The following is a 288,358-nucleotide window of genomic DNA, read 5'->3' on the forward strand; positions in this document are numbered from 1 at the left end:
TTGCACCAGACTTCATGGTAGCAGCAGCCGAGCAGAGGATGGATACTTTCCACCCATGGAAAAGCCTTCACAAGGAGCAGGACAGGAGTGGTTTGGGTCCTTAGAGTTGGCAAAAGAAGCTGAGCACATACAAGCCTGAGGTTTTATGCCTAGGACGGGATCTTGGTCCTGTTAAGGGCTGTAGGGTGGGAACTTGGCAAACGTGTATACAGCTGGATTAGGTGTCTCAATGAGGTACAGCTGAGTGTCGTCTGATCATGATGATGAAAGGCAGAGGACAGCTGAAGCTGGTGCAGAGAAGGATCAAGTTTGAAAGGTTTTCAGGCATCTCAGCAGACTGTTACACCCGTTTGCCTCTGAGTCCCTACATGAGCACATCACTGCCAGTTTCTGCTTTTCTTTCCATCAGTGCCAGCTTATGCCTGCTGGAATAGTGAAATGAGAAACTAGATGCAATCAGGGACCACAGAGAATGATCCAAAACATTGGAGGCTGCTTCCAGCTTTGCTAAAATTCATTTATCTGCTTTTTTCCAGGTGAGACCTTCTGCAAATTCTGCACCATGTGCAGAGACGCAGCATATGCCCACCGTCCTGGGCAGAGGTGGGGAGCAGATCTTGCTGTAGGAAAAGAACAGGCATCTGCCTGTCTACTGGGGACATTGTCACCACAGATCTGTCCCTTCCCTAATCTTTGTGAGGACAGGGAGGGAGCCCAGAGATCCCAGAGTGTGGTTCCTGCAAACCCTCATTTAACTTGGTGTCTGGTAACTCACCCTCTCCTTTCTAGACCCTTTAAGCCTCTCATTGCTCAAATGTCACACCTTGCTTTTTTTCTCACAAGATTTTGATTTTCCTTCCAGATCTTTCTAAGAACCTTCCTCTGATGTCACAAATACACCTGCGGTATTACCAATACAATAAATCACATAAGCTTGCTGACTCAACGTTTTTGCAGAAGACGTTCAACTTCCACTGATCTCAGTGGGAGCTGAAGTTGTTCAGTGCGTTGCAAGATCCGACCTTAAAAGCAGGCTTAATGGTAGTCCCTTAAGATCAGCTTTCTCATTTGGTTTATATCAAGTGATGATTACCATTTGTTCTCTTTTTCTGTAGATTTGCAAATCTTCACCGAAGGTACTGATTTTCTTGCTGGTGTAATCTACCGCGTTCCATTTATCAACCTATTAAAAAAAGATGGGTACAGTAATTTCTTGTATGGATTATGTGTCTCAGATAATTCCCAGATACTGCTCTTGTATTTTGCAGGTTTCTGTGCTCACCTGCAAGCGCTGCCTTGATTTTTGTCTCCGCTTTGCTCCCGCACATAAAAAGGGAGACTCCATTGCCCAAACACACATTTCTCAGTAACAGTTTACATTAATGTCTCTCTGCTTATCCTGTAATTGCAGTGTATGTATGTACTCTGGCTCTTTGCATTCGTGCTTGTGGAAGTAGATGTATCTCGTGTGTACCTGTTTTATCTACCATAACACCAAGAAAACAGAGACACTTTGAAGTACGCATTTGGAAACTGCACAACACTGTTCATAAATATACTGGTTAATCACTTCATCCATGAGTGAAAAAGGCTGCCTTAGTCTTGAGAAATGTTGGGTGTATGGTGCATTCTATGTTTCTACTTTTCAAGGTCCAGAAGACAGATTTAGCTGTGAATATGGTTCTTATGTATCATTTTTGGCCTTTTGGTTGACAATCAGTGCCAGTGCTTGAGGTACAAAAGAGTCACCAGCAGTAACAGTTTCTGATGACACAATTAAGCTCTCATGACTATACAATAACTGAACCGTGTTGCAGTTTCAATTACCATGATATTCTCTGTCTCCAATCCAAATATGTTGTTTAAATAGTGGTGCATTAAGTTAACAAAATTGAATAAATAGATAATGGCATTAAATAACTGCTAGGGTGAATAAAATGCCTTTTAAATGAAATGAGGAGATCGATGCTCCCTATGTGTTTGGCTACACTGTGCATTGCTGCATGTCTATAGAACAGTTTAGGATGGGAAGGTTCAATCCTGCAATGTGCTACACATTCTGGATACTCTCCAGAAAAGCCCTAAGCGCAGTCTTGATTTCAACAAAATTAATAGACCCCCAAAAAATACAGCTATGTATGCGCTCCTAAGGATGAAGGCCATGGTTCCCACAACATTGCAGGATCCCGCCCTTGGCAAGGAGAAATTCAATACGCAGCAATAAGCACCGCAGGCCACCATCACGGGGAGCGGGAGGGAGGGAGGGACCTGCTCCCAGAAACAGTCTGTGCGCAGGCTCCCGTTGAAGTCAGTGATTCGGGATCAGATCAAAAGGGATTTAAGCTATAGCTGAAAAACAGATGGGGAGTTGGTGAGGTGGAAAGAGAGAGCGAGCAATTAATCCAGACAGCTGGCACGGCAGTGGGGCGGACCTGACCACCAGCGGTGGAAGGGAGTGAGGGGAGAGCCAAGGGACGGCTGGCGTGGGAGGTGCTGGGCAGCACGGATGGGCTTGCACAAGTATGCAGGGTACAGACACGAGAGGCTTCAGAGCATGATTTTTAGAGTAGAGAATGAAATTGCTAAAGCTCATACTAATTCTGCAAACCTTGCCGCGCTGGCGGTGGGAAACTCAGAAATCAGTGATTCCCCCTAACTGACGTGGGGAGCCGCTGCTTGGGCGGGCGGGGAGGGATTCGGCAGCATCCGCAGCAGCCTGGCATTTGTGGGGCTCTGGAAAAGTGCCCGGGGAAGAGCAGGAGTTACGAAAGCGTGAAGTCCAGCATTCAAATGAGTGATCAGCAGAGCATACTTCAAAGCCAAGGAGCTGGACCTGCAGAAAGGCAGCTTGCTTTGCAGAAAACCAGTCATCAGTCAAAGCATCCTCCTGTCACCTGTGTGCTGGGGCTTGCACAGGTGCCACCGGCTCTGCAGCAGGGACATACAAGCAGAATAAGTCCATGCTGGCATGGGGATACAAAACATTGGGAGCAAAATCATAGGCGAGAACATCTCTGCCCACAGGGAGCTGCCCGGTGCACCAGAAAACCTGTGGGCCTTCCTGGCATTCTTGGATAAGCTTTACGTCCTGACACCTGGAGTAGGTTTTATACATTAGAGTTTCAGCCTTCACTTTCACAAAGAAGACAGTCTGCAGCCCTGCTGGTTGGGGAGAAAAGCTTGAAAACTCTAAATAAAGAGTTTCATAATCCCAGTCAAAAAATGGCAATATTTACTTGTATTTGATGACATTATGGGGATTGTGGCGGTCTGGGAGTGCTTGGGACAGGCAATAGAGCAGCAGGCAGGAGGCTGAACCACAACCTCCTACCGCAAGCGTGTGGGCAGCACGGCTGCGCTCCAGGGATGGTGCCTGGTCATCTGTGCACAACACGAGACTGCGAAGCAGCTCCTGTCTCTGGCTGTCCTGGGCAACAGAGCAAGCTCTGATTAACCACGTTTTAGCGGGTGGAATGATGGTTTCCACTATTCAGTAAATATTAAGTTCAGTCAGCGCGGGCTTTACTGGTATTTCTTCTTTTTTTTCTCCCTCTCTTTTTAATCAGGAATGTATATGCTATACAATTAGGCTGTATTCGATATCAAAGGCCTTGGAGAGAGGAGAATGCTTTCTGAAGACTTATGAATCCCTTTTGAAGGGGACCCTGTGATGTGGTTGCCTGCGGTAGCAAAGACTGGATTCAGTGACCTTAGCGGTCCCCTCTGGCCCTATCCATTCCTTCCTCCCTCCATACAGCTTCATTCTGGGGTATTTTATTTTTAAATACAAGTTCTTAAGAAGTTTTTGTGCAACATTTGAAAGCTACTGAGCAATCTATGAAACCACAGATGGTGATCTAATTTGTGAAGTGGACTTCAAAATATGCACTGATCCACTGATCATCTGATCTGCTAAACCAACTCAGCTAATTCCAGTCCTTCAGCGGTAGCAGCAGAGCATTATGACACTGCAAGGGCATAAAAGGTATATTCTTGCCTAATAAAATGACATGCCAAAGCTAGAGAGAGTTGGGAGACAACAGCACCATGACGATGCAGTTAAGCATGACTTCACCTCTCTACTACTTATTGCAGCAACACTATAATGAATTTTAGCTCCAAAAACTTCAGCAAAACCAAACCAAACCACTTTTTTGAGCTTCTGGTTTGCTTTTGATAAACCTCTCTAGAATTTCAGGGTACAAGCACAGCTAATTCCATTCTAACTAAGGTTTTTACTGGCTGAAACTCACCATATAAATCTAAATGTTTGGTTACATGTTATTCTAGAAATCTGCAGTAAAAATAATTTTTTGGAAATAAATTAAACAAAACAAACCCCATGAGTCTAAATTATTAATGGTTCATGCCAGTACAATTGCTGAAAGCAGTACAATTAATCCAATTTTCAGCAGTTGAATCGTGTGAAGTAAAGCATATATTCTAAGCTGTAAAATCTTTTTTAGTAGTGTAAAAATTAAACTTAAGCAAATTTTCTTTTGTGCCACCTTGATGTAGAAATGTTTATTTTAAATTAAAGCAGCTAAACTCAACATTGGAGGGGTTTTGATATGTAACTTAATTCTAATAAATTATAATGGCTGTTACTTTTCATACATAGCATGTGGAACTTGTTAATTAAAAGCTACTTCCTTGTGTTAGGTCTTGATCACGTTCCAGAATCTCATACTTAATGTGCTATTAAAATCCCTCTTTGACAGCCCAGACCTGGAAGGTACCGCATACCATCAACTCCCAGGGAACTTTCTAGGTTGCTTTGCACTTTGGAGGTTTTCCAAGAGTTAAAAGTCAGGCTGGACTGCTGTGATTGCCCCAGCTGGTTGAACATCTACCCCCTGGCTCTGCATACCCCCAGAGGCCTCAAGTCCAGAGCTGTTGCCTCACCAAATTTAAATTTTGAATAGTTAGGAGCAGGCATAGAGCACATGCCTGTTAGCGACACTTAGCTGATGGCTCCCTTGTTTTTCTCAGCGACTACTAAAGGAAGAACTGAACACAGACCTCAGAGCTTTCAAAAGTAAAAGTATTATTTTATCAACTGTAGAGAAAAGCTTTGGGGGAAACAGGCTACAGAGAAATGCAGTTCCCTTACCTTCCTCCACTGGTAGTCTGAGGACATTTATTTCCTTTGTATCTTGCAGTGGTTTATTGACATCCTCTTGGTACCCTCTGCCTGCGTACGTGTAGGTCCCCAACAACTGCTCCTCCTCTACAGAGACAGGGACTCTCCGGTCAGAGTCTCCTGACCTTGGCAATTCAGATTTAAGTCCTGACTGCAAAAACCAATGGAGGAGACTCAACATAAAGTCTAACCAGGTTCCCAAGATGCCTCTACTCCATTGTTGCCTTTCTAGTACCCACTACAACTTCTGCTCTTTTTGCATCCTTTCCTTTCAGCCAGGCCAAGGCTCTTCCAGAGGCGGAGGCAAAGTCAGGCCCAGGTACTAGCGTGACCAGGTCAGGGTATGGCATTCGGAGACCATGCCAGAGTAGTCCTGGCTCTACCGCACTGGATGTCTAGTTGGAGTCCCAGCTCAAAGCTCACCACAGAGTTTACCCTGATGGTTCCTCAGTCAAGAGCAATATCTCCCTAGGGAGACCACAGACAGTGTTTTAAGGCTTCTAGTCTTGATTAAAAGCCTTGAAGTGATGCATTCTACTACATCTCCTTCATGAGCCTTCCCTGTGATTAATTGCCCATGCCATTAAGATGCTCATCACGTGTATGTGTTGTTCGAGCAGTTTTCATCTTTCCAGTTCTCAATTCTGCAGCCTTAGTTATGTTTTTTAGTGTATTTTTCTACATGGCTTCCTTGCCGTTTGAAAAAGGAAAATCAAGTAGTTCTTTATCTCATGCTGCTTCTTCCACTTCTCATTCAAACTTGCAGATTTTCATTCTCAGTCCTCTCTGTTGACCCTCAGCCATTCCCCTTTCACCATCCCAACTAGTTTTCACTGCCAACCCAGTGCTCGGGGTGCTCACATGCAGTGCTCTCATCCTCAGGTCCCATCTTGAACTTACAGGTACTACCAGTGACGCAGTGAGAGCTTGATGTGCAGACATCTGAAATATGACTTTCCAGTCCTGCCTCATACAGCTACTCCAGCCTGCACGGTCTAGATATTCCTTGGGCTGGAGACGTGTGGTTATGACTCTGCAACCTGGGCTTAGTGCCCTTGGAAGCATGGAAAGCTAGATTCAGTTTCTGCTCCAGTGCTACTTGATATAAAACTATGAAATAGTGAAACAGAAATTCAGGTCTTTATCCCAAATCTCTTCCGGCATGGGTAAATAGCTTTCCCTCTAAGCAAAGAAGTGCTGCGTGAAATCTTCTTTAATTAACTCAAAGTTGGAGGTAACCTCACTTCATACCAAGGAATGAATTAAAGACTCCTTGCCCTTGCAATTTGAGGAGAGGGGGGTCGACCAGCATCTCCAACCAGCCGATGTGCCTTCCTCCCTCGTTCCTGCCTTCCCTCACTTCTGAGCAGTTTGGCTTTGTTTAGCCAGGTACACGCAGAGCTGGAAGACCAGCAGCACCCAGCATAGCCAGATATATTTCGTAAAAGCCTGGCTCTGCATGCAGCGGTCTTCGGCAGCCGGCACCATCCCCAGGTCGGTGCCTGCTGGTCTCTTCACAGCTCAGGAGGGAGCCTGCCGAAATGAACTTTTTTTGAGGCAAACCTGCGGGTGAGCGCTGAAGGTCAGGATGCTGGCAGGGAAAATATACAGCCAAGCATAAAGGAGCTTTTCTGCGGAAGTGCTCTTGGATAAATATACTTAGTTCTGAGGAAATGCCGGAGTAGGCAGCAAGGGCATTGAAAGCTGTCCCATTAACTGGGGAAGAAGCAGCAGCCGCGCGTCTACCTCCCGACCTGCCCTGCGCCGGCAGCACCTGGCAGGGCCGCCCGAGCAGAGGGGCACCCAGCTGCATGGTCCCCATCAGCCCAAGGATAAAAACTATTAGGAGAGCTTGAAAATACCAGCAGGATCGTTGGGGATGAGCTAACAAGCGAGGTCCCAGCACGGACTGGTTTTCCTCCAGCCACTTAGCGAGTGTCATCAGATAGCAATGATATTTGCTTACTACTGAGCTGCGCTGGATTCAAACCCTCCTCCCAGTGCCCAGGGGCCTTCCTCCCACCCAAAATATTTTTTTGAAAAAGGAAAGTAGTTACCAAGATGTATTACACGTGGCAGGTTAAGATTAACGCTATCGTTTTTACCAAACAAATAGCCATGCATTGCTAAAGGTCAATAAACTGGCAAAGGAAAATGTACAGCTAGTCATAAAGAAGCTTTTCTGTGAAAGTGTTCTTGGATAAATAAACATCAGTTCTTGTAAACACTGTGTACTCTCCAGATGTAAATATTCAGAAGGTGTGCTCAAAAAGCCTGAGATGGTTCCAGCTCAGCATTTTATTAATAGGAGATGGTGAATTTTTGGTCAGCTATTAAGTACAACTTAATGTGAAAAAATGTTTGTTTGCCTAACGAGACTTACTGCTTACACCAAGCTGCCTCCAAGATTTTGATAAGAGTATTCAGAACAGTAAAAGATACTTTGGATGTTAGCAAACACTTTGTGCGATATAGAGAGATTAGATACAGAGCAGGTCGCAGGACGCAGGCTGGGATGGAGAACAGGGGGTTGGCGCTTTACAGAGTTCAAACAGGGGTAGGACGGGTTTGGTTCTGCGATATTGTTTCATATCATTAGAAAATTATAGGCTAATTTTCTGGGTTTTCCTTTTGAATTTGAGCTTTACTCAAGTCTGGGCATTGTTTGAACCCAGGTTTTATATTTGCTGTGCAAAAGATGGAAAATTTGTTCACAAGACAGTAGCCATGCTGGGCTGGGAGGGCAAGGTGAGATGCTGTTCCAGTACAGACGCACACCTGAGGGGACAGGTTTAAAAACTCCAGGCTGCTCAGAGGAGGTCTGAGGCATCACCAGAGCACACCAAGCCCTGCTATCGAAGCAGCCACCTCTCAAAGGCTGGCACTCTTGCCACGGCCCCATGGGGAGTTTCAAGAAGGGACACTGCCCCGTGGGCAGAAGGGCAGTCCAGCCTTATTAAATCCAGCAGTTGTTTTCTTAACTTGTCCTCAGAGTCTTAATTGCTGTTGCTCTAAGCACACCACCACCCTCTTTCCACGAAAGCTGGACAGAAAGCACCTGCTGGGGTCAGGCAGTTCACCTCCCTCCTGGTTTGGGATTACTCCTACTGTACGCTTTCTAGCTTTTTTTTTTTTTTCCCAGAATAACTCCAAGACCTCTAAGCAACAAGGCTTCTGCCCCTTCTCCTCAAGCCTGGTGCTAGGGGCTGGGAGAGCGCACTGCCCTTCTCTCCCCACGCAGAAGCTGGGATTGCCCATCCTCACTCTCTGCTCAAAAATGAGATCTTGGTTTGCATCTCGATGGAGATTGTGCAAAAAAAAACAACTGTATGTGGTTGGACTCCACACCAGCATAAAATACACATCGTTTATAGTACATATGCAGTCTGGGGCTTAAACACAGGGTGGGTGTAAACAATGCAGAAATGCATTGCAGAGCCTTTTCACGCAAACCACACTGACATCTATGTAGGGCCTTGCATCATGTCTCCTTCTCTGACAGCACCGGGCTCACCCTGGGACCTGGAACCCACTTTTCCCCACTGAGCAACACACAGTGATTCCCAGCAAAGGGGCTGCCAAAGGGCTGAGTCTCAAAGGGGGGTGTTTGGGAGGGAGTGAACCCCTGCAGAGAGTCCAGCTGTGCACAAAGCCCTTTAAGGGCACTGGATTTGGTGTCACAGAATCATAGAATCACAGAATGGTTTAGGTTGGAAGGGACCTTAAAGATCATCAAGTTCCAACCCCCCTGCCATAGGCAGGGACACCTCCCACTAGACCAGGTTGCTCAAAGCCCCATCCAGCCTGGCCTTGAACACCTCCAGGGATGAACCTTCCACAACTTCTCTGTGCAAGCGTATATATATGTCACTTATAGAGACGTATCCTAAGGCAACTGCTGAAATGCCTCTGACCCCGCTGTTCTGGCCCCCATCGTAGCTGCTTTCCAAGCCACACACAAGTCTTTTAGTGACTAGAAATAAAAAGGTTGTTATCCTGCGCTGTAGAAAGCTCTGACAAAAGACCAACACAGTATGTAATCCAGCCCCGAGGACAGCCAAGAACAAGGCTCTGAAGATGAGGGTCCCACTGGTGCCCTCGGTGCCCACTCTCTGGTTTGGCTCCTGCCAACACCGAGCTGTGCCATCAGCAACTCCCAACTGCTGCTCCCAGCAGGTCCAGAGGAGGGCCACGGAGATGGTTGAAGGGCCACAAAGATGATCAGAGGGCTGGAGCACCTCTCCTATGAGGACAGGCTAAAAGAATTTGGGCTGTTCAGCCTGGAGAAGAGAAGGCTCTGGGGAGACCTTATTGCGGCCTTCCAGTACCCAAAGAGGGCCTACAGGAGACCTGGGGAAGGACTTTTTACAAGTGCATGTAGTGATAAGACGAGGGGTAATGGTTTTAAACTGAAAGAGGGTAGACTTAGATTAGATATTAGGAAGAAATTTTTCACTCTGAGGGTGGTGAGACACTGGAACAGATTGCCCAGAGAAGTTGTGGAAGTTCCATCCCTGGAGGTGTTTAAGGCCAGGCTGGATAGGACTTTGAGCAACCTGGTCTAGTGGGAGGTGTCACTGCCCATGGCAGGGGGGTTGGAACTCGATGATCTTCAAGGTCCCTTCCAACCTAAACCATTCTATGGTTCTATGATCCTATGAATTTGCTGCCTGAGGTCCCTTGCTCCCATCCGTGTCCTGCCTGGGCATCCCCATGTGCCCTCACATCGCCTGTCCCCATACCCGTGCCAGGGCAGAGCCAAGCGGCAGCCGTCTCCCCGCAGAGACCCCGGAGCTGTGCTGCTGCACCCCATGAGCACCCACAGCTGTATGGGTGCTGCTGCCACTGCTCATTAGCTGAGGGGTGCTTCACCACTTCTCTTTTTATTTGCAGAAAATTAGGGAAGGAGGAAACCAGCACCATTTTAGTTTCAGTGTGAAGAGTTTTGCAATGTTGTTTTGGAGTCCAGGAGTTTCCCCCAAACACACTCCCACTCCCACACAGAGGAGTCCAGGAGCAGGGGGGAAAGCATGCCTGAGGGAGAGGAGGCTGAGCCAGATGCCCTGCGCAGCAGCCCGAGATCCCCGTCATGGATGCCAGAGGAGACACAGGAACCCACCCCACACAACACGTGCCCAGCAGGGAGGCCAGAGGTTGCTGCGCACAGCTCTGAAGGCCTCGACCATCAGCCCTGTTTGGTGCCACAGCAGAGCTGGGCAGCTCTGGGGTACCCAAAGCTGCTGCAAAGGGCACATACTTGTCAGGAAAGGTCTAAAAACATCTTCCACTCCTACAGTATAGGCTGTGTCTCCTTTGCAGTCATGGTTGACCTTGGAGGATGGAAGTAGGAAGAAAACTTGGTAGACATGAAGGCAGCTTGCTTTTCTTCTTGCCGTGTACCAGAGTGAATTTTTATGTTTTTAAATCGGGTTTTATACCAGCCAGAATGGAAATTATTTCCTTACTGCTTCTTTGCTGTAAGAAAAACTCTCATCCTTTCTTCTTTTTAGTCAGAGACCAAAAATATTCACCAAAATCTAAGAAGAAACTCACTGTACTCTTTGATAGAAACATGTATCTTTTTAGGGTCATGCTACCAAGGGTCCCTCTTCAAGGTAGGATGAATGTATGATACTGTCCTGATTGTTCCCATCTTTGTTCCCAAGATGAGAGGACTTCAGCATCAAGGCTGACTCAGTATAGGAAACTGCTGAAAAATGGAAAACTCTAGCTAGATCTGGACATTTAACAGATTTGCACGAGTCCTCTTTTGCTCACAAGCTCATATTTGAACTGAAATGAATTCTTCCCCTCTCATTTCCAAGACTGAAGCTGAATTTAGGGAAAGCCTGAAGCGAAAGTGTAAAATGGAAGAAGCAGAAGCAGAGAAAGCACAGTCCTCACAAAGAACAGTGAAAGCTGGAAAGAAAAACTGATCATTTCTGAAAGCCAGATAACCTTCACACACTGGTTATACATTTGGTCCCTTTTTAGATAGCGGCCTCCATCCAGCTCACAGTTGTTCACCACCAGCCTGAACATTATTCTCCCCCTCAATCTGGGGGACTTTCTGTTTCTTCCTCCCCAGCACAGTGACATGACCTTTCATAGCCAGGATGAGCTGCCTTCCTCCATCACACTGCAGACAGAAGCCATCGGGGATATGATCCATTAGCCCTGTCTCTCCTCCCCTCCTCCCCCCAGAAAGCTGGCAGAGACTGCTGTCTCCATCCTTTTCTCCAAAGCAGGGCTGCTCTCCAGAAAGGGTTTCCACCTCACTTCGGGCATGCCCTGGAGGTACCTGCCTGAAGCGAACTGAATTGCACCTCAGTTTAAAGCCTGAATAGCCTAAAGCAGACAGTGTGAGCCACCTCCCTCCTATTTTTTCCCTGGATCACATATTGGTAAACTCCAGACGTCCCTTATTATACTACTTTAAATCATAGCACTCAAGATTTTTTAGTTTATTGACTGCTGCCACAAATCCTTTATATACTGTGGCATTAGAGGCAGTTTTTGGCTCATTCCTCACTTCTTTATGTTTAGAGCAGAGAAACAAAGGAAGGGGAGGGTGGAGTAATCTTTACACTGTCTATTTAAAGGCAGTGATGGCTGCGTGCAAACCAAAGCACGCAGCAATGGGAATTACATGGCTGGAGAAAACAGTTGGATGGGTGTCTTCTATGATGATTTTTTTCCTAATGCGTAGCGAAGGAAAAGAGGCGCAGAATTCGCACATCATGCAAACTACAAAAATTGTCGAGAATGTACCAATGAGAATTAAATGCTGGTAGGTGCTCTCAGATGTCATCTGAGAAACTGAAGTGGTGAGTACCAGAAATAGGTTGCCAGCTGTCTCTGGTCATATCCTTTGTACAAGAATGCTAACAGTTCCCCCTCCTATACGCCCAGGGACAAACTCTGCCATCGTGTAAATCCATGCAAGCCTCCAGCTTCTCCAGGACTGCACAGCTGTAAAAGGAATCTCACAGTTTTATTAAAGGCTGAGAAAAAACACTTGGCAGTGCTGCCTGCTGTCAGCTACCACCTTTCTGGGAAGCACAAGCGGTCCAGCCCAGCTTGCAGCATCTCACCCCCTGTAGCAGGCTCAGCACATTCAGCACATCAGGATGGTAGTATTTTAGCTCGCGACAGTATGGGCAAAAATGCCCTGCACAGGGAAAAAATGAGATGGGTGCCAGGATGCTGAGTGTAAGTCAACCGGGTCACTCGCACTTGCGTTATTCCCTGCGCTTGCTCTCTCCCTGGGTGGTGCAGCCTTCTCTGTGCTGCACTGCAGCTCTCTGCTGTGCTTTGCTGCTGCATGGGGAAACCCATCCAGGTCTGGCAGAGTGCAGACCCCGCTGCTGCCTTCTCTGCAGCTCCCGGCACAGCGGACGGAGCTGTCTCGAGGTGTGCATCCTCAGGACCTACACCCACACGTGTGTGAGAAAGTTATTTCCAAAAGCCCCATCATTCTCCATGATGACAGTGCCAGCTCGACTCTCACTGTGACAGGGCACATATTTAATTTTGGAAAAGAATATGCTCTGGTTGAAGGCTGAGCCGATTATCTAATGAACATCATTTCTTATTACAGACTTACAAATGTCTCCATAATAATTGTATCTCTGGTTTGAAAATTGCCTAACTGGAATATCCTCTTGCCGCTAGCTTGGTCCCAGCCCTCCTCTGTGTACAAAAGACACAGAAATAATTTTCAATTTTACTTTATGGTTAACAGTTACTGGGGAAAAAAAAAAAAAAACAAAAACAAACAACCAAAAAAACCTTCCTTTCCTGTAGATTCACTAAGCATTTCTGCTTCACACCCCATTTCTAAAGAATTTGCCATCTCTGAATATCCCCTTTCACTCCTCTGTTCTTTACTACCCAGCCTTTTTGCAACTTGAGGAAGCAGCCAAACTTCAGTGTCCTACATGTTGTTTCCATTGGGAAGAGGATGACGCAAACAAGGATTTATTTTATTTTCTGCTGTAATCCTGTTTATTTAAAGGCTGTCCCGCTGCCCTGAACCCAGCAGGACTCAAACCTCAGGAGATGGTTTCTTTGGCCACTGGCACAGTGATTGTCCCATCCCCCAAGGCACCCCAAAACATGTCTTGCCCCAGTCCCTCGAAAGCTTCCCTGCTCACCCGCAGCCCTGGACCCCTTCCCCACCTGCTCCCCTCCAGTTTCCATTCATTGTCCTATACAGACAGCTGCCACCACACAGGTTTGCCCAACGTTGGCTTCCTGGGCAGCCCCTTCCCACCAGCCCAACAGGGACTTTAAGCCTCTTTGGCAGCTCCCAGTGCTTCAGCAATCTGTAAGGCAAAAGCCACTTCGTTTTCATGTTAAGCTTGAATTGTACCTTGTTACACCCACCAGGAGCACAAGTTATCAATTTAGAAAAATATTATCTGTATTGTATTGTTCACTTCCATTTTCCTGACGGCTCTTGGCTGCTTTTACGGGAGCCCTAATGAAGTTCTCAATACTTCAGTATCTGTGGCAAAGGGGACAGTATTACCACGGCTGGGTACAGCCTGACACGCTGGATGCTGTCTCAGCTCTGCTGGAGTCAATCTGACATTTTTAGACGCAGTGGAGGAAGCTTGTACTGGGCAAGCTGAGCAGAACAAGCAGGAACCTTTTCTTTGGTAAAAACCTCTAACAAATGGGAATTGGAGGAAACATTGCCGAGATGTTCTTTTGAGGGTGGAAATTGCTGCCTCCTAAAATTAAATTACACGAAGCTGGACAAAGAAAGATAGCAAACCACGTGCCAGACGAACTGCCATTCAGCTAATACATTACCTTCTAAATATAAAACCAACCTACTGCTTACACTGACAGTTCAGCACATAAGCAAGAAGGGGATGATGTATAACACCAGACTGAGCTGAGGCTGCAGAAGCACACACTCATTTTAGTTTTCTTTCTGTAATTGTTTATGAAAGAGTGCTGAGGAGATAGGGGAAAGCGTGCCCAAAGAAGAGGAGCAGCAGCACAGAGGTTGCTCAGCTGAGCCCCTTTTACACACAGGGGTTGTCCAAACCCACAGCTGACACCAGTAGCAGAGGGACTTCTACCCAATTCTCTCCCCCGCCCCCAGATGATTTCTTGCCATGTTCCTTTACACTTAGAAAAAAGTGCCTATAAACCGCTGCACTAGCTTCTGACATGCTTGGCCACAAAGACAACACTGGGCTCTCCCCAAAGGTATCCTGAAATCCATTTGTGGAGAAAAGCAGCGTATAAAATGCTCAGATGTTCATATCCTTCATTATCCCACTCAGCTCATTCAGCCCTGCGGATAACCTTCTTCAGTCTGAACCAATGTCAAGTATAGGACACCCTGCAGATTGACAGGTTTCTCATTTTATTCAAATTCCCTAGTCTCATGCAGCCAGAGAGTAAGACAGTAAGAAGAAAGGAGCTGATAATTTCCTTATTCTTAGTTCTGTAACTTTAATTTCTCATCTGGACAGCCCCACCAGAATGCCATTCGTACACTGGGCTTCTCTTTCCTTTTCAAATTATAATACAATCAGTTCATTTGTGTATGAAGTTATTTTTAGATCTAGTTAAAAAAAAATCCATCTGTAACACTTCTTTGTAGTTGAATTTTATTTAAAAACAGCTTTCTGAGAGACTATGATTCATTATACTGAAGCTCACATGTGAAATTCTATTGATTACCTAAAAACTTATGGAATTACATGCACTTTTGTTTGAAATTTATTGGCAAGATTAACATCTTGGGAAGCTTTGAGAGTCTCTGATAAGTATGTTGATGCAAAATGAAATCCTTTTCCTTTAGGGGAGAAAATTGATTCACTTTGGCCAGCAGCTCATGAACTACTAGATTTTACCCAGCATCATCATACTTTCTCCTCCAAGCTTCAGCTCTCAAAACATTTTCAAGGCTGCACTCTGAAACTCCAAGAACTAGGAGCATCATGGTCAATCACCAGCTCCAGTAGCTGCTGGGGCAGCTAAAGTTGGGTTAAACTGAGAACGGGAGCTGAGAGCATTAAGGGAGCTGGGAGTAGTCCTCCTTTAAAGCGTACACTCTTAACAAAGGAAGGCAATACATTAACATAAATTTTACATGGTGCTGAATTTTAGCATTATAAAAATTAATAGTTCACAAAACCTAAATTAGGAAGATTCTTATTTGTCCTTTTTTGTGTCCCTATGCCAGCCAAGCACAAAACCACAGGTTACTGTGAACCTGAATAAGCCGAACATGAAAGCTCTTGCCATGCCTGCACTTCAGTGGCCATGTGCCCAGACAGGTTCTGCCTGCAGCAGGGTCTCAGTGAAGCCACATAGCAGCTTTCTGAATATTCATGTCTCTAAATTCCAGGAAATTTTTTATACTTGACATAATTTATCATAGTGAAAATGTTGAGAAATTATTTTGATTAATCAGATATCTCCTGCATTTCGAGGCTCAGCATCGCATAACCTGTCTGGACTAGAAATATTTTGGGACATCGGGATAGATAACTTTCATGATCAGTTTTGGCAGAGCAGAAATGAAAAATCTGCAGCACTGGCTTTCTAGAACTTTTTCTAGCAAACAAACCTGAAAAAAACGAGTTTGGTTTCACGGGTCTTTTCAGCAGCTGGATCCCCAGCCAGCGTGAGTGCTTTGTATTAATTTCAAACGCCTGCATCATGATTTGAACCTGTTCCTATTCCAAGTGGTTTCCACTAAGTTAATAAACAGAAATATTCAGCCCTGTGCTGGAAATCTATTCACATTCCAGAGGACTTGAGTAGATGGGCATCGGGTTGTCATTCACATACTCTGTCTAGCAAAACAACGTTCCCAGCTTACTTACACAGAGCAAAAGTGTTCTAGGAATTTGCAAGTGTGGTGTTCTTAGAAACAGCGACCTGCAGCCACTTCTCCTGAAATCATAAGTGTTACTGGTGGTTTGGGGACAGATACTGCGGGAGGAGCATTTGCATTGGAAAGGGGAAACAAGTAAGGGGTGAACAGCTTCAGGAAAGTCATAGTGCTACTCTTCCCCTGGGGGATATCTCACAGTGCTGTAAGCGCTGGATGCAGGAAAGCTGTCTTGATTCATACCAGGACGAGGCGGGGGGAACTTTCACCCCAGATGTCCGTCTTTCTGTCAGTCTAGCTGGCAGTTGTAAGTGAACAGAGATAAAACTTGATGATCCCATAAAGGAAAAACCATACCTATGCTAACAATAATCTAAAGGTAGAAAATACTGTCAAATGGATAAATGAAAGACGAGAAATCAAACTCAGTTCAGAGCTGGAAGGAATGAACTGTTTGTAGCACTGAGCGCTTTGTGTAACTCAGACCCCAGATGTGCAGGTATCAGCTCCCTGCATTTCCTTTTCTGCGACTGAAGTGGCATCGAAGTAGGACACATCAGATGCACTGCTGCCAGGTTCAGGTGATTCCCATTGTAACATAACTGTTTGGCCTGTGAGGGGGAAATGCCGCCTCCTGTTTCTTCCAGTTTTAAAATAACGTCACTCAGCAGCAACAAGAGTTATCAGACAGTAACTCACAGATTTGCACAGTAACTCACTCTGGTCTGCCATAATAAGAATGACAAAACAATTCAACATTTTGCCACTCAGTCCTTTAGACCTCCTCGTGGGTTGCAGGAGCTCCCCAAATCACCCTTTGAATTTCTCCATCTTGTTTTGTCCCCTGTGGAATAAAAAGGTATATAAAATGAGAGTAGCGTGCATGGCCTTCCATGAGCTCAGACTCCAGTCTAACCAAAAATGTCTAACTTAAATATTGTCCAAATGATACATATCCAAAATTTATTTTCCACACAAGGCTCTGCTCTTGAACTGTCTAGCTGTGCTGAAACTTTCTCATGGAAGATTTTGGTTTCTCTTGTTCTTACACAAATAGCAAATGAGGACTCTGTTGCCTCCGAGACGGAGCTTGTTCATTTAGAGGGTTTAAAATGTAAAAAAATCCAGTAAGAAATAATCCTAATTGTTGCACAATGTCCTAAGAAGTTTTTTCATACCTATAGTACATGTTTTCAGATATAATGTGTCAAGTTCAAAGAAAACCATGCACCAGTTGAAATAACAGGCTGACCTTTGTGTATATTTATAATGAAAGTATTTAGTATAGTAACTTGTACGGCTTCCCTCTCTTTAGACACAAAAAGAGAAACTCAGACTCTGCTGAAGCCAACAGCAAAATTCTGATTGGAACAAACAGCAACGGGCAGTTACCCGTAATCTATATCATAAAACCATAATTGGCCGTCTCCATTAGGACTAAAGTAAGAGGAATGTTGTAGGTCAGGCCGAAGGTGTATTTGCAGCCTGCATAGTTTCTGCACACATTAATAGTCCTTCATGAGTATTATGTTCACATTTTTCAGAATGCATTTGTGGTATTTTATTTGCTAAAGCCTGGTCGGGTGGTCACTGCTGTCTGAGACATAAAATGATGACAGTCCCTGGCCTAATCAACAAAACTAAACAGTGGCTGAGCTCGCTCAGGTTGCCTGATAAGCTGTACCCAGTCAGGAGCGGAGCTTCCCATTGAGTATGTGTCTCTATCTGTCTTGGTGAGGACATCAGGAATTAAAAAGGAGGAAAATGTCTTTGGGGAGGATGAGAAATGCTGAAAACACACAGTATCCACAGCAGCAGAACTGTACAGTTTGCTTGATTTGCCTCTTTTTCTGTCCCAGCAGGAGAGGAAGCTGAGTTTACAGAACGGCAACTACCTAACAGCGGGGAACTTGCTTAGTTGAATCCTGACTCACGCTGCTGGTCTTTCCTGGGGTCAGGAGCTCCGCTTTTGCTTACTCACTGCAGCAGCAGTCAAAGAAAATCAAACCTGGCGCATTAGATGAGACCCAGTGTTATGCCTGGCAGCTGTCATAGCGTTTGACTTTCAGGGCCGAATCATCAGCCTCGGTAGGTATTTTTTGGCAGCAAAAAGAAAGGCTAGCAAAGGGTGCCCTGAGCAGGAGTTGAGGTGAAGCCCACCTCCAAGCTGAGGGACTCTTCCCAGTGTCACCAAGAGGCCCCAGCTGTATCTCCACCGCAGGACCTGCCGGCTCTGCTTCTGTACTCCTCCGGCACGCCTGGTCCAGGGGGGCTGGGTGTTGAGGACCACTTTGTGTGCTGGCCTGGGGCCTCAGGCTTCCCTGCGTGCCGATGAGACGGTTTCATACTGGCAGGCTCTGAGAACAGCAGCGTTGCCCACCTCGGTGCCGCACACCGGGGCTCACAGATACTGCCTCCCCTCTAGCTGCAACGTGGAGTGAGCGACTTTCTGTAGCGTTAACGCATTAAATGTCACAACAGGGGAAATTATATTGTCATCTGTTCCTCGGTGCTTTGCTTTTCAGCTACCTTTTCAAGCGATTCAGACAGGTCTGTCCAAAAAGCGGTAGTTCAAAAACTCCAGTAAAACCAAGGCATGTGAAACAAAATGGGAAAAATGCCCCTAAAATTCCCCTAGCCCAGTTTCCACAGTAAGTATGGACCCTTTTTCAACAGCTTCTCCTCAAATACGTGTTGTCATGAACACAAATTAAAACCAAGCCTGCTAGCTGCAGATTAATTAACATTCCAAATGAATGTTTTTTGTTTTCAGAGAAAGGATTTTGCTACTGAAGGTCACTTTGCTCCAAAGGAGCTGGGAAAAACGCACTCTGCTGCACCACGCTCTGCAGCAAGTGCAGAGATTTAGTCCTGTCAACCAAGCACTTCCAGCAGATCTCCACCTTTTGATATGCTTAAATAACAGGACATGATGCTCTAATCTAATACTTTAAATCAGGGCCAAGGAAGAGCATGAGGGTCCAATAATTGCATCTCGGACTTGGCTCATTGGAGCCCTTTTATTTTTAATAAAGGAGACGGGGCATGCCTGCAGTGCATAAAAAATGGGGAATGCTGTGCCCAGTTTTGCACCGCACACATACAGTTCAAGAGGGATAGCAAGAAATCAGAGAAGGTCTACACTGGAGAGCTACCAAGACAGTTACAACAAATGACCTGCAAGGGCAGATGAGCATCCTACAACGACTTGAAAGACAGGGATGATGAGACCTGAGCCAAGATGGGAGCGGAAAATAAATCAAGGAGAAGCCAAGGGGCTTCCAAGACTGTGTAAATAAAATAGCTACTTAGTGAGCTGAAGCTTAAGGGTCCGAGTCGCAGAGCTGCTGCTGTTCGGACCCTTCTGCTTCAGCTCACTAAGTAGCTATTCATTTTACTGGTTGCTGTTTAAGTCAATTTTCCAATGACTTAGGGACTTGAGGAGCAAGAGAGCTGTTTTTAATGGATCTTGCAAGAGTTTCAGTGCTGAACGCTCAGCCCCAAAAAGATTAGGAAAAACTTTAAAGCAAAAACTTTGAAAGGGCAATAACTCTTTTCAGTGCTTCTTTATTTCATTATCACAGGTTGGGGTGAATTTTTTAGGTCTATTTTATTTAGCTTCAGAAATTGAATATTCTGCTATGTTTTCCTTAAGCATTTAATGTTTGTTCATGTTTTCATTAAGCTTATAGTCAAATATGGGTTGTGTGGTTGCTATTTTAAACAGCTGCATCCCAAAATTACAATATGCATTCAGGTATTAGCTCATCAACTACTCTTCCAGTCCCCTTGCAATGATTTGGTTTGTGCAGGTTATTTCCAAAACCCCTGTATAACTCGTTAGTCACAAAGTGGGAACTACCTGTGTGTTTTCACTCTTTTTGGAGATCCCCCCATCCACATCTTCCCAGAACCAATGAGTAGTGCAATCCTTCCTCCTCGAAGTCAAATGGAGCAGGCAATTGTATGTGCTTCCCTGTGGTTTTCAGAGCAACTCAGGGCTATGCTCTGCTCAAAATCTCATAGTTTGATATATTTAAGATTGCTATCACAACAAATGTTTCCTATTAGAGATCAGGGGCCCTTCAGCTCTGTTACTACAGCCATAGCCGATTTAGGCAGGGTGACAATCAACTATTTTCAAGTGTATTCACATGGGGCAGTTTGGTGGCTGTGCTGTGACTTTGCTTCCCAAGAACGGCTGCAGGCGAGCAGTTAAAATACTGCCAGTTCAGCCGAGCTGTGTAGAAGACACTGAGCCAATCTCAGTCTTTGAGTTTGATTTATCCTGCTGTTACCTCGGTGGAGTGAGTTTGTATTTCCACCAATTTAAATGTCAGACTCTTGGCCCAGGCTTTCTTTGGATATTGGGGAAAGGGAAGAAGAAGGTTCTTGTGCATCTCAACAGGAGCCGTTCTGTTTGGATGAGCAACATCTTTGCCTGCGTCACAGAGAACACACACCTTTTAGCCAGGGCAGGAACAGCAGCACAAAGCTTCATGGTCAGAGCATGAGCAGAAACATAAGCTTCAATAGATGAAGAATTGCCTACTCTTACAGGAGGTGAACAGAGGGGTAGCGAGTACTGCAAGATCAATGTAAGTTGTAGCTCCTGATGAGGAAACAATACCAGAAAATGCAAGTTTTCAGCTAAGGTCTAATGGTAATTTCTTTGTTTGCTTTGGGCAGGAGGATCAATTTAAGAAAGGTGAATTAATTGTCTGGATCTTCTATAAAACATAACACGTGACAAGCTCTGTGCTTCTGATATTTCCCAGCATCATAACAAACACCTCCAAGAAGGAACAGGTGAAAGCAGAAGCATTTTGCTTCCAGCTCAATAGCCAGTTACCACCTCAAGTGGTAAGACACTGGTATAATTGATGGTCGGTATTCGGAGAGATTATAAAGGGACCCTTTCTGCCCTTTTGGGAGGTAGAAGCAAGTCAAAGTGCCGGCTTTTTCCTGAACCTCACATCTCCTGCCTTGTTCCTAGAAGAGCCACGCTGCAATGGAATTCTGTTAGTCTTTAAAGGCCCTAATTTAGGCATTTGCTTTTACAAAGAAAAGAGGAAAAAATTGTTGATCCGAGGACATGCCTGATAGCTTGAAAAAATAACACTGTGACATAAAGTTTCCCATTTACCTTAATCAAATATTAACTCTAAGAGAAGCCCTCTTTTTAAAACTGGATGTTAATTCTGAAATCTAGAGAGCTTTTGCTGAGCGAGAGCTCGGGGATTGATGCCAGCATAGAAATGGCTTTGGTCCTGCCCCCTAGTGCCACTGCTTGAGTGCATGGAGGCTGGGAGAGCTGGTCCTTGGTTCCTCTGAAGCAGAGGGCCACCATGTCCCTCCTGTACCAGCTTTTACCCCCAGCACACCAGGAGGGGTGAGTCAAGGGCAGGGAGATTGTCCCCTGGGGCACTGTGCACCCTGCCTGCTGCCACCCACACAGACAAGCAGCAGGTGCCGGGGACAGCAGTGCTGGAAGAAGCCTGAGGTTACCAAGATGTCCTACTTCAGACATCTGATTTTTGATTCAGGCCGATCTAGAACTAACGGTATCTCATTTTCATGTTATGTTCACCCTCTGTGATGTTCACAGTGTTTTTTTCATCCTATGTATTTATTTCTACAGCAGGCTATAGCTCCAATAATACATCCTAAGTGGCTGTTGGAAACCAAGCACTGAATGAGCATGACCCTAGCAAGAGGAACACATCTACAAAATCCATTTATTCATGTCTGTGACAGGCAGCGCTATGGAAGAAAGCAAAACTTCAGGGCTATCCTACCTTCTCTCGCTATTTAATCTGATTCCTTAGTTGCATCAGTTATACTGATCGTACAGTTTTTTATTTCCTCCAAGCAAGGGCTTAGCTCCAAACTAATTTATGTGAAAATAAATTGAGAACAAATTGCCCGCACCTTCAGTAGCTGCCTGTGGCCATCTAGGGATTTTTCAAAGAAGGAGCACAGATGTCTCATGACACCAGGCATGGCCCCTGCTCAGCAGACACCTTTGCTGTCACCACAGCCCAGCACACACCTCGGCAGACCAGGCTCTCACTCACATCAACTGGGAGGCTGCTACGGACCTCAGTATATGGAGGAATAGCCCCCTAACCCCAGCAAGGCAGGTCTGCTTACAAACCAAGCCCTCTTCCATGGTCTGAATCTTTTTACTGCCACTTGAATTAGGGAAGTAAGCCTTAAGATGGATCACTCCTTAAAGGTGTGCAATGCATGACCTAAAGTTGCTAAGAAGCACCAGTTACTTCAACTACAACTCATGATAGCCGGCAAGCGAAGAAGAGTGGTTGTCCTTGGGGGAAAAGAGGCAGCACGGAGGCAAAGCAGGGAGAAGAAACGGGAGAATTTGTATTTCGGTGTTATGTATGTGTCTGCCCCTGCTTCAAGCCTGTGCTAATTTTCCCCTGGCAAACCCAGGACCTTGTACCCCTTCTTAGATGAACCCTGTTTTCTTCACTTCTCTCTTTCCTGCCTCTCTCTCCTCTCCAGAGGGACATGGCTTCCCCTGCTTCAGAGAGACTTTCCCCGTGGTGCGGACAAGCGCCTCAGCCTGTCTGAGCAAGCACTTTGCCCCGGTGGAAGTTCAACCCTGCAGCTGGGCAACAGGCAGCTGAGGGGAAGGTTTAATGGGCATCTGCAGCAGGTGGGTAGTAAGCACTTTTACTGTGCATTAGAGGCTCCGCATACCCGTGTAACAGCTGAATATGGTCTCCTAGACCACATTTCTGCGAACAAATCACATTTTCCATCAAGAAAGAAATAGGCGTTCAGCTGTACATTGCCTCATAAGCTGTGGAGCAGTTACCTGACTATTATCACAACTGAAACTATGACTACAAGTAACATGACTTTGAATTCAAAATTTCAGCTCAAGAGTAGCTCAGATGACTTTTAATTGGTTATTTAAGTAATGCAAGAGAGGAACTGGAAATAAACTGGTTCACATGTACTCTCAAGCCTGCTGCTTATCAAGATTTTTATTTTTTTTTTAACATGTCACAGCCACCAAGTTTTATAGTGTAGAGAGTTACTGAGTACTGAGACAAGAACTTTGCCTGTTTTCCATGACAATGCTGCGGGAGACTGGGGATAGTCCTGGGATGGTGTATCCTACCTTAATCTAACCAAGAAGGCTTGTTTGTCTTAAAAGGAAGGAGGCGATGAGATGTTTCTAGCCATCCTTGGGAGAAGATGCAGTGTACCTGTGTGTGTATGTATCAGTATGAAGACAACCCAGGAGGAAAACACCAGTCTGCTCAGAACAGCCTTCTGGCATACACCACCAGTGCAGTTTTCAGCCAGATAACAAGGCCATAAAAATAGAAACATTAATTAAGTGTGCAGAATATGGGCTGAGGTGGGAAAGATAAGAGGTGCAAATTCTACTGAAGCCAAGTATGAATTCCTTCATGTGGTCCTGGAACAAGGAAGGTTGTCTCTCCCTGAAGAAACTCCTTGTGCAGTACAATAAACCAAGAGATAGGATCTTCCTTTCTATACCAAGCAGCAGCCTGGCAGGCACGCCGTTACAGAGGTTGAAACAAGCAGGAGACGCTTGGCTTGGAAAAGAGCAGACTGATCTCAAGGAACAGAAATTGTCAGTGGCCATGGCAGTGTGTAAGAACATGCTCTTAGCAGGAGTTCGTTGTACATGAACTTCATAGACATTGAAAAAAGCTTTTGCTAGGACACCAGATAATATCACTTGGAAAACAACAGGACATTACAGAAGCCCAGAAAGACAGTTAAGAGTGTGGAAATCTCTTGAGAGGGATCTTAGCATGAGCAAGTTCGCATTAGCTCTCCTTCAAACCCACTTGAGATAAGGGACAACAACATGTAGTTTTCTTTTCCTTCACAGTTTCTTCCATTTTTTTTTACTGGATAAAGACTGGCTTGATTAGAAATGAGAGTACATTGGACCCAATCACAACAATTACAAAATACAGGTTTCATTGACAGTATCTGCCTCAACACCCACATACCACAAAATTATATTAGGAAGATTAAGGTGATAGGAAGAAGCAGCTAAAAAAAAAAAAAAAAGTGGTTGGAAGAGGTGGGTTTTTTATTAAAAGAAAAACAGCTGATACAGGAGAGCAGGTGATACAGCAGGCCATTTGGGAGCGATTTCCATGCACATTGAGGAGGCCAAAAGAGCTGCTTTTCTCTGAAGGACAGCGAGGTGGACTGGCACCAGTGAGGAAAATATCCTTACTGGAACTGAGGATGTATATGTGAATTCCATTCTTCAGAGAACAGTTCAGGTCTTACAACAAAAGTGATTGACAACCAGACTTTGAATCTTTAACACACATGTCAAATCATGATTAAATAAGTTGCAAACATGAAGTAATACAAAGCAGCTGGTGAAGAGAATACAAGTTAATAAGGTGATGTCTACGATGGACTTTAGCTATTAACTGATCTTAATGGATAATAAGAACACTCTGTGGAAGGAGAAATGGAAATGGACATGTGACGTCTGAATAAACTGACATCACATATAGAACAACCTTCTAATGATCCTATTAGGAAAATGGGGGAGATAAAGACCCAAACCATCCTGAAGAGGAAGATACAAGCACTGGTCCCATCTGGAGTCAAACCAAACAATATCTCAAGGACGAAAATCCACAGAGGATAATTACCAGCAAGTCTCCTGCTTTCCTGGAATGAAGATAAGATGGGACGCATAGTTTCTTTGTGAAGGTTTGTGAAGATAACTACAGTCCATGAATAAAAAAGACTGATTGTGGCATGAAAAGAAAAAGATACAGGTCCTAGCTGAGAAGTTACTGCCTTCCCTGCCAAAACATGAGAGGTCCAGAAAAAGAAAATCAGCTTAACCAAAGAAGACAGAGGTACATAATTCAGCTGTAACTAAGTCAATGTGTGTAGGAGATTCATAATAAGCATAAAGGTTTCTAAAAAGCAATAGAAATTATATTACATAAGAAATATAAAAGAAAGAGCACAGCTGTGAGGGAATATTTGAAGATGCTGTTTCAATGTTTACATCTACTCTCTCAACAAGGGTAGAAATAACAATAATTTTAACTAAAGCTACCCTTTGCGGGGGGAGGTTGTCAATAAAATTAATGAGTTACAATGTTACAGAAATGCTCTTTTCACCTAGACTTACTGCCTCCAACAGTAAGATATACATAAATCCAGGCCCTCTGGACATGGAAAAAAAAATTCTACAGGGCATTTTTTGCATATCACCATAATTTGATGGTCTGTGATTTCTCAAGAAAACAGAAATGTGAGAAACATGTTGACAGTTGAGTCTAATTCCAGAATTCTTTCGACTATGTTGTAGTTGCTATTTGTGAGTACTGCACATAAAAATAACTTTCCTGGAAAAGGGAAATTTATATTTTTTTGCTATGAGGTGAAACCCCTCTGCATCACTAAGCAATATAAAGCTAAAATTTACTTTATACGCTGCTCTGCATTACAGGGTATTTGTGAGCGTGTGTTCAAAAGGCAGATGCAGGTTTAATAAAGTCAGTATGACTGGAGGATAATTTGAAAAAATCTCTCCTATGATAACAACGACGTACAATGTATTAAGGCACAAATGCTGTTGTAGCCCTCTGGGTGATAGCTACAATAAGACAAGGTCATCCTATGGACTATGCCGGCTACTCCAAGCTGCATCTTTGTAATGCATGTGATCCTCTGTCCTAACCCAGGATCACATGGCAACTTTCCTGCCCCAGTGTTCAGACCAGAATAACTGAAAAATTGTACAAAGACAGCTGGACTTCAGAAATAATGAATGAAAAATAAAAGAGTTTTTTCCAATATCATCAGGTAGAAGAAAATGCACATGAGCTATTAAAGATACATAACCATCGGGGAAAACAGCAACAAGACTGGGTTTTATAAACTCCTTTGCAGGTGGAACTTGATTATTACTCTCATTTTAAATTTCCTGAACATCAAGAAATATTTTCTGCTTTCATACTTCATGCAACTGAGCTGAAAAGACACCTTGGTCAATAGGTGCATTGTTTATAGCCACTAATTGTGTGTCTTATCCTTGATGGATAAGTTTTATAAATCAGGCTAATTAGCATTTAAGATCCTAATTAGCCATGCACTGCTCACTTCACAATGCCAAACCGTTCAGCAACAAACTCTAGGGCAGTCTGTTCCAGCTTGTTGACCAAAGGAGATGAGGTTATACTACTGGTACTTGTTTAGAGGCCAGATGGCAAAACCACCTTGTAGTGTTATGGTAAGGTGAAAGATAACATCAAGGCAGGACAGAACTGACCTGCCAGCAACCCACAGAGAGCTCTAACAGTTTAAGAACAGAGATAAAAGTCTGAAAAACAGAAGTTTTCTGGTTTCTATTCTCAGATAAGTAAATGATACACTGTGTGGGAAAAAACATTGAGGACGATGTTGTTGGTTACTTCTTCCCCCATATTCCCTACCTACAAATACAGCTGCCTACACATCCACAGCTACATGAGCGAGGGCTGAGTTTCCAAGATTTCATCAACATTTAAAAGAATCCAAAACCTCTCATTTCTGCAAAACAAACTGCAGTTTAAGGAACCTGGCCGTATCCCCGTCTCCACGTTTGCTAATGTACCTCACAGGGACCTTGTGAGAATTCACTAGCTGTGACAGGAGTTCACACAAAAAGGTATTCAGCATGGCTCACAGCCCATCCATTTCTACTCCTATAATCATGGGTAACAGAACCAGACCTTATATTCCATTTTTTACTTGATACAAGATTATGCAGAGCAGAGCATAAGCTAAGAAGATGATTGGAGGGACTCTGAAAGACACGCTGCAGATGCATCTTCTCTTACCTCCTGCTGTATTCTGTCTCCAGAGAAACTTAGAGACCGCCTTGGAAGCAGTCTCTTCAACTCCCTCCTATTTGTATGTTTATTAAACACACAGTTATCTTTTTCCAGCGGGACAATAGCAATGCTTGACTTCTTACACCAGAGAGTCCCACCTTCAGCCTCCACATGTTACACCCAGTCATTTATAAAAGATGTCTTTTTTTCCTTCCAGTTGGCAGGCAGTTTAAGTTGTGCTCTGACTGGTGACAATTTAAGACGATTTTCCTCTGATTTTTCTCTTTCCGCTCTCTGCACTGCCCAGCTCTGCGAGGTTTCATCCACCCCACTTAAGTTTGGGAGCACTGCCTGACACATTATCAGAAGCAGCTCAAAACCAGCCCATACAATAAAATTGCTCTGGATCTCTATCACCTTTTTGCCCATGCTGCTTGCCCAGACGGATCTGCTTCAGGTGACATGCTAACGCAATTCTTGCCAAAAAGATATCCCCCCGCTTTTTTCCAATTTAGCAAAAAGGCATAGAAAATATCGATGGTTTTGATCTTCCTGGCATTTTCTCACACCCTTTCTAGGAATAAGAAAGGACATGTTTTTGCAATCCCATTATTACACGTGTGCATGGTTATAAGAAAATGCTCTGAAGGGACATCAAGCAAATAATACCAATTTTCAAAATTCTATAGCAATGTATTTATACAAATTACAGAATTCTGTATGTATTTACACACCATTACAGAATATCAAGTAAATAACACCGATTGCTCTTTTGTTTTTCCCTCAGATTTTTCTTCAAGTGAATTTTAGTGCTCGAGAAAGGTGCCAGATGGACAGCACTAGAAAATAAAGACTTGTGTTTGTCCCCGGCACAGGAGGAGGGGCACTGCAAGCCTCCCCGCTTTGCCATGTCAGCTCTCTCCAGCCCTGTTTTAGCAGGATCACGCAAGGAGCGGGAGGGCATCCGTACCCCTTCACGCCTTGGCAAAGGAGCTAAGCAGCACCCGGGTGACGACGGCTTTGCCCATCCCCCATCCCCCCCACCCCCACCAGAAAACAAACAGAAATAACTCATTTTACACAGGGACTGAACAGAATCTGTTGTTCGCTACCCAAAACAGGCTGAATTTGACCCAGTGAACCTGCAGGGAGTGGCAAACTGCCAGCTCCCGGACCATCCAATATCGCAATAATGCCTATGTTAAATTACATGTTTCTATATTTACATAAAGTCAGTATTTACACACCATTATGGGTTATTTGAGTAAATCGGTTACAGTTTATTTATATGGACTGCCATAAACTCATAACATTTTTCTTGGGTTTAATCCTTTCTTTAGAAAAATACAAAAAAAAAAAAATAAATTAAATAAAACATGTTAACTAGTAGTAATGATTTGCCTATGACTAAAAATCCAAGTCAATTTAACATTAAGATTCAAACCGTGGCCTAGTATTGTGGCCTCAACTCATAGGATTTTTAACCTTTGTGGCTAATTTCCCAGTTTGTGTCAGATTTACTGAAAAAAGCAGAGTTGTAACCTCCCCTTCTTGGGTAGGATTGATCTGTTTAACACTGAGCAATGAACCCGAGCCCTCCCCAGAAGCTCGCCGCCTTCCCCTATGGTCCAGCACGGCTTTGCACCACCCGGACAAATGATTCAGCACCGGGTCGACCCACAGCAGCCAAACTGCCGGCAGGTCTCAGCAGCTCCGAAGGGTTAAAAACAAACTCGTGGGCTGCAGTCGAAGGCTGTAAATTCCCAGGCAATAACAGTCCCTAAACAAGTATGTCTACCTGTATCCTACAAATCAACTAAAGTAATTTATGTATCTTTATCATTCATAAACAATTATAACAAAATGCCACATTTTATTAAAGATTACTGATATCGCCGGTTGAGACGTGGCCCCTCCTACCCGCTCGAGTGCTGAAAGGTCATGTTCGTTCGGGACACCAAGCCAGAGGTTATTCCAGAACAGAATTACGTTTCAAATAATATATATCGCACGGACGAGAGTGCCTTCGAGCAAAAAATACTTAATTACGAATAGGCTACAAACTTATGTGTAGCTCCTCCAGAGCCTATCTGCGCCGAGCCTCCCTGCCTCTGCGCACAGCCAGCGGTGCCAGGACCAGCCGCGCTCCCGGCAGATCCAATGGCAAAGGCTACACTCAGTGGCACCGAATTCAAATCCTAAGGGATAAAGCAACTACAAAATGCGTTTGTCATATGGACCTTAGGTGATTTTTCTCTCTTTTTTTTTTTTTCCTTCAGGGTACTGGGGAAAAAAATGCCTCTTTCTAAGGGTTAGTTCCCCAACAGTAACTGCTAATCAATGTGTTTGTGCGCTTAACATAAAATGCTACAGTTCCTTAAACATTACATACTGTCAGCTCACTTACAGTTCATTAATATCTGAAGGTACTTTAGGAAAAAAAAAAAAAAAAAACAAGTCTAATACTGTCCCCCTCATTGTCATTATTGATAGAGATTTATTAGTTTCATTTTGCAAGTTTTACTTTAGGAAGGGTGTTAATATCATGTATTATGACAGTTCACACTGAAAGCAATTTTCCATAAAAGATGTTACAATGACCCCTATGGAACTCATATATTTTCATAGTAGATAGTCAAGTGCACAAATAAACATGTTTACAAGAGTGATCCTGTTAACCTGGTTCTTGCCCTCTGAAACCATTATGTGCTATTTGTGGAATCGTAAAATTAGTACAATTGTTGATATTACTTATGTTATTTCTGGCATTCTGCTTTAGGAAAAAAAAAAAAAAAAAGCATATTTATCATTTAGCTTTGGTATAATCTGCAATAGGTTTTAACAAGTAGAATATATTCCAACCCCTATATTTTCCACAGCTGTGAAGTTTACAACGATGTAAGAAGTCACTTTATCAGAGAGGAAATATTACAGACACAGAAAAAAAGTTGAAGACCCAGTTTTCTCTTTAATCCTCTGGGGGCGAGCTATGAAACAAGCAGTCAGAAGAGTGAGGACTCAGTGTCATGAGTGGTGTGCATACTTGTACAATAAAACGGGCACAAAAGAGATTGTCGCCTTTAGTACATGAGGGTCACTAGAATTTATTATTATTATTATTATTACCTTTTTATTGTTGTGTTTTTTTTTTTATCCATGCACCTTTATATTTACTTGCATGAATTTACCACAGGTTCATAGTGGCCTTTGCCATTTTAATGCTTACAGAGCCTAAAGCTTCCAAAATGCCTATCTGGCCTGTACATATTTCATTAAAAATAAACTCTATATAATAAATAAATATATAAAATAAATAAAATGTTGCCTTTGGAATTTCTATAAATAAATTTAACTTTTTTATTTTTATTTTTTTACTAAGAGGTCTTTGCTTTAAACTCAGTGGGGTGAGACCCACAGAGCAATTAACTGAAAAGTCTCTTGTTTAAGTAAGACTGCACCCTCCATGCCTTTGTAAATGCAGCGTACACTTGAGCAGGCCACCAGCCAAAAATCCTGATGAATCAAAGTATGGCAGCTATGCTGATATATGACGAAGTACAACTGATCAAAAATTTAAAAGCGTGTCTATTCCCCAGCATGCATCAGGCCTTCCTCCTCCTCCTCCTCCTCCTCCTCCTCGGCTCCTCTCTCGCGCGCTCTCACTCCCATTCATCCTCTCCCTTTCTCTCTCTCTCTCTCTCGCACTCACTCTCTCGCGCTCCCTCTCGTACTAAATCAAGCGAGTGGGCATAGGCTCTCCTCCAGGAGGACAAACCTTTAAGTGCAGAACAAAATCAGCATGTTCCATCCAAGCCTCCATCATACATTATGCATGCGACAAAGTTTGGCAACAGTGGAGCTGATGTGATGACACAGCTAATCAATAAGAACCCACCGCATGAAACCTTTATAGTGGTTACTTTTTAAGGGCTCAAGTGAAGGAATTGTCTTTGTCAACTTTGGCTTAAAATATCCTTATATAGTTCCGGTACTTTCTCAGGGTCCACTGGTCTAGGTAAAAAATGTGTAAATTTTTGATGCCGTTTAGTCCTAGTCCCTTCTCTTGGAGTCCCATCTTTATTTAACGCAACGTAGTATCGTCTTCCAGTGTCCACGTGTTTATATAGATTTGATGAATATGTGTTATACCAGTTTTCTTCAAACTGCTCTCTGAATACACACTCCTGGGTTAATTTTTCCTATGGAGAGAAAAGAAAGAGCAGTAAGAAGATAGGATAGACACAAAAATAATTTTTTAAATATGTTATAATTAATTGATATTATTATATATTATATTTTTTATTTTATATAATAAATCATTTAAAATATTTTTAAAGAATTACTATTTTCACAGCTTGAAATCAGTACCTCCTTTCTCAATTTGCAAAATTAACCATTTCAATATTTCCAGTTTTAGCTGAGTAAAAGTATTGCTGGGTATTTCATTAAGCAGTCACAAGGGTGGATAACTCTATGTGAAGCAAAAATGATTCTCCAAAAGCCTCATTGCCCAAATCAAAACAGCAATGGGGCTTTGAGCGACCTGGAAGCAGAAGGTGTCCCTGCCCAAGATAGCGGGGTTGGAACTAGATGATCTTTCAGGTCCCTTCCAACCCCCAAAATTCTATGATGCTATGATTCTAAAACTGAAAACAGACATTTTAATTTCTGATCATTCCCAAGCAGTTCACAAGACATTGCTGGACTTGTATAACGAACTCGAACAAACAGACATAAATAAAGAAAACTAGCACTGGTTTGCAGGACTGTTATACAATTTAGGGCCTTAAAATCTCTATGTTCTTTCATTGCACGGGGACTCAACGCATTTCAGTAATTTAAAAAGATACAATTTACTACCTTTCATTTGGTTCATTATTTGTATCATGGAACCACAACCTAAGAGAGCTTCAAACAGGAGCACAAGCCCCATGTGCTGAGATGAAGTTAGGCCAGGAAACTCCTCCAGGCTTGCATTACTAGGGTTGTCCTTGTGTCTTGTCCCACTGATGGGACCCACTGAAGAATCATAGAATAGTTAGGGTTGGGAGGGACCTTTAAAAGTCACCTAGTCCAACTCCCCTGCAATGAGCAGTGACATCTTCAACCAGATCAGGTTGCTCAGAGCCCCATCCAACCTGACCTTGAATGTTTCCAGGGATGGGGCATCTACTATCTCTCTGGGCAACCTGTGCCAGTGTTTCACCACCCTCACTGTAGAATCATAGAATTGTCTAGGTTGGAAGAGACCTTTAAGATCACCAAGTCCAGCCATCAACCTAGCACTGCCAAAACCACCACTAAACCATGTCTCTAAGCACGACATCTACATGTCTTTTAAAAACCTCCAGGGATGGCAACTCCACCACTTCCCTGGGCAGCCTGTTCCAATGCTTAACAACCCTTTCTGTGAGGAAACTTTTCCTAATATCCAATCTAAACCTCCCCTGATGTAACTTGAGGCCATTTCCTCTTGTCCTGTGGCCTGTTACTTGGGAGAAGAGACTGACCCCCACCTCTCTACAACCTCCTTTCAGGTAGCTGTAGAGAGCAATAAGGTCTCCCCTCAGCCTCCTTTTCTCCAGCCTAAACAACCCCAGTTCCCTCAGCCACTCCTCATAAGACTTGTGCTCTACACCCCTCACCAGCTTCATTGCCCTTCTCTGGACACACTCCAGCACCTCAATGTCTTTCTTGTAGTGAGGGGCCCAAACCTGAACACAATATTCAAGGTGGGGCCTTATCAGTGTAAAAACTTTCTTCCCTATATCTAGACTAAATCTTCCCTCTTTTAGTTTAAAGACATGAAAGACATCAACCATTCATCAGATCCCCCTGCCACAGACTCCCACTCCTTCCAGCTCACCCACTTACTCAGTCTGTGTGTACTCCTCTACATCCTTTTGATCTAAATAGATGGGGTTTGACTAAAAAGCAGCCACTTGATAACCGGATTCATTTTAGGAAAGACTCACAGAAGTGACCAAGCAAGAAGACTGGAAAAAAGGTGGCGAGCTGTAGCATGGGAGAGCTGCTGGAAAGCTGGGAAAAATAAGCCTGGAAATATTCTTTTCAGCTAGCACAAAAAATTTAATAATGATATTTTTTTTTGTAACAAGAGTTCTCACTTGAATAGCACTCACATCAACCAAACTCAGCTTCAAGGTGAGGATCAGTTTCTAATTATTACAAAATTATTACACAACACAGACTTCTATGAGTGTGTTTTACAGACACTATATCTTAAAACAGTGCTTTTAGATAGATACACAGAGAAGGGAAAAATGGAGACCAAGGTCCAAATGCAGCAAAGCATTTACAGCACCTAAGTTGTAAATGTGTGCCCGAACAAAACTAAGAAGCCACAGCTCAAGCTCCAGTGCCCCCAAGAAGCCACCATCCATGGCTTAATTCAGGAGCTTCCCAAAACCCACCATCACTGAAGCTTGCAGCTTGCCCTGGGGTTGCAGGTGCCTTTGGGGCCACCTCTGCTGCTCAGGACTCAGCTCAGAGCCCTTCCCCAAAGTGACATCCTTCAACCCAGATGTTTCACTGCTGCTTTGCATGGCAAGCACGCTGCTCCCAGGATAGAGCTCTGCAGCCCACCAGGGTTGGGGACCGGGGTCCCAGCCAGGTCCAAGGAGCCCTACACACCTTACAGGAGTCGCTCGGGGACTACCCCACACAGGGAAAGCAACCCCTGCGCAAGTGGGGAGAGCAAGTCAGCACCCCTCTGCACCCCTACAAACTGGCTACCGGCTGCAAAGCCAGGGTCCCAGCACCTAAAAGTTTGGGATTTAGAGGTTTCTTCTAAATTCAACCCATGGAAACTCCAGTAGGCAAGAAAGGCACCACGTAAGCAGTTCCCACCTTCCCCTCTGATGGGCATTGGGAACCTCATCACCACTCAGGAAGGAGAAATACCCGACAGAACCAGGTTTTGGACGTTAAACGCTTCAGTATTCACTATGGCAGCAGCCATGTCCCTGTGTGTATCCGAGTGGCTGCAGCGCGCACAGTGGCAGGAGGAGCCTGTGGTGGAGGAGAAGACGGGAATCCTGTCTCTCGCACCCTCTCCTGCGGTTCGACCGGGAGACTTCCCTCCCTGCGGGTCCAGCTGAGCCGCGCGTGTGGAAACATGAGCACGTGCGCAGGCCAGCTGTATATAACATTTTATTTTAGAGGCGTTTCTGACTATAACATTTTTCATGTGCAAAGCAGCTCAAACACAGCAACATTCCGTACTGGTTATAGGGAAAAGAAGCACAAATCTGTTTATATTAAATCCTTATCTGTGGGCCAGATTCCGCAACCTCCTCTTGATAATTGCCTCTCCGTCCTTTGACAGGTAGAAACTGCAGCAGCAATGAATTTTACTGCACCTCAGCAGCAGCTGAAAGTTACACACATTGCAGAGCCCCTTGTACAGCCTCAGTGTACAAACTATTATAAAAACTATTCAGCTGCTGTGAAGATTGTCTTTAAGTACAGCTTTCATTAATGTTTTATTGTGCGGGAGGTTTGAAATCACTTTGTTTGCTTTAAGGCAGAAGCAGATGCTAAGGGGTATGATACGCTGGGCCTATAGGCCCATGGGGAAAGAGAAACTAATTCAAATTGTTTTCCTGCTCTCAGAAGGCAATAGGATCACATGACGAGCACTGCAGAAGCACTCCCTGCTAAAAATAGCAACATTTTAGGAAGATATTTCAGTCCTGTCTTGAATTCATTAATTATTCACTTCATCTGCATTTTTTTTAGCATCATCATAAATTTCTATCTTTGCAAGAACAGTACTTCCCCCCATGCCCTGAAGGAGAAATTTTAAAATAGCCTCTCTTTATCTGGCAGGTTTGATGGATCGTGGCAGTGCTGTGGTACGCTTAACCAGCAGACCCTGAATAAGGAGGTTTGCACTTTACTGCGCTCTGGATGAGTTCAATGGATTTCAAGCTTAGAAATTCAATCTTTATTTTACAAGCTTATCCTGTTTTTACTTCACATCCTCTTACAACACAGCTACATCTCTTCTGTCCTTCAGCAAAATTCTCAGAAATTCATGTATAGGCAGTAGGCAAATACTTCAACATGAACTCAACAGAGCAACTGGGATGCAGGTTCAGATATGTAGGGACACTAACACTAACAATTACACTTTCAGAGAAGTGAAATAATTTCTTTATAAATTCATCAAACCGTTTCCTTCTAGGATACCTAGAAATTCCAGTTATAGTCAAAGACCACTGGAGTAAATAAGTGTTGGTGACTTTGGATCAGGCCCTGTAAATAATGTGGAGACCCAAATCCCAGCATATCCTTCTTCCCATGCCCTGGGAGAACCTTACAATAGTGTCTCACCTAGTACCATTATAGACAGAAACCAATATCCACTGGAGTAATCACCTATGTAGAATCATAGAATCACAGAATCATTTAGGTTGGAAAAGACCTTTAAGATCACCAAGTCCAGCCTTTAATCTAACACTGCCAAGTCCACCACTAAACCATGTACTACCACAACACTACTTAACACTACCTTACACTCATGTTTTGAGCACACATGCCTTTATTCAAGCCAGAAATGAGCATAATACAGGGGTGAGGCTGGTCCATCCTGCCAACAAACACCTTCTTGCCTCACCAGCTTAGGTTGGGAAAGTCTTGCTGAAAGCCAACTCTCCCAGTATGGGAATGAGACGGTGTTTCCTGATCACAAGTGGCTTACATTTCCCCTTCTGGCTACGACTTTTAGAAAGTCCCTATATGCACAATTGAAAAGCAAGATTTAGCCCTAGAATACAACAATTTTTGCCTACTTTTATTCTAGCCACTGACTTCTCTACCATTTTTCCAGTGCCGATATTTCTCTGCACCATTCTTAGTGTCACTAGACATCTTTGTCAAAGGCTGACACAAGTACCGAACATTCCCAACTGTAACAGCTATGGAACGTAACCTGCGTTCCTGTGAAAAGGGAGGCTACTTGCCTTAATCAAATCATTTAATTCAGGGGCCAAATATGGAGGTGGCCTCAAAATTATACAAATTAGACGTTGCACCATGTACTACATGTTTTCTATGAGGACTGTTTGTGGAGTATTCCACTATAAAGTGATTGATTCTCACTTTACTACATTTCCACGCATTACCTGTTTGGGTTTGCTTTAACCTATTATTTAAGATGGAACGTACAAATAATTGAATTGTGCAAAAATGCACCTATCACAAGGGTGGAAACCCAAAGTAGATTTAATTCAGAAGTCTGCTAATGCCTGGTCAGTGTTAGCAAGCCCAGAAACCCTTTCCCTTCCTATATTCTCCACCACCTAAACAGGGAGAAAAATAATTCTGTTATCCTATTTCCAGGTAGATCGTTTAAAAGTGAGATTGTAAATTAATAAAGTAGTTACAGCCATCACAAGGAGAGATTTTCCAGCTTGTTTAAAAACAGATATCCCTGTGAAGCAGCTGATTGGAAATAAGTGGAAATAGGCAAAATACATGTACCCTTCCCAGAGAATGGTTTCATGACTCTAAAGAACGGTAAGACATTTGTGCTGCTTAGTAGTTGAAAGCACAGTACAGGGTCCTGTATAAAACACATAAATATTCTTTTTCCTTTTGAATAGCCTTACATAGCTAAAACTCCAATTTATTTTGTAACCTGATCATCATTCCTAAAATGACAACAAATACATTTCAGGTTCAGCAAACGATTCTGTTCTGTCCCACCTATATTTTTCCCTTTTGCAAACTGCTACACTGGTTCAATACACTTCACAAGAAAACACCTAACCAAGAAGTCCAAACAACTCTTAACATGAACTATATCTGACGTAGTCAGCACTTCCTACATACCTGCTGCACGTTATCACCATCTTAATCCACCCTGTCTTAATAAAATCATGTTTAAATACACAGTCTCCTAAATAAGTTCATGCGAATCCCTTATTATGGCTATACGATGTTAATAAAAAATGCACATGTAGTGAAGAGAAACAACAAAAGAAAACCCTATTCTCTTCCGAAGTGGTTTTCTTTGCTGTTCTGCCTACAAACACACACTTTTTTACATGCAGTTGGCCCTTCCCATGCGGTAATGCAAACAGCCTCTAGAACATACTATGTTCAGCTAATAATTAACACTCATCCAGAGTTGTCATAAATAAAGGTGTAGTTTAGCACTTGCTGTGGTGTTGTCTGACCTCCCATGCCAAGCCTGTTTGTCTCTGGCTGAGCAGACAACCTCCAGCCACAAACAGAAGCCAAACACCGGTTTCCGAGCAGTGCCACTTTCCTTTCCAAGTTAGACAGCAGTGCCAGGCAAGCTCTGCCCATCGAGTATCTGACTCGGTGAATGTCACAGGGTTTTCTTTGAAGAGTTTCTCCAAGCAGTGGTTTTTTTCAGCATGCTTTGTTTAATAATTTGATAGAACATGGAAAAAAGGAAGGGGGGAAGAAAAAAAGTCTGCCAGAAGGACTAGCTGGCTGGGTTTTTGTGTTTCTGTCAGTGATTCTCCATGAACACTGCAGAAAGACAGCAGGAAACCCTGCAGGGCCAGAAGAGAGACCAAGCAAATAGCCAGGCACCCACGCTGCCACCCACGCTGCCACCCACATGCATTTCATATTCCATGGCACTTTTTATAAGAGGAGGGAAATTAGGCAAGGATATCCTGGCAAAAACACAGTCGGGCAATTGCATTTTCCCTACTTGAGGTCACCTTGTACTTTCACAGAGATGAAGTATTCATCTTAGTTTCTCCTCCTAAACTTCTAATTAATTTGTATAAAGTTTTTATTATACATAAATCCACACACACAAAAAAAAAATGTGGCTGTTCTGTACGGCTGCCATGGAACAGTTATGAGAGCGCTTAAAGATTAATATCTTTCATACAAAATGCTTGTTAAGTTCCCAAGACCTGGCAGAACCTCATCCCCTTGGGAGCATTGTCACCAAGAGGTGCAATAGCTACACAGATACAGGCACCATGGTGCTTCCACTTCCCATGAAGGCACCAGAAAAGCAGAGCTTCCTGAACAAAGCCAGCAGACTCCAGCATCAACAATAAAATCCCCAGAGGCTGTCAGTGCAGCAGAGATTTCATTGCTTCACCCTTTTGCCCCTCTTTTCCCACTCCCATGGCCTCCACACCATCATGGACCTCCTCTGGAGGCACCGGACTGGGATCCAGCCCTACGCTATCCCAGGGTTGTTTACAGAACTTTTCTGACATGAGCCACAGCAGGATGAGATGCCAATTAGGCCTCCATCCATTTTTTGCCGCTGCCAAATCCACAGCTCTTACTTTTACTGATATCCACTCCTTTGAGATTTCAAGTTTGCAGCATCTGTCAAGCTTTAAGCGTGCCCTCCCTGGACATGAAATCATTATAGGAAGAGCGACCCCGCTGTGCCTGAGCTCGCATCTGCCAGCACAGGCTGCCTACCAGCAGCCATGCTTATGTCTATAAAGGTTTGATTTAGATCTGCCCAGCCAAGTGCATTAGATGAAAACCCATTTTCACCTAAACACCCAGGGTCTGCTCAGGCTGCTGTTGGAAGTCATGACAAAGCTCCAGGGACAGGCCTCGGGCCATGTAAGCTGTCACAGTGCCATTTCTCTGGAAGCCGAAGAGCTTCCTTCTCCGCACCACAACGGAGCAGGACCAGGAGGAAGTCAACTCTTAAAAAACAAACAAACAAGAAGCAGGTGTGTTCCCCTCCCTTCCACGCCAGCAGGACCGGGCCCATACTGTGCCGTTTACTAGTCACACTTCTGACCTCTATTTTATTTTTGGTTTCTCTGGCACAATCAAGAACTGCAGTCATCAATGTTATCTAAGCATCTAATTCATAACGCTTGGCTGAACCCTTCCAAGAATCAGAAAGCAAGGTGGTATGCAATCTGATACAGGGGACGGAGCCAATTTTTAAAGAAGACAGGAGAAAAGTTCCCATCAGCTTAAATGGAACTTGGATCAGGCTCGCAATGATAAAAAGGCAACAAATATTTTAAGACACTAAAAGAACCATTTCAGGCACGCTCAGATTTACTGAAAGCTGTAACTTGACCTACCCCGGCTCCCCACTCCACAAATTCTCTTCTATCAAAAGACAACGTGTATGTCAAACCAGTGCTGTTATCCTACAGCTACACACTCACTCTTTAGCCTGAAATACTAGTTAAGCTTTTAACTGAATAGAGATTTTTAAATAAAACATGCTTTCCTTATATACAACCAAGATGAAGCATCGCATCAAAGTGTTTTGTCAGTATTCTTCACTTTGTTTTGTAGTTCTCTAAGCACAGAATGGCGGGTTAAAGAAAAGATAGCCCTCCTTCAGCAGAAACTGCTGCCTTTTGCAGGAGCAGCTAAACTCACACGCTGAAAGACATTGTAAAGTGGGTGATAAAAAGTACTTAGTATTCATGAGACTCTACACTCAGTCCATACCCCCCAAACTGGATTTATCCATCATTAGAGAAGCACCTTATCCCTCAGCTACAAGGCGTCATCATAAAATCAGCAGAATGCTCAGGGTCCTTCATAAAACACTTTGCCATGGGGACCAAATAATTATAATACATATGTAGTGATAAAAATGTACGCTATAAAAGTACTTCATGTTTTATTCTTTCAGCAAGGTGATTTGGTCAAGGACTGATTAACAAAAGCCTGTCTCTGTATTTGGTATTGATTTTAGGTAAAGCTACCTGATAGGTACTAGCTCAGAGACCGGGGACGTTACTGACCACACTGCCATTCTGGATGGGGGTCTTCAAACAAACAAAGCATCACAGGCTATTGCATTTTGGGAAGATCCAGTCCTTCTCGCTGAAATGTCAAACATCTGTTGGAGTCTTGTAAACCAATAAATTTGCCAAAGAGATTTTAAAATCTACAGTGCTTTGCAAAGAGCTGGTGGTACTTTAATGTCTTTACCCAGCAGGACTCGAATGCATATTCAGTTTAAGTTGTTTTAAAATTAGGCCTTTTAATTTCCCACCTTTTTTGGTTCACAAAGGCAGGTCAGCATTTCAAAGAGTTGCTGCTGATGAAAAGATGTCACATTTGCCCCTTTAGACAGCCGTGTTCCTCTGTTGGCAAACATTTCTCATAAGCGGTCTCTCCAGAGATGACTCTTTGGATACTTCCCCCATTCCTTTTCCTAGAGGCAATCCCACCATAAAGTAATGGATCTAGATACGCAATTTTTAACATTTCACTTTCTGAGTAGGACAAAAAAGATTTCCCTAAAATTCCTCAGAAAAACCACATCTTTGGTGCTGCTATGCTCTGACTTAGGTTTTCAGTGACATAGCTGACCCAGCCTTTGGGAAACACTGGAGGAAGCCGGGTGGCTCGGCTCCTCCACAAGCCCCCTACTCCTCACACACACATCAGTAGAGCTTGTCTTTCAATGGGTCAAACTTTAGCCATGCAGCTAATTTCAGCTTTGATGAAAGAAGTTGTCAATCTGCCTGAAAAAAAAATAGATATATAATAACAACTTCAACAGAATTGGTGATTGAAGAGCTCAAAGACCAGGCAGTTGGCCTACCAGGCACCAGCTGCACATGGACCTTCCAAAGAATTCAGATTTTTAAAATACAAAGGAAAAAAAAAATGATTATTTGGGTTAAGTTTTACAACATTTGTCTTTTCTAAAATGACTCAAAGGAGTTTTCTGAAGCCTTCCCCAGTAAGTTTTCTGTTCTGAGTCCAGATTATACGACAGATGCTGTCCTAACGAAGGCATCCGCAGGCCAAAATTCCCTTGCTATTCAAAGGCAATAAACATTTACATGTTAAAAGACTGTCTTTAGATTGCAGGCTCTTATGGGCAGGAACTCTGTCTAGATTTAGGTTTTTTAAATGATAAATACAGTAGAGCTCTTATCTTGATCGGGGTCTGCTGACACAACCATAAAATTAATAGGTGGTTTTACAGGAGCAGGTTCAATCCTGCTTCCATTAAATTCAATGGCATTTCAACCGTAACAGAATCAAGTCAAAATTTCTCCTGAGTCACAGTTACAGTGTCTCCATAATTGTATTGAACTCAAAGTGTAAAGTTTAGCAGATTAAAGATGCACAGCCTGGGCCAGACCTCAAAAGCATGCAGCATCCACACTAGAAGCCAAGTTTTTCCTCAGCAGCAGTTGTGGAACATGGATATAAAATCTGATCTTCAAACCAAAAGTAGCAGCAGAGGTCTGCCTTTATGAAAGGAATGAAAAAGAAACCAAAAGGCTTTATAAAAGGGAAAGAAATGGATTTGCACTGTAACAAGCTTTATTTCTTAAGCTTTTTGAATGCGACACAGATGAACTGCGTTACTGCACATCACCAAATCAGCCTGAGCACATTCAAACTGCAAAGCAAATCTCAACCTAGACAAAATCCCTAATGAAGTCCCCGCAGGGCAGACTTTTTCTACTCTGTCTTTGAAAATGATGAATGGTAAAGTGGGAAAGAGTGCCACGTTCACATCCCACTGGCTCCTGAGTCAGAAACAGAGCACATCAGATCTTTATCTGATGCAGCGAATAATCCCCAAGCATATCTCAGTATGTCACTGCTGATGATGTTCTTTTAGCATGTCACTTCAACATGCTATTCTCAGATCAACTGAAGATGCTGAACTTTTTCACACCTCCGTATGGTTAACACAACTAGCTCCTGAAACGTTCAGGGCTGCAGCGACTGGGGAGCTACACAACCGCAAAGAAGTGAATCTGAAGATGCTAAAGCTGAACATGCCCCGCGCTCGCTCGCTGGGTAGGATTTGGGTTTAGGATGCAGCAATGCCACTGTAACAGCCGCCCACTGCCGACAGCACTGTACTCAACCCCTCTCCTGTCCCATACTGCAGCTGACTCCCCCATTGAGCATTGCCCAAACAGGCCACAAGCCAGCCCAGGGAACTAAAATGGCAGAGAAGCAACTCTAAAAATAAATAAATAAATAAATAAATAAATAAATAAATAAATAAATAAATACTTTCTTCTGTGGCTTTAGATTCCTAAATTAGCCTCCTGACGGGTCAGATGAGTGCTGGTGTCGGAGCAAGGAAGGAAGCAGAAGCACGCAGCGGAGGCAGGGAACCAAGACTGCCCTTTCTGGAAGAGGGCTTCTGCAAGGTGTGAGATCACCTTGGCTGTCTCGTCAAGTAGCACCTCTAATCTCCTGGTTTTGTAAGAATATAAAATTCCATACATCTTTTATTAGGGGAAAGCAAACTATTGAATTGAAGCTCAAGTAAGATCTTGCTTTATCAACGTTTAGCTTTATACACATATATATGCATAATTTATGTAGGAGATACTCTAACTCTTTCCTGTCCCAGGCATGTAGTGAGAATCCAGATCCAGCACAGAATCACAGAGACCAAGGTAAGGAGATCACTGAGGGTTTTCCCTCTTATAAAATTATCCACAGACCTAATATGCATCTGGAATGAAGTCCTCGGAGGAAAATCAAAGACATGAGGAACAGTGTAGTGTCTATCCCACAGGACACTACTCGTAGCTGTTCCTCTTTGGTGACAGGTGTTATAATCTGTGACATTCTGATTTAAAAAACAGACTTAAGTCTTAGTTTAATAAGAACCACAGTAGTTTCAGTTTCACACAGAGCTTTCTCCCACATTACCTCTGTTAAGCATATGGATGCACCTATCAAGTCTTCCCACGGCAGTACCCACATCTCAAAAGACCTTTCTTTGTTCTACAGAGTCCTTCATAGCTTGCTATCATTTTGCTGACTTGTTTGTGGTTTCTGGTGCCTGTGAGGAACTCTAACAGTACCCAGCTTTCAGCAAGGCTGCCCATCCAAATTCAGAGAGAGGCTATCAGCAAAGGTGAAGTAGATGAGGTTATAGACAAATCTTCTCAAGGAACTAACTTTTCAGGGCTTTTCTCAGATCTACGCTATCCACAAAGACTATGTCCACAATTACAAAGCTGTTTCCTTCCGTGCAGTGCAGAGAGAAAGAAGTTTACACTTCATCTCCCACCTCCCTGAAAAAATTCTACAGATCAGCTCAAAATCTCACTTCCTCATGACCTGAAACTTCCTAATTATCCAGCCTAAGCTTTCTTGTGACCCATTCAAACCAATTCCTTCTTGTCCTCTATTTCAAGGACATTTTTTTCTCTCTCTGGCATTAAACGTCAATGTATTTGCAGAGACCAAGAGTGTACCCCCTCAGTTTTCATTCCACAGGCCAGATAAACCAAGGTCTTTAGACTCTATCATTTTAGTCTTTTCATCCCTCTGATCATCCCAGTAAGCCCTTTCTGCACCTCTTCCAGTTTCACTTTATCTTCTGTAATACAAGTGACCATAACTGCACTTTGCATTTGGACTAGATCCCACTGGTGCCATACGCAGTGGTACTGGTAGAGCTCTCCATAAAGCTCACATGTAAACATTTTGGGCACTTAAGTTCATCAAATCCCTTCTGCAAGGCACCCTTCTATGCTGAAAATACTTCCCAACTTCACAACATCTGCAAATTTCAGTAACACACTACTACTACTTTTTTTTTTTTACGACAAGATGTTTAATGTCCCTAATAAAAACAGGGAATAAAACGAGCCCAAGGACCAATCCATAAAAACTCTACTAACAGCTTCACTCCAGTCTTATACTTTTCAACACTCCCCATTGCTGTCTTCTCTTCAGTTCTTTTGCCATTTCTCATACAAATCAACCACTAACACCCATTTTACCTCCTGTAGCAAATTCTCTCTTCTGCTGGGTCATACCTAGCACAGCCCTGCGGATCAGTGCAACCATAATTCCTATTTCTAGGAAAAGAAATTCCTACCAAAAACAAAATAGTAGGCTTGCCTGAAACTATTCATCCAGCTTCAGTACACTCATCTTGCACGTACTTCCAGGCCCTCCTCTATTCCTTCACACAAAAGGGTGTTCCTACACCCCAAGCAGAACCCAGATCAGACTGGGAGCCCTGCTGCTTCCCAGGTTGTGGTCCTGGCCAAACAGAAACCACATGGCCAGAGGTCCACAAACACTTGAGGATGGCAAACACTTGCATTTCCTCTGGAAAAAGCACTCCCTCCCTTCGCCCGGGCTTGCTCCCACCTTTGCATCACGTCTTGCAGTGACCTGGAGGGGAACCACCGTGGCTGAAGACAGCCCTTCTGCTTGACCAGATTGTTTTCCAGTTCCCTGCTTCAATTCACCGGGCAGCAACAGAAACCCGTGTGCCAGCAAAACGGAGGGGATGGATGATTGGAGGGAAAACACCCACTTCTTTTAGCAGTGGTGTCAACTGCCCCCGCTCCCTTTGCTCATCACACGACAGGCTCATCACCCCAGCCCCGTGGTACCACCCCAAGGAGTCTGTCGGAAATACGGGCTAGCCCAGTTAGCATGTTGTGCAGCCACGTTCAGGCTATAGTCCATTTGCACTCCCGCTTGAATACACAGTGTTTATAAAGACTCCTGTTCCCTTTTCATTTACATCGCTTAAATTTTTTTTTGCCTTATATTTTAGTGTATGTTTCAGAGCCCCCATCAGCTTCATTGCAGCTATTTCCATTTTATCCCTGTGCTTCTACACCTGTAAGACACGTGCTCTTCTGCACCCTGCCCTTCTCCCATTCCTTGCAGACCCTCTGCCAAGCACCCACAGCCCGTGAGACTAAAAAACCTTCCAGGCAGTTTCACCCTTGCTGGGTTACCATTTCCACAGGATTTCTGCATCTCTGACAAAGTTTCGAGTTTCCTTCACATTCAGAGCCACAAGCACCTTTATGAAGAGGTTCACTTCAGATCTCAAAGTTTACTCTTTCAAATTAGTTCCAGGCCTCTTTGTTGTAACTCTTGTGCTTAAAGTGAATTTACTTAGGAAGATGCGAGTCGTAGTTACTGCTAAAAGACACCATCGGGTTTTTGATCACGGGAATGCTGGGTTTTCCTGAGTAATGCTGCTCGTGCGGAAAGCCTGGCTGCTCCTCGCAACTCAGCCGCCCCAGGAACTGCCCTCTGCCTCTCCACCATTTGTACCATTGAGCAAAAGGCACTCTATCATTTTACACACAAGCAGAAGGGTGTTAAACCTGCTGCCATAGCCATTATTCCTCCTGGGATTTGACCACTCTCAGCCTAGAAGTCTGTGCCTTCACTCACCATAATTGCATTTAATTCTCTCTCCAAAAATTCTTCTGTGCTGCAATTGTCCTGTTTCCAGGCTCACCTCAGCCACAGGCACCTGCATGTACACTGACATACAGATAATCCAGATTTAAAAAAAAAAAAAAATCAATCTGAAGCCTACAGAATCCCTTTAGATTGGAGGTGTTTAACACTAATAGGAGGAAAGTGTGAAAGATAGTGCAGGGTAATTTATTTATCTACCCTGTTCTCAGATATCTGCAGTGACCATATACTTCACCCAAATGCTGTTCCCAACATGCACCTTCAACCTGTGTTTTTCTTCACGTTGCTTCCGTGCACCTTGACCTACCATTTGAAGGGCTGAACAATTCCCTTCCCTTATTTGCACGGGAACATAAAAGATATTTTTAGAATGCAGCAAAACAAATCCTTACCTACACCAAGCAATTTTCAGTAAACTACAAAAAATTGTCCCTTTTCCCTCAAAAAAACTTCTGTTCGCTGTCTTTATAGCCGCATAGTCCTTCCAGGGCTGTGGGGACCCAAACAAAAGCACAAAGCACTGCAGGTGCAGCCCTGCTGGGACAATAAAGAGGCATATCGTCACCTCCCCACACACTTACTGGGAAAACATGTTTCTTCAAGGACAGTACTCTCTCTCTCTCCTCCACCAACCTCTCCCCAGTAATTTTGGGAGCAAAAGGCAGGTTTAGTGTCCCAAAAACATTGGGACAAACAAGTTTTCAGTTAATTTTTTGAAGGATAGCAATTTATTGCCCTGTTAGAAGCAGTCCTAAATCTAACTTTGCTGCACACACCCTGTCAGCCTGAAACCCAATGGTGAGGAGCCTCCATCCCGGGCTCCAGATCTGGGGTCTTCGGCTCTGTCGGCACATGAAGCCTCTACACCCTCCCCTCTCCTTCCAAGCACTCCTAGCTCTCTCTCTCCCTTCCTCAACAACTCCACTACCTTCCCTCCTGCCTTCCTCCAACCCCCAGCACAGGTCCCCTTGTCACTGCTCCAGATCTTCCAACTCCCAATTTTCCTTCTGAGCATCCAACCTGAGCTGCCTTTTGCCATCTGCCAAGGACACAAGGAACAATGGAGACACCAATGTTTCACAGAATCAGAGAATGGTTTGGGTTGGAAGGGATCTTTAAAGATCATCTAGTCCAACCTTCCTGCAATGAGCAGGAACATCTTCAACTAGATCAGGTTGCACAGAGCCCTGTCCAACCTGACTTTGAATGTCTCCAAGGATGAGGCGTCTGCAAGCTCTCTGGACAACCTGTTCCAGTGTTCCACCACCCTCACCATAAAAAATTTCTTCCTTATATCTAGTCAGAGGAGTTGGGCAGGTCCATGCCCATGGGAGATCTGTGGGGCAGGAATGCCAGCAGTGGAATGTAGCACAGCTTTCTATGGCAGAAGAGCCCGAGACAGTGAGGGCAGCTGAGGTGAGGATGTCCCATGGTCCTGCTGTGCTCGAGGTAGCACTGGATTGCCTGAGAGGACAGCCTGGGATGGGAACAATGTGTACCCCATGATTCAGGTGCTCATCACTGCCTGCCATGTGGGTGCTGACTGTTGATATTCCCAAGGGCAGCAGTGCAGGACAGCATGAGGGTGGGGACAGACCATGAAGGTCATACGACTGATCAGAAAGACCTCCCTCACTCCACCGCACGGCACCGAGGAGCACAGCTAAGACACATTGGCTAACACTCTTGCCAGAAGTGCTGGCAAGAGCCGTTTGGCACTTGGGAAAGAATAAGGTCTTCGTGTCTCATCATAACACCCTTCAGGTCCTATCTGTAGTTTGGATTTTTCCTGCTCTCCATGGACAAGCACAGTAGCTGTTGTGAAACGTGATGAGTCATAGCTGCAGGCTGCGAGGGGAAGGCAAGGTAAAGGGAGAGCAGGGACAGAGCAAGACGGAAGGGAAAGCTGCTGTCACTCTCCAGCCTCCAAGTCATCGCTACGTGGCTTCTCCGCAGTACCACATACATTTATCTTCAGCTTTCCCTCATCCCGTGGGACGAGGAGGAACTTCAGAACAGCCACCATATGTTATACATTGCTGCCTGAGAGCAGCATGAGAGTCACTGGGCCTTTTTAACCAGAATACGCAGTGGAAACTGCCCCCTGTGACAGTGGCAAGTTGGGAAGAGTGTTTGTCAGGCAGCTAATCTAGGAGGAAAGCAGCATGTTGAGAAGGCCAAGAGGAACATGTCTGGATCAAGATACACTGAAACTGTCTTTACTGTTGCCTTTTATGAAAATTGGCAGCGATCATCCTTCCTGGCTGCTCTGCTTCACCATATGTCCCATCTCCAGTGCCACCACAAATATGCTGGGAAAAATCTTCCTGTGCCAAATGTTTCAAACACAAATGTAGAAGGATATAAGTCTTTTAGGTCGCTGATTTGATTCACACCTAATGTATTTTTCATGCAGTAATTTGAATATAAATATGAAACTGTTGTGGACACAAGGCATCTATTCCCGCAACGTCAAGTGCTGCAGTACTGAAGGCTTGCAGAAACACACCTGCTTAGGTCCACAATGCTGATGCAGAGCAGGACCAGGTATTTCTTAGGCTGATATTCAGTTGTGCGTGGGAAACAGTTTTCCCACCTTAGAAAACATGTTTGCAGCCTTGTAAGTGTACCTGCTCCATGACAACGCCAATGCTATTCACAGCCACCAGTGAAGAAACCAAGACAGAGGGACCCACCTCCCAGCACAGGCAGCACAAGGGCAGCTTGCTGGTGCCAGAGAACAGTCCAACACCAGTGACCGCCCTGCTTAATTCAGGTGAAAAACTTGAACCTCAATCTGTCACGTATCAGCCTCAAAACTAATTTCACTTAAACCGATCTCTCTCACCATAAAGATAATTCTGTGCTGGATTGTGACTTGCTTCTGGTTTAAACTGTGACATTTATTCCCAACAGAGAACTTCATTTTCAATTAATTGCGCTTTTTTGACCAAAAGCAAAACACTGTCACTTAAAAATGTCCAGCCAATGCTGCACAAAAATCTGCTCTGAGGTCTGCTTATCTCAGTGTTTCTACCAGAGCTGACAGTTGCTGAAATATAGGCACTAGGATTGCTGGTGTTGACAAGGCTTTAAAGCATCATCACACTGAGTAGCCATTAGAGGTTATATTTCATTGGAAGTAATGTAATTCAATTACCATCACTCTTTAGTATGTGCCATTTCTGGAGGCTGACAATAAGCCATATCATCCATCAGATTTTAACCTGAACTTTGCATTCTGGCCCTATGGATCGCCAGTTCTCCATTATGAATGGCTTCATATTTTTAGCGTCATTTCTTAGGGAAAAGAGGTTATCCAATTATACTGTACATCCATCTGCCTGCCTGTCTGTCCTTCCTTAGCTTTTCAACCACACTCAATCAGGAGGCAAAGGTCTTCAAGAAAATTAAGTTCCTATCAGTTTTGCGACTAATCAGAGGCAGGGTAAAGAAGAGAAATCATTTGGGAGTGGTGAGCTATGTAATCCCTGCAAACCGACAACCCAGTGAGCATGGACAGCTAACACTGTCTCTCTCTCCGTGCAAGAAACACAAAAGGGTGGGGAATTTGTGTTACTGAAGAGACAGAAGGTCAGGGAGACCCATGTCTTGGACTGTGAGACACAAACCGCAAGGAAAGCAGGCTCCTTTAAAACATGGAACAACTATTTTATTAACACAGTGAGCTCAGTAATTTACAAAGAATTTCTTGTGCATACTTCTTCAGCAAAGAATGTTTTGAGTAATTCACTCTGACAGTCAAACATATTGCAAACACCAAATATAAACTGCACAGAAAAGTGATGTAACATTTGCTTTCCCAAGTCTATGCATTTAAGCTCTATCAATAACCACATTTTCTTTTCCTGAATATCTGAAGTGTAGAGTAACTGATTCACTATGTTTATCTGTTTAAACGATTACTTTTACTGATGATTACCAACATTACTGATTCATATTGCTGCTGTTCTTCTGCCTGTTTGCTGCCTAACTGAACCATAAAAGTACTCATGACTTCACCAGTTCTGTGTACCGTACACCAGCTGCACGAGGATTGGGACTCATGACAATTTACTCACTCCTCACTGGCAACTTGTTTACGTCTGTCATTGCACCCATTCCCTTTCTCTCTTCCTTGCCATCCTTCCAACCTTTCCCTCCTCATATTGCCATTTATGCTAACTCCCTTCTTGTGGCCTTTCCCACTCACTGGTTCTCACCATCTCTGCATCTCCCCTTCTCCTCCAGGTCCATGCATTTGCCATCTCAGCCTTGCCCCTCATTCTACCACCTCTTTTTGTGCCTCCCACATACACTGTCATGATCTGTACCTTCGGAACAAAAAGCAGGCTAGGGGACGAAGCCAGAAGACAGTCACCTTCCCCTCTCTACCTTCCTTTTCTCACACAAAACGTTACTAGAAAGGGATCGGTGAACCTGGAGCCCCCATAAAAACACTTCTGCTGAACCCTCCTGGTCTTGCTTCCTCAGACTCCTCCATGGATCATGTATTGAGAAGGTAGACTTCCCTCTTACTCCTCTAGTTTTCACATGCCCACTCACCACCATCTTCTCATGTTTCCTCCAACTCTTACTGTTGTCCCACTCAGTTCCCTCCTCACCCTTTTCCCAGTTACCGTTACTCCCCTCCGACACAGGTATTTTCAGCTACACCCAAAGCCACATTCTAACTCATTTTTGAGTGTCTCTCTCTTTGCAATGATTAGGCCATCTGTTGACTACTTGCATCCCCTCCTCCATGCTTCTAACAAATCCCAGTGAATACACAGCCTCTCTTCACTTTAGACGTACCACTGCTTCTCTAGTCCTTGTCACCTTTGGAGGTTTGGATACTTTACTGCTAGAAGTTGCCTTCTACTATTTGGGGATTCACCTGCTCGATTTCAGTTCCCCCTTGCCCACAATCTATCCAGGGTGTGAACCCCCACATATGCCCGATGTCTGAAGTATTCCCAGGTAAGGATCACATCACACGCACACATGTGCGGACACCCCTCTGCTGCGAGACAGCCCGTGTTGCGGCGGATGGTCACCCATCAGCTGCAGGTATGCTGGCTGGCCAGCCTAACTCCCACGTCTGAAATACCAAGTTTTCCCCCTCCCTCAAACACGTTACTCACTCACCAAGCCTCTTGTCCTCATTCCTATACTTTTTCTAACTGTTATCAAGTTCTATTTCTCATTTTCTCATCCACATAGAATCATAGAATTGTTGAGTTTGGAAGGGACCTTTAAGATCATCAAGTACAACCATTAACCCACCCTGACAAAACCACGTCTAAACCATGTCCGCAAGTACCAAGTCCACCCTTTTTTTAAACACCTCCAGGGATGGCAAATACACCATCTCCCTGAGCAGCCTATATCTCCTCCTCTACTTTCTTTTGTCAATTCCTAGAAAGGTCTCTACCTACGCACAAAAGGCAGCAACTTTGTCTTGTTGTGGGTCTCTACTGAAAGGACAGGCTTTACAAATCTTACAGTACATCCTTTAGTCTTCCTTGACCAGCTCTGGCCATCATCGTTGCTTGTATCTAAATTGTCCATCTGCATTATTACCAGTTCCTGATTTTGTCACCTTTTCCCTCTCCTGTGTTCATTATACCACCCATAGGGTCTTGTTTCTAATTAGACTCCAAGATATTTAAAGCAGAAACAGTGCTTGCACAGCACCTCGTGCAATGGGGGCTTGTAGGAGCCAGCAAGTATTTTTCCCACAGAACGTTAAGGATCGTGACTGCCCAAGGCAAGTGGGAACTTACCGAGCCGTACAATTCCCCTTTCTCATTCATTCCAAGGTAGAGTCCACTGTCGACTCCTCGGATGCTGACCAAGCCCACTGCTATACTGATAAATTCCAGTATACCTATAAAATGCAGGAAAAAACAAACAATGTACATATTGTTTCCATTGAAAGATCTTTTTTTTTTCAGATGTGACTGATCCCTGAGCAACAAGCAGCTATTTTCAAAGGTGTTTTTCCATTTTCAGATGATAAGGAACAAATGAATATATCTTAAAGTACAATACTTCAACAGTGAAACCCCTGCTACAATGATGCGTTGCAGACAGCATTAACAGGCCAAATTAAAAGATCACTCTCAAACCTTCTCATTATTTCTAAACACAAATCTAAAGTTCAGTCATATTCTGCTTTGCACAACAAATACTACATTCAAAGAAAAAAGAAACAAGTTTCCAGATTGACAAAATTAGCAGTATTAAAAAACTTCTGAAATTTGTCTCACAAAATAAATTCTGAAAAATACACGTGAATCAGAATTGTGAGATGAAAACAATGTTACACACGGAACCAAAAGTTCTACTTCCAGGCATCAATGAATCGGGAATATGGGGAAAGATTTACTCACAGTATGATCTTCCAGAGGCTCGAGAAATGAAAATCCTTAATATAGTCCAGAGTCTCACACATTTCTGTCTAGATATTAACCATTCTCTCCAGTGTGTTATTTTTTACTCATCTCAAATTTGGAAATTAAAGTATTCTAAACCTAAGTAATAGTGTATAAATGATTCAATCTTCCGGTGCACACGACAGCAAGCTCACACAGACATTTGCGCACTAGAAATAAGAACATTTTGCAGAGAAGCACTGCTTCTGCAAAGCTCTGAGGCTCAGCATCAACGTGCACGGTACAGCGAGTATCTGTATCAAATATCAGCTCATCTGGTTCTGAGGGGTTGGGGTTTTTTTGGCAGCCTTCCCTGCAAACTGCTTACCTCTTCAATGAGGATGCTACCAGGCAAACCTCGCACAAACCTAGAAGCCTTGTATAAAAAATGGAAATTGCTTCCTATTTGGGAGTGCTCGTGTAAGACTGTAACCATCTCAAAGGAGTTATCCAGCACCAGTCACTTGCACACTGCTGCATTATGTGACTTTCTGAGCCACAAAATAAAGCACAGAGTAGCATTTTCAATATATTTTGTGAATTTTCATGTCTAAGTACATCACGTAACTATTTTTAAAGCTTATTGGAAACTGTATTTGCATGAAATAATAAAATAACGGTATAGTATGTGTTGAGCCTCACGTGGCCAATAAAAAAGCACTTTCATGGATTTTTTGAACAATTAATTTGGCATCTCCCGCAAAATAGTTGTGCACTAATCAATAACAGGCATGAATCACATAAATCTAACACAGCACAAGTTGAAGCCAATAGGGAAAATTTATAGCCAAGCTAATGTAAAGATGAAATGTATTCCCTGTAAGGGACTATTGATCATTACCTTATATATTATTCAGTACTACAAACACCATAGTCTTATTGTTTTGATAACCCCATTTTAAGGCCTGGGCATCTGAAATTATTCTCTACACATGCACAAATAAAAAGTACTGAGAGGAAATATTTAGTAACTATGGATTTTTTTTTTTTAAGCAATAAAAAGTGATAGCATGCTGTTTATCTGGTATATGTAGTGCCTCAAATACAATCGATCCATTGAAACAATTGAAACATTCCTATTATATCTGGACACGCAATACTTCCAGATTTCTTACTAAGGCTTTTGCTGTAAAGCTTTTACCAAGCTATCATATTACCAAGCAATTTTAACTCAGGTTAAATCTTATAAGTGTGTATTATACCATGCTATAGCTAAGTTAGTAAGTCTGGCATCTTTCACATCAGTATAAATGTAGACTTTAATTGCTGTCCTCGTTTCAAATATTTGGGCGCATGCTGCTTAGTGCGTCAAATGAGCAAAACAGCACTGTCACATCCTATTGTAAGTGCAGAAGATGAATCTAAGGCACATGGCATAGAGCATCCACATATCTGAGATCAGAATAGAGACTTCTTCATTTGAAATATTCCAAAGCCTATCCATAACAAGTTTTATGCGGCATGCTGTTAAGTCCTTCAAGAGATTATCTGAGGCCAAGCACACAGTCTTACACAAGTCTTGCCAGTTTAAGGATTGCATGAGTTGGCCCAACGCTCCTGGGAGTATTTTCACTGTATCACTATACAGATAGTACTTAGGACCTGAACCAGATATTAAAATAGATATCTCTCTTCAAAATGAGGCTGGACCAAACAAAAATCAGGACAGCTCCAAAATTTAAAAGCTAGGGCCCTTTTTATAGCTAAAAATGGGAAAGAGAAGAAGAGGAGAGAGGAAATAACTGTCTCAGTACATGGGATGCTGAATATCTTCTTATCAGACATTAAACATTTTGTTTAATGAAACCACTTCAAGGCAAAAACCTGCTCCTCCACAAAGAGGTTAGGAAGAAAGTTTTGCGGAAAGTTATACCTTTATATGCCCGCATCAGCCCTTCACGCACCTTCTTCCACCTGATCTGACTTTGAGCATGCTGAGCAGCCGGAGGGCACCAGGACACTGACCGTGAAGGCCAGTCCTACTCTCTTGCCAGGCTTACAGGAGGGGGGAGGTGGGTCGTTCACACAACGTAAAATCTTAACCTTCATCTAGTTTAGCTCTAGTGAAGAACAGACTTACAGACGCGTTTGCCTTGGGTGTAAGCAATGAACATCTCTGCAACTACACATCTTTTTGTTGCTGGTGTTCCACCCTTGGCACGTTTCTGTCTTTGGCTATATCTAGGCTCTTGTTGCATTGCTGGAGTGAAGCAGTTTAGCTTGCACCTAGCACCCTAACCCACCATCAACGAATACGGTCAACAAGCACCTCTGCCAGCCACTTCTTTGTACGACTGACTTCCCGGGGAAGCAGAGAGAAGGGAAGCGGCGGCGGACCCGCAGGCAGAGCGCAGGTCGCCGGAGCTGCGCTGCCGCGTGTTTAGCAAGCGATCACTCGCCCAGGGGCGAGCAGAGGGGCGAGGAAAGCAGAGCCCTCGGCGGCTCAGAAGCTCGGCGATGGGGCGAGGGCAGGGGCTTCCCCGGCGTCCCCCTGCCTCCCTCCCTCCCGCCGGCCGGGGCTGCGGCGCTCGGCTGAGCAGAGCGCTCCGCCGGGATGCGTCCCGCCTGTCGCAGCTGTCACCGCTCCGCCCGCTCCCCCCCATGATGCCAATTAAGAGAGAGGAGCGCAGACAGCCACAGCCCCCCAGGAGGCAGCAGGGCCCTGCTTCAGTTTCAGGCTCTTACAGCGCCCTTGCTCCCCCCGCACACACCCTTAGCCGCCCCGCATCCCCTCCCCTCTGCAACGCTCTATAGCGGGGGGGACTGCGGGGGCTGCTCGGGGCCCTTCCCTCCCCCTAAAACCTGGCCCCCGATTTCCACAGCCCTCCGCATCCACCCACACCCCCCCGCCCCGGTCTGCCGGCTCTCCCCGGAGACAACGCGGGGGGAGGGGGGGGGGGGGGGGGCAGCCGGCCCGGCTCCCCCCTCCCCCCCCTCCCATCCATCAGCAGAAGGGACGGGCCCCCCCATCCCCGGCTGGAGCCGCCCCCCGCGTCCTGCCGGGCGCTGACCCCGCCTGGGCAGCCCGAGCGGCGGGGCGGGCAGGGCGAGGCGGAGGGGCGGGCGGCTGCGCGGCTCCCGCAGATGATGAACGCAGCGGTTCCGTGTAGCAGCAGGTCCCGGGGAGCGGAGGTCACCTGCTGACAAGCTTTTTTTTTTTTTTTTTCCTTTTCCTGCATGCTCCTATTTTTTTAATGCTGTGCATGCAGTACTTGTGCTGACGCACAGAGGCACGCCTCTCCGCTGTTACAGAGTTCCTGAATTTACAATGACTCCACTGTCTAGCAAATGCCCTAGACTAAAGGAGACTGCATCAAAAAAAAAAAAAAATTCTTTTGTCACCCAGGAGAGATAAGGCTTTGATCACCTGAGATGGCGTTTATGGGGGGACGCACCGAGCCGAGCTCTCTCGGGGAGCTTGGCTTTTAGAGATGGACATCTTGCTGCAAGAATTGCGAAATGCCAGGGCTCCCAGAACCGGGCGAGTATAGACACACAATATGGCTCGGTTTATTGTATGCAATAGGCACACATCCAACATAGCATCACAAAAGAATTACTCTTATCTGATGTCTCTCCAGAGGTGTGTGCGTGTGTGTGTGCGGGGAGGGGGATTCCCACAGGGCAGAGCCCAGAGAGGAGTTTACGCGGAGCCCCCGGGGTTTTCTCTTTGTCCTCTTTATTCCTGCAGGAAAACTTCCTTCTGACTCTTCCCCCCACATCCACACACAGGCAGGTTTCCCTCACACGCTCGGAGGAGAGCAATCAGCCTGCTCTACCCCGGGCAGCTCCCGAGTTGGGATGCAGACCTTCCCAGGATCGTCAGAAGACTTTACAATCACCCAAACCCAAATAGCATCTGCTATTCGGTAACCTCCCGACAAACACAACAGCAATGTCACGGCACCGATACAAAAGCACCGAGATCCCTTCCCCGCCCCCAAATAAGCCGGGAGCCCCGAGGCATCCCATGGCTTTGCCCTGCCCGGTCTGCCCGACCCCGGACCGAGCAGGGGCATCACGGGCGCTCCAGGGGAGAGGAGTTATAGCAAGGGTGCATCCTGGGGAGGGCGATCAAAGCGAGAAGGAAAAAAAAAAATACATCTATTTAAAGACAAGGCGCTGCGAGGGCTGGGAGAGCTGCCCCTCGGAATCGTCAGCTTCCTACAACTGCGGCTGGAAAGCCATTTTTAAAAATAGACGCCGCGAATAATGTGGTCGCCGCCGCCTTGCGAAGAGAACAGCTGGCGGCCCTCCTCCGGGGGCGGCGGGGCCCCGCGGGGTGCCGGCCCCCCGCAGCCCCGGCTGCCGGTGCCCTACACCTGCCGGCGGCCCGCACCGCCCCCCCCGGTGTGCCCGCAGCGGGCAGGGGGGAACCTGCGGCTGTAGTTCAGCAGCCACGCACGGCGGCCACCCGTGACGAGGAAAATGCCCAGACGCACAATTCCCCCATTCCCCGCACTGCGCGGCTGCCCAGAGCACTTTCCGCACTTTTTCTCGCTACCCAGCGTGGATGTTGCGCCCCCGGGAGAGCCGCGACGCTCCCCCCCCTCCACCCCCCCCTTCCGCGGGGACCCCGGGCGGGGGGCGTGGGAGGGAGGCAGAGCCTGGAAGCAGCGTGAGAGTGTGAGGGAGCAGCGGCTGGCGGGGGATGGAGGATAAACCTGCGACCGTGCGAGCCTCAGCCCTCTCCCTTTCCCTCCATCCTCCCCCGCCCCTTGCCTTCTGCGCCCTTTGGAGATCATCTCCTACAACACCGGTATTATCTAAACAGCTTCACAAAGCAATAAAATACAGTTTAGATATGGTTCAACATCTGGCATTAAAATACGAAGAGAGAGAGAGAAAAAAAAAATCACCACAGGACTTTGTTTTTACGAGCGAATTTAAGTGCTGTCAGGTTGGTTCACTCACAAGTTAACTCCTTCCAACAGCTGGGAGCGTGGCGAGCTAACCTGGCATATTTTCCTCACCCCTCCTTAAAAAAAAAAAAAAAAAAAAAAAAAGAAAGGCACAAAGCATCGGGCTCATCCAGGCTGTTTTAGTTACTTTGGTACATTCAATCTGCCGGGCCTTTACCAGTCTCCCTGGCAGCAAAGAAGCCGCAGGCCCACTTGACTCGCGTGTGCGTGTGCGCAACGCAGAGGCTCTTCAGAGCGGCCGGAGCCATGAGCCCTCCGAGCCCTCGCTGCTGAGTCACAAATAGCGTCCCCTGGAAATGAAATCCCGGGAACGCTCGCTCGAATTCGCTTGCCAGCTCGCCACGCCACGCAGAGCTCGGGAAAGGCAGGTTTCGGTGCAGGCGGGTGAGGGGTGAGGACGGACCCCACCTGCGCTCCCTCCCTGCCGCGGCGCCGGGCAGCGGCAGCGCCCCGCGGGTGCGGGACCGGGACCGGGCTCGGGCTCGGGCGGGCGGCGAGCCCCGCCGCCGGGGAACCCTCACCGAGAAGCGAAATAGGCTGGGTTTGCGATTCGGGCAGTTACTAGGGCAGGTAATCGGCAGAGAAAACGAAAGAAAAGCCCTCGTTAATTTGCGTACAGGACGACGGCCACTCCCTTCAGGAAACTCGGTGAATTTTAAATTGTAGTGGTTAATGATTAAAAACCCTTTAAACTCGCGCAATCAAATCATTCAGCAGAAACGTCCCGAGCAAAAATTCCACCACCGCCACCACCGCCTCCCAGTACGTGTCTGCTCTTAAGCAGAACTTGGGGCTACGCAAACATCGCTACCAAACACCCGGCGACTTCGGCGAGGGCTCCTGCTCCGCTGCGGTGGTGCCGCTTGTGTACATCTGCAATCCCGGACACATTCTTTTTTTTTTCTTTTTTTTTTTTTTTCCCGCTCGGCGGATCAGCCATCAGCACAAACCCCCATCCCCGCACCCACCCCCCCGCCGTCCCCCCGCCCGCAGTTCTGCCCCATTATTTCATCACATGACCACTAAAGGGTTAAGGATAATACCTACCAAATCTGCTGTGGTCTTGCCTGGTTCCCTGGATAGTACCATTGGGGAAGATTTCTAAATGAAATCCAGTCCTGCAGTATAGCTGCCTCCGCCTGAGGATCCCCTTTAAATGGTCCAAGTCCGTGACCGCAGGCCCCCTGGGTAGCCCACCTGCCTCAGACTGACCCAGGTGGTCACTTAACAAAACCGGACTATCCACCGGCAAAACGGGCACATTCCCAAAGGGTACTGCATCCTGCACACCGAAATAGTTCCCAACTTCACCTAAGGGAGCCATCAGAAGATTCTGCTTTTAGAGAATAAGAATAAACAATAATGATGGTGCCAAACCCAGGAGATATAAGATTAGGTATATTCCACTCCTCTCCCCTCCCTAGCGCAGTTACAGAGAAAATGTTCTTTCTTCAATCCATTAAATGCATAAATAAAAGTAATATTCTGTTTTGACTGGTACAGGTTCAAGGTCAAACCAGTTAGTCTACGAAACCACCACTTTATACTCACACACTGACATATTTATAAACATATAGATGTGTATATCTATATAAATGCATATATCCCCAGCTCTTAGCAAGCAATACGGTCTTCAGCCCATCCAACTGTAATAAAGAAAAAAATCCGTAGTTTCTCCATTTGGTTTAAGATACGAATGACCATAGCAACTTAAATACCTAGGCGTTATAGGGATTTTTTTTTTTTTAAGATGCACAGGCTACGTCAGGATTTATGGATTCTGACTCCAGAAAGGCATGCGCTGTTTTTACTCTATAACAGACTGCATACATCAGCATGAATCCCGCAAAGGGGGAGGGGGGAAATCTCACGTTGTTGGCTGAGATAAATCCAAAAAAAAAAAAAAAAAAAAGAAAAAGAAAAAGGAAAAAAGAAAAAGGAAAAAAAAAAACTTTTGACGTCCAAATCTATTATCCAGAATTCTCAGGAGGCTCAGCAGATGTCCACTGGTTTAGGATTATTGACGATCCACAAGCAAAGCAGCAACATACAAGTGCTTGTGCCTTTCTTGGCTGGCTCGAAACAGGTGTTGCTTCTGCAGGGCTCCCTGTGAAATGTTGTACTCCAGCACTGAGCTGCAGCTCTTGACTGTGGATCTCCATCCAGCACGCAGAGTGGCGCAGGAAGAGGCATTGGGCTGGGTTTAAGGTAGTCCTGATTGCCGCTGGAAGGATTCTCCGCGGTCCTAGCGCTCAGCCCTACCTGCTGCAATACAGAGCCGCTTCCAGCGCTCGGCGCGGCGCGGAGCGGCTCTTTGCTGCTCTGCGGCAGCGCGCTGCACGCAGGCAAATAAATAAATAAGTGGGCGAAACTTTGAGGGAGGGAGGGAGAAAAAAAAATGGGAAAAAAAAAAAAAAAACGGCGCGATGCTAAATATACCGGGCCCGCCCGCTGCGGGAAGCGGGCTGCTCGGGAGATGCCCGCATAGCCCGAGTGTCGTACCCCCCGCCTCCCGCCTTGACATTGGCGGGGGGAGCGGGGCGGGCAGCGCCCCGACAGCCGAGCCCGGCCCCGGCCCCGGCCCCACCGCAGGGGAGGCGGAGGCGCGGTCGCCCCCGGGCAGCGCAGCCCCGGCCCTGGCCCCCCCCTCAGGTAACCGGCGCTGCCGCTGTCCCGACCGGGCTGGAAAACTCAGCTGCGGAAGGCGAACCGGAGGGGTCGCGGGAAGTTTGGGAGCCCGGGCGGGCGGGGGGAGTTTGTATGGGGGTCGTTATCGCCCACGCCGCATTTTTTCCCTTCTCCACCCCGGCCCGGTAGCTCGCAGCACTCCCGCTCTGCCCCTGCGCTGCCCGGGGGCGGCCGGGACGCAGCCGGGTACCGGCGGGGGGGGGCGGGGGGGGGGAGCGGTGGCGGTTTCGGGGATGCCGCCGCGGGAACGGGCAGCGCCGGGTCCCCGCCGCCGGCCGGGGCGCTCCGGGGGCGAACGGCGGGTCCCCGCGCCCGGGGCTCGTCGCAAGTTTTTAAAAGCGCGGTGGGGGGAAGGGAGAGGCGGGCAGGAGGTGGCATGGGGGGGAGGGGGGGGGACGGGGGTGCCGGTGCTAAGTACGTGTTCTCCTTCCCCTCCCCCCCCCCCCCCCAAAAAAAAAAGTTATTTAAACCCGCCAGGAGAGACCCGGCGAGGGGGGAGAGGATTTCTCTTTCTTCTTATGATGCCGAGGGTTGATGTTATTGTGGTTTTGCAGCACTGCGATACAGCTGCATTAATGAGGAAAGGGATAGAAGGGTCTCCTGCTGTTGCAGAAGGGTCACTTGGGCAGAGCTGGAGGACTGGGGACGATGCGGACGTTTGCATGAGGCAGAGGACGGCTCCAGCAGCCCCTTGAATTAAGTGCAAAGCCTGAAGACAGGCTCTTTGGGGGTGATGGGAAGAAAGAGAGAGAGGCAGGGAGAAAAGGAGAAGAAACATTATATCTTGGGGGCTGGGGGGAGAGATTGCATGGTGTGAATGATGATGTGCATCGCTGAGGTGGTGGGGCCCAGGAAGGTCACTGGTGGAGGCTGGAAACAGAGCTCTGGAGAATAGGAATATTGCAAGGGGGTTAATTAAAAATAATCGACTCTGAATGTCCTCCTGCCCAGTGGGCATGTGGTGGATGGGGTGGCCCTCCTCACCTTCCCCACCACAAAAGCCAGCAGCCAAGCTCTGACTGGTGCAGCCTTTCTACATCCCCCCACTTGCCACCGTAACTTAACATTTGAGAGGAGGGAAAGAGACTTCTGGTTTCCATGTCTAGCGGGGAAACTGCGGCAGGGAATGGCTATGTCCTGAACACCAAGGACCTTTAGGGAACTGACACACTCCACGCCAGTGGCGCAGGAGCCACCTCCCTTTCATTTGACTCCATCAGGCTTTATTACTATTTGAAGGACAGGATGCAGAAGCTTCAGAGCAGGGTCCCGTCGCGCTAGTACTGTACAAACCCACAAAAAGGAACAGTTGCTGCACGTCAGTCCATGCATTTCAGTGTGCAAGAGCAGAGCCCCCCCAACACCAAAGCAGGAAAGTCAGCGCTCTCTGGTAAATAATTCCATAGCATTTACCCTATATATCGGGTTTAAGGACACTGCTCACACACACACGCTGGTTGTATCAGCGCAAACAACTGCAGAATGACTTGGGAAAAACTGCAGAACTCACCATGTCAAAAATCATTATTCTTTATCAACTGGATCACGGCAGTACCCAGAGGCCCCATTGAGGGCTCACAGTCCCATTGTGTCGGATACTGTAGACACATGTAATAAGAGAGATGGTCTATGCCCAAAGAGCTTATGATCTTAACCCATGATGAAAGACAACAGGTGTATTCTACAGACCCATGGGGGAAGGATAAGGGAAAAGCAGCCTTGAGAATAAAAAGCAACAGGCCTGGCCAATGACAAGTGTTTGGTGTCAAAAGGAAGTTTTAAGGAGATTTGAAGGAGAACAATAAAGGAGCTTTATGGTTATTAATGGGAAGGTTTTTCCATGTGTAATGGATAACTTGGAAGAGAACGTAAAATTGCTTGTTAGGAAATTGGACTGCTGAAAAGTGAAGGTTTGTGCCATTGGCAAAGCAGAGGGAACATTGCGGAGTGACTGAAGGGCCTAGGATCTGCCGCGCTCTTAGCCTAGAAACAACTGTGAAAGAGGCTCCCAGCTCCTTCCCAGTGCCTAAAAATCTACATTTCTAGTCCCACTGAAGAGTATTATATGGAATTTTATTTTTTTTTCTCTAGTCCATACCTCAGTATTTTCTATCTTGTACTTCACACCAGCATACCCTATGTAAAATGTCTGAAGGTAATGAAGAAAGTATTCATATCGTTGCTTTTTTTTTTTTTAAGGAACTTAAATGAAAGCCCACAGATTATTGGCTTTAAGGAACTTAAATGAAAGCCCACAGATTATTTGCTATAGGAAGTTTAGTGTTATAAAAGTGTTATCTAAGTTGAGGCTTTGATGTCTGAATTACTCATAAGTATCAAAGCCACACATGAATTATGCAGGACATCCCCAAAATTATACCCATCTGTGAGTAGGTGGTGTTCCAACCCTGCTTCACATAAAATCTATCTGTGATGTGTAATGTCAAACTTACCCCTTACAGAAGTTTGGCTTTGCTGATAGCTGGGGCTGTATTAAAAACCTACACTTTTATCCCCAAGACACTGAGGCAGGAACATCCTTGCCCCGAGCTCCCCTCTACTCAAGATTCACACCCACTTCCCTTATACCCTCCTGGAATTAAAGACTGCATCTGCCACAGTGAGTCATCAAGAGCTTACTCATCAGCTTTATGCAGGATTTTAACTCCTGCGAGCAGAGCTGGTCAGAAGGATTCTGCATTTCTTGAGGAGTTCCTGGCACATGTTCTCCTTACACGTACCACACTAATGTGACACTGCTGGCAAGTTTTAGACATCATGAGTTTGTTTGTTTTTTTTAAAAAAAAAAAAAAAACCTCTTTCACCTGTACTCTGCCAACAAGTTCAGCTTTACATGAAATTTTCACGTTACCAATTTTTGAGTGTCATTTAGAAAAATAAATCAGCCTGCCATGAGAAAATGTTTGGATTTTTTTCATTCTGCCCGATTGCATAATTTCACCAAAAGTACAGGATCCTATTCTGGACCTACAATGTATCTAACTTGTTTATTTCCCAACCCTGCAGAGAGAGAACTGGCAGACTTAGACTATTAAAAAAAAAAAAAAAAAAAAGAGGTGCTACAACTTTTCCGTGAAATACATGGCATTTGCCATTTTTACTAAAATGTCTTGAGTCAGCAAACTTTTAAAAGCTGCTTTTTTAATAAATTGGGAATAATATAGAAAGCAATGCTATTTTCAGTTTTCTTTACAAATGAGAATTTTTAGGGTACTTTGAAGCATGATATAAACCCAGATATGATAAGAGTATTAACTCATCTCACCTCACTTAAGGCTGCTACAGTGGAGGCATCGAGATCTAAGATACTTGTTCTTTAATGCAGAGAAATAGGAGCAATTTTAGGGCACAAATCATCTGACCTATTCTAGGCATCTACTTTAGGATGACATGACTCATGCTCTAAAGATGCTTAATTCTTCCTCATGTATGAAGGGAGCCTATATTAGATGTAGGCTTCTACATGACAGAGGTCTAGATAGGACTGGATGGATCCCACCTGCTGTGCTATACATGTGATTCAGCATTTCCCCAGAATGGCTGGTGAGGGCACTAAACTATTAATATAGCTGCACAAATTAACCCTCCAAAGAAAACTTGTGTCATCTCAGCAATGAAAAGTTACTGAAAGTCATGATTATGAAACATTAGATTGCCTGGAAATAAAATATTTGTGAAAACCTATTAAGCGTGTGATTCGGGTTGACTGGATTAACACAAGCAGTGCCTACAGGTTTAGAAAAAATCATCTACAGGAATATATTTGCTTTCTCACTTCAAAAACTGTAGAAAAAATAGAAGTATTTATGACAAAAAAGATTACCTGTAAGAATCCCAGAAGACAACACAGAAGGGCCTATTTCCCAGTTCACCAAATTTTGAGACCAGAGGAGTGTAAAACATGCAGTTTAGATGGAAAATCCAAGAAAACACGAGCACCAGTGTCACCATCAATCACAGCTGCGGCAGTATATCTGACACGGATTTCTTATGGCATTACAGTATTTTGCCACACACAGGAATTACTGAATCTACATTAAATAAGCACTGGCAGCATGAGATCTTTGTGACTGTCCTAGGGAGGGAGTTATCAGGTTACATGTTTTAAGATGTCTTAATTTAAGTACAAAAGTAATAATGCCATTATCGGTCAGCTACAGTCCAGAGCAGTGACACCGGTGTTGATACAGTCTTTTGGAATGTGTGTCCTTGTTGGTGATACTTGAAGGTAGATAGGGTGATGTAAGTGTGAAAGCTGCCAAATATGTTTAAAATGTCTCTGCACGTATTTGTACATGGCTTATATCTGCTGTTCTTAGTAGTGAACTGATTTTCCATGATGTTGCAAGTCCCTCCAGCTCAAGAGCCAAAGTGCCGTCGACTGGAAGGAGAAAAGGGGAAGAAATTAGAGTTGCCATGTGCATGGGTGACCGCAGAGGCCTCCGCATGGCGAGTGATTTGTGCGGCACGGCTCACAGAACCACTCACTGCAAGAACGGGTCTGCTGCTGCCCACCCTTTGCCCTCTGCACCTTTCCTGCCCGAGCACACGGTGTCTCTTCAAAGAGGTTTCTTTGCCTTCTTCATGCTCCCAAGCTGCCGGTTATGCATTTGGGGCTGCAGGCTCGGCAGGGTTTGCCGGCAGGCTGCAGGGTGCCCCTGAGGTTCTTCCTTTGCCTGGTAGACTTCTTCATGAGACAGTTCACTGCCTGAAAGGTGGGGTGGCATTCCTATGCCAACCAAGGCAACATCCAACCCATCAGCTGGACCCTCCTCACCAGTGCTCGGCCGGGGCTGCAGCCGGCCACCAGCTCCTCGTCACCTCCTTTGGGGCAGGGAGAAGGTGCCTCTCGCTTCCTCACTTACCACTCTGCGCGCGCTTCGGCCGGCACAGCAGCCCGCTGTGCCTCCGTCCCCATGGAGAAGGTGGTCCATGACGGCTCCATGCCCAATTTCTGGAATGGCTGAAGGCCTCATTACCTTTCTCGTTGGAAGTGATTGCCTCTCCACCTACGGCACGGTGGCCACCCAGGACATTTCCCCCCGCACCGCCCGCAGCCTAGGCGAAGGCCGCAGGCCCGCTGGCTCTGGCCGCCTCCAGAAGCCACCTCGGCGGGGGCTCCTCGCCCGGCTGCCGGCAGCTGCCGTCCCGCGGCGGCTCCCCGCGGGCCGCGACGCCGGAACCCGCCCCCTCCCCGGTGGCAGGAGCGGGGGCGGGCGAGGCGGGCGCCGGGGGCTGCGGGGCAGGGGCAGCCGCCCCGCCGCGCTTGTGCGGGGCTCTCTTGCCCTCTAGCGGGCAAAGCCAGCGGGGCGGCCCCGCCGTGCCCCCCGCGGCCTCCACCGCCCCTCCGGGCCAGCGCTGCCCGTGCGAGGCCCGAGCCCGCGGCCCGCCCGGGAGCTGCGGCTGCCGTACCGGGGACGGCCCAGCCACCCTCCCCCTCCGGCGAGCGGGCGGACGGGGGCAGGAGGCCGGGGGCCGAGCCCAGCCCCGTCGTGCTGGTCCCCTGGGTGCTGGGCGGGGGTGGATGGCCTGGCTGAGGAGCACAGCGAGAGGAGCCCACCATGAAGGAAGCCCGTTCAAAGATGCCACCACCACCACTCCGCCAGCAGCGGGGAGAGGGACCCAGCGCCACAGCCCCACCAAGTAGCATGAAGAGCTGTTGAGCAAGTCCATGTTGGGGCAGCCAGAGGCACCGTTGGTCTGTAATGGGTGTGATACCCTCAACTGGTCGTGGTCGCTGACCATGTCCCCATTGCTGGGACCAGAGCTGGCCGAGCAACAGCCGGACCCTGGGGGGAGCACAGGGCTACGTGCCCCCAGTTGTTGGGCAGACACAGGGCACCCAGAGCTGCTGCTGCTGCTGAGGAAGGGAGCAGTGGCTGAGGACGAGGGTGCCCCAGGCACAGCCCTGCCATGCAAGGACCTGGATGGAGGCAGCTCTGCAGTGAGCACACGGCTGAGTGGGGATTGAGTGGAGCTGCAGGCTGTGCTTGGGGATTGGTGTGCGGCTGTGCTCATGTGGGGTGTTCTGGCATATCGCAGGAAGACCAGTTCTTTAAGTTGTCTAGTCTGCATCTACTAAAATTTATTTTTTGCTAATGAATTAGAAAACATTTCAGTATCACCATCTCCATTGTCTTCCTCCTTCCCAGATCCAAATCAGCAAAAACTTTGTCCTTTCCTTCATTATTTTAAATGTACTATCTCCATCTAACAAAAGATGAAATCATCACTAGGCATTAATCATCAAAATCATCATCACTAGGAATTCTTGCTTTACAAACATGTTTTAGAAAATTTGCGTTTCTTTTTAAATGTGTCAGTGACTGACTTTCTTCCTGTAGTCTTCAGTTTGACTTTATCACTTTTCCCCATTTTGTGAATCAAATTTATACTTTTGTTATTTCCCTATTTTAAAAATTAGTTTCAGTATCAGATATTGCATTTTTGATCTGACTGCTGTTGTAACCACTGAACCACAACAGGTTTAAAAGTTATCCTTTTTATGGCTTGTTAGCCATCTAACAGAATTCAGAATTTGTTTTCTTCCTCTCCAAAGCTTTCCTCCCGTCACTCCCATTTATAATTTCCCATTCTTTGGGAAACCCTGATACCTCTGGGGTGACCATCCCCTCTCATTGTGGTTCCTTGAAGCAGGCTAGTGATGAGAAAGTCCTCTGTTTGCCAGTAGTGAATGCAGTTGGGTCACTTGGAATGTAGTCACTTGGAAACCTCCGCTCTCTGCTACAGTTATTATAATCCTGTGTAATATTTTGCATGCCTGTGTCTGTTTCATTCGCTTAAACGCTATCCAATTACTTTGTGGATAACTAACATATTTTGCATGGTTTTGTCTGTTGATTTCCTTAATCATTCTGCTGCTATTTCACCAATAACTCAACAGTATGTAACTGCACTCCAATTCAGTGATGTGAAGGGACAGAAAATAATATAACCATTTTCTTCAAGTAATTATCCTGGGTATGTACTAATCTTTTGCTTTTGACTGGCCAAGACAAAAGCATCTCTGACTAGAATCTCAGCTTGTTTCTCCTGGACTTCCCGCTTTCACAGCAAGATCAGATACCCTTCGCGTTTGTACAGGGAGGAAAGGAGCTGCTCTGGAGAAGACAGTAGTTGTGGTGAGCTGAAGGACTGTAAGATTACTAAGGCTTTCCCCGTGGAGGACTGCTATCTTCTGTTTAAGCTATTTTTGTTTGCCCAATCTGGAGAAGTTTATAAAGGAACTGGGCAAAAGTATGAGAATGAATGCTTTACATTTTGGACAGGGTGGAAGGTCATGGAAAATGCACAGTGTCTTTTGGGTTTGAGAGACAGTGTCTGATCTGTTTGATTGTCCAATTAACATAAGAACATGGTTATAACAGACCTGGGTACAGCTATACCACTACCTTCTCTAGGACAGTGGCAGTGGGAAACACCATTTAGGGACTACATGTGTTCCTGGCCACTTTGTGCAGTCTGTTCTCCTTGTTCTCCCCCAGCAACCACAACCACTGGATTAGGGGTGTCAGAAGGTACTTCTCTGCATACTGCCTTTAGTTTCTGTCAAATTAATCTCCTATTAATTCCATTGAATACCTCCTAAACTTTGTGCTGTAACTGTTGAATAACAGGTGAATAATAGTTGTGCATTCACCTTATCCATTCCCTTCATGATTTTGTAAACCTTACTCTTTGCTCTCAGCCTCCTCCTCTCCAAACTGAAGAGCTGCAGTTTATGTAGCCTCTCATTAGGCACCCAGGGGGTGCAAGGGTCTTACTTTCCCTTGAGGAGACAATAAACATTATAAATGTTACTGAAAACATAGGTAATCAAGCTAAACTAAGATATGATATTGGGAAACCCCACTGAAAGGGTTATTAAACATTGGAACAGGCTGCCCAGGGAGGTGGTGGATTCACCATCCCTGGAAGTGTTTAAAAAAAAAGGTAGATGTGGTACTTGGGGACATGGTTTAGAAGTGGTTTTGTCAGGGTAGGTTAATGGTTGGACTTGAGGATCTTAAAGGTCCCTTCCAACCTCAGCAATTCTATGATTCTATGATAGAAAACGGTCTCAGTGAGAGGGCTCATGCAACATCTTATGTGCAGCTCACGAGGCAGGTAATAAAAAATCATTTCAGCCAGAAGAATAGCAGGGACATGCTTGTATTTGCTTATTGCCAGGTCAGTTCTCCAGGAACCGGTCAAGGAACTGAAGTTTTGTGTACAGGATGTCAAATGTTTTGTGGAACCAATTGATGCTAAATTCCTTAACATCTGCAATGTGACCATCATCACAGATACAGCAAGCAGTGGACCTTTCGTATCATGGACCTTATAGTGTACCAGAGAAGTATCCAAGTGTTGACCATTATATATCTCTGGTGAATATAGATTTTACCATGAAGACTATATCACAAGCTTATCTCAAGTCTTGATTGCTTGGCTAACTGTGCTAATGCTAGTGGCAGTCAAGACGGTGGAGTGCTGATCTGCAGACAACAACAACATTACATGCCATTAAATGACATCTGTTAGACTTTTTACATTTGATGGTATCCACCACCTTAAGGCATTTAGTGCTCCTTCATCAGTGGCCAGACTATAGTCTTAACACTGCCAACTGTTAAAGAACTACTATACTGACTAGCTGAAGGGGGAGAGAAGGGACTGCACTGTACAAATTGCCATCAGTGAAACCTTTTCACATGCTATTGTGAGCCACCAAAAGTATTTTGTATATTATCCCATGTGCTGGTGAAGAATTGGAAATGCCTGTGACCTAGCAACTACTAAAGCGTTTCAGCAGATCTTCACCATGCACAGCTGCAACCTATGTTCAATGTTACACAGGGAGTTAACCAATGGTAACGGTGGTCTATTCTAGGTTTAAAATATGTGAAAAATAGGCTTTCAAGAAAAGGAAAAAGAAAACAACAACTGTGGTTCTGAGCTACTACACAGCCCTTAATGTGACTCTCCCTCCCTCCCACTGGCTCTCACGGCAGTGCTTTTATCAGGCTCACCAACACACCTCTGAGTACCAGGCTGTATCTTTATCCCTACCCGGAATACCTCCCTACGGAGGAACTGAACAGAAAAGAGTCTCTACTTGTCTGCCCCCACCCCTCAAAATTCATACCGAGTTTCCATATCCTACCCTTTGTTTCTCAGAAAAACAGGACAAGGAGATGAAAAGCTCTTTACTGACAAGAGTTTGCTTCTCTTGCCTCCGTAGCTGCTCTTGATAAAAAACAGCTTTCCCACCCTGTTGTTTAGAGATTTCATCAAAGTCTGCGAACCTGAAATCCATGGTGGGGATTCCAGTCCCCTCCCAGCAGCTGTTATTTCAAGAGAGCTTAGAAATTCACCAGAGGGTCTGAAAAACGCATCAGCACTGGGAATCCACAACTAGGATTTCACACCAGAAACAGATGCCGTCTGAATCGCTTTGCTTTTTCCAGGCATTGCAGTGAAATCACTGACAGGCAACGGGGGAAGAAACCGTTCAGGAGGTTCCTGTGCTTCCTCCGCTTTAAACGTTGCTCTAGGTTTGAGGAGGAGAATTACAATTACCATCAGGGATTCTCAGGGACTGGCTTTATAGCACAACCAAGCACCGAGAACTCACTTCTGCAGATACAGACAAATTGGCTCTGACTACCTTGTCCTTACTGCAGTAGCACTGCAGCCAACAGAACTATGCATGCAAATGTTGAGACATCAGGCAGACCTCTAGTATTAGGTATCCTGCTTTTTTAATGGGGGACAGACTTGTGAAGAAACACATGGCAAAACTGAAGGAAAATTATCTTGCCAAGCCTCGTGTTATGCTATTTGTATAAATCTTGATATGAACAAGCAGAAGGAATTTGCTTGAACTTTCTGGAATTCATACCTTGTATTCTTGCAATCGTCTGATCATTCCAACTCTGTATCTGGGAACCTGCTTCTGTGGCCCTGCTGAGGGCTGCTAAGGAGAGCTCCGATACAGAGCTTGTAAGCTTGCTCCCTTCTTTAGAGTACGTGTTTTCTGGTCGTGTCTTCCAGTGGGGTAATGGTGATAACAGAGCAAACCCACATCCTCAAAAAAACTGGAGCAGATTCTCAGCTTGGTAAACTGTCACAGCACCTCTCTGTTGCTGGAGCTCTGACAATTGATATGAACAGAAGATAAGCACATTTGGGTCTTTTATTCCCTCAGGTAAAAAACCCTCTTACAGTTCTTCATTGCAAACCCTCTGAATTTGTGGGCCATTCTTTGCCACAGCTTCCATAATTATGGAAAACTGTGGAAGTCACCACAGAAGGACAGATGAAAGCAGAGCCTGGGTACACCAAGCACAGGGAAATGAGTAAAAGATCCAAGAACTGCTTAAACATTTACAGAGTCACTCCACAAATTTCTGGAAAGATTTTTTGCAGTCCAGCTGCTCAAAATACTTGACTCTCAACTGTAAAAGCGTGAGGACTGAGTCCTTAGTAAATGTTCTTGAATAATCCTCTCTGTAGATCTGGCTGTCACAAAGTTTTTTCCCACACACAGATTTTGGTCCAGTAGTGCCCATATTTTATTTATAATTTGAGTCATATGCTGCTTTCATAATTTTTTGTCTAGTCATTTTAAACATCTTTGTACAGTATTCAGACAACAAGAACAAATCTTGTAGCTATTATTATATTTGCAATTTCCCTTGGGTGTGAGCAAAGTCCATATAACGCAGAGTCCATCAAATATTTCAAATTTATTGCATTCCAAAGCTATTAGAAAGTTGAGGCATTAGAGTTGTCTATTAACAGTGAGAATGAAGCTTATTTCTTAGCATTTCTGAAAGGTAAAAATAAATCTGCAAGACACACAAATGCCACACTTGAAAAATAACAGCATACTGGTAATACACTTGAAGAGAGTCGGTCATTTATAAGGATGTTTTGCAAGTGGAGTCTCTCCTCAGGAACAGAGAATCGAATAACTTCCATTACTGAAATTATTTGAAAGTATGTGTTTCATAAGGCCAAGGGCAAATATTCAAAAAACAGAGCCTAAATTAAGACTGAAAGGCTAAGATTCTCAGAACTGCTCTTTGGTGTCTCTTGCTGCAGCAATTATGTTCAAAAACTCTGAAGATGCCTCATATGAGTGCTCAGTACTTCAGAAAGTACATACAGAAAATTAGGTCCACTAAGATCTCTTCAATATCTTTAACTATTTACTTACTTATGTCCCAACTAAGGATAAGGACTTCAGTGCCTGATTTTAAACTCCTGCTGTTATAAATTCCTTGCCTCATCTTTCTGTAGTGAGATGACACTTTCATTAATCCATGGCATTTTTTTCACATGTGAAAATTTAAAATACTTGCTTTACATCACTTCAGACCTCCTTAGCACTTCTGAAAATTTTGTCAACCAAGTCTGAGGCACTAAATGTCTCCTATTTCATGGGATATACAGAAATCACTAAAGGTTTCCTATTTCAGAGGATATACAGCTATGATCTTTGCTTTAGAGTATTTGGGTAGTCACTGGGGTAGTCCTGCCAGGTTACGGAGAACAGACATGAGCTGCCAAGAAGGCTGATAAGCATGGTACTTTTTTATTCTTGGTACCTTTTTATTCACATGATTCCTCTTAAGCAAACTGAGAAGAAAAGCTGGTGCAGGCACAAGGCAGCAGCAAGCCTGTACGAAATACACACCACGAGACAAAGAACATTAGTTTCATACTAAATTCTGCCTGTAACTGGCGTTCCAGCCTGACCTTACTAGCAACTCCTTTCAAGAGTAATCCTTAGATAAGCTACTTCTGAGTAGAAGGTTGTAAAATGACATTTTTTTTTTCATCTTTTAAACAGCATTTAACACAGAGATCACAGTCTTTACTCCTTTCCCTATTAAACACAGAGCAGTCTGCCTCCTCTCCCCTCACTTTAGATGGGCAGCACAGGCATAGAGCTCAGAGCTATTGCGTGTTCAGGGACTCTTCTGACGGGCAGAATGTGAGTGCTTTTGACCCTCAGGACTTCAGCCACACTTGGCAGGCTGCAAATTCAAATCTTACATCTGTCCATTGGGCAAATATTAGGCAGCAACTTCAAACCTCCTGGAGGGAAGCTTCACACAAGTTCTTCCAGTTGCAAGTGCTCAACGGTATAGAACTCCATGAGCTTAACCAATTTCCAGTCTTACTCCAAGGGAGAATAGAAACAGCTCAACTCAAGGTCAGTTATGCCTATATCATGACAAAACATGAATTAACACTGATCTGGAGAGGAACTGTTCCTAACATTGCACTCCTCCTCGAATATATTCGCAAATGCAGGCACCTCTGCTAGTCCTGATGCTGGTATTTAGAACATATCTAACTGCTGAGAATCAATGTTCATTAAGCTGCATTTACAAAAAAGACTGTTCCAGCTTCACTGAGGACCAGACTGGGTATCTATTGAAAAAGAAGGGAAAAGCTAAAATTCCTATCTAATGAGAGATATATGTTGCAGTCCACAAAACAAACCATCAGTTTAGACTGACAAGGCAAGGATTTCTCTCACGCTGGAGAATGCTGTCTCATGCTCTTCTGAGGACATCTGTTCCCAGTCACTACAGCCTAGTTGGTTCCCATCAGTTCCAGCATTTCAGTAGTACTAACTGCTGTCGCACGGCAATTACTGTTGAGTCTGCAGAAATGCATCCAATCTCTTTTTTGCTGACAGCATAAGCTGTAAGATTGCAATGTCATGTGAGCTGTTTTCACATCTTGTCTTCTGGGTTTTGTTTCTCCCCTCTGACTTCTTATAATTATTGAAAGGTTCTTACCCTTCTCTGCTTCTTTACCTTTTCAGGATGGTGCAGTCAATTCAGTCATCTTTGATTTCATCTCCAGTTCTGCTCCTAGTATGGAGCTATCTCATCAGCCCCACCACAGCCTTGCCTTTCATCTTAGTCATGCTTTGGTGTGGCTGTTTGATGACTGAAGCAAGAAATATTCATGTATGGAGTCCTCAAGCTCTTAATCACTGAGCATTTAAAGCAGAAATTCTAGTATTTTGCCTTTAATAATTATACCCAGTGACCTCGCACTGGGTATTACAACATTTCATCTTGTTCCTACCCTTCTACTAAAAGTTCATTTAGTTCTTCTCATGTAACAATCTGATCCTCTTCCATTTTTCTTATCAAATTTGTCATCCTCAAACTATGAGATTCCTCAAAGGACTATGGGTGTAAAACAGAGACTAAAAGAATATGGCATTCTGGAGCAAGACCCTGTACCTTTGTACCAGCTACGGCTCCTGTGCCGTAGCCTCTTTGTCAATGCTACCTTCACCAAGGGCTCTGCATTGTAGCATACACATCTCCTGAAATGCCTGAAGGAGTTCTCCTCTTTGTCCCCCTTCTGATGTGAACATTCTCAGCTGTGGGGGGTTAGAGCTACAGCAGAGCCAGGTGAATAGTTGACTTATTCTGTCCTGCCAATGATGTGCCACGTCCATACAGAGACAATCCCCTTTGTGCAAAGAGCTCAGTAGGAACACTCAAATCTCAAGCTCTTTCTTCAATTAAGCTTTTCAAAATCAAGCAAAATTTCCTAGGCCTTTTGGATTTTCTTTTTTCTATTTGTGTGACCATTATTCTCAGTGTTTGCTAGGTGGCAACGTACCTTCAGGAAAGAAATATTTTATGGTACCGTGGTTCTCTGGAATACTCTTTTTTATTCTTGTTTAACCCCTTTGCTAGTTTTAGTACAGCCAACTTCTTTAACAGACAATAAATCAAAGACAACCACAACTTCAGATTTTAAAGATACGAAAGTCAGAAGTCCTTGGGAAAAACAAAAACTCTGCTTAAGCTTATACTGTGTACACAAACGCTAGCAGCACCTTTTGGGATTAAAAATCTCCACAATACAAATGCAACTAATATGATCACAGAATAACAGGCTGCATTACCATATACCTGTAAATAAAATATGATCTATGTCACAGACTTGGTTAAAGGGGCTGGGAGACTGAGACTCAGAGGAGACTAATGTCAGCAACAGGAAAAGGAAAAGACTGCTTTTTGTTGGATTTTTTTGTTTGTTTTTGAACAGGCCTTTTATCGAGCTCTTTCTGACATGAAAACTTTGATCCAGAAGCCTTCCAAATGCAAACCTCACCCAGAATTCAGCAGAAATTCTGTGGATGCAGAACGCACGGGATGACACCTGGTATGCAGCATACCGTGGCAAGTGCTCACATATGCACATAAACAACAACATCTACTTCTCTAGCAGTAATTTAGAGACTTGTAGGCAGAATTGCAGTGCTAGGTTATAAAGGCATACTGTAAGTCACAGAAAAATCTAAAAGGAGAACACTCTTTCCCCTCAACTGAAGCTTTGGGTTGAGGTTCTAGCCTTCATTTCAGCTTGCACAACATGCAGAAGATACAGAGAAAGACAAACAGAATTCCTCTTCCTCTCATCATCACAACACTCTTGATCACAGCATTATTAGACATTTTTCAGGCTGCTCATTCAATGCCTGCTGGCAGTTCTGCTCTTTGCTCTTCAAATACATTTTAATGGTATCTCATTTGAAATTCAAGTCTGGTAAATATAATAAATTTGATTGTAACTTAGATTCCCTAGTTATTAAATTAGCTTCTTTTCAGAAAGAGCGCTGAATATAAAGGAGAAAAAGCTGCAAATTATACCTGACAGCTTTAATGCTCTTATAACTGTTTTAATAAAAGATGTTGTGATTCACCATAGATAATATATCTTGCAAAAAAATTTGGGTGAGCTGAGAAAATGATGCTAACAGCTTTGCAAAACTACTTACAATTTAAAATAATTTGGGTGGCGGGGAAAATGTGGCTGCTTCTGAAGACTACAAAGTGTTCCAAATTACATTAAATTTTCTTTTGCAGAGTCTCTGTTTTTGTGTAAAACAATTGCAGTAATTTCTACTTTCAGAACTGCCAAGGTAATATCAAGTATGGAGAAACCAGGCAAGATACCTTTTGTGAGTAAACATCTTACCATTTTTCTGATTTGCTAGAATGAAAGATGTGGTTGACAGTAAACCCCGATTTCGTATTCATAAGCCTAACAAATAATATTATTACCTATATGACAATAGGGTTGTGTATTGTACAGTATCAATATTATAACTCATAGGAGAAGGCAGGGCAGATGACTTTAATGACACATTAAAGGACTCAGAGAAACCAGTCGAAATTTAAAGTACAAATAATGGCATTCTTGTCCTTTGGCCCAGAACTCAATCACCTGAACCAAGCTGCATCACTGCTGTTTTTGGATGTCCTGGAATTACTTACAGCACATCTAGAAGGAGCAACTTTTTATTTATGCCATTTAAATAGAAAGCTTGAGATAAAAAAAAAAAATCAACTGTATCTAGCAACAAAAAAAAAATCTTCATACTTCAAGATTTAATATAAGATACTAAACTAACGGCTAGACTCCATCATCCAGAATTTTCCCATTCCATTTTCACAGGGAAAGAAAGCTTTAAAGATCCATTTTGTATAATTTGCACATCTATGTACAGATTTCATAGAATCACAGAAATTTAGGGATGGAGGAATCTCATGAGATCACTTGCCTTATTGTGCTCTAGGCCTTTAGAAATGGCTTATTTAGTAATTTGTTCCAGAATCCAGGGGTGGAAGTTAATTAGTTAGGCCACCTGGCTACCTTGGGTTCTCTTCTATCTCTTGTTCTAAAAGCTGTTATGTTTCCCTTTTTCAGTCCTCTACTGTCTTGCCTATCCTCCATGAGTTTTCAAAGATACCTGAAATACCTGGAAAAAATTCAGTACTTACTTGGGCTAGTTCCTGAATTACTTCAGAAGGTAGACACAGGAAATGTGAATGGATCTATATTACCCAATTATTTTCTCTTCCTTAAAAAATATTTTGTTAAATATCCAGACACCAGTAACTTTTCTTCGGAGTTTTGAAGACTATCTGATGTTTGAGAAGTGTTGTTAGAAAATTTGGATTGTCTGCATGTTATCCATAATATTTATCACACGTGGACATGCACATTAGCCAGATATGTGGTATGCTGGCTAATGAACAAGTTACAGCTTTGAAAAAACTAAGTTACCAAAGGAAATGCTAACTAATTAAAATGTTTACCATAATCCTTAAGAGGCAATTGCAAATTTTTTTTAATGCTACTATGTAATGATCTGGGGTTTTGCTAGTTTGGGGTCAAAACATGATTCAGATCATGACAGGATGACATAATTTTTGCAGAAAGGAGACAGTAGCTTTATGGAATCTAAATCTACTTCTGCAGGACATTCATTATTTGTTCTGGCTAAGCTCTAAGGCTAGGGGAAAAACAAAGATGATGAATAAGGTGGGCTAAGTTTTAGGCTATCAAGTGAATGTAGAACTACAAAAGAAAAGTTCTGGACTGTAGTCCAGAATAGTTTTGCCGGTGACTTCAAGTAGATTAAAATCTTAGAGATTGTCTCAGAGTCTTAAGGAATATAAGGGACTTTTATCTTGTGTCATTTAGATACCAAGGAACTAGAATAAGGTGCACTAAATAAGTCATAAAGTTAATGGAGAGGTTCCCACCATACTTTAGCCATTGCTTTCTTACACCTGCTTGTTACTTGTTTTTATTGGACCATAGTCGGTCCTGTCTCTTCAGAATGTAAGCTACAACAAATTTGAATCAGTGGAGTTATAGCTAGGAAAATTGAAAAATTACGTGTAAGGTGGATGTAACACAGTAGATGAGTAGGTGAGACAGACACAGACATCCTTGGATTTAAAATCAAACATAGACCCCAAAAGTTCATTATGCAGAAATTTTATTTTTTTTTTAAATTCGCAATAATCAACTGGAAACCATCCAAATAATGCAATATTTGCAGAAAATATGTTACAAATAGCATTTGCCTTCAGGGATTATTTCCAGCTGTATCAGCACCTTGCTTTAAGATCTTAGACAAGTCATTTCAGCCTTCTGCGCTTCATGCTTACCAAAAGAAGGCAATCAACCTCTAGTGACCCTCCACAGATGCTCTAATACCTAGTTTGCAAGAGGTACCCTAACCCTTCAGAGTAGCGGAGTCCCCTGTTGCTCTCCCTACAGGGAGTCCAGTACTTCTGCAACCACCAGCGGTAGTTGAGTTTCTGGTGATCAGCAAGTAAACCTAGTTGCTGAATACATGAAACTTGACTTATAATAAAATAGAGATTATATAAAAAGAAATTAAGGAGAAGAGAACAGACACAGATTACATAAACCTTAAGTCATTTAGATCCTATTTAGTCTGTAACAGCAACTGCTAACCTACAATTTATTCAATACAAAAATGCAATACTTATCCCTCAAACTTGCCTTCCACTTTGTCCATTCAGGTATGGTAAGAGTAGTGGGCTCTTTTGGGTGCCGGGATGTTATCAGGTGTAACAGACAGCTGTCACGGGTAGATTTGGGGTAAGATCACACCATGGATGGTCCCTGGTTTCCAGCAGGTGGTCTATAGGCTCTGCTGGTCCTTCGTCCTCCAATGCTGCCACAGCTTCCTGGAGCTCATGGAGTGGAAGGCTCCAGGCTGACCTCAGGTCCTGTGAGTCAAAATGGCAGTCTCTCTTGCTGCTGTGGAGAACAGTAAACAGCTTGCTTTCATCAGTTGCCCTCTCCCTACTCGTAGAGCCCCACCCAGCTCAGCTTAGGGGCAGCCTAGCATGGTAAGCCTTCAAGGCACTCCTAAGTGCCTTCAACTACCACAGGGAAGTAGGCAGGTAGCCTCTGCAACACTGGACCATCTACCTTTGTGAGCTCTCTCTGGAGCAGATGATAGGAGTGATGTTTGAACTGACAGAGGATATGCATATTTTTCATACAAGGCAAGACACAAAAGAGACATAAATTCCAGTGTTCCCAAATACAGATGTTCATAAGCCTAGTAACTAGTTAGTACTTAGGTAGGGTATCACAACTTCTCACACACAACAGCAATAAGACATTCTTCCCTCAGCTGCACCTTGAAGGAACACATCCATGCTTCCACCTGTCATCAGGGGTGGCATCCCATAATCAAACCGTGTCTGACTACCTCCTTTGTTGTCAACCCCGACAGCGTATGCGCCCAACAAGTTTGATATCCAGATCTGCAAGAGTTCGTTTTCAAGAATCTCTGCAGCAACAGCAAGCAGTAAATACAAGCAGCTTACAATGTAGATATTTACTGCTGAACTAAAATCATCTCAGTTCCCCTTACAGCCAGGAAGAGTGAAATGGGTATTTCTTTGGTAGAGACTCCTCTGAGCCAATTTAAACATCTATCTTAGGATGAGATAAATCACGACGCAGAGATACATACTCCTCCCCATTGACTATAACAAGCGTGTAAGGCAATTAATTCAGGTGCAGACACCTCTATGTAGACATTTATTTTTAGCCAGATAAATCCTAGCCACGTCTTACACACCCTTGCCATTCTGCACAAACCTCTATTACACAAGGTTTAGTCTCACTAGTCCCCTTTCCTCAGAAATTAAGTTACAGCTGACTTGCTGTAGATCCTGACCAATACTGTAGGGGTACATCCTTTGTGCTACATAAAAGAGAGAGAGAGGCTGAGCTCAGGGATGGGAACCAGCACCATACAGGTGTCCTGGCTGTGCTCTGGGCTGCTCCAACTGAATCTCTCCACTACAGACCAGATACAGAGAGGCCATACCTAAGCTGTGTGGACATAAAGAACCATAAATGCCATAAATGGCATGTGAACAGGAGAACCCCTAAGCCCTGTGAGCACAAGCAAGTCTCTGTATCGTGACTTTCTGCTCTTGGTATAGTTTATGCCTGCTTGGACACATGCAATTCAGATACTGCTGCGTACCAACTCCCTCAAGTTCCCTTGAGACCCTTCTCTTTTCTAGAAGAGGGTCCTGTAATGGACTGGAAGTCCTCTCTGGGTGTACTCAGCCAACAGCTTCTGCCTGAATAGTGCCAAGTGGGGACCATTCCCCAAAGAGCAGCTTTGTCCACAGTTTCTTTGGCGATTTTTATTAGTCCTATTATTACTATGCCTTTGTGAGTGGCTCCAACACTCCCTTTTGATGTAGCTACAGACTAAGGAACTCCCCACTAGCAAATATACCAAGATTGCCTACAATATTTACACAAATAGCTATTTTTCAACTTTGTAAGATCCAAATGCAGGCATCAGTGGAAACAGAAACACTCTGCTGATCACAGTGAACTTTGTATTAGGGCTTTCAACTTTTTTATGCAAGGATCACAGGACCTTTTACAGTGAAGGTATGTGTCTACCACACACTTGTGCTATCAGCTTAGATCAGACCCTATACTAATTTCAGTTACTAAACAACTAAACACACATATCTGGAAAATAATCATGTCTGCCCCTGCTTAGACAAAATTAAGTGCAATCAAAGATCATAAATGGTATTCTGAGCAAAAGAAGTAAATGCTACTTAAAATAATGGAATACATTACAGAAAACAGTAATTTAGAGTTTTATAATTCCTTTCTTTTTCAAAGGAATAATTATATACACTTCACCATCTTCAGCAGTATTAAAGATGTTATAATTTAAGGTAGCTTTCATTAATAAATCATGGTAGTACTACAAAGTGTTATTAATAGTAGCTTTAGACAGCGATCTGGGAAAAGAAACAAGAAAGAAGGTATATGGTGCTTCTTCTACTTCAACGTTTACAGAAAACATATATTTCAAAAATATTGTACAGGTTAAAATACTGATAATTCTATATTTGTTTCGGTAGTAATACTGTGAAGCAATGTCTTTGCCATCTTTATTGTATTTTTTGAACTACATAACAATAATTATTTAAAATTATATTATTCACATTGCATTTAAAAATACAGAGTCCGAGTCCCTAATAAATCCTTCTGTTTTTTCAAGTAACACATATAAAATCAACTTTGCTAATCTTGACTTGTTTTATTGTACCCTTATGTAAAATTTCTATCCCTCTCTCTTTTTAAGTATAGAATCTATACATGGAAAGTGTTAGGCAACCTTAACCATAGGTATTGCTGCCAAGTCTTCCTATAAAACTGAGGGTGAAATACTGGTATAATTAAAATTGATGGCAATGCTCACACTGATTTCAGAGAATGAAAGAAAAGAGAAGAACCACTCCCTGAAATACAGTAAGGTAGTAATAAAATTTCAGGAAATCCTACAATTAATATATTATAGGCAATATACACATATAATGTAGATATATGTATGTATGTATGTAAAAATATAGGTAAAAAGTCAAAATTATAGCATTTCACTTAGATATGGGTCTAGCTAAAAAGCTAGTGCTATAGTAACATTACAGAGAATGCTTGGAAGGGAAGAAAAATGAAGTATCACTTATTCAGCTGAAACCATGAGGAAAATATTAACCACTAAAGCACATAATGCAATTCCATTACTTAAAATGTTTTCAGGGGACCATGGGATGTCTATTATTGTTGCAAAAGTGCCGTGGGATCTTATCATTAAAAGATAAAACAGCAGTTGAACCACAGTTCTCATGTAATAGCAAGTCCCTAGTCTTCAAAGATCTGTGTATACAGTTAATTTTATGCAGAAGTAGTCTTGCTTCAGACCACAGAACTTTTAAAAATGCTTAAAATTGGGCATAATATATGTAACTCTTCACAGAATGGAGACCTACAGCCTAACTTGAAGAGCCATAACAAATACACTTTTCAAACTCAAAAAAATGCATGTTCCTTCACAAAAGAGTATCAGTTTTGACCTGCTTTTTTTTTTATTCACATAAAAGCAGTATTTCAACAGTCTGCGTACTGTTTCTTTCATGAATCAAATATTTATCACAAAAAGGTCATTGCCAACTTAGAAACTGTATTTTAAAATCTTTCCAATTACTAGTATCTTCAATTCTCAAATTTATTTTTTTAAAAATAAGAATTTTGCTTTCAAGTTTTTTCTCTGATTTTTCAACTTGACTTAAAAAGTAATTCTTCTGAAGTTTGAGGGAACTTGCTACATATGCCAGCAAGGTGTTTTTGAGCTAACTGCATAGGAACAATGTGGGAAGACAGTGTGTTAGAAAGGTGTGTTAGAAAGGTCAATATAAATTAATGCTATGAGAGGTATTTGGGGACACATATCTTAGATAAATTTTAATTCTTTTCCTTTTAAATGGACTCTATCATGATAAGTTTTCAAGTGACTGTAGTAAGTTGAAAATATTTTACAATAAGCTATATTTATGGCCTAGGTCCTAAATGCAAAGATTGCTGTGAACTATTATTTATGAGCTGAACGGTGTTATCTAGCCCCAAAATGTTGACATTTATTTTCAGTCTTACTAGTGGATGAATGTTGACTGTCTGGTAATTAGTTCCATTTCCATCATCTCCAAAGCCTATAAAATAACTGGACTTTCTGTAAACTAACAGCACATTGTCATCTTAAGCCTTCTTCATCAGAAGAAGGTATTTCAGCTTCCTTGAAACTGATCTCTCATCTGTCTGTTGTTCTTTTTTTTTTTTCTTGTGGAGGAGGGATGGGTAGAAATTATGGAAATATTCAAGGTCAGGTTGGATTGGGCTCTGAGCAACCCAATCTAGTTGAAGATGTCCCTGCTCATTGCAGGGAGGGTTGGACTAGATGACCGTTAAAGATCCCTCCCAACCCAAACTTTCTATGATTCTATGAATAATAGTCCCTCTAGCATACAAAGCAGCTTTGAAAATCCCTGATGGCAACTCCCAACCTTCACCATAAACAACCTTGGTACACGACCTTTGAGACTCTGGATAGAGATCAAGGTCTCAGCCAGCCATCTTTAACGACTGTCCAGTTTTATCCAATCTCCCTGTAGTTTTCAAAGTGCCCTAGGATTATTTCATTTTATCACTTTTAACAGAACTTGTCTTCCTTGTGCTTATATCCTTATCTGCTTCGGAGTGTTTTCCTTGTAATTATAGGCAAACAGATTGCTCTCACATCTGTTGAAGTAGAATACAAGTGATATTCTTCAGAGGACCAATGTAATTTTGAAGGGGCTAAAGAAGACCTGGATTTGTGAGACCTTCTGTTTCAGTCTTCTGGCTGATTTTGGGTAGAATTTAATCTGCAGTCCAATTCTTCACCTACAAAACCAAGCAGTGATATTCCCTGTCTTTAAATTAGCTTGTCTGTTCACCTCCTCAAGGAAAGTATCCAAAACCTTGTTAGTGCGTGTTAAAATCTTACATTTGGTTGGAGCTTACTGTCAAATGTACGTATGGCAAATAAGTCAGACCACCCCCACGCTACATCTTGTGAAACGGAGTCATGTATATAAAAGGTGGCTTGCCAGCCCCTCCCTCAATTCACAACTGGCTGGTCATCGCATCGCCTTCCCCAAACCAGTTTACGCAGCATTTGACGTCTGGAAAGACAGATGAGTATGATGGGTGGCACTCAGACCGGATGACTGAATCCATCCCTCAACTGTTATTCTATCTAAAATAGTAAGAAAGGGTTTAGATTTAATGTAACAGGAGTTAACTTAAGCTGTTACAAGAGTAAATGAATGCTGGCACTAAGCCTAATGCTCTTGAGGGATTGGAGTTCTAGCAGAGAGCGAATCCCTGTTGGAACTTGGCCTAACACTCTTAAAAGAAACTGAGATGTCAGTGGACCTTCAGGCATGTGGAGCTGTAGGTTTACTTGGTATTTTTAATTTTTGCTTTTGACTTTGAAACAAACTTGGAAGAAATGGAATTTCTGCCAAATGTGATTTCTTAAGAATCACAGGAGTCACAAGGGTTTTATTTCATGGTAGTATGTTTCCATCTTTTGATGTGACTTCATATTATGTTCATTATGCCTAACAAAAAATGACTGCATTTAAGTACTGTTATGTAACAATTCAGTGGAACATTGCATCTTACGGGAAAATTACATTCTTAAACATGTAAGAAAATATTTTATTAGGCTTTTCATTTGCTTTTGCAAATTTTCAGCAACACAGACATCTCTAGAACAAAGTCTGAAATCAACATGTAGAAAGCACTTCCTAAAAAAGCAGGCAGGTCAGCGTGCTAAATGTAAGGATTTCGGCTTACAAGAGCCAAGGAAAAGCAAACTGTGCAGGATGGGAAAGGGAGCCTCTGAACTAACATTTCAGTGCCACAAGACATAGAAGTTGATGACTTTTGTCACCATGTAGCTCATTTTTTTCTGATGAAACTCCTGTTATATTTACCAGACTGTCAGCGTCATTTCTACAGACTACAGCGATCTTTGCTTTCTGTCATAAACTACCTGCAGTGATATTGCATGAAGTGAAACAGGACTATGTCTTAACAGCCAAGGGTTTTCTAGCTACTTAGGCACTCATTCTTGCACCAACAAACACACCAGCCTAGTTACTGCAACAGAAGCGTGAGAGCCACATTAGCGCAGCAGTAGCTTTGCACTCCTGGACACTGTACACATGGGGTGAATTTGAATTTACTGCAGGGAGAGAAGGGGTGGCTAAGGACACTTAACTTCCCCATCAGCATTGCGTGCATGCAGTCATATGAGAATACTTCTCCATTCACAATGCAGTCATATCTGTTCCAGTCAGGAATGTCATCTGAGGAAAGACAAATGACCTACTTACTCGTTCTTACTCAAAGAAAAACTGAAAATGCCTGGCAGAGTGCTGAACTAAACCTGCTTACTGGTGTTGTGGTTGTGTGTTCACCATCAAGGGATCTTGCATTTAGAATTCAAATCTCTCAGCCATCCTTTACAATGTTTCTGGGATGCTGCCAGCATTCGTGAAGTGCTTGTTATTGGCTGGCACAGAAAGGGAAGTACTCTTAATGTATTTGTGCAAATATTCTGTGTCAAACTATAAGACTGGGATGGAAAATATTTTGTCTGTCTAGAGGGAAGTAGAAATAGAGGACAAGAATTTGCTGCAAGTTTTACATCTCTACAGCAGAAGTGGGATTTTGCAGTGTGTGTTTGCATATGACGATAGAGGGATTTTGCTGCTATGTTTTACAGTATCTGGGGATTAGAAAGGATTTTCCTGTATGAGCTACTTTCTAGGTCTCTGGGGATAGGAAAAAGATTTTCCAATGTACATTAGTCTGTGGAGATGGAAACCATTCACCCTGCATGTTGCACTCTTGGATGATTTTGCAATGAGCAGCCATTTGTGTTCCCCAGAGAAGGTGTTTTTGAAGGGTTTGTATCCTGCTAAGGACTCAGGTGGCACATTCCTGAAGATGTCCCAAACACTTTGCAGAATGACACTCAGTGTACAACACATGGTAATGGGTGACTGGATAAATTCTGAGCTGCCATTAGTTAGATCACTGAAATTACCATCTATGAAACTGAATTCATGACTCCAAATACAGGTCAGGGAAGGAAAGTGAACAAAAATTACTTTAGTGGCACTGATGGATGATCAGTGGATAGGGGGCAAAAAGGCAGTTCCATGTTTCAGACCCTGTACCACAGCATTTGTAATGCTGACAACACAGTACTGGCTATTGTATCAAAAAGAGGTGAAGGACGCACTTTGCCAAAAATGGACCGAGTACTTTCTGAAGGCCTTTAACCAAAGACCAAAATAATGGGAAATTGCATGCCACAATTCTCTCCCCAGTCTTTTCCCACATTCACATGGAGTCACTAGGTGAACTACTCTGAAAACGGATACTGGCACTGCCAACCTACAAATGACATTCAGCTTCCTCTCCACTTTACTTCATGTGACCATATCATTAATTCCCAGACGGCTCAATGTTTGAACGTGACCAACTAACTACTGTTTGAGTGTGACCAACTAACTTAATCTAACCAAGGCCTAGAGAGCTTTGTTAAAACTATGACAGTGGACAAAAAAAGCACTTTGAAGCATCTGCAGTGAACAGCTGTCTTTGACACCAGTGATTACTGCTGGTCAAGTCAGTCTGTAATGCTTTTCAGCTATCACCTCTGCTATGATGGCTTCTGTAACCAGTATCTTCTGTCATCTATATTTCACAAGAAATTCTACTCTGCCTTTGAAAAGGATGCTCTAAACTTATTCATGCTTTTGTTGTTTCTCGTCTGGAGAATGTGCAGAGCAATGCATCCACGCACAACGTCTCCAACACTGAGAAAACCCCCACCTGCACGGCACACGGCGCCAGGCCGGCCCAGCTAGTGCAAGCTCACCAAACCCACCTCGCTCCATACACTGGGCTTCCCGAGGGGGTTTCCAACCCAGTTCATGACCCACTGCTCTTCGTGTAGTCAGCAGCGGCCTAAAGCTCTGGAATAAGAGTCGCGCCAGCGAAGCTGAGCTCAGCGAGGGGCACCCTCGGGCCGTTACAAGCGTCGCCGCTTTTCACTCCCTACCGCGCAGGCAAGGTGGTCCCTTCCCTGACACAAACACCACGCCTGACCCCTGCCACCACCTTCCCTCTCCACCAGGAACCCGCCGGGCAAGCCCCATCCTCGGCCAGGCCCTCTCCCCTTCCCGGGGGAGGGCCCGGGGCAGCTACAGCCCCCAGGGGCCCGGGCCGGCCGCGCAGGGCCTCTGCCCACCGACCGGTCCCTCCATTGGAGCTGTTTTCAGCTTGAAGCGGGGGCCCTGCCGCCTCCCCTCACCCCTGAGGGAACTGCCCGGCCCGGCGCCGGGAGCCGGGCGCGTTTCCACGAGGGGAAGGCGGCCCCGGTGGCGCCGGTCACTGCTGTGAGACACTGCGTTACCTCTCTGCCAGGACCGTCCCCTCCGGTTTGCGGGTCGCTTCCCTCCCGCTGCGCTCTCGCAGGGGACAGCACGATCCCGACGGGACAGAGCCACCCCCGCCCCGCCGGGCGGGCGAGCTGGCAACCAGCAGCCAACGGCTCCGCCGCCTCGGGCCCAGCTCTGCGCATGCGCTCCGCAGCGCCTCACGGCCGGCGGCGGCGGGGCCGGTTCGATGTCGGCGGCGCTACGGCGGCTTCCGGGAAGATGGCGGCGTGGAGAGCGGCGCTGGCGGCGGGCGCCCGCGGTCCGCTGAGGGGGCGGCTCGCCGGGCTGCGGCCCCCTCGGAACCAGCGGCGCCCGCCCAGCTGGAGGGTCGCCGTCGCCGCCACTGCCGCCCTGGTGGGGGGAGGCTCCCTGGCGGCGTGTTACAGCGGGCGGCGGGGCGTGTTCCCGACGGTCCTGGCTCAGGTAAGGCGGTAGCATCCCCGCGGAGGCAGCCTCGCCTCCCGCCGGCGGGCAGGGCCGGGCGGGCCGCGGGGGAGGGCTGGGGCCGGGCGCGGGGTTGGGGGCGGGTCGGCGGGGTGTCCGTTGGCGGGCGCGGAGGAGCGGCCTGCGGGCGGGCCGGGGTCCGCGGTGGTCAGACCTCGTCTGCCTCAGCGCCGTGAGGCGGGACCCGGCGGCGGGCGGGAGCCCTCGTCGCTCGGGTCGCCCAGCAGGTACGCGCGTCCCCGGCCCCCTTTGGCAGTAGCCGGGATCAGCACCGCCTCGCTTAAACTCGGCTCATCGAGGGGGACTTTGCCGTTTGTCTCAGGGGAAGAGGGCAGGAGGTGCCCGTAGCGCCGAGCGTTTCCCCCCTCCGCCTGACAGCCCTGGCCGCGCAGCCTGAGGAGCAATGTGGTGTGGCGAGCACACGGGCTGCGGTGAGCTCCTCGCTTTGCTGGGAGCTTCCAGAGCTTGTCTTCCTTCCACGATGCCCAGTCTACACGTCAGGTGCTGTTAGACAGTCGTGCACCCTTTTTCCCCCCTTAAAACAAAAAGAATATTTCATGAAAATAGCGTTTTTCAGTCTCGTCTGAAGTGCATCGCACATAACAGGATGATTTTCCTTCAGAATGCGTGCTATGGGTGTTAAAATGTGGTTTGCCTTGGAGCATCAGTGCATGCTCAGAAGGTTATGTTCAAGGACAGATAGTCATTATTTACAAAGTAATCTTCTCAAGTTCCAAAATACAGTTATGCTTCCCAACTTTATTTTTTAATGGAGGTAGTGAACTTTTTCCTGTTCTTCCTTCGGAGAAGAAGTTCCTGTCAATTAGAGCTGGTTAGGTATTTCAAGACTGAAAGACCTAAGTGTCTTTTAGGCCAGAGGGTTTAGATGGGATGGGAGGAGGAGGTCAGTGTGTACTTGCAGTACCATTCATCTACTTCTATCTAGGATTTTGGAAGTACTCAACAGTTTGTATGCTTCGATATCCTGTGTCTTAACAGATATTGAACAGACTAAACTGCAGGCAGGTGAATAGTCACCTGATCTATACTTGAGTCAAGAACAAGGAATGATTTTTATTTTTTTTTAATTGCAGTCTTAATTGCAGAAAAATTCTAAGCTGCTTCTTCTTAGGAAACTCCAATTTGTCTGTATAAGCATGTTTCTAGTTTAACTATTAGTCCTGATTCTTTGGACAGCGCATGTTAAAACTGTGGGTTTCTGTATATAGCTCCCAGTGAGGAAGGTATACATTATTCCACTAGAAATCCTACTGGAAACATATCTCCTCACTGTAAAGAGCCAACAGAATATGATTTGACATTTACTTATGTGATGTTACATTATGTTTAACAAGTCTTGTCATTGAGAGCAGTTTCATATATATATGGGACTCGTGTAAGTAGATTTGTATGTAGATATATATAAAAAGTGTTACATGCTGGGAGTAATCGCTTTTAAAGGGTGTTGAGTGAAGCAAACAAGTTCTAGGTCGTGGACAGTTCTACAAGCACACTTTTTAATCCTCTAGGGGGACTCTGAAAGGCTACAGCTTATTGAATTTATTCATTTTTGGAGACAGTAAATTGATGGACCCTGCAAATTTTTAAGTAGTTTATTCAATTTAAACTTTTCAGTTTTCCAATAATAAGACTGTTCGAGATGCTGTTGCAGTTACAGGCAAAAGTTCTCCTTATGTCCTGTACTCCATGTTGCTGTAGTTAATGTACTGCGCTTTTTAAAACTACTTAACAAGTGGACATGCAGAACATGACACTAAAGCCTGTATACTGGAAGTGGAACTGAGTTGTAAAAGCTAATGAGGAACAGAGTGACAGAGCCAAAGTAACGTGCTGCATTTCTTTTAAGCAGTTTAGATGCTACTTGTGGCTCCTTATTGACAGAAGGAGAAAATACTCAAAAGCCAAACAGTGTTGAAACAAGTATGTCACCTTTAGTTTGTTTTGGAGCAATCCTTTTTCTCTTAAGAGCTTGTGAAATCCTGTACGTTCAGATGCTTCTCACATTCTAACAGTGGATAACTACTTTCTGTTATGATTCTTTTTCATTATAATTGATCTTAAGCAGCCTTGCTTGAGATTGTGCTTGCAAACAATTATGAACTGTTTGTTCATGTTGCAGTATGTTATGTAGTGGAAGTGTTTGCAGCATACGTATATGAAATGATATAGATTAAGGCAACTATTTGAAATTAAGCAGCGTAATTTTCATTATCATTATGGTAATAAAGGAATAGGTAATGGAAATGTTTATATTCTATCTTATCAACCAGGCCTAGCATTTGGTCTTGAGAATGCAATGAGACTACGCTACAGTGCTTCCCTGTTTTCCTTGGTAATATAGTCTTACTGTTGAATCATAAGACTTAATTGCTGCAAAATGGGTGGTAATTACTTAAAATACTTCACAAAGTGAAGCTGATAAAACAGCAATTTATCATCATGGTGTAAAGCCAATGGAATATGATTTTATGTTTAGTTGTGTGGTGGTTTTCAGCAGCATTGTGTTATATTTAACAAATCCTGTCATTAAGACCAATTTCATATATGTATAAGACTCTTGTATAAGGAAATGTCTATGTAAGTATATAAAGTGTTAGATTTTAGCATAATTTGAGCCACTGAGTAAATTCTCATTCTTGTCCTAAGTGAGATGCAACGCCTATTAATAGCTTTGTTGTAGAATCAAACTCTTCATTGTAGATACTTGCTCTTTATTTAAAGTAGTTGAAGTTGATAACTCTATTTAGATTTTCCATTAGTCTTGATAAAGCTAATCTATCAAACTAGTCAGAAGTTTTTCAGCTATACCTTGTTCTAGGCAGCTTCAGAGATCCAATTTACTCTTGAAGCTGGCAAACAGCACATCAAAGCTAAAGTTCTGTAAATCCAGTATTTATTCTTTTTTTTTTTTCTTCTGAAGCTATTCATTATTTTAAAATCAAAGACTGGTACCTTTGGCACCTAGTTTCTTAAGCCTTTGTTTTATTCCAGTCCTCATATGCTGTTGCAGTGGGTTTAATCCTGCTTGTGTTGATTGTTGACACTTCTGACTTCTGCTCAGAGTGAATGAAATTGAGCCTGTCTGCAGGTCTTTGCAGAATCAAAGGTCCTGCAGGGTCAGTTAATCTCTTTTCCTTTTGTGAGCTGTATGGGTAGTGTCTGGTTTATTTTATAGTGGCTTATGTTTGGTTACTGTGTTCTAATGTAATTGCTGTTTATTCTGGCAATAAGTTTTCAGTTTGGGTTTTGTTTTTTTTTTTTAACTTTTTTTGGCCCGTTTTTTATCAGTGTTTTCACTGCCACTTATCTGTTCTGACTTCTTGCATTAAGTGGGTAGCATATTAATAATAAAACTTTCTATATTTAATGTAACATTACCTCAGATGTAATCTCTCATACTAACTGTCTCTTTAGAGCTTCAGTAAGTGATTTATGAAGTTATTTTCATCCTCTTCATTTGTTGGTCTACTGTTTAGAAACATACAACTAATATGTATTGGAACAAGTCCTTAGTGCTGATTGTAAATCTTTACTGTACAAAGATTTTTTATAACAAAATTAATGTAATCTTTTTTTTTTATTTCTTACAGATACCAGGTTTAGTTCTGTCTGCACTTCTATTTAGCAGTGAAGCTACATTGACAATATATAGCCAGATACATTGCCAATATAGGCCAGATATAGCCTGTGCTGGGAAAAACTAGATAAATTTTTTTAAATTAAATGAGCTAGTCAGCTTGTATGAAGTGGGGAAAAAAGGAGGGAGGGGTGTGTAAGAGCTTTTGTTCTACCAGTGTAACTTAGAATAGGGGTTTATGTTGAAGTTCACTAAAAGTGTCAGCCAGGTCAAAAATGGACGTGCAGCACTACACACTGCAGTGATACTATACAGGCTGCTTTTTTTCTTTACTAGTGTAATTCAAATGCCACAATGGTATATGATTTGTAACCTTGATCAGACTTGCAGTATTGTCTATTGCGTCTTTATTATCTCAGAGCTTGCAGTTTGCAATACTAATGTGCCATTACATGGCCTAAAGCTGTTGGAATTGTTTGGTTAAAGTATGGTGTTTATCGTGAGCTAGCCTTGCAGTCTGTTAGGGTACCTTTATCAGAGTCAAGAATCAAGTATGTGGTTGCCAAAGAGTGTGCAAGTGAATTTGGAATGGTGCACATCAACAGGCTGTAGCATTTTGTGAGAGGCAATGACTCCTGCCTCCCCACTCCAACTAAATTTGGAACTGCCGAGGGACTGTAGCGTTGATCTTGTACGTGCACAAACTGCAAATTATAAGAAAACCCCGAGATGCAGCAAGCTGCTAGAGGTAGCATCTCCTGCCCCTGCTGAGTTTTTTGTGGATATGTCTAGTCTCTAGTTTCAGAAAGAAGAATATAGTTTGATTCACCGTTGAAAAGTTGCCATCCCTGCAGAGTGTCATATTTTGTGCTGAGTCTAAGTCACTGTTTTCCAAATGATACCGACTGGCGTTGTTACTAGCACATATATGAAGTTATATTCATGCAAGGCCTTGTCTCTTTGCTGATAAACGTGATTTTGTTTCAGCATTCTTTTTCTAGGGTTGCAGGAGCATTAGTTGGTACTTAAATATTTGATACTGCTTACCTGAGGTAAACTGGAAAACGCAACTTCCTAACAGCCCTTTTTTTTTTTTTGTCGGTTCATGTTAATACTTTCTGTTACATGACTGTAGTCTAATTGGTTCTCTTTATCATACCGTTTCTACTACTGCTTGTGTTGCATCAGCAATGTGCTACAGTTCTTCCAAATAAGAAGATACTTGATTCCTGTCCTGGAGGTCCTAAGCAAATACATACATTATATTTGATCATACTGAAAATCCTAAGATAATGCTCATAACAATGGTCAACAAACCATTTTTATTTTTTCTAGTGTCTGATATTTCTGAAATTTTCATTTTATTTAAAATGTGTTTATTGAAACAGTCCTCTTTTGGACTGTGTTAAATGTGTTATTTCACTTTAAGCTGTATTGAATGTTTCACTGTTTTCCAGTTTTCCAGTGATAACGATTCTTAAGAGATGGAAAGATAGCCACACATGGTAGTGGTAACTTTATGTGTTGCAGTGATATAAAAACTGTTATTCCAAGGAACTGGGAGTAAAATACTTCTAATGATTAAAACTAGAGCTTAGACTAGTTTTCCGGGGCTACATACATAACCACCACAAAAATGTCTTTTGGAACTATTGCCTTACACTGTTTAAAGAAACCAGAGTACTCTAAAGGATTCCCCAAACAGCGGTTTGTTCAGGGAAGACCCCCTTGGTTCTGCCACTATGGAAAAGGCAAAACTATATACTGGAGGACCTCTTTACAAATCCCAGGACTGTGGAGAACTCAGAAAGCGCCACAATTCATAGGATAATCTATGGAGAGTGCTTAAATTAAATACAATTCTTAAGTTTATCAGGGGGTTGGTAGACATCTCTGGACTCCCAGACTTGGAAGCTGATAAAAATGGTTTAAAAAGTTTGGAAGTCCTATCTGTGTTTCTTGGTGACGCTTTGAGATGTGCACTGTGTCTCCAAAGAGATGAATGTTGAGTTAGAGTTGTTTTAGACAAGTTCTGATATATTGTACGTGGGTTTCACTCAGGTAAAATTTCCATCCCAAATCAATGGGTGATTTGCAAAATGTCTACTATCAGCATGTTACCTGTTTAGTGTATTTTTACTTGATTGGTTACTTCTGGCATAAATGTGTGTAAAATATATTCATGGTGTTTTCAGTGGCCCTCATTGTATGCATCCAAAACAAGTTGTGTGCATGTCAAAAGCAGCATTTTGTTTGAATCATTTGAAGTAATTGCATTAGAGCGGTGGAAGGAAGAAGTGAGTAGCTCTGGGATTTTGATGGGTTTTTACACATCCTTTGTATCCAGGACCACTTTGTGACTTAAGTTATGCTTCACTACTTTTTGCCCACAATTTCTCACTCAGTATATTTCTGAATATTTTTTGTACTAGATGATGTTATTTAGGAAGGCAAGCCATGCATAATAACTGCATGATTTCTTGGTGTTGGCAGATAAAAAGTATATATGTGGCATTTGAATTCAGTCACCAAATAGGAAAAAAAAAAATAGTGTATTTCTTTGTAGGAATCATTGTTTAATCTGTAAGTTACATGTCAGTGTTGAAATTGTGAGATACTGGCAAATCTTGTTAGAACGGGAGTTTTTGTGGGGGTTTCTTTGCAATGTGTTTTAAAAGCCCAGTTCATGCTAAGGGAAGAACGTTACTGTTAAGATGAGGTGTCTTGATATAGACCTGGGATAAAATTGTGTAAGGTTTTGTAGTGACGTATGGAATCGCCTGGAGGGAAGAATGAGGTTCTAAAATAAAACCAGAAAGAGTATGTACAGTCTAGTCTGAGAAATATACAGGAAAATTCTTGTGCTTACTCCATCGTAAAAAGAAAAAAATTGCCCGCCTTTGCTGGATAAAAGATCCTGTAATAGTTTTTGTGTCCTAAGTAATATTTCAGTGTTAATCTCTGAGTCTTTATTCTATTAGAAATGAATCGAGAATGCAAATGTAACAGCACATATAATAGATTAGTAGGATGCTTACAAAGTAAAATTAAGCATGTATAAAATAAGTCTGCAACATAATGCTTTAACAGGCTTTTGAAACTTAATGCAAATATTTTTAATCCACATCAAAATTGCTCCTCAGTGGTAGCTTGCAGGCTTTAGAGAAGCCTCGTATTTGAATTCTGCTGGTGCAAACCTGACCACATGGTTGGATCATTAATGTTTAAAATCTATGTAGTAGAAGAGGACCATGTAAAAATCACTGACCCATTGTGGGTTGGCGCGTTTTTAAATAAGGATTATTCTTTTTTATATTTTTTTTTTAAACCTCTTCCCTGCTTTACCTTGTCCCTTGCTTAAAACATTGTCCTTCCGTTTTTTTGCATCTTATTTTGCTGCTGACCATTGTTGTCTCTGCATGACAGAATGTATTACGCTGTATGAAGTGGACTGGGACGCAGAGCACGGAGCCAGGCAGTGGTCCCCTGCTCAGCATTAGATTTCTGTTCTTGTTGTAGCACGGTTGGAAAGGTGTTAGAGGATTTCTTACTGCATCTTCAGGTTGGGTCCTTGAACCATCTGCAGGATGGTGCCTTGGTGCCTTTAAATCTTCTGTCCACTGCAGAATCTGCAAAACTAGGAGCTTCTGGGGGGGGACGGGACAGGCGCAGTTTGATTCAAGGTGCTTTGAACCTGTGATGTTTCTTTACAGAAGTGCCCAGCACTGGAGAGGGTCATTGTCAAGGTGCAAGCAGGGCTCTTGTTGGCATGTGGTACCATCCCTCTGCCAACTTTGTGGTTTACTTTCTGCTGTATCTCTACTGCTACATTTACTGTCTTGATAAATATTACAGAAGAATGTTGTCTTAGGTAATGGCAAGGCAGTCAGCTCTATAGGTAAATGCGTTAAATGCTGCCTGGTTTTGGATAATCAATTTTTTATTGCATCACCGAGATATCGACAGTCCATGGCTACATAAGAGAGTTTAACGCAGTTCATGAGTATGCCTTCTGACTCTGGTATATGTTGTCACAATACCCCCATTAAATTTTTTCTTTACCATGCGTCTAGAAGTAAACTGAAGTACTCCGATGTAATTGGTTTGATTCTGTGCATTTACATGCCTTGATAACATTGTTGTGTCATTTAGAATGACTGAGTTCCAGTTAATAGTCCCAAAATATTATGAAAAAAGTATGTCTTCAAAAAATGCATTTTAAACATTTTAAAACATTCCTTCAGTTTTTAAGCATCAATAAATATGAATCTCCCATGCAAGAAGAGCTCTTTGGAATTGGATTGCCAGTTCAGCCTACCCTAATCTTTTCTCTTTTCCTTAAATGCACTTCAGTCTTTCTGAAACTGTTCCTCTTGTGCAGCCAGCCAGGGTAACCTTAGCTACCTCTTGTTTGATTCTGTATTTCACTGTGTTATGGAAATACTGTATGTATCAGATGTCCACCAAGCAGTCTAAATCAATAACTGAGATATTAAATATATCACAAACATCATTCTCAGCATTAGTGACATACAGACATTGTCATGTTTTGTGCCTAAAATAGAATGTGGTATAGAGAGTATGGAATCTGTAGGACCATGATGTTATGATTAATTATAGACTTAAATATTACTTATGGATGTGCATTTGTTTCTTAACTTTAAATATACAGTATCCTTTTTAGGTTTTTGAATGTGAGCTATTTATATTCTGAAGTTTAAAGCTAAAATTTAACTGTCTTTCATCTGATCTGCCACCTTTTACTTGAATTCACTCTTGCTATATGATTTCAGTGATTAAATAAAATCTAACAAACATTCTTTCTAGGCACTTTGATGCATGTGGACAGATGGGGTGAGTTAAGATGCGTGGTTTTCTTGTGTTTCTAGCTACTGTTTTAATTGCAATGTAATAAAAGGTTAGTGTTTGAGAGTTTTTGGCTGCTTATGTTAGTGGACAAACATAAACAAATAATAAAATGCCTTGCCTGAGAATCAGAAAAACACTTTTGAATAGAAAGAATTTCACAAAGTGATATTCTGATTTTTAACAAAGCCCCCAGAAAAGAAACTGATATTTATTTACTGGCCATACGAGACTTTTCCTCCAGTAAATACTCTAGATGGTTTCAGAATAGATGTAATGTTTCTTTTTTACCTGCTTTCTTAGATGGAAGCTCTGGTGTTTTGTGTTTGTGGTTTTTTTTTGTTGTTGTTGTTTGTTGTTGTTTGTTTTTTTTTTTTTTTTTTTTTTTTAAAAAAACAAACTAGGAACATAGTGTAATTAGCCTTTTTTTTTGTAAGAAATGATCTGTTGTGTACAAGCAATAGCATCTATTCTCCCGTTACTGCTGTTTGTCACTGTTTTTCAAATGTATTTGCTGGATTAGAGTGAGAGCTCTGTATTACACTTCCTTGCAGACCTTTGTGTAAAGACTGTGGCTGGCTGAATGTGGCTATTCCTAACAAGCAGTGCAGCATCTTGAAAACATATGGTAGCCAGAAAAAGAAGAAATAACTCAATCTACTTTAATTTGTTCTGTGGAGAAACTTATATAGACTTCACTGGTGATAGCTGTAACAATGGCATTAGGTCTATTTATTTCGTCTCCTTATTTTCTGCACTGGATACGTTTAGGTCACTAAATTTTGGTACATTGTAATGTTGTCTAATTTTCTTTGTACTATGGTTCTTATAATAAGGTTACTTAACATAACTAGGCTTGATTTTGTTTGAATAATAATCCAGAAAGAAACTAGGTGAAATAATCAAAGATAAATGACAGATAAAATTGTGTGAAATGCTCCTTCAGAATACATGTAGTAGGCTGTATCTCCTTACTGCTACTCCTGAAGGTTTTTATTACACTATGAACTGAAAGATGAGAAGGGAGTCTTGTCAGCTTCAAACACCAAACAGCATTGAAAGTAGTTTCTCAAAGTTTGTGTTCCTTTCAGGGTAGGAGAAATTTCAAGAGTGACTGTCTTGCACTGATGAGGTCTATAAAAAGCAGTTATAGCAGATGTAGCTAATAAATATTATCTTATCAGCACTGATACCTTCCCTGCTCCTTTGCCAAATCAGCAGAGAAACTCCTTCATCTCGCTCCAAAAACTGCAAAGACTAACTCTAGAATAGATGAAAAATTTACATGCAATTAAGAAAATCAGTGTTTCCAGAAGTATTTTTTTTCTTAATCTTTATTCTTTTAAAAGTAGGCATTTTCTTTTATAATGCCTATTATTGGAGATACTGCTATATTACATTAATAATCTATTAGCAAATTATAATGCAATATTAAAATAAATTACATTGAACTGCATATAAAGCTATATACATTTGTAATGTAAATTTATACTTTATGTATATTAGTAAGAGTACCATAGTATGCATATGTGTAAAATATACTTAAAATACAGACGATGTGAATGCAGTAATAAAAAATAAATATAATACTGTGTTAATAATGAAGTTATGTGATTTATTTTGAAAGTTTCTAATCTAAATTGTGGATATGGCCAGAATTTAAAGGTTGGGTTCTGCCTGAAGTTCCATCAAAGGCTCCTTCTGGTGGCCCAGTAAGAGGCAGGGGGCTGCATGCTGCTGAGCCAGGCTGGGCTTTGAACTTGACTGCGTGCGCACACTGACATGAAATCTTGCCAAGGAGAAAAGTGGAAAGTTCTGTGCTGTCAGCTTATTCACCATGGTGAAACAGACTTGGTAATTGTATTATATTCTCTCAAAAAGTTACCAAAATGAACTTTCTTTTTCAGTACAAAAGTCTTAATGGTTACATATTGACCACGTTATTTGATGGTCTGTGACTCCCTTTCTAAAACTTTGAAAATTAGAAGGCATCAGAGCTTAATGCCATAACTGACAGAAGAACTGGTTTGAGGTTGCAATATAGCTTCTGTACCAGTTGTCTACAAGTTTGTTTTTGAAGGAACTGTGGACTTATCTGGTAATTTGGTGTTTTTTTAAGAAAATGCAGAATCAGAATGATACTTGACATGGGGACTAAGATACTGCTTTTTACCTTTACTGTATAACCTTAAACTGTTTAAATGCAAAGTGACAGTGGTCTCGGTAGCCTGGACTTGTCACAAAACGAAATGTTTTCCCTTGATCCTTTACTTGAGGGTAAGGCATTCCGGTATGGTTCTTCCTTAGGAACGCAGTAACACTGATGGATGAAACATCTGGCACCCTTTTGTACTGGAAAAAAATGCTCAATGGTCTTAGGCATAAAGGAATACAGTAGTATCACTGGTGTATTTGAGAACAAGTAAAAAATGACAGGCTTCTGCTGAAGATGAGAAACAGCAGGAACAAACATTGTAATATCCAAAAGACAAAAAAACATACAAAACATGCATCAGTATAAAGCCAGGGTTTTCCAAATGCTTTTATCTAATGTAGAGCACTAATATAAAACCTGTACTTTTCAATGGGGAACAAATGAGGAGAATTGATACTTGATTTAGTTGTTCACATTGGATGAACTTCTGGTTCTTAATGCATAACTAGTCTTCATGAGATCCATCTCTACTTAAGATTAGCTTTTCTGTTTCTTGCAGTGAGTTGTGTCCACAGTAAAACATCCCAGAGAGTTGCTTGTTTGTTTGCTTGAGTTTTTTTTTTTTTTTGAAAAGAGTTTTGGTACTAACATGCGTAGATCAGAGAAAATATTTTTTTAAGTGCTTCAGACAAGTGCAAGATCTGGTTTGTCTTCCTGAAGTTTTTGTGTCACTAATGTCATTTAGAGGAATACTATTTATTTAATGGTGCAGTTACAGCTGCTACTTAGAAAATGTGGACATGTTTTAGTAAGTTTGCAGTTGGGGAAATGTAGTCTTTCATATTCTGATTCTACAGAAATCCTATGGTTAGGCCAGGGATGTTTATAAGCACGTGAAAAACAACTGAGTGATGGAAATAGAGCTACTTAAACAATATGCAGATTCTATTTGTGCTCAGTTGGGTGAGCTCTACAATGTGCAGATGCTTTTTTTATGCCGTGGCTTATTTTGTCTGAAATTATTTTCTTCTAACCCTTCACCAGATTATCTGGTAGCACATGCTGCTATTTATTCTTTACTCAAGTGACAATTTTTTTAAGCTCTGGGAACTCTTTATTTAAATTGGATGTAGCCAGACCTTTCCATATGGACACTTCTCAACAGAATCTTAAAATATTTTGGGATTAATTTATAATAGCTAAACATGTTGTTTTGTGGTGTACAGTTAAAATGTGTATTTTAATTTGCCATTCAAATTAAATCAATTTTGGTATTATATCAGAGCTGGAGTTTGTTTTTATAGCTTGGTGGTTATTGAATGTGTGTATATTACTGCCGCAGTATTTCTCCTTCTAGGAAAAAAATAATTGTTCATTTTTCACACAGGGCTGTAGCTAAGCACTTCTGTAAAGAAATTTGCGTGTGTCTGTCTTGAGCTCTCTCCAGCAACTTTCTTGAAAAAGAGTACTAAAGACCTAAAAGTCATAGTAACAGCATTTAAGCTATGACCTATGGGGAGGACTCAACATGGAAAACAATAATGGCAAAAACTAAAGCAAGTCTTCTGTTTCTGGATTTTTAAAAAAATCCATTAAAACTTTAAATTTTCAGCTTAGCTGAAGAATCATGATGGACAATAAACAGTGTAAAGTGTATAAAGTTACTTTTTCCTAGAACAGAGTGTTTTCTTTTATTCTGAATATGCTTGTTGTGTGGAATGTTCCTACTCAATCTCCCATAAAAACATTGTAGGAAATTGCTGACATACTTTTTTCCCAGCTGCTGTTAAATTTGGAAAACTGACAATGTCATAGTGCCAAATGGTGTTACATGTTATTCTTTAATTTTAAGATTTATGTTGTCAATTCTCTTCAGCCTCAAAAGTGAAAAACATAAAGAAAAAGCTAAAGATTTAGGTGCACCGGAAATGTTGCATGTTTTAATTAAGCAGACTTTGTATAGCAATAAATACTGTATTCTTTATGCGAATACCTCTCTAAAAAATAATGCACTCCCACTGTTAATATGCCATCTGTTTGCTGAATGTTTATCCTGGGTACCTCATTTTATAATTTGTGATGAAGAGGTCCCTTGGCAGTACTTCTTATTGAAATGACAGCAATGCGATCAAGATGCATTGTAAGATATAGTGATTCGCAGACAGATTCCTTGGTGTAAAACTCTTAAAGCGGTGTATATATATGTTCCGCTACAGATAGCTTTTTCTTTGCAGTGAATGCTCATGTTCTGTGGCAGTGGTAGGAGGCACCACTTCCAGTATTGCTGAGTACTCATACTGACAGCAAACAGGGAAGAAGGATTATTCTGAGAGTCATCATGTGGCTGAATCCTTTGTGGGAAGGATTTGTGAGACTGTAGTTGTGGGAGTAATGGGGCATCTTTTTTGCTTCTTCATCCCCTAATTGCTTGTTAGTTAGATCTTTGTGCGTGTCTGGAAGTCTTCCCTGCAGGACTTCTTCCTCACAGCAGGCACTACAGGATGAAGTTGTGCAGAGTGTCCTGAGTCCTCTCTCCTTTGCGTAGCCTGTGGGTTAGGTCACTCTCCCTCCATCACTTCCAGGACCAGCAGGCTCCACATGAGGGACTGCTCTGCACTGGCACTTGCCAGCAGGAAGCAATGCTTGTTTCTACTCCCTCCATTGATGAACCAGAGGGGCTGAGCAGAATTAGAAGGTGGTGGATAATGGCAAGTAGACACAGTGGCTCTGGACCAGGCCGTGTAGGGATTAAATTCTGGATGTGGTGTTAATATGATGGAATCAGACCCTTCCGTATGGTTCAGTAGAGTGTGTGTGTGATTGCATATGACCTCTATAAATTCATGTTATGTACATCTGCTTCTGGCCATCAGAAATATCCAGTTGCTCTGACTAGATGACCGCATTGGATTTAAAAGTTGCTCGCAGTTGTTTGAAGCGTGTTACACTTCATACGTACAGTGTTGATTGTCACCCTGGAGGTCATACCTAAGCTGTTATTTTGCTACTTCAGACCTGGAGATTGTCACGTTTCCCATCACTGCATGCTTGAGGGACACTTCTAGCCCATTTAGTTTCCCTGTAAATGCATTTGGCAAAATGAAGTTGATAGAGGCAATATCCTTTATTAGACCAGCTGCTGTAACTGGGAACATTATGTAAGCTTTTGGTCACCACACCAAGCTGCAGAATGTGTCTTCTCTGTTAGTAAACTTTGAATAGACAGATAATGAGTTACTGATGATGATAAGGTTATGTTGAGGTAGCCGTGAGACAATAGTGATCTGCTTTCATTTGTGGGAAAAAAAGTAAAGTGGTTTTATTGTAGTTGTCTCAAAAAATGTTATTTTATGCAATAAGTATAAAAAATAGCGTAATTAATTTTCCATTGTTCATAAAATAAGTGTCCATGAAATGTCTGCCATTCAAGGAAATTAAATTACTATTATATTTATTTATAAGCAATTTACCTACCACATAACCAACCTGTTAATGGTAAAACAGTGCTTTGACAAGAGACTAAGTTGAACTTCAAGGTAGGGTGATGTAGTGTAAGGTTCAGAAATCATAAATCAAGCCTTGAAATTGAACTGGCTGAAAAGGTAAGGTTTTTATTTAAGGTCACATGGATTCTTTTTATTGATTTTTTTGAACCTCCAGTCTTGAAACTTCTGAATTGTGCAAGATAGAAGTTTTTCAGTGAAAGCTGAATAACTTTCTCAGTATTATGAACAGTAATATGACTTTAACGCTATCGAGTGCTTTGCTAGTATTCATGATGAAACTAAGTGGCAGGATCAATATATATATATACACACTTTGCATACCCTTGACGTGAGAATCAAGAGTAGCAAGGATCTTGATGAGTTTTTTGGTGGCATTTGTTAAATCTGAAGGTGAGAAACTTCCTCGAAGTGCCAAACTGCACTACTTACCACAGTGAAAACAAGCCTTTAACAATAGAAAAAGGGCTGTAAAAACTGATGACTGCTTTCATCCTGTGGAATTTCTAGCTGGTTATCCATTTCATATCCTATCTCCTTTTCTCATAGTACAAGTTTGCTCCATATAGCTGATTTTCTTGATTTGTTAAGTTGAGGGCTAGTGACCTTCAAGTTCCTCCAGATGGAAGGGGGGAAAGGATCACTTTCCACATAGAGGAAACTAGAGAAAGTTATAAGTTTTTTTAAAAGGGAGGGGAGGGAGAATTTTCATTACATGGAAATAATTCATCTAGCAAATATAAACTTGGATTATCTTTCTGTCTACTGTTTTTGTATGGTGTCTTGTACATTGAGATCAATGTTAATGGGAGGGTTCTCATGCACTGCAGCAAAACAGATATAAGTATACGTTAACCTGAGCTGTAAGTTCTGGATTGTGTTTTGCTGGGGGAGTAAAATGTCCCCTCTGTTTTTTTGTGGGTGTGTGGGAGTGTGGTGTTGCAATTCATTTTTCTCCAACTCTCCTCTTTATCAGCATGGGAATAGCTGTGTTCATAATGCCAGGTTTGATACGGAATTTTAGTGGCCTTGTGTTAAAAGTAACAAGGCCGCACTTGAGCATAATGATAACTGTGCTGGGAAATCCTGCGCATCTGTATTTGTGTACAGAAAGCCTCAGACTTCCCTTCCTGTAGTAGTAAGTTTTCTGGAGAACTGGCACCAGTATTTTTTCAGTTAATTTTTTTCCCACTGAACACAAAGCAGGTTGGTGTGGTCTGCCACACAGGAGTATGTCTCTTGACAATATTAGGAAGATTTCTACTGCCTAAGACAAGAATAGCAGAGGTAATTTTTCAGAATAAGGAGAGTCTGAAGGTTGGGATATGAAATATTTAGGCTCAAATCCGTGATCTGGATAGAGCACAACACAAAGCTCAGTGTGCATCTTTCATATCACAGGTAAGTGTCTCATCAACCACCTTATTAGGTGTTCTAGGATGATTTTTTTTTTTTTGGTTGAACGAGAACAACAAAATCTCATACGTACTGAAACTGTGATCATCTTTTCCTGCCAGTCCAGATACTTCAGGACTTAAAACCAGTCTTATATTAAGTATATGTAAGGCCAATTTATAAAAAAGAAAAAGCTTTCTGGAGAGTTGTCATTTTTTTTTAAGTAAAAATATTTAGATTCTTATGGTATGTTATCAGTTTTGAAAAGAAATGTATCATCAGCTTTTCTCTATCCTCTCAGTTTACCAAGAACTTCTTGAAGGGCTTTTTTCTGAGGCTTAGAGTCAAAGTAATTGTTTTTTTGAGCATTTAAAAGGTTCATGCACAGATAACTTGGTGTTCAAAGTACATTTGGTTCAGTGTAACTCATGTAAGCATCTGTGTGAACTGTATCATTAGTTTAATTTTGCCTGGTTTAAAACCAGTATTAGATTAGAGTTGGAAAGATAACGCAATAATTTACCAAGTGCTAAACTGGGTTTAAAATCCTCCTTAATGGTATAGCCTGAAGTATGCATCTCAGTTGTGTTAAAGATACTAAAGTTAAAAATAAACGGGAGGAGGAAAGGCATATCTGTGGTGTCAGCAAGGCATGTGGTAAGCTGATGTATAAAGGGAAGGTAATGGATCTGCTTGGATTCCAGCCAGCGGTGCCGGACGCGGGCATTCTGCCGAGGCACATTCCAGGGCATTAAGTGCAATCCCTTCCCCGAGCGTGCTGAGCCCTCTGTGTAATTCATCTTCCCTGCGGTCCACTGTGCTGGGGGCTGGACATACGGCTTAGCCCCTTTCTTTACCCATGCAACTTCTTGGTAATTGCTTTTTCAGTTCTGGGCAGTGTTTGACTTATGAACGCTTAGGCACGGGTAGCTCCGTTTGAATCTACTGTGCAGGCACTTTCAACTTGCTATTACTTTGAATAGGGTATTGGAATCTTATTTCTGCTCTAAATTTTTGATTGTGAGTAAATCATCTTTAAATGGCTTTTTGATGAATGTTTTTTAATTTATAAGCACTGTTGGTGTTAACATGCAAAGTTAAGTAGTGGTGGAATTTCCTTTTAACCTCTGTCCTGTTGGCAGCTTACTTTGATACTGCTGCTGTTTGCTACCTTATAGCAACACTGGAGGAAAAAACTGCATGATCCATTTTTGTGAACACAAAGAGGAGGAAGAGAAGGAAAAAGGAACTCACTTCCTAAAGGTGTCCATCTTCAACCTTTGAGAAGCATCATTCCCATTTCCCCCCTCAGTCTAATGTTCCACATTTTCCTATTTTCTTGGCCATTTAAAAGCAAGATGAATTAGGCATACAACTCCCTGTTATGCCTCCTAGAGTAAAAACTTTAAAGACATTCAGAAATTTGCAGGCTTGGCCACCTGCTCCTTCCTATGCTCAGAGGGGTGGGTTACCTCAGGTCTCCTGGTGACAAGTGTACACCATTTTGTGAAATTAATTCCTCCAAGGTTGTCTTTGATGAGCAGGATTATTTGGCCACTTGTTTTATGGAATGACGAGAGCAAGCCTGAATGTATAGACTGTAGCTTTGTATGTTTGATTGTGTGCAGCCCACTTACAACAAAGAAATGTTATGAAGGCATTTAACAAAATATAAATGTTTATAATATTATAGCTTTTAATATCAACTTTTCTTGCTCATGGCTATGATTACTTTCCATTGGTCTTGAAAAGCTGTTTTGTAACAAGAAGTTTCAGATAAATATTTGATGTCAAGCTGCGCTGAAATTAATGTAAAAGATATTAATATGCCCAAGGTAACTGTGACCTGCACTTTGTTGAGAAGCTGTGCCTTGAAAATATGAAATGAGCTGCACTTTTTACATGAGTGTTTGTATTCGCTTTTTAAGAGGCTAATGGCCAAAATCTATTTTTAAATAGCTTGTTTTTCTCATGTGTTGATAGCAATTAGTCCTTATTCAAAATGTACTACTACAAGCTAAGCTTGTGAAATTAAACTGACTTACCTTTCCTCTTTTTCCTGCCTCCTTAGAAAATCTTCCTACTTTAAGGGCTATATATTATTGTTTATAGTTGTGCATGCAAAGAACTAGAAACACTGGACAGTGGAAAGTATATAGGAAGGGATGGCATTTTCATTCTCTAGCACTGGGGATGTAGTGCAGTGATGTCTGTCCTCCTTCATTCCTACAGCCTTGCTCAAAAAGAGGCCAAGGTCCAAAAAACTTGTGTTGTGTTTGATGCTGTCATTTAACATTCTGTGTGCTTCTGGTACAAAGCTATTTACGTGTGGGACCTAAATAGCCATTCACAGCTGCTGCCAGCTTATACCCTGGTGATGATTATAGCTGCTCACCCTAGCACTGGGGAAACTTCTTTTGAACATAGTATTTTGATGAACACTGTTTCTTGGTCAGAGCCATTTTCTAACCCTGTTCATGTTTCACACATTTAGGAGAACTGACATTAAGCTCATCTCTGTTAAATATGGGAAGCCATAAGCACTTGAGAAGACAAGGGGTTTTTAAGGACAAATAGATGTAATTCACCAATAGCAGTGTGAAATGGTATAGAATATGCCTTACACTAGACAGTCTGTTGTGCAAACAGAAGAGTCATGCTTTGCTTTTGGCAAGTTCCTCTGGTTCTGATAGTACGCGTTTTTTGTTACTGTAGTTGAACATGTGTGCCAGCTGTTTAACTATACTTTTCTAATAACTTTTACTGAGGTTTCCCAAACATTTAGAGTGTTGGGTATCTAAAGAGAAATTAATACGAAGTTAAACCAAAGGCAGCAGTGTTTATGTGGAGAGAAAAAAAAATGTAACCCTGCGAAATAACCTGTCATCTCTTTCTCAACTCTGTTATCTATTCATTCCATAATCCTATCAAAATAAAGATAAGAAAATAAATATCTGAATCTTATGTTGATGCTCTTGTGTAGTGTAGAGTGGGAAAATGGCCCACTGGAACTTCTGATCTACTGTTCTCTCTTCCCAGGTAAGAATTTTCTAATTTTTTCTTTCAGTTGACTCTTATGTTGCCTTCCTCTTGCCTCTGAAGAGCATCCTTAGCTGCCGCCTTCCCGCTTTGAACTTCCAGGCTCTCTGTGCATTTTGATTCAAAAGAAGCATTTCTTTGAGGAAGAATTAAGAGCAGTATCCTATTCTGAAACTAAAAAATAACTGTTAAAAGTGAGCTACAGACGATGGAATTGGTTTGTTTCTACAGAAAGTAGTATAGCTTAGTCACTTTAAAAACCCCAAATATGTGCTTCAAGTCCATGTAGTAACCAAAGCAATTAACTTTTTTAAAATCCTTGCAACTAATTTGCACACATATTTGTACAGATATTGCTTTCTTGTATGATAGAATGAATAATGAGCACTTGTGTAGCTTAGTAAATAGGTGCAAAATATTGAATATAAATAATGAAAATACACACAAAATATTAATCAGAAAGGGTTATTTTTTAAGAGTTACTTTGTGTTGATGCTGAAAAGAGATACAGATTATCTTCAGTTGCCTTCTGTAATGCGTTAGGGTTTTTTAGCTACTGTATTAAAGATAGCTTGGGCTTCCCTCAGTAGAAGCTTTAATGACTAGCTTGAAGCCATTTTTTTAAAGGAATTAATATTTAGACATAACATTAGCTACGGGGGTAATTAACAGGTTTAGAATAATTAATGAATAAAATTGCAAGGACTGTAATTTGCATTGCCTAATATAAACTTTTAAGGCTTTCTTTAAAGGTTTTTTCTCATTAAAATGTTAAATTGGTTTTATTTCATGAACAGGGTATGGAAAAATATTGCTGTAATTTCTTTGTAGGCTCCATTTGACTTGACATTTCATTGAAATCAAGCCTGGATTAATAATTTACTCTTTTCTCCAAGATACGCTAGAGGTTCAAAAAAACTCATTTGGTATTGCTTATTTTAAAACCTCTGAAACTTCATTTTATTTTGTGATTGGATTTGCTTGGTTTTATAAGAAATAGTTATTTCACCTTTTAGTGCGTATTGGTGGGGAGAAGGGGGAGGAGGGAGAGAGATGGGATTTTGAGTTCTGTTTTGTTCCAAAAATAGCTCCTCACAAGGGTGGAGAAAAAACCCTTTAACTGGGACATCAGATGCTTGGATTATGGTTGGCATGCTCTGTTGATCTTTGAATTGGCTAAGTTGATAACATTCATACCTGAGAAGAACTAGAAGCACAACAGATATTTTAAGCGTGCACATTGTACCTAACTTTCTGTAGTTTGGTATTACTCCAAATTCATAATTGTACTTAGGAAGTTCCTTTCTGGTCTTCCAAATCATTATAAAAAATGGACATTACTAACTGATGGGGGAGTGACATCCCAAAGCTTCTGATCTCTGGTGTTAAATCTTTTGAAGTGGAAAAAATAATAGCTTAGAAAAACTTAATTGAAGATTGCTTCGAGAAAAATGTATTTAATAAGTGGTTGCTTAATTGACATGTGACCTGTAGGGTTAGAGATGCCAGACAGCAAAACTACAGTGAAAGAGCTGGGCTAAACTTTATTTAAATAATGCTTTCAGATGCTATTATACTTACAGATTGTAATCAAAATTGCTATTTTATCTAAAGCCCAAGTAGAGACTGTAAGAATTGGTACTTTATAATTATCAGTAAATTGCTCAGGCTACTGCTCAGCCCAGCTAATTGCTTTCCTTCCTATACTTTTTTTTCTAATCAAAGAGGAAACAAAACTGTGACCCATCTTAGTAATAGCCAACATTGTGTAGCACGAGCTCTCACGCTCACTGGCGTTCCACCAGTGAAGCAAGTTTTGTGCTACCGGTCTAATTGAGGTGCTTTTGGTTAGAAGGCAATTATGCTCCTTGAATGCAGCTGGGTATGGCAGGGCCTCGAGTGTTTATTTGGGATACCTCTTTCCCATCCCTAACAATGCATTGACCATTTGAAGTTGCTTCATTTGTAGAATGCTTTTAATTTCTATGTATAAATGAAGTAAATTACCAGGGTTTGGTTTCTTTTTCAATCTTTTAAGTATTGTCATGTTTCTAAAAAAACAATGGTGAGTTTTTACTGTCATTCACGGTTTTACTTCAGGGATAAACTAAAAATTCTTGCTTTTCTTGAATTACTCTGTCCATATGTGTCTGTACTCGATGCCTGCAACTGAAAAAGGATAAGGCTTGATGATTACTAACATTGTATTAGCATTGTTATGTGATGTGATGGCATGTAGCAGTTGTGAGAGAAGATACTGTTCTCTGACACATTAATCCTGTGTTATGCCAGGCCATCACAGAGTCTTCATTACTCATCATTAATCTTCCATGTCATATTTCTTCAAATCTTTTGCCTGTGATCATTCCTTACTTGGAGTCTGTATTTAAATGTACGGAACGTAGAATTTGTGAGTAATGTGCTGCCCACATTAATGCAGCACTCTTGGTTTCTCCTGATCTGGGTTTTCTTCTTAATAATTTGATTGTTTTTTCAGACCAGACAGTCAAATTTTATTTCCTCGTTTTTCACTTAAAGTCACAAATAATTGCAGCCTTTCCAGGCATCACCTATAATATTATTTATGAAAGTATTGTGATTCTTATCGAGTTTGTGTGTTTAAAAACGCTACATTGTTTTTATGATCACTTGTTCTACTTCACTCTCCTAGCAACAGTTAATGGATTTAATTGGAATCTGTGAAGTATTTCGTAATTTCTCTAAGCCTGTTTCTCTTCCATGCAAAACCACTAGGAGATGGAAAAAATAAAAATAATTTCTGGTTATGATTAAATATGGAAGAATTAATATATATTATATCAGTATCTGTATTGTCATTAATACTATTATTCTCTGGTGTTCCTTGATCGAATAGGTCTTACTGTGTTAGAAGTCAAGAAATTGTTTCCTGTGTAATAGTGCTTTTATGAAAACATCAATTTTCATTGTAATACAAGCCTTTTTCAGTACTTTTAAATAACTATGTAGATTGTTTTCTTAAGCTGTTATTAGCTTAATTAATTTAAATAAAGATTAATATATAGGTGGTTTTATTTTGATTATGAGTAAAATTATAGTGCTTTAAACTGGTATGGCAGAAAGTTGGCCAAAATTGGTGCTGCGTGTCATTCCAAAGGACAGGACGAAGCATTGATGCTGTTGTGTTCTGTGTTCTTGGGAGTGAGCGAGATCCTTCTTATGCAAAACACTGAATATCAAATTGGGCTTTTACTTGTGTTGTGGAATTGGGGGGGGGGAGTTATTGTTTGTGTAGTGTGTAGGCTGGCTTTGGTTGGTTGGTTTGTTTGTTTGTTTGTTTGTTTTTAATCCAAAGGCTTTTACTCCTAGCTCTACTCTTAGGAAGAAGTTCCAGTAATTCATATCTTTTCTCATTGACAAAAAAGACGTGCACTTGATGAGCAACTGTAAAATTTAGATGCAGAGATTTCAAAGGATCTAAGTTGCTTGCTATAAAGGCATATTTAATTTTGCTAGTAACATTTGTAGGTATTTATAATTTTTGCAGCTGTAGTAAAATACATAGATAATTTAAAAATAAAAATGTTTCCTATTGTATATATGTAGAGACTTGTTATTGGTAAAGTACAGATGGTAAATACCATTGATTAGTAAGTTTAAACAAAGCTGTGGAGCAGACCAAAAAGCAAATGGTATGGATAGTAAAATAATAGCAGTCTTGAGGTCTGTAATTCTTTCATGGATTAGATACATGATATTTTGCTGGCATTAAGTTCAAAAACCTGTTCCTTTACTATTTGTAATTTGAATTCAGTCATGCATAGACTTGTTGACAGCTATTTACTAGAAGTCTACCTTTGCAAGAGACTAGTACCCTGCTGCGTAGCAATAAGGATATCAACATACCAGCTGCAAGAACTATTTTTCAGCTGTGTTAATGTGTAAACATTAGAAAATGGGAAAGACTTGCACTTTGAGCAGAGGTATGCAAATACACTTAATTTCTCATATTAATTGCTTGGCTGCTTGATTTTGCTGTTTTCATTAGAATTGTGCTTTATCTTGTATATATTTATTAAATATCAATTTTCAAATTACTTTTTCAAGTTAGAATCATAGAATTGCTGGGGTTGGAAGGGGCCTTTAAGATCATCAAGTTCGACCATTAATTATAGTTAGTTATATTTAAAAGATGGTTCTGCCTAACAAGTCCCAAGCTGTGTTTAGAGCCTGTTGTGTATTAAACTCTCATTAGTAACTTGAAAAGACACATTCTATGGTCTTGTCTGTCTGTGAAGATGTTAGTGTATTTGACACAGTGCAACTCATGGTATATATCAGACACTGCCATTTTGTAAAAGACATTAGCGAAACTCTTGAGTTGGCCTCAAATAAATTAAAATATTTGTTTATAAACTTTTGCAAGTTGTGATGTCATCATTAGGAGAAAGCTGTGCTTTTCTTGCCTCTTGCCACAGGCATACTTTGAGAGTACAGTGATAACTGGGTTCACTTTCTCTGGCGTTCTGCTCTGTGAACTTAAAATTTAACCTTTCCTCTGAGCACATCAGTCCAGTCTGTTTTGCTGTAGTGCTAAACTGCGATGTCCAATCTAATGGTATATTTTTTGGCATGTCCAGTTGAATTGGTTTTGGTAATTAGTAGGAGTTAATGCTCTCATTTTGAGGCTGCAGCTTTTAAAAGTTTACCGGTTATTCTGACCATAGGTTCAGAGCTAGGAACAGTAAACCTTGTTAATCTAACTGTTTCTGTTGTCTTGCTCTATTTGATTTATTTGTTCTGTATCTAGAAGCTACCTGTACCTGTAATAGTCATTGTCTTCTCTATATCTTTTCTGTCTCTGTGTTCCCATTTTAAGATGTGGAAGAAGAATGATGAGAATTGTGTACAGTATTCAAAAATGTGGGTACACTAGTGGCACAGTGATTTTCTTTTTTTTCTTTTTTTTTTTTTTTCATTCTTTCCTCACTCCCTGATTATCCCTAGCCTTAGATTTGTCTTTTTGAATTACTCTTGGGATTTAGCTGATGTATTCAGAGAACCATGTATCCTGATTCCATTTTCCCGGCCTGACTAGTAACAGAACTGGTATCATTCATTGTGTGTAGTTTCTTTTGCATTTACATGGAAATTTATCCTTCAATCATTTATACCTTTTGATCAGATTTATTTTTGATTACACCAAATAATTTTCTCTAATTAGTAAGCCTTTTGACTTTTCTTTTTTTAAACCAACTTTCTTGATCTTAGATATGCTGAACCACATTGAACCTTTAGGAACTTTACTGGTAAAATCTCTCGTATGAAAAACTATTTATTTCTGCTCTTGCTTTGCTTTGTTTTAATGAGTTATTTAATTCTGTGAGGACCTTCCCTTTTGTCCTGTTTTAGCACAATTTGTTTAGGAGATTCCTTACCATTTGTTAGGTAGTTTATCTGAACTTCTTGAAAACTCAAATCTGTTCTGTCACTAAGATCACACTTATGCACTTGCTTATCAACCCTTCAACTAATTCTAGTAGTAGTGACTTCCCTCTACAAAAGTTGTTGATTCTTCCCATATATTTGTCCATATGCTCAGTCTCGATGATTTTGTTACAGTTTAAATCCACGTAGCTTTTCTGGTACTTCTCCTTGAGCTCTTCCTTTGTGTCTCAATCACATATTTACCCTACTGATTCTTTCTTACTGTCTTGGAACAGATTTTAATTAAAAGTTGGAACACTTGGAACAGGTTTTAACTGAAAATTGAGTTGTTAGAAAGTTGGTTTCAAAACTTATTTTTGCTCTGCTTTTTTACAATTTCTCGTTACTTAGCTGAAGTTTATGGGGAGTCCTCCCCCACCCCATTTTCATTATTTAGGAGCAACATCCACTTTTAAAAGGATGCTTTTCTACCTAAAATAGCCTTCTCCAATGTTGTTTTCTGGAGCTTTTTTTGTTATTTTTGCGTGCTTCTTTTTAGTAAGTGATTTATGTTTACTATGAGCTTCTAACCGTTTTGTAGATAATCCCTGTCACATGCAAGCATTTACACTTCAAGGTGCTCCTTTTAACTAACCTCTTCATTTTCATGTAGTTTACTTTTGTGGAATTTAACTATATAAGAATAGATTTTTTTTTTTGTTATTTCAAAGAGGTTTAATATGAGTATATTACAGTTACTATTACTGGCTCTTTGATTCAAGATGTAACTGGCTTTGTGAACTGTTTGCTCCTGAATCAAAAGTTGTTTCTACTTTTTATGACAGCTTGCAGAAGGAATAACTTACGGTGTCAAATACTACACTTCTCACAGTTGTGTTGTATTTACATCTCTAACAGTGAGAGATTTCAATTACTGAGTAGTTGCTTTTCTGCTTTCATAACTTCTGCAGTTTTCATTAGTGTGTACTATAATGTTAACTCTTGGTCACACGGTTTATAGTACCGCTCTTAATTTTTTGCTTGGAGGATGCTGTGCTTACAGCACACCTGTTGGCTTTCCTGTGGATTTGTGGATAAGGGTAGAGCAGTGGGAGCCATTTACATCAAATTTTTGTGAGGCCTTCAGCACTGTCTCTCACAATATTCTTGCCTCCAAGTTCAAATACTACAGTCTGGATGGGTGGGAAAAATAAGTGAAAAAATGGTTGAATGATCAGCCTCAGAAGCTAATGGTTAGTGAGTCATACTTGACCTGAAGGCCAGTGAAAGTGGGGTACTGTAGAGGTCTGTCCTGGGACCTGTCCTGTTTAATATCTTTACCAATGAACCAGAGGAGGTGACAGGGTTCACTTGTCAAATTTGTAGGCAACACCAAATTGAGGGGAACCAGTTGATACACAGAGCTGCCATTTGGAGAGACTTAGATAGGCTGGAGAAATGGCACAACAGGAACCTCAGAAATTTCTAAAAATAAATGCAAAGTTCCACACCTGCAAAGGAAGAATTCCTTGCAGCAATACCATCTGAGGAGCAGCTCTATGGAAAGGGATCTAAGGGTTTTGGTGGACAGCAACCTGAACATTAAGTTAGCAGTGTGCCTTGGCTGCAGAGAGGATGAAGTATCCTGGGCTGTATTAATAGTGGGTTGGGGGAAGGAAAAGGATTGTCCCCTTTAACTATAATATCTAGAACACCACTTCTAGTCTTGAAATCTCCAGTACAAGAAAGGCATCAACAAGCTGGAGTGAGTTCAGTGGAGAGCCACCAGGATGGCTGGGGGCTGGAACACTTGCTCTGTGAAGAACAGCTGAGGGATCTGGTCTTCTTAAACCTAGAGAAGAGGCAGTTTCAAGAGGACCTGTTAGTGTCCTTCCAGTGCCTAGGCAGAGGTCATCAAGAAGATAAAACCAGGTTCTTCACAATGGTGAATGGTGGAGAGGACAAGACACAGTGGGCATAGATTGAAATAAAGAGGATCTAGCTGGATGTTTAAAAAAAATCTAAATGTTACAAGTATGGTGGAGGTACACAGTGGGATTTTATGGCTCTTGCATTAATTAATGTTAAATTTTGGCCCCTTTAACTTTGAACTGGTTGACGTGGTAATTCTAACATTCTTTTAACATTGTATGTCTTAAAATAAAAGGAACAGGTACTGGAAAAAGATAGGAATGTTTGGGGCTGTTGCAATTAGATGGTGTTCCCATTCCACGGTACATGGGTTAGAATGCTCTTCAAGATGTACAATCTAATAGTGTTGTTGGACCGTATGTGGTCCTGTGGGTTTGGGTTTGGTTTTTGAATCTACAGGTAGTCATTATTTCAGTGTTAATGTTCCAGCTATTCAGAAAACAGATTTAGGGAAGAGAGTTATAAATACAGACGTGTAAAAGAAATCTTAACAGAAAATATGTATAGGTAAAAGCAATTCCTTTCAGGCACTTCCAGACTTGTAAAAGTAATAAAAAATATCATTAGATCTCGGTAAGTAACTTGAAGATGTCAGATATGCAGGACCCCTACCTTTATTGGTTGTGGAAAATCACGTAATATTTAATCTTTCATTTAATGTAGAAACTTTATCCTAGACTATTAGTGAAAACTTGCTGTTCTCTGAACTGTTCTTAACTTGTAGAGGCAGTATTATTTCCTCCGTTATCCTCAAACATATTTTTCAATACAAATTTGGTACTATATGGTAGAACCTCCTGAGGAAGCTCTCTTAAGCTCTTATTATAGTTGCACTAAACGGTAGCCTTCTTAAACTTGGAATAAAAAAGTAAGATGGGTTTCACTGTTGCTCTTGGTTGCCTTAACAACAGCCTATCACCTGAAATTTTCTGTAAGACACATTTTGATTATTGATAATTTTAAGAAAGGGACTCATATAACTAAAGTGTATCAAAAGTTTTTTTAATTTGTGCTCTGCTAACTTAACTCCTTCACATTTCTGATTTCTCAGTTGAGAAGTGATCATTTTCTCATAAAAGCATGAGAATAGCCATACAGGCTCAACCAAGGAAGAACAGCAGAATTGGGCAAGTGTATAGGGCACTTTTTCTAGTATTCTGGCTACTTGTGGTTTCGCAGCCTAAGGAGAGACCATCTTTGGCTCAGGATTTATTGGCTTTCAGGGTAGGTTTGATTTTTTTTTCTTTGCAATGATCATGTCCAGATTTCACTTGAACACAAAAATTTTTAGTGTCTACAACATAAAATGGCAGCATTTAACAGCTGGTTATGTTGTGAACCATCTCCTATTGGTTTTGAGCATTTGGTATCCAAAACAGCTACCTCTTTTTAATGTTTCAGGTATAAGTCAAAACAGAAGCTAGAAAAAGACTTAAATGTTTTATCCGAATTCTGTATTTACTTTGCACTGCATTCAATTGCGAATGCATCTCAAATGTATAACTAACAAGTATAAAGTTAAATTAAAAGCTTGTTTGCAACAGGAATGTTACTTTTTGTAATGAATCCTATTTGTAATAACTAATAGGATTGTGAATACAGGAATCTTTTGGAAATCTAGCACCGCTGATTGCAGAAATATGCAACAGCAGATGTTTATGTAGCATTCCTTTTTGTTTGTGAATATACTTGTTCCATACAGGTTGGTTGAACATAATGATGTGCTTAGTCATTTCATCCTATCTCCAGCGATTCTCTTAAAGCAAGAAATAACACAGATTGCCATTGCATGACAAGGTCACTTCTTGACACAACACAGAGAAGATGATGGATTTCTTGAGGTTGGTCTACATTGTGATCCCAAAGTCGTGGACTAATCAAGAGATGAAGAAGTGAAGTTTAAACTGGCTTGCTGGTGGCCCAGAATCAGTAGTGTGTTTATCACCACAGCACAACTGTTTGGTCCTGTTGGGAACCTTCAGCAAAAGATGTACTAGGGGGAAGTTTGAATTGTCTTTAATTGCATTTAACAAATGAAGAAACAGCTGTGTTGGAATTGGGGAGTACTGTATGCTGCGCTGAAAACCTTTTTCTCTTTCTTTATATGGATTAAAGGATCCTTTGTCCATCTTTAAGCTTTAGGCAGCAGTTGCCAATTTTATCTCCAGCCGTGGATGTCATAAGTGCATTAGCCGACATGTTCTCTTTTTGAAAGCAGGTAATAGGTTCCACTTGGGCTCTACACTAAGAGTATAAGTATTATGCTTACTTTCTATTGTAATTTCAACAGAAATGCTCAAATCATTCTTAAATTTGGTAAAGATTTCAAAGCCAGGAAGAATTGCAGTTACCTGCAGTACAGCACAGTTCACGCAGTCCTTCATTAAAGTCAAGTTAATCAAACCTAAATGGCAAGCTTTTTTAGCTAAGTTGTAGCTTCACAAATACACCTGCACTTGTAGTGGAAGCAAAAATGATCATTTCTGTGTTGTCAGGTGAACAAGAGTATATTGTAAATTCTAATCCTATTTTTAAAATGTATGTGGCCCACAATCTGCCTTCCTGCATCTGAGGGGTCCCCAGGAAAAGGGACAGCAGTGAGCACACTACACTGAATGTAACAATTTAGTCTGTCAAGCTATGCTGGGCATTAGGTAATATATTCTTAAGGCTGTCAGAATTTGAGCTTTCTCTGTTGAATATAATGTTCTTATGTTGTTAAGTGTCAGTAATGCTTTCATGTTGTTGAATGAATGATCTTTCTCAATAAATTCCTGTGAGCGATTTTCTCATATTATTAAGAAATGGATGTTCTCTAACGTAAAAGTAATTTTCTGATGCTGACTTCCTCTTTTCTCCAGTTTGTCACCATCTATATTAAAAAAAGTACTCATAAGGATTAGTGCCACCAGTATGCTAGAAAATTACTATACAATGAAAAAAATCCCTGTCTATAAACAGCTTTTTTACTAAAAGAACTTACCTGTCATTGTCTGTAGACCCATCTATAAACTTACCTGACATTAATTCAGTACCCAGCAATCTTAATGCTTTTGCGGAATGCGGGGTTTTTTTGGTTTGTGTGTTTGGTTGTTTTTTTTTGCAGCCCATGCGTTCTCTTTTTTGTTTTGTAAAGCATCTTTTCTGTGTCCTGAAGCATGCTTTTTGCATTGTTCTTCTTTTCCCTTTCAATGGTACTCCTCGGTCTTATTCCAAGGCATAACTTGGGAAGGGAAGGAAATACACTCAAGCTTACCTCTCTAGGACTATGCATGAAACTGTGCAGTTTCTTCCATTTAATTTGCCTGGATTTTTTTTCTTTTCTTTTCTTTTGTCAGTGGTATTTAAAAGCAGGCTGTTGCTCACACCATTTTGTTGAATGTCAAAGCTATGAGGCTGATGCTGCTGTGCTACAGTTTGTTTGTTGGTGAATAAAACCTATAGCTCTTCAAAACCAGATGTGTCTTAGGGTGATTGTTTTTTTTCAACCAGGGGGTCTTTTGATCAGAAGTGGGGAAAGGAGTCACAGTTCACTGTGAAGCGATCAGCTCTGGAGGTCTGTGTGGCTGTGCTGCGGTAGTTCTGGTCAGTTTGAGAATACCTTTGAGAAACCTTTCTGTATTCTGATAATGAAAGTTGTACGCTACCAACTAATCTATTGCTCCTCTAATTCTGTTTAAATAGAGGAGTAAACAAAAGAATTGAATTTTCTAGCTGTATTACATTTTTTAGTTAACATCAGTCCTTGGGTAGGTTGTTTAGCAATTTGTATTATTGGTGACCACTAGTGAACATTTTCTTTGTTCATTCAGATCACTTAGTATCTCCTTTTTTTTGCTCTTTTTTATTTCTGTCTGGTTTTATGCATGACTTCTTCCATACCTCATGGTTAATTTACATTGAGCTTATTTACATTGGATTTCAGCTGTTAGAAACTTTTTTTTTTGCTTGATGTACAGTTAGCCCTAGCTTGCGGGGGGCACTAGAAAATTCATGTGTCTCAAACTCCTTTGTCCTTATTGCAATCTAGTGTAGAGCTTTTTTTTTCTTTTTTTTTGTCAAAATTATCTGAGTTGAAGAACCTGGCTGAACTTACGTTCCTGGTAAGGGTTGTGACCTGTGAAATTTCAGAGATTTACATTTCTAGTCACATTCTTTAACCATGAATGCCACCCAGTACCTACAGATTCAGTTTTTCTGGTATCCCTCTTGTGCCATACAATGGCACAATGATTTTATTTATAATTTAAAACTATTGTGTCTAAACATTTTGTGGAAAAAATTGTGTCTATATATTTCTCTACTAGTTTTCTACCTGTATAGAATCTTACCTTTCACTATTGCTTGCATGACTTTGGATGTCTAATTAATGAATTTCTGCCTTGTATTTCCCTCAGGATCTCTCATAACATTTCTGAAGATGTGTTCTCATATTTTAGCATATTTTGTTCCTCAATGACTTCTGTTTTTTCCACTTGTCTTCTCTTTCTAGTATCATTTGGCCTGATTTATGGCCATCCTTTATAGCTTTTGGTATTGTAATTGCCATTGTTAATTCTGTGCTCCAGCAGTTCCCTCTCAACAATGACAATGGTTTAATCAAATTAGAGTGGATAACATTAATTGACACACTCCCATTGTTAGAAGTCAAAGAAAGAAACTACAGTTTAGTGTCTTCATTTAATATTTTATGGTCCTTAAGTACATTCATTCTGTCATTTTACTGTGGTTGTTTTCTAGACCCTCATCTGTTGTGAACAGATGACTCAACAAAAGTGATGTTTCAAATATATTTTCTTGCACATTTGCTGTTTTTAGTGTATGTATCTTTGGGAAAAAAAATTATCTAAGTCTGTAGTTTGGATGTAAGATTATAGCAGTTTTGTGGCAGTTAAAATATAAAAGTTGCCTGGTCCTACAGTAAAGTGAAGAAGACAGTACAGACAAACTATACAGGGAGATCTCCAGGTTAGTGGTTTCTGTGGGATTGTGTGTTTGCTGGTGCTTGGAGGTATGTTCCTGTTCTAAGCTTGAAATATTCTCAAACACAAATCATCTGGGAGTAAGAAATTGCTGGTTCCTTTGAACAAAAGGGTAAAAAAACTTGTGCAATTTGCTTGTCTACGTATGCCAAAGCAATATACATATATAGTCCATTTAAAATTCAAGTGCTGTTTTGCCAAATATCAGTCATAAAGAAATAGTATCAATATAACCTCTCTCTGCACTTTATTCTACATCTTTTATTTCTGATAGAATTTCACTGCTTTGTTTCAAGGGGTAGTTAGAAGGCAAGTAGATATTTTTAAACATCAGTTTTTTTAAATTTTCCATCCTATGGAAAAATATTCTATTCTATTAAAGAAAACAAACCTACACACAAAAATACTTACCACTATGTACTTTTCATAATCTGCTTGTTTATACCAGCACTGTTGTTTTCCAGTTAACAGAATGCTATCTACTGCTGTTTATCTGTGGCTCTTCATGTATGTACACACACAGAATAAGAGAACTGTGATTTTAGTCACAAGAAAGGGAAATCATTGCATGTTTCTTTACAACTAACATGCGTGTAATTTTGAATAGAGATTGTGTTGCATTTTATTCTCACGAGCAGCTCTGACCTCAGGTTGGGCCCATGCCGTTAGTTCCCGAGGTCCCATCAGTTTGCTCTATATTATGTTAATAATTTTCACATATATAAGCACTCTATTTTGTCAGATTTGAGAAAACACAAGCTTCAAAAAGTCTCTTGTACACTGGGAGAGGGAGTGGGAGAGGGGCATACTCCCAGGTAAGGCAGTTGACAGCTTAAGGCATCTGTGTGTGGTTCCAGCTGTGTGTGTTCAATCTTTGGGCATTGAACATTGACATTATGTACAGTGATTGGCTCACGTGCATGAAGCTTGATGTTTCAGGCTCCTGGTCCTGGGCAGCTAGTGTGCATTAGCCTTCTAGATGTGTAGGAATTTTAGCACTTTAACCATTTCAAGTGATGGTCTTCTCCAGAGTTAACTATCTTAAATTATTTCTGCAAGAGCAGAGCAAAGTATATATTGCCATCTTAAACACCTTGTCTTTTTTACTTGCTTGTTGTAGAGCCTGAGAAAGCCATCTTCATTGCTCTTGCAGATATCATCAGTTCACCTCTTTAGTGTTGTCTATGCTCCATCCCCAATCTGAAACCTGCATCTTCTTCTTGTTCAGTCTTGTTAGACGTGTAGTTTATACGTGTCAAAACAAAGAGGCTTTAATATTTTTCCAGGTAAGAACAACACTGAAATAAATTACTCGGTGATCTTTTTAGATGGGAGAAATAGATTGAGCTCTAGATGTGTTTTACAGAATTGAATCATTCTTGTAGCTCATCTTGGAACCTTATCTGCTGCTTTTCTTTTTTTTTCAAATAAGTTCCAAAATTAAATTCGAGTGTTTGTGGTTTCATGAGCTTATGTGCGAAGGCAACATGATATCCATGCTTTTGATCAGGATTTTTCTTGTTTAATTCCCATTGGCTGGAATTTTTAAATTTATAATGTTCAGCAAAATATCTATAATAAGCCCTGAATCAAAATGTCAGATCCTGGCCAGGAAACATTTCAACATGAGATATGAAGAAACAAACGTATCTGAAACTAAAAATCAAGAAGGTATAGCTTTTGTTCAGAATGAGAACAGTGTATGTGGACATGAGATGAAAATAAAGCATTGTACTGTGTGTGTGGGGTGGAAGTCTCTTAGCTAACTTCTGCAGTGACAGATGACACTGCCAAATTTCTGCTGGAGTGATGAAGCAAGTCTAGCACAAGTTGTGGACAATGGTCAGAGGCAGGTGTTCTGATGACTTTCTGTCCTCGTATATCTTAGAGAAGAAAGCCAAAGACACAAGAAACTCAGGAAGTCATTGGTGGCAATGATGAAGACTTGGGGCTCTTCAGGTGTTGGAAAGCAGTTGGAGGAAGATGACTCTTTGGTGGATGTGTTTCAGCTAAATGCCTGAGGCAAAATGCTTCTGGATTCTGGGACAGAAGGTCCAATATAAACTAAGACCGAGGAATAAGTTGAAAGTTTGAGAGAAATACATAGAAATTTCTTTGCCTGGTCTTTGTACCTCGGAAGAAGTAAGACAAATGAGAATATACCTGTAAAGGAAGAGATGTGCGTAGGACACAAATGGCGGAAAGCAAGCAAAATATAAAAGCAATAGGTAAGTAAGGTTTACTTCATGGGCAGACTTTCTCTTCTGTATTACAGTTGTTGGAAATGTGACCACCTCTAATCATTTTTTCACCATTCATTAGCTGGTGATTGCTCTCCCCACAGCCACACTGTAAGCATTCCCCATCCTGCTTCAGGCAAAATTGACCACATCGGTACATATCAGTGGTGATAAAATGATATAATGAACAGTGGAAAAGAGGAGACGAAAATAGCCTCCTTTAGCTGAAACATCTGTTTGCAGAGTGGATGTCTGTGATCTTAATGAAAGGGTGCTGTATCGGTTTCAAGAGAGACCTGTAATGTCTGTAGGCCGAGGCAGGAGTCAAGAAAATAGAACTAGAGCTACTGGATCAGGTAAAGAAAGAGATGCTAATGGTACAGGGTGAATTTATCTTTTGTGTATGAGGAAAGGGAATGGCAGAAAAAGTAAAACAATTTGGAAAGATCAAGAGGTCTTTAAGAACCTGTAAGCTGGGTAGGGTCTTTTGGGACCTCAAATCTAACCCTTTTCTGTAACAGGTAAGCATATTGTATATAACTCAAGTCACAAATTGCTCAGCCTCCGTTTTAACTCATTATGGCTTGTGGCTTTTGTTTTCCTAGGCATCTAATTGGAAGACTGTTCCAGAATTTCATGTTGTTTGGGACAATCTTATTATTAAGCTACCTTTATTTCTGGTTCAGCATTTTGCCCTCACATTAACATTTTTTAAAACTGTAATAATTCTTCTTAATCATTGATACCTTTCCCTCACTACTTCATTTTTTTATATGAACAATTTTATCTCTTTTAGCTTTCATTTTGCTAGGCCAAGGAAGCCAAACTTCTTCAATGTATTTCTCTCTCAATATGTTCTTCGTTCTGCTGATCATAGTAATACGTCAGCTCATCACTTATAACATTAGAAAGTGTGCTTTAGACCCTCAGATTTTGTTTTGGATTTGAATGGAAATATCTATTTGAGAAAGGGATACTAACAGAAATCACGATAGCATTATTTTCTCCAGTAATTTCTCTGGCAAACAAATGCTAATAATAATGGTAAAACCTGTGCGCTCCTGAGTGTAAGAACTGCCACATTTTTTCACAAAATAGCTGTGTGTCCACAAAGGAATATGCTAACTGCAGACTAGATTTTGGTCAGTGAGGACATTATAGACATTTAATTAACAGTATATAGATGTAAAAATAAGTTTGAATGGAAGATAATAAGTAAATTTTAAAAAATGCACGAGTTTTGGTTTTATTTAATTTCTAATTAAAACACAAAGTTTGAGAAATTAAATAAAGCAGAGATTTAAGAGCATAGGTGCTGAGTTATGGAGGAAGTACAGAAAATAATTGGAATTTTAATGCCAAACAAGAAAGAGAGGCTTCTAGTGAAGGACTCCAAACATAAAGGAAAATATAAGCATCTCAAAAAAACAGAAGACTAGAGCAGGAGCTTGACTACATGGAATGTCAGAGGGGATAGTGAGACATGCTAGACATCAAGAAAATTAAGCTTTATGAAAAGTATTTAAAGATCCTCTTGCCTGAAGACAATGAAAAGGCTGGTATTAGATATTTAAAATGTTGAAATGAAACATTTGGCTAAAACTGAAGTGAAAATTTTTGTCTCAATTTTAGATTAGAAAAAATACAATAGGACATGATAGAAAAGGCAGAAGGCCTCTGTATGTATTAGCACCTTCAAAGTGGAAGAAAAATTCAGATCTCAATATCCTCCCACCAGAATTGTCTATATCCGAATGCCCCTGATACCTGACTGTACGCTCCTAATGCTGGAATTTAAGTGGGAAAAGTGGTGCAGGTGGTTATAATCCTGTTGGATTTACCTCACCAGTTTATGATTTTCAGAAGAAACTTTGGTGGAAAAAAGTTGCTGAGAATATAGGTGCAGGTGAGACACATGACAAAACACAAGAAACTTATTGTATTTAGATGACTTCAGACTAATGCTGTATTTTTACAGTGGTTTTATTGGGGATTCGGAGGCAAATACACTGCTCCTTGGAAAAGTTCTGGCTTCCAAATCCCATTCTTGAGATTTTTCCCAGTTGGTGCCTAGGTGGGAAATATGAGGAGGAAGGATAAAGCCATACTAACTCATCTGGGGGCAGGGCTACCAACATTTGGTACTTGAGTTAACCAGATCACCTCCTAAGTCATCTAATAGCAGCCTTATCTTTGAGAAATCATGCAGCACGGATTAAATACTGGAGGACTGGAAAGAATAAATGTACCAGTTGTCAAAGGAGGGAGAGGAGTCAAGGAGAGAGAGTGCAGTTGTCTTAATATTAACACCACCCCCACCCCCTCCCCCCCCCAAAAAAAAAGTTTACCAAGCTGTTTTTATTTATTTGCAAGGTAATGAAGAGGTGACTAATTGGCAGCACTAGCAAGAATAAATAATGTCAAACTAGTTTAGTTTCTCTCTATGATAAAACAGTTGAACCTGTGAATAGAACCAAAGCAGTAACTGTCATATATTTTTACTTTAAATAAAGGCTTTAATAAGACTGTCTTTTGGGACGTTTATGTAAGTAATGCAGAGAAATGGGGTCTAGGAGAAATTAGTGTACAGTAAGTGCAAAACTGATTGGATTAGTATTGCTATTGGTTAATTTTTGATGAATTGCTCTCACAATGATAAGGTATATTGAGCAGGTTTTCTTTAGAGACCTGCCTGGAGTCTGTTTCTTCTTTCCTTTTTTTACCTTGTGAACTGAATAATAAAATAGAGAGTACTGGAGTCATTCAGCAGATGACACAAAACTGGGAAGGTACTGTGCTGGAGAACAAGATCACATTTCAGAATGATCTTGCAAACCTGGAAAAATAATCTGCAAACCAGTAGTTGAAATTCAGTGGAGATCAGAAGATGTGACACTTTAATGAATAAATCATAGCAGTCCTTCAGAAAAGCAATTGATTTTTTTTTGATTTGATAGCACTTATACTGTATGAAAAGGTTACCCTTTCACTGACATGTACATATAGAAGTGTTGCCAGTAAAATGAGTAAAGTCAGCCTTCTTAATTCAGCATTATTGGAGTCTCTGCTGAAACACTGTATTCCACTTGGGGAGTGACGTTTCAAGGAAGACTTAGACCCCTTGGAAGCTGAACAGAGGCATCATAGGTGATCAGAAGTGTAGGAAGCATCCCTTGGAGGAAGAGTAGACCATTTTAATTTGTTTAGCCTGCAGAAGAGAAGACATAGGAGAGTGTGGTTTTCTAATATGTCAAAGGCTCTTGCAGAAGAAAAAGGAATATTCTCTTGTGTCAGTGGTGACTGGGATAACTGAAAAGGGTCCAATGAAAAAGGACTCAAAGGAGATACTAGATGAACTTTTCTAAATGTCAGATTAATTAAATAATAAAGCAGATTGCATGAGAAGGCTTTGAATTTTTATCATTGCTAGGCTTTCAAGAGCTAGTTAAAGACATGTAGCTATAGTTTTTCCCGCTTTTGAGAGTAAGGTGGAAATGCATTTTTTTTTAAAAAAAATTGATTCCTTAAGCTGTATTTTTTCTGAAAGTTTCTGACTGAATGACTGCCTGGAACAGAACTATTCAAGTTGAGGCAAGATAACATCAGCAGTTACGTTTATGTGGCCCCCTGCTTGAATTTACCTTCTTTGAGAAGGAAAGTGAGGAAACCTTTTCTTCATTATAATGGGGGGAGGAACATGACAAGTTGCTCCAAATGGTAGAAATCTTTCTTTCAGGAAGATTCTTATTCATATTGGCAAAACTGATCAAGTTTTCTCTTGAGTCAAATATGATATCTTTGACTCAAGAGACATTTAATTTTGAAATACCTTTTTAATGGTCTGGTAAGAATTTGAATTCTAGCAGTTGATATCTTCAGATTAGTCTTAGACAATATGTTTTTGTTTGTATAATCATAGCTTTCAGGCAGAAGTCTTTCTCTGATTTGAATTTGAGAGGGATCTCTTCAACATGACTGTCAAGATTATTTTAGCCTTCTAGCACTAACTTTACTTTCTCCATGTCTTCAAGGGTGGTCATCTATGTGCTTTTTGCTGTAATCTGTATATACAGAAGACCTGTATAGCTTAATTAAAAATTCATTGCTGCTTTATGTTTGACAAAAAGCTAAACAATGCATTAGACTAAATTGTCCATTACACTTTTATACAAGGCAGTGTAATTACATGAAAAATAGCCTTAACAGTAAGAATAAAATTTATCATAGGATAGTGCTAATGCATTTATATGCAATGAGAGTAGGTTTAATTATAGTACATTTAAGATTGGTATGCCAAGAGCAATAAACTTTACAACAACATTCAAAAGTTTAATAAGCATGAAACATCATAAGAACAATGTAGACTAAACCTTGCTTCCATCTCAAAAGCTGAAATGCGAAGAAGTTTTTATTTATTGCCCCAGGTAAAAAAGTCTGCAGAAACAGATAAATGATGACAAAGCTTTGATGTTAATAAACCCAAATGGAAGTCAAAAATCAAAGTGTGTAAATGGCTAGGTTATAAAAAGAAAGATGACAGAGTTATACCCTGTAATTAGGTGTAATTTGTGCTTTTGGCACAGCTATTTGTCCTGCATGAATGAGAGGTTGTCTTATGTTTTCTTGTCCCTGTATTATAGAATTGCAGTACGGGCCCATCCCACTTCAAACCTACCTAGGCTTTTTTTTTTTTTTCCAAGAAGCATGCATATTGATCCCCTCTTATGTGAGTGCTATAGTCGATTTGCCCTTCCTAGTACTTGAAAATAATCATAAGCTAAGTGTTTATAAAACACAGCTAGAAACAAAGTAATAATTTTAGAAAAATGCAGCCAAATCACAAAATGTTTCTACCTTGAGTGTAAATCAGACTTGTGTGCCATACAAGTAAATTACATCAAAACTAGAAAATTAATAATCCAATTAAATTATTTAATGAGTTGTTCTGTTTAGCAGCTGCATAATTGGCTGTCTCATCCATATTTTAAACTGTTGTAGAACAAATTGCTATTAATTAAATAATTTAATTTAATTGATTCTTGTCTTTGTTTTCTGGTACCTCTGCATGAGACATCAAATTTTCAGTGCGAAACCTATTTTACAACCATCTCTTTCTGCCGTGCACTGTGAAAATTTAAAAGAAATCTTTACTTCTGCTTTCTGTGTTGCAAAGAAACGGAAAAAGTCTATTGAGTCAGGGGAAACTGCAGATTTTACTAATGGCTATATATCTGTACAGCTATTAGTTTTTAAACTTTCCTGTTTAGGAATAATTACGGTATTTTTAGACATGCTAAATTCTCTGTGTCTTTATGAAATTACCACAGGGTTTGGTACTGATATATTGTTTTAATCTCTCTGATGTGAAGTTCACAGCTTTCATCTGGTGGGATGTGAAATACCCTCACAGAGCACCTTTTGATTAGCTGCATTACATGTTTAAAGTTGTAAATCCATGATACGCAATGCAGGAATTGAGTGTTCCAGCAGTGAAAAGCCCTTTGCTGAAACTTCTATTTCTCTTATAAATGAAAATCATAGAATCATAGGGTTGGAAGGGACCTCTGGAGATCATCTAGTCCAACCCCCCTGCCAGAGCAGGGAAAAAAAAATGCATGAAACAAAATGAAAAATGAGTGACTCCCTTTTATCTTGACCTAAATATATTTTTACTTTGTTTTCCATGTCTCCTTTTTTTATTTGAAATTCAACTCTGACGTGTTCAGAAGTTCTCAAATGATTTCTGTGAATGCTGCAGCGTAGTTGCACGTCACTGTTTGCTGGTGGCTTGAGGTGGCTCTCCACCTCCTGTGGGTATCCTTCTGTCTTCTGGTACAGCCTTGCAAAAGTGTGTGCTTGTACCACGGCGCATAAATCTACCCTTTTCTTCCCAGTTGTCCTTCCAGTTCATGAAGCCTTTTTCATGAATTCTACCTCAAAGGACAAACTCCCTGGTGGGGAAAAGGGCTCTCTGAGGAGTCAGACATTTCCTTTCTGTTTGGGCGAGGGGGGCTGCAGTTTCCCGTCTGGGGGTCTGTGCTCATTCAAGCTTCAGGGATTCCTTCCTCCCACCCCAGTGTCACTCCTGACACTGTTATATGCCTCTTTCTCCTGGTGTCATACCCCGCTCCAGAACTGCGATGGGCTATACTGGGGAAAAGCATTTGGCAAGTCTGTAGCTGCTTCTGGTGTTAAAGGAATAATCTTCTGTTATGTAAGTATTTCATTTCAGAGGTTGCGTTTTGGTAAGCTAAAATTTCTGGAAGCCTGCATGGGATATTATTTAAATAAAATTTAAAAAAAGCAAATCCTCAGTATTATTTCAGCTTCTGCCTATGGTGTCTTTAAAATATCTTCAGAAGACGTAAGTGAAAAGTCATAGTATATGAATAGAATGCTACTGAAGTAACTTCATCTCTTTTGTTGAAATTGGCTGGGATTCAGTAGAATTCCAAACCCCCATGGGATGCGATGAGAGCAGAACTTCCAATAGAAATTCAATAACGGCCCGATGATTTGGTCGTTATAAAAGTAGATGCCTATAGGCAGCTTTTAAACTTGTTTTCCACATCACCACAGGATTTCTGCAGCTTTGAACTTGAAGAAAAATTTAGAAAGCCGTGTTTGCTGTGTATGTTCAACAAGTGCCAAAGATGTACATTTTTCTACCTTGCCTGTAAAATATTTGTGTCTTTCAAATGTGTTCTGATCATTACTTGGTTTATCTTTTCCAATAAATGTGATATTGTTAGTGACACATGGGTGAATATTTCTTATATAACCTCAGAAGTTAGAAAATGCTGATCACCAGGAGAGTTCTGTAAGTATGGTTCATGCTGATCGGTTACTCAAAGGCTTTTTGTTTTCCTCTTTTCCTCCCACTGAGATCCACTTTTTAATTTTATCTGTAGCTTTTAAGCTGTATTTTCTAACTGCAGTGGAAGGAAAAGGTGTGACCTGTACTTATCTCGTAAGTCAAGTGGCAGAGCCATGCCCCAAAAGGCTCAGCTCATTGGCTTTTCTCCTGCTAACATTGTGAGTTAAGCTTTCCCAGATAGACTTGTTTAAATCTGTTTCGTAGACCCAAATATCTGCTCACAGCTGTTGCTGTTCTTGAAGTGCCAGTGCTTTTTGAAAATTATCGTGATTTCTGAACTGCTGGCACTGTTCACTCCTAAGCAGGTGACAACTCGCGTTTAGTTAACAAAATCAATTCTAAGTTTTCTTAGGCCCACAGTCCATAGTCGTAACAGTGTAGCCTAGCTTAGGGTCGGTCTTCCCATCTTTGTTTCTGATCATTATTTGCTTTCCTCTTTTGCTTTTCTTTTCCCCCTAGTTAATTATAAACTTTCATGACCCTCAGCTTTCCAGATGTGTCAGAACTGAGGTTGTTACTCTCTCTGGACTATCCCAGGCCAGGTTCAATTTTCACCTCAACCATCTCCCACACCAGCCAGCAGGGATGGGACATGAGGCAGGCCATAGATGGACCTCCTCTGAGCCTGAGCAAAGCCGGGACCCTGCGGTCGTGCCAGCTGCCAACTTTCTGTCAAGATGGTCGGGTTTGCAGAAGGACAGAAGTACACGGAGTGTGGCTTCTTGGCCAGACAGCACTGCTCCACAGCTCTTCAGGTCAAACCCAACAAGTCTGTATGACTTGGAGGCATGACTAATAATTTATTTGGGAATTCCAAATAGTCTTACTGTAGAGAATTTGATTTGCTTGTCAGTTGCCCGAATTCATTATATTGTGGAAAAAAAATCTGAACATTCTTTTTTCTAAGTTTTCTGTCTGTTTGAGGTGAATGAATTTGTGAGATTTCTGTCTAACTCCAATATATAAACCAGAGCTTTTTTGCTTGTTCTTAAGCAGAGCTGTTTAAAATTAAAGCATAATTGATTTTGAATTAAGAGTTGTTTTCTTTCAATAATGAGGATGTGGAGTAGGAATTTAGAACCATACTTTAGTATAACTTCTTCTGTTTGGAAAAAAGGCTGGTATATACAGCTGAAGTGTTGGTATTTGACAGCTGTGAAATTTTTGTGTGATTTCTTCATAAATCGATAGATACACAGTATGATACTAATGTACTCCATTAAAAGTGATTCTTTCCATTGTTCTCTTACTCTCTTGAGGCGCTGCTACTTGTTGAGAACTGAGAAGATGCCTTAAGATGAAGGGAGAATTTGACTCCCTGTGCGCAGAATTGTAGCTTTGCTTATAGACTTACGTTGATTTTTTTTTTTTTTTTTGTAAAAAAAAAAATAAATAAATAAATGTAAGATTCATCTAGATGTATGGCTACAAAGTGTTTTTTTGATGAAGATTGGAAGAAGTGTATGTAGATTAAAACTAGAATAATGGATAAATTATCCTTTTTCAAATATTTTACTGTAATTACATTAGATTTATAGATAGGAGAATATTTCTTTCTACTTGTTCTCTCTCTGGAGCCTATATCAGTTCTGGAGTTCTTTGTCTCTTTTTGGTGGTCTGGCTTTTTTTGAGTAATTAATTTGATGGATGTCAAAGCCTTGCCTTTGTTTAAAATGTAGTAACATCTTTATTTGAGAATGTGTGGGGATGTTATCATCTGGAAATGACAGAAGACAGATTTGTGTTCTTTAAAACACTTTTCTTCCAAATGTTAATGACTTTTGTTCCAAATGGTACTTTCAGCATGCGATTAGGTCAGTGGCTGTAATAGTCATAGCAAATCCATTCCCTTCAAAAGATGATGATTGCTGTAAATCAGACCTGCTTAGGTCATCATATCAAATAGATGGGGACTGCAGTCCCTGGCCCAGTGCAAGGAATTAAGTTATTCTTTGCCAGGGAAGCCTTAATTGTTTTAAGCCCAAGAATGGAAGGTGTGAACTTGAGAATAGCAGGAGGTGCAGAAGTGTAGTTGACTTACTAATCATGTCTCAGTAGTAACATTTTTATCACTTCAGATAGGTGTGGATTTGATGAGTAAAATTTAATGTCTACTAATTAAATTCAGATTTTTGTTAGAATAATTTAATGTTTTTTTTTCTTTCCGCTTTACCTTCTTTTCTGTAATGCTAGGTGTGCATTTGCATTACAAATCAAGTAGTAGAGAAAGTGCGGTAACAGTTTATTTGAGTAATGATGCATTTGATCCTCTTAAAGTTCTAGGTATGGCATTGTATGGTTGAGTTTAGTTTTTCTTAAGTGTACCAATTTAAAAAAAAAAATGTAAATACTTGTCCTGGGGCAGATAAGCATTTTTGAAACTTTCCAGCAAGTATAATTAAGAACTTTGGGTTATATGAAGGATTCTTCCAAAATGTGTTGCAGTGTTTTAATTTTTTAACAAAATTAGAGATTTGAAATGAAACTGTGCAAAACCAAGATGTGATGTCAGAACATATGTATACTAAAGTGTGTAAGTACTATATAGACCATTCAGCAGAATCAATAAACTTAAATGTAAATATAGACACATGTATGTGTATCTGTTGATGCTTCTGCATCGAAACCTGCTGAGAAAAAAGGCAAGAAACTTCCTATGGCAGTTTTGCATTGTCCCAGTAATACAACTGCCATGTAAGAAGCATCCATCTAACTGAGGTTAGATCAGTGTGGTTGTCTTACCTGCTCTGTCTCTGCCTTTTTTGTTGAGAACGTTAACAAAAGGGCTAGGTTTTCTTTCTTTAAATAAAAATCCTGTTCTGTTTTAGAAACATAAACTTTTGTATGAAAATTGTACCGTGTTTTTTTTCAGTAGGCTATAACTTGGCTTTCTCATGCTTTGATGTCAGTGTTTTCTGTTTCCAGACTGTGACCCTGAATAAAGTAAAAACGTACTGATAATAGTCCTTTCAGAAAACCTTTTATTTGTGTTGGTTATGAGAAAATTTTTTCATCGTTCCAGAAAGAAAGCACCACTATTCATCTCTGCCACTTCACCTATTCCTGTAGTTCTGTAATTTATATTTTCCAGTGTCTTTGGATAGAATCCTGGCAAGTTCTCATGAGACTTTGGGTCTGAGGTTATGATATTTAGGTCCTTTTAAAATCAGCTTTCAGAATTAGCATTTCACTGAGTTACTTGTATCTGCCAGTATTAAGTAGGTCATAAGTAATTCTATTCTGCTTTTTAAAACAATAACAAATTTTGTCCTTTTAAATGGAAGTGAGAACAGCATTATGTAATTGCTGTTGTTTTTAGCTCAAGTTTCTGGAGTGGACCACAAATAAAATCCCAGCTTTTCTGTGGCCATTGAAAGTGTTGAGGAAAACGTAATGACCTTGATGATTTCTGACAAACAAATGAGGGTTACTTATGGCAAGCCAGCATTGTGGAATTAGAAGCTATATTCCAAGCCTGCTTGTAAGTCTTCACAAATCCTATCACAATGGAAGCCATGGAGTAACAAAAATATTGTGAAACAAATGCCTCCTGGGTGGCTAATTATTGGCATTCTTTCCTTTTTACTCAAAGGGAAGCTCTGTATCTTCCCTGTAAAATGCTGTCTGACTCGAGAGCAAGAATGCTTTGGGGTGCAGAGCTGGAATCTCTTCAGTGGTGTATTTGTGAGGGATTTCTTATTTATGCTTTTATTTTAAAAAAATATTTCTTGAAAGGAACCACATTAAATCCTTACTGTCACAAAAGACTGTTAATACCTTGGCTTTCTCTATTAAAATATCATGTAAACAATTATTGCATTATTTGTGCTGGTTCATGGATGTTGTTCCAGTTTGAAATAAATGTTGAATTCAGAAGAACAGTTAATACACAATCTTAATTTAACATGTTTTGTTTAGATGAACTAATGGAGTGAGAGGGCTTTTCAATTTATTATACTTTCTTTTTAAGTGAATGCCAAAGCTTTTCTGATGATTTGAAGTAAGACCTTATGATCATATTACTGTTTATCATGTGCTGTAGAGGTTGCAGTTATTTACTTTCTCTGAGCATTCCTGTATCAGCTTGATTATTAAGAGCTTTAGATGCATACTGTTAATTAGAAAATGATAATAGTGTAATTCCATTCTCATCTTCATGGAAAAGTGGCAGTTCTCAGAGAAGGAAAGAATAAAAGGCCAATATATGCCTTCCTGTGTCTGCCTAGAGGTGGTTCGTGTTATAGAAGCTTTTGGATGAGCATGAAAAATTAAAGCCTCAAAGCTGAGACAAATTTAGAGACATTATAGAAAATAAACTCTCTCTAGGAAATCTAAATTTGAGGGAAGAAAAACAAGTTTCCCCAAATTTTGCTTTTATATTGGCCATGCAAATCACTAAACCCTTTCTCACTTAGTTATTTTTAATTTTATAGGCCATTGCTTGTGTTCCATTAACTTCAGTCCTTTACAGAATCTGGGGAAAGATTGCTGTGAATGTGAACAATAACCATCTCTGGTGATACCTTGGTGGCCTGACTTTCTATTTTTGGCTTTCTCCAGTTGTATTGTGCTTCCTGGGAGATTAGAAATTCATTATTGTGCATCTGTTCTTCCTTCTTTGTGAAAGCTGTCAGTCCAATATTTTGATTAGGGTTATGATTTGGGGGAAGAGAGGATTTATTGTTAGGGAAGAAGAGAATCTATTCTCTTCTGACCATGCTGCAAACAGGTTTTGTTATAGCATTTTCCTGTCATGATTTTCCAATCCCCCCCTGGAGAACTAAAGTAAAAAAGGCAGAGATCCAGCATCTCTGACACTAGAGACGTGAAGTTTGTCCGTGTTTCACATAGCTTTGGTACGTATTCTCACCTTTCAGGGAGCTTTTCATTGTGTTACTTTTCTTAACCCTAATGGTGAAAGGTAGATTATTTTTTTTTCTGTGTGGTAGCAAGTGTTTTTCTTGTTCCATGAATGTGCAGTACTTGTCCTAAATGTGTTTTAAATAAAAAGAGAAAAACCTTCCTGAGTCTTATAAGAGAAGCTTAGTGCCACAAGTCTGATCACATCACTGGTTTGTTCAAAACTGCACCAAGGGAAGAGAATTTAGTTGTAACTTCACAGAGTGAAATAGCTCATCTCATCAGCAGAAAGCTCTCATAGAACAACAAAAACCTGTGGCAAACAGCCATGAAAAAATCTTACAATTTCTTACTTCCATAGTTTTGGCATTAGTGAAAAAAACAGGTTTATAATTTAAGTATTAAGAAGTCATTGACTTGGTTAATCATTGAATTAATGAGTGGTGGGTTTTTTGCATATACATTTAAACAGTGGCATACAGTATTTATTTTAAAATCCACAATTTATTTACCATTTGTTCATTTTTTTAAGACTGTTAGGATTATTTTTCTCTCTTCCCTTAACAGTGTGTATCTATGTATGTGTGTGTATATAGATTAAAATACAAGCATCACTGCTTGTCCAGATTTGTATGTTGTAGCTAAGGCTGGTGCTTAGTAGTCTCAGAGTACTACTACAAAATCAGTCAGGCTTGTAATTTTTTTATATAATAATAAAAATGAAATAGATTCTCTGATCTGTAATAAGGGTAAATCCACTGACTTCCTCTGAGTTTTCTGATTTATACTAGCTTCACCTGGTTTACTAAAGAGAAAAATTGAGCAAAGACTAGGTGGCAAAAAGTGGGAGAAGACAGGTGGGACAAATGAAATTGTCCTATAGTCACTTTGAAGATCAAACATAAAGAAGCAGAAAGTTGAGTTGGGAAATCCTGCTCCCCGACCTAACTTTGGAATGCAGAATATGGGGAAAATGCAAAAATGGCCTAGGAATTTCTCTGGGCTATGTCATTTAGAGAGACCAATCTGTGTGTATACACAGAGCATCATTTTCATACTTAATTTTCAAATGTGGTAAAACAACTCAGCTAAGAAAGCAAGCTAAAAGTCTTTTTTGAAAAAGATTCTCAAATTATGCCTAATCCCTGTTTGGTTAAGTTCTGGCTAAACTAACGGAGCCAAAATATGTCCATAAAGCTGAGCACAGATTTAAGTGTTTTGTCAAACGGAAAGAGTCTTAAACAAGTTTTTCATGTGTTTAAATATTCTGATCTGCTATGATCTACTGAGTGCTCTTACCTGTATTCCTGGATCTCATAAAAACGTGGTCTGTTAGGTTAGAGATGCAGAGTCAAAGATGTTTGGCTTTAATGTCTTATATTCTCTTCACAATCTGTAGCAGTAGGCTGCCTTTATAGTCTTAAAAAGTAGAAATGGAAACCTGGCGAAGTGTGTGGTATTCCTATAAACTGCTGCCCTTAACACTTCTCAACTGAATTATAATCATCAAACATCAGTATTTACAAAGCTACATACCAAATAAGTTATTGAATGAAAATAGAATAATTTAATACCCATTTTCAGCCTATTTGACATTTAAACCCTTCTCTAAAAGACTATTTAGGGAGCTGTAATTACACACAAGCATTAGAGTTGTTGGTGAAGCTTGACGTGGCCAAACAGTCCTGCTGAATTGCCTGGAGAAATGGGGTGAAGGGTTGGCACGGAGTTGGGAGCACATTCACAAGAAACTTTAAAAACTATTATTTGAAGTTCAGGTGAATCATGCTGTTCCTTCAAATGTTAAACTGATAAAATGATACCATGCATTGAATGTTCCCCCTTTCTCTTTATCTGTATGTGTGTGTGTATTTACATATGTAAAATGCAGTACACGTAGTAGTGTGTATGTGTGTATATACACACACATATATGAAAATCCCAAACTGGATATATGCTTTTTTTCTTCCTATAATTAAAATTCAGCCCTCTGAGTCCATTTCATCTCCTCCTTCTCCCCCCTCCCCAAGTATTTTCGTGCTTCAGTCTCACCGTATGAGATGTACCTAGTCCACAAAGGGCAAGTATTGCAACCAAAGATGATTGCTTTGTAAAAGTAACGTAACTGTCAAAAGTATTCATAATTTGTGGAGTATATCAGTTATTTATTTATTTACTTTCAACCTTTGGAAGTAAGAAATGGTGGTTATTCTGAAGAAGCACGTTTTTTTATTTTTAATGGTGGCATTTTATAGACTCAGCGGGAGTAAAAGCTCAGTTAAGAGCAAGACTTTTAGAATATTTTAGTAGAAGTAACTGATTCAAGTGGATACCTATCGTGAAATGTGGTAATTTCACTGCCTCCCAGTCCTGCTCGTAGCTGCTGTTGATCATTAAAATTTATAACAAATTTCGCAGCTGCTGTTGATGAGTTAACTAAGGTAATAGCCTGTGTTGAGCTGTAATTGGACTCTCCCTGTCATCTTCACTTGCAACAATTTGGATTGTTAAACGTTATTAAACTTGTGACACCCTGTGGCAGTGCTGAGCCATTGCATATTATGTATTGCTGCAAAAGATGTATTTTGGACACCCTTGTGGGGTAGAGCCTTCACTTTTCAAAACTCGAGTGCCTTCAAACTGCTTTCGGTCTCCCAAAACAGACACTCCCCTCAGGCAAGAGTAGAAGTCCTGCTTATTTTCAACATTTTACAAATACACTTATTTCTCAGACCAAGCAAACACATTGTGTTTCGCCTGTCTTATTTTGAACCTGCGTCTTTATCATTGGTGTTTCTGAATCAGCCTTCTGTCTGTGTGCGCAGCAGCAGTCCAAGAAATGGCAAGGGCAAGCAAATATTTCTGAAAAGCACAGTCTTCACTGAACGTACTGTCTTTGTTTTGTCATAAGCACTTGAAATTATTTTGTAAAGCAGCTGTTAGCAATAGCTGTTGTATTATCAACTAATCAAATAAGGTAGCTCAGACAAACAGTGTTGTGTGGACTTTTAAATCATTATATTTACAGTGCTCTTCGGGGATTTATGAAAGAGATTGTTACAACCACTTATATCGTGGGCTGGCAGACACTAGAGGATGAGTCCGTGTGGACAACTCCTACCACATCTTGAAATATTCACTGTAATGTTTGCACCTCTCCACTATAAAGTGTTTCCTCACAAAACCGTATTTTACTGAAGCAAGTTGGTTTGTGAAAGCATTGCATCCTCATCTGCTGATAACTATTTACTGGTGATTTAATGATTTTGCTTTATACCACACCCAACAGAAATGGGAATGGGATGTGCTTTTAGTGCCTCCAGGGTTAAACCCTGGTGTTCTGATACAATGAGGTAAAATACTTGACATTTTTTGCCAATGAATATTATCTTGGACAGAGGACAGATAAATTGTGAAATTTTATTTATGTATCTGAATGCACAGGGACATGTATATACACATATATGTGTGCTTTTAGGAGCTGGGAAAGCAGGTGTGCCCCAGCACTTGTATGGGGCAACATAAAAGTTAATGGGCTTCTGAAGTCACAGGTGCTTACAGTTTCCAGGTAGCTCCGGTGGCTTTGCTGATAGATAAGGTTACTCAAGCTTTTTCTTTACAAGCCTGTTTCCAGTTGTTCGCAAGTGTCAAAAGGTAACTGCTCACTCTGAAATTCTCTGTGCCAGGAGTCAGCCTTAGGCTGAATTTTTCTGAAACTGTTCAGTGGAGATGGAATGGAAGGAAGGTGCAGGAGACAGGAATGGGGCAGACTCAGATCAGGAGATGGAAGGATAAAACCAGCTGCTGAGGTGGTAGCTGCAGGGTTGGTAATGGGATTAGCAAAGGGGAAACTGAACAGCTGAGGGATGGGGCAGTAGCTGCAGCAGGAGAGTCTCTGCTGAGTCCGGGTTCTGGGAAGTCTGGTCTTAGTGCGTTTCTTTGCTGTCTAAACAATATGAGGTGTGGGGCTTTATTCCCCTCAGTCAATCAATATAAGATCCTATTGAATCCACCAATTATTCCCTCAGCTCAAACAGTGGAGGCACATGCCGTGGTGAGAAGTGTAGTTACAGAGTAAAGATGGTGCTATATGATAGAACTTGCTGGGGGTGGTGTATTTTAGAGTGCTGAAACACAATTGAAAGACCTTTTAGAGTCTTACCACTACATTATATACGTAAGAAGGAAGGCTAAGTTACAAATGAACAAGTAGTTATGATTAGGGCAGTTTTCTGAGTCCTTGATTTTGTGGCTTTAATGTTCAACAAAGTGGACTGTTTGAAAATAGTGCCACTGGAAAAGATAAAAAACAGTTACAGTATAAAATGCAGTGAGTAGAAATGTGAAGTAGTCCAGATACTACAGATTGAGGGCAAAGCTTGAACTAACAAAAGAAACAAAACAAAATACTGAAGAACAAAGAAAAACAATGCTGAAGAGTTGAGAAGATTACACTAAAAGCATTCAGCACAATTTATGATCGTACCTGTCATTTTCCTGGAGGGAAGTTGGGCAGATCTGACTGTTAAAGGATAAAGTCCTCTCTAAAGTATATCTACGTAGAAAGAAAAAAAAGTAGCAAAGGTAGTTGCGTTACATGAAAGATGGATCTCGAGGATGACTCCTTATTTGAAAATTTGAACAGTGAGATTGATAACAACAGTGCAAAGAATGAAGTACCGAGTAGAATTCATATAAAAAGAGAAGGAACTGGATCTAAGTCATTTCACCTATAAGAAGATGGATAGGCATCCAAGAGTGGTTATCAGAGATTGGAACTGAGCTGTGGATTGAATTAGTCAAGGTTAGTGGCAGAAAGATAACTTATGCATTATCAGTATACCATGATATTTGAAGACACAATAGACAAAGAGTAGCTCAAGCATTTAACTAAAAAACAGCGGAGGGACATGATAATTTGATAGTGACAGAGGACAAGTGTCCACTTTGCCTATATTGGACAGACCTCGCCAAGTGGGCTGCAGGCAATAGCCTGCTCACTGACAGCAACATTACAGATAGTACTGAGCAAAGCGTCACGAACTCTCGCGACTTTTCCAAGCTCCCCAACTTGAACTTTGCTTACAGAACAGCCATTACATATATGTAGCTTTTTATCACTTTGTACCTTGTCCACCTATCCTGCTTTGTCAAAAATGTTAGTACATCATTGATATGAAAATACTTGTGTGGTAAAAACAGTGTTTAGGAACAAAGGCCACTTCACCTTAAGATATAATTAAGAATACCTTTCAGTTGGTCATGTCTTTGCTGCCTTTTGGGATATGATTTATTCCTCCGAAGAGTAATCAGTCTATTAAAACGCACATTTCTCTTTCAAGAATACTTTGTTATGATAATTACATTCTGTTTCTAGTTTTGGCAGCTTAATGCTTTTTAATTGAAGCATCACACTACAAACCTGTATTTTCCATGTGTTAGTACACTGTTTTAGACAAAAGACAATTTTAGGCTATGATCAGATCCTTGCATGAGAGAATCTAAATGCTCAAATAAAATGAGAAGACAGACTCCAGCTGTTAAATGCTGTACCTCTAAATCCTTTCTTCTGTTGTTAGCTGTGTTTCGTCCCTGCTCTTTCGTTTGGTCCTTCTAGTTAAAGACCTGTGACCCACTCCATCAGGTTGCTGATTCTCCTTGTTCCTAAGGCAAAAGTTGTAGGTTAGGCTTGCTACTCTGAAAGAAGACTTTTGGGAGCCTCATTTGTTGTGCTTTCATCCTGATTGTAGACTGATTTAATTGTCTTTAGGATTACTTTTATCTCATAAGCAGAGGACCGTATTCTGTGCCAGGGATATACAGATTCTTCATTACAGTGATGTTTTCATCTTACATGGTTAACACAATTCACAGCAGTTTTTCTGTTGACAAGTATGGAGAGATGAGAGGATTTTACTGTTTTTCTTCCTAAATATCCTAAATATCATTTGCCTATGATAGTAGTTACTTATAGGTGCATTAGCTGATGGTATAGCTGTGTTTTGTCCACTTTTTCACGTGACATCTTGATCACACAAGGCATTCCTCAGATCTGATAAAAATGAAGGATGACTGAAGAGCAGTTGCGCTGAATGTAACATTAAAATGTCAGTTAGACAAATTATCTTAATTTGGTGGTTGGTACCTGCAGGGCAGAGGGACATGTTCACAGGGAGAGTGTTATTGGCCAGCTTTGAACAGAGAAGCAAGCAGTGAGTTACACCTTTGGCTAACAACTCATGGTTGCATGAGTGTGTGGAGGACTGTAAGAGTCAGAAGACTGGTGTTGATATCAACATTGTTCTATTTAGTGTATAGTAAAATTATAAATTTTAGTTTGCAAGCTCATTTTCTGGAAATATTTTGTAAGTCTTATTTGGAGGTCAAGAGTGAAAGGTCAGAAATGGAGGGGTTCTGCTTTGTTTGTTTTTTTTTATTATTTTGATAAATGGTCTGCTGGCAACTGCCTGTTCTGTTTTCATTTGTGCGAGTTTGTTCTGCTGTACATTGATTAGTGGTTTTATTTTATGGTCTTCATGAAATAATTTTTTGCATCTGATACGTACTCATATAGAAAATGCAAAATATGAATCTGTATTGGGAAGCATTTGTAGTGATTATTGTGGAGACAGTGGCAAGGATGGTTAATTCTTGCAAGATCTTGTTCCATTCCACAAACCAGTGGAGATTTACTACCGATAATGAGTTAGGTAAGGCTGAAAAAGTCATAAGAATGGGGTTTGGAAAACATACCTTCCATTATACACCCTTTTCCAAGTCTGTATTTATTGTTCTCTGGTGCTTTTTGCCCTGTATGGTTTCCAGCATGGGGCAGTTTAACAGGTTCGCAGGAAGGATGTGAGGTAGAAATCTTACTGTACTGCAGGAGCTTTCTGACAGTCTTTGTGTCCTGTTTGAAGGCAAGATCTTTTCCTGCTGGGAGTATTTTTGTTGGGCAAAGCTTATCCTTAGGCTGGTTAGGGTGTTGTGGTTTCGGCTGGGATGGAGCTGACTTTCTTACTAGCAGCTGGTATAGTGCTATGTTTTGGATTTGGGGTGGAATACTGTTGATAACACACTAATAGTTTTGGTGGTTGCTAAACAGTCAAGGCCTTTTCTGCTCCTCACACCACCCTGCTGGCGAGTAGTCTGGGAGGGCACAAAAAGTTGGGAGGTGACGCAGCTGGGACAGCTGACCTCAACTGACCAAAGAAATATTCCATACCATGTGACATCATGCTTAGTATATAAAGCTGGGGAAAGAAGAAGGAAGGGGGAACATTCAGAGTTACAGTGTGCTGTCTACCAAGTAGCTGTTACGCATGATGGATTCCTGCTTTCCTGGAGATGGCTGAGCACCTGCCTGCTGATGGGGACCAGTGAGTGAATTTCTTGTTTTGCCTTGCTTGCATGCACAGCTTTTTCTTTACCTATTAAACTGCCTTTATCTCAACCCACGAGTTTTCTCGCTTTCACTCTTCTGATTCTTTCCCCCTTCTGATTCTTTCCCCCATCCTGCTGTGGGGGCACTGAGCAAGCAGCTGCATGGTCCTAGTTACTGGCTGGGGTTAAACCATGAGAGGTATAATCACTGGCTCTACTCGGAGCGTAAGTGATGAAGTTGCTGGTTTTATGTAGGCAAGTGTGTTGGGCTGTGGGCTCTTTGCTTGGGGTAGCAAGGTGTTGTATTTTGCGTGTCTGTTGTGGTGCTGAGGAAGCTGACCTTTGAGCAGAACGGTGTCAGAGGGTGATTTGGTGAAGAGAGGAGGTTGATGTCTTTGCAGTAGAAATCAATGAGGAAGTTTGTGGTTTTGATTCAGATGATGGAGAAAGTAATTTTGTGTGTTCTGGTTCTAGTGTAATTTTTCTAGTGCAGTTACGTAGAAACTCATTCTTGAGGTGGTGCATCAAGAAATGGCATGTTGCAGGTTTCTTCTGGGGTGTGTGGTTTGAAGAAAAAGACAGCTGTTAATCTGTTTGGACTACTGATTACTGTGCCTTCGGGTGTGTGAAAAATGGCTTTTGCAGATGTGATAAGAGAAGAGGATGACTGCTTGGCAGTAAGTCTTAGGTGACTCCTGCCCATGAGTTGCACTCATGTACTACTGTAGTGGAAACCATAAAGTAACTCTGATTTTCTGAGCCTTGCTGGACATAAGCTGTGTAGGGGTTCATTTTATTACAATCTGAAATTACAAAGAAAAAAATTATGAGTAAGCTACAAAGTCTTTCCTATCAGTTGCATACTCTGTTTTTGTTTGAAATATCTTTAGCGTAATTCCTTTCTTGCTGACTCTGAAGATCTACCTTTTGTTTCCTGTCTGCTCAGGGAAGGTTAGGTTAACTCACAAAGCTTCTCTTACTTCTAAACTTGCTTTCCAATTAATCAGTATCGAGCAAGATTACGGGCACTGATTCTGCTATTGTATAGTTTTAGGCATGATGTAACCTCTAGTAAAGATTTAAATACTGATAACTATGAAGCTCAGAACAGGTGAACATTGTTAACTGATATTTTACTTTTTTCAGCTATCAAATTGGATTCGTGCTTATGGCTTCAGATTAAGTACTGATTATTTTTTTAATTACTTTGTAAATAGCTGTTAGAGTTGAGCTTTTCTGAAACCTTTTGTGAGTGTCTAAAGGTTAATAATCACAGAAATTTTTAAAATAGCTAGCTGGCTTATTTCTAGCGTGCTTTCTTTTGCAGATGGCTTTTGAAAGCATTTTGAAAGCAAGTATTTAAAACTCTAGCATGGATTTAGATTGGCTTTGAAATAGTTTTCAAGGTGGCAGAATAGAAGGAGTGTGACATGACTACTTAATCTCTAGCTGGGGCCAAGGGTTCTTTTTACATAATCCCATCATTCTTACAATATGTTAATGCAATGGATGGAGTAACTGACCAACGGTTGCAAAAAAATTTACAATAAACCAATCCCCTGTAATTTGGTACTGTATTATATAGTAAGTTGTTTTTGAAGAGCCTTGTTATTGGTGAATTTAAATGCACTTGTCCTTTTTTATTATTATTTACTTTTTTTTTTTCCCCAGGTGACAGTTAGGCTAACATTGTCTTAAAGGTGAAATATGTATATAGCATTCATGTTCCTTCCACTAATTTTTACAACTTGGTATCATAAACTGAACTATCAACAGGCTGTAAAATCAGAATACGTATTCCTTTAAATAGTGTGGTGCATCTGCTATTCCATCATAAACAAAACAAAAGACTAATTTTCTAATGCAATTGTGACTATAAGCTGAAATGTAAAATATTTATTTTTACAGATTTGCACATTGGCATTCCATTTAGTTGTTTCATTAATGTTTGGTTTGGTACAAAAATCTACACTGCAGTTTTCACCATACCTCAATCTTTTATTTAACTTTTATTAAAGTTTGTTTTGCCAAATCATTGCTGAGAATCTAAGTCAAGATCAGTATGCTGAAATTTTTTTAAAGAAAAGAAATCCACCTGAACCTTAAAAATCAATTCTACAAAGGTGATTGAGTTTTTGCTTATCCTTTAAAGATCAAACTTCCTGTAATAATGCCCATATAATCCCTGTGTAGTTAAATAGCACAGTAGTCATAACATGCTTGAAATGTATGCAAGGCATCAGCCCAGAAGTTTAACTCTTACTAACAGAAGGATCAAAGGACTTCAGTGACACAATTTTATTTTAAAATAAAACACGAGACAGACATAAATGTTAGTCTCAGTAAAAGGCATGCATTTTGGATATTTTATGTTGTAGATTAAAACCAGTTCTCCTTGTCTCAGCCACAGAAAGAAATCTCACACGCCTTCATTGTCCTAAACCAAATGTTGTTTCAGTTTGTTCACCAGTTGATGGGTCTGTGCTGAAGAACGATGCTTCTGAGAAAAGGGAGTTGATCTGTGACATGTGTCATCTTCCCCTCTGTGCAAAAATAAAGTGTGTATGTTTGAAAATGTGCTTTGATGTCTCAAAAAAACCCAACCCTCTTAACGGACGGATCTTATATGTTTTTAACTTGCCGTGTAACTCAGAATGATTAAGTAAACTTCCTTTGAAAGTAACTATGTTGCTGTAGGGTACTGAAAATAATGGAAGCTACAATATCCCATTAGTAATTCGAGTGAATTATAAAGACAGCTCAATGATTTTTTCCTGTACGGAAATTTGTCTTCAGAGAGCCAGTTGTGTGGGCTTACACAGTGGGCTTCTGGTCTCTAGATGGCTCCTGCTAAGATGAACTAAATCACAAATCTACTTAAAGAAACCGATTTTAATCAGTGTCCTTTTTTGGCTCATTAAAAATGAGATGCTACATTTGTAGAAAGTTTGCATCCACTTCTCACAAGCTGTTCTGAAATGTTAAATTGTGAAATAACTTCTGCTGAGGTTAAATGTACTTTTTCCCAATTCTTAGAGATTTTAAATTTCTGTAAGTGTTGCGCATCATTAAATTAGACACTCTTCCTTTTTCAAGCTAATGCTGTGTCAAGTTTACACTTTAATATTAAAATTAAATACTTCCTATCAAACATTCAGAAAGCCAACTTTCAATATTGAAAGCGGGAACTGATTAATCAGTGCAGAGGTTCACTTTACTGTTGATGACAAGTAGAGTATTTTTTTTCCTGGGTTTACAGAAGAATACATCGCCTATGCAGTGTGATTAATTGCCAGGTTTTGTAGTTTAGTAAGCCACAAAAACTTCTTGAATCTTTTTAGCAACAGATGCAATATTTCCATAGTCAAAAAATATATTCCAAAAGGATGTTTTGATAAATTAAAAATAAGTGAATTGTTAAACCAAACATTATTTCAGTCTGATGCCATATTATTAGTCCGTCTAATTATCTTTGGAATATCCATGCAATATGCTTTTCTAGTGCTGATTAAGTAATGCTGTTGTTTAACATGTGCTGTTTTCTTCTTGTCTCACTACTTTTCCGGGGGTTTTACCTCTAAAAATACCTGCTGCTTTCTGTGGGTTTCTACTAATAAATTAAATACTGATTTCCGTTTGAACATACTGAGTACCTTTCTATAAGATTATTGTGTTGGAATTAGATATATGCTGGCTTTCATTTTAAAAAAAATAAAACCAAGTAGTAAGTTTAGATTCAAATCTTTGCATTTCAGCCTGCATTCTTTTCCAATCCAGGAAGTAACTTTTGTGTTTCTGTTAGTTTGAATGTTTGCAACTAAAAAGGGAAATTGAGGCACTTCAACTATATGTGCTCTGCTGAAAAACCCAGCAGTGTGTGTTGAATTCTGAGATTTCAAAATATTACACAGATAACGTGTTCTGTAGTAGGGAAGTTGAGATAAAGCTTTAGAAAACACCACAGAGAAACCCTGCTTGAAGAAGTCAGATGACAGGATAGGTCCCTTCATTTCCTAAGCAGGAAGATGGATAGAGGAAAAAAAATCAGCGTAGTGCAGGGTCCTGGCATTGTAAAGGATTGTGCAGATAATGTGTAACATGAAACTCTTTCATTTGTATTCTCGGAGAAATCCAGGGGTAATCAAAACTGCTAACACAATGAGTTTTGTTAAATTTATTAGAAAAAAAGAGTAAGAGCCCTTAAGACTGCTTTGAAGTTTTGCTCGCACACAGTATAGCGTTGTGATAGCCATCAGGTGTAATTGGGACAAAAGGGACTTTGATCTTCTCATCTTTCCAGAGCAGACCACCTTTTGAGGCAGGATCTCAGCTCTTCTAGCTAACAGATGCTCAGAGAAGGGATTAGCTTCAAATTTATTTCCAGATCGTGCTTTCTTATTTCAGACTTTGTGGATTGTAACTGCATTGCCAGTTTTGTAATTGAAGACTTAACTCTTTGCTAAAATGAAATTTATGGTTTTCTGCTTTGGTTGCACGATTTACTAAAGAAACTGTTCTTAGAGAAACATAATATATGACTGATGATATAGCAGACTCCCTCCAGTATAGAAAAGCTGAAATAGCTGTCTGACACATTGTATGTCCGTTCTCAAAGTATTCTATGCAAAATTCAGCAAAATTGATTTTCACATTCTCAGCACTCATGCTCAGGGTCGTATCTGTCACAAATGGTCTGCTGTTACCTTTCCTGTCATGGAGTGAAATTTCCTTTGTTGCAATGTATGAGAAATGTTTGCTTTCCTTTTTGCTGCATTAAAATATTCAATTAGTGACCTGCCAGTGTCTTATATACTCCACTATATGAAGCGTTCCCAAAGTTCATACCAGTGAAAGCTTGGATACCAGTAGCCTTAGGAGGAGTTTCTGGCTTTGTACTGCTGCATGGGCATCTGCAGGAGGGACTTGTTACTCCTTCCCATCGGCATCCTACCCTTCAAATCCAGGACTATGAACACACATCTGTACTTACCCTGAGTTGTTGATGGGTGGTAGCTGCCAGTGTGAAAAAAGCTTCAGCTACACATTTCAAATGGTCCAGCTACCACTTATGCTGTACGTCTATCAGGTTGGGCCCTTCAGTACTGTATTGAGTTAATTGAGTTAAATCAGCATTTAAACATTCTATCTTGATGCCAACAAATTCTGAATATACAGCTCACCATTTTCTGTTAAGCATCTCACTCCCTAGCACTGCCAAAAGCTGTCTGTGGATTCAGAGAGGCTTATTGTAGCACATCTCTTTCTGAAGATGTCCCCTAATAACCACTTCTGGTAGCTGATCTTTTTTCCCTCCTTGGTATGTTGCCTTTACTCTAGTTGTTTTTTATGTCATATATTGTGAGGGTTATCTGAGATTTATTTTGAAGTACTGATACCATTAGAGTTTGTAAAGTATTGTTTACTCCTCCAGATAGAGTTCTTTGGAATAAAGTATGAAAGCTATAGTGTCATAGCTTGTTCATGTGTTCAAATAGTGAAATCTTTATTACATTTTAAGTAGCAGTTTGTTGCAAAAGATGTGGTATGACACCACCTCTATCTTTCCAGCTGAAGAGTCAAAGCACCTTTTCCATAGATAATGCAAAAACTATATGGCATTCATTTCTATCTCCTAGACTGTGAAGAAAGTCTCCAAATATAAACACAAGCAATGCTCTGCTTATCTTTCATTTTTTTAGAATTTCTGAAAGCATAAATCTGCAGGAATGGTTGGTCTCTTTTAGTCATTTAAATGAAGTGCTGAATGCTGAAATTCTAAGTGTGGGTGATAACTATGTGGTTGCTGATCAAAGGAACTAGACAGAGTGCAAGTCCTACACTGACTCAGATGATTTTTTATTATAAAGTCCCCAGGAGCCCTGGGCTTAATCATACAAGATAATTGTGCTTTGAACACATGTAAACTCACCCCATGTTGTCCATTTTTACTTTTTCTTCAGATCCACCTAGTAGTTCATGAAAAAGATAAGCAAAGGTAGACTTCATGATCTTAGAGGTCCTTTCCAATCCTACATGTTCCTAATTTTTCTGTTTCTCTCCACTGTTAAATTTTTCTTCTTTTACTGCTTTTGCTAGAAATGCTTCGGAACGTAGAGTGGAGGTTCCCCCCCACCCGCCCCAATCTTAAGTAACTGTCCTCCTTCGGTTCTTTGAGGGATTTTTGGTTTTTAAGTAGTTGAAGTTTTTAAAGTTTGAGTTGTGCTTGCGACATATGCTAAACAAAGGAGTTTCTCTCCATTTTTTCACCCATTATAAAACATTAATTGGCTACAAAAAGGAATTTAAACACGATAAGCATGTCAATCTTAGCTTTGTCCCTTGGGACTTTAGAGGAAGGCATGATTTTTGCATGTTTGCACAGTCTGTCAGATTTTAAAATTTGGAAATGCATTGTCATTATCAAAGATGAGCTAAAAAGCAAAATATGCTATTCACAGTAATCATCATGGTGCGTCCTAACACATATTCTCCAATGAAAACACAATTACGTAGTAAATACGCTTAGATAAAGTTTGGTATACTTTTTGTGGCTTGGTAGAGGGCAGTGTCCTGCTAAGTGAGGCATTTCAAAGCCAGCTTTTTGCTTTCAACAGCATCCTATTTAAAGGAGTTGACTCCTTACCAAATGAGCTGTTAGTGCATCTATTTTCATAGTGACATAGACGTGCCAGCAGGGTGTTGTCACTGCATTTGCAGATACCATTGGTGTGCCCCTGGTCAATAGCTGAACCTGAAAAATCCCTTCAATCATATGTGAAGCTTGAAAATCTGTACAGCTGCGTTGTTCATAGTTAGGAAATCACAGTGTGAAACAGCGGGTGCCACCCAGTGTCTGCAGTTCACGTGGTTTCTACTACACTAAGAGGGACAGTGAGCAGTGTGGTACCACCTGTCTGTCAGTGGGTCTCTTCCTTTCACTGCGGGTCCCTGGGGTGATTTTGTGTGCAATGGCAGGCTGTTAGTGTGTCATCCACTGACATCTTCAAGTTTGGAAGGACAATTGTCATCTGCATATTCTGCTGAGATGTGTTTTTACAGTGGTATAAGGGGTCATGTTCACACTTTCAGCTATGCAATCAAAACCGAAACATTTCATCGTCTAGCACATTGCTTGGAGTTGCAGCTGATGGCCATGATAAAGAGTTGTATTTACTCTGAGTTCCAAACGAAGTGTAAAACAATGAAAATGAAGGCAGCTTTTTAGTCAGAGACATAGGGTGTATTTATGATCAAGCATCTGAATTACAAAAGAGCAAATGACCTACTATTTCATTTTAAGCAAAATAATCATAGACATATTTTAGACTTTTAGAAAATACAGCATACATATGACCTTAAAAATAGTAGTAAAAGAAATGCAAAGCTTTCAGGAAAATCATAGAATCATAGAATGGTTTAGGTTGGAAGGGACCTTGAAGATCATCGAGTTCCAACCCCCCTGCCATAGACAGGGACACCTCCCACTAGACCAGGTTGCCCAAGGCTACGTCCAGCCTGGCCTTGAACACCTCCAGGGATGGGGCCTCAACAACCTCTCTGGGCAACCTCTTCCAGTGCCTTACCACCCTCAAAGTGAAAAAAATCTTCCTAGTGTTAATCTAAACCTGCTCTCTTCCAGTTTATAGCCATTCCCCCTCGTCCTATCACTACATGCCCGAGTAAAAAATCCTTCCCCAGCTCTCCTGTAGGCCCCCTTAAGGTACTGGAAAGCCACAATAAGATCTCCCCGGAGGAGCCTTCTCTTCTTCAGGCTGAACAGCCCCAACACTCTCAGCCTCTCCTCATAGGAGAGGTGCTCCAGCCCTCGGATCATCCTTGTGACTCTCCTCTGGATACGCTCCAGCAGGTCCATGTCCTTATGCTGGGGACTCCAGAGCTGGATGCAGTATTCTGTTTTTCTCTGGATAATGAATATAGGATTTAATGCAGGATTTTCTGTTTGTTTGTTTTTTTTTTTTTTTTTTTAACTTTTGGATTAGAAAAAATTTTTTACCAAATTTATCAATAATTGAGTAGTGCTTGCTTCTAGGATTCATCCTCAATTTACACTTCCGTAAAGAACAGGAAAACTAGTTTTTAATGTGGGAACAGGTTGGAATAGGCATTCTCATTTTCTTCCCTGCCACAGAGCTACAACTGCTGTGATGGCTGTGACCTAAGTGGGTATCAGGTGTTGTCTAATATTTTTCCAGAGTTATGGCAAGAAACTGATAGTGCTTTGCATTTTTATTTTCCTCAACAAAGATCTGCCTTTCTCAGGCAATTGGAGTTGTTCATGTGAGCTGTAGCCTACATATTATTATGGCCAACTTCCATGCTCCGTCTCATTTTTTGCTACACCTGGTTAGGAAGGAGTTGAGTCAGGCATAGATTTATCAGAGGGTAAGTCAAATTTTAGGTATCTGAATACTATGAGGAGAGAGACACCCATCTTTCTCTGCTGACGTCAGGAGTCTAAGGTAACAGAGTTCTCACTTTTTAGGCTGGATCGGTGAATTTGTCACGAGCATGTAGACAGTGATCTGTGAACGGGTTTCTGGGGACTTTGAGCTAATGACCTGTCCATCATCCCAGATGTACCTTGCTTAACTATTGTTTGACATCCAAAGAGAAATTTAATCTAATCTCAATCTAACTCATTTCTCCTTGTTTGCTATGGTGGCCAGAAATTACTGGCTCTACCTCCTTTCCTTATACTTCCTTTTCGGAGAAATTGATTTATATCTATCTTTCTCTAGTGAGGCTTCTGCCTCAGTATGGCTTTCAACTACTTTTTGGGAAATCTTGCACTTTTATTTAACACCATAAGTAATTTAAAAAGTGGTATTAATGTAACACTTCAGTGACCCTTTCAGAGGAAATGGTCTTTGCAGTTTGTAAACTGAGAGGGAGTGAAAAGGAAATGTTAACCAGTCAACTTCTCTGTTCATTGGTGTTCTCTATTATAAAGGGTGCCAGAACTACTTCTGCTTGTAGATAACTTATACTTAGTGGTTTCTAATAAAACATTGCAGTGTTGGCTCATGTTTTCCTGTGTTAAAAAAAAAAAAAAAAAAAAAACAAACTAACCGAAACATACTTGAAATTAAAAAAATGCAGGAGAAAACTGCTTCATCAAATATCAGACAATTGACAAGAATTATAGTCAGACAGCTCACATTCTGTAGCCTTAATGGATTTCTGGCAGAAGCCAGAAGTAATAATTAAAGTTAAAAAGTTGAAACCTTAAAGTCAGATTTTTTTTCAGTCTGTTTAAGCACAGTCCGCTATTGCAAATTTCTTTAAATAAAAAGCAGAGCACGTTTAATTTAGAAGTTGAAGATTGCCATTCTGCAGCATTTCTGTAGCGTAGGTATGACTAGCGTGTTGCCAAATACTGGTGCTTCACTGCATGCAGTCTTCAAAGCTAATTCATATACCACACCGTTTTTGTCAGCAAATCAGTACAAGTTTATATCAGGGTTTAGATTTAACTAGTATTTGTTCTTCTAAAATCATTTTCTTGTAATGCCACAGGAATGGCATTGCAGACATATCATTTATGGTTCTTTAAAACTTGTTTTTGATAGTCTCAAATGTAAAACTACAACAGTGATATTGTTTTATGAAAGAGGAATTAATGGCAGAGAATGAGAATTGAACAGAAGAAATCATGGAAACCTGCAAGTTCTGTTAAAGGTTTCTCTAAGCTGATAGCATAGCAAGTAACACGTGCTGTGGCACTGGTAAAATATTCCCTGACTTGATAGCCTGAAGAATAGCAAGTGCTTCAGCTTCGTTCTTTCATGCTGGAAGAAAAGGGTGATCATACAGTGATGCTGGAGTCCTTCAGCTACTAGGCGAGTTCAATAGACTTGCCCATTGAGGCAGAAGGTGGTAGAGCATAATTTAAACTGAGTTGTAACTCCACAAGCTTTGAAGTGGAAATATTTATTGCACTAATGCAATTCAAAGTTGTGCATCAAGCTTCCAGAGTTTCAAAATTCATGAGGAACTGGCAATTTAGGACTTTCTCTAGAGGAGGAACAAATGTATGGAACGACTAGGCTTTACAAGTTCTAGCAATTTATGTGATTTCTCTGCCCTCCCCACATACACACACTGAGCTTGTCAATGTCCTGAGTTCCTGGTGGTGCGAGATGAGCAGAGACTCCTTTAACATTACATTAGTAATATAATTAGGAAGGAAAACTAAAATCTTTAAAATATCACTTACACAGTGTTGGTATTTGAATTCTGATAGTTTTCTTGCAACTAGAATCTGGAAACAGCTGTTGGGTGTATCTTAAATAGGTAGAGTTTGTGAATGTTTGGTGAACATAGTTCCCACCTCCATCCACAAGGGTTCACAAGAAGAAGCCATGAATCTGTCACAGATCCGGACAGAATATAACTGACTATTCAAGACTGAATATTGAACTTCAGGTAAGTGTGATTTGAAGCGGCAGGATTACATTTGGGAAAATAAAAGGCTTGTTTTGTGGCAGATTTTTTTCATGGCAGCTGTATGAAGGTGCTCAGAAGCGTGGAGTGTTCGAAGTAGTCCCAGCAGAGATGGATTATTGGAAAAATGTAAGTGAGGTGGGCAAAGCTGCCTGATAGATTGCAAAACCATATGATAAATTATACTGATCACATGCATATGGCCCCCATATAAGTAATGTATATTTGTGCGCAGAGATTTATCCTCCCTACCACCTTTTTTTTGTAGTAAAATTCAGAGCAGTAAATTAGGAACGATACAATCAGATATAAAAGGATTTAGAGCTGTTTAGGTGACTGGGCCAACAGCTGGCAAACACGGTTCACTGTGGAAAAATGTAAAATAATTAGTCTGGGAGCAAGAAACCAAAGGAAACACAGTGTGTGCTGCAATGGAACAATCATTCAGCATACTGACTAGAAAAAGGATTTGAAGGTTATTGTGGAAAAATCATTGAAACCATGAGGCTTTTGCACAGCTGCAAGAAAGTAAGTTACTAGGTTGTATCAGAGGGATAAAATACAAAATAAGAGGTGATACAGTTACAGGAGTGTTAGGCTCCATCTGGAATACTGTGTATAGTATTGGTCACCATGCCCCACAAGAAAGGTATTGTCTGGGAAAGACTGCAAATGCAGTAACAAAGATAAGTATTTTATATGTAAAGATCAGGGAGGATGAGCTAGTAAAGCGGATACATATATCCTTTTCTCTGTATGAGATTAAAAATTAGGAATAATCTTAAAAATGGGCAAATAGAAATGGACAATTTAGAAGTGCATAGAAAGAGTGATAAGGATCTGGAGTACATTATTTCAGAAAGTCTGTTGGTATACAGAATATACATTAATTCTGTAGAGTTCATAAAGAGAATTAAAGGGAATGATGAACAATGATAAATCTGTGATTGAGTTTTTTAATTTGAAGGCAGGCACATTAAGCTGTTTTCCCTTCCCTCCCCTCTTAAAGGTTAGTGACTTGGATGAACATAGTTTTCAGAATTACTACAGCTTGTAACGGGGAGGGGGGCACACAGTTTGTGTCAATGAATTATCCTTCTGTGTCTGCTAAAACTGTTTTTAAGTACATTGGGGAACACCCTAATTCTTTACACTGTGTATTAGGAATAACATGTTCAATAGCATATCTGTGCTTTTCTGTGTTTCAAAATCCTGCAACCAGAAGTCAAAGCTGACTGTCTAGTGCCTGTAATGCCATTTCAGGATAATAATGCACTTACACAGTATGCCATAGGTTTGGAAATGTGTTTTAGAGCGTTTGCTGTTTTGTCAACCTTGGTTCTTCCATTAAAAAAATTGGGGGAGAGAAAGCTGAGCATATTAAAGAATATGGCATTCAAAGTTTATGTAAGTGGTAAAACTATAGTTAAGATGAGAAAATATGCTAAAGCAATTAAACTATATTGGGTAATAAAACTTTTTTTTTTTTTCCTCAGGATTCAGCACTTGACTGGGTGGGAAGCTTAGCTCTTTTCTTTTTTTTTTTTCTCAATGCCTAGCTAGCTGTTGCAGCAGCAGTAAGATGGCATGTGAGTAATATAAGGGAGAACTCCATAGACTTGAGTTCTGTAGAGAAAATTGCTTCACAGATTTAAGCTTAGCTATGTGCATCTTTTGATGTAAACCAAATGCAGTGGATCACTGGATTGATGTTTGACAAAGCAACTTGTCAAACTTGGTGTAAATTGTTAACTCCTCCTGGGAACCTTTGGCATTTTGATACACTGCTTTGAAAATTTTGCAGTTATTGGGTCCCAGCTGCTTCTTTGTTGTCACATGGCTGCGGCAATGAGGACAGTCCTGCAGTAGTCTGTGTTCAATGTGTTGGGCCATTTCTCTCTCAAGACTTCTCTGGAGGTACACAACAGAGCACAGCACTCAATATTTGGTGTTGTGATTTTACTTTTTAGGTAGATACTCATGAGACTGGAGTAGACTACCTCCAAGGCAGGCACCTAAATTCAATATACATTACATATGCATTACTAAAGGAATGGAAAAGCTGAGAACAGGGCAAGCCTGGGAGTTTTGTAGACATCAAAATGAAAACAGTGTGAATGGCAGTAGTGCTTCTGCTGTTGACTCTGAGTGATAGTTTAGTGGAGGTTGGAAGGTAGCCTCTTGTTAAAGCAAGTTGCTGAGTGTTGGGTAGTATCATACTTCTGTGAAAGACAGCTGACCCTTTCTTCTCGGCTCCCATTGACTTCCAGACCACCAAACAGCCTGCCGTACACATACTGCTGACATGTAGCAGTATGTGTATGCATGTTAAAAGAGATCTTGTGGAGTCACGGAGCTGCTTCATCCCTCAGCTCTATGCAAGTCCTGCCATGTCTCAGCAAAAATGTGGCTGGGTGCTGCTCTGGTTGCTGGGGTATGACAATGCCTCTTCATTTATCTCAGCTGGCGTGGAGTGGCATAGGCACAGACACCAATTTGCTTATGGCAAGGCAGATTTAGGTTGCTCCTGGCAACATGCAGAAACAGAATTTGAAAGACGTCAAAAATTAAGTAGCAGCCTTGCTGTCTGCAGTATAAAGGCCTCTCTTCAGCTTTTCCTCATAGATCATGGTTTCTAGACATACTTTTTACTTTCGGTTTTATTTCCCTTTCCGTTTCCATCATCCAAGTCACTAATGAAAATATTGGTTAGAATAGAGCTTAGAGCATTTAAGTGTTGGTTTCTAGACTGACAGTGTAGTCCTCAAAGGTAACCCAAATATAAGCACCTTTCTGTGCTTAATGCTGACACAGGCACAGAATTCGTATATGTCATGAATGACATTGTCATTGTATCATAAGCAAGGTGTCACTTTTGCAGTAAAAAGTTGATTTTGACTTTCCTGTAGGTTGAGCGTTTTGCTTCCCAGTATTGTTCCTCTGCCATGTCAGAAATCTGCTTTAGTCATCTGACCAGGAATTGTCAGCGGATTAGTTTGTCAGTGTGGAAAACTTGGTGCTGCATATTAAGACAGCAAACAAGTTGTATTTACAGTAGCTTCATATATACAAATATTTGATTTTAGGATTGAGCATGAAGTTAATGTAAGCTAAATTCCTATTAGATTCTTTTCCTCTCATTTTTTAAGATAGCAGCTTTTACAATATGGATTTCAAAATCCGAGTAGAATCACTTTAAAGCAGGTCATTAAAAACTTTGTGACTTGCCAGAAGCAAAGTCAAGCCAGTGGTACCTTTTTTAATTATTTAGTATCTTTAATGGTATATAATGATGGGACAGCAAGTCAAGCACGGTCTGAGAGGGAACAGTCTGCAACATCTCCTGTAGGAGGCTTCACAAAAAGAGCAAACTGACTTTATTCAAATAAAAGCTAGAAACTTAAACAGAGAAAATTAAAGCAACTAGGGGAGACAAAACAAAGATATTTGTGCTCATATCTCTTCCACCTCTCTGTCCTTGCCAATGGGTCCTTGCTTACAGCAAACTTGATGACCAGGAGGCAACAAGCTCTGCCTCTTCCCTGCTTAGTCCTGAGGAAGGTCTATCCAAATGGCCATACCCATGCTGTTTGGCCCTACTCTAACTACACTGGAAAACATCTCTGGCCAACAGGAATTTCCTATGTGAAGACTTGAGCCCTTCTGGGAATGTGTTATTCTGTTCATGCTGTTGCAGTCACAGTGCTGAATTGGAATTGCTCTTGTAGATATAGTTCCCCTGGTGAGTGTGTCCTGACAGCCCAGAGCGTAGTCAAAGCCTTGCAGAAGTTTACTACGAACTGGTACTGTGTCAGAGATTCATGCTACTTTATTCATCTGCATTTACATACCTTTAGATACCCAACAGAGGAACTTGGTCTTTAAGTCACTCTGGAATCAGTGGGAAGAAGCAGTCTTCTGCTGGGGATCTCTGCAGTTTAGATACCAAAAATGTGTTCTTTGTTAACCACCCTCTCAATTAGTGGTTGAATTGGGGAAGAAATCTAAATCAAATATATCTTTTAAAATGTTAATCTTGAATAATTAAATACAAGCAAACCTGTTTTTCAACCACATTGCTTTTGACTCACTTCTGAAAGCAACATTGCTTCAGATTGTTTCCAGGAGCTAGAGAAGAGTGGCAGGTATAATCGTTAGACTCAAGTCTGAAGAGCATCAGATGTTACCTTAAAAACAGTTTGGCAATCATAAAACTGCTCTAGCTGGATCAATGAGATCAATGAAGTGTGAGAAAATAGATCACTTTTGAGTACAACCATGTATAGTTTAATTTGAAACGTGCAGCTGCAGTTTTGCAGAAAACAGAATGTATAGCAAGCACAATGCTTTTATTCAGCTTAAAGTTCAAACATTTTTTTCCAGCTATCAATTTACAGCTTAAGATAATGGATTTTGGCAGTATGCAGAGCTATTAAGTAATGTTTATTAAAATGGATAAGAATGAACTTAAGAGGTGGCCTGTAAAAGAGAATTTTTAAAGGACTAGTTAGTGGAATAAAGAAATAGCATTTTCTCCTAGAAGTAAAATTTTATGTCCCTGGATAGGTCATTAATGAAAAAGATTGTGGTGATATCATCTTATTATTTAGTACAGTTTGTGAAGTGATATGGAAACTGTACTTACAGAGGTTTTTTTCACCTCTACTGTAAGGCTGAAAAACTTACATGTGTTAAACAGCTATCCTGGAGAGAGAAATAATCAACTATATTTAAGTTTGCCATAGTCACAAAACTAGCATATAATGTGACGTGAACTTGACATTCCCAGGGTCTATTATTCATTATGCAATTCTTCACAATAGGCAATAGATATGTGAAACTCCATGCCAAAAGTCATTAAAGTCACTAAAAGTTTGTGTGGACTCAAGGAGGTGTTGGGTAAATGCCAGAAAGTGATATAATCGAGGGTTGTTAAATACATGGAAACCACATCCAGCTCAGGATGTCCCTGAGCTCAAAATAGATTAATACTGAGAGAATATTTTTATTCCTTCCTAAGCTTTTGCTTATGGCAAATGCTTGAATTGATGCAGACGCACTGCGGTTGCATTTTAACTACAATGTCTGACTCATTCAGATGCTCTAACCTTGCTGCCACAGACCATAAGGAAGGAAAAAGGATGAGGTGGACCTTTGTTCTGACCCAGTTCAGTCGTTCCTTCATTGTTTTGAGACCATCTCTGACCAAATTCAGGAAGACATTTAAGTGCTTTGAAATACTTGCAGGATAGGGCTAGGCATATCCATGAGTTTGGCTCTAAGCATGAGCTGAAGTCTTACTGTGGATGTATGCATTTGTTTGTTTTTCTGAATAGAAGTGCTTTGAAATTTGTGTATCTGCCAGCAGGTCACAAAGCTAATAATTTATAACAGAAAAAGCTTTAATGTCATATATATCCTCCAAAGATTTCCCCATTTAAACAATCTAAATATTAGAGAATTTACCAACCAAGTTTTATTTAGGCTGACTTCAGTTTTCACTCTATTTTTCATGAGCAATAAAAATATTAAGTCATGATGACATCCAAGCTGGCTGTGGAGTTTATGCAACCCCTTATGTCTGTTTGCAGTAAGGGGTACATTGGGACCCTGTTCTTCACTGCAGATGTTCCCCAGAGATTCCCTATCTAAGTGCAGGGGATGGGAAGGAGAGTTTGAGCTTGACTGAGCCCATGCCCTAGATGCAGTGGAAACCTAAGAAATATGCATTTCTCTTTCATTGTCATTCAAAATCATAGAATCATAGAATGGTTTAGGTTGGAAGGGACCTTGAAGATCATCGAGTTCCAACCCCCCTGCCATAGACAGGGACACCTCCCACTAGACCAGGTTGCCCAAGGCCACATCCAGCCTGGCCTTGAACACCTCCAGGGATGGGGCCTCAACAACCTCTCTGGGCAACCTGTTCCAGTGCCTTACCACCCTCAAAGTGAAAAACTTCTTCCGAATGTTTAATCTGAACCTGCCCTCTTCCAGTTTATAGCCATTCCCCCTCGTCCTATCGCTACATGCTCTAGTAAAAAGTCCTTCCCCAGCTCTCCTGTAGGCCCCCTTTAGGTACTGGAAAGCCGCAATAAGATCTCCCCGGAGGAGCCTTCTCTTCTCCAGGCTGAACAGCCCCAACGCTCTCAGCCTCTCCTCATAGGAGAGGTGCTCCAGCCCTCAGATCATACTTGTGGCTCTCCTCTGGACATGCTCCAGCAGGTCCGTGTCCTTCTTTTGTTGGATGGATGCAGTACACCAGGTGGGGTCTCACGAGAGTGGAGTAGAGGGGCAGAATCACCTCCTTTGACCTGCTGGCTGTGCTTCTTTTGATGCAGCCCAGGATACAGTTGGCCTTCTGGGCTGCGATTGCACATTGCTGGCTCATATTGAGCTTCTCATCAATCAGCACTCCCAGGTCCTTCTCCTCAGGGCTGCTCTCAATCCATTCCCCGCCGAGCCTGTATTTGTGCTTACATCTGCCCCGACGCATATGTAAGACCTTGCACTTGGCCTTGTTGAACTGCATGAGGTTGGCTTGGGCCCACGTCTGCAGCCTGTCCAGGTCTCTCTGGATGGCATCCCTCCCCTCCAGCATGTCTACCTCTCCAAGCAGTTTGGAATCATCGGCAAACTTGCTGAGGGTGCACTCGACCCCACTGTCCGTGTCACTGACAAAGATGTTGAACAGTACAGGTCCCAGTACCAAAATGAACAAGATGTTTCCTAAGCACAGCAAGAGCAACCCTGTAACTGGTTTCTACCCGTTGCACTCCTGGCTTCAGTGCTAATTCTCCCACCCACTGCAGAACTGTTTCCAAGTTCAGTGGTTGCAGAGTAAAGTCTCTCCATATTCTTGAGAAAAACAGGGCACTTGAGATCTTCTGCCATCAAGAAGCAGGAGTCGTAGATGGGCAGAGAATTGGGCAGTGTGTCATGACATGACCAGATCTATCTTCTTTTTGTCCTTTCTTCTTCCGTTCGGTTGCTTAGCAAATGTGGCAAACCAGCAGATGTAACAGAATCGCCGCCTCTGACACCTGGTCTGGAGAGCCCAACTTTTGGTGGTATTTGCCTAAAGTTTCTTTGCAAACTGAGATTAGATTTATTGAAGACGTTAATGGAGGAACCTTTGGCTTCCTATTTTAAATCTTAAAAAACACATCTGTTGTGCACCGTGAAAGTGAGCACCAGTTCTTGTTTGTTTTTGTTTGTTTGTTTGTTTGTTTGTTTGTTTCCTTTCCAGTAAACAGATAGTTGGGAAAACATGGAAAAGAGTGGAGCAGAGAAATATAGTTACCTGCAGTGAGTTACACTGTAAAACCTTTGGCTAGCTGTTCTCTCTGGCCAAGATTAATTCCGCTCTTAGTAATAAGCTGCTTAGCAAAGGCAAGAGCTGGATTTGAAGAACTGTTTGGTGGTGTTGCTAATATCATGCTGATTGCATTATCACATTTTAGTATTGTAAAAAAGAAATGGCGTTACTATCTCAGATGCTGTAGATAAATGCATATTATACCTAATTTTAAAATTAAGCCAATTCTGCATTTTTATGGTTGGTCCAACTAGCCTGGTCTTTGTTCTTAACCTGTTCTGGGCTTTGTCTCTGTCTGTCATCATGAAATTGTGTGGCAAATGATGAATTAGCACATGAAAGTCATTCTCTCTGAAAAGATATTCTGAAGAATTTCAGCAGTGCCTTGAATTAGAAAATATGTTTAGCATGGTAAATGTTCTGTCTTCATTGGTTGTGAGAGTTATTTTCCAATGTAAGTTTTATAAGACTTAACAAATCAGTGAATGATTCCATTTTTACTTAATGCATGTTGGAATAGGTGTCTGGCTACAGATTCTGAATGAATCTTTTTTGTGGGTGATGGTTAGTACTAGCTAGAAACCAAGTCATCAATTGGTGCTTTCAAATCATTAAATTGTAATGGTGGCTAGTGAATCTTGTCTAACAGAGCAGGCAAAAACTAACTTGCATTATTTTTGTTACTACTGTAAATGTTTGCAAATAGGCAGTCTGTCTTTGAAAAATGTAGCATGCCTGGGCTCTTAGGAAGTCAGAGAAATTATTTTTTTATTACGAGAAAAGAGGTTGGACAAATACAGCATTAATTTGACCCAATCTAAGGTTTACACAATTCTGTTCTTGAATTAAAGGCTGTAGTCAAACTGTTTCACAAAAGAAGTCTGAGATAAAGCTAATCTTAAAAACTTTGAAGAGGAGAAGAGAGAATTGCATCAGTTGGAGTTCTGGACCTCCCAAAGAAATGTAATGTTTGTGCTAATAGCAGAATCTGCTTCCAAGAATATAGCAGCTTTGATAAACGAAGCAACACTGATAACCACCGAGGTCTTGAAAAAGAAAATCAGCAGATGCTTGATGACCTGCTTAAATGGTACTACAACCTCTACAAAAGCTGTTTAAGGTGCAGCCAGAATGACTGAAAACAATTTTATCTCTGGTACAGAGGAATGTATCACGGAGAAATGGATGACCTACCAGGTACAGGTTTTTGCTAGATTCAGGTGCTGCTGAGAAGAAAATTGTAGTGCTGCATTGTGACCTTGCAGTCTCGCTGAAGGTGCAGCAGTGGTAGGCTCTGAAGGGAGGATTGAGAAAACATACTTGAACTTTCTTTATAGAAGGAAAGTTCAAAATTACAGGATGGAATTTGTAAACATTAGTAAAAAATGAAGGCTTGTTATGACACTGCTTTAATCAGGAATACACTGATTTTACACTCTCTAATAGCTCCAATTAAAATAAATATTTGTCAATGTAACCTTATTCACAGCGTTTCATTTCGACTTTCAGGATAACTCTTGTTAAAACTACTGAATGTAAAAGAGATCTTTTTAATTTCTCTGATGTAAATCTAATATCCCGGACAATCATCTCCCTGATGCCTGGTTTAGAGGTCGTGAGACATTTTCTCTTTGCAAAAAGTGTGTGTATACATTTAATGCAAGCTTCTGTTACCTTCTGCTGGTGCCTGTAGCCTTGTCTCATCTGTTCCATTTTCCCTGGTTTTCTTGTTAGAGGCACAACTGGTTTTAAAAGTTCTGATCTACACAGCATCACAGAGCGTTTAGGATCATTCTTACCAATTTTGTGTGATGTGTTTTGTAATCTGTTGAAAACTTAAAATATTATACAAACCTGAGATTAAATAATGCGTACTTAGTTCAAAGCAAATATGTCGATTTGAATAGGCAGAATTCAAGATTTCTGAATTCTTGTTTCAAATATTTTGAGTTTATTGTGCTTAGTTTTAGAAAAGTGTGTTGATGAAAACATTTAATTAGTAAATGGGAATACCAGAATTTAGATAAAACTTTCATGGTGATTTTTGTTTTTCTGAACAAAGTGGCACAGCAGAACTGTCTAAGCATTCAGTCCTTCCATGGGTAATCTCTGTGTCAAATGAAAATGCTTTAGAAGAAAAATTCTGCATAGGTAGAAAGTTTAAAAAAATAAGCAAGACTAGGAAAAATATGTCTGATCGTTGGAAAATATAGTGCATTTTAAGACATTCAGGTTTTACACATAACATTGTCACAAGATCAGTGGCTCCTACAGAAAACAAATCATTTGTTTAGAAGTGAAGTCAGCAGCTTTATGGAGAAATAAATATAATTTTACAACTTAATTACAGTGTAAACATTTCTTGTGGTTGCAATGGCTTTGTTGTTACTGTTGTATTAATCTTATAGGACATATGGATGTTTGTTTCGGGTCCCTCCTGGGACCCGCTAAATCCTCTGAGCATAACTCTGACCCCTCTTCTAAAGAGCTTAACTTGTTAGCCATTTTTCATCTATGTGACTAAACCATTAATAAATTAAAAAAGAAAAAAAAAAAGGAAAGCTTTAAAGTGATTCTGTTTTCTTTCTTTTACATGTTGTTACTCTCTGATTTATTTACCACTGTGGAAGTTTTATCTAATAGTGTTAGTTCGCTGTATTTAAAAGTGAAGAATTTCACACTTCCCAGATGCTGTTGAATGCTTTGGGAGGTTTGGTAGTGGTACCCTTTTTCTATGGCAACCTAATCAGTTCACTCCCCATCACTTATGGCAGCTTTTTAAGTACCAGGCTCTCCGAGAACTGAGAAAACGTCTTGACGTAACATAGGTAATAGTGGCATTTAAAATCTGACAGACTTTTTGTGAAAAGAGTATTGTGATAGATTCTGCTAAGTATTTATTTTGTTTTCAATTTGATTGCTTATGCATGGAGGATATCTGGCCCCGTTCTCTCATTTCTTTTTGCCATTTGCATGTGTCTTTACCTTGGAAAATTTTGTTATAAAAGGGCTGGAGAAAAACTTAGAAAACATTGTTTTCCTCAGGAAAGTTTCAAGCTTCTGGGGGTGATGTGATTAGCTCTGTAATGTTCACATTACCACAGAAGAGAATTCTGAGTCTGAACGCAGGTTTCTTGTCTTTCCAGCAATCTGTCACATCTAGGATTCTTATATATTTGTTCTTAAGAGAATAATATTTTTGAGTATTGCCTACTATTTGAGCTTTTCTTCATTTTAAACAATGAATTTTTATATTTTTTTTTTTTAATTTCAGACTATTTATAGCAAGCTTTTGTGTAGTTGTATGCTCTCTTCTATTTTGTTGCGTTTTGGGTTTGTTTTTTTAATGAAAAAAACCCCAAACTACAAACTGCAAAATTCATAATTCTTTTACCGTTAAATGTTTTAAGTAGCTTTGCTGCGTAAAGCCATCATACCAGTGTGCAACTGGTATGTACACTGGTATGATGTACAGTGAGTGATTTGTGGTACTGTTAAATACATGTGTGGTTTAAAACAAGAGCCTTAAAGCACCACCTTGTAGTTCTTGTGACCAAGGAGATCTCTCTTTCCATGAAGAATAAATTCAGGGCTCCTGTCTCAGTTGAGCACCAGCCAACAAAACCTTCTTCCAAGATTCACTGCATTTTTTGAACTATCTGAGTTTTCTTTATGTCAAAGCCTTCAAAAAAGGGAGACAGTGAAATTTGGATAAATTCATAACAACTACAAGTTTCTTTGAAAGTATTTGCAGGCTGACTAAATAGAAGCACTTATTCACAGAAACTGATGACAGCTAGCATAGATGATGCTTGCATATTTAAGATTGTCATCTTTTTTTTCAATCTCTGATAGTATAATATAAGCATTTTTAAACCTTATATAGGCATCTTGTTTTATTTGGTTTGACTTGCATTTACTTTTCTATACAGAAACGTAGTTCTTAGTCAAGGAAGATGAAATCACAGGATATTTCTGCTTTGGGGGTGCTTGTCCTTGGTAGAGAAGAAGTTGTGAGTCCGTAGGTTCTGCCACTGCATGGTTGGTTTTGATCAGAGCTGCATTAGCCTGGTCAGCAACTGGAACACAGGGTGTATTTCTTGTAATGCAATCCCAGTGTTGTGATGAAAATTCCCTGGCAGGGCAAGTCCAAAGTACCTCGGTTAAAAATTAACAGTATTCGCATTTTAATGTGTAATTGTATTTGGCACACAGCGGGTTTCAGTGGGTGATACAGAAATCTAAGGCTGTTCTACATCTACTTTTATGGAAAGCACCATGCATTCAGCCACTGTTTAAAACATTGTGAATGTGCAAACATGCTAATAATAGTGCTTAAACAAGATTGGTATTCTGAAACGTATTTCGAAAACATGCAAGCGACAGTCTTCTCTGGTGACAGGGAGGCAGTTTCTTTCACAGTGTTTCCCTTGAAGCACATACATTGTCTGTAAAATACCATGCCAGCGTAACGCCTTTTCAGGAATGCTTTTGGCACGTTGTTGCAAATGTAGGGTGTACACAACTATTGGAAATGTGGGTAACCATTGACAGAGTTGTTTTAAAAAGCTTGTAAGACCAATTCTGGTACATTTTTTGTTTTTTTTAACTTTTCTCCTCCTATTATCACTAAGCTCCTTACTATCTTAATTCCCATTCTGTTGCATTTACCACTTCTTTCTCAAGCCCTTACACCGATTGTGGTAACCATCTTCTTTCTAGTCTCTTTTATTCATATATGGACATGGTTATATTTAAATCAGCACAACCATTAAATGCCAACACAATATATTGTTTAATTAGAAAAAAAAATTCTTGCAAATTTAACCACTTTGGGTTTTTATTATGTAACTCTTGACTGTCTTCTTACATACTCCTACATCAATCTAGCTCCCTTATCCTCAGCTTTTCACCTCTTTAATTTTCTTTTGAACCTGTACTGCTTACTTTACCTATCGGAAAGTCATCTCCCCTTTTTTTCATCTTCTCCCGGTCTTGGTTTTGGACATGCATTCTCTTAGGTCCTTGTGCTTAGGTCAGTCTACTACATCTACCATTAAACAGTTTGTTTTCTCCTTTAAATTCTTACTTATAAGCAGTGAGTCCAGAATTCATTTGTCTTCTGGTTCAGAACAAAAACTGGTCTAGCATTCAACTGCCATTAACTTTTTTCCTGTCACAGTTGTTACAGGACCAAGTGCTATGACAGTAAAAAGCTTTCAAAGCAGTAAAGCATCAGGTAAATACATGGCACCGTGCAGTTGGCATGAGTTGGACTGCAAATATTCCCACAGTTTGAAGTTGCACTTCTCGAACTCAAACGCATATGGTTTCATTTTGAAGGGCGTGCAGTTTAACTGAACCACCACATAATAAATGGATTATCTCTTGACGTAGTTCAGAACAGATCAGGTAGAGCTACTATCTGAGTTACACAAACAAAGCGAGAAGCTATTTGAAAAGGGCATATGTACATACACATACAGCACAAGCACATGTAAGAAGTAAACTCCTGTTAACTTGAAAAGTCCTAAAAATCTGCAAGCCCAGGGTAAGGAAAAAGTTCAGATGGCTTAGAGCCTCTCCCAGCTCCTCCTGAGTGTGGCGAGAGACACTCCATATATCATTTGAACCGAGCAGGGGGAGGAAAAATAGAGATATTGTGGAATTTTAGAGGCAAATAGTTAAACTCCGTGTATCGATTACACTTTTGCACATAGCATCTTTCAAAAATATCTACCTCTTCTTACCTTTAAAGGTAAATGTATTCATGGCGTCACGTTTTGACTGCACTTTAATGTGCAGTGATTGACTGAAAAAGATCAGTGAGAAGTAGGTACAACATATTTTTCACTTAAATCCACTGACTATGAAATACAATGGTGGGGTGATGAACTTTCCAAGAAAGCTGTACGAACACGTTTCCTGGGCGTGTTGCCTTTGAGGTGTCTATGTGGTCCCCCTGCTGCTCTGTATGTACTTAGTACTTCTGCATCAGTGTGTTTGAGCGGTGTGTCAGCCTCGGTAGGGGAATGTGTAAGCAGGGCGGTGTGATAACTTGCAAGTTGAGGTGTAAATGTATGGTTTGTTAAATGAACCAGTTCTCTGGCTTGTTAGAGCTTGGGCACCTTATCTGCCTTCGTTAAATTTTGTTAATGGAAATGTGTTAGTTTCCGACTTCTTTTTAAGTTTATGTTTAAAACCGAGCTCTGCTAAGGCTGAAATTTCTAGAATTGAATAGTGAAATTAAAAAACCTTATCAACTGAGGCTGTTTTCTATATTATCCTTATATTTGGTTTAATCCTCCATGTGGTGTAGGTTCTAGTAACAGTGGAAGACCTGCTCTGTGTGCACCAGTTTAGTCTGAACTTGGTGAAATACAAAGAGTGGCAGAGAAAAATTAAAACCAAAAATGTCAGGGGTTTCAATGCAAATAACTGTTCAGCTGCTGCTTCAAATGTAACCGTCACTAATTAGCGCTAGCACAGCAGAATTGTCTGAGCAGTTATTTGGAAGAAAGGAGGGGAGTGGCACCTGTTAGTACATAGAAAGGGCTTCATCTAATTTTGGAGTATTTATATTCAGCAGTGTTAAGAGTAGCCAGACATAAGCTTATTGCATTCTCATTCTCTGCTTGTCCTTCTTTTACCAGTCTGTTCTCTGTCTCAGAAGTAGCTCCTGAGAAAGTATTTTAATCTTTTGTCCATTTCATATTTCAAGGGATTTCAAGGCTGCTAGAGCTTTTTGTAAGGTAGTTCTTTATTCATTTTCACATTGCTAAACAGTCATTCAAATACTTAGAATTTCTTTCCAAACAGAAATCAGGGCTTTTTTCGTCTTCGTTCCTGGCTTATGTTATGTCCAGGCTCGCAGTTTGATCTGCAAGGTCAAAAAATATAATGTTGAAAAAAGTAATACAGATCAATTCACTTCATAAGAACATTTTGCTTCTGATCTTATGTCTTCAACTTGATGTTGATTTTGGTAACTCGTGCATTTGATCAAGGCTCTGCATACTACATGGCTCCCGTTCTTTATAGTGAAAGCACAAACTACTTTTGCACATACTTGTACAAGCTTTCTTAAATATTACAATCTTGAGCTTTCTGTAAGTCACATATTTCTATCAAATGGGTTTCTTGCAAAACCCTTTTTCATCTGCAAGTTATTGCATCGTATGAAACTTTCAAGCATTGAGATCCAAGCATTATCCTCTGTGCATTCAACACACATGCCGGGTATGTTAACATGTGCAGCGGGGTTTGAGGTTAAGTTACATTTTCTGATATTTTGATCATTTCAAATTGGATTGAGTTGAAATTGAGACACAATAATGACATAAGTTAACTGCGAAGTTTTCATCAGTCTTACAGAAATCTGATACAGAGTTGCTAAAGCCATCTGTAGATCTAGTGTGAATTAATGGATCCAAACCTAAGGCTCCCAGAGAGCCTGCTGGCACCAACTGGATTTTAATTACATCCCACACATTGGTTTAGTTATCCTTATAGCAGGTAAAATGAGTGGTGCAAGTTAACTCTTCCAGATCAGGGAAGAAAATAAGAGTATTGATCTTCTTTTCAGAGGAGTAAAAAAAAAGTGCTATAGGTTAGGTTTTTTTCCCAAGGGAAAGTGAAAGAAGGTGTATAGATGATGGAGGAAAGAAAGGCAATGAAAGGATACAATGAGACAAAATAAGTAAATTATATGGAAAGTAGTAGAGTGAAGAAAGAAAAATTATGTTGGGAAAAATTAACTGGAAAATGTAGATGTATTTTATAAGCAGAAAAAAATAAGATGGAAAATATATAAAAGGTGCAGGCACATCAAAACAGCAAATTCTGTGCAAACAGAAAAAGTAAAATGAAAGAAAGTGGAAGACATAATTTTAAATTTAAGGGAGAGATAAGTGTATATGCTTATTTTAAGTAATTTCTGACTCATAATCAGCTGCAAATATTTGAGTTTGTACACAAGTACTTACATTTTGAATGGATGCAGAATTTGCTTAGCAGTGTTACCAAAATCACATCACAGTGATCGGCAGTGTTATGAAAATCACAGGTAAAGGTTGTCACGGTTTTATTTATGTAACCCTTCATTTTTATTTAATGTACTTTTTTTAAAAATGTTCAAAGATACAGCAAATATAAGGGGTTTACTTGCTTTAAGCTTGCTATTTTACTAAAAAAAAAATCAAAGCAAAAGATTGAACACCATGAATTCTTTATTAGCATCCTAAATTAAGAGACTGATAAACAGATTCATTACATCGATCTGAAAATTAATTGTGAGAAGTAATGTTGTTGCCCTTAGGCATTTCTCGGTGCAGGAAGCCAGGAAGGAAACCATAGTCGTCCATAATACTTATAGACGCCAGTGGCTGGCCAGCTGCTGATCCCTTGCCATGTCGACTGCCGAGGAAAACACTTGCATCCTTCTAGAGCCCTTTTTGTGTCATTCAATTCTAATTTACCATCAGCTATCGTAGCTTTACCATGGGCATTCTCAAACTGGCATTGAAGGCTTGACATAAAACCACAAAGGGAACTGAATTCCAAGTTAAAGCTGAAACTTCATTCTTAATTCACTCGGTTGTGCGGGGGTGCTGTGGGGCATGTGGGAACACCCAGCGTTTGAAGCCCTGGCTGTACCCACACACAAAAGAACAAGTTAAGGATGGAATTTCAGCCCGAGCCTTAACATTAATGCAGCATAGCTCTTTGTGGTTTGATTTCTTCTTATATGGCACTGTTAAAGACAAAAATAAGCCCAAGACAATTTCAGAGTCATTTTAAATTATGCTTACAAGAAGCTTGTGCAAGCAATAGTAATAGTTTCTTCTCACCCATTGCCTCTCAGTAAATTGGAAATTTTGTATCCTGCTTGCTTTGAGTTTGCACTGTTGGAAACTGCTGAGGTGTTAGATTACAGATACCTTAATATCTGAAGTCCAGCCTTAAATACATAATTGTTTCCTACAGTATACCTGTCTTTACTTGCAACTCATTTTATGGAATAGAATTAAAGAGGAAAACTCTGCTTTTTGCCCTATACATGCATTTTTATGAGCAATATGAGACACTTTGACAGCGTTTTTAGAAATGTCAGGAATGTCAAATCTTTTTTATCTGAAGGACTCCTTGGATGACTCAGGAAAAAGTATTTGGAAATTAGTCAGGACTTAAATGAAGTGAGAAGGACACTGAATTGTTGAGAGAGAGCTTGCTTCTCTATGCATACTTCAGATTGGTACTTTAAAAGAGGATCAATCTTAAGTTAAGTGATTGAATCAGCCTTTTCTTCAAAACAGTTCTTATTCAATCTTCGATTAGGCATTTGGAATAGTGATTAGAATAGTTATCTGGTCATTTATCCCTTCTCAGAGCAAATTAGAGTTATGCTTCTAATCTTTTTTCAAAAATCCATAGTGCTCTACTTCTTCCCATGTATTTCCATCCTTTACCAACTGTCTTCAGTGGGTCCGGCATCCCTGCTTGCTGGAGACATGGAGAGAGACATATTGGTGAAAAGAACAACGGTGAAGGAGGGGGATGCAGGTTTTATAGGAGCATATATGCTGCTGTTGTATAGACTTCTCTGTATTTTACACTTAGACACATGATGTGGGCATCTTGAAGCAGGTACAGGCTGTGTCCCCTTTTCTGAGACAGTAGATCTGCTTTTGCACAGGATTAGGGACTGTCCTAAACCATAGTTTCAGGACTAACTTGATCACTGGCAATAGTAGTCATAGTAGCAAACAATTTGGTGGAAAAAAGTGATATAGTTAAAGAAAAGAGTTTGGTAATTATGGTCCAGAATACCTTCTGAAATAATTCTTTTGATTTGGAGAATAATTGTAGTAAAATGTTACGCTCGTGTTGTTTATTTAGGTTATAAGAGTGGTTTTGTGTGATGAAGTGGAGAATAACTGAGGCAGCGTGAAGGTCACAGTTGGCAGTGTGGCTAACAAAAGTGTGATGACCAAAATACAAAAAAGATGTCACTCAAAGCTTAATTAAATGCTGGCAGTATGTTTAAGGAAGAAATTAAGAAGAGTAAGCATAACATCTTCAGTATTGATTTTTAAATGGCAATCATCCAGCTACATTCAATTTAATTAAAATTGCTTAAATAATTGTACTGAGTATTTTTGTCAAATTATAAATTATATGGCTGACATCTGAAAAATCGTCAGTTTTTTGATGTCGTTACAACTTGACTGTGAATTCCTAGTCTCTGATGCCAAATGTAGCAGCTTCAAGTCTTTAATTGATATTAAACCAATTTGAACAGTATTATTGTTGGTTTTGGAAAACATTGTGAGAAAGATGGCAATTAAAAGGCCTTACGTCATTGTGATGTGCTATTTGAGTATGTGGCCACTGATGCTACCTGCCTTCACTCTGGACAATAAAAATCTCCACAGTCCTTAAACACTGCCTGGTCCGGCTGAAGCATGTAACACCCCTGCCACCACCTCTTCTCCTCTGAGCTTCTACCCTCTGCTCACATTTGCCAACATTTTCAGTCTCTCAAGCAATAAAATTGTGCAAACGTGTTTGGTGGAAAGGAAGGTCAACATTTTTTGTGGTGTTCAATCGCTTCCTGCGTCTTCGGAACAGTCTGTCCAGACAGCTAAAAAAAGTCCCTGTAATGCACTCCAGAACTGCCATTCTCACCAGTTGTTATAAAGGAAGCCTGGATTAACCACATTTAATGGAGGTGCTGGTGGTGTACCTGGTGGTGTGTGGAGGTGCTGGTGGTGTGTGAAGCTCTAGTGGAGAGCCCAGCTCAGCCTTCTTGATAACTTTCCCGTGGGCACTGGCAGGCTGCTGTTAAGTCCCCCTGAAGCTTTCTCTTCTCTGGGTTAAAAAAGCCCAGTTCCCTCAGCTTCCAGATGTTCTGTAGTAAAAATGATCTTAATAAAAACTTTCAGATTTTTTTTTCTTAGATTTTGTGCAGAATGCAAAGCCACTTGGGGAAATTTCAGCCTTTTTTCTCATAACTGTCAAGGGGGGTAAAACTTATTCAGCATTTTTGAAATATTTTGATAGGCTTTTTATGTTGTCTCTACATGCTTCTATCCCAGACCTTCACTGAGGCCTGCCTTGTGCTTCTCCATAAATTAAAGTGCAAAATAATGGGATATGAGATAACTGCAACTATTTTGCTTTCATGTTGCACAGTCTTTTTTTTTTTTCCTGTAACATTAATGTACTTGGAGTATGCTGTAGAGACTGTCACAGTAACCATGCTAAAATGTGATGGGAAAGCAGAAATAAAGATACCCGTCATCATAAAGATGGCAGGTCAGCTTTGTAGCTGGTGTAAATTTTTACTGCCATTGGAGTGCCATGAATTTTCCATCTGAGGGCCGTACACTGTTCAGAAGTAGTAAGCAGTTGCATGTGAGCACCTGAGCTCTAGCGTAGCTCTAGCTGAGCTCGTGCTGGTGTCCGGGGGGCTCAGAGTGCTTTCAGCAGGTTCTGAGCTTCTCATACTGTGTCAGAACCTCGGGAATTTTGCAAAAGCTTTGAAAACAGAGTAGGAGATGGCACAGCTGATGCATTTCATCCCATAAGGTTTGCTCATCACATTTGTGCTAGTACTTGAAGCTGACTTTCATAAGAAATGACCCATGTTGCTGTTTTGCAAATCAAGGATGCTAGTTTCGTGAAAAGAAATGTAATTCTGATGGGAATATGTTCTTTTCCAAATACAAGGCACTCTTCAGAGTTAATATGTGAACTTGTATTTATCTATTTCAGTTAAAATTGGGGATTGCTGAAATTCAGTGCTTCGGTATCAGTAGCAAGTTTAGCTTTAGACAAAATTCAGACAAATCCTGCAAGACTTAAGAAACTTGAAAATCCATTTGGTTTGAAGATGTTGTAGGATTAGCTCTTCACTTTTTGTTTAAATTTTTTTATTTTGTATTTGTGCAGAAAGATTGCTTTTCATTCTGTAACTTTAGTTAAAGGACAACTGTGAATTTTCCATTATTTTTTTTTTTAATTTGCTGTCGGGCAAAAATTGCTCATGTTATTATGAGAAGCAGATGATTTTTAAGAATGCTGCATGTTAATACCCAGCAACTGAACTATTCATTTGGTATCTGCAACGTTTGTTGAATCTTGTTCACTAGGCAATTAGAGTCACTTGTCCCCCAAAGTTTTAAAAAGAATAAAGCTACAGTTCTCATTACATTAGGTTTACTTTAAAACAACATTTTCCAGAACGTACAGATCTGAATCACAGAACAGCAGCAGTGCAGCTTGTGTTGTAGGCCATACTATGTAAGAAGCTTAAAGCACTGATATTAGTACAAAATGGTTGTATTCAAAACAAAGCAAACCTTGGCTTCAGATACTTAGAAGTAGCCCTAATTCTCCCTGCATATCAGAATATGAATGTTTTAATTCTAAAAAAAAAACCAAAACCCCAAATACTCATGATTGTTATTGGTCCTCTTGCCCCTGCCTTCATTGAAACCTGAGGTTTGAGGGAAGCAAACACACTGCAAGCGGAAACTAAAGTTTACTATACCAAGGTGCTTTATCATTCAGTGAAGTATTTTAACAAGTGCTTAATGCTAATACAAAGGTGCAAGGCATGGGATTAAATGGCAAGTTGCAGCCTTCTATTTAGAACTAAAATTAAGTATAATATAAAATATGATGGTAATAATTGTACCCAAGCGATGGCTATAGGTTTGCCAGTTGTACCCCTTGTCTTGAGATCCCCAAATTGTACGAACGTTTGGTCCCCATATCCAGTTAGGGACCATGGTGGGTAGAGAAAAAGGAAACCTAATGACAGAAAGTTGAACTGCTTCATCCTCTTCTCTGATGTCTCATTGTCCACTGAACTGTTTTTTCATGCTTTCTGCAATGGGCTGGTTATTGCCCGCAGCTTGAGGTCTACCCTCCTGTTCCCAGAGTGCTTCACTTTGAAGGAGTTGATTGCTACTCTCAGACCACACTGGGTCCCATTATTTGGAGCTGTATCAGTATCAGTCCTCCATCTTTTTCCTCTACCTCATAAGCCTGACATTAAGCCTCATGTTTTATATTTTAACTTCAGGGCCCTGTCTGAGAGATAGAAGCTCTCGTCCCAAAACAGCTTGTATGTTCATCGCACCAGCTAGCTCCCATGCTGTCTTTGCTGCTTCATACCCCAGTCCTGGCATGTTGTCAGCTGGGTGGAGGAAATGTAACTGCTAGCGCTTGATTCTGCAGTTGTTCGAACTCCGCAGAGGAGGCTGAATTAGCAGTCCCCATCCTGGAGGAACAGCAAGTTAAAACTAAAGTATCAGAAACCTGATCACAGCTTTTAAGTGGTTCGGAGTCCCATTCCCATCTCACTTGCCCGCTCCCTGGATGTGTGCACACAAACGCACAGGCACCCCATTACCTGCTATGCTATTTGCAAATATCTATGCATGTTCCTGATTTTCATAACAACCTCCTGTGCAACTGGGTGCCTGTTACCTTGTGTGTCCCTATAACCAGTGCTGACTTCAGCAAAACCAAGCGAGGTGCTCCCACTGGTCTCCCCCGTCCTCCATTGGCATCCTGTCTGCCTGTCTGTGTCCCACAGTTCGCCCCATGAACACACTCGGCACAGCAGACCCTGTGTTTTAACATAACTGGTGAGACCCTCGCTGCACCTGCAGCTGGTCTGAGTGTAACCAGGAGCCGCTTACACTGCCCTGTCTCAGCAGTAACCCAGTTTGCAAAGCACAGCATACGCCAGCACTATACTGGACTGCTCAAATACCAAGCAGTCCATAGGAATGATTCAGAAACTGAAAACTGCATAAACAAATAGTGATCGTTTGCTGGAAGATGTGATGCAGCACCTCTGTAGGCCATGCCCTAGCCTGTACCCGCTCGTCTGCATCACTCACCGAGTAATACCACGGGCACTGACCGAGCTGCAGATCCATCCTGCTGTTTACTGACTTGTTTCAAGTATGTCCAAGTTGGGATCTCGGTACTTAGCCTTGGATTTTCATGCCTTTCCTTCACTCTCTCACATTGTTGAACAGTCTTAAAATTGAGTGATGCTGCTGGTGGTAAAATTGTTCCATGATTAATGTTCAAATACACACAAAGTGTTCTGAATTTTAGAGTGTCTCGTTTTCCTGTTGTCACTATCTCTGGAATCCTAAAATGTAAACATCTCTGTTCCAGTGCGTCTGTGTCCTCTCTTGCTGCCAGTAAGTGCTGTTACTGCTCGTCAGCGTGCTGTCAACTTGTATGATTTCAATCATGCGTCTCAATATTTAAGGGGGGGGCTTGGAAGTTTTTTGATTGCTTGACTAGTTGAATCTTTGGGGTTGATGATAAAGTCTCTGACTCTTTTGTCAGTATTTTCATAGCTTTTCCCTGTTTCTAACTCCTCTGAAAGGCAGGCCCATACTTAAACTAGAACATCATATTAGGAGTTGCTCCAGAACTTGATAATTAACTGCAGGAGTGGATCATTTGCATGGATGCAGAGCACATTTCAACCTTTGCTGAGCCAGTCACTAAGCTGGCAAAATATTATTTGCTGTTTGGTCAGTTGATTTTTTTTTTGTTGATTTAGCGAGCTGAATTTGGCTCAGCAAGAGACTGACAAGTAGCAGAGCTGGCAAACAAGGAGGTGCAGGACCATATGGCCAAGACCAGAGGATTGGGAAGCAAGGGCAAGCTTTGGTGACAGCAAGCCATTAATTTGGCTCAGCTGCGTTGTTAAGGCATGCTCTCAGTGAAGCCAAAAAATACTTTGGATGTCACATAAGCATGTCATTCATTAAGACCGTGCCATAAAAGCTTTAATTTCTGGTAGTCTTTTGTTGTGGCTACCCAGAAAATACTGAGGTTAATCAAGATCGAGTATAGGATTCTGTCTAATTACAGAGTTGGTCTACAAATGCAACCATCTTTCTGCATGGATTTTTTTTCTGTTTCAGAAGGAAGATGTCATTAATGCGGAAAGGGACGAAAGACTCTCTCTTCGGAAGCATCGCTTCATGCATTTTGCATCACTGGAATATGAAGGAGAATATTACATGACACCAAGAGATTTCTTGTTCTCAGTAATGTTTGATCAAGTTGAACGTAAGTCATTTTCTCATCATTGTATTTGTGAAGGAAAAGAAACTTGCAAGTCCCCTTAAGGATGTAATCTGCAAATCACTGAGATAAGATCCTTTATCTCACATAAATCAGCAAAAGACAATTTGTAAATGTTATGTATACAGATTCTGAGAGGCACCACCACCCTTTACACTAGTGAAGTGAGGCTGATGATTTAGAAATCTGGTGACTTGATGACATTACGTCTCTGCATGATATGTATGTCTGATCAGTATGTAGTTCCTCAATTACTTACGTGCCACAGAAAATACTAGGACTGTAATATAATAGTGTTCATACCATTCCTGGCCCTGTTATCTGTCTATTCACTTTGCCAGTAAGTACTCTGTGACCTTTTTTCTTAGAAGAGGTAGTGATGGGAGTGACTCGAATGAGTGTAATGAAGCATTGAGCTCAGCTCTAGGTTTCTGGTTTCAAATCTCCTCTGGCTCATATAAAACCTAGCTAAGAACAAGTAAAAATTGTATGAATGTTTTAAACAAAGTACTATTAAAAGCGTGCTTTCTGGGGAGAAGATAGGACCAGGAGACAAATAAAAAGTGCGTAGGTGGTAGTACTTCTTTCCTCCTGGTTTTCTGGCCTCATTAACTCTGCCCTGTTCCTTAAGCTTTTTTTATGTGTCTTTGTATCACCTTCTGTAAGTTCCACGTCACAGTAATTTTTTTAAATGATAGGTTTTTTTCTCCAAAAATTTGACTTCTACAGCTTTCCTAATAATTTTTTGCTTTAGAAAGGTTAGGTTCCCCAAATTTCAGAGAGGATTGTCACTCAGAGGACAAATACTTTGTTAGTACATCAGCTCAGGGAAAGAGGGGGAAAATCCCAACTTTAATTATTGTTTGCTGAAGTCTGCACATGCTGACAAGGGGGGCACGTTGTCTAACAAAAAACATTCGTAGCCTGGGATGTGCTGCCCAGCTAGCAGCAAATGTCGGAGTGAATTGGGGGTATCAAGCAGGAAATACAGAAGGGAATTCAAGGTAATGTGGAAGGGCTTGAGAGACAGGAAGGAAGAAGGAGACCTTATTGCACTGTGATTTGAGCCTTCCCTGCCGAGGCAAACCTTGGGCAGAACTGAGTTTACTGACCTGCAAGTGGTCAAAGAAGAGGACACAAGAATCTGTAATAAAAGAAGTTTTCTTGTGTCTGCCAAAAATCTATAGGTGATAAGGATATATGGCTTCGCTGCTGACACACAACTACTAATATTATACAAAGCTGAATATAAATCCTTAGAAGGACTTTATGACCTTGAGAGTCATGGAGACTCTCAAAATAACATTATTTTTTTAAAATATATGGCTAATGGAAAGAGTTCTTTCCCCTTCAAAACTTAGGTCATTAAGTTAAAAACCTAGGAGGGATTTTCTTTTGAGTTTTCCAGCCTGAAACATTGAAAGACAATGCATACTGATATTTTCAGTTTTGAAGTCGTGGGTTTCAGACAGTTGTCTGTGAAAGCATGGTTAGAGAAATAAGTGTTTTTCAGTCTTAGCAGTTCATACATATTAATTGGTTACTCCAACTGTAATAGTACACATGCAGATTTTTAATGAAGTGGTATGCGGGTAAGATTTATTTGTAATGCAGCCAAGTTAATTTCAGCTACTTTGCTAATATGAGTAAGAAACCAGGGTTAAATAGAAAAGAAAAAATAATGACGAGAAAAAACACATGAAAAAAAAAAAAATCTTTGCACTAATGCATATTTAGCATTTCAAATTGAGGTCAGGCTTACAACAATAGCATCATACGCAATTCATAGAAAAATGTTAATACTCAAATCTAATGCTTCTAAACATTTTTTTAACCATCATTGGTGTAGGTTCTTTGACCAGTAGCATAAACACAATGGTAAGCAATTATCTTCTAGTCATATTGCTTGGCATTTTAGATTTTCTTGTAACTGCAACAGACATAGCATTTGTTAGCAGAGAAATACGGTGTTTTAAGTATTTTCAAGGCAGTGGTTTGTTCATTGTATTTAGAAGAGTTTCATATGAGGAAATTAAACAGACCTATCTCAAGTGTCCGTCCAGGTATACTCAGAGTAGATCAAGATGGTGAACTTCATAGCAAAGTAGCAATTATTTTTGGAAACTTTCTGTTTATATGATAAAACTAATTCCCTTTCTCCCTGAACAGTGGTTTTATAAAACTGGCATACTGCAATTTTAACATGTGATACTGCATACAAATGGTGAGTTTTATGATGCTGAACTTAAAGCTGTAATGATTTGGTTATTCTATCCCTATTTTTGATTAATCACTAATGAAAAAAAAAAACTCTCAGAAAAATTTGAAGCACCCTGGCAGTAACCATTCATCTTCATAAATATTTGCTTGGAGTTTGCCCATTGGTCGCTATATATAATAATATGGAAGACTTAGGGCTGTTTTGAAGTTTTGTTTCTGCTGTCTTTTTTACAGGTAATAGGCAGGAACATGTGACCAGCCTCACGAGCAATTTAGCTGTGTACACCAAAAAATATTGCCGAGGTTGATCACAAGATTCTGTTGCTTTGTTCCTATTCAGAGACAAACACTCCCAAGGGGGAAAAAGGCGAGTGAAAAGAGGGGATGAGAAGCAGTTATGGGTTAGGAATAGGGGTCCTTGTCCAACAGCCTTGGGGTTTTTGCTCACTGGTGATTGTCATTGGAGAATTACTTTGAAATCTCCTGTTAGTTTTTAAGCATAATTAAATTTAGAAGAAAGTAAATGTGGTGTAAACCAAATGAGTTGTTGGTGCTAGATCAAAAGCTCTAACATTAGAAAATACCAAAATATTTTAGCTATGTCCAGATTGTCAAGTGAATTCCTGTACACAGTTGGGTGGAATTTATTACTGAAGCAAAAATCTTAGGTGTGCCCTTTGACAAGGTTGCAAAACACGCAATAAATTAAAATTTATTGTAGAACACTTTCCCAGATAAGAAAACAGATGAACCGTAGTGCAAATATATCAACTGTCATCCAGCCCAAGTGATCTTGAACCCTGCTTGATAGACCTTAGTTCACTAGTTCCGCTCATTTGTTTCCTGGTGCACGGGCTTCTCTGTTACTCATTTTCTTTAAGGTAGGCCAAAAATTGTGAAATCTTGGCATTCCTGTTGATTGAATCGCACCTGCAAAGTTATTTACTGTCAGGGTGATAATGAAGAAAAATATTTACAGTCCTGCCATCTAAGGAGAATGAGCTGATAACAAATGCAGAGTTTCCTGACAGACTTATTTTGTTCTGCATATTGACAAAGCAAAGAGCTCTGTAAAGGAAGAAAGGCACCGTCCAAAAAAAATTTACTTGCTTTTAGATGCAGTGTTTCACACTAGATTACCTTTGTAAATATTTGCCTAATTCTATTACTGTTAGTTATTTTATGGACGGAAGCAGCCACCTCTTTATGAACAGTGACAAAGAGTAAATGAGATGTGGTAGTGTGGCACAGCATTTGTGTCAGTACAAAAGACCCATGACAATGTTTTGTACCAGTTAAGGCAGTGCATATTAAATGCACTGTTGGGATTTTTGGATTCATGGCTATATGCCGTGTAATCTCATGTTAAAATGATGCTACCACAGGGATGTGTGGCAAACTGTTGCAAAACCCGCCAAGTTCTTCTGGGTAATTGGTGGGATGTTCATGTAAACTGTCATATCTGATGCAATGATAGTTTAGTAAAAAAGTGTTTTCTATTACTCTTCTTATAATGATGTAAAAACTTCTCAATGTCTAGTAAAGTCTAATAAGAATAATATGAACTTGCTGTGTTGCATCAGAAATTCTAACGTTTTTAAGATAACAGGTATAAGAAGGATAAAGCTCAGCTGACTTACGCTGAATTTTCATTGCAATGCAGGAGTATTTTTAAAAGACTTCATGTAAAGCTTGTGCTTTAAACAGTTGTGCATATTTAGGCTCATATTCCGGATTATACAGACAATATCGCGTTAGAGCTTCTCCATGGAAATATCATCTCTGGTGTGCTGTTGTTGTAGAACATATAAGAAAATCTGTATTAAATTTTGAAAGGACTACAGATAGAGGAATCTTTCAGAAAATTAAGATTTTGCATTACATTAAATCTGGACTGTGTTTATGTTTATTTTTTTAGAGAAGATTATTCCATTCCAGAAATACTTTCCTCTTTCAAGTGGAAGACAAACGTTCAGGTTAGCTGGTTTGATAACAGTTGATACCCGGTAAATAAAGATCTTGATCCTTCTTTATGTACTCAGTCCAGATTTAATGTATCATAGCATTTAATGTATCATAGCATCTTCATGTCCTGAACCGCTCCTTTATCTGCAGTAAAACAGATTTTCCCGTGTTCTATAGCACCACGGTGCTATAGGCAGTATTTCCGTGGTAGTCTTACATGTCAGTGAGTATTAATGCATTTTAAGTTTGCTGGGAGAAGTTATTTGACTTGGTTAAGTTTTCTGTGAAAACGTAGCTGGCACAAGGTTGTGGTACATTTGCAGGCTTGATAAGATATGTGACTTCATGTTGCCTGCCTCAGCATCAGCATGGTCATGAACGTGAATGAATCTGAGGAAAGGATACAGTGCAAGGCTGCAATGGCTGGAAAATGGAGTTCTCCATTGTCCTTAGCGGATATCAGTGCTGGTATGGTTGGTGGGCTTTGGAGACCCAAGAGGGAGCAGCCCGTAGATGGGCACTTCAGAACGAGCTGAGTCAGTCTTTTTGTTCCTGGATCTTGAGGTTTTGCCACCAATGATCTTCATGGGATTGGTTTATCTAAAAATTAATTTGAAGGGAAATAGTTCTTTATCTAGAAACAGTAGAAATATTTCAGCAATTCCTGTAATCTTGATAATGTGTTTTTATGTCTGGACATAAGCTTTGTTTTGAAACCAAAATAAGGACTAATGCATTTTCGTAGCAGTTGCATCACGAGGTACTACGTAACAGATCAGAGATGGGATTCTTGAGGAGAAATGGGGTCTTCCAGCCCTCAGCAGTCAAATCTGATCTGTCGGCCAGACTGCTTTTTTGGTTTATTAACCACAGCCCTCTGCACTGGCTTATTGTTTGCTCTCATTTTTCAGAAAAACTTGTAAGGTTGAGAGTCTGAAAAACAGATGCAAGAGGTGCGGGGATTAGAGCAGAGGTGTTGGGTGGGAGCTGGCTTCAAGAGCTGTAGCCCCTGCAGCTGCAGCAGCGAGGAGCCGTGCACAGTCCGATGCAGGAGCAGGAGGAAGGATTGAGCAGTGGAGTTTGGAGGGGAGGGAACCATGGAGCAAAATCACTTAAGAAGAAGCAGGTTTTAGCATATCATTGCACAAGGAGAAGGTGTCCTTTTTTTGCCCCCATTCTGTTTCCATGCCTTCAACCATGTTATGAGACAGTGCTGAAGGTACCTGGGATACATTCTTTGTAAGGTCAAATAGGAAAATATACTTTTGATCCCTACAATTATACTGGCACTGTATGAATTACATTAGTATTTTTGTGGTTATGTCTGCGTGAGACAACAGTAAGGTTATAATAAACTCGTGGCTTTGTTGTGATTAATTCTTATTTTTCCCTTTGTGGCATTGCTGACTAGCTGGAGAATGATGCAGATCAGAGTTCTTATCTCGATTGACTGCAGTGCTTACTGATGAGGTAAAAACTTTGGCAAGATGTTATGTTTTGAAAATACATCACTAGCTATTTAGCTTTCTGAAAAACAATTGTTAGTGAGAAGATACATTGCAACTTTTCAATGAATGAAAGCAATTTTTTAAAACTCAACACAAAAATAGTACTAACTGGTCAGGCTTCAACAGATTTGCAAGCAAGAGGCAAGCGGTCTCAACACACATCTTGAAGGATTTAGTTATTTAAAGTGTGAAAGTTATTGGTTATTTAATGGCATTTGAATGGAAAACAGATTCCCTGAAACGAATGAAAATATATTGTGCGCATACAGAATACTTGTAGTACAAGTAATGGAAAGATCTGGTTATTAATAACAGGAGTCTGCTTGTTGTATAAACATCGGCTGCCTTAGAATTTTAGAAGTCTTGAAACAGTTTCTGCTTTAGTCAAGTATTCCAGTTTTGAGACATGCTACTGTGATACTTAAATACTTAACAGAGAAGTCACTTTTCTTTTTCTTATACATGTGGGCAAATTTCAAGAACTTATACAGTTGTTCTTGGTCTCTGAATATTTTTCCTTTTTGTAAAGATTTTTTTATTTTTGTAGAACACCGCACACTATTTCAACTGCGTTTAGAACATACTGTCAGCATACCATAGAAAATATCTCTGGGATTTTTTCTGCCACTTTTTGTCAGATTACTTCAGTATTATTTTTTTAATAAATTCAGTGGAACTTAATCAGTTCTGAAACATCCTGTTTAACTGACAATTAAGTCTTAACAGATGTAGCGTGAAAATCAGATGCAATGAATTTTTATCACTCTTAAATGTATTTTAATTTCTTGCAACATATGTCCTTAACACAGACAGGTATTGGTTTGTACCTAAGAAGTACAATCTGTTTTTAAAATTCCTTGGGTTGTATTCAGATATTTAGAACTGATGGGGATCTGGCGGAACTTCAGTGGACGATAGCAGGTGCCAGGAGTGCAGGTCAGGCTCCTGCCAAAATCTAGCATGCATTCTAGCCTCACATTTTCTGTTGTTTGTAACTCTTTTGGTGCTGATGATTCTGTCATTTTCCTTAGGCCAATGCTGAATTTTTATTATATTAGTCGTATGATTTATCTTTTTTTGAGAAATCTTAATGTAGATTGGTTTTTTTCCCCTGCATGTTTTTACAAGAAATGTTACATTATGGGGTTTGTTTTAAATATCTAAGCTAGAGCCATCGGGTATCATTCACTTTCCTTCTAGGCAATAATAGCAGGCAAGGTGTGCATTCTGCTTTGGTAGATGAGAGGAGCTGTCCTTGCTTGCCAAACGGCTGGGGTCTCCAGGGAGACCTTGGAGAAGTTCCACGGCTCCCTGTTTGAAAAACACTGGCATCAATTTCCTAAGGGAGAAACTACCTGGGTTGTGCTGTTTGTTTGACTCCCCAGCCCCGCACCTGCAGTGGGTTATAGCAGAGATTGCACTCAGTAGCCTTTCTCATCTACTGTGAAACAAAAGCAAATACCGAGCTCCAAGACATTTCTCCATGTGTAAAACACAGGTTTCTCTTGTTAGAGCCACCTGCTTACGTGGCAGTGCCCTCTCTGGTGCTTACCCACTTCCTTACTGCAGAGGAGAATACAGCTGAGAGCCAACTCTTAGGAATCAAATCAATCTTCCGCTGTTGTTCACTACATTAGAGAGCTCCTCACACCACCGTCCATAATGCTGGCAAGCACCTGGTCATTCTGCTGGCTATATCTTTAGTTAAATATTTTCCCTCAGACCTGGAAAAGGCTTGTGTACCTGAAAGCATAAGAACTTTTCAGACATAGCTAACAAAAGATACCACGTTTTCCAACAAATCTTGCCGTGGTTCTTAACAGGTGAAAGGTAGTTCAGCATTGTTACTAGGTCCAAACGCATCTTAATTGTCCATTCTTGTTTTTTCTATTTAGCTTACCAGTATACAGAAAATGCCAGTGTCCTGGGACTTTGTTCACCAACTGCTGTGATCCTACCTGGCTTAATAAAAGTAAAAAAATGGGCTCCTTATGTGGAATTTGAATATAAAACATGGCCAAGCCAGCTTCCATTTGACTTCATCCACACTATTTCAGTTGTCTTTCAGAAGAACTGACGTTTCAAGTCTTCACTGTGATACAGCATGTTTTCCCAAGTGCTAGCTGCCTTCTCAAACCTTGAATTCATGTCCTTTGCACCAATACCTCTGATATTGCTGGAACTACTGGGGCAGTGGAGTCTTACTGCTGTATTGCTACTGGCAAGCACTAAGTCAGTCACATATCCCAGCAGAGAAACTGCCAGTTCCAGAAAACAGACGACTTCTGTTTTTCTTCCACTCCAAATGGGTTTTGGTTTTCGTTTTGTTTTTCCTGCGAGGAGTGAGGTGTGTTTGTTCTTACCTGTGGACTGGATCCAAACAGTTGTGAGCCTTACAGAGCAAATTCTTATAATAGAGAATGCTAAAATTAGTCATTTTGTCTCATGTGGATGGACATCTGCTTTTCCATTGAGACTGTATGTATTTACTGTGCCTGACAACTTCTGAACAATCACCCACACCCTGACATAGCAATTATTTCTTCTCTGTGGATTTTTTGGCGATAGAGAATGTGAAAGCTCTCTTCTGTTTTGCTGTCACTTTCTTGGGAGAAAATATAAAGCCTAACGTTCAAAAATTTCATCTGTTTCTCTGGCTTTGTTCAAATGGGCAAAAGAGAATAACTATTTAGCAGCAAAGAGCAACGTTTTTTGTGATGTTTGTGGTGGTAAAGGCAGTCTGCTGTTGAAAAAGAGGGGCTTTTAAACCCCTATGATCAATTTAGAAGTACAGTGGGCAACATAAAATAACTTTACTTTTTTTGCTAAAAGAAAGCCATCTATTGTTCACTTTTCTTTTGCACCCACTTCAAGAATTGTAAAAAGCCTACTTAAAATTTGATTAAAATTTCAGTTCAATCTCATTCCTCTGCAGCTAAAATAAACGCTCATTATTATTTGTGTCCAGTACTGCTGTAAGGAGGAAAAAGGATATCTGGTTAGCTGTACCATTGTAAGAACTCTTTTATTTATTGCCACAGCTCGCCTAAGTTAATGTATAATATCTTGTAATGTGTTTTTAAGGATTTCTGTGCTCTATTTGGGTGATACGTAATGGCTTAGCACTTGGTTTTAGCATTTCATGGCAAAGTATGTTAAAATTTATCATATATATTCTAAAAGTCAGCTTTTAGATGCATTATAGATAATTATATTACCACTCAGCACTGGTCTTGCTTGGTTAGGCAGAACCAAGTAATCATTTTAAACTGAGATAGGGTAGATTTAGATTAGATATTAGGAGGAAATTCTTTTCTGTGAGGGTGGTGAGACACTGGAACAGGCTGTCCAGAGAAGCTGTGGATGCCCTATCCCTGGAGGTGTTCAAGGCCAGGCTGGATGGGGCTTTGAGCAACCTGGTCTGGTGGGAGGTGTCCCTGCCCACAGCAGGGGGGGTTGGAACAAGATGATCTTTAAGGTGTCTTCCAATCCAAACCATTCCATGATTTTCTGAAAACACTTAAACTCATTTAGCCTGGACTTTACTTACAGTTGCTACATGCAGAACAGCTTCTAGCACTATAGGTGCTTTGGTCCTCATTTGTGGCTCCATGTGTCTGCTAGGCTGAGTGTAGTACAGTAGAGCAAATTATTTTCTGTGTTCTTAGGTGAAGAAAGTTTTAATGTAATTGGGGAATCATGATTAAGACAAAGAAAGAGATATTTGGTAAAGAACATCCTTTTGGGGGGCTAACAGCTTGATATCCCCGTGTAATATATACCTATGCACAGGAACAGGAAAATTGATCATTTTTTCAGTCCGAGATTGCTCTTGGAGGAATAATTAGTTTTGTCAGAGAAGCTGAGTATGGCAGGAAGGAGACAATGCAAGGATAATTAGAGGCAGTGGACACAGAAGCTCAGTATTCTGAAGGCTCCTACAAGTTAAATGAGATGATGTTAGTGGGAGTTTTGATGTAAAGTGTGCTTTTAGGTTTGTCTCCTCTGTTATCTTTACTGAACAAATATTTCTGCTCTATTTCTGTTTTGACAGACCTAATCCAGTTTTTCCTCTGGTGCTCAATAAGATCAGAATTCTTTAGAAAGTCTGAATGTAAAATTAAAGCCAGGATAAAGCCAAATGTCTTTTTGAGGTTTGCTTCATCAGATGATTTGAATTCAGGGGAGAAAGATTTTTTTTCCTGGGGAAATAAGACAAATCTAGGAAAGAATGAGTTTGGTTTTTTGAAAGAGACTATTGCTCTTCTTTGTCTAGATTTTTTTTTCTTTCTGCCAAACTTTTCTCTTTAGAATGTGAGGAGTTTGAAGTCACGGGGTCAAGAGATCGCTTAACTTTGCTTCTCTTACTCAGTCTTCAAGGTTCACCCCTTGGAGTGGAGGAGGTGTTCTAGTTGGTGCACAATACTTTCTTTTCTACTAGTAGGGAAAGCTGATGGACATCGTGTCAGTAATTTATTATTAAACGTACTACTGGCAGCATTTATGTTTTTTCTCAATTACAAATTAACCAAACCGTTTTGGCCACTTCAATAAGGCACTATTAACATCTATTTTTAAGCTCTTCTATGATTTCTCATTACTTCAGTTCTCTCTGATCTTTTAGGGGAGTTTTCAGACTTTTCATGATCCTGCTTCTCTTTCCATTACCACCTTATCTTCTGAATAAAGACAACATTTCAAATTAGGTTTATGTAACTTTCTTCATTCTGGTACTCTCAAAAAGTAGTCAAAACTAGATTGCTCCAGTAGTCTTTTTGTGTGGCAAAAATAGGATAAACCTTTCTCAGTTTAAAATACAGGAGCATTCTGTTGTCACTTACATACCCTTGGAGCCCCTGCTGTAGGAAAACTTCCCAAACATCTGTTAATTGCTATGTGACAGATGTTAATGATGTATAAACAAGTTAGACTGAGCAGGGGCTGTTAATGGTTTGCTCAGAGCTTCTGCATGTGCTAATAACAGAATGAGCTAATCTTAGAAGTAGAAAGAAACTCCCGGCTAATTTAAAGGTAAAGGCAAGAATGACGTGGACCATCAACTGAAGGAAAGCAAGTCAGCCACTGAAAGGAACTCTGATTAAGGATGACAAGGAAGAAAGAAAGAAAAGCTAGAGATTGCAATAATACCTGAACCTGGAAAGTTATGGAAATAATGAAGTAGGGCTGCGCAGGATCACTAAAATACCCAAAGCAGCAGGCAGAGTCTTCTGTAGGAAAATTCCCAAACATGGTCATTAGAATGTCCTTATCTTCTCGCGGTGGCAGTTGGGAAAAGTAATGTCATCACTGGGGTCATCTGCGTTAAAATGGCCTTCCTAAAATTTTCATGTAAGGTAGCACTTCAGAGCCTTATAAAGGGAAAATGTTCCTTCTGGAAATTTTGACATGACAGGATCAGCTTAATTCAGCTCTGAATAGCAATTCCCTTTATCACTAGTCATCCTTGTAATCTCCAGGAATCTGAAATATCTGAAGTTAAGTGCTACAGTACTGCACCTGTGCCAAAAGTCTGTTCCCCTAAAATAGCACTTTTGTTCTTTTTTTTTTTCTTTTTCCTTATGCTGATTCACTAATGGGAGTTAGTTGCAATTATTACAATTCTGCTGAAAAAGAAAGTGATGCATTAGGTTCTACTAGAGTAGACATTTGGTAATTCAGTTCATCCTTTTAATAAAACTAATTGGAAAATGGATATGTTTCTTCACCCTTTTCTTTCAATGGACAGTCTCAGGAGAGCTTGGGAGGGTGAGGAACGGATGAATAATAACACCAATTGCGAAAATACAAGTGTCTTGTTAGCAAGTGGATCCAAAACAATCTTGTCTGCATTCTTTTGTTTAGATTTGTCATATTTTTCAGAAGTTCCACTTACCCACATTCAACACAGGTGGCAATTAATTTACTAAAGCATTTCCAAATTTCTCGTAAAGAGGGTGATTTCATCCTTTTTTGTCCTGTTATACAAACGTATTTGTTTCTTCACGAAAAGTCTGCTGCAAAGCAGAGGTGAATAGGAGCTGGAGCTGTAACTAACTCAGGTCACCCCATGCAGTAACTGAACACCATCTAGTGGGTGTTCACTTAGTCCTTTCATTCCCAAGCAGAATTTGTGTTGGTTATAATTTACAAATTAACTGTTCTGTAAACTCAATAGCAATGCCCTCAGACATCTAGTCACTGTAAATTGCATGTTCATGAATGAGGCTTATATTCTGGACGATAAACATAGAAAGGATCTGAATTTTTTGTGCGTCTACTGTGCTATCAACAGCAAGACAAAGTATCCCAGGCCCTGAGCTGAAACATAGAGCTCTCATTAATTAAATTACCAACATAGAATTTTTTCCTTTCAATAAAATGCCCACTGTTAAATCCAGTACTTCGTGCTCTCATGTCTTGACAAATAAGGCAAAAATGCTGTCTCTTCCTTCATAGGTCATCGGTGAGAGTTGAAGCCAGGGTATGATCTTCAACTGCATAAGAATGATGCTGCCTTTGAAATGAGCAAGGGAGGGAAATCCTAAAACTCCATATGAAACCTACCAACTATTGCTTATATTTGGTGTTAGTGTAGGTTACAAAAGCACCTAAACTGATATTTTCCTATTGTGAAGTTGGTCGGGTGACTGTGTTAAATTAGAGATGTCTTGTATTCATAGCCCTTATAGAAATAAATGTCTGCAAGCACATTCAAAATCCAACCGGACGTGGTCTTGGGCAACCTGCCCTGACTGACCCTGCTTTGAGCTTTTTCCAGCTGTCACCATGAGAAGATAAGGACATTCTAATTACCGCATTGATCTCCAACTTGAGCTGTTCTCTGGATGAGGCAATTTCCCTTAACCACGAGAGAGCCCCACTTCAATGGATCTTCCCACAAGCTTCTCTGAAACTCCAGAGACCATCTTTTGCAATCACCAAAAAGGTGCTGTTTGTGCTATATTGCCTAGAATTGTTAGTACTGGGAAGGAAATAACAACATGTAGAGCAGCCCTAAAGGAGTCAAATTCTATACATTTGATGGAAGGATAAGGCACAAGGAGAATGAAACAGGAGCAATGATTACCACCATCATTAGAATAGTGCAGCAATAGAAGTCAGGCATCCTGCTGATGAGATTTCCAGATTTCACAATAGAGTGCAGAAGGACCCATCTCCTTTAAAAAAGGAAAACCCTAACGGTCTGACTAGGGGTTGCTGGGGTATGATGAAAGAAAGTTTCCCAAACTGATACTTCTAGCAAAATTCCATTGTACTTTTCCAGTCAGCTGTCACCTCTTGGACCATTTTTTGCAATATTTCTAAGAACTCTTACTGCGTGTTGCTGTAGTGGAAGTAAATTAATCTTTAAAAGAAAAATACTGTTTTAACAAAAAAGAAAGCATTAATGATGGGGTAAATAATTTTGATATGTGACAGGGTGAAACAGGAAAAAAGTGAGCTACTATATAAACTGGATCTAAATAGCTTTTTATATTTACAGGACTCTTGAGAACCCACTCAATTTATGTGAAATGTCAGTGCTCCTGATTACTTACCCACTGCAGTAATTTAAATTGGCTTGATGCACTAATATGTCAGCTATTTACTGCTTGGACACAAGTGCTGTAAATGCCCTACATCTGAGCAGAATTATAGTGACAGCACTGCATTTTTCATGCTGATACCGTGAATGACTTCAATTTTTTCACAAAATATTTCCAGTTTTAATTTTTAAATTATATCAGTTATTACTTTTTTTTTTTTCTATTTCACTAGGAATAAGCGATGTCAACAGTACCCTAAAGTTTATACTTGGATGAGTAAGTTTAAGAAAAAGGAAAATATTTCATAAAAAAAAAAAAAATTGAACTAATGTCACTATTGTCTTTTGAACCCCAAACTACAGTTTAGTATTAATACTGTCTTTCAAATGTGCGAACAGGTATTTGTGTGCACATAAAATTATGAGATAATGCATGAGCAAAAGTCTGTTTGAAGCAATAGGACAAAGTAGGTGACCCACGTGGTTTCTTCTGGGCTCATTATCTGTAATTCCTGCATGTTGGCGTGTTCGTTACATATCAAAGTGCAATAAATGAACCATACAGTTACTTCATATAATTTTACACAGTTTGATATGATTTGCAGTTCCTGCTTAGGGAATAAATTGCATCAAAGCAAGAAGGTGAAAAAGAGAGTCCTCTTTGACGCATGCTATCTTTTTCCTTATTCCAGGGTTAGTGAGGTAGCTTTATGCTGGTGATAAATTCTCACACAAAGGATGAATTCTTCACCTGACACCTCAGTTGTGTTTGTCAGCAAGTGAATCCAATTTGTAATAATTAACAGTCTTTAATATTCTTGTGCTTAGGCTTTAACTGTTTTTTATTTTTTTTGTAAGATGTGTGTGAAAAGTAACAGTTTGTCATGGTAGGGAAGATCTTCAGATACATGGAAGAATACAAATGGTAAAGGAAGTAGCTAAATGAGATACTGTAAGGGTAGTTGCTACAGTGGTGATGGTGGCTTTATATTGAGCACATAAGCTTAAATCAAGTCTTACACAGTGAGGTAAGAATCAATTTCCAGTGCTGTTAAGGTGTTGACCTTTTCTTACTTCGTTTTGATTGTGGGATGATTAATTTGCACATGTTTTCGTTCCGAATCCAAATTAATCTCTACTTACAATTAAGATGCAGTTTGCTGAAGTTGTGCATGCAGTTAGGTTTTTAACTGTGTAATTTCATTGTTATTGTTCTTATCCTACTTTATTTGTGTTTCTAATTTTTGTTATACTTATCTTCTCTAGCCATAAAGTAGATTACAGAGCCCTTACGCCAGAGATTGTGACTTATAACACTGTCTAATAGAGGAACAGAATTAAACCTCTAAGTGCTGCGAGGCTATCATAATAGTTTATCTTCATCTGTTATTCGTACCTTAACCTAGCATGTGCTCTGGCACTACAATATTTAAAAAACTAGTCTTTATTAGCAATAAGAGATAATAATATAAAGCAGAGCAATGCTACAGAAATCACCTCTTCTATATTTCAGGGTAGTATCAAAGTTCATTAGTTGAGTCTTCCTGAAGGCTTATTCTAGCTTATGCTGTTCTCTTTGTTAGAGGAGACTGACTACTATCTCAAGCCTAATACTAGGAATTTTTCTTGAGTTGAGGCTCTGCCTGCCTGCTCTTTGCAGAAGGTCCATGGTTTTGTGCAGATTCAGGAGATGCCGTCCATCCCAAAAGTCTGAACTGCATAATGTTCTCTACCCTTCTGGTCTCAGAAACATGTATTATGGATACAGCTCCTTCCAGGTAATTTGTCCTTTATAACACTTTATTGCTCCAATTATGCAGCCACTCTGCCTCTTGAACTGTAGTACACTTTGCCCTTGTATCCGATTAAGTTCTTAATAAAATAGAGAATACATGCCCTTAGCACTGCTAACATCGGGCTGATAGATAGGAGATTGGAAAAAACAGATTACAGATACAACAAATACAAAAAGCGGCCATGGTGTGAGTTATCTGGTTGTGTGCAGAAGGATTAGTCTACTCAATTTAAATATATAAAAGCTGAATGTCAGGTCAAAGCGAGTGATTGTAGCATCTCTTTAAAGTTGATGGAAGGTAACAAGTAAGTCCAAGGTCTGTACTAGACACCTATCTCAACCTGGAATAAATTGCTCTTGCTGTGTCTTTTTCTCTCTCTTGACTATAAAGGGAGCCTGGGGTCAGTAGTCAGGATGAGATTTGTTGACAGAGATAATATCTTTTATTAGACCAGCTGCTGTAAGGTGGAAAAATTAGACAAGCTTTTGGGCATATGAGCTGAAATAGGAGCAGCAGATTTCAAAGTTAATTATAAACCCTTTTCTACGTATGTCCTTACACCATCATAGTTACAGCAAAGCACCATAGAGATCACTAACTCAGATTTAGGCGTCTAATTTTTAGACATCTAAATGAAGCCAGAGGAACCAAGCAGGAGGTGCTTATTTGGGAGTTTGAGGACTTGCATTTCACATGACACTTTTTTCCTCTGGATGCTTCCTTCAGTCCTGAGCTCAGAACGAGCCCAGAGGGCTGGCAGCCTCTCCAGCTGGGGAGATGCTCATGTGTGAGTGCACTCTCCGCTTGGCTTCTTGCTGCTTATGTGTTACATGTGAAGTTTTAACTTGCAGCTCATGTTCCTTTTGCAGCCAAGGGCTGCCCTTACACACCTGTTTGACTTTTCTGGTGCTTTGGAAGAAATAACTTTCTGTATGCTATATATTGTTGCAGTGCAAGTCTTGTGGTAAGCTTGCTTTTCCTATCTGTAGTTTGGATATGGTATTAGAAAGAGAGCAGATCTGGGAGCAAGTCACTTTCCCTGGATAATACCTAAGAAAAACTTGTTACCATGCTCTCCCTGCCATCCCCACAGACTCCTGCTACAGCTCCAGTGAGGACTGAGCTTCTCCCATGCTCTGTAGTGAGCACCACAAAATCTGCTTTTACCCTGATGCCTTTGGTTATTTTGGAACTCCTGGCGCTGCTGCTGACTTGGTGCCACGGTCTCTTTAGTGGGTTTTGAAAACTAGCTTATCTTAATTTTTTGGTCTGTTTCAGTTTCCTAAAAGACATCATCCTTTGATGTTTTCTCCCTGCATCAGCATCCCACCCTTTTTACCCCAGGCTGCCGTACTCACAGAGAAACCTTCTGGTATTGACTGGCTCCGATGCAACTGCTTTTCTGAAATGGAGATTTGCCAGCGCTGGCCTCAGCCCAGGACTCGATATTTCTCGTTTCCTCAGAGGAACGATTGCTCTAAATAAAGAAGGACAGATGCAAAGCTTGTTTTGTAAAGCATCTCGGAAGCTTCTATTACTGCAGATTGCCTTTTCCACTGGGCATACTTTGATTTTAATTCAGGTGGTTCAATTCACTAATTCATGTGATTGAAATTACTTTTATCAATTATCTTTCAATGGAGGAATGCACTAGTTCAGTAAAAGCTTTCTAGCTGATGTGGATTCTTAATTCATTTAAATGGCATGCTTATTTATTATTCAGATAGGGGTTTGCCAGGAGCTATCGTAGGAATCTGACCACTTGGTTTCCCATGCTTTCAAAAAGCCTTATATTTTTTTACTATCCTCAATTTATCTCCAATATCACCAATATTTCAAAAGGAGGTCTTCAAGAGCTAATTACGGGCTTGAATTTTTGCCATTTACCTTTTTGGTTTAATTAGCAGTAAGTACTTTATAAATGCATAAAAGAGCTTTAAAGAGCTGAGAATGTAAATAAGGTGGGTAAACAAAGGACACCTTGTTGCGATAAGTTACTTGTCCAGAATCATAAAAAATATCTGAGAGAGAGCTGGGAATAAAATACAAGCTATTGCATTTCAATGATCTTCCATTTTAGGGTAATTTAAACACAGATGTTAACAGGGTATCCCCAAGGAAATCAACATACGTGCTTCTTAACTACCCAGCTCACCAGGGCGCAGGGGCAGGATTCTCGGACTTCAGCCTGTGTGAAAGGTGGCAGTCAGCTAAGAGGGAGAAATACAAATTCTTGTTCCCACAGCAGGCAAGGCTGCAGGGTGGGCTGCGCTGTAAAGGCCACGGCATGGTCTGTGCACAGTGGGTTTGGGTTTTTAAATGCCCTGATCCTGTCCACAGATTACAGCTGTGCTGTCCAGTGTAAAAGGTTTGTTTCACTCATTGTTTTGTAGAATTGGAGTTTGGTTGAACCGTAACATACTTAATGCTATTTTCTTCTTATTTTTTCAGGAAAACCCAAATGGTTTCCTAGTAGCCCGGTATGACTTTGAACTTGCCAAGTTTCAGCAAAGATTGCAATTGTTGCCATCTGAAATTAAAAAACTGGGAGGACAAATTTGTTTATTTTGTACTTGTTTATTACTGTATCTATCTGAAATGGAGCTAAAAAGAGATCCTGGTCAAACCATCTGAGTGACTTTGCTGATTAAAAGGGACAGGAGTTTGTTGTCCTCTTAGGAAAAGATAGCTATTTTATACTGTTCTCATTTGAAGTTAAGGCCGTGGAGAAAAACTGTTTCAAAAACTAATTTTCATTTCCACTTTACAAAAATAGAGCAATCTTGCAGACGTAAAATGATGCTTTCTTGCAGGTAGTAGTAAGTTATCTACTTTTGCTTTGGCATTTGATTATTGTTGTTATAATGGTTGATCTTAGTTATTTTGTTCATTCCTTGGCTTTAAATGTCTTTTGTCAGATCTAAGCCTTTCCTTAGCTGTACAGGTGTAAATGGGTGTCACTGAACGCAAGTGGGTACTTGTTTAATTCAGCCCTTTCCTAATGTTAATCCTAACGTTGATGTCAGGTCCATTCTACATCTTAGTGTAAAAAACGATAGATGATGGAAACACTTCTATTGTAAGAAATGTATGTGACAATATACGCAGGTTTGCCGAGGGCAAATTAAGGCTGACGTAGCTGCTCTTGGCAGTGTTTTCTTAATTGCAGTTGTCAGCTAACTTTCTTGGCTAACAGCACAGAATTTGTGTGCTTCTAAGTAGACTTGGTATTCATTCAACTTAAAAAAGCTAAAGTGGCTTTTTTTCCATGAAAGGGGTGTCTGTACCTCATTGTTGTTTCATGGATCTACTATACATGGTGAAAAGATGATAACATCTGTAAAATATGTAGAGAACCTTGAAAATACTGTCCTTTAAGCCAGAATTCCATCACAGTTTTGGCAGGTCTGTAGAAAAAAAAAAAAAAGTTGTTTTTCTTCTCATTCATTCAAGTTCTAAACAATAAAATTTCAAGTTTCTTTTTCTGATACTAAAGTAAGACTGTGACTACTACTAATTAGTTTTCTAATATGTCATTAATTTACCTATTAGTGAGAATCTGTCAAGGTGAAAGAGTAAAACTAGAGGGAAGTGCATCATACAGATCTTTTACTTAGTAGATGAAGTAGTTCCTAATAATTATAACCATTACCTGTGTTCCTCAGAGAGAGACTTAGATCCTGATGTATTTGTAGTCATATGTCAGGAATGACAGCATCAAGATTTAATTGACAGAAAGGAAGAGGCTTTTCTTTTTTTTTAGTGTCCAAACTGGCTAAGAAAACTGTCCATACTTTTGCAGTGCACTTTCTGCAAAGAGGAGTTAACTTTCTTTTCCTAATTATTGTACACAAGGCCTTAAAAGACCTGGTTCCTCAGAGAGCTGCACAGTTTATATGGTAGTGTGCAATATTAACAGAGCTTTCCTTGTGGGTGTTTCAAGGGATCTCATTGTTATGAAGTGACTAAATGGAGAGAAGAAGCACCAAGAGCTAAATTCATATTCAAGAAATATTATGAGTGCTATAATAAAAGTAGCTGATGTTTCAAATTGAGAACTGAGATTTGAGTCTTCACAGATTATTTTATATGGTGACAAGACCAATCAAATATAGCTGAATTTAATTCTTAGAAAATATTCAAATAATTATTGGAGGAAACTCATTCTACAGTTTAAATTATTACATTATTATAAGGTTGTATTCTAATACTTTACACAAACAGCAATATGAAAAATAACACCAGTGTTCCAAATGTCAGTTTTTTTCAAAAAGGTTCCTGGCTTACTGGTACACGTTTACTGACATTTGTATGCCATTTCCATTTGACTAGGTTATTAAATCTTTTGATTTTGTAACCCATTTGAGAAGACCACCATTAAACGGCTCCACATTTATTACTCTGCTGTATTTACTACTTAGAAAAGTGGAAATGTCTTTGTTTATCTCTCTATCTGTCCCTTTCCCTCCTGCCTTTTTTTCCTCTTTTACTGTAGCAGCAGCCCCTCGTGCAGTCAGTTGGGGCAGGGACCAACTCTCACCCACCTCGTTCTGCCCCTCGACGCATCCTGGGGTGATATGACTGTCCTCCTCTTCTGCCGTGCAGCAAAGGCTTCCTCTCCTCTGCTAGTCCTTTCGCCGGTGCCAAGATTCCCCAGTCAAGGGTAGCATGAACACCTCTGTATTGTTGTTGTTATTGTATTTTCATCTCTGAAACAGGTCAGGGGACATGTCAACATCTTAAACGTCCACTGGAGGGTGGCCATAGCTGAATGCAAGAGGGCAGATGTTGCCACAGCCGTTTGTACGAGCTCTAGGCAGTTGCAGTTGTGACTGCGGGCTGGTGAAAAGAGGGTCCACATGTCTGCAACAGATTTTCCTTCTGTTTCTTGATTTTTATCGTGGTAGGGTAATTCTCACTGAGGATATGTTCCCTAAAACTGGATAGCTGAAGTGTTTCAAAGTTACTGTGCTGAATACAATGTGCAGAAGAGAAACACAGACTTAACCAAGTGTAGAGCCTCACAGATTTGGTCAACTAGTGTCTGAGCTGTAGCTCTCAGTGCTTTCTCCTGACCTTGCATCAATTATTTATGGCTTTGCTGTTCCAGCTCACAGAGTTCAGCTTTTCTCCCTTCGTCATCCTCCTGGATGCTGGCAAAAGGCTGCTGCCCAGTGCAGCGATGTGGTGGCAGTTGCTGTCCCAGATGTGGTGCTCCTGGGGCCACCAGGAGAAAGGAATCAGTGGAGCTGCTGTTAACCATATAAGAGTGCATGGCTGGCTTCAAAACAGACAACTATGGAGAGCATTTACAGTGAAAATCACTGAAAGGTGGTTTTCCCTTTTTTCTTTCAGATACTGCTTTTTGCAGCCCTACATCCTGACTCATTCCCTCTTGTAAGGCTTCTCGCCACGTGGGTCTCCCAGAGCCGAAAGAGCTGCTGTAGTTTAATTGCACATTGAAATGCACTGTACGGAGGAGGTGACATTTCAAAGCTGAGATCTGAATCACTTAATTTGCTAAATAGCCGTTCATTAAAGTGCTCTGCAGAAGTGAACAGTGTTGAACTGCGGTGTTACATCGCACTGCTCAGCACTCAGCCTTGCTGGATACCGGGATTTTTACTTGCTCTCCCAGACTGTTATTAGTCTGACTTCTTTTATCTCAAATAAGGCAAAGTAGAGGATTTCAAACTTCCTTTGAGCTAGAAGGTATCTGTGAAGCTTTATATATGTGCGTGTGTTGTAAATATATGTACAGGCACTGCACAAAAATGTATTCATCCACAGTAACAGGTGGTGCTGGCAACACCTGTTGCTGGGGTCACTCAACACTCCAGTATTAAAACCCTAATTTTAGTTGCTTATAACTTTTGTCAAACCTAAACATTTGGGTTGCAATGTTATGTGCCAGGTGTCTGCCTTAGGCTGATTTGGGGGGAGGAGGGTGGGAAGAGGAATTTATCAGCAAAACTGTTACTGCCAGTTCAGGGAGCAGAGTCCGGGGCACTGGTTTGCCTGTGCTGGAAAATGAACTATTGCTGGTTGAGATGTTCCAGCAGCTTCCCTCATCCGAAGCCAAAACTTGCTAGTGGAGACCCCCTGCAGCTGGGCATGTCTTTTGCCAGCATTATGGAAATTTGCTGTGTTACTGAGAATGCACCTCTGTCTGGCTAAATCATGGGCCTGTGAAAATGCTTGATAGAAGTTTTTTGGCAGCTGCCCACCAGGCTGCCTCCATCCTGTCCATTTCCAAATGGCAGTTCTGTGCTGGTGAGCCTTCGGATGCAAGGTGCCTGTGAAGCAGCAGAGTAAGCCTTGGAGACAGAGTATGGAGCAAAGCAGGCTGCTGCACGCAGGGCCACCAGTCCTCAGAGCAGATGCAAGCAGCTCTCGGCTTGGGCTTATCCATTGTGAATAAATAGGAGGGAATGGCTGGCTGGAATCCAGAGGAACTGGGGGTGAAGGAAGGGAGCGATGGGCTGAGAGTGGTAAGAGTGAAGGACACCAGATTTTAAGAACCGTATGAGGAGAAATGCTGAGGAGACAGCCAGTGTGATAGAGCAGATCAGCTGAGAAGGGATGGAGCACAGCTCCTGCCAGTCCATGACCACAGGATTTCTGTGGGCCGTGCCTAACCAGCTGAAACATTCCACTGCGTGTACATCGCAGCTCCTCAAATGGGTGATTTACGCAGGGATACAACCTATACTGCTGCCAGTGGCTCCCCTGTTTGAGCGTATAGACTTGAACCTACTCATGAACACTTAGGAGTTTGCATGGTTTCATCTGATGCTGTTTCAGGAGACAGAGTTGTTCAATTTAATTCTGCTTAATAGAAACATCAACATTTTCTTTTTTTTTCTTTTTTTATTATTTCTTAGCTTTTGCAAACTCAAACTCCACCTATTATTATGTGTGCATGCAAATCCCTTTGTAAATAGTACAGTTGTTTCTTACTGTATAATCTTGCTTTGGAATCTGTACGACATTTGTAGCTCACAGTATGCAAAATCACACAGTCAGTCATAGATACCAAAGTGGGCTGTGGTTTCATCTAGGTTGCAAGAACATTTGAACAGACTGCTCATATTATTTTTAAACATTGTCCTTTCTTGATCGTTGTGGGAATTAGAAACAAACTGCCTGTTGCAAAATACTCTGTTTCATATTACTTAGTATTTTCCCATAAAAATCTGAAGAAATGCCACAGAACCTGATCAAAGTTTAAAGTCAGTTTGTTATTGAATGATGATGGTTTTTTTTTTATTATAGGTAAAGCCTCAGCCAAGAAACTGACAAAAAAGGTAAGCAAAATGTTCTTTTCCTTCTTCAAAAGAACTTGCATTCTTTCTGTTACTCAACTGAATAGACTTTTATATCAAAACTGGCTTTATATTTTCTTGTTTGTCTTTAAAGGAGGTAGATGCTGCACTGCTGTGTGTTGCCAAAGCTAAACCAGGACCGACCTTTTTTAGAGAGCTTGGTGATAAAGGTAATGAGCACTTTTGGTACTGAAAAATACATCTTGCTTTTTATCTCATTATATGATATGAATTAAATATATTTTTAAAGAAGGTTTCATGGATCTTACTCCATCCCCATATAGCCAGTAGCTGCCTCCTTGGCAAATCTCTCAGTTATGCAAGAGAGAGTAAAGAGGCAGGGCTGGGAACTGAAAGCCTTCTGAGGTGCAGGAGAAGATGTGATAGAAATTGGAAAGCCTACTTGGAGAAGAGAAAGGGGCTAAAGGGATGACTTCAGCACAAAATGGACTTTTAAGACTGTTGTTGTTTCACTATATAATTTAAATGCATGGAAACTAAGAATAAAAATAAAATTTGTATCAAGTCATGTAAAGCGGCATCCTTGATTCCAAGAGCAGTTGAACTTATTTCTCGCTCTTCAGGAGCTCGGTGGCCCCTCACAGCACCGATGTGCTTTTGTTTCTTTTCACCCGGCATTTCCACCTTATATCAGGCTACAGAAAGAGAAAACTCTGAGAGCTGGGATATTGTTTGTATAACAACAGGGAATTAAAGAACACCAAATAAACACCTCATTAGCATAAATTAATTGAAGGGAGAAAGCAAACAAGAGGATCAAGGAAACCAAATAGATGAGTAATTAAGCATTTCACCAGTAACAAAGACTGACATCCCCAAACTAATGAGAAAGACCAACAGCGTCTATTCACAAACTTTCTGTATCGTGGAGTTCAGCCTGAATCCCTTATGCCGTGGACGTTTCTGGAAAATAAAGCTGCCTTTGCACTGCTGCAGTTCCTTGGCAGGCATGAGCCATGCTCTTTCCGCGCGCAGCAGTTCCACAGGCATGGCTGGCAGCTTGTGCCGAGAGAGCAGCCCTCCATCTCAGCCTGCAGCCCTCTGGCCTCATGGCCTCTTCTGCCCGCAGTTCGTTTCTTGCATCCTTGTGCAGACGCGGAGGGGTCTTCAGCTGGTCGCCTTGCTTGTCAGCCCACTCCTGCAAGCCTCAGCATACCCGGCAGGCCCGGAAATATCTCTGAACAAGTTGAAGAATTTTTTCCTATCCTAGGGAAGGCTGGATTTTGTGTTCAATAGTCATTCCCTGCCTTTTCCAATTACTAATCATCATGTGCTTTCCCAGGATTGGGTTTAAAGGATTCCCAGTCTTTAATTCTTGGATATTCTTACCTGCTTTTTTAGAGCCTTTCTTTTTCCAGTGGTTGACACTGCAAATCCCTAAAGCACTCTGCCTGGGAAAACTGGGAATCCACCAACAGAAAGTGAAAACATAGCAAATCAGCGCAGCCTCCTTCTATTGCACCTCTCCCAGCAGACTGCTTGGCAAAAAGTGGGCTCGGTGATGTGTTCAGCCTGACATCTTCTGCGTTCCGGATAAGGCATTGATCTCCCCTTGCTTAGGACTGTGGGTCCAAATACTTTGTCCTTCAGAGGTCAGGTAGGAGTTTCAGATGATGCAGGAACATTCAGTGCAGTCGTGCGTATGTCTCCACAACACATGGACTTTTTACAGTTTTTGGTCATGACACCTCTTTAATGACTTTGATGCTTTTGCTTTGAGATGCATTATTATTACGTTTTAAAAATGTAAATGTATGTATATTAAATACTGCTTTTACAAGTACCAGAATAATGAATCTACACCTGTTCCACAGTTTAGCTGAGATTATTTTAACTACCTTCAAATTGTTATTTAAATATCAAGTAGAAGGAAAACTGTCATCAGTCCAGTTTGTAAAACATAACGCTAGGGAATTCTGCCTTCTAGTGGGCAGTTTTAAAATTCATGTCATATTTTGTGGGTATACTTATGATTTACTCAGCAATAAGAATACTGTACTGTCAGCATTTGCTATGAAGTTTGAGGGTAGAGATTTCCAGGGAGGGATGGGGAAGGTTCACTTAGTGTTAGAAAATGACAGTATTTTGCCAATGCTAACTGCAAATACTTGGCTGCAAATATGCTGACTCATTCACCAGTATGTGAAGCTTTTATCTTTTCAGGTTTGCTTGGACATTAATATAATTTTCTGTGCTGTGTGTTTGGGGTTTTTTAATAATTTGTTGCATTGCATCTTTTAATTTGAGCAATTTTGTAATGATTACCGTAGAATACAAAGAAAACTACCAAAATATTTCATTTACTTTATGGGTAAGGTAAATTTGCTGTTCGCTACAGGTAGTAAAGGGACAATGAAATTAAAAGAAAAAAAAATATGGAAATGAGTCTAGAGGTTAAAAAAAACTTATCACAAATTATTTTAGTATAATCAGTCTGCCAGAAAATGTCAGACAGGCTGTGGATTTGCTTTAAGGCACTGAGACAGGTTTTAAGGAACGATCAAGATTTTTTTTTTTTTTTACATATTTTTATTATATTTAACTTTTTACCTATTTCACTGTAGCAACTTTTCAATCGGCTTACAATAAGATGATGAAAACAGAGTCTGTGTCTCGCCCCTGCCATTTCTTGCAAGGGTCTTCTTTCCAGCCCTCTGCAATTCAAGAGAATAAAGCCATCATGCTTCTCCCTTGAGCCAGTGAGCAGGGTGTTGTCTTTAAATTGGTCTTTTCTTTACATCCTACCATCTCCATATAAATTTTGCAGATTCTTTCTGCAAAAGTTTATAAGGTACGATGTTCCCTGTCTACCCATATAGCTAAAATTCTCCAGGCGCTCGGCATTTTATATCTCAATTATTACGACTTTTTTTTTTCCTCTGACTTTAACAAACATATCTGCCTTGTTAATATCCTTTCAAATGCTTTGATAAATACGTTTTTGTTACATGACTCCATTGAGAGTGTCATCTCTTCTTTTGTATCCCGACACTGGGCTCTCCCTGTTCTGTTTTATCTAGCGCAAACTGCTTGTCTTCGCTTTCCAGGTCTTCCCTAGTCTGTCCCTGTGCAGAACAACTCAAGACAACTGAGAAGCAGACTCCCACTTCTCCTTCATCGCTTGCTGGTTAAATTTTCAGACAGGGATCTTTCTGCTGATACCATTGCAGTCCATGACTGGACGGTGTTTTCTATATAGATTTGAAAAGTTACCTTCTTGTCTTCCTTTATATTCTTCCTTTAAACATTCTTTTGCTGTGTCACACACAAAATAAAAATAGGGAGCAGGAATCTTGATCAATGCCATCACACTATCTGCTTGATTTCTTTTCCTCCCCTATTTGTTTCCATACATTTATTTATCTTGTTTTATACTTAGGCGTATAAGCTAAAAAAATGGGGTAAGGGTTCTTTCTGTTTGTTTCGTTTTGAATTTGTAGAAATCCTGGACGCTTTGTCTAGGAACGTGATTTCTAGTTTTACAGCAATGCAAATAATAATTTATATTCTTGCAATGGCAGTAACCCTAAAACTTATAAGTAAAACTAAATCTTTGAGATTAAAGTATTTTTTTTTCCACGGTGTATTGCATGACTGTAGTACTGTGCTGATTTACGCATGATACATGGTGGATAATAGGGTGAATAGCCCTATTTTGATGGAGAGGAAAGCTGAGATATGGAACCAGAATGAGTTGGCAACAGGATCAGCATTAGACCTGTCTTTAACTAAGTCTTGTTCTCAGATTTTCAGACTCTGTGTTCAGCAATTTAATGTTGCTAAACTCTGGTACTTAAAGTGTTAAGTCACTATCTGAGGTCAAATACAGATGCTGTTGGCTCTGCATACTAATTTATCAGAAGTTAATTGTTTATCTCTGAAGCTTCAGTGGATTCCTTATCTATCAATTAACTAAATATAAATTATAAAAAATAGTTTATTTTTGCACAGATAGGCTTATTTTGAGCAGCTTCAGCATTATACAATGTTTAGCTCACAAGTTAAAAGTAGCTCAGTTGTTTCAAAACGTGATTTATAAAAAAGCCCTTTACATTTTTTCTCCAAACATTATTGCAGGGCAGATGGTTCAGATTCTGTTGTTTAACCACCCTCGTTATGCGCGCTCTATCTTTAGCTTGTACACTCTATTTTGACGCTATCACATCTTTGTGTTTGTTCAGGCTTTTCACTTAAGGCGGTATTTCAAAGGAAAACACTGGAATTTTCCTTCAAAAGGGGGGAAAATACTTTCACCTTGTAGAAAGGACATGTTCCTATTTTTGAACAAAAAAAAAAAAAAAAAAGAAAAGAAAAGAAAAAAGAAGCCTCCTCTTGGCACGCAGCCCAGCAGTACTATCAGCAAAATCTAGCAGCTTGGCAGCTTTGCGTGTTGCCATGTTTCCCTTGAGAGTTAGAGGGAAGCTATTCTCCGCCTTCGCAAGCCTGCCAAAGGATGGAGGGCTTTGATCCTTCAGGGTAACGTTAGAGTGGTTCTCCTCCCAGGTACTAAATGTGACAAAGCACATTTAATTTATTTGCCTTTTATATAAACATTGAATGTTTTCAGTGAGAATCCAAAGATTTAGTGTAGGCCTTTTATTAATACCAAATAAACCTTACTTTCTTGAGTAGACATGAACATTGATGAGTCTGTGGATAGGGAATTTTACCTTCAGAGCACTAAAAACAGAAATAAAAACTTTATTAAATAATAATGTGGCTTACTTTAATAACCTATTTAATATGATGTTGAACTAAATTTTTTATATTTATAAGATTTGATCTTTCAAGTCTTGCTATAAGTTTTCTTAGGGGTTTTTTGCAAGTCATTTTTTAACTCTTTTATTTCAGGGTTGATATCTTACGCAGAGTACCTATTTTTGCTGACAATCCTTACAAGTAAGTATTACATATTTAAAATACATTCAGCTACTAACAGCTTTCTAGGAACTTTTTGTGATCTTTTTTAACTTCTACATTTCGACATTATTGTAAAACGTAAACTATTGCATATAGAATGATAAGGCATTCATATAAATGGATATAACTTTAATTGATTGCAACTTACTTCCATAGTGTCATCGTTGGTCTATAGTAGTACTTCAAAACCTGTGATAATCCTTGCACAGTGGGATCAGTAAAGTTTTTCAAGAGACTTTGAGAGAGGGGCGTAATTGGTTACAGGACTATATAATAAAGGGAAAAACAACAGTGGGGGAAGATAAATAATTTGTCTCCTGGATAGTAGTTTTAGTTGCTCTGGACAATGACGTATTAACAATATATTTTATGTAGTGGTGTAAAAAGTTGTAGTGGTGTCTGAAAGGTTGTTGCCTGTTATTCATGTGTTCACAAATGCAATGGATGATACACATAAACAGCTGACTTCTGCAGTGTCTTTTTGTTTGACTTTTTAATCCTTTTTTTTAATCCTTTTTTTTTGCTTTGTTCCTTTTGACTTTATTTCCTCCAAATATTTTTCTTGTATTTCTGCCTTCTCCTTTGCCTCCTTCCTTTTTCCCTATGAGACATTTAAAAAACTCTTTTATTTGATACTTGCTTAAACTGCAAACAGCAGGCATTTTTTGTTTTTGCGTGGAAGTGGTCTTGGATTTTCTGGGTTTCCTCACCCATATTTACTCTGTGCTGTTCTGATGAAGTGTAGGTGATGCTGGAAGTTACCGAGATTTGAGGTAAGGTGTGTGCAATGAGCATTACACAGCGAGACCCATAGACTAGTAGCGAAGCAGTCTGCATGCATGTCCACGTAATAGTCCACATGGAGTCTTGTTTGACTGACTTACACAGGTATAACTTTTTAAGCAAGGGACAAAACCAAGCATACTAGGTCTCATGGTATCAGTGGATGGGGAAAGGAGAGAAGGAAGCAGTCGTTCTTAACCCAATGGACTGCACATGCTTGATCCTCATCACTTCCGTCGCTGCGAGGACCATGTCAGGGGCTTAAACAAATTGACAAGTTTTCCTTGCTCTAGAAATCCACTGTGTCACGGTGTAGTAAGAACAGGTAGTGTTGGTCTCCAGAGTCCAGTCTTCACAGACAGTGACTGTTGGTACACACCTCTCGCAGAGTTTAGGTAGGCCTTTCACAACTTGCATCATTTCTCAGCAGAACAGCATTGGTTCCTACTAGGAACTTCAACTAATACACAATATTGCATAGTATATATAAATCAATATAAACTATTTACCATACAACTGTACTGCTTCACCAGTAGTGACTGTTCAGTGCTACAAGCAACTTGAACATGAGTTATACCGTGTGTTCAAATGCTTTTTAAAATCAGAACTAATGTAAGTCTAGCCCAGTTAGAAAGCTGATTTAAAAATATTTGTTGCAACTCAAAGAAGAGGGATCTTTTTTTAAATAAGCACAACCACAACTTCAGAATACCTTAATTAAAGTTGCAGAAATAGCTGCCAAAGATTCTATTTCTTTAAAAATCCGTGGCAGCTAAAAGTAAATTCATGCTGATTTACTGGGTGAAACAATTAGAAGATTGAAGCAGAATCAGGGCAAGTGGTTCCACTTCTCCAGACAATCATGTAACATTATTTTTCAGAGAGTTATATATAAGAAAGTATTGAACTGCAAAAACAAAGGCACCTTTTGGTGCAGGATAAAAATGCAGTTGCTGCTTTGGTTACACGGAGCACAGCGATCAGTTTGAAAGCAAATGTCAACAAGTGTTAGTGTCTCTATCTTTGCCTAACAAGTATCCCATGTCAGTCGGCCCCCAGTTACACGTCTCTCTCACTAGTGAGAATTAATGTGAAATTTCTTAAAGCAGCCATTAATATTTAAATGATGTCTTCTGAGTCACCAACAGAGCAATTGGGAAACAGGAAAAAAATCACCAGGTTTCGAGAGTCCCGGTTCCAGGTCACTGCTGACCAGACCACCCTGCCTGTCATACAAAAGCACTGTCTGTAGCAACACTGAACTTGAAAATGTAATTTTGTGGCAGACAAATGTTTTATTTTGCCTCCTGTGATCCCTTTTTCTCTTCTGTGTGCCTTGTACCATCACTATCTTTTTTTCTTCCACTGCTCAATTGAATTTAATTTCCAGCAGTTGGTTAATGGAGCTTCTGGTAAAGCCCTGCCTAGTGAAGGAACCCCAGAACTGAAGTTGCCACCTTTGCTCACAGCTTCATTTCAATTCACCAGTCACACAAGATGACAGCTTTGTCAGTGTAGGAATAGTTGGAGGGGAAGCACCTAAGTCTAACCTGCACTCACAGCCGAGATGAAGCTCTCTGTTTGGATTTTGGAGTTTTGCCTGATTCTAATTAAATACAAATATATCTGAGGTAGTCTTTGAACTATGCTTATTTTACGAACACATACCTTTGGGGTTACATCATATCAGATAAGTATGTCATCTCTGAACAGTATAAGCAGCTTTAGGTCCTATATTTTCAGTAACAGCTCTCTTATCTGAAAATTGCAACACAGATGGTATGAATTACTGTTAAATATATCAATTACTTGTATTCTCTAAATATGTTATAGGATAGGCTCTTCTTGCTTTTATACTAGTAACACAAATGTAGCGTGTGGCATTTCCATGGAAAGAAAGCCATTTTTGATTATTACAACCTAGTTGCTGGGGAAGGGTTCTGCTATGCAGATTGCAATGGTATTTATAAAATATCCCTGCATCACAAGGTTGCTCCACAGAGAACATTATTTGGCTGCTGAAGATGTAGTTATTTCTAAAATGTAAAAATAAAACTTGCTTTAACCATCTTGTTACCCCTTAAAAGGAATGGACTATTTCTTTAGCTTGTTCCCTTTGCAGAAAGATTCTCTAAAAAAAAAAAAAAAAAACAAAAACCACAAAACCCAGCAAGACTTGAAACTTTACAGGGGGCAGCTGGAGGAATATATTTCCAAAAGAAAAACTCTGAAGGCATTGGAGTGTTTTAGAGATACTGCTTCACTGCCCTCATGAGTCCAACATTGTTCTCGGAAACATGAATATATTCTAGAGACGATAAGTCTGTGGCTTTCATATTAATGCCTGACCTGACTGGGTTGTGGAATTAATTCACCTGCTCTAGGGATAAGTGCTTGCTACTGCAGTGAACTGTAACTACGTTTCGGCAGCATGCTGCTCCTGTGTGGGCTTGCTAATGCACAAGGCCACCTCCTGTAAGCAAAGTAAGATCAGGAAATTGTGGGAAGGAGCTCAAAACACACTGTTTTTATAGCGCCTGCAAGATTCAGAACTCATTACATTTTTGTGTTGAAAAGAAACATCCACTCTGGGAAGGAAATGCAGGGTAAAATCGTATAAAATTCCTGAAAAAAAATCAGCTTGATGGGAGTCATACAAAACATTCCCTTGTCCAAAAAGGCCAGAAAGAGTGGCTTATTACATCTCAGTAATATTTAAGTACATTGTTTAAGGAGGAAGGAGAAAGGAAGAAAAAAAAGGCCTGGGGCTAACACAGTGGGAGCAGGAGCCGAGAGAGCTGGCCGCGATTACAAGATCTGTCTGTTTGCTGGGGAAGACTGCAAATACTGGCATGCAGTAACGTATGCAAGAAGCACCTGAGGAGTACAGTAGCTCTTTCACGCAGTTTGGGAATAATTCTTGGTTTCTCGTGGCACTTTCCAGTCTTCTCCCCTGAAAAGGAGCTGTAATAAACAAGGCAGAGGTGGACTTCAGAAGTCACATGGGATTATGGAGACATCCACAGACATTAACTAAGACAAGGACAGTAAGACATACAACATTTTCACAGTCACTCGGATCAGATGGACATGCGTGGCTGTACTTAGGCACTGTTGGCATTTCTTGCTTTGCCATTGCGTTAATTATCCCTTGAAGTGGTAGTAAAAAGGTGTTTAAAAAGTTTGCTTATATTGGAGGAGGTACATATGGTTTACTGGAAATGTCATGCGTGTGCAAAACTACAGAGAACTGAACCATACACAATATTCTTTTTGCACTAAAATATTTAGGTACTAGTGTAAGTATGTGTATGTGTATTTACACTAAAGTTCTTTCGCAATTTGTTGCAGAACCCCAGACTGGATTTCAGATTGCCTTTAAAATGTTGGATACAGATGGCAATGAACGAGTTGAAAAGAAAGAATTCTTTAAGGTATGTGTATTTATATGCATATTAATTTTAAAGCATTTAAATAGTTCCATGGGCTATATTTGTTAAATGAGGATTCATTAAAATCTTCAAGCCTATTTTTCAGTCCAGTCTCTGATCACGTGCTTACTGAAATTCTTTGTATGAAAAGAGCACCAAAGCATTGCTGTAGAAGTACTTCTCATATTTGAATCCACTTTTCTAAATGTTACCTTTCACTAGTATCTAAAAATCTTTTACTGGGAAGGTAGGAGTTTATGTACATCCCTTAACCATATGAGCTAATACAAATAATCACCTGGAGGAGTCTTCTATTTTCTAAATATTTTGATTTTTTTTTTAATTCACCATCCTCTCTTGGGTTTTATTTGCTGTTGCGCAGGTTTTTTACCAATTCACATTTTGGAGACTAACAGCAGTTTTTCCATTATAAAATTATATTCCAGTATAAAATAGGGAGGAGAAAGGCAGATGCTTAAGAATTTAACAAAATCTTGCTCTGATGTTTTAAAGAAGAATAGGCTTCATTATATAGCTTATTCAGCTTTTAAGAGGAGACAGTTAACTAAATACTTATGTCAAAAGTCAAATGCAAAATTAACAAGCATAATTTTTAATAGACTCCCTCAGCTTAATTCAGATCCTTCATTTGTATTGGAGGTGACTAGAGAGCCAATTTTATAAGAAGCTGAAATGGGTACTACAATGCAAATTATTTTCTGTCACTAGGATAAAATTAAAGATGATCATTAGTGCCACAACTCTCGAGAACCATAGAATCTAAAACTTATAAAAGATGTACCTGTTAATAGAGAAATTACCAAAAATTTATTTAAGTGTACTTTCATAGCCTTAAACTGAATTAATGATACAATAGCTGTTAGCATATGTTTTGCAGATAGCCAATTTTCAGTAAATTGTCTCTTAGCAAGATTACAATTGATGAGTCGTACTTCAATATATTTTAAAACATTGTAAAAATACTTTTAGAGTTAGTACTGTTTGAAAATAATACTTGAAATAAGACCATTTCCCAAGACAATGTTCCCAGAAGCCCCTAACTGAGCCTGCAGGTATCCTACACTCATTTGTTGCTATACAAAATCTTTTAGGCTTGAAGAATTTGCTCTGTTAAAATGTTAAAATTATTCTGCTCATTAAAAAGAAATCAAATTCTAACTAAAGCCTTTATTTTTAACCTGCTAAACCTGGTACAATCCTAGTGAATTGTTATCAGAGTAGCAGTGCCCTGATCACCAAAATATGTCTGTTATGGCTGTATTGTTTGCCTACAAAACAGTATGTTGCAGGGGAAAGTAAGTCCATGAGCACAGTGAACATGTTCAGCCTGTAGTGCCTCTGCACCAAAATGCCGTGTTAATTGTACTTCCGTTAAATAGGTACTGTGTTGGTTAAGCAAATATGGAGATTCTTGCAGAAATACAGCACAGCTCTCTTGGGGAGATGTACAGTATGTCGTATATTTAATGTCCATTACCCATTTCAGGTAATTCTAATTGAATCAGCCAGTATGAAGAACAGAAAGTCATCAAAAGTAGAGGTGAAAACATTATACAAATCATTAAAAATAATTTGATTTCTGCATAAGGCAATCAAATTAAATGAAAATTATTCTAGTTAAACAGATTGTTACTTTGCATTTCCTTTAGGGGCTATACAGATAAATTAATATAGAGTGGTAAAAAAAGAAAACATATAATTTTTATGTCAATTCATAAGAATCATTAAATCCAAAGAAGTCTCACAGGATGCAACCTAGTCAAAAGATGAGTTTTCTCACATGACTGTTTACTGAACATTTATAAGTGGTGACTATTTTAAAGCAAAACTTGATTTTTATAGGTTAGGTTTAAAAACAAATTTTTTTAAATGCAAGAATCTGGGAAAATGTCTGTGCGTTAATCTCTATGTTACTCTAGTTTTGTATGCATCATAGAAAGCTTCTGTACATCTAATAAATGAGTAAATTGTGTGGCTAATCTGTTATTTGTCTTGTTCCAGTTGGCATCTCAGAAAAATACATCTAGCTATTCTGTAGTTATTTCCACACTATATTTGACAACAGTATCAGGAAACGTATGTAAGGAAAGGGCAGTGGAAAAGAGTAGCGAAGAAGCAGTAATTAGGAGGCAGTTACTGTAAGGAGGATGTGATGGGAAAAGAAATTTCAGTGCTACTACATTCTCTTGCTTTGTCACCTCTACTGATTAGACATCTATGTATGTCTACATTATCTGTTGATCTAGACTGTAAATACTTTGAGGTAAGAACTTTGCCTTTTTGTTTGCAAAATGTCCATCATTCTTTGAATTGTGTATATCTCAACTCTCACATGTTACTGGATAAACGGGCACAAGATGCGTCACGTGAATCATTCGGGAAAGGAGAAGGGTGACAAACAGACTCTGCAACCCAAGTCGTTAGTGCCTGCAGCATGTGATGGAGATAGGCTGTTCAGACCTGTATGAATCAGACACTGAAGTGTGACATGCAGGACTTCCCAGTATATTCAGTGCTCTTCACTAGCATAAATTAATGTTCAGGAAAGGAAATCTTGGACGCAATTCCATGTTTTGAAGGAGAGAGTTTATCTTGTCCTCCATAGCCTTTCCATTTCTGTGCACATTTTCCTCCTTTCCAGTAGGAGTTAAAATTCTGTCACTTCCCAGGGACAGACTCTTGTTCTCTCTCCTCCCTACTTCTTTGTATTCAAGCCAGTCCGTTTTTAATTTCTGCTTCATCCATGTTTCAGTGGTAAACATTCACAATATAAGAAACATCTTAGTATTAGGGCCCAGAGTCACAGCAATCTGTATTTTGAGGTGGGCATCCGCAAGTATTTGTTGCTGTGCCCTGCAACTCCAAGGTGGAGAAGAAGTGGTAGAAATGGCGTGTTCACAGGTGTTAGCTGCCATCCTTTAATCAGCCCCTGGCAGAGTGCAAAGAATTGTTTCTCAGAGCCATGTTATCTGCATCAGTGTGAGGACAGTAAGATACCTCTGTGAACTCTACACTTCCAAGACGTTCACATGAGACTTGGTGAGGGGGATTTCCAGATGTGCACATAGTAACCCATGCACATTAATCTGAGACCTCCCATCAAGAATAAGGCTACCAAAATCCACAGCAAGTGAGGAATTTCCCTAACTCAGTCCTGATGAAAGATTTCTAAGTAAAATTAATGACAGTTCAGAAATATTGGTAATGGGAGTAGGGTAACTCTGATGGCACATGCAAGAGCTATGTGTTTTAGACTTTCTATACACTTTCTTTATACACTTGTCCTGGACAGTAGGTACCATAAAAACCTTGTAGAGATTCATCTAGGGCTGGATGAACCAGCAACTGACACTGTCAGCAGTTGCGGTGGTTTGGTGCAGAACACCTCTGTGGTCCTAGAACATCCATAAGCACTAACCTCTCTGAAACAACTGGAACGTTCTTTTTTTTTTTTTTTTATGACTGACATAGCCTTTCTGCCAGCTCTTGTCATCTTCACAAAAGACATACTAAGAAATAATCACAAAAGAGGCATCAGTTGTGCATAATAGATCTCATTATCTTTGAATTAGCCATTAGTATCTTCCAGTGATGAACAGATATAAGTATTAAATACAGATAAATGTTACATGGAGCAGTTGAGTATTAGAGTCCATTTCTCAAGGGCAGAATTCTTCTCCCTTTGTGACTAGTTGCTGCACTATGCTGGAAAAAATCTGCAAACTACTGGAAATAGTTTCAAGCACTATAAGCATTTACATACAGTGTAACATATAAACTAAATCTTCCAGAACACTTGTGAAAAAAAGTTGTACTGTGTGTCTGTGCTCTTTAGTAGTCTCTGCCGATTTTTTTAAGTCATTTAAAAATAAAATACAAAATAGAAAAAAAAAAACGTATTTTCTCTTGTTTGGAAAGTATTTGCAGTTGTATTTCTTGTGTGTGAGCAAAGGATGGATTTTTCAGGTAAGAAAAGATGTAATTTTTCAGTGAGAATATGGACAAGCAGTTGTGTTTTTATCCAGAGCTCTATATTGGTTTTGTGCTATGAAGAAATTCATAATGCTTTTACTGTACTAGACAATTGTTTTGTAAGTGAGCAAAAATAAAAAGAATACAGAGAAACTTGGAAGAACTAGTACTGTTTAATTGTCTTTATATTTTGATAAATACTATCAAGGCATGCCATTCAAAAATAATAATTGAAAGTAACTATGCTATAAAAAAAAAACAGCACAGGTGAATTAGTGAAAATCTGAAGTCCAAGGGAAGACCTTTGGTAACCCAGTTAGCATTTTTTTCCTACTCACTACTTACAAGCTTCTCTGAACAACACAGCAAAAAAAGGAGAAAAAAAAAAAAAAAAAAGCCCCAAGAAGAGATTTGAAAACCCCACAACATCATGGCTGTGCAACTTTGGTCATGGATTTTTTTTCCTAGTTTTAGTGGGCAGGGTGAGGAATCACTCAGAAATGTTTCAGAAGTAAACCAGCAGCTTCGCAATCCCTAAGCATTAAAAGCATCTTTCCTAAAGACTCCAAATCCAGAGTGCTCGGTGTAAGTCCATATCTATACCTGAAATGTAATAAGTCCCTTTTTCTTTCGTTTTTGCTGTCTTTTTGAGGATTCGTGCACATGTCTGTGAAAGGTAGGTATACCTTGTGCTAAGTTAAGTCACTCACTCTTGTGGCAGTGTTGACCTCCCAAGCGAAAATACAGTCAAAGAAACCTTGCAGCTAAAATACACTTGAGCTGCTGCAAAATAAAGCACTTTCTGTATTAGCTTAAAGCTGTACTTGGAACAGTGGAAGTTATGTTTTTAAATGTGAGTCATTTCACTAGTTCTAAAAATCTTCTTAGCTAACACATTCAAGATTCATTTATTTGCGGGCTGGAGGCAAAACTCAAACCACATTCTGCTTAATGCCAATTCTGAAAATACATTTGCTTATTTAATGAAATTCCTCTTTGTTGTTAGTTGTATGGTACCTTATTTGAACAGGTATGTTTTTCCTGTCTAGAAGATCATGTCTGTAGCAGAACTGTGCAAAGCTGCCTAGGAGGACAGCGTGAAAATCACAGGTTAATTTTTATTTCCCGAATGACCCTTGATGTTATACCCCTGAGTTTCAAAGTCTTATGGAATAAATGCTAAGCTTCTCGTGGAAGAAAATCTCTAAAAATAGAGTAAGCGCTGGGTTGCAAGAGATAGATTCACATGCTCTGCTTGACTATATTAACCAAAGTAGAGAAGACATTCCTGGGAAAAAGTGTGTCTAAATAGCAAAATATCCTTAAGTATGCAAATATTTTGTCATGACTGGAGAACCTGGAAGAAATGTTATGACTTAATGAAGAAAAGGTGAAATTAATGCAAGTTTCTGAAAAATGAGACTCCTGTACAACCAAATTTGTAACTTTCCTGTGGTTTTTTTCATGTTTTAACAAATATAGCTACAGAGAATCATTGGGAAGGAAGATGATGTGAAAACAGCTGGAGACGAAACAGTATTTCGGGTATGAAATACAGATAACATTTTTATTTACAAAAGCGTTGTCATATTTCCCATGAACTTTTGTTTTTTTCAAAGTTTTTACATAAGTATATAAGCATCAGTATTAGTACTATAATTAATTGAAGGTGCATGATTTGTCAACTACTTTCTAACTGGTAAAGAAAAATGTTTGTCATTTCTGGATCTCCTGATGAAATGTATGCAATTACTGTATTTTATTACTGTGTGGTCTCTCCATTATTTAGTAAGCCTCTGTTTCAGAGTAACTCTCTTCTGTTTATGAAAGCCTCAGAAAAAACTGTATTGCTATATGAGAAAAGATGGCTTTTCAAATAGAAATCGATACCTTAAACTTAGGTAAGTGCTGCTGTTGCAGTCATATCAGCTTATTCTGAGTTGGTTTGAAAAGTAGTTGCTGTCATTGAGGTGGCAAAGGCAAGAAATACTTTAGTTAGGTCCACTTCCAGAAAGAAATGGCTTAGATGCAGACCAGAAGAAGAAACAATCTTAGAGTATGATCTTCCACCTGAGTTAGAAGTTTCACTGGATTGCAGACCATTAGCAAATGGCAAATACAGCTCGTCAGTGAAAGGAGCAGGTAAATGCCTGCTCTCTTCTGTCTGTTTTCCCCAAATCCTGCTAGTGTAACCTACCTTCTTCCTTCAGCGGAGTCTTTGCTAGCTGCCATCTCTTCTTCAGTCTCTAGTTAGCACAGAGACAGGACATTCTGTAGCCTGGATGAGACTGAAAACAGAGATGCGGAAGTCCTGACCATACTGAAAACACCTCAGAAGCAGCTGATGAACTGGAGCGAAAGAGGGGAAGAGTATAGCTGGATTATCTCCAGCTATTACTATCAGGTGCTCCTTGCATCAGCAGCACTACTTCTGTTGCATGCTTAAATTGGATAGTGGAGCTGAGGGATATTTTTCCCACTACAAACTTGTTTTCAGCTGTAAACTGAGAATGGGTGATTAAGCATAGGACAGCGACTGCTCATGTTGGAAGCATTCAATCAGAAATTTAGGCAGGGCTCTGCTTTATAAACCTTATCATGCATCAGCAGTTTCTACAAAGAGTTGGTCCAGCTTGTGTTCTTTACTTTTTCACCTGCCTGGGGGAAAAAATGGAAGTGGCAGTATTGCCAACACCTTTAATATTTACTAGGCATAAACTAAAACTGTCTTCTGATGCATAAAGGTTTTGCTCCCTCAATATGCATCCGGAGTTCAGTTAAAAATTGTTTGACTGACTAACAACCTTATGCTTTCCTGAGTCTTTTCATCAATCACCAGATTAAAATAGCTAGGATTAATAGGGCTGTCTGCTCCTCAAAACCAGTTTCAATTGAGACTTAACTGCCATGACAGTGAAAGAAAAAGGATCTTTATTCTGCATGAATGCACAGCTATAGTATAAAATTTCCAGAGAAACTTTGATACAGTTGGACAGATTTAGTTAAAAATGCATAAGCTTATTGGGAGCTATTTAAATACCTGAGCCTGAATGTCTCAATTTTTTTTTTGTCTTGCTTCAAATTTTGTCTTCAGAATTCTCCATTGAGAAAAATCTGAAGTTGTTATAACCAGGAAATAATAGTTAATACGGTTTCTTAGCAGATTACAAATGGAATTATAGTCTGCTCAAAAGAAGAATTAAATAGCTTTGGGGAGTACAGCTATCTTGAAATTCTTCTGGTTTCTATATTTCTACTTGGCAAAGTCCACATTATCACTTTTCTTCTAATTTTTATTTTCTTTCCCGTCTCTGTCTCTCACAAAAGAAGTTGATTATAAGCAGTGAATCTGACTACACAGTGCATATGTTTTTACCCATTATTTTTAATAATTACAGTAGTCATAGTATTACTGTCAAGCAAATCAGATAAAGCATAAAAATATGTTTTTTAAATTTACTGTGTTCTTTGGAAGCTGAGATACTGCAACAGAAGTTTGGTGTTTGGGATAGTTCTTTATTTCCACAACAGTTTCACAATTTGCGTAGGAGTTTGCTGGTCTCTGATACCAGATGGAAAACATCACTGACTTACGAACATAAGGTATAAATGGTAGTCTGCAAGTTTATTTAACCACCAGGTATATCCAGGTATGTTCCCTGTACAGTCTGTAGACAGATGTCCCAGTCATTCATTTACTGTATGAGGATACCACTTAATACTCATTGAGATACTGTATTAGAAAAAGAAAAAGTAGTTAATTTGCTCCCAGGGTGCTTGTATCTCTGCCTCTTTTACTGAGACTTTGACTTACATGACTAAAATTCAGAATTTTGCCACTTAGTAATGGCCCTTGAATGGGATGGCAGTGGACTTGGTTATCCAGATTAAATATATTTCAATTGAGGGATTTTATTATTCCAATGTTATAATTGATGCTGGAAGAAAAGCCAAAAACCTGGCCTTAACCAGCCCAGTCTTTTGGGAAGTTCCATGCTGACTTTTGCAGAGCAGGCAATCTGATTTACTCATAGCCCAGGCATGCGTGCAGACAGTGAAGGAGAGATGCAGACTTACAAGACTGGCAGCCTGGTTCTTTCTAACTAGACTGGAGAAAATGGTGCAGAAGTCAACAGAAGCAGTGACTATCTCACCTCAGCCACCTTCCCATAGCCCGGAGGAAATACTGCACCTGACTTCCTAGCACAACTGTTCTGCTTCACATGAGACATCCAGCTGAGCACTTGGCCCTACTTCACAGAAGAGGAGAAGCAGACTCCTCGCCTGGAAGTGGTGCAGAGTGTTATAGGAAAGTGCATGAGCTAGAAGAGTTTGGTCTGTTTTGAAAAAGGTGTTGCCCAGTGAACAGCACTAGTTGCTTTTGTATTAATGCCCTGTGTTCCTTAAAAGGATACTGTAATAGTGACACGTGCATTAATGTTCTGGTAGTGGAAACAATGCTAATGGTTGCTGATATCTACGGTACAGCCCAGTGGACTTTGCTCTTGGGCCCTTTAATTTAGATTGATGAGTTATCAAGTAGTTTCAATAACTCTAATATGCTTTGTGTAATGGCTAAACTTAGAAAATAATTTAAGCTATTGTTAGGAAAGGAATTACAATACAGAATGTTCTCTATTTGCTCTTAAAATTGAATTCATGTTGGGAAATAATAAGTGCACTGTCTCATTTCCAAATGATTAAACATATGATTCTGGATTCCATAATGAACACATTTTCATACAAAGTATCTCATTTACATGTTTTTTTAAAAACATTTAACAAGTACTTGGGGACACAGCCATATTAATCTCTTTTAAACAGAAAACTTTTGAACTAAAATTCAGTCTGACTATAAGCAGTATACTTTTAGACCCACACATGGGCATTTTCCTATCAATTGTGTATCAGTTGTTTTAACCTGTCTACTTCTCTTTCTTCTTTTTTTTTGTTGTTGTTGTTCTAACAGCGATGAATGACATTAATCATTCACACATTTATCACCACTTAGCTGGTCAGCACAGGGTTTTACACTTGGACCGTCAGACGTTGGAGCCACAGAGACTCTGCCGGCCATCGTAACCTGCCCATCTGCTCCCTAGAATTTCTAATTAGTTTAAAGTTTTCTGTCCGTAGCTTCAAAGTCTGCAGAGCCCTGGGCCCAGAATAACTAAAGACTGCCTAAACCAAAGGGAGGAAGATGGTGGTTGAGAGCTATGCTCTTCTCATTCAGTAGTACTCTGTAATAGGGGTGCAGCACATCGAATTTTGCAAGTATCTGGTCCAAGACTAAAATTAATATCCCTCCCCAAAAGAGCGTGTCATTAATCTTGTCACCTCTTAGTTCAGATGGAATGCACATTTTTTTCTTGACCTATCTTCTCCAACATAAATGTGTATGTTTTGTATCAGCAGATTAACGTTGAAATCTGTTGAAAAGCTTTTAGGTACTTTAAATCGAGGAGCACTGCAATGTTCCTGTGTGCTTTAAAGGAAACTCTCCAGGCAGATAAACCCCATAAAGAACCAAACCGTGTGGCATCAAAATCACAGAATCTCCTAGACTGGAAAAGACCTGTAATATCATCTAGTCCAATCATTAACCTAACGCTGACAAGCCCACCACTAAGCCATGTCCCTGAGCACTATATCTACATGAAATATTAAGCTATTAAAAAACTGCTGGGTTGCTGTTTACCTCACGGAGAAGGAAATTATTTTGTTTTTCCACATGATCTGATGACTTTATAACCTCAAGAGAGACAAAGAAACATGCTTTCTGACATCTTTCTAAGTACCTGTTCTGCACATACATTAAATTTGGCTTGGATAGCAAAAGTGGCTCCCACGAGGAATTCATCTGGAAGCGTGTTGTGGTCACAGTAACATTGCTTTCCATTGCACAGATGTGCGAGGCAAGGCGACCCCTTTAGTCTCTGCTACTTGACGTAGTCTGAAGGGCTTTAAACCATATAGCTAGAGAAGACAGATAGCAGCGTGGGCTCCTGACAGGCTGGGGAAGGCACACTATCAGCTTTGCACTAACACCTTTAGTCCTTGATTCAAGAGAGTAAGGATCTGGTCATAATCTCTGAAGGCTACCTAGTGCCTTTGCTTGTAAAATTAATTGGAATAAACTGGAAATGGTGCATGTAAGCATGCTTAGTTGGCATTTTGTGATAACCAAAACTTGGGATGGCAGGCCGAACAGGGACTGCCTGGGGACGCTTTCGGACACCGAGGTGGGGGAATTGGTCACAGTCCATCTGAATCAGTTTTAGCGCTGAGAAGGAGGAGGTTTGCACATGCTGAGATTGGGTGTGCTCCGCCTTTGAGGCCAAGTCCACGTTAATCAAAAGAGCAGGCTTCACTGAATGTCATACCTCCTGAGGGGGGTCCACGGCACGACAGGGAGGCACAGCCTGAATTCTTATGAGGGACTCTCCCCAGCTGTGTATAGAAGCTGCTTTTCCCCGCTGCCAGTGGTGCACTGGTCAGACAGCCTTAGGCTTTGCGGCGCAATAGTATCATTCCCTGACTGCTTGAACAGCAGGTTCTGGTCCTTCTCAACCTGCTGGCGACGAGACTGGTTTGAACCTGTTCCTATTTTTGGCATAAAATATCTACTACAATGTTTGCTCCCAGATTAGCTTTAGCTCACTTGGCTGGAAACTGTTTTTATTCTGTACCTCCCCATGAATTGATGCAGAAGTGTGGGTGACACACTGAAAGCTGAGGACGTCCATGAAGTTAGATCTTCTTCCTTGCTAGAGGCACTGACAGTACAGCATAGCCATTCCGTGGCATTAGTTGTCATTAAAAAACCACTAATCCCCAGATAATGGGAATGCTGGATATTGTTGAATGCTGGGTGTAAGCTGCTCATTGCTTAGAAAACACTTCATCTTATTTCTTCACAGAAATTGTCAGTTATAGCCTGTGGAGAAAAAAAAAATGTGTGTAGTTTACCCTGTCTGTATCAGACCTGATGTATTCTTGTATCCTACCTCTTAAGAAAGTGCATTGCGAAACATGAAAAACTTTAGTAAGTGACTAAAGCTGATTCATCCTAAAATGATGACAGTGTTCATTCTGGTGTCCGCTTGAGGCTGGCTGGGCTTTTCCAAAAAAGACTGCTTTTGGAGATCTGGATGTCCTGGTCCCACTAGTTTGTCCCTTCATGGTTCTTTTGACTGGCTGTGCCTGGTAGGATTAATTTGATAATGGATACATCTTTTAAACCTTCTTCCCAGAACTGAGTTGGAGGATATATCCCAACATCTTGAAGACTGTCAAAATGGCAAAAAGCTGAATGCTCTTGAGCAGTGTTTGAGGCTAGGCTGCGTAGATTGAAGTCTGATTGCCTCCAGGGATGGAAGCCAGGCATGATGAATTGACTGACCTAGCAGCTGAAAAACAAAGAGCATTTCAGGGAAGTGGTCTCAGAAAGATTTGCAAAGATTTAGTCTTACCTTTGGAAAGATTTGAGACATCACTAGCAGACAGAAACTAAGATACCGTTCTCCTTGACCCTCCTCTCTTTTCCGCCTGTTCTTCATCAATTCCCTCTACTTCTATCTTAACCAAAAAAAATTTCAGTCCAAAATATGTATTATTTTTACAACTTCTATCAAAAGAAGATATTGCACAGCAAATACCATCTCCCAGGAAGCAAGTAAGAGAACAAGGAACGTATTACAGATTTAATCATGACGAATGCTTTCCAGTCATGCCTCAGGCAAATTCTGCAATGAAAGGTGGTAAGAATCTAGAGACAGTAAGTCTATTAACATTTCAGATGAGTTTTGAAAATCAGTTAGGTACATTATTCTGAAAATCCTGTCTCACTGTGTGATAAGTTTCTTCTCAGTGGCACTTGTTGCTACTTGCTGCAGTATCAGGTCCTAAATGTCAGAAGCTCAGTGGGGAACTGCAGGATTAGGTAGGTCTGTGCCCATGACTCAGTGTTTGCAGCATCAGGCTTCTATGTTAACAGTCTGGGTAATGAGGAATAAAGGTTGTGTTATCTGATCTTGCTTAAAAAGGAATACTTGCATAATTCAGCAGTTCATGGTGCTTTTGAAAAGTGTACAAGGTGTTAGAATCATAGAATGGTTTAGGTTGGAAAGGACCTTGAAGATCATCACGTTCCAACCCCCCTGCCATAGGCAGGTACACCTCCCAGTAGACCAGGTTGCCCAAGGCCACGTCCAGCCTGGCCTTGAACACCTCCAGGGACGGGGCCTCAACAACCTCTCTGGGCAACCTGGTCCAGTGCCTTACCACCCTCAAAGTGAAAAACTTCTTCCTAATGTTCAATCTGAACCTGCCCTCTTCTAGTTTAAAGCCATTCCCCCTCGTCCTATCGCTACATGCCCCAGTAAAAAGTCCTTCCCCAGCTCTCCTGTAGGCCCCCTTAAGGTACTGGAAGGCCGCAATAAGATCTCTTCTGTTAATATTACTCTAGGAAAATAAGCCCATGTTTGTAATATGTACACACATGTTCATTAGTTCATACAGACTTGTGTGGCATCAGAGCTTGGTTTTGGGGATTCTTTGTCAGAATCAATGGACCCTGGAACATGTCTGAGTTCCCCAGTTGAGATACATGTCCCTGCTTCATCCCGTGCTTGTGTCAAGATGAGACTCAGAACTTCACCATCTTTTCTGCACTCTGTGCCTCAGCTTTCTGTAAAGCCCACAGCCTCAGAGGGCATTGTGGTGCATCCTTCTGGAGCTGAAGCCACCAGATACACCAGAATATAAACTTTCACTCAATTTAGGTAGTAGCTCTGTGACTCAAAGCTACCGGTCTGGTCCTTTATAGAGCTCCAGGATTAGGTTACCATTTCATTCTCATTGCCAAGAGAGACATTCCAAATATAAGTTATTCTTTTACCTAAGCTTAGGAGGGCGAGGTGTTGGAAATATTAACAGAGCTCTCATTATCTTCTAACAAAGATTTGTCATGTCAGTACTAATTTATACAGTTCAGCAGCAAAAGCTCCTAATGATTCTGTGGACAAAAAGGAATTATGTACTAACATGTACTTTAATTTAATAGCATTAACTCTCGGAAAAGCAGTTTTTTGAATTTTACCCTTAAGCTGTAGTCTCTGTGGTCTCCTATTGCATATTCTGTTTTAAAGAAATGTACTGTTATGTAGTTTTAAAATACATTGAACTCTCACTAACATGGTGTTTGGACATCTGCCAATTCCACTTTGGAATTTTAACTGATAAAGAGGGTAGCCAACAAGTAGGTGCATATTTGTTATAAATCCAGGAATAGGTTTTGTCATCTTAGATAAGATGAGATTGTTTGTATGTCTTCTTCTATATTATAACTAGAGAAACATGAATAGAAGAAAAAAACTTTTTCTGTTACAGACTTAGTTTTTAAAAGATTATTTTAAACCTCATTTTTCAATTTGTTTTCAATGCAACACTGATTTTAATATGGAGTAATTAAATCGGAAGCATAAAATTGTGTACTCATGAGTTCAGCTTTAAAAATTTCATCAGCAAATTTATTTCTTGCATTTCTAAGGACTCCTTTAAACATGTAAGCAAAAACCACAAAAAGCAGATTAGACTCTCGCTGCAGTGAGAAATATGTGGATTCTTCTCTGTTTCTTCTTGGAAAACTTTGCATTCTGACATAAATAGTTTGGGTTTGAATTTCAAATAAGCATATATGAATGTTTGACTTTTGACTTTCAAAAAAGCATATACCAATGTTTATGCATCAGTCTTCACAGTAATCTGAAGTGTTTAAACTTTAGAAGGATGGATCTTGTGGGTATTTAAATATTCTTTGCCTGCAGTTAAATGATAAAAGGTCGATAACTACAGTTTGCATATGGCTTGAAAAGTTTTTTTTCCAGGTTCGCTCATACATAACTCGTGTCACTGGCATTTAGTGACTTGTAGCTTGCAGTAGAAATGAAGAATGTTACCTCTTTAACTATAAAATCAGTGTCACATATGCAGTAAGCATGAAACACACAGTAGACTAATGGGACTTGTTATTGATGATGCTGAAAGCTAAATAACCATTAGTATTAAATCTTATGAATAGACTCTTTTCTTTCATCTTACCTCTTCAACCAGATAAAAGACACAGAGGCTATTTAGATGTCATAAGAATAGTTTGTTGAAATCCCTCCGGACTTACAAAAAAAAAATCTCTCTTCATGTTGCTTAGTGTTTTGTTGCGTTCAAAGAAATGCCAGTATGCTAGTGCTGAAAGAAGAATAGAACAGAAATCCAGCATTATGTGTGGTTTTAGGCTTGTTAAAGATTCTGTTGAGTCAAAATAACGTGCATCCTTTTTCTGCAGAAATCTTTTCATCAGATTTAAAAAATATACAGAAAAGTCACTAACATTGAAAATTTGCAAGAAGCCGTGTAAGACCATACTACAATTGAGCACTCTGAATGTTTGTATTTTTCTGGTTTTGTTTCTTAGACTATCGTGAATTTTTTTAAATGGCTGTAACAAATTAGAAATATCTGAATAAGAACTTTTTTACAGTTGTTAACTATATTTAAAGCCTCTATTCACCGAGGCATAAAGATTCTTAAAGATCTAACTAGCAACCTTCTCAATTCTAATAATAAAATACACCAAAGGTGGTTGTAAATTGTATTCATCTTTCATGCAGAATATTTAGAAGCAGAACATATAATACGCTGTTGGCAGTTGATGTGGAAGAATTATTCAGCTCTGAGATCTTGTGTGATAGATTTGGGAACAGTAATAAAATTGCAAGTATGTCTTGTGAAATACTAGTTCAAATAAATATTTCCAGATTTGTGTTGAATAGATATTAATAATCATACAATGCATAATAATTAATCATACAGTTTTTTGTTTTATAGGGAGCAGAACTGGAAAGCTGTGGTGTTAATACCATGTTGCTGGTACATTTCTTTGGAAAAGAAGGAAAGGAAAAACTTCGCTATTCTGAGTTTTTCAGGTATTTTTTCAGCTAGGCAAGCCTAACAGCAACCAGTCCTGTTCCTATCCTCTCTACTTTGCACCAACACTGGCATTAATCTGACCCACACTGAGCTGATTCAGAAAGTTAAGCAGGTAATGAACCAGGAAATTATTCATGATTGTGCATGATTAAATTTCTAGTTTAGTTCATGGGGCCTGCTGTCTGCAGGAGGAGTTGAGCACCATGATAAGGCCAAAGCAGCAGTGGGCCTGGAGGCCACAAGGTTTGAGACTGCCATTCTTGGCAGCTGTTTGGTGGCATACCTTAAGACAATGTGATTCATGAATATTTTTCTTGATAAAATCACCAAAAAAGTGACTGCTAATCAATTAAAAAAAACTTTTCTGAGTTGAGGCACCCCCCTCCTCATTACAATTGTCATGGTAGGCTGCAGGCAACTTCTCTGCTTGCTTCAAATTCCAGCTTCTGTTGAAACTTTACTTGTGCCTTTTCCTTTACCATTTGAACTACTTTTGCAATGAGGTTACTCAGATACTTCATGGCACTTATGTCAGAACTGAGAATTGAGCCAGATGGTAAACACCAATTCAGACTGAAACTGCAGTGGAATACCAAGGGGCCATTACTCCCAGAAATGTAGCACTGTATACCCATCTGTTTCACTGTAAGCTTTGCAAAATCAGAAGTTAATAGAAAGTTCTGAGACTGGTGTAGGGAGTCGTTCAGTTTACATCATACACATGTCAGAAAGATGGTGTAGTCCTTGTCTACATCAGAGTATGGAGTTTTGCTGTGGTTGCTTTTGACTTGAAAACCCAACCAGGTATCAGCTGTTAGTGTTTTAATTGGATGAGATTCTTTCTTCCAATGTCTATTTCAAGCAGTAATGATGACCACCACCTACACAGCATTACAACTTAACTGGTTAAAACTCTCTGTTACTTGGGAAATCAATTTTTCCTGCTAGTATAAACTCCAGACACATCTTGCTTTATGAACCTGGGCCCAGAATCCAAATGCACAGTCTTTCTTTGGGATAAATGGAAGTTAAGTGCTTAAATACCTGTGTGAATCTTGACACACATCTTGCAGCACAACATCAAGAGAATATTATCTACGTCAGTATTACCTTTTCTACAAAAATAATTAGTCATTTACAGACTGCAAAAATAAATTGGGGCAATATGTTTTACTTCAGTTTATGTTCAGAAGCAGAGAATCTGTGTCAGCCCTCTTAAAAATGAATGTTGTTGCAATCAGTAGAGGTTTGGGGAAAGCCAGAGTAGAAAAGGAAGAGTGGCAATCTTTCTAACACTAACAAGTGTTCGGCTCCGCTGGTTCTGGCACTCACCAGTCTTCAAATAAACAACCTTTCTCTTTTGAAGACCTTGACTCAATAGGAATCTAAGCGAGTAAAATAAGTTTAAGACACCTCCAGCTCCCTTTTCTATAAATACCATAGACCCTCTCAATGAAACAAAAGGCAGAGAGCACCAGTAAAAGGTTGTGTTTGCATATACAGTGTAAACGGAAAAGCCTGGGGTTTTAGATAAAATCCTACATTGACCCAATGAGGCATGACATTGATGAAACTATGTAACTAGTACATTCAGAACACCTAGGTTAAAGACCTTTGCCTACCACACAGATAGAAGGCTGTAATCAAAATCAAACTCCCACATCTTGCTCTTAAAATTTGTGGGATAAGTGTAAGGTTTAATGCAGGTAATTTTTCAACAGTGGCAGTTATGTTTCGTAGAGCTGGAATGTGCCTCTTTATCACTGCGTAGACACTCCATCTCAGTTGCAACATGACAGTGAAGTTTGTTTAACACACAGAAAGGTGAATGAAAGGATCGCTGTCTTTTTAACCTGTGTGAAGGTATCACCTTTCACATGATTTTATTTGCAAGTAAATCAAGCACATCATTTCTGGGTACCTATTGTTCAGAGAAAATGGGTTTTCTATCTGATGGCCTCTCATAACATTTTACCTTACATGGGAAGCTATTGTTGGCTGTTTGATCAAAGTGCCATGCTGTTTTTACAAGAGATGACTGATGAGCTGTACAGACATAGATCATTGTCAGAAGCAGAAAATAATGATGGTAAACGCTTTTATCATTTTCCAAGTTCTTGCCTAGAAAGCTTTTCCATTGATCAGTGTAGTACCTAGTAGAAAGTAGGGGTGATTAGGTTTGATTAGGACACACTAAAACTTGTCACATTAGTTAAATACACAGATATCGCTGTGCTGTAGAGTCCTTGAAACTAAAAAAAAATAAAAGCAGGAATGTTTTGTGAAATTTCACTGTACTTATGTGGGAATTCAGAAAGCTGAGATGAGTATTCTCACTTCATTACTTATATATATTTTCCTCATGCTTCCTCCTTTTCAGTTTGGCTGACATTAAAAAATCCTTTTGTGAGTGTGCAAACATCTGTATCTACGTCTACACCAATGTTGTCCGACCCTTTTAGCCCTCAGTCCAAACATATAAAAAATATCAGCCAGCCACAGTCAGTATATCAGGGCAATGAATTGGCTCTGTTCTCCTTTCCTTGCATTCAGATGGCGCAAAGAAAGTGGAAACTGTCTACATCTCTTCAGGTGATGTGGAGCTGATGTAAGCCAGCTCTTGTGCCTCCCTTCCTACTGCCCCGAACGCGGGAGGCACACTGATCTGATATAAGGAGGGAAAATGGTTAAGCATGCCGTGCTCCATCTGTCTCCACCTGGTACATGGTTCTTGGGAAATCATTGGTAGGTGATACACACAAGGACAGTCCTCAGGCTGTTTTTTTACCAGACATAAAGAATGAGACCATGAAACAGCATCAGATCACTTTCTTTGGCCGCTGGGAGCATGGAAGTAACCTTTTCATAGGCATTTTGTGACACAAGTATCAAGCTCTTCTCTCATATCCTCCAGAACATAGTCAAAACAGCAAGCAAAACTGCTCCTTTTCATTCTCTGCTGAGCAGCAGCGGTGGGACTCCCACTTCGTTCTGCAGCTTCTCCTGGGACTGCTTAGAATTAGTGGAAAGAATCCAGGATCCACACCATCCTATGTCTTTCCCGTAGTAAGAAGGTGGTTTCAGAGATCTTAAGGTGGGACTCATGAACACATGTTCAGCTCCAGACTGCTACATGGTTTCTTGCCAGTTGTATTGTCCTTATCATAAGGACCGTATGATAATTATTAATAATTCACAACTTCAAAAGCAACAGCTTGTTTCCCTGGAAAAAGTTAGGAAATTTAAATCTAAATTATTCTGGAGTATGTTTATGTACATCACTACTAAAGGTGTTGCCTCCTAGTCAAATGCAGCTGGAATTATATTCTTCTGTATCAGTTTAAGAAAATATAAAACAATATGCAGCAAGCCTAAAATCATGTAATAAAGAAGGATTCCATTCAAGAAGCTGTTTTACATTTCAACAACAGTGTCGTCTTCTAATACCAGGACTCATCTTAGAGAATGTCACATTTCAGACAGGAAGCCAGAAGTTCTCTGGGATTACAGGCTTTTTATTCTTTTGCATGGGTTTCCCCTGTTTTTTGAGACATCTAATTTTTCGTCTTTCACTTGTGCTTTAATTTCCAGTTATGTTGTATGCACTATTTTTTATTCTGAGTAGAAAACTATTTCATTTTCTAGGTATAGCAAATATTTCTTCTTGACAGCCACTGTTTTTTTTCCCCTGAAAAAAAGTCCCTTACTGATCTTGTTTAACTATGTCTAATCCCAAATAAAAGAGGAGAAAAGAGGAGACAGTAATTCACTCCCTAAACAGTTTACGACTGCTATGATTTTTTTCTGTAATCTGTCCCCAAGCAAGCTTAAATCTCTCACAATGTCCTTGAAGGACGACCAAAAAAAAAAAAAAAAAAAAAACCCAAAAGGAAAAAGTGCAGAGAGTATGGAAAGAATACTCAAATTTTTTTCTAATCATTGTATTTTTTTCCTGGGAAGACCTATAAAAAAGTACTTGCCGGTATGGTTAAACGAGGGGCATCTTTTAATCATATAAGGAAAATTAACATTTCAAATCCAGTTTGTGGCATTTTCTTGCCTCATTTGTTGCTTCCAAACTTCTGGTCAGTTTTTTGCACCAGAAATATTCTTTAATCATGGTTTCTTTTGTATTTTCTGGTCTAGCTTGAAGGTCATAAATTGTGTAACTATACACAAAACATGCCTTTTCCCTACCTGTCCTGTTTCTTTACTTCAGTATTTTGAATTCCTAGGTACGTTTCATTTGAAACCTTTCATTTAAGAAACCAGAATGATCCAGGCTGAACCACACTGCTGGTGCTGACGTTTGTCTGGTGCTGTTCAGTATTTGTGCCAGTACGTGGATGCAGAATCGTCAGCCAGTAGTGCTTTTGCTGTGATGGTAGCTTGTACGTTTTCAGTGATGTTCATCTAGGGATTTGGAAGTGCTTTGCAGAAATAGAGTATGATGGCCTCTTTATTTGTCTCTGCACCTACGCTTGTATCTATGTGTGTGTATGTGTATATAGAGCCCTAATACACATAGACATTACATCTCATGCAACCAGGGTCAGACGATGAGGAAGTGGAGATGGGAACAAACCCTGGTTTCGAGATCGTATATTCCTATCAGAGATTAATCTGAATAGTTCCCAACTATTTAATAAAGGTGTTGAGAAGAATCTCTGTTTCTTCCTTTCCTATATACTTAGCAAAGGAATAGCTTGATTAGTTTCTACAGAATGTTTATAAATGAAAGTGAGCAGTTTGGTTTGGTTTGGAAACATTAAGGACAGTAAATCAAAGAGGGGTTTGCCTGTAATTCTGAAAATGGCAAGATGGATTAACTATCTTACCGTCTGCAAAACTGAATTTACAAGCATAAATCTAAATGTTCTCTAAAGGTTAATGGTCAAGCCCTTATTAGATGTTCTATATTCTGTTTTGAAAGTCAGATTGCAAAAAGGCAACCTTGCAGCTGGTTTCCAACAGTCTTTTGGTGCAGAGAGGGTTATCAAGTCTTCAAAAGGACTTTAGTATCCAAAGAGGAGCTGAAGCAGAGTATGAGTGCCAGGGTAGTATGTCCACCACTGTCTTTGTTGTTAAGTTTCCCTCCTATGAATCAGTGCGACAAGAACTGGTCCGTTCTTTATTAGAGTATTAAAGCTCTGAATAGACTTTCAGTTCAGGTCAAGAGGTATAGGACAGAAAACTTTCCCCAACTCCTCCTTTTGTGTTTCATTCTACTACTTTGCGTGCTGTAAGGAATACAACACTAGCACTTAATTGCAACATCTCAGGTTGGAGGGGGAATAGCTGTGTTCCTGAGGTCTCCCCACTTTTATTACATTTTTATTTCTATTAAAGCTGAGTTACCAAAAGGTCTTGAGAGACTCCCTCTTTCTACAGTAGAGCACATTACAAAATAAGGGATAAATCCTGATAAGGTTTCTGGATGCTGTTGTTACACGATAATGAATTTGGCCACTGGCCTTCAACGTGGGTGTGCTGTCTGTTCCCAGCCTTTTCCCCATCTTATAAATTTATTATTTACCTTTCCTTTTTGTTATTTGGAAATTTAGGATTTGCTTTTATTTTCAAGCCACTATAGCATAAGAGTATTCCCAGTGTAATTATATTTGAATTGTAGAGCACATCTACAATCAGAGTCCAGTTCCCATAGTTGAATTCTGGCTCCCCTTGAAGTCCCCACCCCAGCTCCCACTGACTTTGGGAGAGAAGTTTCATTCCTGTGCTTGTTTTTCCTAATACCTGGAGAAATTTTTAAGGAATTTCCAGCTGAAACTCATCGCACTGTGATCCAGAAGATACAAAAGCAAGTATCCCTAGTGGTGTCTTGGCATTCAAGTATCAAGTTTTACTTCCTAACTAGAAAGTTATTTTTAATAACTTTTAATAACTTCACTTAAAAAAAAAAAAATCATTAGGATTTTTAACTCTCACATCTGGGAATAAGAGTGACCTAGAATGCTTATGCGATGATTCATAGTATTTTAATTTTTGTAATATGGGAGACTATCACATATAAATTTTAAATTACAAGTTTCAGCTGCTGCCCCAAGTAGCATTTGGTATGGCAGGAAATCTTCCCACTCCAGCTTGCCAGGAGCAAGCCTACGAGTTGAAATGAAGTATCCATTAATTTTTTTGTACCTAAATAAGTAATTCCCGCTCCCCTCCCTAATCCATGTAGTGCAGCAAGGTGCACGTCTCTTGTGCCACAGTAAGGCTGTAGTGTCATTGCTCCAAAGCAGCTGGAGAGGGCAAGAACCCAGGCCTGAGAAAAGACGGTGGAAAACACACACAGTGGGGCTGGAGAAAGGAAAAGCTTCGTTCACTGTCCAATTAGAAGAGGGTGCAGAAGCAAGCGCACATCAAAAATGCCGTAGCCAAGCCCTTCACTTTCCTCTTTGGCTTTGCTGCGCCTTTCAGCTGATGTGTGTGGCTAGGTGGGCCACCCACTCCTTCCTCAGTGTGTAGAAACGCTCGGTCTTTCAGCTGTCCTGCCTCTATTGGGTACGGGTAGAGGGCAGGTCACTGAGGGTTTTCTGCTGAAGGAAATGCAATATTTAGAAGAGATGGAAGAATATGTAGTTTGTCATCACCTGTGGCTACTGACCAGTACAGCAAATGTCTGAGTTAGCTCCCCAAGGTAAATAACTTATACTTTCAGTAACAGATCTTTCGTGATTCTGTGATCTTAAATCTGTTGCAAAATGTGGCCACCTTTCATAGATTAAAAGCCAAGAAAATAAAACACATGGTATCTCGTTTCCCTATATCCGCATTTTAGGTATATTTCTGTAAGTGACCTCATTTTCAGCAGCTTCTGCTCCCCCAGACTAGACGTTACATGGCTTGGAAATGACAGTGAGAGATGCACCTACTGTTCTGCATGGTCTGTGCTGTGACTTCCAGCCAAGCACAAGCCACACATCCCAGATACCATCTACTCCTTGCCATTGATGGCCACTCCCAAAATGCAGCCAATTGGCCCTAGTCAGCCTCTGCTGGACTGACTCCATGCCTGGTCTACATGCCTGGTCCGTGCCCGTCTCTCCTGTCCCGCAGCTTGACCTCCCTTCCCAGGATCCAGGGGAGGCCCTTGCAGGCGGTGGGGCAGGACTGCTTCTGCTAGCCCAGGCTGGCCAGTCTCCCTGGCACATGCTGACTGCTGGGCTCGCCAGAGGAAGCAGTCACCTCACGGGTTACAAGGACAGGAGCTGCATCTGAAAAATGAAGAGTGGTTTGCAAGCTGTGCAAGTAAGTTCTCGCTGGTCTGTAGTGAAGGGGCCTCCCCTTCACACCGGTGGCACAAACAGGTCCTGTGGTATTTCATCCCCTTGTGAGAGGGAGCACGGGGGGACTTGAAAGTGAGCCAGATCTTAAGGTGGACTGTGGAGGAATACACCTCATTGTTTGACTATGTTGGGGAAGCCTTGTAACACCCTTTACTTGACCAGAAAAATGCCCATATAAAATGTGAGAGCATATCATACCCCTCCTCGGTATTACCCTAATAAAACTCTAGCCAAAAACTTAAAATCATTTCCACTGCCAGGCTTTCATTTACTTGCAAGTCTCAAGCCATGAAGCATTTGTTGGCCCTTTATTTGCATGTGCAGCTCTAATTGTTAGAGGAAAAAATACAAGAAAGAGCTTATGCTGCAACAGCAGTCTTCAGCTAACCCCTTGTAGACTTCATAGAGCTTCGAGCTACTAATTGTCCAAGTGATCTCATTAAAGAACTAAAGATAGCTGTGCAGACTAAAATAATTTCAGGGGAAAGAACTCAAATCCAGCGAGGCTGTGCAAACACTGATGAGCAAATGATCCTCTACTGATATTTGCTACTCAGACCCTTAGCTGTCCTCTTCTCCAGCCAATTGCTTTGTCCCAATATAGGAGTATTTCATTCTCTCCTGTCAATAATTTTTGCAACTCAATGAAGTAGGGTTTTTTCGAAGTACTAAAGGGATTCCAGCCAGCATCACTGTGCTTTTAGCCTTTAAGATTTAAAAATTATCACTTGGTTTTGGATTGCCCCATTTCTGAAGTGGAAATTACCAAATGGATCGCACAATAGTGTGTTTTACTTTCTTGAAATTCATATCAGGCCAGAAGAAATGATAATGACAACGTAGACCAAACTGGGGAAACTCAAAGCTACAACTCTGCTTACAGTTCTAGCTCTGTACTTATGGGTCGACACTTGCTTCTTGTGCTACTTTTTTTTTTCTTCCTAAAAACCTTGATGTTCACCCCTTCCGTTTTCAGACAGCTCTCTTCTTACCTTCCTAAACACCTGCAACATCATTTTCTGTGCTCTTCTGAACTCTGTATGTCAATTGTAATCTTCTCTAATCCGTCCTGTAGTGAGCGCAGAACTGATTTGCCAAACCCCTCTTTGCAGTTACAGTCTTTGAGGCTTTTAGTCATCTTTTCCTGCAGTGATGATTTCAAGTTTCCTCTTTTCTTTCACCTTTGTGATTATTAGGGCTTCATCTTTCTAGGCACTTTCCAACCTTGTCATTCCTCTCTTATTAATGTGAAATTTCATAAATCATGTGTCAGGCCTTTAGTTACTATGTCCTTTTTCATTCATTCATTATAATACTGCCTTACCAATCATTTTATCTCATTATCTGCACATTTTTAAACATTAGTAAAAGCTATATGCCAAGTGGATCTGTACATTATCTTAGCAGCAGCAATCTGTGAATGCAGACTTAGAGAGCACCCTACTGGTGTCATTGTTGAAATGCAGTCGTGGAAACTAATCTGCATGCACAGGTAAAATTAAACCAGTGACATTTTAAACAATTACGTTGATAGTATCTGTGATTAAGATTTAGTGGCTTCTGCATTTAGTAGCTATGGTAGTAGTAGTGTTACAGTGATGCAAGTTATCAGCTGTTGGATAATACCTGTTTAAACTTACAGATTCATGGAAAATCTGCAAACAGAAGTCCAAGAAATGGAATTCGTAAAGTTTTCAAAGGGTTTGAATGTCATGAGAAAAGAAGACTTTGCAGAATGGTTGCTGTATTTCACCGATGAGGAAAACAATGAAATTTACTGGCAGAATGTGAAAGACAGAATTGAGGCAGGAGAGGTTGGTACATAAAACATGCTTTGTTTTACTTCCTCGTTTGTATGTACAGGTTTTCATTTGAATATAAGTATCTAATATAACTAGTTTCCAAGTGAATTTTTGCAGCTTTTGAATTTTATGCAAATAAGAACAAAGTTAATATGCCAACTGAGAAATACAAATACTGACAATGAGTAAGCAATCACACCTAAACACTAGGTCCCACCAGATTTAATGAAATAGATCTACTCGTGTTTGAATGTATTACTCATTATATATCATCTGAATTCTGTGATACTCTAGAATATCAGTTTGGAAGAATTCAAGACTTTTTGCAAGTTTACAAACAACCTGGAAGACTTTTCTATTGCCATGCACATGTTTACTGTAGCCAATCGTCCTGTTAAACGGGGTAAGTGCTGCATATCTTTTGTATGTATTTTTTTAAAAAAGAAAAAATGCATTTTTGTTACGGAATTAATGTAAATAAGTTATCCCAAAGTAGCACTATGAAGTCCAAAATTAGAATACTGCTTTTTATTCTGAATTAATTCTATTTCATGAAAAAATAATAGTATAAATTTCCCAAAATGTTTAGATTTGTAAGTTCTGATGTGCTGATATGCTGAACCACTCACAGCAGACTAAACCATTGAATCATAGAGTAGTTTGTGTTGGAAGGGTCCTTGAAAGATCATCTAGTTCAACCCCTGACTGCCACGAGCAGGGGCACCTTTCACTCATTGCTCAAAGCCCCGTCCAACCTGACCTTGAACACTTCCAATGATGGGGCATCCACAACTTCCCTGGGCAACCTGTTCTAGTGTTTTGCCACCCTCATTGTAAAAAGTTTCTTCGTTATGTCCAGTCTAAATCTACTCTCTTTCAGTTTGAAACCATTTTGTCATGTCTTGTCACTGCAGTCCTTGGAAAAAGTCTCTCCATCTCTATTGAAAGGCCGCAATAAGGTCTCCCTGGAGCCTTCTCTTCTCCAGGCTGAACAACCCCAACTGTCTCAGCCTGTCTTCATGGGAGAGGTGTTCCATCCCTCTGATCATTTTTGTGACCCTCTTCTGGACATGCTCCAACAGGTCCGTGTCTTTCCTGCGCTGAGGGCTCCAGAGAGGGACGCAGTACTCCAGGTGGGGTCTCACCAGAGCAGAGTAGAGGGGCAGAATCACCTCCCTCAACCTGCTCGCCACGCTTCTTTTGATGCAGCCCAGCACACAACTGGCTTTCTGGGCTGCCAGAGCACATTGCCGGCACATGCCCCGTGTTTCATCCACTACTATCCCCAAGTCCTTCTCTGTGTGGCTGCTCTCAGTCCAATCTAAATTCTAGATTAGGAAGGATTTATTGAAACAATACATGCTTTAGTAGCGATTGTTATAATCCTGAGGTTGTTCCTTACTTGTTATACTTGGAAGACAGCTCTCCTAAATTATTTGAAAATAGTAACGTAAAAAGTTCCTAAGGAAATTTGATGAGACATTAACATTCATTGAAATAAATATTTGATGGGATGGGCTTATGGGGAAAAGGTGAGAGAGATGTGAGAAAACAGGAAGAGAATTCAGTATTCTTGAGAGAGAAATGTTTGGATGGGGTTTGAAGCAAAGAAGGCCAAAAGTGGGGGGGGGATGTTACAACTTGGGACTTTCATCACTAGTTAGTCCAGCCTTCAGGAGGAGTTTTGTTTCCACAGACTCTCCAGGTGTCTCTTGCAGTGCTTAACCACTCTCATCATGAAGACTTTTCTCTCCCTTGCTGCAGCTTACAATGATTGCATCTTACCTCCATGCACCTTTGAGAAAAATATGTTTCTATCTTCTCTATAACCACTTTCAGGTAGTTGAAGGCTGCAGTGAGATCCCTCCTTACACTTTTGTTTTCCCCAGCTCCCTCACCTTCTCTTCTTCCATCGTGTGCTCCAGTTCCCAGCTGGGTTTGTGGCCCTCCTCCATCTGGTTTGACATCTTTCGTCTGGGGGGGGAGGCACATTTTATTTGCACAAGGTGTAGAAAGAGCAGAAAGGAAAGAGGCTGAGTTAATGGTGAAATAATAATTATAAGCGAGATATGAGTTTAGCTCACTTCTCTATTAAGTGTCACATTTTTAAGTGCCAAAGGATGATGAGGCCAACAGTTGGTGTTGACTCTGGTAATGTTTCCTTGTAAAAACTCATTCCTAACCAACAGGCAATTGTGACTGTTTATGCACTGAACCATACTGTGATCGAAAGCAATTTCTGAGGTAACTCATGGGTGTTACATGTATACGTGTCTAATCCTTTCCTGAATCTCACTAAATTCTTTGTCTTGCTGTTTGCATGTGCGTACATGTGTGTATTCACACATATATGAATATTTATCTAAAAATAAGACAGTCCTTTAGTCCTTCCTTTTATTCTAGACTTTTTTTCTTCTAAGTTAGCAGCTCATATTTTCTCTCTGATAAGGTGGTCCTTCTTGGTTTGAAGATGATTATGCTCCACCTGTTCCATTCCAAAAAGTACAGTTCTTCTCTGGATTTACATTTAGCTTCAAGAGCTGAAACAGTTAACATCTTTTTTAAAGACAAAATTAAGACTCTGCTATAAGTATTCCATATTTTATGTCCTTTTCATATCGTGGTATATCCTCTTACAGAAGGATTTTCAGCTTCTATTTAAACCAACTGTAAAATAATAAGCTGCACTTATTCAGGAATTGTTCAAAGAGGTAAAGATGACAGCTAAGTCAGGAGTGCTCTTTCCTCTAGTAAGCTGCAGAACTAATATTTATAACACGATTTATAAACAGCATTTGTTTATGAAAGCAGAACCACATCATTACTGTATTTATGACTTAGTTGGTCAACTTGCTGTAATAATCTACAATATCGCTCCACTTAAATAAGCCCCAGTCCCTCCTTGAAATACACACTTACACGTTGCTTTCCAAAATGCATCCAATTCATGTGTTGTGATTGAGCTTGCTATAATAAACAATAATCATTTCACTCTTACTGTCTGCTGTTTTACGGCAACCCCACGCATTTCCTCATCTTCCTTGAGTCAAAACTCGTAATTCTTTACACACCACAAGACCAGAAGTGGGGATAGTAGGCATTCCTGTAATGCATATGGTAGTATAAAGAGAGAAGGCCAAAAAACTGAAGAGGAAAGTAGATCTCCAGAAATGTATGACAGCTTTTTCTGCCATAAATCCTCATAAACTCCTCCATCATAGTGTAAAGGAAGGTAGCCTGCTTCTTTAAAAAACAGAACTAGAGGTATATAAAGCCATGTGCATTGAGTATTTGATGGTCTGTGTACAGGGTTGCTGAGGGGATGCTTGGTTGAGGTAGAGCATATCGTAAAATACTGTTCTCTGAGGAGAAGAGTTTTCTTGCAGAATGAATTCACCTGAAACTGGTTCAAGATAAAATGGTAGTATTTTTTATGAGACGGTGGTGAGGCAAACACTTATCATCCATATGCACAGGTATCAGCCAATAGTACGTAAGTTTTCGGCACGTGGCTATTTCTGGCAAAAATTATCACTCTTGCTGTTGCCTGAGAAGTAGTGCATTTCAGAAGTTTATCATACAAGTAATAACGATAGTGTTATGCACGATGAAGCAAGCTCAAGAACGCATGAACTGAGGCCTCCTAATAGTTTACCAGTTCACACATCCCAAATTCTCCAGTTAGGGTACCCATGAGACATTGTAAATTGTGCAGAATCCTGCTATTCATGTGCTTTCCAATTTCTTTACCAGTTCACAGTAACCTGTGATGTAATATTATGTCTTTACTAGCTGAGTTCAAGAGAGCAGTGAAGGTGGCAACAGGACAGGAGCTCTCAGATAATGTTTTGGATACCATCTTCAAGATTTTTGATCTAGATGGAGATGACTGCCTCAGCCACGGCGAGTTCCTTGGAGTCCTGAGAAACCGAATTCATCGAGGTTTGAGGGTAACAAGCTAACATCATTGTTTTTAAAAACCACAGATGATTGGTACAACTATCTTGTTAACACTTGTAGAAACCCAAGTAGAGATAGTGAATAGAAAGAAGTTATGTTAGATGATTCCTTACTGCTTACGAATCTGGGAGGAGTGCTGCCACCAAGAACTTGTTATTATGCATGTGAACTATGGGAGCAGCAGCATTGCATTACGTATTATATTTACACAGTGTGTGAATAAGAGTCTTTTTAGTGTAAATGCTAAACATGCTTTAACTTTATTAACAGGTACCGCAACAGCAAGGCATTCAAGGTTACTGGAAGTGTGTGAAAAGAGAAAGCATTAAGGGAGCCAAAGAAGTATGGAAGCAAGCTGGGAAAAGTCCTTTCTAAAGCAGTCCGTTGTTCTTTTGCTATAAGCGTTGTTATTTAGTGGGGTTTGTCTGTCCTGTTTACATAATAGCTAAATCAAAAATACTCTTTTTTTTTTTTTACTATAGTTAAATTTTAATTAGCCCAGTTTCTAATGAAATGATTTTATATCGTTCTAGTGCAATCAGTTTGGTTTACAGAACTGTTACCACTTTTGACCTCCATATGGAATTACTCTTTTTCTAGGGAATAGTGTTGTTTACTCCTCTGTGGAGTCTGACCCTGCGCTGTAGCATACATGTTATGCAGGATTTAGTGGTGGCCACTGGCAGGAACATCACAGCAATATCATCTCCTGTTGGAAGAGTGGACATCATCTCAGTTAGCCACTAACACAGCAGTTCTCTTTCCCTGGCAAGGATAGAGGTCCAAAAGGCGAAACCACTTGCACAATCCATGCAAATCCAATCATCCTAGATCAAAAAGGAAAATTCACATGGTTCGTGCCCTCATTACTGTGAACTGTTTGTGTGCTAGTTCCTGGTGGGTGATTCCACCAGATCCTGTGTGGGTGTCGGGTTTGTCTACCTTCATGATGATAATATTAAACTGGAAATACAAGACTATTGATACAGGTTTTAAAAGTTGTACGTTGATCTGTGAATGTGCATTGAGTCTTTCAGACTTCTTCAACAAATAGTATAAATGAGAAGCAAAAAACCTTCATTCTGTCATAAACAGCAGTAGCTACAATTTGGGTCATAACTATTTTGCTTTAATTATATTGCCGAAGGTGAATGTGTTACAAATAGCTACTTTATCTTACTAAAGGTTGTGACAGAGAACGCTGCAGTATCTCAGGAATTAAAGGTTATAGTAAGCAAGTGTTGGGGGAATAAGAAGTCCAATGAAAAAGTAAATAAAAACGTTTATTACTCCAAAATGCAAAGTTAGATGTAAGATCTTAAACAGTAAACCAAGGAACAGATCAAAATTAGCATTTAGCAATTATAGATGAACATTTCTTTAGCTATAACATGGTGTGCATCTGTGTATACACTGGTATGCATGTTACCTCTTTTTTCTTTCTTACAACCTTGGGAGCCGATAGTCCCAGGTCCACATCAGTCTTCCTGGTTGGCCACTATAAATAGGAGATAGACTTATTTGTAAAGCTCTCAGGATTCTTCCTCTGTCCCTCTCCCAGTTGTCTGACTTATCTTGACTGGGGTGAAAGCTTAACCTTTCAAGACAGGTTCATGATAACAGACTCAAAAGATGGACTGGAGAAATGTCTCAAGAAAAACAACCAAGAAATCTCACCACTCTGTGAGGAAGCATCCATCCCTTTTAAGCCTGACACTAGCTAAGTTGTTCTCAAAGTTGGATGTAAGCTCTACAGGAGGTGTTTTGTTGTAATTTCTTTGGGGTCTGGTGGGGGGAGTCTTGAGAAGAGGGGAGCCTTCCATGATAGCTAAATACCAGAGCAGCCCTCACTCAGGCGAGGGGCAGGTGAGACTGTGTTAGGAAACCATAAGGAAGGTACCACCTAAGGAGTACTGAGATTACAGTGAATGTATTTGGTATGTCAGTAGCCGTCAGGCAGGCTGGTGCTGAGGAGGAGTTCTCCCGCTGGAGCCTCGGCACGGTGGTCTTGTAGGGAAATAAGAGTGAGAAGCTAACAAAGCAGCAGCGTGCGCTTACCTGCTGCTCCTCCCTCCATGGTCTTCACTTGGAGCTTTAATTTAAATTTTGTCCAAAAGAAAATGCTTGTATTCTTGTCATCTGTGGACATGAACTCAGAGTCAGCCATGAGAACGAGAGCATTCCCATGTGGGCATCCTGAGACTGTCTAGAAGATCAGGCACCAGTGACCACCAAGGAAAACCAGGAAACAATCAGAACGAAATAAAATGTAGTAAATGCCTCAGCTTTCCCCTCTCAAACTGAACTCATGCACTTCTCTGGGGGCAATAGGAAATTAGATAGTTGGTTTATTTTGTGCTTTTGGAAGTCGTTTGCGTCTTCTGGTGACAGGAGCTACGAGAAAGAGATAGCCAATGGGAGCAAAGGTGGGGCAGTGGGACGGGCATCCAAGTGCCGCAGGCAGCTTCGCATCACCAAGTAGTGAAGGACACAGTCGCACAAGACACGTCTGTGTTCACCCAAAGTGTGTTTTGTTCCAGCTCTGGCTTTAATGCAAGGCTGCCTTTTACTTGTTGCTGTTAATATTTTGGCAAATCATTTTAACTTTGGAATGGAGTTTGTTCTTTAACATTTTATTCTGTGTGTTAATAGCTTTATGATGTTCTTTATTGCTTTTGTGGTTTCCTTTTTTTACCAATGACTTGCTTCCTATAAGCTGTTTGGTTTTCTTTTGGAAAAATCAATTAATTTAGCTTTACTGTATCTAGAAGCTTAATCGCTCATTGCACATTTGTATCTGGGTTTGTGCAATCCGCAGTATCTACTTTTGGCAGCAAGTTACTAAAAATGGGATTTCAAGTTTTATTTTTTAGCAAAAACTTTGCTGTCAACTTCAGAGGAGAAAGAAAACAGATATGCTTATTTTTAGATGAACTTTGTCTCTGTAGTAAAAAAGAAATTAAATGATTGATTAGGAATTAAAATACAGTTGCAAAACGTTTTCAGAAGAAGTTATCCTGGAAGCACAGCCAGGAAGGAACTCCTTTGAAGGCCAGGGAAGACTTGTCCATCAGGCTTGAAGAAACAGACTCCGTGTTTAATCTCTAGTCTATTTTTATTTGTCTTAACTAAAAGGCTTTACGAAACAGTCTTAAAATAATTTCTCATATTAAATATCTCAGATTGAAAGAGCTGTTTACGTAAGTGTCTAGATAGACCTTGTCTTTTAAGGAATCCATGGTAGCTTTAGCATTAAATGTTTCATTTCTTTTTAGTAACTTTATGGTATTTGCAACCTGTCTGTCAGCATTACTCAACACAATTTAATTAAAAGTTTATACCAGCTGCCAATCTATCAGTTAAACTTATCAGTTATGACTTTTTTAATGTTAGGAACCCTTCTACTGAACAGAAATATCTAGAAAAACTAAATAAAATTTAATTTTTAAAAAATCCTCCAGCATTGCGTCTGAATGTTATGTAGAATAAAGATGAATACATTGCACATTGCAGAAGTCTCAAAAAAATGATTTAACGTTTCAAAAGGATACACAAGGATGAGTAAAAGTCATTTACAGCCTATAACTCATTTATAGAACTTTAGTTGTATCCCCATAACAACACTTGTAAAAAGTAAAATGTAAAATTTCTTTGTTTAGTTTTAGATAATTTTTTAAGAACATTTATTCTTCATTTCTAAAAGAAGCAAAGGCAAAAATGCAGTGTGATATAGTGTAATGAAGAGAAACTCATTGGTTGTTTCTAGAAATTAATTTTGGTGGCTCAATTTATGCAAGCCTCCTAAAAGCAAAACTCCCTCTGTAGTCAAACCAAGTTGGTAGGTTTTAAAGAAATACACAACACTGAGGAATACATAGTCTGCATATAAGAACTGAAAAAGAAAAGTTTTATCACAATGTTATGTGACTGCATCAAAAGCAAATATCTGATTTACTCCATCTCCTCCAGTTTATTGTCTGCTTTCTGGGTTCAGACAGGTTGCCACTGATGGTGCCTGGCAACATGCCAGCGCCTGGTCTGAACCCGTGTGTCATCGGGATGTGTTGGCTTGTCTGTTGAACCAGGTGTTACTAAAAGGGTGAACAGTATGTTCAGTCCTAATGTCAAGCTTTTGGTGGAGAATACTTAAAGTTTTTATAATTTTAGGAATTATAAATATTTTGTCTCTGGACTCCAGGGTGTCTCAGAGCTGGTGGGATTTTGGGTGTAAAAATCAGACCGTGTCTTGGCTCTGAAGAGTTTACAGATTACACTGGAGTTGTCTAGAAAGCAGAGAGGAGACAATAAGATACACAAGTCAGGCCGTGGATTATGGTTTTATGGTACTTCACATGTCCATTGCATATAACAAAGAAAGGATCACTGCCCGATAAAGGCTTAGAATGGGAACAAACCTGGGAAGTATTTTAAAATTCAGGCATATTGACAATACTTTGACTTAAGCATAGAAATGGATCAATGAATGTACATCGGAATTTAAAAATACAGTTTTCTTCTCATGCAAGAGCTCTCATGGGAGAGTGCAAGCATGTCTTGTGCCTTCAGATTTCATCTTTCCTATAGAACAATCACAGCTTGGTCAGCAAACTACTCCAATAAAGAAAAAAACCTTCAGTCCTCCTGAGCAAAAGTACGCACGCAATGGATGTTGTGGTCATCGTTAGTGAGATCCAAGCCGACCCAGCAACACCTCCTGTAATGCAGCTGGTCACAAGGGGAGCATGGAGGTGGAACTGGTGGACATAGACACACTGTTGCCGCCAGCTGACCACAGAAATCCCTCCTAGAGAAACTGAAGATGTCGCCCAACAAAAAGTGGAAAGCGCTGCTCAGGACAGGAAACCTGAGCGGATTGAGCATTCACAAAATTAATTGGCAAATGAGCTCTCGTCTCTTCACTCTCCTGCTCTTTGAAGGTTTCCTGCTGGCTTTGTTGATTAAACAATTCCTAGTTGGTTCAATAATATAAAAATTATGCAACATATGTGGAGACAGATTTCCCATTAGGCTGGTGTTGGCTTAGTTAATATTTTCAGTTCATTAACCGGAGTGCCCTAGCGCAGAGCTCTGCTGGCCGTCCTCGGGAGCCCTGCTGCTGCTCCTGCGCGCTGCCCGCCGGACGGAAGCTGCTTAACGCTGCACCCACCCGCGTGGGTTCAGAGAGAGCGCCTCGTGCCCTGAAAAGCAAAAAGCCACGGTTTTCCATACCCGCATACCCAACGCAAAGCTTGTCCTTTCTTCTTCTGTCCCGGGCGGAGGGTGGTGTGCCTTTCCACGCTGGGCGGGTGGTGGAAGTCAGATGGAAGACAACGGGTTCGGGGAGCGTGGCCGCTGCACCTTGCAAAACAGGGGGTTTGTGTTGGCACCGTTTCAGACGCACGGATTTGAAAATTTGGGAGGATGGGATATTCTGTAGTCGATGTGCAGAAATGTTTGGGTTGTTTTTTTTTTCTCATGGGATTTTAGAGACCAGCTAGCTGCTCTGAAACATCCCCTGGAGGACCTGACCTTTCTCCATGAACTGCAGAGGCCGCACAGAAGATGGGCTTCACTGGACTAAATTTCTGTTTTGTACTGTCACCTTTCTTCATCATCGTTAATGGCCCCTGAATACAAGTACTTGCGTTTTGACAATTTTTGTTAAATTTATATGCTATTTTATGTGAAGAGTGAAAACTCTTTAGAGAGAAGCTGTTTTAAAACTTCATGAATTTGGACCTAAAGAAAGTAAATTCTGAAATCCAACAAGCAATTAAGCAATTTTCTGGAGAAAGGAGGTACTGCAGGTGTGTTGTACTGCCGTACTCTCTGCCTCAGGCCCACAGCTTTAGGGGAAATTTGTCAGGCTTAATATTACTCCATGGATCAAGTAGTAGCTCTAAATTACCCCCAAGGAAACAAATAATTTTTCAGACTTGTCAATAAAGTGGTTTAAAATTCTCTTATCTTTTCACGTTATTTTTTTTAAATTATGCGGCATCTTACTGTGTTTTAATCTACTTTAAAACTGATACTATTAGAACGAGTGAAAGTTACTAGAAATGTTGTGTGCCTCTCTTAAATAACGCATAGAAGGTAATTCCTAGAGGAACGGTAGCTGAGTCACAGGACAGGCAATTACATTCACTTGAAAAGGAAGGATAGCCAAATGCAATGCTTTGCTACTAATCTTTAGAAAAGGGGATTTCAAAAGAAAAGGAGACTAATTAAATTATAGGTCCTAAAGTTAAAAGAAACAAAGCTCTTTTAAATGCTATTAGAAGAAATGATCATTTAGGAGACATGAACAAAAGGACACTAGGAAAGCAAGGAATAAATCAATATGGCTGAAATTAAATTTTTCAAGATGCTGTTTGAGCAAAAGAGCATTATCATAGTTTAGAAATTTGACCTAATGCAAACAAGGGCAACTAATCACCCACAGTTGCTGTATACAGGATTACATGAGCTGTACTGGAATGTGAAGAGCAAATACTTAAACAATCTCAGTTGATTTTATGTGTATATCAGAAACATGAAGCCTCCTAAAAATTGATTTGTCTGATATTACCAGAAACAAATAATAAGATTCCTAGTGAGACAAATTATCATTTTGCATCAGTCTCTAAGAGGCTGTTGGGATGCTGCTGCCTGGGGACAGTTTGTTCCTGGAATTTAAGATGAGCTAATCAGAGAGGAAAAAATACAGAAGCAAAATAGAGATGAAATTGTTGTAGATGATGAGGCCTAAATAGTACAGAGAGAAATTCTGAAAAACTGGAGTGTTTGCAGTGTCTTGCTCTAAGACACCTTTCCAAAAAGCATAGCGAATGTTAGTAGCTCTATTTTAAATTAAAAACAAAAAAAAAAAAATGAAAGGGGTGATACAGTAATTTACAATGCAGTAAAATTTGCCACCTGTTCCTGCCAACCTGCATGAACTATTTAATGCAAATAGACCAATAAACATCTGGAAGACTGTGCAATAGACCCTAACTGATGCTGAGGCTGCAAGGGGAAATGTTTCACTTCTCTCCTGGAGTTCTTTCTGTGGCTAAACGTCCTGGTTTGGATGACACAGGACTAGTTTCTTTTCTAATGCTTGGGAAGACTGCACTTTTAGAAGACTCTATTGGCTGAATTTGTGAAAATATTTACTTTATAGCCAGCTATGGTGTGTGGTTCTCAAGGTCTCAGTGTTTTTGAGCTCACCAGGTGCAGGGATGAGGAGTGAGACCTGAGCACTTGACCCAAGCTGCCCAACGGGGTTATTTCATACCATGAACGTTACATTCAATACAAACAAGGAAGTTTGCTGCGAAGTTCTCTCTCTCCTGTGATGGCTGCCGTCCTGAGAACTCCTTGTCCCGGTGCCAGACCCCTGAGGCCTTCCCTTCCTCCCAAAGCCATCGCGCTCACAGTGTCTGACATTTACTGTCCACTTCTGGGAGTGCACAGTTTCCCACTGATAGAATTGGCTGAGTATAATCTTTGCATATTCTGTATTTGTATCGGGATCAATATTGGTTCTTTAGTGCTATTAATGTTAATTATCTAATCTTATTATATTAAATCTGTTTATATTTCCACTTCTGGGTTTCCTTGTTTTTCCCGATTCCCTTTCCCGGATGGGGAGGGTCATCGGGTGATAAAATGATTGTCTAAGTGACAATAAATTGGTATGGGTTTCTCAAACCATAACACTAAAGCAGGTGGGCAGCCAGAAATGGAGGTGTGAAGTGTAAAAATGGACTGGGGACACTTTTTTTTTTTTCTTCTTTGCAGTTACGGGATCAGATGGGAGTGGGGTGAGCAGCCATTCCCACGACACGGCATTCTCACTTGCTGTTCAGCTTCACAGCGTCTGCTCCCAAGTGTGTCATCACTTGTCCCCCCCCCCCCAAGCTGCAGTGTGGCTGTTTGAAGCCAAACAGGCACTCGGTGATTTCTAGCAGAGCGTTCTTCCATCCTGCTTGGCACCTATTCAAGGAACTGTTTTCTGCTCAAGAAGTCCTTGTAGAGATGTCCCAGACAGCTGTGAGAAGCAGAAGATATTAGTTGCTGCCAGCTGTGCCAAGGGGCTCCTTGCGCAGCGTAACTCCTCAGCAGGGGGGGACTATCTGGGACAAATAGTCCTTCTCTGCCACGCTACAACTTTGACGTTGTCCTTGTTTAATTCAGTTTCACTTCAGTTACTGTCAGTATGGAAACACTGCACAGAAAAGTTACTGCTGGTCAAAAATCATCTGTCCTGTCCTTGGTTTACGCAGCTGTCACTGGCTTTCTGTCCCACCCAAGGCATCTCTCTGACTCCAAACAGTAATACTGGCCATGGCACGGCTTCTAGCTTTGCCAGCATTAAGCTGCTTCCAAACCACACTCAGTGGCTGTTCCTGCAGCTCAGTACTGACAGTTGTGTCAAAGCTCACGCGGCCCCGCTGATACCCCACAGGAGAAGCAAGGAAGACAGATAGGGAGGGTCATGCTACATCACCTCGGGTCTTCCCTAGCATGGTGAATCACTTGCTGGTTAAGCCTATTTTTATTCGTAGCTGGGCTTCTTGGTCTTCATGTTAGGGATTGTGCCTATTGTGAAGGGTCATGGGATTTTGTTAGGGAAGTTGGTGGGAGCAGGGACGAGGGGAGGGTCTGTGCACAGTGCACCACAGGAAGTGGTGGAATCACCATCCCTGGAGGTATTTAAAAGACGGGTAGACACGGTGTTTAGAGACATGGTTTAGTGGTGGTTTTGGCAGTGTGAAGTTGATGGTTGGACTTGATCTTAAAGGTCTCTTCCAACATAGATGATTCTATGATTCTATCCCCCTTGCCTCCCCACTGCTCAGTATCAGGGTGCACCCCTCCTCACTCCACCCTCCCACACCAAGTCATCTGGGCAGAAAGCTGATGGGGAGTCCAGCAGGGCTGTCCAAGAGGGTTCTGTTCTATTCTATTCTATTCTATTCTATTCTATTCTATTCTATTCTATTCTATTCTATTCTATTCTATTCTATTCTATTCCATCCCATCCCATCCCATCCCATCCCATCCCATCCCATCCCATCCCATCCCATCTTTCTATGGTCCCTGGGCACATATCCCCACTTCACTGTTATTCTGCGTGTGTCAAGATCAGAGGTCACTGGTTCCTCCTGTGCTCTGATACCCAGGTGCACACACACATGCACATTCCCACACATGAGGCTGCTGCTGCTTGAGCATTTGTCTGGGGTGTCCCTTCCCTATCAGCTGTTGGAGACTCATGGTCTCCTGAATTCCTGATCACTCATCTTAGTATTTTTTCCATCATCTCATCAGCAGGAAAGGCAATAATAATTGCCCGTGCCATCTGCCAAAACAATCCTATCGCCATTATCACCCACTCAGCCTCTTCATACTCAAAAGGACTACATGGTCCCAAAGTCCAGGTCCTGCCCACCCGCCCCAGCCACCTCCCTTTGCTGCTTTTTCCAAGCCTTCTCCTCTTGGGCCCCCCCTCTCCCTGTCCTGTGCTTCTGGACTGTTGTCCTGCTTTAAGTGACACAGGATTAATTTAATTTTTATTATTTATTAATTTTACTTTTCAGTAAGGTCCCTTCTAATGCTTGGGAAAACTGCATTTTTAAAAGACTCTGCTGTCTGAATTTGTGAAAATATTTACTTTGTAGCCAGCTATGGTATGTAGGTTACAAGGTCTCAGTGTGTTTTGAACTTGCCAGGTGCAGGGACAAGGAGGAGTGAGACCCGGGCACTTGACCCAAGCTGCCCAACAGGACTATTCGATACCATGAACGTCACATTCAATACAACTTAGAAAGTTTGCTGAGGAATTTTCTCTCTTCTATGATGCCTGTGATCCTGAGAACTTTTTGCTCTGGTGCCGGACCCCTGAGCCCTTTCCTTCCTCCCGAAGCCGTAGCGCTCGCAGTGTCTGACATTTCTATCCACTGCTGGGAGTGCACAGCTTCCTACTGACAGAATGGGCCAAGTATGATCCTTGTACATTATGTATTGCTATCGGCATCGACATTGGTTCTTTAGTGTTATTAAAGTTAACTATTTAGGCTTATTCCATTAAATGTTTATATGTCAACCCACGGGTTTCCTTGTTTTCCCCAATCCCCCTTTCCGGGTGGGGAGGGGTCACCGGGTGATAGAACAATTGTCTAAAAGACAATAAATTCTCGTGGCTTCTTCAAACCACAACAGCCTGTTAAAACCTCACCCCTCGCCCTCTGGGGTTTGCCTTCTGAGCCGCCCCGGGGGCCGGAGCGTCCCCCCTCCGCCGGAGCCCACCGGCACCGCAGACCCGTCCCGCGGGGAGGCTCTGGCTCCTCCCGCCACCGCCAGGGGGCGCCGCAGCCCCGCGGCAGCCGCCGCCGCCGCCGCTCCGGGACCGCCCCATACCGCGCAGGGGGAGCGCGCCCGGCACTGGCCCCCTCGGATTTGGGAGAGAAACGGGGATTTTCGTCGTGCCACGCGGCCGGGTGCAGCCGCCGGGGTGCCAGGCGGACAGCGGTGCCCGAGCGAGGCTGGAAATGTCACTCGTTAAAAGCGCCCTCGTTACCGGTCGCGCCGGTGGCAATGCCTTTCCGCCGTGCCGCCCGCTGTTGTCAACTGAAGTTCACAAAGCAGTAAAGTTATGTCTAAATAAACCTTGCTGCATCCAACAAGCGATTTGAGCGCTGTTAAGTACACGGACTCAGTAAGCAGTAGGAGGTAACAGCCCCGGGTATGGGTGCCTGGACCCGGGATGGCCGGCACCGACCCGCCCGGTCAGGACCGCAAAACAGTAACGCTGATGGCTGGAGGAGGATCCCGCCCAGAAACAGCCCCGCCGGTGCAGGGCGAAGCCCCCTCCATGACCGACCCCTCCTGTGAGAGGGGGGGACCCTCCCGCCTCCCGGCGGAGGGCGAGAGGCGGTGGAGGGCGGCGGGACGCTGAGGCGTTTCGGCGCCCGCGGGAAGGAGGCGGTGGCGGACGCCGGGGCCGCCCCTCTCCCGCCCACTGCGGCCCGCCCAGGGCCTGCCCGCCCGCCCGCCCGGGGCCGGCTCCGCAGCGGCGGCCGTAGCTGCAGCCGCCGCCGCCCGTTGCAGCGCCGGCGCCGATGCCTCCTGCGGCGGCCCGGCAGGGAAGATGGCGCCGTCCCACGTCCTCAAGTGTTGCCAGAAGGTGTTGGCCTGGGTGCCCGTGGCCTTCATCGCCCTGGTCGTGGCCTGGTCCTACTACGCCTACGTGGTGGAGCTGTGTGTGTGTGAGTGGACGGGGAGGGTCGCGGGCGGCGGGAGCTGCCAGCCGGGCGGGGAGGACCCCTCACCACCCGCCTCCTTCGGGGCCGCCTTCTCCCCTGCGACCCGGCGGGGTTTCCTTTCCGTCGCCCGCCTCAGGCTTTCCTTCAGGCGGGTGAGAGGAGACCCCTTCCACCCGCCTCCCCTCAGGCGCTCCCTCCGGGGCCGGGTTTACCTGTTGTGTGTTGTGTGTGTCCCCCTCCCCCCCACCCGCCTCAAGGCGCCTTCCCGGGGCCGCGGGCGAGGACGGCGGGAGCCCGCCCTCAGGCGCTTCATGGCGGCGGGGTCCCGGAGACCCTGGAGAAGCCTGTGGAGAAGCGAGGGACGGGGGACGGAGGAGAGGAGCCCAGACGGGAGATCCGGGGCGCTTCGTTTGGGGACAGGCCCCTCAGGGAGCCGTGAGGGGCAGAGACCCCACGAGATGTCTCTGGGGTCTCTGCCCCTCATGGCTCTCCCTGAGAAGTTTCCCCTCTCCACGTTGTTAATCTGTCTTCCTGATGTATCAAATAACTCCTTGACCACCTTATGGGTGTATTTATTCCCCGCCCCCCCCCCCCCCCTTCTAATTAAGAAGCCCAGTGTCATTGAAGCATAATGAGGCTGAAAACATCCCGCTTAAGCGGGCAAAGGAAAGGATTTAGGGCTTATGGGGTTCTGTCAGGCCGCATCAAGGCTTTCTGGACGAGGGCTCGGCGTTATGTAAATCTGACTTGCGGGTGGTGTCGGTCGGGATGATATTTACCCTTTTCTGTCTTCAGGAGGAAACTTCAGATCAGGAGGATGTTGGCTTTCTCCAGGCAGGGTACACGGAGCGGCGCGGTGATGCGCAGTGTTTGTCAGACTTGGTAAAACTTGGAAGCAGCGTAGGAAAACTAAGGAACGCATTACTGAGCATTTGGCATGTTTAAGTAAGGAAGCTGAAATGGAAAGAAAAAAAAAAAAAAAAAAACAAACCAATGAAACCAGAAGTACGAAGAACTATTTTAAGCTACATGTAGGTCTATCTAGCATCTGTAGGTCCTCATACTTTTTGCTATTTGTGTAAAATATGTGCTTTGATATCCCCAGCTAGAAATAAAAGGCTTGCATATATACTTTGTATCTGGGCAAACTTGTAAAGACATCCTGCCATTAGAAATAATCAGTTACTTTTTTTCTGCTGGACTTAAGTTTTTGGGTAACTTTTCTGAATGCCCATGGTATTTCACAGTGTTTTGTGTTAGCTTTACCTATGTGGACTGGAACATAAACCACAGACAAAAAGTTATTTGGACTTAAAGTAGCAGAAATATAGTTGTAAAATAACACTTGTTGAGATGTTACATGAAACATTGACATGAGAGAGTTGCAAATATGTCAGTGTATCCAAACTTGCTGTGCTATCGTTTAGTAGTCTGTGTGAGTAAATAGTACTGGTTTTCTGGGAAAATCGTGCTTAAAACTATAAACACTTGGACCAAATTTTAGGCAATCTTTAATGCTGGAGGTCTGGGGCGTGGGGTAGTTGTTACAGTAGTCCTGTAGGGGCTGAGCAAGGTTATAGACTCAGGTATGACTTGGAGGTTTTCTGTACCTATTGCAGTCTGACCAGGATGACAAAAGGCAGATTAGGGCTATGCATTTCTTCTTTTAAGCAAAAAACAAAACCTCAGAGATTGAGACTTGCACAGGTGGTCTCTGGCTGAATTGAGAACAGAACCTCGACCTCCCAAGTCCCAGCTCTATGTCTTGATGATGGAGTGGGTCAGGGCTGGGTGCTAGCGGATAATTTTTCCTTCGCAGGCATAGAGAAGTCGCATTCTGAGTTCATTAGGGTTTCATTTGTGTGAAAGTTACTGAAAAGGTTGGCTCCTGTTTATGTGAGAACTTTCACATCTATAAATCTGGTTTCTAGACGTCTGGCACTTTTTGCTCACAAATCAGCTTTATTCTTAATGTCTGCACATACAGACTATTAAGAAAATGTGGTCATTTAATAAGAAAATGACTTACTGTTTTTTATTGCTGTCACTGAATTTTACAGTTGTTACCTGTTTAAATCATACTTGGCAGCAAGGATTTTGTTTTTCTGTGGGTTTTTTCTGTAGTGGGTTTTGATTTTGGGGGGTTTGTTTATTTGTTTTTAACCTGCTGAATTTTGTTTACGCTCTTGATAAAAGGTCACCTCATCAAGGGAGAGGAAAGGGGGGTTGTGTTTGTTTTTTTTGTTTGTTTGGTTTTTTCTCCTTTGTGTGCTTTTCTTTTACACTGCAGTTGAGTTCAAACCAGCATAGAGAGGATTGATAGCGAAATACAGGATTTTCTGTTTCTCTTGGCAGGTATGTTTACTTTCTCCCAGTGCTCCTTATGTTTATTTTGCTCTGAGAACTACTGCACTATGTACTATGAAGAAGAGCAAGGATGTGTCTTTAGCACACTGCTAACAAATGAGGTGACTCTGGTCTCTGCAGATGTTCACATACAGCAGGTGTAGAAGCTGGGCTTACGGCTTGTTGCATTTCTGTGGCTTTGGCAAAGGGCACAATACACAGCTGATGTGTGCCTGGTAAAGGAAAAACAGATGGAGGAAGGGAAGCTTTAGAAAAGAGAAGACACAATAGAAAATTTTGAGTAAGTACTGAGAGTAAAAGAGAAATCGAAACCCCACAGACACTAGCGCTTTTTTCAAAGGTTATTCTTAAAGATTAGATAACTGCTAAGATGTGAAGCTAACAAGGAAACAGGAAGAGATAAAGCTTTCATTCCCCCAACTATTTCTTCTTCCTGTTTTTTTTTTTTCTCCTTTTAGTCCCTGCTCATGTATTAATGGTTAAACATATGTATTAAGTTAGTAGATCAAGTGGGAAACCAAGCTTAATGTAGTATCATAAAAGATTCCTAATAATCAAAGTAGAAGATGGTATAGTAAAGTTGGGGTTGCTTCTTTCATCACATCACCCTTTTCCTTTCAGTTTTGCTTCTCTGTGCTGCTTGCCCCACCCTCCTCTGCTGGGCTGCTCACATATTGCTCAATGTCTTGCTTTTGGTGTCTCACAGACTCAGTTTTACTCTGTAATTCACTGCTAGCGTGTATTTAATTCGTTGTGCCTTTTCTGTAACCCTAAATTATATTAGTTACATACCGACTGTGAACACTGAGGAGGACTGGTGTGGATAAGATGAAAGGAGATTCATGAGCTAGTCTATTGTTTTCCTCCCATGGAAACTGCCAGCATCGTTGTATCTCTCTGAAGCATTGCTGTTGTATGCTGGTGAACACTGGCTTATTTAGACGACTATTGCTGTGTAGTTGTGATCCATCAAGTAAATAAGCTATTAACCTAATTGGGAAGGTGAAAATAGTCCTTTCTCACCAAACATGTAGAAGTTGAGAGAATATCAGCAGAGTGGAAAAAAAAAATCTGTGAACACGTGTAACTGAAGGGACTGCAGAAGACTCGAGGTGTTTCATTCAGATTTTTTTTAAAGTTTTAGGTAGAAAAACATGAACAAACACTTTCTTACTAGATTATTTCTTCTTTTCACACATAACTTGCCCAGAGCTCTGTTTGCAAGAAAGCACACCTACAAATACATAAGGGATATTGTAAAATAGCTTTTCATTAGTTCAGTATAAAACCATTTCATGTGTTCTTTCTTGTTATCAAAACGTGTTTTGCTTTTAACATTGCTTTTGTAAACAATGGCTGTATTATGCTATTAGTGAATTGGACTGATTGTGCCTGCTTACCACATCCCTCAGAAGCTCAGAAAGAGTGCTCTTCTCTTGTTTTAACTTATGGCTGACTTGTGTCTTACTACCTATTCATCCCAAACATTTTTGTAGGTGATAGGCTGGAATACAGACTGGCTAGAGAATGGTCAGAAGACACTGTTTTGACACATGTAGTAGGAGTTGGTGGGTGAAGCCAGCCTATTTCCTACAGACAACCATTTTGCTAAAACACTAGTAGAATTTGGTTGTGCAGTCTGCACTGAGAAAAAGAGAAAGAAGTTAACTTTGGCTGCGTTGTCTGCAGATGGTAACTAAGGTGTATTGGCTGGCTTTATTTAAAAAAAAAATAATAAAAATCTTGTTCAGTTTAGGGTTTTACTTCTATATCAAGAACTGTATGTTGTGAAAAGCATAGTCCTGGCTCTTCTCTGGCCCGCGAGGTGTAAGTAGAATGGCTTGTTTTATGGATTTACTTGTCTTGTAAATGTATTGAGTGTTTTCATGCCTCAAACTCTGAAAAGTGTGGAAAAATGTGATTTTGAAAGCTATGGGAGTAACTAGTTGTGTGTTCTTATCACAGCATCTACTTGCAGAAAGGTTTGCCTTTTTTTAAATACAGTGTAATGTCTAATGTGTCTAAAATCCTGGCAAACAAAGCAGTTTGTAATTTAGAACACATAAAGCCATGTTAACGGTACAAATTGAACTCCTTACTGTTTCAGGAGACTGCAGCAGCCCTTGTTAGTAGGGAGATAGCTCTGATTTCCCCAAAGCACAGTCCATGTGAGAAGCACATGGTGATCTGTTGTAATGCTCCCATTTGAAGAGTCTGTTGCATAGACAGAGAGAAAGTAATTCCATCTGCCTCCTCCAGAAGAAATCTCTACTGAAAATGCTAATGCAGTAGCAGTCAAACAATAGCAAGGTGATATTAACAGCAGTATGTCAGTAACTTTTGATTTCAAACTACAGAAAAAGCTAAAGTATTGTTATAAGTTGATCCCACAAATTGATGCGAGACAGAGTCAATTAAAATTTGGAATATTTATTTAGCAAGCGGCAGCAAGCAAAACAGCGCTGGGCGGCCCGGCATCACAGTATCATCACTGAAGTACAACAATTACATATTAAGCATGCAAAAAGTATTCCCGTAGGAAAAGAAGGTTACCTTTTCAAGAAAAGGACATCAAATTAAACAGGTTAGATCATTAGTAACAGTTAACTATGTTTCTGTGTCTCTCATGAATTTCAAAATAAAGAAATTTAACTGCTTTGGATGTACTTAGTTGTGTTGTATTGTCTCAGCTCAAGCATGCATATTATCATCTTAAATGAGAACCTTTTCTTTATAATAAATAAGTAGAATTCCTGTTGAGGTGCTCAGACTGGCTATAAATGTATTGGAAAACTAGACGCTCGGCTTGAGTAGAAAGATTATCTGTCTTATATGGTGCTTTGCACTGTATTGGTCGTATTAGTTTATAAGGACGGGTGGGCAAGCGCCCTTTATAAGGCACGAAATCTGCTCTCTTGGCAGTTGTCTAATGAAAAAATTATTCCAAGAGCAACAGAACTAGTCGGCCTGGTTTCCTGGGGAGTTGTCTTGTGTCTGCTCTTCATACTTTTCTGCCAGCAGAAGGACTTAATTTCTCTTCTCCCTCTCAGCTATCTATCTGCAGTGCCCACCCCAGCCTTCCGTCATCAGTTTTCCCCTGTATCTGCTAAATCATTCCTGACAGCTCTGCACTAGTTGGCATCTTTCCTTGATCCCTAGTTACCATTTGGTCAAAAAGTGTGGTGCTGTGGCCAGTTTGGTGTTGCTTAGCTTGCCAGGGGGCAGGCGGGAAACGAGCACCTGAGCTCAGAGTAGCTATTTCCTAAGAGGGAGTGTGGGCTTGTCTCTTCTACCCATTCGGCTGCTGAAGCAGGAGCTCTGCTTGTGGTGTTACTCTTTTGTTGTAGCTGTGATCGCTCATTGCTGCAGAGCTTCCTGATCGCATTTTGGACTATAAAGCTTTTGTTCTTGGTTTGAAAGGGCTTGGGTAGTATAAGTATTTAAGATTATGAAAAATAACTTCTCTCAAATTTTTCTTCTTTCAAATTTTTCTCTGGTAACAACAGTAGGAGCTTTCTGTATGCCTTTAGAGTTAGAACAGTGAACTAAAAATTCACTTTTATTTTTAATCATGAGTTTTATGTTACTTTATTACTTACTAGTCTCCCAGTCTTCCTACAAAATGCTATGGATAAAAGGACCAGAATTTCACGTGTATGTTTTCAGTAGACATTACTTTGAGGTCATTGACCCTCTGTGTACTGTGAACTTAAGGTGCTGCTGTCTATTGAAATTTAAGTAATTAAAACTTTGTTCTCTAACAGCTCATATTTTTATGAGTTAGCATAGACGTGCTTTCTATAATCAAAGAACTCACGGTGTTACAGAGATGGGTGTCTGAGCTGAGGTGAAACACTTGAATAGCACTGTACCTGCTTTTACTTCTGGAACTTGAGACTGCCTGTGGTGGAAGATGGGAGTAAGAGAAATCCTACTTGTCCGTCTAAAATTGTGTCTGTAAATGCTGAGGGTTCATGGGGTTCATTTTTCAACCATTCAATACATCAGTGTTTATCCAACTCTTTTTGTTCAAGTTTCCTATGACTGGTAAGAGTTTATGCTGGTTTAACATGTACTTTCCTTGCAAGTGTTATAAACTCTAGGTTCCTGAGTTTCCTGAAACAGCTTTTATGGAGTTTTCAAATCGGTCATTAACTCCTCCCTACTTGGTCCATATTCTTTCTGTCAAAGGAGAAGAGTATCCATTCTTATTTCATTAGTTTGTATGAAATTTAATAGAAACGTTTGTGCCTTAACCACAGGCCGCTTTTCTGTGTGAGCCGAATCTCTACCAACGTAAATCGGGTATGAAAGGGATAATGAAACCGCAACAAATACATTTGTTGTTTTAGCCCCTTACCCAATATTACCTCCTTCTGCTGTCACTGAATTGTTTTCTGTGGAATGTGCTTAACTCCTGCTGTCCTAGGTCAAGAAACAACCCCAGACTTTTCTCTTTCTTTTGCATTCCCCCTCCCCAAAATCCTCAGTGTAGTGCCTCCTATGTAACCTTTGACTGTCTTATCTGTGCTAAAAATCAAGTTCCTCCCCTGCAGCATTTCCAGCCTCTGCTTTTCCTTTTTTTTTTTTCAAAAGACCAAATGGCTCATCCGTTCCTTATTCATGTTCCCTTTTGACTATTAAAATTGTGTTACTAGATTGTCCAAGAGAACTGGATCACAAGAACAGCATGCTTTGCCTATGCAGTTTCTGCAGCGCGCTCTCTGATTCTAAATATGGTGCAGCATTGTCTTAAATGTGAAGCATGGAAGCATTTTAATCCTATGATTTACAGAGAGATTGAGTGAGGGTTTTATGCAGGGTTTTTTTGTTTGTGGTGTTTTGGTTGTGCATCCTGATGCGTGTTTGTCTCCAGAGCAGGGAATTCTTAAGCATCTCTTGTGAAGCACTAAGCAGGGAGATAGCTGTTTGTTTGGTTTGGGTTGGGTTTTTGGGGTTTTTTTTTAGCCTGCTTGGGACAAAAGATTTTAGAGATGGAAGTAATAATTCATCTGGAATTAGGCAAGCTGCTGCTGCAGAGAGAGTGAACCAAAATTTAGATTAAATCTAAATAACCTGGAGAGGAACAGACATTATTTGTTTGAAGCCACCTAAACAGACAGTTATTTTATAAGCTGGTTTGCAGTTGTCTGTGGTAGACTTAAAACTTACAGTAAGTGGCTCCGCTACTGCCATGTCATAGTGTGAATGCAGAGAACTTGTTGCTCTACCATTCTTCTTGACAAGTAGTCATTGCTTTTAGGTTTGTCAAGCTTGGATTAAAAAAACAGAGAAGCAAAGTGTATTTCTACAATGCTGGGATTGATGGTACCTGAAGGCTTTCATGTCTATGGGTTTGTGACATGCAGATTTACCCGAGCATTGCAAAGGAGCCCAAAACAGAGCAAAATTTGGTTTCTGTTGTGTTTTGAAAAATAAATCTATGTAATTAACATGCAGGTCATCTTTTATAGTATCTGGAAAAGGATGCAAGTTTTACAGAGGATTTTTGTGGGGTTCCTTTTGTGTGTAAATTTTTATCAGTTTGATCTACTGCTCCTTAAGTTTCATGTTGGTTTTTTTTAAATAATTATATATATATAAGCGCTTGAGTTCAGCCTAGTAATTGCATACAGAGATATTACTTGCTGTGTTACAGGGTAGATACCCGCTGAGATAAAGCTAAAGCAGCAAGAGGTGCAGAAGGTTGGCTTGACCTTTTAAAATAATTAATAATTTAGACAATTATGAATTTAGACAAAGGGAGGATGAAAGACCATTGAGCACTAGAGTCAGTCATTCTCTCTTTTTGTGTGGCTTTTTCTATTGATGTTCTCAAACTTGTAAAGATTCTGTGTTTCTCCCTTCTTCCCACACTTGCAGAGCCACTTGGGAGACCCTATTGCCAAGGAGCTGTTAGGAGTGGAAACAGGAATCTGTGAGCAGAAACGACGGTCTGAGAGAGCTGTTAGGCACATACAGGGCATCAGGAGCTGTGCTGCCATGCCTCAGCTGCCTGGTTTTGTGATAGTCTCCTTTCCTACTGTGTGACAGTGCTCTCCTCTTGCTGCATATCTGCTCTGGAGTCTCTAGACAAGTGGCTGCACCTCCTGATCCCATCCTGGTGTGTGTTTCTGTGTGACTTTTCAGGAGGCAGCAGGTTTAAGGTCTGGGTCACCTCACACTTAGTCTTAGATGTTTAGAAGAAATTACTTTCCTGATCTAACTTTCCATAACTCTGTGTGGTTCCTGACTCGTTTGTTAAACCAGTGGCAATAATTTCTCATTCTTCACAAACGTTATTCGCACCACTCTCCAGTACTTCACCTGCAAATGTAAGATATTCTTGCAACTATATTATGATATGACATATCCTAGGAAGATGACAGCAAAAGTTAATCCTCTCAGTAGATGTCATGCATAGATCAAACTTGTTTCTTGCTAGGCAGTTTGGCAGTCCTGCTGTGTTACATCCAGTACTTTGCCATGGGAGCCCTAATGCATCTCTGAGGTGTAGTAGGCAGCGCTGTTTCTTTCCTCAGCACACGTTGCATTCAGATTTATCTTATTTCAGCTGACATTTTTACAGAGTCCTGAGTTAATGCTTTCCAAGAATATGAGGTGAACTGTCAGCAGGCAGGTAAGCTTTGAGGATTTTATTTATTTATTTACTGAGAGCAACATTTACTGAATGAGAGCTACAAGGATGATAGGCCATGCTCTTTCGTATGCTTCCCTCTCTGTTTACTCTTGAGTATTTTCTAAATTTTAGTATAGATCTTCTGAAGTGTCCCAAAATCCCTCTGCAGTGGCTTGTGCAGTCTTTGTGCTGTCACTTTTTAATGTTCCTAAGTGGTCTGGTAGTTAAATGAGACTTAGTGTAATAAAAACATGTCCTTCTGATCTTGTCCTCCAGCCAAAACTTTCTGTCCTATTATCCCTGATGTTTTTTCCTCTCTGCAGCACCTGGTTCTTTTGTTATGCTCCTGGGGAGTCACTGGTTATGTCTTCCTTTTTGCAAAGAAACAAGAGGAAGTAGCTTTAGCTACAGTCAAGGTTTGTACTGAGTGACATTTTGTTTTGCAAGAACAAGCAGCAAAGCCTCTAGCATCAAAAGATGGCAGCATTTGTTATCAACCACCTTGATATGGACAAATTCTCTTAATCACTATGAGAAGTCCTTGAACCTTTATTTAGTACATAATAAATATTTAATACTTTATTATATTTTAAAATATTTAAGAGCTACAAGTCCAGTATGTTGAAGACATGAATTCCCCACCATTAAACTTTCCCACAACTAACAGACATGGGTTGTTGGGTTTTTTTTGTTTGGGTTTGGGTTTTTTGGGTTGGTTTTTTTTTTTTTCAGAGTTGGAAGGGACCTCTAGAGATCATCTAGTCCAACTCCCCTGCTAAAGCAGGATTGCCTACAGCACATTACTCAGGACTGCATCCAGGTGGGTCTTGAAAATCTCCAGAGAAGGGGACTCCACAACCTCCCTGGGCAGCCTGTTCCAGTGCTCTGTCACCCTCACTGTAAAGAAGTTTTTCCATGTATTTGAATGGAACTTCCTATGTTCTAACTTGTGCCCATTACCCTTTGTCCTGTCACTGGGAACCATTGAAAAGAGCCTGGCTCCAGGTTTAAATTATGTTTTTCAAAACAAAACTTCCTTAAAGGGCTCTACTCGAAAGCTTCGCTTACTAATATCTTGATGGAAATTCATGTAAATTACATTACTGGCTGCTATGTTGCTAATGTGTTGCTGGCAGACAATTAGCTCTTCTAATCATAGGTAGTTCCATATTTAATCTGAGGTGGCAAATACCAATCAAACCTGAGCAATGCAACACAGAAAATTGAACCTAAAACTTCATTTGAGGAATCCAGTGACCTAATGCATGAGAGATCAGCTTGCTGGGCAGTTTGATTTCTCCCATTACCTGATGCCTAACATTTTGTAATGAGATTTACAAGGATATTTTTATCTGCAGAGTTTTGCAAGGAGATTTTATCCTAATATTTGAGGAAACAATTGCTGCAAGCAGGCTCAGTAAGTAAGTAAGGAGACAACTGATTTTGGAAGAGTCCGAAGCCAAATGCAAAGAAGAGTGCCTGATAAACAAAGCGGATCCTTACCATCAGTTGACAGTTCTTGCCACTGGGCAGCAATTCACATCTGCAGGTCACAGCAGCTGTGTCTGAAATTTTCATTCCTTACAAACTGACACCTCTGCTCTCCTGCCGTCATACCTCTCAGCTGTGTGGAATGGCTACATAAAGACTGCCACTCTATTTTCATCTGTCTAGAGTAAAGTAAATGGATTTATGAGTAGCATCCTGAGCCATTAAGACACTCAGCTTTGAGTGACAATATTCAAGGCAGATATTGACTGGCAGTTACAACTGCAAATTAGTGAAGAGCGTTCTTTTTTTGAAAAGAAATAACAACTCATTAATTACCTCAAAAAATCTGTTATAAGAATGAATTGTATCCTGTTAGTTTTTGGTTGAGTGGGTTTTTTCTTTGTTTTGGGTTTTTGCTTTAAATATATTCATGGTTTCTAGTAGTACCTGCAGAACACCTGATCTCGTGTGTAAGACAGCTCTGTAAAGCACACAATACTATCATGCTGTCAACACCAGCTGATTATCCTGTTTGTATCTCCTGTTTCTTGCAAGTGTCCTCGTAGTGTCTTAACTACAGAACCACTGGAGTTACTCCTAACACAAAAAGCCCTTTCACAAATCCAGATACTTGAGTGTAGTGTTACTATGAGCTTGATCTGGCCAGCCTGAGTGTAAATAACCCTCCTTCAAATGTAAATGTAATTAATTAGTGGTGTGGACATAAGCTAGCTCCACTCAGATGCTTCTAAGTTTCCATGCCTTTCTGCCGATTCTGTTTTTTCCCATTCCCCTGTGTGCCAGAGGGAACTCAGCTCACTGACTCGTGCAAGTAAGAGCTCTCTTTGTCTTTCAAGAAGAAACCAGGCTTTCTTTTGGCTGTGTTTGATAGCTTAAAGGCAACATTGGAAACAACTTATTTGCAGCACTTCCAAACTACTGGGTGATAAAGCTGTTATTGTTACGATAAGTGGAATTTTGAGGAAAGATCTGAATGAAGGAAGTCCAATAATTTGAGTAAGCAGCTGAGGAAAGCATGTAGAAGTAATGCTAGTGTTTAAAAATCCGTCAAAGTGCAAATAGAACAAGCAGTGGCAATAGTGATTAAATAGCTGAAGAAAATCAAGTTACATTAGGTTTCTTTAAGCAATTATGGTAAATTGAAAGTGAATAGTGCTTCTCAGGGAATAGGGCTTTTCAGGAACAACAAACCTGGTACATTGCTGCAGCTGAACACTAACTTCATCTGCAGAAAAAGCCTTTAGTTATTTGGGCTGATACATCTCTTAATACATTGTGGTTCTTGGTGTGCACACAAGTGTGGGACTGTGAGGTTAAGACCTGGCAACGCGTCCTCCTGCATGCTAACCAAGTATAACTCTTGGTTTTGAAATCATTTAAAACTTGCAGGCATCCTCGGTGAGAAGACCATTAGGAGAGCTTTGGTATAGCTTTCAGGAATATTTTATAGAGGCAGAGGTAAGGAGTCATCTGTAGGATTTTGTGGGTTCCAGAAGTCAGCTGCCTTCATAGCTGTGTTTTTGAACTGTGGAAGTGGTAGCACAGAATTCACTGTTCCCAGAATATACAGCAGAAATCTTTTAATCTTTTGTCATAGCTTAATTCATCGCTAAATGTAACTCAGTACCCAAGGAGTATCTTGCATCAATTATGCTAATTTCTGCTGTAGCCCTGTTTGTATTTATGCATGTACTTTCTGCATTGAGGTTGAAAAGACCTTGGCTAAATAAAAAACTCCTTTGTTATTGTGACAAGAGAATGTTTTCTGGGCAGCAAGCCTTTAGCTGCTCAAAATTACTCGTTATAGTGAAAGAACTGCATTAATATTGTTTTAACCATACAACAAATTGTAACGATGGCTTGTAACAAATAATAGAAACGGTCTGCAGTGCAGCTTGAACTGCCCTGTTTGAAATGTTAATGCATTTTACCTGTCCCTGTGATAATGCTTCTTTGAATCCTCTAGCAACAGGCATGGCAATAATGATCATAGAAAACCTGGTGGCCATAAACAACAGAGCATCCCCCTGGCAGCAAGGTATCTCTTCCCTGGCTGCATTTGCTTCCTCCTTCCCACCCCAGATTTCTCCCCCACACACACTCCCTGCAGTGCCTTTGAAGGCATCATCTTGCGATCACTTGAAGTCACAAAGTAGCTCACTCAAGTGATTTTGCTGTGCATGGTTAGTGAGAGGAGTCTGGGCTGTAGCTCTTGTGCTCGTGCAAACGGCTGCGCTGCTTTAAGACATCGGTGGCCCTGGCAGGGTTTCTTTTCCCTCTCATGACTGACTGTGCCTAACCCAGTGTTGTGGTTTGGGCGAGAGGCTATTCAGTCGTTCACCCTTCATCACTGCAATTCCCTGTTGTTTGTGGTAGTGCAAACTTGCCTTTGTAGCTCAAACCTGAGATGAAGTGTCTGGGAGGGCGAGTGCTTGCTTTTGCTTTGTTTGTCTGCAACAGGGGAGCTGGTAGGTGGTTGAGAGGGGCAACTTCATACACCCCAGCAAGAGTTGTCCACCACAGGTCGTGCCTCTGAGGTAAGCATTGTGTTAGACCTGGGCAGTGGTGCACCCATGCTGCAGACCAGCCCCAGGCAGTGCTATCCCTGGGGCCCGCAGTCTGGCAACACATGCGTCTTCACGCCAGCGCAGCACAAAGGCCTGTAGAGTCACCTCTCCTGCCTCACTGTTTTATAAAATGTTACTTTGTGAATGACCTCGCAGTGCATTGGAGGGAAACCTGTGTCATATTCCTGGAGATGTGGAGTAAAAAAAAAAAATACATCAATATAGCACCATATGAAGATAAATCAATTCTAGGCTTGTATGGATGAAATTTCTGCAGAGGGCATTGATTTCAGCTGGTGGCAAGTTGTGTGTGCAATTCCTGGGCCCCCATAGCCTTTTGGCAGGGACCTGGCAGCATCTTCCTGCGTTGGCATTTGGCTACATTATGCTGTTAACTCAGTTGTCTTGAGTCATTTGTCTAAAAACAGCTCCCTGCTGCTTAGGGAGGAAAGCACCTAGTGGGTGCCTGTCAGTCAGGAAATAAGAAATAGCTCAGTGTGGAAAGGTCATGGAATTACAGCTTTTAGAGAACAGTGGAGAGGTGCTAAGGTCTTCATGCTCTGGCGCTGCCCTGTAACAGAAGTCAAATAAGTATTTGCTTAAGGAAGTTCACTTATTGTGTGTCCCACTTGTGTCAGTAGGTAATGTTTCTACCATCTTCTTGTGAGTGATTAAGTTTTGCATTTGCAAATGGGAATTACGTTACCATAAATCTAAGTTATGCTTTCAATTAAATGCCATTCTTTGAACAAATGAAAAACTTGGGATAATGTCAGTGGTGCTTGCCTTTGCGCATAGGGTAGTGCCTGTGAAGAGTTTCTGTCGAGTTTCAGTACTGGTAACTTCTGGAAATATGCATGTGTATATATATATATATTTTAACCCTTTTCCTTAAAAACTGAGAAAAGTTAAAGCTGTACATCTGGTGAAGGGATGCAATTGCACATTTATCACTCTTTCTTCCCACCCATGAGGAATGTCAGCCAAAATGTGAATGTTACTGTTGAGATTTCATGGAAAGGCTGTAATACCCGAAGTATGACTCCCACTAGGAGCCATCATGGGAGGGGGCAGGGGGAAATAAACATAGTGCATCAGTAACAAGATCAGTTCTTTTCCTTTTCTACACTTCCGCGTTAGTTGCAGTTGAATTTCTTGCTCTGGAAGGAGCATATCTGGCTTTCACTGGAATATGCCTTTTTAGGAGAGTAGGGAGATGTGGTGTGTGGGTTTTGTAGAGTGGTGAGGCTTTTTTCTTCCAAGGTTGAAGGTGAACATGTCGTCTTTTAACATGCCTCCTGTAAGGTCTTGGCATATCATTCCACCTCTTTCTCTCAGAAAAGAGAGATTTGGGTTTTTTTCCTGTAATGCAGTGATTTGGAAGGTGCTTCAACACTTTGTAGCAATCCTAAAAATAAGCCTGAAACTGAAAGCAAACCAGTTCTCTAAACATACTTGTTCTTCCAAGATGTTCTGGGAGGTTTCCTTGAAGCAGTTTTAAAAATTCTCCAGAGTTTTTTGAAATTTGCACCTCTGTCAGTTCATACTCCAAGAAGAATGCTTCCAACAAAAGACATTTCCCCCCCAATCTCATTTGTTATACAACTAATGATGTCCCTATGCTGCAGGATTATTTCCTGTGATAATCTATAGGTTTCCGCCTCTTTCATTCCTGTGACATAGGTAAGATGAGAGATAACAGACAACAATATAAGGAAGAGTATCTAGAAAGAGGTGTAACAAACAACTGGTTTCATGAAGGAAAAACTGTCTTTGCTGCCAGGGGTCATGCTAGGTGTCTAAATCAAAACTGAGACAACTTTTTCCTCTGTTAAAGTCAAACTGGAATTTCTGCCTGTCTTCTAAGCTGACCAAGTTGAAAAGTACATTTGAATCCAGCCTAATAAAAGGCTGCATAATGTATTTTGGAGGTAGTATTCTGTAGAAAGTGAAGCCATATCGTAAGTTTTGTGTGATTCATATTACACCGATCCCAAAGTGTTGGGAGGTCCAATGTGTAAGCTGCTCAGTGGTTCAGGACGAGCTAGTGGAGCATATTGGGCCTGTATATCCCTGTACAAGCTGCAGCAGCATGAAGTTCAGTGTAGGCACATTTACCTCTCTTCACAGGCAGGCTTTGCTGAGCGCCTTCCTTAGTGGAGCTGATTTTGGAAACCCTGAGGTAGCCACGGTAAAGCTCTGCACTGCAGTCAGACAGACAGGGCACGTTCACTTTGTTCGAGTTGCTCAGTGCTGTAATGCTGAGGCATTGAATCCTTGAAAATTATGAGGCCATTGTGGAAACTCACTGTGTGCGGGAGCACACAAGTGCCTGCTTCTGAGCTCTTTGCAATGATGGGAACTGCAGCTTTCATCAATTTATATTTTTTTTATCCTTCCCTAGCTATATCTTGCTAGAACTTTGTAAGTCTGATTGAGAAACCAGAAACTTGATATTAAGGAGCCAATCCTAAGAATATTTTTGCTCTTATCTTTCCTTTTGTAGCTGAGCAATAGACTGATATGGTGATGTATTTTAAAATCCTCAAAAGAGCAATGCTTACATTTCTGAAATATGGACAGATTTGTGTTGACTGCAGTGCTGAAGGCACTAACTTGTGCTGATGCACCTAATCTAGTATACAGTGCTGTTGCATTCTGAGGTTAACATATAAATCATACGGAGTGCTTGTTTTGTTCAAAAAAATATCAGTAAGCAAATAGGCAGTGCTGCTTTTTCTCTCCATTCCCCACCCCAAACAAGAAGCTGTGTTTTAGAAATGTTTAAAGTGAAAATGCTATTAATTTAATGGAAACTGACAGCAATATCTAAGTAGTCAGAAGCAGCAGAGGAGAAAAGCAAGAGAGCTAAGCTTGTAACTTAAACTACAGGGCAGGACGGTGCAACACAATGGTAATGTCTTGTTATGTGGGTTTTTTCCTGAACCGGTGTTCAAAAGCAGGAATTGATCTCTTGATGGTATAAAACTGCTTGTTGCATTGCCAGCCTAGCAAATACTTAAAGGTCTGGTTTATGTAAAGATTAAATATTAACTTATTTAAAGGAAGGCTTTGGTTTGTTTATAAAGATCCTGTAAAACTGTTGACTTGCTATTTGCTGAGTGAATTTGGACAAGTAGTAGGACTGTTGTTCGTTTAATCTGTGTGACAATGGGAATAACAACAGCTAAAGTGATAGAAACAGAAACTTAACTTGCATGAACTTCTGAGGCAGAAGAGAACTAGCCATCTTTTATTTTTATTTCATTTGAGGCTGATAAGACAGGATAAAAATCGCAAGTTTTTCAGTGTTGGCTTTTACCTCAAACTGTAGGAGTATGCCAAACTAAAATTGTTCTGCACAGTCTAATAACTGCATCCTGACCTAAGGGACCTAGGTACGAAAGAGAAAATTATCTTCCTGGTGCTGTGAAGCTTTAATTAATTTTTATGAAGTTTATTTAGGGATCTTTTTGATGAAGTCTCATAGGTGATATAATCTTGAGCTTTTTTCCTGCATGTAAAGACTGTTCATTATTTTGAGTCTTCAAACGTCAAATTTGGCTCTCATTTTTTTTTGTGCTAAGAGCAGAAATGAGGCTGGAGATTATGGAGTGCTTTAACCAGAATTACTTACAAAAAAATTCCTGTAGTTTATACATAACAATGTTCTCCCATTCTGTTAGAGGATAGTTAATAACTTTTTTATATTTCTTGTCTAGGGAAATACATGTTTGTCCAGCTGTGTGCGAGGTGTTTACGCAAGATATACAAGAAGCCAAAGTAAAAGCTTAATCTAAAGTACTTTTAGTATTTTTTTTGAAGTTGAGCAAACAACCCTACTCAGCAAGCTTGTTTTACTTTTCACCTTTTTAATGATTTTATCTTCTCCTTCTGTTGTTGAAAAAGTTCTAATTGGAGAAATAACACATTAGTAAAATTACAGGCAAAAACACTCATAGGATTTGCTGTAAAAATAATGTGACTTCTGTAGCATGCAGGGAAGTAGTGCTGAGACTGTATCATGACACAACTGGACCTGTCATATATTTACATGCATACTTTGCAGGTAATTGTATGCTTCAGGTCTGTTTTTCTGTGTGGATTGTGTCCCTGTTTCAGATGGGAAACATGAGAGGAGGATGTGCAAGTATGCATAACTAATGTGAAATTAGCCTATTCTTTAGGATTGACCTGTAGTTTGAAGCCAATCTTGTTCTATTCTAAATGGTGATTCCTTCCTTCTTTAGGTGGAAGGAACCGGAACCTTTTCCATTAACTTTGTAGAGGCTTCCTTGGACAGATAGAAGGCGCCAAGCGGATATTCTGAGGGAGAGGCAGAAAGAAAAATGAAAAAAAAAAAAAAATCCAAGCAAAACAAAAAAACACACATCTGAACAAAAAGGGGTCATCTATACATTGAGATATCACCTCAATATGTCTCTTGTTGACTATAAAAAGAGGCATGGTTGCATAATATAGTTGCAGGCTCTTTTACTATAGATATCTGCAGTTGTGAGACACATGCTACCTCTGTGACTGAAGTAACCCTTCAGAAGGAGGTCTGCAGTGTATACCAAAGCCCTGCAGATTTCAGACTCTAGTGTGCATCAGAACTCCAAAGCTCTTTTTAACTAGCACACAGATTGATGACTATAGAAATGTTTGAGCTAAGAGAGAGGAGACAATGTGAGGTGAACTGCAGCAGGCAGGGTGTGCTCTGTTAACCTTTTGCCCATGCTGATGACCAGAAGCTTAAATTTGCTGTGTAAGATAAAAAGTCAGGAAAATATCCTTTCCTCGTAGAATTTCAGGAATTCAGTGTCTAAGGAAGAGATCCAGCAAGGGGAGTGGTACGAACAAAGTGATGCAATAAGTATAGCAGCTCTCTGTTCCGCATCTTACCTGAATGATGATGAATGAAGCTTGAAGGTTTTGGAGAAGCCTGAGGGCTCGACGATAACTAGTCAGGCAGTATACAAGGTAGACTTGAACAATAGAATTTGCTGTTGGGATAAAAGGAGATGAGGATGTATGAGAAAAGGAAATGGAAAGGTTTTAACTGTGCCTGAAGAATTCAGGTCAGGGGAGAAAAGTTAAAAAATAGCATGTGACGGGAAGAGAGAAGTGGTGGGAAACAACTAAGAGAGGGAAGTAGGTTACATGTAACACAGTTTCACAAGAACTTCTGTAAGAACTTCTTTTATTGCATTTTCTGCTTTCCAGTGGTACAGCTGTTGGCCTAGTTGTTGACATGCCTCAGAAAACTTTGCTAGGTGCATATCTGAAGCGGAACATGCATAAATTATGATCTAATTAATGTCTGTGAAAAGGAGTGTACTTGCTTGGTTAGTGCAGGGAACTGGATCTCTGCAGCTCTTCCATTGACTCACCAAGTCTCAAGGGTTGGCAGGAGGAACACTAACTCCTGTTTTACCCCAGAGCCGGGTAGGGAGCCTCTACTAACACCTGAAGTATGTTTTGGAATAAGTCAGCTGTCTCATATACTTACTGCTAGCCAAACTTTTGATTCAATACGGATTTACTTACCATTTATCTTTTTTTTTTTTCTCTTACAGTTACTATTTCTTCAACTGCAGAAAAAGGTAATTTTTAAAATGTTTTTAAGATGTGAATAGTTTTGTTGCACGCAAGTCTTAAGGGACATAGAATTTAAAAGTACTGCTTTATGTGTAAACTCGGTGTACTCAGTAGATTAGTGCTAAGAAACAAGGTAAATATTGTGAGGTTGAGTCTGTTTAGCTTCTAGTACCACAAGCTTGGAAAGGTGACAAGACCTGTAAGTAACGCAACTATGATTTAGGTTTGCAAATATTTTTAAAAGGGTACCTTCTCAGAACAGAAAGAGGAGAGTAGAGAAGTAACTGCAGCAGATCCACAAGGCCATCTTGTGTTTATTCCTGAACACACCCTGTGACCTGAAAGACTTGTGGAAGAGGAAGAATTGTTGTTTTACTGCTTGCTATTTTCCAAAGAGCTTACCAAATTCTTCAGAACTCCATTCTTTAGGAATGGTCAGAACAGTGCAAACACAGCCACTTCAAAGGTGGCTGCACATTATAATTTTAAATTTCCAGGTCAAGTGGTTGAGGCCTTGTTTTGACACTTTACTAAGGTCTTCGAGTTGGCTTTGGCAAGTATGTGCCACAGTGGGTAGCACTTAGAGAGATACAAACTCACCAAAAAAATGCCAGCACTCTTGCTCTGTCACTTATTTTAATTGTGAACAAAATCTAGTCTAAAGAATGATTCAGTTCCAGAAGCTCAAAACACAGGGGTTTTTTATAAATTTTTTTTTTCCCCCTGTAGAAATGCAAATGATAGATGGGATATCTGTTCGGGAATTATTTCAGCTTATGAGGGGACATGAGTGGTAGATTAAGCATAGATTTGCATTTTGGCTATCCACAGAAGGCTGTCTATAGAGAGTGTGAGACCACGGGTAGGAAGATCTCATCTATTATTTTTGCAAAAGAGCATAGAATTTGAAGCTAATCTAGCAATTTTCTTCCTGATGGGGAACATTCAGGAGAACACTCTGAAAGGAAGGAACCTTGATGGAATCTGTCATCTTTCATTTTCTAATGAAGACGTGAAAGAGTAGGAAAACCTCCAAAATAAACTGTAAGCCGTTCAAGATAGGAGCTGTGTCTTACCCTGGATTTTTACATCACGTTACACAGCTGGGCTTCACCTAGACTTCACAAAATTCTGCAGATTGCTGCTGTGCTTTACTGTTGACCTGTATATGAATAAGTTTTACTTTCTAGTTTCTTCCAGAAAGGCAAGATCTATGTCTCAGTTAAGGAAGGCTGGCAGAGCAACGATGTCGGTGTTGCATAGTTAGATCTCTGGCTTTAATACAAATGCAGTACCTGTCTGAGTGGAGCAGGTGCTCTTAAATCTACCAGAGAAGAAAAATGCTTGATTAATTAACGAGACTGACAGTATCATTGGAACCTGACTGTTAGGCTTTTAATAGCTGTCACCTGCATGCTTTTTGCACCTTTAGTTCTAAAGTGTCACAGGCATCCTGCATGCATGAATTTCTTTACCATGAAGGTGATCTTAAAATGAGATGTGAAGTATTTTTTCATTTGAAATGAAAGCTATCATAAGTTTTATAAAGTTCTTATGAGCTAACTCGCGATAGCCAGGAAATAACATCAGAAGAGTCAAAAAGCCAAAGTGCCAGTGACATCGCTATGTAAATCAATAATGTGCATCTTAGCAAATATATTGTGCTCCATATTTTAGTGCACTGTGTTCAAATCCTTTTACTCCAGTACTTAATAACAACTTTTGATTAAATTAGTGGCGATTTTTTCACCCTATTAAGGCTAATTGTTTCTTTGTAATTTCATATTCTTGTCTAGATTTATATCCATTAGGATAAGGGAATAAAGTCAACTTTATTGAGTTGAGTCACGCTCAACAATATAATACAATTCTGTTATATGTTATTACCTCTCTGTAATCTGACTCTGTCTTGGTAGTAGTGTTAAGAATGATTCGGAAAACAATGTTAAGGGCAAATCTTAGGAGGGCTTAGCATATTTTAGGAGGATGCTAAAAGCATGTCTTAATACATTGTCTTCCTGAGGGCATAAATTATGGTCTAATGTGCATCAGTGCCTTTGAAGAGAAGTAACTTCACTTTGTCACAATGGACTGCTGATAGCAGTCTCTTTCTCCTCTAGCCTGCATGGTGCCCATCACTGGAACAGCTGTGAAAGCCTTGCTCTTCCTTGTGTTGCCCCAGTTTGGCTGCTGAGGACAGGCCCTTGCTTTTTAATGATGGTGACAGATTGCAAAATCTTGGTTATTGCAGGAGTGCAAGAGCACTTTAACAGCTGCCTCTTTCTAGTAAATACTGGTAGCACTGGCACAGATCTGTACCCTTGGTGCCTGTTACTCTGTGTGGTGTTGGGGCATTTACAGCCTGTGACAAGACTTTGAGGTTCTGCTGTTTGAAGTATTGTGCGTGCACTAAGAATAATCCTTCAAAAGAATTTGATTTCTGGGGGTGGTTTTTATGGACAGAATAGAACTGTTTACTGTGTAAGTTAGTTTTGCTGTGCCTTGCCCTCCCCTGTATCTCATTTCCTCTTTCCTTCTATTCAACTCCTGACCCTCTTCTCCCCCAAAGCTCTGATCTGTGCAGCTGATTCTACTCCAATTTTGTGTCCGTTTCTCCTCTTTTCCAAATCATTTTCTCATGCTTTAATTGCTTAACCGCATTAACTTTGCATGTATATGGTATGGTTTTAATAAGAGACAATTTCTGATTATGCAGTGCCTAGTACAGTGATACATGAGTTCTTTCCTATCAGGATGACAATTTTAGAATGGCTTTAGAAAAATGTTTTGCTGCTTGCATTTTCAGTCAGCTCCAAAGCTGAAAACTTGCCAAATCTGCCTGTAAGGTTGGAGGAGTCAAGAGGCAAAAGTAAAAAGCACAGTTCTCTGAGGAAAGCTCAAATACAGTTTGCTTGGGTTTTTTACTGTAACAAGCAATGAAAATCCTGAAAGATGATAAATTAAGACCATGTCTTTGGTGACTGTGCACAAGCATTTTCTGAGCTGTTGGAAGTTCCCAAAGTTTCGAGCCTGTTTTGCCATCCATCATATGGCTTCTTAAAGGACTCTCTTTATGTGCACAGGGAAGTAGGTCAAGTTTCTTTCTTCCTGCAACTGAAGATAATATAAGCGAAGATAATGTAAATATTTAGTATGACTTCTTTTCTAAGGCTTGCTGTTCTGGCACAACTGATCTGTTTCCTCTTCACAAGTGGTAGAAGAAACTGTTAGAGAAAACAAGAATGAAAGAAGCTTCCTGGGTTATAAGGTCTGGGTCTCTGGTCTTTAAGGCAACCATATGATGCAAACCCATTCATAAATTGATTGAGCTCCCTACTAAAGCCACCTATGTTTTGTTGCCACTGTGACTATAATAGCAGGACTCTTCCAGATTATATTCCTGTGACGATTTGAAAGAAGATACCCAGACAATTTTCAACTCACAGGCAGGTCTCATCTCAGAGAGCAGTCCTCTCCAAATCCCTGGTTTGGAGTTTTTACTGTCATTGATGACCAGTGCCTTCTACTATGGCATAATGCTGTGCTGTTTCTATTAGAAGTAGAAATTAAATTGAATTCTGTAGGTCAGTTATCAAATACTTTACTATAATCTAGAATGGAATTGTAGCATCTTCTTTATCCAAAAAGTTTAGTCACTTACATACCACAGGAGAGCTGTGTTCAGTTCCAGTTGGTTTTGTTTGATTTGGCTTTTTCCCTTCAAAATCTGTTTTGGAATGGTACATAAAAGCATATTATTTCCTTGTGGAATAGCAACCATCACATTTGGTGATTTTCTCCCTTTATTTATTTTTTTTTTTAATTGAGCACTCCTAGAGTGTTAAGGCTACCCAGGGAAGAGGGTTTAATATAACCTTTATCGGGTGATTCATAGTGTAGTTTAGCCCTCATCAAAGACCAGGGATTTTATTTCGCGTTCTTTTCAGCTATATTCACTGAACTCTTATTTGTATATTTTATTGCAGTTGTCTACCTTGTGGTTTTTCATCTGTCATTTGTCATGTTTGTATGGTCCTATTGGAAGACAATTTTCACATCTCCTGCATCCCCCTCTAATGAGGTAAATATAACGCTAGAAAAATGTCAATACCTTTTTTATAAATAGCTGAACTGTTTTCAGTGATGAAACTTGTTTGCAGTACTGCATGATTCACCTTTTGCTTCTCATTATCTAAAATAGAACAGCATGACAGTGTATCATGAATGAAAATTATCAAATTACTCTTAAAATACTGCATAGTTTGTGTAATGACATTTCCTTATACAAAATGGGCGTTTAATTCACCACAAGTTTGACTGTCATGCAGAGTGCTTTGCTATCAAGTAGCTTCCTTGAAACCTGGAATTTTAACACTGCTAAATCAAATACAGTGACAAGATTTTTATATTTCCATTTTAGGCAGTTTTGACCCTTGTTTGTGTACAAAAAAGTAGTAATGCAATGTATACTCATAACCTGGAGGACTGAACCACTTATTACTAAGTCAAGGGTTAAGGTTTAGTGACAATTGAGAAGTAAATACATAAAGGAGCTTTACATAATGGCAAAAGAATGCATGATGACTATAAGAAGTTTTGTTTTAAAAAGAACAGTATTAATTGAATAAGTTTGAGATGGATTACCTTGTTTTCTATTTTCTCTAAGGTGTGTGTATATAAGGATTAAATACTGGCACCAAATTTAAAATACTTCCCTTCCTTGGTTTTAGAAAGCTTTTAAATGGCTAAACTGAGGTTTTGGTTGCTCTACGAGGGTTGAATTTTTATTCTATTTTTGGCAAGATCAACTTTCAGGGCTAATGACAACCTTAAACATTTTTGAAACCATGCATCTAAGGAAAAGCAAACAATGCTCTGCAGTGCTTAATTATGGCCTAGAGCAATCTGTATCTTGGAAAGCTACAGAAGATAAAGTGAAAAAAGCTAAAGACTATTCTGCCCTTTAGCTAAGCAAAGAGAGTAGTAATGAATTGTTAAACTTAAAAATCCAAAGGGACTTGTCTTCAGGGTGGTTTGTTTCAGCTTTATCTGCGATGGTTCTGCAGGAAAATGATAAAGTTAAGCAGGTTAGCTAATTAAAATGTGGTTGGAACCATGTTCTTGCAGGTTTTGTAAAGCTATATGAACTAGAGCTGCTCATAAAGCTAAAGCCTAGTAACTTTTACTGTCTCCTTGGATTCTTCAATAATAGAAAACTTCTGACAGTACTTATCATGTAGTTACAGTAATGTTGTAGCAAGCTTTTCATATTCAGTGAATGAAAGAGATGGTTTGGGCATATGGAATGTAATGAATATTTCCTATATCAGGTGTGGGTGTAGATCAGATTTAATACAATTTTCCTCTAGAGCTTTAAAAGGAAGAAAAAAAAACAAAACAAAAACCACACAACAAAAAACCCACAAAAACTCTCTCTGGGCAAGTCACTTCTGTTCGTGTACCAGTGAGTACTTAAAAACAAAACCTGACTTCAGAATCTCCCCATTGTATGAGAGTCTAAACATATATATTTTTAGTCATTCAAATTAGCCATTCTTGCAAAACAAATAGCATCCTGTGATCTTACTATTGAACTAAAAAAAGATTCTGCAGCTGCTGTTGTCTTAGTGTAATCCCTGTACATTTGTCATGAGAAAGAACAATCAACATTATACAAGATCCAGAAAGAGGAAGGAAACAAAGGGACTCTTTCTGTTTTCAATAAGAACTGCTGGGACCTCATTGGAAATTCTGTTAGCTATGTGGTAACAGACAACTTCTGATGTCTTAGAACATATCCTGCAATTGTCCAAACAGGCTGTGGCCCTCCTTAATTTCTGAAATTAGAACAGAAATATAGCTGTTTGGAAAACCAAAATCCTATGCAGGATTTTTGGAGTAATAGTATAATGTTATTTGGGACAAATTAATAATAAAAAAAAAAAAGTTATGATTTAGTTCCTTTCCTGTGCGTTAATGGTTTGCCATAGAAATGTCACCTAGAAGTAGTATTTCATGTTTAATGCCACCTCTGTTTGTTTGCAGGTCATGGAGACAGGCATTTGGTCACCTAGCAAACTTGCAAAGGCAATAGGGAGGAAGGCATATTGCACTGCTGTTTGCTGGCATGATGCTCTGTATCTGTCTTAAACTTTTTGTGTGAGCATCTCCAGTTTTCATATTTGAGTAAATATGTATCTTAGAGACAGATATTAAAAAATGAGATCAAACTCGGTGGTGACTGAAATGTTAAACTTTGATTTCAATCTTCGTATAGATTGGTCCTAGTTTCTGATTATTTAAAAGGGAATTATATTTCGTGCTTCACCCTTGAATGATGGGGATATTTGACTAGATTCTGTGACATGCTGGGCAACTTATTTGCATTCTGGGTTAGGAAGTAACGCAGAGGAATTGCAGCAATGTCTTACTGCTTCCTCCTTTCTGTAAGTGGATTCTTCATTGTTGCTTGCCAACTGACTGTAATCCAGAAGAGAAAAAAGTACAGGATGAGAGGAAAATCCATGTGAACTAATCATATACATGTCCTTGGTAGGAAAATATGGTAATATTAAAGCACACTAAGCCAGTTTTTGTTCCAGTTGCACACACAGCATTTTCCACTCACTACCATGAATACTTTGTCTATGTGCACTCATAAAAAGGGCTCTTGTAGTCCATGCGGGAAGCTCAGAGTTGAAAAGTGCTTCACAACAGAAAAACACCAAAGGAAATAGTGAGTTCACCCCAAACTCTGCAGGCACTTGTCAGCACGCTGGGTTTTGTGGGGCTTAATGGTAAAGCTCATCATTTCAGTGGATACCAAAGCAAGGGTTTCACAAGTGAGTAAAAGCTCTCCAGGTTCTTCTGGTAAAGCTTTACATTTCAGTGAGGCTTCAACAGGAATGCTCCTCATGCTTTACTCAGAATTGTAACTCTCTGAAACTCTACAGGCTTTGCTGAATTTGCTTTCAATACAGCTCATGGATTTGGAGACTAGTGCTGACTACTCCCAAGTAAACTCTTTCAACTTACGTGCTGAAGCCATGAAGCCCCCCCTCCTTTTTTTTCCCCTCCCTCTGGCTTGTAACCCTCTCTAATTCAGAGAGAGGAAGTGGGTAAGAGAACTTTAGTGCCCTGTAGCAGCAAAGGACTGTTGCACATTTCTCTTGTTCACAGATCGCTTAATTTACACTTTCCAGGAGTTAAAGGAAAGATTGTGCCTTCTTAAAACTCCCCCGAGTTTCTGGCTTCCTTTGTGTTGAAGGGAAAATGCCACAGATGATGCAACAGACATAAAGATTAAGTTTTTTTAATATGCCTAGGACCATCATGGAGTTTTGAGGATCTCCTGTCATTCCTGTAACATTCTTTTTTTTTTTTTTATGTGGGGTTTTCTGGGTCGATAAATAGGGGTTCTCCAAGGACACAGGATTAAGATACAGAAGGTCTTTTCCTTGGAGCTTGACTAGAACACAAAGTAATAATTAATCTTTTCCCTTCATTCCATTTTCTCCCTCCCTCCTAGTTCTGCTTGTCAAAAGCTGATAAAGAACAATATGAAAAAGAAGAGAGACCAGAATCCCAGCAGGAGATATTGAGAAGAGCTGCTAAAGACTTGCCTATCTATACTACAACAGCATCGAGAGGTGAGATATAAAGATAATTCTGTGCTTCTGAAGTTGCTGGTTTAAGTCAGTGAAATTCATTTGATGTCACTGCATGAACAATCTATTAAGCACATATTGCAAAGGCCATGACCTTGTTTTGTTGTTTGTTTGGGTTGTGTTCCTCACTCCCCCAGGGGAAACTGGAGTCCTTTATCTGAGGATCTCAACATGTAGCCAGTATTTGGAATTAAAAACAAAAAAATAAAAATCCTCTTCTAGCAAGCAGATAGATGACAACATTTATGTCTAATTGTGGCTATAAAAAATAAGCATACCAAAGAAATACAGCTTGTACAGCTAGAAATAGAGAAAATTGAACCTTTTACTCAATTTTATAATCATTTATATCCCCCTTTAAACTTCTTGTTCTGATCTGTATCAGTTCAGCAGGAGGAGAAACATCATACTTAAGGCTAGAAATTAAGAATGAATAAATGTTTTTTCATTCCCATCTGGAATTCAGTGCAAAACTAGTTATGAGCTATTTCTGTATTTGCCTTTAATATGTATAAGCATTCTTATTCCAACTTATATATGAATGATCTGTGAAACTGCTGCCTTATACATATGTATATTCTTAAAAACTCTAGCTTTTATATGTGTGTGTGTATATATATATATGTTTCTCTTTCTTGAAACTAGCAACCCTGTAGAGTTTTTGGAAAACATAAGCTACTCAGAATAACTGTTACTGAAGTTTACTGTGACTTTCCAAACAAAGTCTTAAGGACACCTGGCTTTTAGAATACAAGCCCTCCCTTTAAGGGAATCCCAGTCTTAAGTTCCTGAAGTGGTCTGGGAAGTTCTTGCCAGCTCTTAGCAGTTCTGCTTAGCTGTAGTTGTTGGCTTTCCTCCTCCTTTCAAACTGCCTGTGCTGGTGTCTTATTCCTATTGAGAAGAGCCTGAAGGCTTGTTTAAAAATATCCAGGAAAGATGAAGGGAGGGCAGGAAGCTCTTTAAGATTCAGTTTATGTTAAATTGTAAAATTAAATTAGTTCTAATGTTGTGACCCTTGAATGCAGCAATCAGATACTGTGATCGATGCCAGCTAATCAAACCTGACCGCTGCCACCACTGTTCTGCATGTGACATGTAAGTTACTGAATCTGAAATGGTGGATTTTCTCTCTTGCAATCATGACTTTAGTGTGTTCATGTCTTCAGTGTGTCAGCCCTTGCATAACACCAGGGTTTACTATTTGTTCTTCTCTCAGACCCTCCCTCAGTACCCGGATTTCATGAGACCGAAGTTCTTCCTGTTGGTGCAATATTATTATTGCAGCCCCATTATCCAAAGTGGCACAACTTCTTAGGCAACCTGCTTGTAGCTGTGTAAAACAGTGCCTATATTTAAAAAAAAAATAATTAAAAAAACAGTGATTGAAAGAAAGTAAAGAAAGGCAGGTCTGAGATACTAGCACTAGCAAATGCATATTACAGAACTCTTATTGTATCTTGCTTCTGCAGCCTTGAAATGGATGTGTGCTACTAGTAATGCTAAAAATCTTTATCTCAAAGATTGACAGTGGAATTACATGCCTTAACCATTTCAAAGACATCACTGCTATTCCCTAGCCTTGTTCTGAATCAGAGAAATCTGTAAGGGCACTGAAGACTGATGCTATGAGTGAGACTTCAGTAGGCTGAGCTTGAGCAAATCTAGTTAACTAAAGAACCTAATACATATCTTTCGGCTAAAATCAAATTTATTAGCAAATCCAGTGAATGTGTGTCTGAAATGTCTAGTGTCTGTGCTTATACTAAAATTGGATGAAAATGGCATGTGGACTATTCAAATTACCCACTGTGCTGCTGTTTTCCTCAATTAGCTTTAAAAAAAAAAAAAAAAAAAAAAAAGCAAGCAGCAAACAGAAAAAAGGTAGCTAAAATAGCCCTAAGGTAGACTTAGTTGCAGTGAATGCCAGGCAAATATACCTTATCCACACAACTCTAAAGGGTCCTTTGGATTTGTTTTCTCTTGATGTGCACATAAAACTAGTGTGGCTTAATGAACTATTACATGGTGTTACTCAGTAATGCTCCCTATGTTAATTTAAGAGACTGTCTTCATAACTCTTCTGAATCTCACTTGGTCCTTTTGGGTAAAAGGATGGCTATTATAATACGGAAAATTGGCATGATTGAGAACGACTTGAAAAAGATACAGTGGGGCAAAACACTTTAAAAAAAAAACAAAAACAAAAAACAACCAACCAAAAAAACCCCAACCCCTGAACCTACAGAAGCTGAAAGTATGTCTTAAAAAGAAAATGTATTTTTTGCTTTAACTTCCTGGAAATTCTCTCTTTCAGATGTGTGCTAAAAATGGACCACCACTGTCCATGGTAAGTTTATAAAAACAAAATAAAAGATCATAATAATAATGATGAATTAGGTCCTACATGATGAATTAGATGCTGCTTTAAAAAATGCAACTTTTAAGTAAAACTTGATTTCCACAGAACTTCTTGAGGCTTTAATATGTGAAAATAAATCTTGTTCCTAACGTGTGTTGCAACAGAGTTGTAGGCCCAGTAGCCCAAATCATGCAGTTTCTCCTTCTACAAAGAAATCCTGGTGTTAATGAGACCTATGAGAAATAACATTTCTTTCTTTTGCTTGGTTTGGTGTTGGTACCAGAAGAGAAGATACCCACTATACTGTGAAAATCAGTTCTCGATTCTAGATGATACATAAGACCCACTCAGACAGTTACTCTTCTGCAGTTTGTATTCACTGGTAGTCCGTAAAAATATTATCTGCTGTCACTATAAAAATACTGCTATCGGTAGTTGACTTAAAGGTGGTTTTGTAACCAAAGCAACATCCACTGAAATTGATGGAGAGGCTCATATTACCTTCCACGATGACTGCAGTTAGTTCATAGTGTGTGAGGTGCTTCCTATGCAGGCTGTATGTATCGTACGCTTTGCCAGCTCGTGTCCTGTCCTGTAGAACTTCATGGGGGCCAAAATTTATGTGAGGGGCCTGAAGAAAGAGACTTCATTCAAATTGGTGGCTTAAAATGCTTCTGAAACACTAGTGACAGATTGTTTTGGACATACCACTGACATCATACACATTATGCTCTGCAAAAGCTGAATGTATTGGGTTTTGTTTTATTTTATTTTTTGTATATCATAGTAACCTCTTTCTCTTTCCCCTCCTTCTAGGGTGAATAATTGTGTGGGATTTTCTAACTACAAATTCTTCCTCCTGTTTTTAATGTATTCCTTACTGTACTGTCTGTTTGTTGCTGCTACAGTCTTGCAGTACTTCATAAAGTTTTGGACAGTAAGTTCTAAGGCTTTTTTTGTTGTTTTTCATTTGTTTAATCTTGCATGTGTTATTGGAGGCTGCATCAGCATGTTGTCACTCACCATTTACTCTGTTCCATAGTTCATTACCATTAACAGCATCAATCGAAGTGACTGAAGCAGGAGAACCTTCTGAATATTAATGAATTAAATGTATTACACTGCCCAGGATGAATAATTGGGGGAAGAAGTTCCAGTGAGGACACTATGCAATTTCTCTGCTCCATCACAATAGAGTGGCACAGTAAAGGTTTTTTTGAGGCTATTGGATACAGAGATGTAGTTATAGAAAGAACTGGCTGTATCAAACAATTACATATATATGTATGTGTATATATATACACACGCATATATAAAAATACTGACAAATGTGAAATAATAATAACAACTTTGTATCTTCCTAGACTTGTTTATGGATAATCTGCTACCAGATAAAGCAGATTAAATCCTTGGGTACTGACCAAGCTCTGTTTTGGAGTCCCTATGTAGGCGTGTTTGAACTTCATACTAGTGGCTTTTATTGATCTGATATGGGTAGAATGCTAAGATACATACAGTGTTAATGATACACATCTTCCTTCCAACTATTATCAGTTGTCAAGTGATCAATACACATAAATGCATCTTACTAGATTTAATAGCATTTTTCTGAAGGGCAAGCATCCTTGTACGTCAGTGTTATATTCCTCCTATCAGGTTTGTTCCAGTCACATTCCAGGCTGAACAGTGTCTTCTGGTGTTGTTCCCTTTCATCTCCAAAACCTTGTACTGTGCCTTCCTGTCTCTACACAGAATAGCAAGCATCAGAATTATCTTAATCGGTTTACATTAACTAGCATGGGAAAAAATCACTGTAAGTGGAAGGCTCTCCATCACATCTTTATAAGTCAATAACAACACATATATTTCTTAGATGCTAGTTGCTGTCAGAGTAGCTGGGAAAAGCAGTCATTATCTGTAGCTGTAGAAATAATCTTTATTGGAGCAAAAGGATGTTGCCATGTCAGGGTAAGAGAAGCTTGATCATTTATTCAGAATAGCTGTACTTTGAGGCAGTTAGCATTAGACAGGCAAGATAAATGGTGCAAAAAGTACCTACATTTGTGTTCACCTAAGCCTATGGGTCTGATCTGCTGAAGTACTATGTTTCTCTTAGTCTGTCAGTTCTGTATAGCAGCCTGTCACTGGAGAGCAAGGAACTATGTGGGAATTGAGCTGTCAGTATTGTGTGAGATGAAAGCCATAAATATATTTATCAGTCGTAGCTGTGGCTTGACAGATATTTCAGATGAAATGGTCTGATTCTGCTGTTCAGTCTTGCTTGACTGTAAATAGTTAAATTTTTAATTTGTGAATGTGCCACTCCCAAACATCTGCCTGGCTGCTTTCCAGTGCTTTGTATGCAATTTCTAATGAAACTGTACATGCACTCTTACATATTTACCAGTCAGTGCTTGAGCAAAGAAAATTAATTTGCTTTGTCACCTCACTTCATAAGTGTTAGTGCAACAAAAGTCTGCAGGACACCTAACCACAATGAACATTTAATACTAGCATTTGCAGCAAGCCTCTTCCAAAGCCCATCGGACACAATATTGAAGTAGACCCTTAAGCAGAGGAAGTAAACTTAAGAGGGATTTTTTTTTTTTTAATGACCTAGTTGTTTAAAGTGCTTCCTGCAAGAATGGGCTACTTCTGAAATGTGACAACAGACAATGTAGCTGTGAGCTTGCACTTGTTGCTTTCATTTCCGGTTTTGTCCAAGACAGAACCCCGTGATGCCATGATCTTATCATTAGAGTAGATCTCTGACTCACTTTACTCATATTAAATTACTCACTCCACCAAACTAATATTCCTCTGATATTATAATAGCCTGATTAAAGTAGACTTCCAGAAAGAGGTGGCAGCACCATAATCATTTAGGCTTGCAAAATTTAGTATGTCTCTAGTATGTAAGCTTTTAGGCAAGTGCTGTTGACTGCAGAATAGAATCCTGGAAGCTTCTCTCTACATCTGTATCCAGATCACAGCAGAGTACTGCTGACACGTGCTGTCTGTAGACTGCTTCAGGATATTGCTAATGCTCAGCGTTGTCTGCTATAGCATCAGACTGATTACTGCTTTGATATTTTCTGTTGAGACTCTCTGGATGTTGTTTTTTCCCCCCAAAGCTTGACTACCAGAAATGTTACAGTATACCTTCAGAAGGTAGTGTTTCTTTTTTGCTTCCTCATAGATGTTTTTCAGAGAAAGTGTGCAACAAACTGCTGTATATATCCAGTGTTGGGATGGAAGATGAACAGCTTCTTGGGCAGTGTAGCCTTGGTCACTTCAGAACTTATAGTAATGACATTGTGAAGGTGTATGTGCTAACTGCGCAAACTGTAGCAATCCATTGTTTTGCACTGTTAATATTTGCATAAAGACGGGACACACAGACTTGCAAATGTGGCCAGCAGGTCAAAGGAGGTGATTCTGCCCCTCCACTCTCGTGAGACCCCACCTGGAGTACTGCATCCAGCTCTGGAGTCCACAACATAAGAAGGACATGGACTTGCTGGAGTGTGTCCAGAGGAGAGCCACGAGGATGATCCGAGGGCTGGAGCTCCTCTCCTATGAGGAGAGGTTGAAAGAGTTGGGGCTGTTCAGCCTGAAGAAGAGAAGGCTCCAGGGAGATCTTATTGCGGCCTTCCAGTACCTAAAGATAGCCTACAGGAGAGCTGGGGAAGGACTTTTCACTGGGGCATGTAGCGATAGGACGAGGGGGATGGCTATAATGTTCAGATTGAACATTAGGAAGAAATTTTTCACTTTGAGGGTGGTAAGGCACTGGACCAGGTTGCCCAGAGAGGTTGTTGAGGCCCCATCCCTAGAGGTGTTCAAGGCCAGGCTGGACATGGCCTTGGGCAACCTGGTCTAGTGGGAGGTGTCCCTGTCTATGGCAGAGGGGTTGGAGCTTGATGATCTTCAAGGTCCTTTCCAACCCAAACCATTCCATGATTCTATGATTGAGAGACATGCCACCTACCTACCTCTTCTGTTGAAAAAAGTCTTTGTGTTTCCCACTTGCACATGCAACACTTTTACGTAGCATCTTTCATGCTCAATGCAGAAGTGCTAAAGAAGGATCTCGATACTGTTCATACAGTGGTGGAACAGCCACACAGGCTGTGAATGTTTACCGCAGGTTCACACGCTGATGCGGATGTTAAAATCTGTTTTGTAGATCAAGGGAACCTGAATGACTCCTTTTTTTTATACTCATAACTACTTTTCCTATACTCGTGGAATTTTTATTTGTACCTAGGAAGTTGTTAAAGATGAGCAGATAAAACCTCAGTTTATCCAAATGTATTTGACACAAACACCAGCACTGGCTGAACGCCCAGTCCTTGATGCCTTGTTTACATAGTGCATGGTGGTGCTCTCATTCTTGCTGCACTCCCTCCCCCTTGAAACCTGTATATTTTCTAGCTGTTTTCGGTGTTTTTCATTGTCCTCCAAATTATTTTGGCAATCCTGAGTATAGCTAATTCAAGGATGTGATACATGTTCCAGGTAGATGGCAAAGGCCTCTGCAGAGCTTTGGTTGTATTAACAAAAAAAAACCAATCCACAACCAAAAGCAAGGGAATGATTCCAGATCCTTAGTTAGAACTCATTCCTCTTGCATATACACATAAAGACATATCTTCTGATTTTTTTTCTAGATTTAAGCTAGACCTAACTACTAAAAGAAAAGTAAGGAGTCAAGCTCTAACAGCACTTTTTTTGTTGGGGGTTTTGTTTGTGGGGTTTTGCATCCTGACATATGCACAGATGATTCTGTGCTTGTGAAGGAGCTTGTAGGGGACTCTTTAGAACAGTAACTGGCTTCAGCCTATTATGTGTGCTAAGTAGCCCAGATTTTATTGCACAAATTGCTTCCCTTTGTAGCTCTGCAGCTCTCTCACCTGCAAGTTTCTGCTTCTGTGCTCCTGCTGCTGAGCATAATGATTTTAAATAACTTATGTCTGAAGTTTCACTCTCTTTTCACATGCTGTGGCATGTGGACTGCTGCTAGAACACAACTGTCAATAAGCCTGTTACACACACTCAAAGTCTGCATGCTTCTTTCGAGGAAGGAATTGTCCTTTTTTGAAAGATGCTTCAGTTCTGCAGCTGTCATTCAAGAACTTAAAACCAGTGGCTGAAACTGGGTGGTCAGAAGATGTAAATGCTCCCTGGGGATCATGCAGATCAATCGTGCATAATTCAAAAAAATCCTTCTCCGGGTTATAGAGCTACTGTTTTAGGAATATGCAACTGGAATAAACTTGTATTTTCTGGCCCATGGAAAACACACAAAGACTGAGCTGCTACCCCTCTTTGAGCTTCAAAATCAACTAGCCTGAGAATTCTTTATAGAGAACTATTTGTTGAAATATGCAATTCCAAAAGAGTCATAAAAATAGAAGTTAAAAAAATCATTTAGGAAGCTGGGAAACACTGCAGTGTGCTCTGAGGTAGGAAAAATCATCATAGCTTTAACATGAAGCTTAGGAATAAGCAGCAATTGGAGTATGTATTTTGCTAGCCTTGATTTCAAAGGATTGCAAAACACAACATACCCCTACAGCAGCGGAGAGAAGGGACTGTTGCACAAACTGTCTAAAAAAAAAAAAAAAAACAAAAAAAAAACCAAAACAAAACAAAAAAAACCTGCATCCAAAAAAAGGAGGCATTAAATAAGAAAACTGAACTCAGATGGCAGTTCAGAGAGCTGGAGTCTGCTATAGTTTGCTTACTCCAGCGTGATCTGATGGTAGCCAGCATTTTTGAAAATGCTGTGTGTATCTGTCCAACTCCAAGGTAAAAGCTTGAGCTCTCTCTAGGCTTTCTGCACAGATTAATGTAACTTAAAAGCCATGCATCTTGCCTACAACAGATTCATTAAGTGCTAGCATCTTAGCTAAGATGGCTAATACCACTCTTTAGGTACAAAGTTCAGAATTTAAAAGCTAATTTAACTAAGCTTTCCTGTTTCTTGCTTTATTTTCTTAAGTACTGCTTCAATTTCGGATGTTCTGCTAAAGATACATCCCACAAACAAATCTCAATATTGAAAGATACAGGGAAGAAATCCCATACTGATGTGTTATGGGTTCTTTTTTTAAACAAAGAAAATTATGCAAAGAATGGCAAATTTTTTTATGGTTTTGACTGAAACTACGTCTGATGGTAATAGATATGTTCTGAAGTCAGAAAGATTTTGTAATTTATAAACTATTGGTTTATACCTCTGGAGTATTCTGAGCTTTTCAGACCTTAATAAATGGTTTCATCCTGCAGAATATTCACATAAGCCTTACTTGTGATGGAAACAACTAGCAAAGAATGCACCTGTTGTAGTCATGCTGTTCAAGCTGAGGAACCTCTTGAAAGCAATCCAGCCACAGTCTGAATAGCAGTGCTTCTATGCTTCGGTAGAAAATTTTATGCCTTGGAAGTTAGTAGTGTGCTCTTATGTACTCTCCCCTCCATTCTCTTGGAGAACAGGGGTTAAGGCTGCTGATGGGCATTGGAACTCGGCACGTCCAAGAGCACGTGTGCACACCAACCATTTCTTTCTTAACAAAGCCTGTGCTGTTTTCAAACACTTCGTCTTAACGTAATACTAGTGTTTAATAAATTGTCTTTGTTTGCGCAAAGCTTTGCCGCAGGAAAGCTGCAGAGAATTGTCCAAAGGTAAAATCCAATACTGCTGTAATTATTTAAATACTGTTCCTACTATAATTTTTCTAATCCAGTCATTCATGGTAGCTATTTACACCACAACAGAACGAAGGGGACTTGTAATCTGTTGCCTGTGAATATAGGCAGTGTACCAGGGATATAGATATACCTACGTGCACTTGATGTTAATTGAAATGTGCGTTAGTCTTAAAAAAAAAAAAAAGCCTTAGATTAGTGGGTATACTGAATAAGCTAATGGAAAAATTAACAGCAAAAATGCTAACTAAAGAGCTGAATAAACATAGCCTTTCTGCTTTCATAGTGCTGTTAAAGGTCAACTACTTAAAAGTACTGTGATTTTGAGGATCTAGAACTAGAATAGTATTGTTACAAATCCCATTGGGCTCTTGAAAGTGCAAGCCTAAAAATAGTTGGGGTTGGGGGTGGAATCAACTATCCAGTATGGGTGGGAGGTTATTTTTTATACAGTGGTTGTACTGAAATTGTTTTTCATGTAGATCTTCTGGTGAATCGCTTCTGCCTGGTCAGACACAGCAAATTTGTTTTGCTAGGTACATGCTGGTTGTTACCTAAACCTTAGAGATCATCAAAAATTGAAGATCTGTCCCAGGTCTTGTCTAGGAGTTGTTCAGTCTTGGAAGCGCAGTATGACAGCTATTTCCCTTTTATGTTCCTTACACTGGTTCAGAAATAGGTTCAGTATTATTACCTTGCCAGTAAAGGGTTTGGAAGTTTTTGTTGTATTTTCTTCCCTTCAAAGAAAGTGATTTTGGACATGTTTTCTCTGTGTCTCTTTGGGTGTGGCTGCACAGTTAACATTTTTTACTGTAGGAATTTTTTTCCTTGCCCCCTACTGTGCATTTAAAAAACTAACCCTTGATTAGCACCCAGTGCTATCAAACAGATGGACATGCACTCATGCTGCTAAACTTGGATGGAAGGGTGGGTTTTTTTCTTTGTGAAAAATGAGGTGAAAGACCTATAGCAGAATGGGTGTGGCAGAAAATATTTAGCAATAATACTGCATTAGTTGCTTTAAAAGTATTAACATATTAATCTCTTTCTCTCTTTCTCCCCAGAATGAATTGCCACATACCCATGCAAAATTCCACGTACTATTCCTTTTCTTTGTGGCAGCCATGTTCTTCATCAGCATACTGTCACTCTTCAGCTACCACTGCTGGCTAGTTGGCAAAAACAGATCAACCATAGGTCAGTTAATTGGAATATGGAACTGTTCCTTGCCCAGAAAACCAGCAAGTCAATGACAATGTGAGGCATACAGGATATGCCATAACATAGAAATGGAATTTTTATATATCGTGCGATACGAAGCATGTTTGGTGAAAATAATTAAAGGTGAAATATATGCAAAAATGAAGCATGTGTAGGAGTCCTGTGCTGGAGCCAAGCATGCGGATTCATGATAAATGTTAATGTCTTTTGTTTGGTTTTTTTGAGATCTCTGAGGCACTGTACATTTTTGTTGCGTTTTTATATAGTGTTAAGTATGTAACACAATTGCTTCTTGACCATAACCCTGTTGTAATACTTTGAGTAGCCGGGTGGCTCCAACCAAGGTGAAGGCTCTACTCTATATGAACATGCTACACTTTGAACTAGATCCAAAGAGTATTCTTAAATACTGTGAAAGAAAATGGACCTCGCTATTAGGAAGTGGCTTGTAAAAGCAATGCAGTAAAAATGGAAACACTGATGCATATTTCCTAAATAACAAAAGATATTCCCGTAACTTCGATGCCTAAATGTTTTAAATGGCATTGACCAGCATAAACAAGTTACGTGCATTGGTTAAAATATCTGAAGTACTTGCTAAAGCATTTTTGAAAGTGTTTTTTGTGGGTGGGGGATGCAGGGACCGGTGGGTATTTCCACAACTGAGTAAGTCAAGATCTCATACTTTTTAATGGAAGTTAAATTTCTATCCTCAAAATTAAGTGGGTTAATTGAAACTGAAATAATTTTCACGTTGCTAGAATTTTTTGATGGAGGAAAAGGAATTTTTTTGATTGCTTGACAGGAGGATTGTTTGAGTCCTTTTTCTATTGACATATCTACAGCTAAGAAATATTCACAGTCTCTTGTTTAGGTTTGAAGAAAATTTTAGCGTGTTCCTTGCCCAAAAGTTAGCGATCATAACTGGCAACACAGTCAGTACTTTATTTACTTTCTGGATGATGCTTGTAAAAAGAGAAGCTGTTGGTATGGGGAGAGCAGTGACTCGTCTCAACTCTTGGCCAAGGGTGTAACCTGACTGACTGGAAAAATGGTGGTGGTTTGCTGTAGTTCATGGTGTGTCTGTGTTTCTAATGTAATAGATCTTATCTTTCTCTAATACCATGGGATGCTCTTAATTCAACTTCAGACCTTGACACAAGTGGAAAAAACTATCCTGTATGAGCTTAGGTCCAGCAGTGCTTATGGTAAATTGCTTCTAGAAGAGGAAGTCTACTCTAAGAAGACTTCACAGGCCAAAGGCAGAGCTAGCCATCAATGAATAAGAGATGTAGTATCTTTGGCATGCTGATGGTGCTTAGCTCTGTCTCAGACCTTATGTTAAACATAAAGACAGAAAGTTGATTGTTCTGCTTATGTGACCTTTCTTACCTTTCATTTCTGTTTTTGTCGTTTAACCCTGTGATTTTTTTTTTATGCTCTCTAATTATTTGAGGTGACTCCCCCTCCCCCAATATACATCAGGATCATCTCAGCTTGCCCAACAGTTTTAACAATAGAGGAGTTTGAGTCTGTCTATTCGTGTTGCCTGACTCCTTATCGGTCTAGAGATATTGCATGTTTTTCTTTTACAGAAACATTCCGTGCACCCACATTTCGAAATGGCCCTGATAAAAATGGCTTTTCTCTTGGATGCAGCAAAAATCTGAGGGAGGTTTTTGGAGATGAAAAGAAGTATTGGCTACTCCCTATCTTTACCAGGTATTCAGTCTGAATGTGAACGAATTGGGGGAATAAACTGATTCCATGACTTTCACCTTCCTTCCTCTTCTCTTCAAAAACAAAACACAACTGAAAAGCCATCTGGTAAATCCTGCACAATGAATACTGGTGTAGGGAGAATGTGCAGGAGAAAACTGAGCAAACTCTGCACAGGGTTTTCATTCAAAGACAAGTGTCTCATTAAGAGAGGCCTTCTAAATACGGAAGTTTGGAAAGCTTTGAGAAGTGTATTTCAAAAATTGTACACCTCTTGCTGGTAGTATTAGTGTCTGATTATAGAGCAGAAATCAGCAACTCACAGGAGATCAAAATCCTCGAACTTCAGCTGCATTGAAACATCAGTTTAAAAACACCCCCTCTTACCCCTGAAAAAACTTGACAGCTTTCCTGTTGTTGTAGATGACAGTTTCAGTATTGAAAGCTACCTGAGACAGTGCGTGTAAATCAGCAGCAGTGCAAAAAATAATTCTGATACAATGCAAAATAGCGGTTTTAAAACTTCAGCTGAGCCAGTGTTAGGGAGTTGCAGACAAGCCTCAGAGTTGTGTGTCAGTTGGTGAACCCATTTGTGAAGCTGAGGTCTGGTAGCAAACAGCAGAGGTAATAGAGATCTTAAGTTGCCTCAGCTGTTTGCTCAACTACCATAACTTTTCATGTGAGTAAAAAAACCAGAAGCTATGTTGTAGATGGATCAGTCTGTTTTGCCACCACATTTCATCCTGGTTAAACTTGCTTTAAAAGAAGGCTTAGCTAACCTCAAAGTGATGGGTGGAGGGGAAAGCGTGGCCACCAGAATATTATTTGTGCTACAGCTTCTGGGGTTATAAATACCAGATAGTCAGACTACCTGTGTGCAGTGGTTTGGGGTAAGACTAGGACTACAGAAACACAGTGATGTTTCTGAAATACATAGACTAGTGCTGTGCTCAGCAATCCATCCTGAGTGATAGGGCGGGAATCATTTGACCTCCAAGATTTAATTAACTGATTATCTGGTTTAATGGTAGACGTGCCTTGCTCAAGTCTGGAGTTCAACGCTTCACTCAGTAATTGATTCAAGCCTGTAGTGTTTGCCTTTTGCATGCATGCTTGTTCCGTTAATTTAACTAGAAACAGTGATTTGAATCTTTGTTTCTGGTTTAGTTTGGGCGATGGGTGTAATTTTCCAACTCGTTTGGTGATTATGGATCCAGAGCAACTTACTGTCTCAAGCCAAAATGAACCTGCCAAAAGGTAACTATAGCATTTAAGATACTTATCTACTCTATCTGGAGAAAAAATTGTTGCAAAATTATTTTTTAAATTTTTTATACTTCTTGTCGTCTTCAGAGAAGGACAGAATGGATCAAGACTAAAAAATGGTGCTGCTTGATGCAGAAAGTCTGTTTCTTGGTTTTGACCTATGACAGAGGCTGTGGCTCTAAGGAAACAGTAATATAGAAAGTAAGAGAGCTTACTGGCTCTTAACAATGATCAGAAACGTCCTAGGGAAGACTGAATAATGATCCATGGGAAAAAAGGTTAAGATATTTTTTTGAATGAGAGAAAGGCAAGGTACTATTTGTATTTAATTTCCTCCAGCATGCTTAAACAAGGCATGCTGAGACACAGTTTGTAAGGGAGGCAGATCACTGGCTATTGCCAGTTTTTAGCACTGGAGGGTTTTTAGCTCGTTATTTTTTATCCCTCTAAATTTGTATGTTTTGTATCTTCAGTGTATTTTCAGCAAGCCTGCTTTAGATTCAAAGACACAGGAGTATGTGAAACTTCTGGGGGTGTTTGCATTTGCCCTTTTAGAAGTCTTCTGTATACTTTGGTGAATTTGTAGCTGAAGGTTGTTGTCAACAGCACTCACCTGAGTTATTAAGCACTGCAGGGGGGTAGTGTCAGAGGCAAGACTGACAAGTTGCTTCCAGGGCAACATAACCCGTGGAATTTACACAAGAGCAGGACCCTTGTGCAAACAGCAGACTATCCTTTTGCATTAGGAAGGTGTTCAGCAGAAAGCCCTAGCTTTTACTGATGGGATAGGATGGCATTATGTCGTTGTTCCAGGTTTTCTTTTTAACTGTGTGACAATAGCACTGTTGTCAGTGTGCCATTTCTTGAGTCTACCAGTCTGCTTTTTGTCCTCTTAGAACTTGTGGATGGCCTATGTCAGGTAAGGGTTTAGACTGATGACTGACACATGCCTATAGGAGAATTGGCGTTGGGGGCAGGGGGCCATTTTTAGTTGGCAGTGTAGGGGGTTTTGTTTGCTTTACTCTTAAGTAACTTCACTACTCTAGAAATGTCTGAAATAAGCAGCTACTGCGATTACAGAATTCCTGTTGATTTTGCTTACTTTTCAGCTCTGGAGCCAATCAGTCCTTTCCTCCTCGACCACTCAGTGAATCACAAAATCGATTGCTAGCCAGTGACAGTCAGTGGGTGGAAAGTGGCCCTGAAGAGGAAAATGTTAAATCAGGTAGCCTGCACTGTAACACTTCTAATGATTCTATTGTTTTGTTTGTGGTGGGTGTTTTCCTTTTTTTCTCCTTTTTTTTTTTTTTTTTAAGGCCTAAAAGTCCTTAGGAATTGGTAGAAGAAAATTTGTTCCGTAGAATCAAATCAGCATGTTTATAAGTTAAGGCTAAATTGTGTCTCATGCTCTAATCCAAACTGAGTTATTACACTGAGGTAATGGATAGATAATTCTTGCTTTCTTCCTTCCTGTTCTAAGATTTTGGATCTTTTTACATTTGATTGGGGGAGGAAAATATTTTTCTAAAATAAGCACAACATGATAAATGTATTTTTTTGGCTTGAAGTCTTTGCTATTTGTTGTGCAAACCTGTGAAAACATGTAATTGAGATTCTCTCACATTTTAGGTGCAAAAAAGCATATTATAGTTTCATTGGAAAGCTGATCTCAGCTTATTACTAACCAACCATCTCAGTGAGAAACAGGTAAGACCAACATAATCGATCGCTGTTTCTGTATGTGTACGAGTAAACTAAAATAGACATCTTGAAGTGAAAAGTCATTAGTCATGGAATGCAGAGGAGTCCTCTGATGTTGGATGAGTAATAGAAAAGTCTAAATAAAACTCAGAATGGCTGTCCAGAAGACAAGAATGGGAGTAATGCTGTACTGCGGGAAACATGGGCTGGCTAGATCTGAGATGAGTCGGACTAATCGTGTAATTTAGTGTGAAGTGGGTAGTGCTGGATTTGTTACCTGACCAGGGAGGAGAATCTAATCTGCTAAACAGGCAATTTCAAGGGGAAATCCTGTCTAGAGGAAGCAATTTTTTTAAGGAACAACTCCTTACCTGTCTTTTTCTTAATCATGTATCGGTGGGCTGTGCTCTGCTCTTATACTTTAAGAAGCTGTGTGCACACAAGGAAGGAAGGTCAATAGGTAAATACAGGTTTCTGCATACAGACTGTTTTGTCACACTTGGAATTTACAGTGATCTTCTTTTACGTAAGAGCTCGATGCACACTTTGCATTCAGGAAATACAGTGAGTGCCACTGCATATATGAAAACTTCCCTTGGTGTATTTCCAGTGACTAAATGAGACACCTCTATGTTGACTTCACGCTGTGGTGAGCTTACAAGCTCTTGTTAAATATTTCTCTCTGGAAGAGAAACAAATCAACTAGCAACCATAGGTGCTGAGGGCTGGGTCATTCATCTCCATATTTGAGTTTTGTGAGCTTAGTACTTTTAAGATCACTTAATTTATTTTTTTTTTTTAATAAGCCTTCTGATCTAGAATCATTGGTTTGGTGGGGCTTTAGGGTTTTTTTGGTTTGTTTTAGACAGAATTTTTTTCTTGAAAAAGTCTTTGTGGGGGGTGGTGTGATGCTTGGACTGAAGTTAGTCAGGCTGCTCAGTGTAAACTTATACAAAACCAAGATTAGACTAGTTAGTGGTACTTCTAAAAAACCTGCTCAACCATGAGAACCCACCAATGATGAGTTTTCCCTTTTCAACTTTTCCTAACACTTCATATAAATGTGCAAATGAATGTCCCAAGCAAGGGACTCCTTTCAGCCTCTAGCTGTATAAAAGCTAATCTGATCTCAACAGGTTACTATGGCTTTTCTATTCTTTGTAGAAAGGAATAGGTGTCTTCTGAAAGCAGTTCATCCCAGCAGCCTTTGATAGGGTATTACAGACAGGTCTTAATCTTTCTTTCCACTGACCTAGAGAGGGAGCATAAGTGACTGGCTTAGGCTAGACAATTAACTGGTAATAGTTAGGGATGAATTTCCTTCCTATCTTCCCTCTCTTCCTAAAGTCAGGCCAAACTTAATAAACGAAGATTGTGTGCTTTTTGTCACACTTGCCCAGACTGCTGTAGTTTTAAAAGGTGTATGAATAAATAGTGTATAATTGCACCCAACAAAAAAGCATTTTGGTATATGTTATTTCAAATAACGGTGAACTCGGTAGCACAATGTTTCAGCCATTCTGAAGCTGTTCAGTTGGATTTGATCACAGTTTCTGTAGGCCAAGGTGGTTAATTCCAGTCCCCCTGCAATTGTAAGGAACTATGCAGTAGCTGTGAGATCCAGCTTCTGTTCCATGCACTTTCATGTACCCTGTAACAGACCGATAGTTGTATTTTCCATTTTATGACTATGGTACGCAGCAGAAGCAATCAAAGTTATGGCTAGCAAGTAAAATTCCCAGATTATTCCAGAGAAAAAGAGCATGATTTGTGAAAGAAGGCCAGTTCCCCCAGCCATCAGTTCTTCAGACTTATCTGGGCAAATATAATTTCTGTCCCCATATCTATAAATTTAATTGAAAATGAACGAGCAATTCTTGCCAATCTTGGGGATCCAAGAGACTTTAGTCACACATCAGTGGTGATGGATTGACGTCCTTAGTGCAGATAATCTTCTAAAATGTAAGAGGTTAAAAAAAAAAAAAAACCAAAAACAAACAAAAAAAACCAACACAGCTCCAGAAGGCTAATTATGAGTTGAAGTTACCTTAACTGCTGTCCTGAGTACAGAGTCAGTAAATTATATGTTACCTAGCTGCATTCGTGTAATGCACTGTAACCTGTTTTTTCAAAACTAATGGTATAATTCCACTAATTTCCTTTTTTGTTTCACTAGGTTTCTGCAACACATTTTGTGCTTGAATATCACTTAATTTTGTTTGGAAGAAGTTGATCAGTAAAAAATGGAACACGAACATTTTAGGAAGAGACAAGAAATTCAAATTTCTGCACAGTACAATGGATTCTTGTAAGCACTATTGCAGAGCAGGGAAGTTAAGACAGATGCCTTAAGATTCTTAATGTGCATTTATGCAACACTGAATTATATACTGCTACCAAAGGGCCAAATCCTGAAGTGCCCTGCTTGGATGCACAAGGTCCAGAGCGGGAACTATGCATTTCTGTTATGCTGCAGTGGTGGGGGTAGATTGCAGAGACTCCTACCTCCGCACGGGCAAACTTCATACCTTAGGCACTGCAGAAGTCACTTCCTTAGCAGGTCTCCAAGGTACAGAAAGAAAGAAAAAAGGAAAAGGGGGGGGGGGGGAGAACGGAAAAAAGAAATTAACATAGAGCATGGCCAGTGAGTCTGAAGTGCAACTATGCATAGTTCAAACACCAGGTGATGGGGAAGGGACTGGGAGATATCTTCTCCCCTCTTCCTATTAACCAGTCTACCCCACGATAACAGCTTTCCAAGTCTTTCGAGACTGAGGATTCCTTCTAGTTGTGCTTTGGAGCAAGGCAATGCCAACAAATAAAAGCCAGGTGTTGCTTTTTTGCCACCTCGTCATTTTAATTTGATTTATTTAACCATATCAAGAACTGAGCTCAAAGAAGCAAACTCGTTTTTTTTTAGTTGAAAAAACATGGATTATTACTTCCCAACAATTATCTATCAGCATACAAAGAAAAGCCAATCCAAAAAGGAATTAATAGTTGTTACATTTTGTGTTAATGTTTGCAGTGTTCTGTATGAGGCAGTAACAAAATGGTAAAGTACCCCTGAGAAAAAACTTACTGCAATTGTGTGTTGTTAGAAAATGGAACTGGAAGAGTACTGCTTTTTCTGTGGGACTCTTGATGGTTTATAAATACTGTTTTATACTTCTGTTTTATCTTTTTAATAAAGGCACAAGTTTTTATTGGTTCTAATCTACCATTTAAACAAATCTAAAGTACATAAGAGAAAATTATTGTTGGATCATACATCTGTGTTAACACACTGAAAATTTGTGTGTTTTAGTCTGCCACGTTCACATCCAGTTCAAGTGATGCTGAAATTGCTAAAGATTGTGTGTTTTATGCAGTGATGTACCTGTTCACAAAAGGCAAAATGTGTTTCCTGTGTGAGGAATAAAGTCTATCCTAAGCTCAAGACCTACAGCAAACAACATGCGGGTTTTTTCCCCTCGCTCCTCTATAGAGAAGACTACTAACTCATCTTTGAGTGGTAATGGAATTTTGTACTTGGAAAAAGTGACAAATACTATTTTCCTGCCTGTAACTTTTCTGATGTTCAGTTGATCTGTATTAAAAATAGACGTGAGCCCTTTTGATACAGACTGAAGGTAGTACTGGAGTTGATGACTGAAATAACCTGTTTGGTTTCTCTCCCAGACTGATTGCTAAAGTCAAATATGTTTGTGATGGCAATACTAAGGTATCAAGTATACTGTAAGGTTTAAAACAAGTATTTTTTGTCTTTGGAAAGAATAAATTTTTCTTTATCTTTTTGAACAAGAACACTTTGAGAACCTATGAACATGATTTGGCCACTGTTGGATGTTCTCGAGACAGAAGTAATAGTGCAAACTTGCATGTTTTATAAAAGTTGCAGAACGTTTCATCAAACTTTGCACAAGAGATTTTGCATTTGCTAATTTCAAAACTTACAAAAAGATTTGCTACACATTAATCTTGAAAGGTTCAGCTTTTTCTTCTCAAATATCAAGTGAGACATGCTCATCTGAATATAAGCTCTCAGCAGTACTGCACCAGCAACATTTCTTGGGGAAGACCAGAGAGACAGAAGACTGCAAGTTCAAATGGCCTGTTCTGAAGACCAACATTTGCAGTCCCAAACACTGGTGCAGCTGTAACAGAGGGCCCAGGATATCATCTGGCTTTTACTGCATCCGTGTATTGCAGCTGAGGTAACACATGCACAGTCATCGTCTAGCAGAACTATAAGCAAAATCTAGGTCTCTAATATGGTAAATATCACTGATTTAGCGATATGGTCTCTGCTCCCCGCAAACCCCCAAAGTGCTCAGTATACCCCCATGTGAATGTATATATACTGTAGGCTAACATCAGTATAACTTGTTTGATTTCTTAAGTCATGATAGGTAATCTACAGGAAAAACTGCAAGTAAACATACTGGGCTAAATCCCTGTGTGTTCTGTAGCAAGTGCTGGTCTTCTGAAACCTGTTCTTTGTACATCTGATGGAACTTTTTTGTGGCTTTTCATGAAGAGCTGATGTTTCTGACATCTTTACGCAGACCACAGGTAAATTTTGTCCCGGACTTTTCTCATGTTTCAGTTGAGAAAAGGAGGAGAGCAGTGTGCTTAGGATACCCTTGAGTTAGGATAACTCAGAGTTCAGTAATGCCTGCTTTTATACAAACAGTAAAAGTCACTTTCACAAATATGAAATGTAGTAAAATTATTCAAATATGATTCTTCCGCATTCACCACCCCCAACCCCACTGCCCCTCTTTTTTTGCCCCTGGAGAACTAGTTACCAAGAGAAACCCCATACTGATAGAAAGTTCTTTAAGGGAATTATATTGATGAACTCTAAGGGCCCACCAGTGAGTGGGATGGGGGGGTCAGGTTTTCCGGGCAGGCCCTGGCTGCAGAGGAGGTATCACGTCTAAGGCAGCAGGACAACACCTTCTGTCTTTCAGACTTCTGCCCTGCCAGGTGCCTAGCCTTAAGCGAGGGCACTCTGTACTGTATCAAAGAGTGGGATTTGCAAATGGAGAAAGCAAGCCCTCCTTGATGAGTTGGTGAGGACAAACAGCTGTTCAGTTGTTGAGTTGCAAGCAGACTTGGGTACGGCTCCCAGCAGAGGCAGGGGGGCTGTAGGGGTGCTCCAGGAAATGGGTCCTTTTGGCACATGCACTGTAGAGTGAAAAACTTCCAGTGAATGGAGGGGGAAGAGCAGCCCTGCCTGTTCAGGAGGTCCAAAGGGAGACTGATCCTGAGAAAACAACTAATTATAGAGTACTGGGTCACATATGTGCTGGTTTTGTGCTTTAACCTACTCTGTGTCAGCAAGCCTTGAAAATATCTAGATCATCACTAAAAATAACAGCCCTTAAGCTTTCAGAGCCATCAAAATAATTACTATTGCAAGCCATAAATAGTATTGTAGTTACTGTAGGATAGTTGACACTGGCAATTACAAACTATGCTTAGTATTTCTTACTGCATTTTTCTTTAAAAAAAAAAAATAATCCACATACACACACAAGTCATGCACACAAAATGACATTAAACTCCCAGTGTGAGGACAGAAGCCTGATGTAGGGCAAGATTTCAGTGTGATTTCTCCTCCAGATTTCTGAAATGTCTTAAGATGATAAACCTGTTCCGGTGAAAATAAGGCAAGGAGATCCATAAATAGAAAATTA

The 288,358-nt window shown here is 40.4% G+C and overlaps 3 protein-coding genes across 6 annotated transcripts; 2 read left to right on the forward strand and 1 right to left on the reverse strand.

The window, feature by feature from the left end:
• Positions 1-30,828: 30,828 nt before the first annotated feature.
• FGF9 (fibroblast growth factor 9) lies at positions 30,829-58,628 on the reverse strand (the record flags this gene model as incomplete). Of its 2 annotated transcripts, none has more annotated exons than XM_082498258.1 (4): positions 30,829-31,074; positions 50,863-50,966; positions 57,483-57,746; positions 58,487-58,628. In XM_082498258.1, the coding sequence occupies 4 exons, from the start codon at positions 58,626-58,628 to the stop codon at positions 30,829-30,831; spliced, it is 756 nt and encodes a 251-aa protein (XP_082354384.1). The 2 variants fall into 2 exon arrangements, with proteins under 2 accessions (XP_082354384.1, XP_082354385.1); XM_082498259.1 differs by lacking the exon at positions 58,487-58,628 and adding an exon at positions 57,987-58,008.
• Positions 58,629-85,057: 26,429 nt separating this feature from the next.
• MICU2 (mitochondrial calcium uptake 2) lies at positions 85,058-231,598 on the forward strand (the record flags this gene model as incomplete). 2 transcript variants are annotated; one of them, XM_082498208.1, is made up of 13 exons in its annotated part: positions 85,058-85,339; positions 170,345-170,492; positions 192,818-192,849; positions 192,962-193,037; positions 197,740-197,787; positions 201,943-202,025; positions 207,498-207,560; positions 216,900-216,997; positions 225,948-226,119; positions 226,402-226,510; positions 229,900-230,057; positions 230,338-230,446; positions 230,668-231,598. In XM_082498208.1, the coding sequence occupies 12 exons, from the start codon at positions 85,058-85,060 to the stop codon at positions 230,440-230,442; spliced, it is 1,374 nt and encodes a 457-aa protein (XP_082354334.1). In that variant the 3' UTR covers positions 230,443-230,446; positions 230,668-231,598. The 2 variants fall into 2 exon arrangements, with proteins under 2 accessions (XP_082354334.1, XP_082354333.1); XM_082498207.1 differs by having other exon boundaries at positions 230,338-231,598.
• Positions 231,599-264,012: 32,414 nt separating this feature from the next.
• ZDHHC20 (zDHHC palmitoyltransferase 20) lies at positions 264,013-286,454 on the forward strand. Of its 2 annotated transcripts, XM_082498672.1 has the most exons (12): positions 264,013-264,087; positions 267,535-267,655; positions 268,699-268,768; positions 269,988-270,020; positions 270,849-270,969; positions 276,687-276,722; positions 277,811-277,943; positions 279,563-279,689; positions 280,854-280,943; positions 282,062-282,177; positions 282,582-282,659; positions 284,830-286,454. In XM_082498672.1, exons 1-11 carry the CDS (start codon positions 264,028-264,030, stop codon positions 282,617-282,619), a joined length of 945 nt encoding a protein of 314 aa, XP_082354798.1. In that variant the 5' UTR covers positions 264,013-264,027; the 3' UTR covers positions 282,620-282,659; positions 284,830-286,454. The 2 variants fall into 2 exon arrangements, with proteins under 2 accessions (XP_082354798.1, XP_082354799.1); XM_082498673.1 differs by lacking the exons at positions 276,687-276,722; positions 282,582-282,659; positions 284,830-286,454 and having other exon boundaries at positions 264,019-264,087; positions 282,062-282,493.
• The last annotated feature ends 1,904 nt before the right edge of the window (positions 286,455-288,358 follow it).

Source organism: Vanellus vanellus (genome assembly GCF_965231255.1).
Source record: "Vanellus vanellus genome assembly, chromosome: 1".
Taxonomy (NCBI): Eukaryota; Metazoa; Chordata; class Aves; order Charadriiformes; family Charadriidae; genus Vanellus; species Vanellus vanellus.

Coding starts and splice junctions, on each gene's coding strand:
- ZDHHC20 (XM_082498673.1), top strand. CDS start 264,028: ATGTTTGTATGGTCCTATTGGAAGACAATTTTCACATCTCCTGCATCC. Junction 268,769..269,987: donor CACTGTTCTGCATGTGACAT/GTAAGTTACTGA, acceptor TCTCTCTTTCAG/ATGTGTGCTAAAAATGGACC. Junction 277,944..279,562: donor CAAAAACAGATCAACCATAG/GTCAGTTAATTG, acceptor TTTCTTTTACAG/AAACATTCCGTGCACCCACA.